A 286,497-nucleotide genomic window follows, 5' to 3' on the forward strand; every position below is an offset into this window, starting at 1 on the left:
CATTCAATTTAGACTCTTGAAGCCTCTTATGCCGCTGCCGCCCTGTCACATGAAAGACTAAGAACTAAGAATTTTTTGACACATTAGTATATCGACAATAACTCTTGGTTGGTTAATCTGCTATCTGCTTTCTTATAGCACCTTACATATCAGTATCGGCAGAATCCAATATCAATCGACCTCTACCACCACAGAGTCGGTAGCTTGGTTTCCATCCATATATTTGTATTCAAATTATGGTGTATTGCATGAAAATGCTGGGTGAATAAAATCTCCAAAATGCACATAAAAATTAACACTCTTGCTTGGAGCATGTTGATTTGTTTTTTCGATAAGAAGACACATTTACCCAATACATTCCAATAGAACTTAAATTTTTACATTGACATGCTTTTATCCAAAGCGACATACAAATGAGACACATAGGCATATACTATAGAGGAATATAGATGTGTGATCAAAATGTCATGTTACTTAGAGTCAACAAGCCATGAGAATATCATCAATATCATGGCAAGCCACCCAAGTCAGATGCCGAAACAGTTGAGGGGAACCGCCATCAATATGCACAAGTGTCGTGTATTCGTGTGGCGAAAAGTTGGTAACCCTGAGCAAACATGAGGCTCATGAGAGTGTTTTGTCTGTGCGCTCCAAACTGCAGCTGATTTATTACATAAAAAAGTGCCATGGCTTCACCAGTGGCTGCAACTTCCTTTTCTATTTATTTTGTGCCGATTTCCCTGAAAGTGAGGATTTTGTTTTCTTGAACACAAGGGATGGAAATGTTGCTTTATTTGAACACAAGGGATGGAAATGTTGCTTTATTTGTAAGTTGTTTTTGCGTTATTCTGATTTCCCTGCATTAATTACATTTGTAACTTGAATAAAAGCATAGCTAGTGTTTACACTTTTGGGGGAAATCTTCCAACAAATAGATTACTTATAGTTGTCTCTGAATATACAGCTGAATTGGAGACCGTATCTTAACATGTGGAAAGAAATGTCAAAACTAAAAAAGCTAAGACTTTATAAGTTTATGCTATTATTGTTAACATTTTGTAGTTTTAGTTCTTAGTCTCAGAAAATTTAATAATATAAAAAAACAAGTAAAATCTTTGAAACAAGTGAAATATTTGTGGAGCCTCTCAAAAGTAACAATCAATGAAATCACTGTACAGCCCTGTATTGTCCTTCTAAAAGACTCTTTTAAAAACAGGAAGAGCAAAATCCTGAGAACTTCCTATGAGTTATTTTATGTACAGCACTGTGCAACATGGCTGTCCCTGGTAAGGCGTCAAAGCTCTCTGTCAGCTTCCTTCCCTGCAGTGGCCTGACTGTGAAATGCATCGTGGGAAAGACAACACTGGCCTTTTCCTCTGCATTGTGCACAGTCACACAACATTGGCCCAGAACAAGCATGACAGTTTTAGATTTGGGTAATTTTGTATGTGTGTGCGCTATTTGTGTGTGAAAGGAACTGAAGGTCTATGTATGATGGCGTTCCATGATTATGGATCTGTGATTGTATGTGAGCAAAGAGGTTGAAATGTATGTGTTTTTCCTGAACACACAAAGACAGAATGCAATTTTTGGCATCATACTCCACGCTGAAGAATTTCTAAAAAAGTTCACCCTTCCAGCATTGTGTTGCTGGCCTCTTATCTGGCTTAATCACTTCTTATCAGTCCAAGAGTGCAACAGAACTCAGAAAGAAGAACTAATCTAGACTCAACAAGGTCCTGCAAGGTCACACGCATGGGTCATATCCAAGTAGCCCTTCTTTCCTCCCTTTTATTAGACCATTCTTGTCATTATGGCATATAAATGAGATTTTAAGTTACACTGAAAAAAGTAATCATTGCTGGAAAAGTCCTAAGCCATCCGCTTTGCTTTGGCAAGTCAAATGGCAAAGGAACCACAAAATAGTAAGATGGGAAGGTCAAGTGCTAGACGTCAAAAAGGTTGTTTCCACTTTGGCTCATCTGCTTTACAAAGTACGCAAATGCATCTCTCACCTGCTTCCTGTTTATTGTTATGGAGAATGCAGTGCCCCGCTGATGAAGATGCTTGTCCCTCGACCCCCAAGAATGGTGGAAATCATTTGTTTAACGTCCAACAAGAAGCCAAGTCATTCGGATCATCCCTTTCCGAAAGTAGTGACAGGCCTCCGAACTTCAGGAAGGATGTGTAAGTCGTGCTCAGTAAGAGAATCTGTTTGGCAGGAACACTTAAAAGACAGTGAAAAGCATTTGCATTGGATGACACTTAGAGGCTTTTACTATCCTGCACATGGACACTTGCTTTTCTTATTTGATTACAAGCCTTACTTGGCTTGGCTAAGGTTCTTTTAAAAATCTTAAAGATCCAAATATATTTTTTAATGAGAGCGTAAAAATAAATAAATTGTATTTTAAATAAAAATAGGAAAATATGGGTGGGACATTTTTTTTTAATATTTTTTTAAAGCCAATAGATTTTAGTTACATCACAACCATGATTTGCTACTTGCTAGTTGGCTGCAGGTGGTTTTAGGAGGAACATTCTCATTCTAGAGATGTGATTGGACAGAAAATGTACAGTTGTAGATGAGTCATCAGTATTTTTGTTTGTTTTCTCAGAAGCGAGTGACTATACATTTTTTATATATATATATATATATATATATATATATATATATATATATATATATATGTATATATATATATATATATATATATGCAAAAAGTTAATTTAGTCAACTTTAAGTGGACCATTAGCATGTGGATGACTTCAAAGCTAATAGACAATAACTTAAAGCCTCAAAACTCCAATTATGATTTCATGTGATATTTAAAAGTTAAGATACTGACTTTATTAACACAGAGTGATCAGAATCAGTTTTTGACAAGCCTACAAATCTGTTTGTGAAAGTGCAAATAAGTGCTTGGCTTGCACTCATTTAATGGAATACAACTAATTTCGCCCAGATGTCATGAAAGTCTAAATTATGATTGCTCTACAATTGCTGGACCTTACCAAAGTTGTTAACTAACAGACATATTAGAATTACACTTAAATGAAAATCCCATGATGGCTACATAATGGACTCACTCAGCTCTGTTCAGAAAACCAAAATTTCTGAATTTGGGGAAAGATATTATGGGAACAATCAAAAATGAGTTAAAAATACCTAAAAGCCTTCGGAAAACAACACTATCTTGATCTGATGCTAGATTTGGGTCAAGAACAACTATAAAAAAGTGATAATTCCCCTGGCCGCCGGACCGTAGATCCACATGGTGACTTGGCTTGCCAAACAGATCAACTGACAAGATGTGTCATCAGCTATTTATGAGTTTGAGATCTTTTCATCGTTTCGGTATTGGTATCGTTATCGTAAAGAAAATAAGTGTTATCGCCATAAATACTACTTTGCAATACTTTTTAGCAAAGTCAGCATCATGCACATGCACGGTGATGTGCAAATAAGGGGACTGTACATTTGTCTATAAAATGTAGGCTGCACGTGGACAGTCCATTACATTTTTTATGTTGTTTAAATTACATTTTGCCAAGAAACATGGACAACCAAAGTATACTTTGGCTTTATGTGTTTATTAACGTCTAATAATTTTCCTAGTGCTGAATGTGAACTGAAGTCATTGTTGTAGTCCCTCTAGTGCTCATTTTGCAAACATTTTGATATAGTAACATCTTTCTTTGCAACTAGGTTGCAAAAAGGAGTAAAACAAACATACTGTACTTCTCTTCTTGTCACAGTGTAAGTAACTTAACTGAAGATCCGATTCATCAATTAAGTACGCCCTTGACTGGGTAAATTTGTTAGAGTACATCAGGGTGGACAAAAAGATTGTAAATATTCCATTCATTTTAGATCTGGTAGATCCACGGTTATCTATTACTTGGATTTATGCCACATTGCTCACAGACTTAAGAACAATCAGACTATATATTTGGACATATGCATTCACCAAATAACCATATGTTCATGATGACACATTTGTTGAGTCTGATTACATTTCCCAATAAAAAGCATTAAATAATGCCAAGAAATCCTTTTATATACTTTTAGTTCTGGGAAACGGATTCTCAGGTGGCACGTATTTAAGTTTACCTATGAAGGCCAAAATGCAACATCTCTCCTTACCATCTACACTTTGCAAAGTAGAATTCTGGGATAATATATGGTTGTGTGGCTTGTGGAAGCAAAATAGCAACAAAGCCATTAGCATTAGCCTGGAAATTGTCACAGACTCGAAATACATTTTCCTGTGAACATTTGTCCTCAAGTGAACATTTATGGATGCACGCTTCTATTAAATCAGTTGAAACGCAACCAGTAGTAGGCTGTGCTTCTCTGGCTATGATTGTTAGAGGTTACTGTCTGTTCCCATTCCTTGGCTTATACTGTACATACTACAGAAACAACCAGTACTTATTGTATATTTTTACATATCTAATTATTATCATCCCTTTCCCCACATCAGTGAAGATGTATAGTGTTTGGTGAGCTAGATTTTGGAAGAGTGTGAGTCTGCTTGTTGGCTTTTCTACCAAGAGCAAGTGAGAGTCAACAGTCACACTGATACACCACTGTGTTTCCCATCATTATACACAGATAGCCCTGGATGGAAAAGCAAGGTAGTGATTTAATATTTGGGAGATCTGCTGTTCCGTTTAGAGGTTGGCCAGCCGTCCACATCACAGGGACCTCTGATTTGCGGGCTCTGTAATTATCATGCAACAGACTATTTCAGTGATATCTGACTATGCATTAGCCCCAAAACCACGTAAGACCAGGTTTCCATGACAAGGCTTGAAGTCCCTGGCAAAAATAACAAACAAAGAGAGCCTGATCAAGATTAAACGTGACTTTTGGACACTCAAGGCAGCTTTGAGGCCCATTAGGGTTGGGTGAGTTCAAACAGTAAAGGCTGGGAATTATTCGGGTATATTGACAGCCATTGTTCTCAGAATCACACTTTACATTCAACGTTGAATCTCTATTGTCACCAAAAACACAAATAAAAACTACTTATTTGAGTCTATTTACCAATGGCTTTCATCAGTTATCACTTTACAGACCACAAACTTAAAGCTGAAGTATAAAAATTCTGCAAAAATACCCCCCATCTTCCATTGGTCAAACAAAGAGATAGTCCTGCCACGAACTCACACCATTGGTTAAGTAACGTTGTTGGGGTGTGTTTAAGCACCACAGAAAGACAGTGCTTAAAGTTTTAGAGAAAATTTACCAATGAATGGCTAACTTATAGTTGTCTCTGCATATTAATCTGGGATAGGAGAACGTATTTTAACACAAAAGATACTTCAGCTTTAAGCCCAGGATTATAACATGCCAACTCAGATTAGGAGAGGAGAATTTAATAAAGACTTAAAAACAAATGAGCTGTCATTTTATGCTGCAATAAGCATCTCGTTTAAATGAAAACAGATCAACACACAGATGTGTCTTTTGAACATTACTGAGAAGTAGGAATTCTCTGTTGGTATTAATATAATCCTAAATCATAAATGTCGTCAGAGGTATAAATCAAATTTCCAAACTCTGTGCCCCAGACCGCAACTTAAACAAGAATATTACTGAGTGCCCCTTTAAATAATAACCTACAAGACCTCCTTGGTCAACAAGTTTCATCATCAAAACAATGCTGGTCGAACAGCTTTACCAAATTGCGGGTGAACAGCATGGCTATTGTGGTCTGGTCCACCACCTAGAAGAAGACCACACCAGCAATAACCAGCTACACAAATGTTTGTATGTGTGTTGTTGAAAAAAAAGCTATGTCATAAAAAACAAACATTAACTACGTTTCCTCCCAAGTATTTTTTGCCAAAATGTTGATGGAAACGCAATTTATCGCTAAAATTTCAAGTATCGACATTATATTTTTCAGTTTAACTCTAGGGCATAAACTCTATGTCGATACTTCAGTTGTCGCAAAAAACTGGTTTGGAAACACTTATTGTCGAGAAAATTGGCATTAATGCAAAAATGTAGTGTCACATGACAGAATTTACACCAATCGTTAGCCTGTGTTAATCATGACGACAGTATACATCCTTGAAAGGGAATTTATTGTATGTGTTTATGGATTGATCTTAATGGCATATGGATCTGATGCCGCAAACAAGTGCCTAGACAAATATGTTGTATCATGCACATCGACAAGTGCACAGAGAACAAATGGCCACTCTGTGATTAATTTAATCGCGCTAGCATCCGTTTATTTGTTAAAGTTTCTTTTCCACACCATTCAAAATAATAGACAGCAGTCATGGGATAACCCATAATACAAAAAACATAATTTCTGTGCACAAAGATAAAAACACAATACTAGGAGAAAACATCAGTGTGCTTTTTTTGGGAACATATAACCCATTTCTATTAAATTATTGTTTAGTTTACTTTTGAAAAAATGACGGCAAAATTCCCTGTATTAAATTAAATAAATTACCAAACGAAAAAAAGCATTACATTAAAAAAAAATTACCAAATTGTTTTAATTTTTTTTTTTACCTGTATAGGCCTTGTCTTTACACAAACTGAAATTAGCTTTACTCTGTTCTGTAGACAAAAAAGTTGGCTGAATGAATCAGAATGTTCTCCAATTGTTTTCAAGTCTATCAGAACTATTTGTCCAATGCTGCTCCCTTTTGATTGTAATTCCTCCTCTTCTGATTGCATTTCTGTATGGAAATGGCTTAAGGGCAGATTTATTTTGCGATAAACCAAAACTTATGTGACAAAGTGTTTTTTTTAGGCATTTACATGTCATCACGTACACAATTTTTATCTATAAAAGGCCATTTGAATAGAAACAGGCAGAAGACGGCAAATTTCACAAAATGTTTTTAAGCATTTTCACTTTGTCAATAACAAAATAGTGTGAAAATTGGATGGAAACTAGGCTATTCTGTAAATATGCTGCAGCTTTAATAGTAAGTTACTTTTCGCTCCAAAAGTCACCAACATGAGCTTTGAGGAACATATTACTCCAGGGTTTTATCTCAGTTCAAGTCAGACATGACAAAAAGCTTTGAGTAGTTTACTTGAGGTCTGCACCAACCCGATTATTGAATCAGCGAGTTGTTTAGAATTGCTGCGACTGGATCAGTTAGATTCCCAACATGATCAAATCGCTCAGTGCAATTTACAAACCGGTTCATTGAAAAGTAAAAAGTATTTGCCTGTTTTTGCGTATGTTGTGTATAACCAAACCTAACATAAAACAAAGGCAAGTTGAGTAAACACAAAATGCAGTTTTTAAATGGTAATGTTATTTATTGAAGCAAAATAGTTATCCAATACAAACTGGGCCTGTGTGAAAAGTATTTGCCCCTTAGTTACTAAATCTTAGTAACCCAAATCTATGAAACTGCATAATGGGGTTCAGCTGGACTAGACACACCCAGGCCTGATTACTACCAAAACTTTTCAAACAAATCAAAACCTAAATAGAACATTTTCAGAGGAATTAAGTTGGCTAAAATGAATTCTAAGAAATTAAAAAAATTATGAGGAAAAAGGTGACTGAAATGCATCAGTCTGGGAAGGGTTACAAAGCTATTTCAAAGGCTCTGGGACTCCAAAGAAACACAGAGCGAGCCAAATTATCTCCAAATGGAGAAAACATGGCACTGTAGTGAACCTTCCAAGAAGCGGCTGACCTTCCAAAATTCCTCCGAGAGTACAGCGACGAATCATCCAGGAAGTCACAAAAAAGCCAAGCACAACATCCAGCATCTCACATAAATAAAGGTCACTGATTGTGACTACACTCTCAGAAAGACACTGGACAAAAATGCCATCCATGGAAGAGTAGCAAGACAAAAAACACTGATAACCCAGAAGAACATTAAGGCTCACCTGAATTTTGCCAAAACACACCTTGATTATCCTCAAACCTTTTGGGAGAATGTTCTATGGAATGATTAGTCGAAAGTGGAACTGTCTGGAAGACAGGGGTCCCATTACATCTGGTGTAAATCAAACACTGAATGGCTGTTGCCCAGCCTGCTGCCCCACAGATGTCTGCTAGAGAGGTGCCATTGGCCAGTCCAAACGAGGATGCCACACTTTTCGTGGAGTGTGCTCGAGCACGCAAGGGGGCAGGCACGGACTGGACCTGGTAGGCTAACGCTATAGTGTCCATGATCCAGTGGGCAAGCCTCTGTTTGGAGGCGGTATCGCAGCATCAGGACCCGCACCAGCCGACTACATGACAGCTTCTTCCCCCAAGCAGACAGACTGTTGAACACTTGATCTATCAGGATCAATAATCAGCACTTTATTCATCTATAATCTCACACTGGACTGTCAACATATTGTCCTCAATTCAACTACTTATATATATTTCATATACTCCCACTTATTGTATATTGTGTATTCTATATTGTGTGTATTGTTTACTGTGCATTGTATATAATTATTGTGTTGTGTAAGTATGTGTACATTTGATATGTAAATTGTTGTTGTGTAAGTATGTTGTTTATTGTAATTGGTATATGTCTCGTCACTGTCATGACTGCTATGTTGCTCGGAACTGCACACAAGTATTTCACCTACTGTTGCACTTGTGTACATGGTAGTGTGACAATAAAGTGATTTGATTTGATTTGATTTGACACAGAATTCCACAAAAGAACATCATACCTACTGTCAAGCATGGTGGTGGTACTGTGATGGTGTGGGGATGCTTTGCTACTTCAGGGTCAGGGGGACTTGCCATAATTGAGGGAAAAAATATTTCTGCTCTATACCAGAAAATCCTAAAGGAGAACGTCCGGTCATCAGTTTGTGAGTTTGTGGGAGGGGCGTGCCCTTCCGGCCTCGCCTGAAGGCAGGTCTTCCACACCTTCTCAGTCCTGGGAGGGAGACAAGGGGAGGGAAAAGCAACAAAAAAAGAGAGGTAAAGGCCAACACAGAGAGAGAGAGAGAGGAGAGAGAGAAAAAAAATACACACGTGTGCTAGCAAGTGAAAACTTCTGCACCGATTACAGTAAAATTATTGTATTTCACCACTTTTGTGTGTGTGTGTGTGTGTGTGTGTGTGTGTGTGTGTGTGTGTGTGTGTGTGTGTGTGTGTGTGTGTGTGTGTGTGTGTGTGATTACGCATCTATATATAAACCATATCTATAAAATATCTTACCTGTTGAGTAAAAAAAAAGAAGCCATCTCTGGGTTGCTTTTAAATGTCCTCTAAATAGCCAAGCCGATGTTGATTCGCGTTTTAATACGGACTCTGTCCCTTTATGCGTGTAGATCATGCTCTGTTCAGGGTTTTTTTAAAGGAGGATACCATTATTATCAGATTTTACAGCTGATTTTAAATATGTTAATTTATCTTAATTTTTACTAAACATTTGGAGATTTAAGTCTTTCCCTATTCAAGAAGATAGAAGCTTATTTTTATGCCACTTGTATCCATAGAAAATAGCTCCATGGAAGCATTCCAAAGATGCCCTTCTAGTGGACTTACTTGCCTTGAAAGTTACTTTGATTATACTGACTTAAGTAAATGTGTTTCTAAATACTGTAACACTGAATAAGTTCTTTGATCATATTTATCAGGAAGAAGTTGAATAGAAGTTGGATAAATGAAAGTTAAGGGTATTCATACTAAATTCTGCATCTGATCAAACCAAAAGCTGTAGCTACACACACCAACCATTTTACATTTGTAAATTATTTTAACCAAATTTTTTAACTATTATTCATCAAAGTGAGGTGTGAAGGATTTTGATCACATGTTAACCTTGAACTGACCTAATGCTGCGCTAATATGCTACATAGCTGGATTTGTCTATTATCTGAAAGAGCAATGGAGGTAGATAGAAAACGTCTCGGTTACTGTCGAAACCTCCGTTCACTGATGGAGGAAACGAGACGTTGTGTCAATGTAGTGACACTAGGGTATGCTATTGGGAGCCCGATTTACCTTCAGATCATTGAGAAAAGGCCAATGAGAAATTGGCGAGTTGAATTTGCATGCCACTCCCCCCGACTTACGGGTATAAATGGGAGACCAGTATGTGGATTCATTCAGGTTTTGCAGCAAGGAGCCGAGACAAGGTCCCGGACATTATAGCAGTGCAGTTCAGCCTGTGGCAAGAGGGACACAACACATCGTTCTCTCCATCACTGAACGGAGATTACGACAGTAACCGAGACATTCCCTTTCTGTCACTCACTCGACGTTGTGTCGATGTAGTGAAACTAGGGGTACCAATATGAAACGCCACAAAGTCTGAACTGGTCACGTGAACTGCCGATGCAGGTGTAGGCAAGCTACTATGAGCATAGGAACAGATGCATTTGGACTGCAGAGTGCCTTCCAGATGCCCCAAAACGTTGTGTGAGGGGGGAGAAGACGCAACCTGTATGGGAGCAAACCACACCAGCCATGGCCTTTTCTCTCTAAATCTTTCTCTCCACTTAGAAAATTAGATTCAGATGGATCCTTTAAATGCTCATAAAATGTGCCAGGGAAGGTTATTTTAAGTTCCTATTCTTTCAGGGGGAAAAGACACCGCGGAGGCCACAACCTGCCCTGAGGGGGAGGGTGTGAAAGTGGTGAATACGTCACATGGGCCCAAGGGGACCACACATGGAAAAGGTGTGGTGGTAGTTCCGGCCCTTCGTAGGGGAGGAGTTTCTTCAAGCACAGCAACCGGGCAGAGGGGGCTCTGCCAAGAGAGACGCAGGTCTACCAAAAAAAGAGGGAGACTGTATCACGGAAAATACACACAGGAGGTTACTAGGGTAGCAGAGACCTGTGGAGCACTTACCCCAGTACAGGTCCTGGAGGGGAAAGGTGCTATACACAAGTGATACACCCAGTCAGCTGTCAGTGTAATGAAACTTACCTGCTCATACCTGAAAGGACACGGGACGAGTCCGAAGGCGAAGGTGTTGGGTGTTGCCCAGCCTGCTGCCCCACAGATGTCTGCTAGAGAGGTGCCATTGGCCAGTCCAAACGAGGATGCCACACTTTTCATGGAGTGTGCTCGAGCACGCAAGGGGGCAGGCACAGACTGGACCTGGTAGGCTAACGCTATAGTGTCCAGTGATCCAGTGGGCAAGCCTCTGTTTGGAGACAGCATTCTCTTTCTGCTGTCCACCGAAGCAGACAAATAGCTGCTCAAAGAGTCTAAAGCTCTGCGTGCGGAAACACCAACGGATAAGGCTGGGTTGGCCTCCTCTGGGGACAGCACTTGCAGGCTCACCACCTGATCCCTAAAAGAGGTCATGGGGACCTCTGGGGGGGGTGTGGCCGTGAGCGGTGTGCTGAACCCAGAAACCAGTTGTTAAGCCGCGACTGTTGAAGGGTGGGTGGAATGTTCCACTCAAGCCCAACACTCGCGGCAGCCCGGGCAAGCTCTGCGTCGGCCTCGGACTGGGCTGCCACACCCGAAGGCGGCAGCGCAGTCGAGTCCTCGGCATCTGAAATCACCAAGTCGCTCTCTGATGCAGGAATCGACATCTCATCTGACTCACGAGCTCCGGAAGAGCAAGACTGGTGGTGAGGCAAGCCTGCGTCATCCCAGTGCTGGACGGAAGCGATTGAGAGTATCGGGGAGTGGGCAGTCCGTGGGGATTTACCCGGTGGAACCGAACCCACTGAAGCCCTCGAAATGCCTTCAGTGTCAGCCAAAGCGCTCTCGTACCCGTAGGTAGGAGGAGCTGTGAGGGGGACAGCCAAGGTGGCTTTCCCTCGGAAGAAGGGAAGCCATGAGCTCCGGTTCTCATGTTCTCGCAGTGAGAACATGAACCATCCACAAACCTTTCCTCAACATGCTTATGGCCCAGGCAAGTGAGGCAGTGATCATCACCGTCAGAGGCGGAGAGGAAACGACCGAATCCAGGAATGGCACAGAGACAGAAAGGCATCTTTAATGTTCAATGTCACTGTGCCTGCTCTAATAGAGGAAACACACTCTTTTAGAGGAAAAGTTCTTTAAAGTGCTGTCGAAGCGCCCAGGGGTTTAGTCTGCAGCAGAGTGCAGAGTGGAGAGAGAACCGCTGGAATTCGCCGTATATCCAACAGCAATGCTTGTAGAGTTGGTGAATGGAACAGCAGCGGTATTCAGCTTGCTGTTGTATGCTGTCAATACAACCGCTCGGCTCCGAAGAAAAAGTCTGAATGAATCCACATACCGGTCTCGCTTTTATACCCGTATGTCGGGGGAGTGGCATGCAAATTCAACACACCAATTTCTCATTGGCCTTTTCTCAAAGATCTGAAGGTGAATCGTCTCCCAAGAGCGACCCCTAATGTCACTACATCGACACAACTTCGAGTGAGTGACAGAAGGGGAAAGGCTATGTTTGAAGCAGCATGCTAACATTCTACTCTTTTCTTCATTTTTGCAGTACTGATAGCAAAGCATTTTTACACAGTAGCATACTACCTCCAGCTCTACAGCTATGCTCACCTCCAGCTCTACAGCTATTAATTTCTTCTCTGTGAAAGTTAGAACATAGAACAAAACATAGAAAATTGTTTGAAGCATTGCAGCTAATGAGGAAGTAGGCATGCTGTATTTGCACACCCTGCAATTAAATATGGGCAGCATATGTATAGTGCTGTGTACCCACATGTGTAGAACTTTCTAAATCCAGCTGCCATGTTGCTGCCGTGCTGCTGCCGGACAAATGCTAAGTAGTTTCTGTAACAGCAGATACTGTAATGTTTAATGAAAATATTCATGTAAAGGGCTTATACATATAACTTGGAAATAATGACATAAAAACATTTTTAAATGTAATACTTTGCAGCTTTTGAAATAAAGCAAAAAGTCACGAGAGGCACATATGTTACAGTTTTACCATGGGTAAGGGGTGCTCTTAGACAGAAAGAGACAGCAAAGCAATATGATAAAAGACACAAATGTTAAATGAGCAATTACATTTTGGCAGAAGCTATTTCCAATGAGTGCAAATATCAACAGATAATGTTTACACTAAGTGTAAATCGCTACAAAAATCAACTTATTGCACATAAGTGCAAATAGTGTTATATGCTATTTTCACTCTTAAAAAATACTAACATTAAGTATAGCGGCATCACTGCAGCGTGTTTATTTAGGGAGATCAACCCCTACCCCTAAACTAACCCTAACCTTCCCGTACAAAAATTAACCATGGTTTTACTATATTAACCATAGTATCACCATTGTATTTTGTAGTTAAATCATTGTAACAAAGTTAAACATGGTTGCAAAATATATGTATGAACATATAACTGTAGTGACACCATGGTTAATTGTATTAAAACTATGGCTTTCACCAAAAAACATGGTTACTTCAATTGCTATAGTAAAATCATGGTCAATTTTAGTTGGATTAAACCTTTCTCTCAACTCTCCGACCTTCACTGTGACCAAATCACTGCGAGGTAATCAACCTTTAAATAAATGTTTATGTATTATCATAAGCAATGTTAGAGGAAATATTAAAAGAATAGTTCACTCAAAAATGGAAAAGTTGCTGATAATTTACTCACCCTAAGGCCAGCCAAGATGTATATGACCTTCTTTATTTATCAGAACAGGATTTAAGATTAGTAGGAAAGTATCCCAAGTTTTTAGCTTCATCCAATGCAAGTGAATGGACACCAATTTTTGACGGCCAAAAAAGCATATTTAGGCAGCATCAAAGTTATCCACATGACTCTTGTCGATTAAGTAATGTCTTCTGAAGTGAATCGATTTGTTCGTGTGAAAACAAATTGCTAATTAAAACTTTAAAAAATCACTTCCTGTAAACACTCAAGGCCTCATGTCGCTGTCGTGTGACGTCATCGCGTTGGTGCGTGTAAAATATTACACTTAAGCATTACAATTTCTGCCAAAAATAAAAAACATTCAGCTCTCTCACACTGGAGTCCCTTGAGCTTACAAGCTTTTGGGTGACCTCCACAGAACCCATAAAGCCCATATAGGTGGCCTTTTTTAATGAGTCCCACAGTTTCTTTCTTTTCTCCCCTAAATCATTGTAAATTGTTCCCAGTTTCACACATCAGGCTCCTCTGATGTGGGGTCTCTGTGTTTCTGGGGTAATTCAGTTTTTTTTTATATGTGAGGGAGAAGAAAGGATGTGTTGGAAGGGGCATGTGTTGAATTGTAACCTGTCGATTTATTAAGCCTTTATTAAGGACATGAAACAAAGGTAGGGCTGGTAGACACACTCTCAAGAAAATTCCCTAATGATCAGTGGCTGTGTATGGTGAAAAATCTTGCATGCAGACTTTTGATGTTGTTGCAAAACATCAAATACAGAACGCACACATTGGCCCTTGTTGTGCGTGACAACAAAGCCAATAAAAATTTTTTTTTAAAAACTCAACACTTTCATGCAGGAGGCCAAATTTTTACATTTTATAGGCCAAAGTGCGAGCAGTTTTGAAGGCCATTTCAAATTTACAGCAGAATTTTAACATGATAGTTCACCCAAAAATTTAAATTCTGTCATTATTTAGTGACCTTCTTATTGTAAATCGGGGTGAAATTTGGGGTGAACTATCACTTTAAGTACTTTAGTTGTAGGGAAATCATTTTTGTAAACTTATACTTGTCTAGGGGATAAATTCCCCTAGACAAGTATCCCCAAATTTATTTGGGGATAAATGTCAAAAGCATAAATAACTGTTTGTGTGGCTCTGTGGTTTTCTATTTATGATGGGGGGGTGTGGTTTTTAACTAAGGAGATCGAGAGATGAAGCCAAAAAGCATTATGTGTTGAGCCAAAATGTTAAGGATAATCTCTGGCTCAGCTGAAAAGTGTCTGCGGTCGAAACTCTTAATTTTGAGGTCGTTTTGGGTTGAAAAATAAAAACACCCTAAGGATTGCAAGTTCAGAGGGGTAGTTTAAACAACCAATTCCATCTTTTATCTCAATGTGCAATGAAGATAATTACCACAGCGACCCACAGGTGGTTCCCATTTTAGTGACTATATCATCTTTTCAGTTGACTTTCCATGTCTTCTCCTTTCATCCATCTATCTCTCATCTTGCCATCACTTTTTCTGAGAGAGCTATAATGCTAAATGGACTGTTGTCAATTGGATAGCTCTAAAAGCTGAGTCAATTAACTGTCTCTGTCATCTAACTGGTCTATTTCATCTGATTTCACTGATCTTGTCTAGTTTTTTTAAGCTGAAGTACTGAGAACAGACTACTTGACACACACAAAAAAAGACAATATATTACAGATGATCATATAGCCACTTATAGCCAACTGGCTTAAATGAAGTTGCATTCAAGTCCCATATTGATTTTACACTATATAATCCTATAATTTAATGTTTTACTCTCTTCTAGATTATTTCTGATGTTTGGGAGAGCTAAATGCAAACGAGTCTCGTTTTTGTTATAGTTTATTTGGGATGAGAATGCCCACTAGATGGGGAGACATTGTCTGACCAACCACATATAATTTTGTTTTTTTGTGCCTTGATGGGTGGGTTTATAGACAGACAGACAGACAGACAGATAGAAGGCCTTGTGGGGGTTTGTTTATATTTTATTTTTTAAATAGTTTAAATAGTCTTGGCCCATTAGACCATTCCGTCAATGTAAGTCTATAGGATTTTGGGGGATTTTATATAGTCCGCGGTTCGAAAAACGTAATTCTGATCAGTTTGAAAGGCATTGCAACCAGGGTCAGAACAGTCTGAAGGTCTGTGCCAAGACTAGTGGATGTAGCTTGAAATTTTAGCCTTGGTTTAGGAATTTTGAAAAACTTAAAAGTGAGTCTGAAGAAGAACAGTATGTTAGTTTTGTCAAGCCAACATAAATATACAGTTGGGGTATCTAGTTTAGTTACAGTATGTACTTGTGGATATGTAGCTATCTTGATACTAAGTTTCTTTCAAATATTTGATGCCACTAACTTGGCAAACCTTGGCAAATCTAATGATTACTTATACATGTAAAACTTTCCTTATATCAACCCGTTTTCTTGCAATCACAAAAGCCAATCAAACAATTACTAGCCATTTCAGTTAGCTTCTGTCATTTTTGTGTGAAATATGCATCAGATGTTTAGTGAAGGGACTGTGGACAGTCTGTGGGCTACAAATTTAAAGGTTCTTTAAAGGTTAGCATTACATTCCTGAAAATTTGAAAACTTAGGGTACGTTTACATGAAAACGATGTACTAAAAACTGAAAAAAGTTCCTTTGCGTTTTTGAAAAGTTTCGCATTCAGATGACAATGTTGTCAAAATGATCCCCGTTCACACGGATCTGTGAAAACGACTAAATACGCTGTATTATCATGCCAGGCCAGCAGTTGGCGATGTCACTTTGTGAAGAAACACTATGCGCCTGTGCACATAAGCATTCTTCCACAGAGCGGTGAATACAAACATTGAAGATGGCGAAAGCATCCAGAAATTTTGTCTGGACGGACGATGAGGTTGCTTTATTACTACAAGTGACCCTGAAGTCAGAAAGCACAACAAACAAAAGATGGCAGGCTAAAATAGTTCTAAACAAAAACAATATCTGTTTTATAAAATCGCTCACAGCACCCCAGCAAATTTACTGCTTGAGCAAATGAATAAACAGATTTAAATGACTTCACAACATGTGGCGAACTGCAATTACTCAACAGAAATACATAAATTTTAAAGGCACTCGGAGTGTTGCATGATGTGTTTGTGAGTTGGCTCTGACAAAAGCACTGATCTGGCCCTATACCCAACAGAGAGAGAGAGAGAGAGCATGTGAGAGAAGGTTGTGAAGGACACCAGCATGGGAAATGGGGAGAATCTTGGCATGGTGAAGAGTGTGTGATATGTTTAAGGGATGCCAGAATAGTCTGCAAAAAAAATTAAAATAAAGCCAGCTCTCAATCACTCCTGCTCTATACTCTCTCCCACATCTCTCATTCTTCCCCTTAACTTGCTCTTCCTTCTCCTTCTCTCTCTCTTATGACAGCAACCCCAGGTGAATGTTTGATTGATGCCTGTCTGCAGCTTGAGTGAGAGGAATAAGGACCCAGCTCACAGTAGGGAGTGCAGCCTCCTTGCCAAACCGAGCTCTTTGATTCTAAAGAGCGAGTGCGCTGGATTCTGGCAAAACTGGAGGTGTTCCTTTAACACAGCAGCAAATTAGATCTTACACACCAAAAGACGGTATTGTCATACATTACTTTTAGCCTCAGCCCAACTTATCCAAGTTAAAATGCAGTCTCATTTTAATTCTATATTGCTTTCTTTGCTTTCACCTCTATGTTTGCATTTCACTCTGGGGCAACAGACCGAAAATTGCTCAGAGCATTACTAAATAAAACAAAACAAAATGAAAGGAATGTTCTGGGTTCAATACAAGTTAAGATCAATCGACAGCATTTGTGACATAATAGTAGTAATTTTGAAAACAGAGTAATTTTGAATCATCCCTCATTATTTTAAAGAGAGAAAAAAGCTATAAATCGCAGACAGGGCTGTGTAGTAATGGATTACATGTGATCTGGATTACATAATCAGATTACAAAAGTCAAGTGCTTGTAGGAGGAGGAAACTGGCTGAACAGTCAACAAACATAACAAACATAAACACAAGCACACAGCGGCTTTTGTCTCTATTTCTCAAACTGGAGTCCCCGGATCCTCTTAATCCCTCTCTCGCTGATTGGGCTGATTCAGCGGCGGATGTCCATCGTTGCGGCTGCGCAACGCTGCCCGACATTATGTTGCCTGCTCCCACCCACCACGAGGCCTCACATCAAGGTACGTTACACATGATCGTCCCATTAGTGCCGTTTCGCCCGGAGCTTGGACGCTTCGCTTACGCTTTGCAACCTGTCGCAGTGGCTGGCCAGGATTCGTCTACGCGATTCAGTTTGCCAGACGCCTGTCCCGCTTCAGCGATATCTGCTTCACCTCGGTGCGGGGTGAAAATGCCTCCACCCTGCGTGTGGAGATCGTGACCCTTCTGCGCAAGGACGCAATAGAGCCTGTCCCTCCAGCCGAGATGGAGAAGTGGTTCTACAGCTCCTACTTCATCGTAACCAGGAAAGGCGGTGGGCTGCGGCCAATCTTGGACCTGCGAGTTCTGAACCGGGCCTTACACAGACTCCCATTCAAGATGCTGATGCAGAAACGTATTCTGACATGCGTCCGGTATCAACATTGATACGCGGCGGTATACCTGAAGTAGACCTTCACGTCTCAATATTACCCCGTCACATAACCTTTCTATGGTTCGATTTCGACGGCCAGGTCGTTCTGTTCCTGTCCCCTCGCATCTTCAAGAAAGTCGCAGAGGCAGCTCTTGCCCCGTTAAAGGAAGTGGGCATTTGCATACTCAACTACCTCGACGATTGGCTAATCCTAGCACACTCTGAAAGTTAAAGAGAGTTAAATTACCAATGTGGTGAATAGCGGGGTCGAGCAGACAGCTGGATGTCCACACTAAGGGGGGCATGATCAGAAATAGCAATAGTATGATACTTAACTGATGAAACTTTAGGATTAAAACTATTATCTATGGCAAAATAGTAAATATGGGAATGATGAAAAGAAAGAAAAAACCTTGGCAAGAAGCATTATAAAACCTTCATGGATCTACGCACCCATTGCAAGCCGTAAAATCTGATACTGCCCTGGACATAGAAGATGGAGTTAGAACTCGAGGGCTTGACCAAGGCAGGGTCGATCACAATTAAGATCAATAGCAAAAATCAACTTATGAGTATTCAAGGAGGGAAGGGTTTCGAATAGCCTATTTATGAAATTGGGATCATCTAAACTAGATGCATAGACACAGTGGTGGATTTAGGCATGGGTGACATGGGCAGTCGACCAGGCGGCATCTATCGGGGGGGGCAGCATGTGGCAGCGGCACCCTCCTCCACCCAAAACCCCCCCTGTCAACAACTTTGGGTGCATTATCATTTAGAATCACCACCACACCCACACCCACTTTTTAAGGAAATCCAGCACATTATTTTTACAGTGTACAATGGAAATTAATGGGGCCATAAACAAGTCCTTAAATATTAACACTAGTATAGCCATAAGTCATAAACGTTATAAGGGTTAAAATGATTTTAGTGTTATAAAATCACAATTTAATGTGTTAAGGCATTTGCCAGATTACTGGTTTACTGGTGTTATGTTGCCATGACAATGAAGTTTGTAATATTTGATATAACTATACACAGATATGATTAAGCAATTTTATCACATTTGTGGTATTTCAACATAAAAAAACACTTTGCCATTAAAAACAAAACAATATTATTAAAAAATGAAATATCATGTTGATATAAACTTGTTTGCATGTTTATCAAAGACAAATGTACGTTTTGTGTAAGAGAATACTTCATTTGCAGAGAATCAAACTGCTGCACTATATAGGTTCAATCCTACCACCATTATGATTCATGTTTCCCTAAAGTAGCTGTTAATTGACATCAAATGCAAATCAGTTCCAGCAACTGAGCATTTAAATTGATTAACACTTCAGAGTGGGTGGATGTGCACCATTACATTTTGGAAAATGCACAGAATTTCATTTCATAGGAACTCTCGTGGGCTGACATCACTCCAAATATTGCTGTGGCAACCAGTTGTAACCAGATTTGTATAGTACTTTTTACTCATTACAGAGCTTTTACAATTGTTTTTTTTTTTGTACAGTATATGCATTCTACAGTTAATTGTGGCTTTTGGGTGCATGTTTGCCTTTACATATGCTCAGTGTGTTTGTATGGTTTTGCCACATTGGTCTGTTTCTATTTAACAGCAGTAGAGAAAGGGACTAATTGAGAGTTAAAAAGGGCAGGCAGTATTGTGCAGGCTCTAATTTGCAGTGGGGATAGTGTGCGAAGATCTGGTAAAACACTGCACAGTGTTTTCACTCTAAATTCTTACATCAGAAGCTAACCGCTCCTGGGTTACGTACTCACGCTGACATCCTAAAAATAAAAGCAGGATATATTTATTCTGGGAGATTGTGGAAATCAAAGAATGGCTGCATAATGTAACAAAGTCTGTAAACTGCAAAGACCTAATTTCTAATTGAACATATTTTGAGGCTATGTTTTAAATCCAAGGAAAGTATGCAAAATTATGCCAGACAAGAAACACTAAAAACTTTAAAACTTTTTTGGGTTTGTTACACTTGTTTGTAATACTACTTGTTTTTACAATGTAAAAACGTGAAAACCTCACACTTTTTTTATGTTAATAAGCAAAGTTGATTGCTTTCCTCTCCAAAATTTTAAATTATTCAGCTCTTCATTCATAACCCACCCTTCCTCATCTCCTTTTTTTACCGATTGGCTAACACGTACACATTACTGATCAGTTATCAAGTTCTGTTCCCTGGTCTGTATGAGATTTTGACAAAAGATTTTAAAAATGTTGCTATCAACATTTTGCTATCAAGAAACTAATACAAGTGAGACATTTACAAATGTCATTTTTGTTTTATTTTATTTAGTTTAGTTTAGCTGTTATTTCTATAATAATTTCAGAATAAACTACTTTTAGACATGTAAACATTAGAGTCATCACATCTTTTACAAAATAAAAAGTATGACAAAATAAAAAATTATTGTTGATGAATCCTTTGTTATTTTTATACCATTAACATAACATTACTTAGGGAAACTTTAAAATTCACAGCATGTGTCTATATTTATTCACTTCTCTATTAGGATGAACTGGCAAAACCCAGGGAGGGTTCTGGCATAGGGTTTATTGCCTTACAGTTGTCCGATAAACATCAAACAGAGGGAGATGAAAAATCTGTCATCTGCCCTTTATATGGTCTCTGATTGAGTGCTCAATGAGTGTTGATATTATAGATTCACACGAAACCCAATAAATACATCACAATACAGAGATTTGGCTGACCGGATGGCCCAAAGGGATCTGCACCTGTGTAAGAGCAGTTGGCTCCTTTTATTTTTATAAAATCCCTTCTGCAGAGCATGTCAGTAAAACAGCACAGCTCCAGGTGCTGAAGAGCAAAGGAAATGCTGAGCTTGTTATTATTGCACTACTGGAAGGAAACCACAGACAGAGGCAGGAGGCGATGAGGGAGGGGATGATTTTGGAGTCTTGGAAAGGAGGAAATGTGTCTAAGAGAGAACATTTTCATTTGTGGTCAATTTCTTTATTTTTATATGTTTTGGAGTTATAAAAAATAGTTTTTTGATTAGTTTCAGTTTTTAGTTTTAGTTTTATTTCATTACATTTCACTTTTTTTTCAGTTAATTTTCATTACAATAAAAGCACTCACTGACAACTCGTTCCTCTAACACCAGGAAATTGGGTAAAAAGTTATTAATATCTTTGTGTGTGTGTGTTTAGGAAACAGTGGGGGGGTTGGGGGGGTGTTCTGGAAGTGTGGCCGTGTGCACACGGGTGGTTCCCTTGATGCTGTGCTGTGCTGTTTGAGTCACATGAGGGTGTGGTTACTAGAGTTTTCCACTTTGGGTGGATCCAGGAACCGTATCAGGAACGGAGGTCCATCACAAACCACAATACTTTGATTAACCCCACAGTACTCTTTTAACGAAACAGCAAGCAGGCATGCATGATGTGGCCTTGGTTGCTCTGGTCCAACAGGAAACATATCCAGTGCCATGCTGTGGCGCAAGGATTTTCTAAGCACGGTGCATTGTTTAGTTTGCATTTGAGAGACGGACATTCAAGCCACAGGACTGATTGTCAGGCACATGAAAACACATCACACTGAGAAAAAGCATAAATGAAAGTATCACGCAATCTGTGTCTGTGTGAGATCCACCCATAGTTGTCCTAAATTAGATGAATGTGTGGTCGATGTGGTGATTCTGAGCCCGGCCTGACCACAAAAGAACAGCAGGAAAAAGAGTATCCACAAAGTGTAACCATAAAGTTCTTCCTCCACATGCCCTTCACTGCAACAGCTTATAAGGCTACCAATGAAGGCATATAAGGGGAGTTGTTTTCTAAAAATACATGCAATGCCAATAAAATAAAACCCACCTTTGTGCTTATAAGTTGAGATATACCTTTTCTAATAAGTCTGCACACCCCTTATGCAAAAGTAAATAAAAAAAAATAATGGTCACATTTTATATTAGGAGCCTTGACTACTTTGTTCTATTATTAAAATAAATATAATACAGTGTATTTACTGAGTAACTACATGTTGTTCTGAAATATTCTCACAAGATTCAATTTGCTGCTACTGAGGTTGAGGTACAGGAAGGTTTAGGAGTAGGGGTAGGGTTAGGAGTTAAAGTTAGGTTTTAGGATAGGGTTGGATTAGGGGCAAGGTTAACAGTGTAACTAAATGTCATTAAATACAGGTTCTTTAAATGTAAGCATCAAAAGTAAATACTAGTAGTTAAAGACTCCAAATATAAAGTGGGACCAAAATAATAAAAAGAAGAGAGATAATACAAAATCGATTTTATTTTTTAAATGTTGGTAATAATAAAATAAATGTAAAAATGCTGCAAAACAAAAATGTATTTGGTTAACTGGTAAGTTACTTACCATGTATGGTGTGATTTATTTATTTTATTTTTTTTCAGATTCTGTAAACTTATAATATATAAACGTATGTGCAGAACTGTGGGTGATGTTTTTGTTAAAAATATGTTTAGCAAATGAATCCAGTCCACGTGCTGAACACAAGTGCAACATTTCTGTTCCATCCATCAATTACTTTTAGTTTAGAGTGGCAAAGGAAGCAGACCTCATCATGTATCACCCCGCTCATCGTCACATTTATTCAACAAACCAGCATGAATAAAATCTAAAGCGAAACCTAATAACTGAAGGGCTGCGAGAAGAGCTGGGGATAAATTCAGTCAGTATCAAAGCTGATGAGTCCTATATGTTCCCTCAAAGAATGTCTTGATGCAGGAAGCTGACACATCCTTGGAGCTCGTCCGATGCTGGAAGTGAATCCGACAGCTGCTGAAGAGGTTTCCATAAGGTGAACCATCCTCAATCAAGAAAAGCCAAAGTGGGTTTTAAAAAAAAGTTGAAAATGAAACATTTAAAAAGTTTGCTTCACTGAATCATTTAAGTTCTGTTGTATTTTAATCTACCGTTTTAACACCTGCTCCGTTTGTGTGCTCAGCAGTGTTGTTTCATGCCACTTTTCACCTCAACATTTTTTCAGGAATCAGAGCACGGGACCAGAACAAGCCAAGAGTCTTTTCAGGCCATCTGAAATATGTTCGTTTTAGGGAGGTTTATGCTGTGCAATCACGCTTAAATTGGAAACAGAAGAAGGCCTTATCTTCTCTGTATACAGTTAGCTGCTTCACTAAAACCTGACTATTTATCAAAATGTACAGTAATCAGTGTTTGAACTAAAACAATGACATTTATCATGTCAACATTTCTCTCCTAATTTAGTAGAATTCTTTGGTTAGTGTTTTATATGGGTAAAATGGAGGATGTATTGAAAAAGTTTCATGAGTTGAACAAATTAAAAATTGTATGACAACAGGGCAACTTTATGGCCAAGGACACTGAGCTGCAGAATTTGGATACAAGATTAAGTACTTTGGAGTACCATGTAAACACCATGGGTAATGGATATGGTAATCATTCAGTACCAAAGTACCATGGTATAGTATTACAATGTGACGTGAAAACCCTGCAGATCACTGATCACTATAAGTCACTACCAGTGTCACTGGATTTTCGACATGGGACCCGCTAGTTTTAAGGTTAGCTACAGCGATAGCAGTATCATTTGTTCACGCGACTTAAGAATTGTAAAAAGAAATTACTGTACGCAAAACTACGCCGTGGTCAATAAACGATGTGCAGACATTCTCTCTCTCGTTACTGACGAATGAAACATTAATGTCTTTCAAGAAGTGTCTCAGCTGTTGGCCGCACAGCTGAGACACGGCTACCACCGGATCTACCAACAGTGTAGGGAAAAGTAAAAAAAAAAAACTTGACAACAGAACCATCAAGGTAAAGTGGAAGTGGTTCGACCAAATGGATGCTATCTAGACCGGTGAGCAATGGGAGGGAGAGTGCCCTGTATTCAGCCACAACTGGAGTCCACGATGGAGGATGGTACATTATACTCTGCTTGAAAGCTTCACTTTATTTAGTTGACCAGCTACTGGAAAGCTTGCTTCTAAAACAACCAGGCCAATTGAACTGTTACACTTGTGTAAAATCACCACTTTTTTTGGAGTAAATTACCTAACACTGCCGTCAAGAAAAAATTAGCAAGCACAACTAATAAAATATAGGAGCAGTGATGAGTTCTACATACATAACCTAAAGTGAACCAAATTGTGTTTCAAAGTTAGCCATATACTGGCAATCCGATAGTAGTCTTTGAAATACCTTAGTGTACAATGTTAATACCATGGTATATGAATAGGGTAATCATTCATTATCAAAGTACCATTCTGTAAGCATCTGATAGGACCAGTACATGCTACCAGTACAGTACACATGTGTAACAGCAGTCCCATGTGAAACCGCAGAAGCTTTTAATGCTCACTGGAGAATAGTAAGGCTTTTACTGCAATCCCCCAAATGCTCCAGCTAAGCAGAAATCAATACAAAATGAAATGGCATGCAGCTCAGCAGGGCTTGAACTGTTTGGATGTAGCAGGTAATTGTGGGATGAAGCACTCTAAGATGTGGAGATTACACAGACTGAGACAGAGTCAGGAATTAAAATATTTATTGATTGACACACTAACCTTTCCATGACCGTCATGCGTGAAGAGATGCCGGGCGCTGATGAATAATAATTTATCTGATCTACTGTACATGTTATCAGAATAGCCCCTTTATAACACAAACCAGTTCTCATTTACGGTGTCTATTGCCATCTTACTCTGTTCTATCCTGCACATTTGTGCATTGCATATGATTATGATGAATAATGATTTGAATGTAACTTCTACCCCGCATGATTAACTTGTGATTATGTCATGAAATCATGAAAATGTATTTTCCTCTTTAGTATCATTGAGTGCATTTGCATGCACAGCAACACACTGACTGTCTATCAAAAACCCTACAACATAAGAAAACTGCTTTTACATGAGATTTGAAATAACCTTCTTTTGATGTCAAAAAATTTAAACAGGCATGCGTACACAATTGCGCACATTGGATCAGTCGGTGAGAATGCCAGTAAAGGTGGCAATATACTTGCAAAATGAAAGAATTAACAGATGTTACATAATTTCGAGCAAAATTCAAGTTTTTTGTGTTGGTTTTGAAAAAGCTTGCCAGAACGACACTCAGGAAAACTTTGTACCAGTTGTTAAACACCTTGTCACCACCGTTGGTCACATAATCAGTAGGTGTGACCCGGTGCTCCACCTACTTTGATACCATCATCTTTTTCATGTTAATTTCTTGACTCTGTTGAGATCAATCAACATGAACATACTGGAGTACGGAGTACAGAGTTCCAGAGTTGGTGCACACTTACCCACATCTGTACGATCGTTCACGTAGAGATATTTACCATATATTATAAAAACATAAAAAAGTCTCCTTTTATGATCTTATGTGGATTCTTAAAAAAATAATTATAAAATACAATAACAGATGGTAACCAGAGCATCTTATGACCAAGTATTGCGTGTTATGCCGAGTTCACACTACACGATTTTTGCTCGCCGACAGTTTTGTGGAGATCGCCGACAAAAGGCTGAAATCGTAGGCAAATCGCAGCTCGCTTCCATGAGCAACAATCGCAATGTATTAAATATCGCGATTTAAGAGAAGCGCCGACGCGTAGCAGATGTCAGTGAGATATCTATAATGTTTAATATCTGCAATTCCAAATTGTGCAATGTGAAATATGTTTTGACTGAATACAACTGCAGCATTGACCAACAGCCAATGAGAGAGCAAGAAACGGGCACGGGAAGTTTCAGTGGGAGGTGTCCTGATGTACCTGCAATAGAACATCAACTAGCATTGCTGCGGAGTCAAGAAAGTCTCATTGGACCGAAGAAATGGAGGAAAAATCTGTGGAACATTGGCAGGAGCACTAGTGCATACTTGATGTTTCATCTGAACTGTAGCACAACCGGGTGGAGAAAGAGAAGAGTTGGAGAGAAATTGCCAATTCTCTTGGACAGTCAGGTAAGCAAATAGGTAGATTTTTCAGTATGAAAAAGTTACTTTTCATATTGTAACCAATAAAATATATGATGCCTTTAGGCGATAAAAAACATACACATCATATGCATTTGTTTTCATATCTCGTTTCACTTCTCGCATGAATGTTTTCGAAATGCGGTCCCTCATCTTGCACCCAAGATGGTATAAGACATGAATCAAAAAAACAAACAACGTGATTAGCTATGCAAAATTTTATATAGTGCTATGCCAGATATGAGTATATAAGTGATGAAAGTGAATAATTAAACGATAAGTTAAAAGTTATTCTTTGTTGTTCTTGACAGCTGGACAAAACTCAACAGAATGTCAAAATTTCAACTACTTTTAACATGACACTTCATCCTAAAATCGCAGTATATATGAGTCTGAGAATGTTCCTATGATGCTGAGACGTTCCAGAAGCATCCATCTGATGCATATGTACACAGACAACAATAATAATAAATTGAATGGCCTGTGACAGCAGGACAGATTGACAAACTCAGTTTCAAAATGTATTGTTGTTGACTGAAGGATTATGTTCAATGATATCAGAATAAAATAAACTATATATTGACTGCTAAAGTCACTTTTTGTATTGTCTTATTTATGCTTTATTTGTCTTCCACAATAATGCAATATATTTTAATTTGAATATCTGAATTGTTGTTTACATCATATTATAATTATTTAAATTATGTCTTATTTATGTGAGCTTTGTATATGCAATTATATGCAATTAATTGCGATTAATTAATCTGCATGTCATAATTTGAGTTATCAGAAGTCATACAGTAGCTTTATGTGTGGAACAGATTAAAATTTTAGTCGTTATTCACTGATAATTTTACCCTTCACCGAAATTGTGAAAAAGTTATACTGTATTTATGTACTACAAACAAATGCCGTCATTGCCATATAATGCAAAATTCATGGGTTCTCGCATGTCTTGTAACAAAAAATCGTACATTCCAGAACATTTCTCACAAAAAGATCTTGAATGGGTTCGGAAGACTTGGAATATACTGCAAAAGATGTATTAACCACTTTAAACTTTCATGGTGCTTTTTAAATATAATTCTAGAACTTGACAGCTCAAGCCCCATCATATTCTTCAGCATTTCTTCTTTTGTATTCCACTGAAGAAAGAAAGCCATGCAATTTTGGATTGACATGAGAGTGAGAAGCTTTGGTTTTGAGTCATATAAAAATCAGAAAGGTTCAAAGAATCACTGTTTATGGATTGTCCTTGATGCCCACTAATACAGCAACTTAATCATTTTATATTAAATAACAGTATCTTGCTACTAATGTTTGGACACAAATAACAAGCAATGACATATAACCATAGAGAAAATTGCTAGCTACAGTTCAACAGAGGTATACAGGGAGCACACAATTGTTAGACAGATGTACAATCTCTGTCTCTCTCTCTCTCTCTTTGAATAGTGACACATAGTGAGTTCAGTGACATTGCCTGCAGTAAGTGATGCTAACCCTCCCACAGAGCAAAGCTGCAGGCCACTGAAACACTGTAATTATTGGTGAGGCATGAAGCAGTCACCCACTGGTAGAGCATCAGCTAAATACAAACAAGCCTGTAAGAAATTACATGGGCAGAGCGAACAGTACATAGCGACAGAAGTTCAAAAACACATCAAAGTTTTGACCTTTCAAGGGAAATAAAAGGAAAAACGATTGCAAAAAGGATGATTTACGGAAAAATGGTGGCAGCATTGCAGGAATTCAACATTAATTTAAAGTGTAAGGCTGCCAATTATAACTCAATATCTGGTCACCATCAGCGCTAATTTACTGACAATTTTCAATTTAACAATCACAAAACATCGTCAAGTCAAATGGCTTTAATGTCATTTCAACCATTTACAGCAGGTACAGTACACAGTGAAAAGAAACAACGTTCCTCCAAGTCCACGGTGCTACATAAAAAAAAAACACAGAATACTTAAGACTACACAGAGCTAAATAAGACTACACAGACATACAGACGACCAGTACACAGTTCTGGTGTGGCATAAAGTGCAAAAAGATATAGACAATATAATAATAAATGCTGTAAAGGGTAAACATAACACACTAGTTAGCAGCTGATGGTCAATACAGTATTTGTTTACGGTGTTTTAACAGCAATTTAAGAAATACATTTTGTGTGTGTGTGTGTGCGTGCGTATATGTGGTTTGGTGTCAGTCCAATCTCTGGGTATTGAGGAGTCTGATGGGTTGGGGAAGAAACTATTACACAGTCTGACCGTGAGGGCCGAATGCTTCTGTACCTTTTGCCAGACGGCAGGAGGGTGAAGTGATTGTGTGAGGGTGTGTGGGGTCATCCACAATGCTGCGGCTTTTGCATATGCAGCATGTGGTGTAAATGTCTGTGAGGGTCCTCATGATCCACTGCAGGGTCCGAGATGGAGCAATTCCAACACAAGGCAGTGATGCAGCTGCTCAGGATGCTCTCGATAGTCCCTCTATATAATTTGGTAAGGATGAGGGGTGGGAGATGGGCTTTTCTCAAACTTCGCAGAAAGTAGAGATGCTGCTGGGCTTTCTTGGCTATGGAGCGGGTGTTGTGGGACCAGGTAATGTTCTCCGCCAGGTGAACACCAAAGAATTTGGTGCTCTTGACGATCTCCACAGATGAGCCGTCAATGTTTAGGGGAGAGTTGTCACTCCATGCTCTCCTGAAGTCAACAACCATCTCTTTAGTTTTATCCACATTCAGAGACAGGTTATTGGCACGCACCAGTCCATTAGCCACTGGACCGCCTCTCTGTATGCGGTCTCTTCATTCTAGCTGATGAGACCCACCACGAACTTAATGATGGGATTCAAACATTGCTATACAGTCATGAGTTAGAATGAACAGCATTGGACTGGATTGGATTGCTGCTTCTGATCCAGACTGACTGAGGTCTTCCTGTCATCCAGCTGCAGAGGGAGGTGTTCAGACCCAGCAAACAGTGGCCCCAAGCAGTATTTGGACACTTTATTTTTATAATTAGTGGACATGTCTATAGTTAATGTGAACTACACCTGTGATTACACCTGCAAGAACACTGGTGAAAATAAACAATTGTGTGCATCCAGGACAAGTTTATTAATAAACAGTTGCAAAAAGCTAGTTCTTTGAAACAGTCTATAGTGTTTCTAGGCCACTTGGTATGACATTTTGTTATCTAATGCAATGAAATGCATATATTTTTAAATAGGGCTAAAGTGTCCAAATAATTTTTGGGACCACTGTATACAGAAATAATTATTTTCATGCATGGCTTTTCTCAATTCAACAGACAGCTTGTATACAAGTGTTCCAGATTCTCCAAAATTCAAGCAGCTGGCTATCGCTCAAACCAGAGAGGTTTTCAATACATTCTTCACAGATCAGTCTTTGACAGCAGGGGATATTTTCACCATGGATTGCGCTGGAACGTTCTCAATGACCCGAGACAATGCTCTCCATACCTGTTCTGTTTCTGATCAAGGTGTAGAGGATGAGGCCAGCCAATAGCAGCATTTAAATCATCATACTAAAACATTGCAAATACCCTAAAGCAGTTACATATCTAGTCGTTCATGAAAATATGAATTCACACTTAATCCTTTGGCCAGCAGAGCATGTGGACTGTTTAAGAAAGATTCGACTGCCAGAATCCGACAGCTTCTCAAGCGCACTATTCTAGAATACCGGTGTATCAAACCTGGAACCTGGGTGATATATGTTTACTGAGGGTTTCTTGGCTTTTTTGTTCAACTGAATTGTGCCATCTCAACCTCAAACTGTTTTAGTTTGTTACTTTGTGCAATTTTGGTCTTGCAGAGCTTGCAAACATGGTTTAAACTGATCGTGCATTGGGACCCAGTTTTTACATTGGACATCAAGTGGTTACCAAGCATAGTGCCAATAGGGTTTATCATAAAAAGTAGACAAAACATCTTCTAAATGTTTCACAAAAACAATAAAATACACTAATTCCGTTGTTTAATGCTCTCGACTGTCAAGTGGCTAATTAACCACAAAAAAACACATTGTGGTTGGCACAAACATGTTTGTCCTCATTGCAAATCAACTTGTGTTTAATGTCGTTTGTGTTGTTCTTTCATTACCTTGGATAGTTTAAATCACATTGTTTATTTGTCAACAGTAAGTCAAAAGTTTTCTGGCAGAAATCGGTCCGTGCGTACTGAAATTTAAATCACTACCCCCAGTGTCCGAAGCTGGAAACATTGTTGAACGCTTGGACATATATGAGCTCCAGTTTCTGTGAGAAATGTCCTCATGGTGGCTCCAAAATACAGTAAACAGGAATATATATTTTATTAACCCTACCCCATAACACAAACTCCAACTCTAAACCTAACCGTCAGTGGAGCAGAAATTGAATTGTAGAGCAACAATGCAACCTTCTAGTCATGCTTACTATTGGTTATCTGAATACAATGACATTTGTCAATAATTCAGCTAAATGGGGTTGATTTCAGGGTACATCAACTTTCAGCAAATGTCAATTTCCCATTTTATCATGTTGGATTTGATAGTGATTATCAGGGATGAATACATGTCATTGCAGACTGTCTATTTTGGCATCTGCCTAAATTGGTTAGTTTCTACAAAGTCATAGATTAATTTTTGCCAAAATGCAGTAGTTGATGTTAACAACAAAATACATGGGATGCATTTTTTCCTCCCTTTAAAAGTTAACCTAAACTATGATTTTTTTCTATCCTACCTATGCATTATATGGTTAGGTGTAGGCTATTGTATTACATGCATTCAGCATCGTTGTCCATGGCCCTTTCAGAACAGAGAAGCGACCCACTAGTTGGGAACCACTGCCTTATGTGACACAGGCTGTTATGCATGGGACTCTAACGCATTTTGCGGGGTGTGCAGAGAGACATCTGTGTCCAACCAGTCCCAGATGTGTCCACTGGGAGAAGGGTCCAACTGTTTGGAGCATGGATGCGTTTCATCCCTGAGGGTGGCGTGTGGGTGTGAGTGTTATCTGGCTTAGCCAACCACAAGCAGTTGTAAATCAGGATAGAAAGCCAAAAGTGTGTATGTGTGTGTGAGTGTGTGTGTGTGCCATCTGAATAAAGATTAAATAAAACCAAATGTGTGTAAATGGGGGAGGGTGGGAATGGAAAGTAAAGAGAGAGGAAAAAAAGTGTAATATATAGATTAAAAGAGAGATAAACAGAGGGTGTAGGGGAGACAGTAGTCTGTGGTGAGCTAGATCATGTGGAGTCAGCTCTGTGGAGCCTCAGTGTGGAAACCAGAGAAGCCCACCACCTCTCTTGTACAGATGTATCATACTTTCACTGTGCAGACACTCTGACTACACAATTACCATGAACTGCTACCATGGTAATTTCTGACCTTTCATTATGTCAAAATCAGGGGGTTTGGAAATGAATTCCATAGGGAGATATGACAGGACAGATGTCAAAGGATTTCTATATTTGTGCATCTCACTGTTTAACTTTGGCATGGATGTGTTATTTCTGATGAACACAGATCAACCCCTTATATCCCAACTAATGTTTTTTGTAACTTTCCATTGTGTACATTTACTCTCTCTCTCTCTCACTCTCTCTCTCTCTCTCTCTCTCTCTCTCTCTCTCTCCTGGGCAGTGTTGGAAAGCTACTTTGAAGCAGTAGCTTCCCAAGCTATTCATAATTTGAAGAACCTCTCTACCAAGTGGGAGCCTTAAAGTTTAAACATGGCATAACGCTGTGGTACACTGGTGAGGAGACCAGAGGTCATTCATTTTTAGGTGCTTCAGTATGCCAAATAAACTGCTTTTGTAAGCAATCAGCACATCACTTGAATGAACCACCTGTCTGTTAATCTTTAACATATTTTATACTGAACAATCCTAATTCGGAGTGAACTACAGTATGTGTGAAGATTACTACGATAGAAGTCACAGGCCATTTTGTGACAGGTGGATGTCAGTTTACAGCCCATCCCCTTAATTTATTAATTTAAAGGGGCTCAATGCTGCATTCCAATCAACTCGGAAAGTCAGATGTCAGTGGAAATATATATATATTGTCAGTTTTTGCAGCCTATTTTTGATGAAAACAGCATGTAAAAGGTAGGAACATTTGTTATGCTGCCATGCTACTTTAAATTACAATTGTGAATTGATGCCAGCATTTTAATACAAAGTCACATGACCTCAGTATAGGCAGGGATTCTATTTTCAGTCATTGTCACAGAAATTTAGCCAACATACTCACTGCTCCTCACTTCAGCCTCTCAAATGCTGAATTGCCCAGGATACATAGGTCTTAATAGGGTTTTAAAGGCATTAGAGTTGTTATAGAATTGGGAATACTCCAGTGACCAGATAAGATTTGAAACTGAATTGGGTCATATGGCCATATTTGAACTTGAATTGTTTTTTTATTGCAGATCTTCCATTTTTCTGTGAGCCCCACTTGAAGAAAAAGAACTTGCAGATGTTGTCCGTAACCTGTGTCAACCTGGACAGACGTCTATTCTAGTCCTACCTACACCACATAAGACTTTTGTCTGTTTTTATATGGTTATATTTTATATTTTATATTTGTCTATTTGTAAGTTCTCTTCAAAATTAGATGTATGCAAATGTAACTTGACCTGCAAGAGCAAAGATCTTGATCCATTTGCAGAGAATCCCTTAAGGGATATTTCACCCCAAAATTTAAATTATCACATAATTTTCTCACTTTCATTCCATCCCAGATGTGTATGACTTTCTTTCTTTTGCAGAACACACATTTTTTTAGAAGAATATTTCAACTCTGTGGGTCCATACAATGAAAGTGAATGGTGGCCAGACCTATGAAGCTCTAAAGGCAGCATAATAGTAATCAATTCGACTCCAGTAGTTTAATTTAATATAGAATATGTAATACTATAATATAATATAGAAATGTGCATAGACCAAAATGGACAACCAGCCATGGTTTACAGAAATTATAGAGATGCTGTACAGCTCCCATGGGAAATACAGCTGAGGAGGGAACTCCTCTGTCAGGCGCAAGGCACAATCTGGCATCCCCAGCCAAAACTGTGGAACCTGCATGTGTGGCCCCTGAACTAGGCGAGCTAAACGTGCCAGAACTGACACATTCAGTCATGAACGCCATTGCGCCATTCACAAGATGCCTCTATGCTCTAAAATAGGTTTGTATTGTGTTCACTGATTGGTGTCTCTCACATGGTACAGACCCAGTAAACTGTACCATACATGAAATTCTCATATTTTTTCAAGAGTGAATAGACGCAGGACTCACTCCATCAATACACAAAGTGTCCATATAGTGGTGACTATATCTGTGTATCACGCATATGAAGCCAGTGCCACTACAAGCATGATTAAATCATCCTTAAAGGAGCAAGACGATTAAACCCACCTCAGCTGGCTACAGTCACAACTTGGGACTTAACTTTAGTCCTAAAAGCTCTCGCAGGGCCCCCCTTTGTGCTTTTGGACTTTGTTGATTTGCACATGCTCTCCGTTAAGACCGTACTACTGCTGGCTCTGGCCTCAGTAAAACGGGTCAGTGACCTGCATGCACTATCAATCGACAATTCATATCTGGAGTTTGGCCCTGGTCTTTCAAAAGCCACTATCAAACCCAGAAAAGGCTATGTGCCTAAGGTCCATACCATGCCCTTCAGAGCACAGGTGGTTCGCCTTCAGGTCTTCTTCCCTCCTCCATTTAATTCGGATGAGGAACAATCAATGCATTTGTTATGCCCTGTGTGGGCGCTACACACATAAGTTGAGAGTACACTCCAGTTCAGACTGTCTTATCAGCTATTTGTATGCTATGGAGGACACACGAAAGGAATGTCCATCTCAAATCAAAGACTTTCTCACTGGATTGCCGATGCAATTGCCCTGGCTTATGAGTCGCAAGGAAAGACTTGCCCAATTGGTGTTAAAGCACACTCAACAAGAGGCATCGCCACCTCATCGGCATGGACGAACGGTGTGTCCTTACAAGACTTTTTCTTATGATTTGCAGCAGGATGATCTTCTCAAAACACATTCGCAAGGTTTTACAACCTAAACGTAACGTCTCTTTCTTCACAAGTCCTCTCTGTTGAGAGCGCTTGCTATTCATTGGCCATGTATATACAGGTCCTTCTCAACAAATTAGCATATTGTGATAAAGTTCATTATTTTCCATAATGTAATGATAAAAATTAAACTTTCATATATTTTAGATTCATTGCACACCAACTGAAATATTTCAGGTCTTTTATTGTTTTAATACTGATGATTTTGGCATACAGCTCATGAAAACCCAAAATTCCTATCTCAAAAAATTAGCATATCATGAAAAGGGTCTCTAAAGGAGCTATTAACCTAATCATCTGAATCAACTAATTAACTCTAAACACCTGCAAAAGATTCCTGAGGCTTTTAAAAACTCCCAGCCTGTTTCATTACTCAAAACCGCAATCATGGGTAAGACTGCCGACATGACTGCTGTCCAGAAGGCCATCATTGACACCCTCAAGCAAGAGGGTAAGACACAGAAAGAAATTTCTGAACAAATAGGCTGTTCCCAGAGTGCTGTATCAAGGCACCTCAGTGGGAAGTCTGTGGGAAGGAAAAAGTGTGGCAAAAAACGCTGCACAACGAGAAGAGGTGACCGGACCCTGAGGAAGATTGTGGAGAAGGACCGATTCCAGACCTTGGGGGACCTGCGGAAGCAGTGGACTGAGTCTGGAGTAGAAACATCCAGAGCCACTGTGCACAGGCACCAGAAACAGCGGCAGAAGCGCCTGACCTGGGCTACAGAGAAGCAGCACTGGACTGTTGCTCAGTGGTCCAATGAAAGCAAATTTTGCATGTCATTCGGAAATCAAGGTGCCAGAATCTGGAGGAAGACTGGGGAGAAGGAAATGCCAAAATGCCTGAAGTCCAGTGTCAAGTACCCACAGTCAGTGATGGTCTGGGGTGCCATGTCAGCTGCTGGTGTTGGTCCACTGTGTTTTATCAAGGCCAGGGTCAATGCAGCTAGCTATCAGGAGATTTTGGAGCACTTCATGCTTCCATCTGCTGAAAAGCTTTATGGAGATGAAGATTTCATTTTTCAGCACGACCTGGCACCTGCTCACAGTGCCAAAACCACTGGTAAATGGTTTACTGACCATGGTATTACTGTGCTCAATTGGCCTGCCAACTCTCCTGACCTGAACCCCATAGAGAATCTGTGGGATATTGTGAAGAGAAAGTTGAGAGACGCAAGACCCAACACTCTGGATGAGCTTAAGGCCGCTATCGAAGCATCCTGGGCCTCCATAACACCTCAGCAGTGCCACAGGCTGATTGCCTCCATGCCACGCCGCATTGAAGCAGTCATTTCTGCAAAAGGATTCCCGACCAAGTATTGAGTGCATAACTGAACATAATTATTTGAAGGTTGACTTTTTTTGTATTAAAAACACTTCTTTTATTGGTCGGATGAAATATGCTAATTTTTTTGAGATAGGAATTTTGGGTTTTCATGAGCTGTATGCCAAAATCATCAGTATTAAAACAATAGAAGACCTGAAATATTTCAGTTGGTGTGCAATGAATCTAAAATATATGAAAGTTTAATTTGTATCATTACATTATGGAAAATAATGAACTTTATCACAATATGCTAATTTTTTGAGAAGGACCTGTATACTTATGCTCCTCCCTTTAAGGATTAATACTGAAAAAAATTGGGCCCCGCTAGTTTTCAACTGGGTAATCTGACCCCTGCAAGAAAGTAGTTGAAGAGCCCTGTCCTAAGGTAACACTCTTTCCAAACAGATCAGATTGCTGCACAGTCTGTACCGCCACCTTCCATTGCTTCCATGAGCACAGCACTCACTGTAGTCACCATACACAGTGTTGATGATTATGATTATGATTATGATCTGGGCGTTGACACTCATAAATTACAATTTCTTGGACTGTTGACGAGTTTTCGTCCTTAGCAGCGTAAATATAGCAAACTTTTTACATTTTCAAATGTAAAAGTTGAGCAAAGCCTTTAATACAGCAAATGTCTAAATGCATAAGTTAAAATTCACTGGTCAATCATGTAATTAATTCAATAAAAAAAATATTTATCAATTAAGAGCCTTAAAATATATATAGCCTATTATATATTTATGTTCGTCTTGCGCTAATCGCCCAATCCCTCTCACTTTTTAAATGATTACTACGCCCCTGTTATCAAGGTCAAGTTGAATTAAGAAAGAAGGAGAGTGAGAAAGAAAAAGGTATTGTAGTAGTATATACTGTATTGTAGTTCATAGTTGCCAGATTGTGTTTTAAAATGTGTTGTCAGATATTATTAACAATATCTGGAAATAAAGCAAATCAACAAACAGTTAAACATTGAAGTCTTCCTCGGATGTTACGTGTGCTGTTTACACAAGCATTGCAGGAATATTATTTTGCTGTGGAGAAAGCTGCTCACTGACCAAGTCACATTTAGCCTATACAGTGCATGTAAACAATTAGCCGGTATAGTCAGTGAAATCTTACAGGGTATAGGAATATTTTCTCCATACCATTCCATAGAAAATTAAATAATAATAATAAAAGCCATTAAGAGAAAATCGACCCAAATGTGTCATTGAAAAGGGCCCTGTACTTTGCAAAGTGCCCCAAATCACTAAATCCTCCCCTGGTTGTTGTGGCCTAGTTTTATATGAATGAATTATTTGTTTTACAAAACAGCACATCGTTCACAACATAAAACCAAGAAATCAAAGTGTCCAGGTATAGAGCAGTGCTAAACCGTCGACAATATAACCAAAATCCTTCTTGGCTAAAAGAGATCTATAATGCCACCTGCTGTCGCAGTGATGAACAGTTCAGATAGCAAGGACTCAAAAACACATTGTATATACACTGTTCAAACCAACTCAGATACTAGTTTTATTAAAGCAAAATATCACAGTCATACACAAGTAAACTGACAGGTGGGTTTGTTTGAGTGTATTTGTGTGAATGAAAAAGGTGAACTGGTATGTTGTAGTAGTTCAGTAGTTATTCCTATAATGTATGCTCAAATAGGTGTGGATTTCAGTGTGTAGGAGTTCAAGTGTGAGGCAGGCACTTGACTGCCCTCTAAAACTGATAATGTATGATCCAGATCACTTAAACAAAGTTTGTGAAAAAAAGCTAAGGGCAGACAGGAAACAACAGTCCATTCAAATCTAATTCATAATTTAAAAGCCTATAAAACTGGAATAGCAGGTCACAGCTTAGTGAGAGAATTGAAATTCAACACTTTGAAGGTGACAAATCAAAAGGAATTTGTGGTTATTTTAAAGTGAAATGCTTTATGCAGAAGTATTCAAAAATACAATTAGAAAATCTAATTGTGTTTTTATACAAAACAAAAACTTAATGCACAGTTGCCCAAACTTCAGGACATTTATGCGAAGACTAATATTGCATTAATAGTGGAGCGGCTAAGTGCTTATGTTTGGCAGAATCGTTCAGTTTATGATACAAGCGTGAAAATTGGCATGAGCAGTCTCCATGGGTCACTTGACAAGAAAATTGTCCGAGCCACTTGAAATTTCAAGATGGCCGACACCTTAGTGGAGCAGTTAAGTGATATAGTGGTTTATTTGGTGATACAAGCATGAAAATTGGCATGAGCAGTCTCTGATGGGCACATTCATTGACTCTTTCATTAAGTTTCATCGTCATTGCTTCTCGTAAGGGGGACATCGCACTCTCATCTTCACATATAAAGCACAAAGCTTTCGAGGGCTGGGATCCTCTTGGCCTCTTGACATGGATATCTTTGGTATCTTCAGTGTCTTTAGCAGCAGTAGATGCTCTCTTTTGGGCCCTTTCCAGCTTTGTGTTATTGAACATAAGTTTACAGCTTGAATGATATTTTCCTCTATTTCTTGTCAATGTGTTTCTATGCCATCACCTTCATCTAGTCGGGTTGGACTAAGTAAGATAGGCAGAGCATTGATCTTATGAAATAATGGAACATTTCTTGCAATGGTATCATAACCAGTACGATCGTGCTCTCTGTTGAATAAACTCGGATGAATGAGTTTTTCCTTGGTGTCCTGCTGACAAATGAAACATCTGTCCCAGTTAGTTTTCTCAACTGTTATGATGGCTTCTGCCATGTCTGCAGCAAATGTATAGGCAGAGGCAGAGTGTTTATCCTTTTACCACCTTTTACCAAACACTTTGATGTATGGGATACAACTAAGTTCATGCCTTAACCCTACACTTAGTCCGATGTTCATCCAATGCCATTTATATCCTGTGCGATCTGTACACCATCCGGTTAACTAAAACCCCATTAACCTTGGCTTGGCTCTCCCGGGCTGGCACAACCTGTCAATTCAGGTGCGGCTATCTAACTGTTTTGGGGTAGATTAGACAGCATTTGCGATACTAACTTTACAATTAGCTGACATTGAACCCCACTCTGAGTTTAACAGCAGTGATATATCACCAGTGTGCCCTGGTAGTGCAGATATTCACTCTTGTCTAATCTATCTATAATCAACAAATCAACACAACTGTATTTTGATGTGTTAAAAGTTGTTCTTTAGAATAATCTAAAACATATAAAATAAAATGACACCAAATCATCCTTAATGAAAAAAAAACAATACATTTATATCGGAAAATTGATCTTTTGAGGATCCAGGTGTCGGCCATCTTGAAAAATGGCCACCATCTTGAAATTTCAAGTGGCTCGGACAATTTTCTTGTCAAGTGACCCATGGAGACTGCTCATGCCAATTTTCACGCTTGTATCATAAACTGAACGATTATATCACTTAGCCGCTCCACTATAAATAGTATTTCCTCTTTTACAAAATTTCCCTAATATTACTTAATATAAATTAATATATTAAATTTCAGTAAAAACTCCACGGCAGTGACTCAAAATACTCAAAAACTTTGGCTTGAAGAGAGTAGCCACGTGCACATTTGCATCGAGTTCCCAGTTTATCTCCAGTTTGACTCCTACTCATAGTCTCAGTAAAGAATCGCACAGGGGAATTGAGGTGAATGACTGAGGTATTTGAATTCCCTATATAGGTTTTTAAGCTACAGGTGCATCATCTGAGGTTTCAGTCTCATCGTCTGAAAAGAGTCCTTCAGTCTCAGAATCCACTGGATGGAAACACCTTAGGATGCTGGAGAGGGACACACAGTCAGAGTGAGTCAGCATTCAGACACTCATGGACATATGCATAAGTACAGAAACATAAATACAAACATATGCAACAAAAAAGAAAAAAAAAAGGGGAAATGTGAGTCTGGCATTTTGCAGAGGAACTATGGCCTGTTTACCAAAATAAACCATGGCATGTGGTCTCACTTGAAAGTGCAAGTCATGACAGAGATGGATAAAGAAGCTCAGAAAACTTGATGTGAAAAATCACTAACTGTCTATGATGCAATGGTCTAACCAGGTGCATTACTGACCAAAGGTCAAGCCATTCCAAACAATACTGTGCAGGAGCTTCATACTTCTAAATGGAAGAGTTACCATTGTTGTGGTGAGTCATATTAACAAAGTTACCAGACTTGATTTCAGAAAACAATATATATCTGACTGAAGTAGATATGGCATCTGCCTGTACAAGGATAAGCTAATAAACGTACGACAATTGAGACTAAAAGAGCTGTGGCTCAAGTAATGGAGCATTGTCAAAATAACACCAAGTTCATGCATTTGTTTTCCAAGAACACACATAATGATACATGTATTGGGTACCTTGAATGCACTGGAGGTCACTTTGAATTAAACTGTCTGCCAAATACATGAATGTGCATGCAAACAGACCTAAAACATTCTGGATCTTCATCTTAGAAATAAAAAGCTAATTTTATTCCCCTTTAAGGTGCCTCTCTAAATTACATTAATATAACATACGTTAATGTAATTTTAGAACGGAGGAGGGCGGGGGGCGGGGCCGGGGTGGAACAACGCACGCCCGGTCCCTAATCAGCCTGATGGGGGCGCGCAAGTGATAAGGGCGGCCGGTGACGACGGTTCGAGAGAGAGAGAGAGAGAGAGAGATTACAGGCAGCTGCTCTGTGTGTTTTTCGTTTATTTCTTCATTAAACGATTATTTATATTGTCAAGCCGGTTCTCGCCTCTTCCTTTCCATTGAACTGCTTTACAGAAATATACACTTACCCCAGTAGAGTCATAGGAAAGAGGCAGAGTCCAGCACCCAATAGAAAGACAAATCCAGGGCACCATGCCACAGTGGCCGCATAGATACTGCTAAAAACTGTGGAGGCCACATTAGTACTCAGGTTTTCAGTAAAAGCCACGCAGGCAAAAAGCACTCCTTTGAAAACAACAAACAGCAATACAGTAAATAAGAATTATACATGAACATATTATTACAGTACAGAAAGAAGTCAAATATATATTGAAATCATGACTTTTCCATTAAAATAAAACTGCTTTTAAAAAATTAGGGCAAAACTGCTATAGAAACAGCTTTTAATTTCAAAGAAAGGGCTGATTAAGATTTGACAACACATCACACTGGAATGAACCTCTTGTTTAAGGAGTAGTTACTGAAAACACTTCTCTCGAGCAGAGAAGAGCTCTTAGGACCAACATCTTGCTGAGTGAGGTTTTGCTTTGGAACAGTGATTTTCAGAGAGCCACTCACCCTGCTCGGACTTTGAGACAACCTTTGACATCATTGAACGCAGAATGGGGAACGGCATGATAGCAAACATCGCAGGAATCCTCACTGTAATAAATATTCACATTAACTGAACAAACAATCCCACCAGAACTGTAGAAAATTGTGACCTGTTTTAGCTGGGTACAGTAAGCAAATTTAGGGCACACATTGACTTTCTAACCTGGTTGTTCTGGAGTAAAATGTGTAACAAATAATAAACCAAAAAATTGGAATGACGTTTAGCCTTATAGAGTCTAGCTGATTATATTAGTTTTAGCTGATTATTAATTCACAAACAAACAGCACAGTTACCAGTGTTATTGTATTCAATTATCTTTTAAGGTAAATGAGCAAGTCTTGGCTCAGTGATTAACTATATATATATAATAAGTACATAAAATGTGATGAGTTGTGTGATGTTGCTGTAATCCAGAGGCAGCTGCTGTTTGTTCATTTAAATGAATGTTATCTTAACTTATCTTAAAAGAACATAAACAAGCGAAATAAAACTGAGCTGGTCTCAGATCTGGGAAACTATCCTTACTTAATTAGATAGTGGGCTGGGGGTAAACATTGTATACTTGTGAAGCGTGTGCTAATGTTGAATTTGTATCAAAAGGTTAACTTGTAATTTCACAGTGCTGTATTATTATTATTTATAACAACAATAATATAAATATTGATTTATTATTAAATATAACAACTAAAAATATTATTTTAAATATTTGATATTGTTAATTTAATATTTGATTAATTACTTCTATAATTTGTTTTATATTTTAGAATACCTTCTTTATTATTTATAATAAATTATGAATATATGAATGATTATTTATAATAATTAGAAACAATAATAATAATGATAACATTAATAAAAATGTGTTTCTTTTGATTGGCATAACGGGGTACGGGTTGGGGGAAGCGGTTTATTGCTAACATTAGCCTGTTTTTGTTGTAAAATGTGAAAATGCCTTAAATAGTAATGCAATAAATAAATATCATTGATTTGACTTCTAGAAATGTTAATTTATTAGTTTTTCTTTACTATTTTAATTGTATACTTCCTTCATTGTTGAACATTTGAGCATCTATTCTTTTTCCTTCATATTGCTCTAAATACTCATTATTATTTCAGAATGGTCTGAAAGCAAATACAAAACCCAGATTTAATACAAAAGCCCTATCAACATCAGAGTTTGGACATGCTCACCAAGGAACATCATGACTGTAGTCTTTGCGAAGGCTACCATCACCAGGCCTATAATGACTGACAGCATTCCGATGAATACAATGGCCATGTCAGACAGACAGCGCGAGAACACATACACACCAACAAAACTGGTGAGGAAGACGGTGAGGGAAGCCGCAGAGCCGTAGCCGACGAGTATCTCACTCCAGCAAAGCGGCTTATTGAGTTCATAGAGAGTGATCACGGACAAACCCCCAGTATTGGAAAATGAAAGAGTGGAAAATATTACAATCATCAGCACAAGAATCCAACCTGTTTTCCTGTTTCCCCCAGCAAACAGGTTATAGATCCCTGATACAAGTTTATGCAGGACCCGGCAACAAGCCACAGTCTCTGACCGGTCAATCACCTTGGTTTCTTCCAAAATGAAGATGGCATATAGCAAGTTAACCACCTGGAACATGGCTGACGTGAAGAAAGGCCAGTTGAATCCAGCAGCTCGCAGGAAGTAGCCAGTAGAGATTGATGCCACGCCTGCCAATAAACCGATCACCATGTCCACAACGGCCATTCGAAGAGTTTTCTGCTTGCCATCCTCGCACAAATCGGCCACATAGGAGAAGCAGCCACCCAGCATGGTGCCAATACCACCAAAAAGGGCACTTACGAAGGAGGCAGCTATTAGGAGGTAGAGGTTTAGTTCAAAGTAGGAGACTGCCAGGAAGGAAAGTGTGTAGATCAGACCCCCGATGAGGGGCATAATAATGGTGATCTTACGCCCTCGCTGATCACTATAGGCCACTAGAAGTAGAGTCACCAAGAGACTGGGGATCATGGAAAACAAATCACTGTACATGGAAAAGATAGAAGCTGCTTTCTGCACCTCCTGAAAATAGAGTAAAATTAATAAGATAGATGTACATACATAAAGCTGTTACTGCAAATGAATTTTATGCAGTCTAAAACAAAATGGTCCAAACAAGTTTCAAACAACATCTACAAAACGAGAAAACAGAAAGAGGATATGAAACAGATGTGTGTGTTCTTAAACTTTGATAATAACCAAAACTATAAGAGTACTACAGACTGTTCTCGAAACCACAACAGGTGAAGTCAAAGAATTTGTGCAACTAAATCCATATAACATATTCAGAATAGTCCAAGATTGACCGTGATTTTCAAAACAATACATTTTATCATGGGCGTACTAGGGGTGAGCTTAAGCCCTGATTGTTTTAAAAAAGCCCAAACATGTTTTTTTTTGCAGGGATGTCAAAAGTACCAGTAATTTCCTATCAAATTTATAGTAAAACATAAATATGTTTTAATACCAGGTACTATTTAATGATGCCAGTCTTTATACAGTATCTGTAATACCAAACACAGAGTCAGTTCTGTATTGACACACTGACTGACTTTACAGCACTCATGCAAGAAGTCAAGATGCCGGTCTTGATGAGATATTGGAAACTGTGTTCACATAGGTCCATCCACATGCCATAAGTATCAAATATTTAGATATATAACCCTGAAAAGAAAGAGTAATAAACAGATCTGTTTGAGGATCTTGCAAACTTTAAGACACAATTTTTTTTTTCGTTTGAGTTATTAACACAAAATTTAAGTCAAAGAAAATCAAGGAACTTAGATATTTGAATTATGATAAAAATTAAGCTAAAACTAGACATTTCAAATACTTTTTCATTAAGTTATAACTTTTTTATGTTATAACGATTTTTCCAGTAATGACAACATTAGGGTTTACAGTGCACAATGCCATAACCTCGCACACTTTGGCTAATATAGCAAATATTTTTTTTTATATAAGCATGTACAGCATGCTAAACCAACTAAAACATCCCAACGAATCAATGATATAAAGATGAATCAATGATTTTGTATAAGTTGTCAAACTTAGTGGAACATGCCAATATGTGATGAACTGCACCTGACCTGTGGTTACCCCAGTGAACTTGCGAGGAACTGACATGTTGCATTTTACTAAAAATGACCATGGAATGAGAAATGGTCTAGAACCATTTGTTTGCAAAAGCCAATTGGTTTACTATTTTGTTATCTAATGTAATGATGTATATTTTAAGTATGGATTAAAGAGACCAAAATCTTGGGGCCACTACATGATCAAAAAATATTTCTGTGTTATATATTCATGTGACATATGGATGGAAAATAAGATACCAATGTGTAAACCAGTGCTGAATTACTCACATTTTGCTGGCTGGTCTGATTGCTGCTGGTGTTGGCACATCGGGAAGTGTTGTCGGACACTGGATAAGAGGAGTTGGTGATCTCCAGCCACAGTCTGCGATACACATACTGCTGCACCAAAGGGTAAATCATAAAGCTGGCAAACGCATATATCGCAACGATCGGCTCAACAAAGTACAGTCCCTTCATACTGACGAGGAAGTGTCCTGTAAAGCCAAGCAAGATAATGGACAAGAAGATAAGTCCACATGATCTGACTATTTGGAGACCTACATAATGGCATTAACAGAACTGACCCAGCAAACACAGAACGTTCCCGTAACTTTAGCGTATGTGAAGGGAACGTTATTTTTAGGTTGTATACTTTTAAGAACCATATACTAATATGGTGTCATTTTTATATCACCAGAACTTGAATTTGAAAAAGCCTCCGAATTCATGATCTTGAAATAAGAGTGTAATTTTATGTTAACTAAACATTTTTATATGTTAATATTACATTTGATTTTTTGTGTGTGTGAATTCACCTAAAAAAAAAAAAACAGTTTTATTATTCAAGTGATAGATTTCAGGTCGTGAAATTTAGGTCTCAAAATTCAATATATTTTTATTCAGCAACTAGTATATATATATTCTACTAGCTGCTGAATAAAAATATATTGAATTTCAAATGCACATCATTCTGTACCCAAACTGTTTACATTACCAGTCTGGATTGCTCGAGTTAGCATGCCATCTTACTTTGTTTATATAAAAATTCTGGATAATCTAACCTCATATTTATTACATTTGTAGAATACTGATGATTTGTCAGTGTCTTATTTATTATGTTTATTTTCAAGCAGACCATGTTACCTTCATGATAATACAAACCTGGTCTTCATCTATATACTTTACAGAAGTGATCTATAATATGTGCATTTGCATTGTACCCCTTACTAAAATCAGACAGCAGTATTCCGTTATTGTTTCTTTTGTCTTGCATGTAATGCATGCGTGAAAGACCAAATTAGAAAAGTGATCATTATGAGAGTCATTTAACCTTAAATGTCAGTTGCTTTGTTCCTCACATTTTAAGTATTAACAATCACACAAACATAATAATACAGAGGCCTGTAAATTATTTTTGTCATTTCCTGTAGCTATTATTAATCAGGTATTCAATTCGTACATATACCAAAACAATTATTCACTGTAATGTAGGAGCATATTGACCCGTTTCATGTGACATCATTGTATGACCATGCCGGGGATCATGTTATCTGGTCATGTATGCGTGCACCATTAATAATTTTACTTGTCTTTTCAGCAGATTCGTTCAATGAGAATAGCCAAGGAGCAAATAAAAGACGTTTTGCACATTATTAAAAATGTAGGTGTGGCGCTCCTGTTCTTCCAATTCCGCACGGGACTCGAACAGGCATTTCTGGCATGTGAGGAAGGTGCGCTAATAAGGAGGCTAAAGGCTACAACCTCTAACATCAGTAGCTAGTGCACCTCTTGAGGTCAGGGGAGTGAGGTTTCTACATATTGCACAGCTATCTATCACCTAGCTACTGTTACACTCACCCCCCTAAATCTCACTCCCATCCGGGTCACGGCACCATTGTGACGCTCCTGTTCTACCCGCTCCTTGCGGTACTCAAACTTGTCTCCGGCATGGGAGGCAGGTGCGCTAACAAGGAAGCTAAAGGCTCTTTGTTGGCTCTAATTTTGTCTTTTTACCACAGACGGAATGCACTGAATGACCTCCTTCCTACTGTGCAGCGAAATTACCAATGAAAAGATGTTTAATCATTCTGTTTAACAAGTATCTTGTAAGATTGTTTATGAGTTTTTCCATGCTCTTGAAAATTTTGTTTTTTGGAGATACGCGTTTTTCAGCAGACAGCTACAATATATACATTTAAAATTTATTTTGAGCTGTTTCCATCGCTTTGCGATTGTCCAAGAGAATGATGGATAACTTCAACGGTTTTTTACTTTTCCTTGCATTCCTGGATGTCATCCTCGAATTTTGCCAACTGAATTTTTCGACCTGTATTTAACAATCTGATTATTGAGATGTGAATTTCACAACCTTAATTTTTTTAGGTGAATTCACACAAAATATTTTCAAATATTTAAAATTAACAGCAACATTTTTCGATAACATCAAATTACACTCTTTTTTAAAGATCATGAATTCGGAGGCTTTTTCAAATTCAAGTGATATAAAAATGACACCATACACTAACGTCTCCAGAACGCTCTGGGAACCAAACATTTGGAGCATGAACAAACATCAGTTAAATTCGTGCTGAATCACATATTTTAGGCAACCCAAAACAGTTCCATTACGTTTAGACGTTGCAAATGACAGCTAATTCAGATCAATGATTTGACAGCTACCGGTATGACCGCTTATGCGGTAGCCTATTACAAACAATGCCAAGAGATTCAATACTTACTTCTTCATTAAAGAACATGCAGCAAAAGTTCCTCTTTTCTGCTGACACTCTGAGATAAGGACGTGCAAGTGAGTCACAATGTTCTCTATTTCGTTTATGAAACCATAATGACAGATCGCACGCAGCCGCTTTATGAAACGTTTGTTTCCTGAACCTATTAATCTAATTGGACAGTTGAATTTTAGGACTCCAGATCATTGGTGGGTTAAACTGCATCATCGGAAGTGGGCGGGATGGAGTAGGGAAAATGAGTGAGGGGCAATGTAATGTTGAGGCTTCTGAATTTAGGATCTTTTGTGCATTCGTTGCCATTTTGTTTTTTTGTAATACTTTTAATGCTTTTTCTTTCTTTCAGGGGCTTGAAGATCTTCCATGTTTACATATATGCTTATATATATATATATACAGGTCCTTCTCAAAAAATTAGCATATTGTGATAAAGTTCATTATTTTCCATAATGTAATGATAAAAATTAAACTTTCATATATTTTAGATTCATTGCACACCAACTGAAATATTTCAGGTCTTTTATTGTTTTAATACTGATGATTTTGGCATACAGCTCATGAAAACCCAAAATTCCTATCTCAAAAAATTAGCATATTTCATCCGACCAATAAAATAAGTGTTTTTAATACAAAAAAGTCAACCTTCAAATAATTATGTTCAGTTATGCACTCAATACTTGGTCGGGAATCCTTTTGCAGAAATGACTGCTTCAATGCGGCGTGGCATGGAGGCAATCAGCCTGTGGCACTGCTGAGGTGTTATGGAGGCCCAGGATGCTTCGATAGCGGCCTTATGCTCATCCAGAGTGTTGGGTCTTGCGTCTCTCAACTTTCTCTTCACAATATCCCACAGATTCTCTATGGGTTCAGGTCAGGAGAGTTGGCAGGCCAATTGAGCACAGTAATACCATGGTCAGTAAACCATTTACCAGTGGTTTTGGCACTGTGAGCAGGTGCCAGGTCGTGCTGAAAAATGAAATCTTCATCTCCATAAAGCTTTTCAGCAGATGGAAGCATGAAATGCTCCAAAATATCCTGATAGCTAGCTGCATTGACCCTGCCCTTGTTTAACACAGTGGACCAACACCAGCAGCTGACATGGCACCCCAGATCATCACTGACTGTGGGTACTTGACACTGGACTTCAGGCATTTTGGCATTTCCTTCTCCCCAGTCTTCCTCCAGACTCTGGCACCTTGATTTCCGAATTACATGCAAAATTTGCTTTCATCCGATAAAAGTACTTTGGACCACTGAGCAACAGTCCAGTGCTGCTTCTCTGTAGCCCAGGTCAGGCGCTTCTGCCGCTGTTTCTGGTGCCTGTGCACAGTGGCTCTGGATGTTTCTACTCCAGACTCAGTCCACTGCTTCCACGAGGTCCCCCAAGGTCTGGAATCGGTCCTTCTCCACAATCTTCCTCAGGGTCCGGTCACCTCTTCTCGTTGTGCAGCGTTTTTGCCACACTTTTTCCTTCCCACAGACTTCCCACTGAGGTGCCTTGATACAGCACTCTGGGAACAGCCTATTTGTTCAGAAATTTCTTTCTGTGTCTTACCCTCTTGCTTGAGGGTGTCAATGATGGCCTTCTGGACAGCAGTCAGGTCGGCAGTCTTACCCATGATTGCGGTTTTGAGTAATGAAACAGGCTGGGAGTTTTTAAAAGCCTCAGGAATCTTTTGCAGGTGTTTAGAGTTAATTAGTTGATTCAGATGATTAGGTTAATAGCTCCTTTAGAGACCCTTTTCGTGATATGCTAATTTTTTGAGATAGGAATTTTGGGTTTTCATGAGCTGTATGCCAAAATCATCAGTATTAAAACAATAAAAGACCTGAAATATTTCAGTTGGTGTGCAATGAATCTAAAATATATGAAAGTTTAATTTTTATCATTACATTATGGAAAATAATGAACTTTATCACAATATGCTAATTTTTTGAGAAGGACCTGTATATATATATATATATATATATAAATGTAAATATATAAATTCAATTATTGTTCCCATAATCTATTTAGACATAAATTAATCCTCATTAATTAATAATAATTCAGAATGTTTATTTATTATTGTTTATTTTCTAATAAGTGCTCAAATAAGAGATTGGCATTTACGGTCTCGTAATTACCATTCGCCATTTATCTATGTGTTACGGTAACACTGAGTAGGCGTACCTAATGGGCGGGGTCTAGATCGCTAAACTGTATAAAAACTAGACACGACGACGTAAATAGATTTTGTTGCCATACACTTTTTAGCCAAAGGATGGCGCATCACGACCCAAAATGTCAAATAATTTTTGTTTAATTTGAATTAAAGCTACTAATGTACATATTACTATTTAGTATTATTATTATACTCAGATGTGGTATCCTATTCTTTTTTCCCATTACCGTTTTATTTAAGCTGCAGAGACAAGTATAATGTGCTGAATGCACACGATGCGATTTGCTCATGATTTGATATCCCAAATCACATGACACAAATTTGACCAATCAGTAGTTAACTTACATGCCAGGAACAGGAAACTGCGACGGAAGAAAGGTGCCATCCTCTGATCTATATATATAAAGATCAGTGGTGCCATCCACTGTTCCTGACAGGCTACTCTGTCTCGCACGCTACATTGGTCAGGATTATGTTGGGGGCGGGGTTAGGGCAGCTGCTGCCTGCCAGGAACAATCTGAGGCACCTTTGTACAACGGACGCAGGAAACAGCGTTTATGTCTTTCTGTCCTGTCCAGGTTCCTGTATTATTTCTGTGGCTGAACTACAACCTGCCCCGCTAATCATTTTGGTACCATTTACCAAAAACGCTTTCCAACCGGCGGAAGACGGACACATCTCTGACAGGTACACAGGGCCATACATTTCTTTTACCAAGCATTAGCATAAATGAGTAATAATGAGCCGATGTATTTCTATGTTTAAAATATAAAAGTAAATAATACGATGCTGAAAATATCATCTATTTATATGGTTCAGGAAGGCGATGGTGAGCTAGCCGGCTAACGTTAGCCTCCAGTGTTGATCAATATGAGCCAACCTGCTAAAGGCTTTTCGCGCTGTCAACTGTCTTGACTCTGGCTTTTGACAGATCAAGTGCCATTAGTGCCTGATCATTTTTATACTAGCTGTCATATGGGTGATTATTAATGTCATGAAAACCAACCTTCAGCCACACAGAGACAGTGGCCTAAGGTTAGACACAGAGCCGATAGATTGTCTTGTATTGGCATGAATTGTAAAACATCTCTATATACATTTGGGTTGCAGATCTGTCTGTGTGTAGCCAGGAATGAAGCTCATGCATGTGATGAGCACCTGTCAAAGTCAGTTCCTCAATTTTGTATTTGACGCCGTGTCAGGTTGAAAAGAACGTCAACTTTTAAAACGCGTCTCAAGACCACCGAGTTCAATAATTCAGTGGATTTATTGCGATGCGTCTTGCTTTTTAGCGCAGCAACGCATTCGGCCTGAACGGCCCCTAATAACTTTGCACTTAACATTGCATTTATCGCCGTTTTCTTTTATAAAATGTAATGATCATGCGATGTGATCTCTGCTGCAACCTAACGAGTGAATTCAAGCAAGGAGATCATGCATTTACTATAGCACGATTTGTGCAAACCTCTCAACGTATTTCCGTCCTGTTATGTCAATGATAGTGTTTATGACTGCATTTATAATGCACTTTGAATAGTGTGTGTTCATTGGGGATTATTACGGCATTGTATGCATATATATAATTTATTTTTATTTTTTTATCAGCACCTTAAAGGGATAGTTCATTTACTCATCCTCATACCATCCCAGATGTGTATGACTTTCTTCTGTATAACACAAACTATTTTTTTGTGTGTGTGAATATTTCATGTCTGTTGCAAGTCAATGCAAGTCAACAAGCTCCAAAAAGCACATAAAAACAGCATAATTGTAATCCACAAGACTCCAGTGGTTAAATCAATGTCTTTAGAAACATCAGTTTTATTCTCCTCTCTGCCTCTAATTGGTGATATGCAGGATAAAATGTGATTCGCCAAAAGCAAAAGGAGAACTCTTAAAAGAAAAGAGTGCCTAGGAGGGTTGTTTGAAAGTGGAGATTTATAGGGGAAATGGATTTAAACAGTCTAATGGATTAACTATGCTGCCTTTATGTGCTTTTGGATCTTCAAAGGTCTGGTCACCATTCACTTTCTTTGTATAGACCAACAGAGCTGAGATATTCTTCAAAGAAAATCTTCATTGGTGTTCTGCAGTAGAAAGAAAGTCATACACATCTGGTATGGCATGATGGTGATTAAATGATGAGAGAATTTGCATTTTTGGGTGAACTATCCCTTTAGAACCATTTCAAAGGATTATAAATTGAGGTTTTATCAGACAGACTTTGAAGTATGTTTTGGTGTTTGACATTTGAGTTGAATTTACTATTATTTCTCATTTAGGATTGAAACGGGTTGTGTCGAGCCATGGCATTCAGCAAAGGTTATCGTATTTATCATAAATTGGATCCACCTCCATATAGTGTTATTGTGGAGACCAGAAATCGAGAGGAATGCCTGATGTTCGAGTCGGGAGCTGTTGCTGTACTGTGTAAGATCATCCAAGACACCTTTGTGCACCTCAAATCGATACCTGCCAATCATTTATAGTCATTATTTTTTATTGATCCTAACTGTAAAATGTCTGATCATTTGACTCATTGCTGACTTTTCCCATTAAAATAGATAAAATCCTGCTTACAGTAGATAAGATTCATTTCCATGTCCTCAATAAAGATATGCAAAGAGGTTTTTTAACTTTTATAAGTGAAACCATGAAATTTTAAAGTCTGTAAATCTTGACAAAAATATGCTATGTGGCTTTCAAGAGATGTTTTGTTGTCGTTCATAGCGGCAGCAGAGAAGGAAACCATCAAAACAGCATACACAAAGATGCTGGATGCTTATGGCATCCTGGGAGTTCTTCGTCTTAACCTTGGTATGTCTGTACACGTTTCTCCTTTCTTATGATTTGACTCTGTGTGTTGTCACAACAAAGACAAGTTCCCTTTGACATCTGATTAAAGTCAAAACCCAGATTATTTTAATGATAAATTGACCTAAAATCTCACCAAAACATTGTCTAAAAATCAAGGGAGGTGAATGCACTGTGTGCAACATGTTATTAAACCGTTATTATGTGCAAATAGTGCCTCATTGTGAACAGTGCTGTAATCCCATCTCAAATATATGTAATACACTTCCAGCCATTATTTGAGTTTGAAATATTTGAACATACACCTGAGCGTTATTTTAACAACACTTTTGCAAACTGACTTTTACATGCCGCATTCTACATTTCGCAGCAGTTTCCTGGTGAAATTAACACTAGAAGCGCTACAACAACTTATACAACACTTATGTTTTTGCACTATACTCAAACCCTGCTATGTTATGATATCGAAACACGTTTACTAGAACGCATAATTTGAAAAACAACACATTTGAATGCTTGTATAACAGATTCACCTACATTATTCCAACATGATTGGCCTCCGCAGTAGCTCATCTGATTGGCTGTTGAACACGACAGACAGCGGTATGAGCCCAGCCAAAAATACCTCTTATTTGCATTTAGGACACTATTGGATACATTTAAGTTCTAGTTAATTTAAGTTTTAGGTTAGGGAGGTACATTTTACTTATCAAAACCTCCATCTGTTATTCACCTTTAAAAGCTTGTCTGATAACGACTTTATTTCACTCGCTTCTGGTGCCCCCCACTGGACATTTGACTGGGAATCTGCAGCAAAATTTGTAATGAAGTGCGCAATTCTGTTTTGCAAAAATGTTGCCACAGTTACGTAATGTTCATGAAACTAGGCTGAAAAAAATATGAATTTCTCACTATATCTTATCTCTTTGCCGGATTTACATTTTCGCTTTTGCTTTAGTAGTGCTCTAGTATATACGTTTTGGAATGGCTTGTATTTTTCCTAATTAGTTGCATTGGATAAAAATGTCAGATAAATGCAAATGTATATGTAATACTCTCAGTGTAATTACAATTTTTATGATTGCTTAAAAATAACAAACCACGTATATTGAATTCTGTCACTCTTCTTTCGTAGGGGATTCTATGCTACACAGCCTGGTGGTCGCAACAGGATGCAGTTCAGTAGGCAAAGTCCAGGATTCTGAAGTCTTTCGGGTAACTGGCACCGACTTTGTGTCTCTGAAGAATGACCCCTCGGATGAGGACCGGATCGCTGATGTGAGGAAAATCTTAAACTCGGGTAACTTCTATTTTGCCTGGTCCTCTACTGGAGGGAGTCTGGACCTCAGCTTGAACGCACACCGTAGAATCAGAGAAGACATATCGGACAATCGATTTTTCTGGCGAGTATTTTTAAAATCACTTCAAACGGTCCTTTTCATCACTGTCAGTAGATTTATTCATCAGTTGTTATTATAATTTCGATTTTATTTAAAGCATTTCTTACTGGTCCAATGGGTTTTGGTTCTTGTTTGCGAACTATATCCAAGTGTTACTGAGTAAAATAAGACAAATAGGTGGAATCCATGTGGAATTCCATGCAGGACAATGTGTATAATTATTGTACATTATTAATAGATACTATCTGTATAGATAGGAGCACAGACATGACAAACTTCACCTTTAAGAATTGTATAATGGGTTCACAGGAATCAGTCCCTGCATCTCCATCTGAAGCATTATGGGGTGAATTGTGATGATTGGCTGCTGAGGTTGATGTGTGGTGGAGTGGAGATCCGCACCATCTACGCTGGACACAAGCAGGCCAAAGCTTGCTTGATCTCGCGGCTTAGCTCGGAGAGAGCAGGCACACGTTTCAATGTCCGGGGCACGAATGATGACGGGCAGGTGGCCAACTTTGTGGAGACTGAGCAGGTATGCCAACAGGATAAGTTACCTTTGATCTCACATAAAATGTAAACATTTACTCACCATCATATTGTTTCTAACTCATATGATTTTCAATCTAAAATCTCCTTTTGTGTTGCTGATTAAAGTAACACAGGAACAACACAAGAGGAAGTAAATTATTTTTTTGTAAAAAAAAAAATTTAACTATCCATTGTGAAAGATTTTTCAATGCAGTGCAGATTCACTTTTTACAGTTTTTATTTGTGTTACCTGCAGGTTATTTTTCTTGACGACAAAGTGTCCTCCTTCATTCAAATACGAGGCTCAATACCTCTATTTTGGGAGCAGCCGGGTATTCAGGTAAGATAAAGCCCTGAATCAATAGAACACCTACATGTATTCAAATCAGATTGCAGCAAAATATTTGCATTTTCCTCTAGCAAACTTTAAACCAGCATGTAGGAAATCCAAGCACCTGCTGGGTAATCATTATGAACTTATTCTGTTATGTTTCCACTTCATCATTCATGGCCAGTTCTGACCCCTTCTATTCATATTATCAGAAACACTTGTTACAGGGGATTTTGTTGCAGCTGAATCAAAGTCGCCACTCAGACCCAAAAGGACTGCATAGAAAAAAACAGCTGGTATTTCAAAGGCTCAGTTCTATCTGGTGGTTGATGATCTGTTGTACGCTGCAAAGACTTTATGCAATGTTAGTTGGAGAAAGCTGCATGTAAATTGGCTTTTGTCCAGATTCTGAATTAAGATGCCAGGAAGCAGGTCTTGAAATGCTTCTGTCTTTCCCCTGACATTGCATAGACATTATCATTTACTGCTTTTAGTGGGAAGCTGGTAAGGTGATCTTTCTTTGGCTGGTTTCTTCAATGCTTTTCACAGAACCTGATGTGCAAAACACATACAGTACATGCTTTGGATATAAAAATACAATTGTTCATTGTGCATTGTGCATTTAACTAATACAACTTTTGATTTTTCAAATGTATATGTAACTGACATTAAGTTCATTAGTTCATGTTAACTACAGTATTGTTGTTAAATAATGTTAACAAAAGGAACCTTTTTGTGAAGTGTACCTGTAATTTTACTGTGTGGGGCATAAACATAACTGCAGCATATAATTGCAAAGGTGTGGTAAAGGGCACTTTAAAAAAAAATAAAAAAAATAGGTATCTGTATTGGCAATTTTAGTGTTAAAAAATGGGAGATCACTATCAGCTTAAAATTTAAAGGCATTCTTTGTCATTACAGTCCACAATGGCATTGGTTAAATGAATAGTTCACATAAAAATGAAAATTCTCTCATCATTTACTCACCCTCATGCCATCCAAGATGTGTATGGCTTTCTTCTGCTTGAACACAAACAAAGAGTCTGGATCCTGTCACCTTTGTCAGTCAGGTTTATTGTGGTAACTGGATCCTGACACATATGTTCTATGTCTCTGTGTCTCATGTTCAGAGCATGGTGTCTGGATCTTTACACTCGGTCTGGTTGGTCTTGTTTCTGAGTATGGACACTCATGCTCCATGTCTTTTTGTTTGAGCATATGGCAAACGATGGCTTTGTTGCCATGTGCTCTTTCTGTCCCATCTGTTGTGTTTGTGTTGAGCACATTGTTATTGTTAAGTTGTGTGCCATGATCTCTTCTGTCTCTTGTCCTGACCCCGCCCCCTTGTTACCTCATTAATAGTTAATTAGATTCCCCTGCTTTCCTGATTACCCTTCTCATTTTCTTTCCTATTTAACCCCATTGTGTTTTTTATCTTGTACCAGTTCGTTGTGGTTTATCACTCTGTCAGGTCCTGCGTGTGTTGGTTCACAACATGTGTGTCGGTTCCCGCCCAGAGCATCGAACCCAGTCTGTCCTGTAGTTGTTTCCGTTTGTTTGTTTTTTATTTGTAAATAAAAATAAAGCCCATCATCTCACATTCTATGAGTCCTCGCCCTCTCTTCAACCGAACCTTGACACAAAGATTTTTAGAAAAATATCTCAGCTCTGTTGGTCCATAAAATGCAAGAACTTTTTAGAACTTTTAAGCTCCCAAAAAGCACATAAATGTAGCATAAGTACTCTATAAATACCATGATTCTCCTCCATGCCCAGTAGGTGGCGATATACACAAAGAATGTGAATATCCAAAAACAAAAGAGTAAGAATGCGGAAGTCAAAGTGGATATTTATAGTAAAAAGGACTTAAATCCTTTATCTGGACTTATCTGTTTCTCACCCACACCTATCATATCACTTCAGAAGACATGGATTAAATCACTGGAGTCTTGTGGTTCACTGGTGTTCAGCAGAAGAAGAAAGTCATACACATCCGTGATGGCATGAGAGTAACTGATGAGATAATTTTTTTAAAAGCTTTTCCTTTAAGAGATAAGTAATGTTTGGGAAAATACTGTCTTTGTTTTTGTTAAAGTTATTGTTTTGTTCCAGTGCAGTTTTCATGTGCCTTAAAGCAAAGAACAAAATAAAGTAGAATTGCCTTAGGATCCCTTTTCTCTGTTCCCAGAAAGCTCAGGGTAATGTGAGCTTGTCTCTGCTGCCATTCAAAATGTGTGAAATATTAATGGCAGGGACCTGTCGAGGTTGCAAACAGAATTGGGTGGGACCCTGATGAACAGGCACAGTCAAAATAAAGCCTAAGAATCAAACAGCAAATATACAGTGGTACTAGTTCCAGACCTGTAGCAGAGAGTCCCGACCAAGATGTCTTTGATGAAAATAAAAAAATTACATCAGCTGTAACGGCACGAGAATCATCATTGAACAAAGGAAATAGTCAACCATATTTGTTCTGATGCTTTCCAGTTATGAGAATTGGGTGGTAAAATGTGCTTAAGTGTCCTGAAAATTATGAAAAATTAATGTTTTTGTATAGATTTGAGGTTAAATAATACCAGGACATTTTCTTGAGAGGTTTCGTGAGAAACACAGAAAGGTGCAATCTATGATCTGTAATGTATTTAAGCTGTGTTTCCCTTTTGAAAGGGACATGACCTCAAGATTTTGTGGCTTTGGTGAGAAGACATGGTCAACCTTGTATTGCAAGGAAAAAGGAACCGATTGTGTTGCAAAGGTGTAACCCTTTCAGTGGCTCAAAGCAGTCATCAGATGAGGAACAAATAAGGGCCAGTCATAGCCCACAAATATGGGAACATCTACTATATAGCTTAACTTTTATTGTTCTAAGTGTGAACATAAAACATGAAGGTTATTCCAGCTTTTGGTCTAATTTCACACAGAAAAGATCATCATTTTGGAATAGGTCTTGCTTCCATTATTAACAGCTTTAACTGACATATGCCAGTTTATACAGTAAGTGTCCAAAACAGCTTAGCTTGTGATTGCAATACTGTTGTCTTGTGTGATAATTATAGCTCTTCTCCCATTTTAGAACCCCAGACCTTTATCTAAAGAACAAATAATGACTGTCTAGCCTGGTTGCATGGTATGATTGTTATATCTTTAAAGATCTTTGGGCTTCAGTGAGCTTATGAAATGATTACTGATGGTTCCGCTGTCTTATCCTTCCCAAATATTTCTCATATCTTCAAATGCAACTCAATTCAGCTGGCAAGCCAGGCCTACACTGTCTTCGAGACATGCCTCTCTTTCTATCTTGTCTGTCTCATCGTATTTCCTTCTATATGGTACTTAATTTCCTCCTGTCTCAAATATTAAACAGCACACATAAGACCTACTTTATGCTTTGTGTGTCTTCCTCAAAAGGTTGGTTCCCATCGTGTAAAGCTGTCCCGTGGTTTTGAAGCAAACGCACCGGCTTTTGAGAGGTAATTAAAATGTAGCTGCTTTCTGACAGAGATGGCTCTGGTCCAAACCTTATGTGTTCTGTTTCAATAGACATTGTGGAGTGTACGCAGCCCTGCGTCAATCAGTCCTGACTTTTTAACAGTGTCTGGATGGGCAGACTGTGTCCTGCTAAAACAAAAACAAGTCTAAACACGTGATCTATAGCAAATCTATCATTTAAGTTTTGATTAAAAAGGTGCTTAGCCCATTTGTTAGACTGAGGCAAATAAAAATTTCAGGGAAGAATTGAAGATTGCTCATTGTATTTTAGCGCAAATATCTGCGTCTTATTCAAAACCCACTCAGAATTCTCTTTAACCAGGCACTATCTGCAATGGTAAATTGGTGCACCATGCATATTTAAATAAAGTCATTGTCATTATTTTCAATGCAAGCATACCTCCTTTCTTTGTATATTAGGCTTAATATAGATTGTGCCTTATTCACAAAAGTCAGCGCTATTTGACTGATGCAATTAAAGTTTCGCCAATACCGATTCTAAAGGGAATTTTGTTAAAAAGAGATGTTTGTGTACATTTTTTACTGATCGTTAGCAGCAGTAATGAATTAAATTAGGATCAAATCATTTTTATTTTTTATTTTAAGCAATGCATTTGTTTTTTGCCACAATTGACGTATTAGAATGAAGTATACCAGAGAGCAATGTAGTATAGTAGATTAATTTTACTCCTTACATTTTTGGATGTCCCCGTGTTCTTGTTGATTTAAGTAGATATTTGTTCTGAATCTGTTCATTTTGGAAATGCTTAATAGGTTTTATATTATAAAACCTATTTTTTTTTATATGTGTATCATAACCTGTTCACCTATGTGATGTTCCCTATCCAGGCACTTTAGTGCTCTGAGGATGCTGTATGGCAAACAGGTGATCATCAACTTGCTGGGTACGAAGGAGGGGGAAAACATGCTCAGCAAAGCATTCCAGGTGATTGTTATTTGGAACATTGAAAATTGTTCCAGTTGGTCGGAAAACAATGCATTACTTTAGGTTTCTATCAATGCACAGTGTATGCCTAAACCTTAGATTAGTTTTTATCTGTGTTTGTTCTGCTTCCTTTACTATGTAAAGATCTTTGTCTTGTCTTCACCCGCAGAGTCACCTGAAAGCTTCAGAACATGCGAACGCTGTGAAAATGTTGAACTTTGACTATCATCAGATGGTTAGAGGTGGGAAGACTGACAAGCTTAACACTGTTCTGAAACCTCAGATCATCAAGTTTCTGGAGGAATGTGGTTTCTTCTACTACTCCGGGGAAGCCGGCATTCAGAGGTGCAGTCATATATATTGTAATGAACCAACACAACTGTTGCAAACTGATTGTGGAGGAAAAGCTAGTGTTGTGACTTTATAAGTAGAAAAAAAAAGATCTTCCTTTTGACTGAAATGTTATTGTGTACGTGTGTGTCCACCTGTGTGTACATGTGTACTTGTATTTGTGAGTCACTAGAAGCTTTAATGTGGAATAGGGAATTATTTAATCATAAAACATAAACTTTTGTCAATTCTGAAGACTTCTAATAAATTGTTATCGGCTGATCAAGAAACTGCTAAAATTTGGCCTCAAGCCATCCCAGATGTGTTTGACTTTCTTTTTCTGCAGAACACAAAGATTTTTAGAAAACTATCAGCTCTGTAGGTCCATACAATGCAAGTAAATGGTGACCAAAACGTTGAAGCCAAAAAGCTCATAAACACAGCATAAAAGTAATCCATACAGCAGCTGTGGTTTAATCCATCTCTTATGAATCGATCTACTGTAATTGATTTAGGGTGAGAACAGACCAAATTATTACTCATTTTTTACCATAAATCTTGACATCAGTAGTCTCTTTGGTGATCATGATTTCAAGCTTGTTTACACTTCCTATCGCCATCTAGCACTCTGCGCTTTTGAAGTGTAATCAAGCTTGAAACCATGATTGTGCTTCGAGCCTGCAATTGCAAGGTGTACAGTGAAAAAGGAGTTACTTTTTGGTCTGTTGTTTGGATCTACAGAGGTGAGACATTCTTCTAAAAATCTTTGTTTGTGTTCTGCAAAAGAAGAAAGTCATACACATCTGGGATGGCATGAGGAAGAGTAAATGATGAGAGAATTGTCTTTTTTGGGTGAACTATTCCCTTAACACTCATTTTTACCACCACAGATGTCAAACTGGGACCATTCGTTCCAATTGTCTGGACTGCTTGGACAGGACAAACAGTGTCCAGGCCTTCATTGGACTTGAGGTGTGTTCATAACACCAAGTACTGTTTAAAAATCAAACTTTTGAGCGTTTCTTTTTTTTTCTTCCCTTTTGTTTCATCTATCGTTTATTATGTGTTATATCTATGTTTGTTCAGATGCTTCCAAAACAGTTGGAGGACATGGGTCTGACTGAGAAGCCTCAGCTGGTAGCACGCTTTCAGGAGGTCTTCCGCTCTATGTGGTCCACCAATGGAGACTCCGTCAGCAAGATTTATGCAGGCACTGGTGCTCTGGATGGCAAGGCTAAGGTACGTAGCCTCAGCTTTGCTTATTAAAGATCTGAGCTAATACTGAAAGGTTGTTGGCTCAGGCTCAGCCAGGGTTGATCACCATTGTGCCCTTGAGCAAGACACCAGAACTTGCTCCAGGGGGATTTGTCCCTGTAATTAGCGTACTTCACACTGACTAGAATGACCAGAAGTCATATGTTTTCAATGAGAGTTGGTGAATTCAGTTAGAGTTGAAGTTGATGATATGAAACAAACCACTGGAGATGTGACAATGTTGCACAAAGTTGCATTTTATGGAAAGAGCTGCAGTGTGATACGGCAATGTCAAATGGGAACGCAGACAGTTTTGCTCACATGATCCATGTCCATTTACAGTTAAGTTCAATCCCGTATCAGCAACCAGCAGTACAGTAACTTGGTGACCTCTAGCGATTAAATTGCTTTCAGTGTGAAGGCAACTTGAATCGCTATTGATCAAAATGTCGGCTAAATGACCAATTTGTTACAGTTTAGAGGGCCAGGTGAGAGCTGAAAATTTTTGCTTCTGTGCTATTTTCACCCTATAAGACTGTACTTTTTGGTCTTTAAACTCATGTATCTGCTATCTTTCCTTGCTTTCCTCTGGATGTTCCTCATCCCCTGTGGTAAGTTACCAGTAGCTAGTTGTGTGGATTTGAGTTGTGATGCTGTACTTATCTTGTTTGCTCACTTTTTGTTATTCCTGCTTTAATTAGGCCTCTTTGCAGACAGTTATAAAAGTTTGTAAACCTCTCTTAGTCTTAAACCTCAAGCTTTGTCCAGCTAGCTACAAAGATAGGTAGTTGATGTAAGATTGTCCGTGACCTTTTTTTATTATTCAACATCAGGATTTAAGTTAGAATTTACATATACTGTATGTATAGTGGAAAATTTGTATCCCAAGTCATGTAATTGGCCACCATTTCATTAAAGTTGTCACCTTATTTATATATATATATAAATTATATATATATATATATATATATATATATATATATATATATATATATATATATATATATAATCATAAACATCCACTAACGGTCAACACCACATGCAGTTTTTATCATCTAATATAAATTGCAACACTATATGAAATAGTTGCAACTTTAAAAATGTGTATATATACACATTACATGGATTATTGGTTAGTGGATGTTTCTGATACAATAACTAAGGTGAAAGGCCGATAATGTTTAATTGGCCGATTCGTTTTTAAAATCGATTTTCAGAATGTAAAAAAACTTCATAGATTTTTAGACAAGAGTCTAAAATGAATAAAATCCTTGATAATTTTATTCAATCAAAATTCCTATAATATAATTTTATAATATAATTTTATATTTGGTGCATAACGCAGGACTTTTAACCATAAAGAAGTGCAAAACATACCAGGGCCCTCTAGCCTTTATTAAGTATTAACCAAATTAAGCTTTTTACAGCCTATATATTCACCAGATGAAAGAATATAAATATATATATATATATATATATATATATATATATATATATATATATATATATATATATATATATATATATTAGGGCTGTCAAACGATTAAAATGTTTAATTGTGATTAATTGCATTATTTTTTGTAGTTAATCGTGATTAATCGCAATATCTTTATAAACATGAGTGGACAAAATATGCTTAATCCAAATTATATTTCAGTCATCTACACAAAACCTACACCACCAACAGAGCTAAACAACAGAACACAGCACAACTCAATTCAAATGATGTACAAAATATGGTAGTTGTAAGTGTATTATGACTGGATTTATTTCCGAGCTCTATCTGTGCTTGCGGGCATGTTCTACTGCTTTGCTACATAGATAAAAGTCTTGGCGCAGTTATCTGCGTTACCGTATACTTTGCCAGTTGGAACCAGTCTGGCCATTCTCTGTTGACCTCTCTCATCAAGGCATTTCCGTCCACAGAACTGCCGCTCACTGGATGTATTTTGTTTTTGTCACCATTCTGAGTAAATTCTAGAGACTGTTGTATGTAAAAATCCCAGGAGATCAGCAGAAATACTCAAACCAGCCCGTTTGGCACCAACAATCATAAATGCGATAATCTAATCGGCCAAACATGTGGCAGCAGTGCCGTGCATAAAATCATGCAGATCTTCAACCATCAAAATGGGGAAACATTTTATCTCAGTGATTTCACACTGCTGCCACACGATTGGCTGATTAGATAATCACATGGATGATTGTTGGTGACAGATGTGCTGGTTTGAGTATTTCTGTAACTGCTGATCTCCTGGGATTTTCTTACACAACTGACACACACTCTGTACAGTTATGCTGAGAAGAATAAGAATATTCTGAGATGCAGGCGCTGTTTTGGTGGCACGAGAGGGACCTACACAATATTAGGCAGGTGGTTGTAATGTGGATGATTGGTGTATGTGTGTATATATGTGTGTGTGTGTGCGTGTGTGTGTGTTTATATACATGCATACATACGCCTTGTAAATGGATTTAGACCCCTGACCAATTATCTCATATTACTGAATTAAAATGGTACACTGAAATTTCATTCTGATTGATATTTTATTATAAAATGGAAAAATAATATTTTTATGAAAAATAAAAAAACTGAAATATCTTGCTTGCATAAGTATTCAACCCCCACACATTAATATTTGGTCCAGCCACCTTTTGCTACAATAAATGCTTTACGTCTTTTGGGGTACATATGTACCAGCTTTGCACACAGTGATGAAGTGATTTTTGCCCATTCTTCCCGGCAGATTTGCTCCAGGTTGTTCAGGTTGGTTGGGTGACACTTGTAGACTGCAATTTTCAAATGGTGCCAAAGATTCTCAATAGGATTGAGATCAGGAATTTGACTGGGCCACTGTAGGACAGTTATCATCATTGAGATCATTGTCATGCTTCAGTTTTTTAGCGGACTGAAGCAGATTCTCTTGCAGTATTTTCCTATATTTTGCTCCATCCTTTCTTCCTTCAATTCTAACAAGATTCCTAGTCCATGCTGATGAGAAGTTTTCCCAAAGCATGATGCTGCCACCACCATACTTCATTGTAGGGATGGTGTGTTTTGAGGCATAGGAAGTGTTAGGTTTGCTCCACACGTAGCGTTTTGGGTTGTGGACAAAAAACTCTGTCTTGGTCTCATCTGACCACAAAACCTTCTCCCACATCGCAGATGGGTTTCTGGAAAACTCCAGACGTGCTTTCAGATGGTACTTTGAGTAACGGCTTCTTTCTTGGCACCCTCCCATATAGGCCAGCGTTATGCAGTGCTTTTGATATGGTTGACTGGTGCACCATTACTCCACTCCCAGCCACTGAACTCCATAGCTTCTTCAAAGTGGTTGGTGGACTCTCTGTGGCTTCTCTCACAAGTCTCCTTTTTGTTAGAGCACTGAGGGATGGCCTTTTCTTGGTAGTGCCTTGGTGGTGTGGTGCAGCTTTCACTTCCTGATTATTGATCCAACTGTGCTCACTGGTATTTCCAAACATTTGGATATTATTTTGTACCCTTTCCTTAATCTATGCATTTTTTTTTTTTTACTTTATCTATAACTTCTGTGGAATGCTCTATGGTCTTCATTTTCCCTCAGATTCACAGCCTGACCAGTGATCCTTCAACAATGGGTTTTTATCAAGAAAAAGTGATAAAGATGATTCACAATGGTAAAATAACTGTGTCCTCGTTAGGGCAGTTTCTTTCATCGCGTAACCTGGCAGCTTCCACAGCACAGGGGTTGAATACTTATGCAAGCAAGATATTTCTAATATATTTTTTTCTGAAACGGCAAAATCTGTACATTATTCCACATTTTTGGCCTCCGGTGTGTGTGTATGTGTGTGTGTGTGTGTGTATATATATATATATATATATATATATATATATATATATATATATACACATACATATATACATACATACATACAGTGTGGGTAGTTGTGGATTACATGTAATCTGGATTATGTAATCAGATTACAAAGTATTTATTGGATTTCATTATTTTTTAAATACTCTTAATCTGACTACAGTTAATTTTTTATAGATTATATGATTACATATTAACAAGGTAATGTCAGTAAATTGTTAATTTATTGATCATCCTAATCATTCTCTTTTTTCAATAATTTAAATTTTTCATTCTAAATCAGCACACCACTGATATATATTCGGTAAGCCTTAGAGTGTTTTCGAAAAGAGTGAGGGAGGGTTGTGTGAATTGCACTCTGAACCAATACTCTCTACTAGCCTGCCATGATGGAGCGGTCTACCTTAGCATTTAACCACTGGATCTATAGAGATAATTACATTTTTAAAGGAGACACAGGGCAAAAACATCACTGTGTAATGTAAACTCTGCCTTCCAAAAGTTCATATCCTGTCAACTGTGAAGGATTCTACATAAAATCTAAAGACACATTTGAATGCATGTTTGTACAGTGATGTATGTACAAATGTATATGATTGCACTTTTGGTGTAGTGATAACTTTTAGGCATTTTTGTGATGCTGATTCACAAATATAACTGGTCTAAACTCTTACTACACATGGATAAGAAATGCCTGTTAAACTCAAACATTTTGAGTCTGTCATTGATAAAGGGCCTAGACCTCTATCAGCATCACTGGTGAAAACATTAAAATATGAAAACTTCCTTCATAGTTTTTCTGAATTTGTGGACATAAGCACTACTCAAACGATTAAACCATGCAGAATTAGGTTGAATTTAATTTGGAGATAAGATGTATGTGCTGAAAAGCATCAATTAATCGGTTAAACAAATATATTGGTCTACCTCTAATGTATAGGAATTATAGAAGAATGCGTTTTTGATGAATTATAGCATGTCACACTGCAGGACACTGCTGAAACCACCCAAATATGAGCACGAGTATGTTATTAAATATGAGCATAAATGTGTTATAAAATGGATAATTGTTTTTATATCTGTTTCTTTTTTTGGTTGATCAGATTCCAGCCTTACTGAACTGAATGTAATTTGTCATGTTCTCTTCTCCTATAGGGTGGAAAGCTGAAAGACGGAGCTCGCTCAGTCACCAGAACCATCCAGAACAACTTCTTTGACAGCTCAAAACAGGAAGCCATTGACATCCTGAGACTAGGCAGCACTCTCAACAGTGACCTGGCAGATAAAGCACGAGCCCTCCTCACCACCAGCAGCCTGTACGGTATGATTTACGACACCACAGTCTCATTTCAACACAGAAAATGCATCTTAATGAGCATTTATAGAATTAAGGGAATTAAGTAAAGCAAAATAAATAAAAAGTGAATAATAAAACCATTTAATTGAATAAAAAGCAATTTTGACAATGTGTTTTTTGTCGTCCTTAATATGTGATGAGAGCATATTATACTTTATACAGTCCGTTAGAGGGGATTTTAAACTCCTAGTCTCTTCACCTTTGGTCTGTTTGACTTTCTGGTAATGTATTATGGGATAATTGTGCGCTTGTGGATTTATTCTGTCTTGTGGATCAGGATAAAAGATGACTTTCCTCATGCTATTTTGCTAATCTGCAGCTCAAAGCTGTTTTGGGTGTGAGATCAGAGCTGGACCAGAGGACTAATGCTGTTATCTGTCTAACGGCTAACTGTTAACCTCTCTCTCTCCCCCTCTCCCTTTTCTTTTTCTCCTTACTGCTTGCAATGTTAGTCTCTGAGCCTATTTTACAGTCAGGTACAGTATAAACCATAACTGTTTATGGCTCTTATTCTAATGAAGTCTGTTGTTTTTGCAATGATTATTTTGGCATTGTGTGTTTTTCCATTTTTATCACCCTCATAATATGTTGTGAAGTATTCTTTTTTTTTTTTTTTTTTAACATTTTAAATTAGTTTTACATTTTGTCTTACTTCCTTTTGTCCAATAATTCTGACCCTATGAAATTTTATCTGTTAACTTAGGCCATTTATATGCAAGTATTAACTTAACAAATATCCATCTTGTGTGTCTCAGAGTGGTTTGGTCAATGTCATTTGATATGTTGATTTCTGTTTTTGTACTGTGGCCATTATTGTCATGATCAAGATATTGTTTAATTTCAATAAAACACTCATAAAGCCTTTTAATGTTGGTCTTCAATAAGAATTTGCCAGTTTTGCTTCTTTGTTTTTAGCTTCACCCAGAGTTCTGCTGGGCATGTGTCAGAACCATTACAAGTACACACGGCCCAAGAAGATCAGAGTGTGTGTGGGGACTTGGAACGTGAACGGAGGCAAACAGTTCCGGAGCATTGCATTTCGTAACCACACTCTCAATGACTGGCTACTGGATGCACCTAAGAAGGCTGGCCACCCAGAATTCCAGGGTATGTGCTAATGCAAATTATACCAAAATCTGAAAGCGTTTTAGGCCAAGTGTGTCAAGCACACAAGGAATTTGACTTTGTTAACAGAAACTTCTGGTACTCATTTAAATTCAACAGCTAGACTCAGAATTACTGAACAATAACTGCAGAAAAATTCAAGCACAATAATACAAATATGAATGGTATTTGCACAGAGAGTTGTATACGTGTACCTACGCACATATGTACTGTACATAATCAGGTATGTACAAAACAGAATGAGTAGATGCAGAGAGGTATGTGTTTGTACAGGTAGTATAAATGGGTGTTTTGTGTTTATTCAAACTGAGGCATTATGAAGAAAATGTCCAACATTTTATGTACACATGCAATGTTTTCTGAAAGCCTTGGAAATTCCCATCATAGTATAATTTCCAACACATCTCATTGTGTTGTGTATAATCAAATTTCCATGGTTGAAATAAAAAACTTTAGTCTTGCTAATGCTAATTTCATAACTAGAATATTATGTATCTTAAGTACAATTAAGTAATATTTTGTAATTTTTTGGCATAATTTGGCAAAATTACATTTTGATTGGAAATGACACCCAATCAAAAATTCTGCAAATTTTTTCCCCCTTTAAATGTAACTTTTTTTAATATTTCATGCTCTAACTTTTGAAAGCACTTTATTAGGGGCAAAGTTGTTTGGTGTGTTGGAAATGACGCCGCTGTGGGACAGTCGTCATTTCTTTTTCATTTATAGAAATAATTTTCACACAATAAATATAGAAATGGTTTATGTTTATACAATTTTTTGTTTAGATTATCATAGTTTAATAATTTGTATTTTCTCAAATAGATTTTCGTAGTATAATTTTGACAGTTTGGGTCTGGGACAAGGCTGAAACAACAAAATCTATACATAAATGGCATTTGAGAAGTACCAATAAAAAAGGGTTGAAGTTCTGGTAAAAAGTTGAAATCAACCGCAGGGACATGGATTTTGCCCATAGTTAAAGAAAAAAAAGTTTTTGGTTGAAAATATATTAATGACATCATGCTTCATTGTCTCTTTTTGACTGATCTTAATCCTGCAGACAGTAAATCCAACCCTGTGGACATCTTTGCCATTGGCTTTGAGGAAATGGTGGAGCTGAATGCTGGCAATATCGTCAACGCGAGGTAATAATTGATATGACGTCAAGAGATTTCACTGGCGGTAATTACACAGTAAGCCGAGGCAAATTTCCTGTTGTCAATGGGTGTTACATACATTTCTTTCCCTTAGTATTTAAAGTTACATTTTATTTATAACACTTTCTTACTCTCATTTCTGTAAGAACTTCCTTTTTTCATTGGCAGCACCACTAATCAGAAGCTGTGGGCTGCAGAGCTGCAGAAGAACATCTCACGAGATCAGAGATATGTACTGCTGGCTTCTGAGCAGCTGGTGGGGGTGTGTCTGTTTGTCTTCATACGGCCTCAGCATGCACCTTTCATCAGGTATATTCACACACCTGTGCCATCATTTTAACAACAAATGGAATATGCTACTTTGGAACTCTTTTCTGAATAATATTTTCCAATCCCTATGGAGAAAATTAATGGGAAATATACTTCCAGATCAAGCCCGCTGATATACTATTGATACTGATATTCCATGTCATTTTCTTCCAATAGGGATGTTGCTGTGGATACAGTAAAGACTGGAATGGGCGGAGCCACTGGTAATAAAGGAGGTGTGGCCATCCGCATGCTCTTCCACACCACCAGCATCTGCTTTGTGTGCTCACACTTTGCCGCCGGCCAATCACAGGTCAAAGAGAGGAACGACGACTATAACGAAATTGCACGCAAACTCTCCTTCCCCATGGTAACCATTTATCGTGTAATGATAACATTATCATGTATCAGTTTGTTCAGTGGATGACCACCTTCTTTTGTTACAAGGGTCGTCTGCTGTACTCCCATGATTATGTGTTCTGGTGTGGAGATTTTAATTACCGGATAAATCTGCCCAATGAAGAGGTAAAAGAACTGGTCAGACAGCAGAACTGGGATGCACTGACTGCTGGAGATCAACTGGTGGAGCAGAAGAATGCTGGACAGGTATATCAGGCAACTCCAAAACTATATACTATATTCTTGATGTATTTTTGAATTCTCTGCTCTTCTGAAACATTTCTTTCTTTTTTTTATTCATATTCCAGATTTTCAGGGGCTTCATTGAAGGAAAGCTGGATTTTGCCCCCACCTACAAATATGACCTGTTTTCAGAGGACTACGACACCAGTGAGAAGTGCCGCACGCCAGCTTGGACCGACCGTGTGCTATGGAAGAGACGAAAGTGGAACTTTGATAAAACTGGTGAGGATTGTTATGAAATAGTGCCAGCTTTCCTTTAAGTTTCATAAAATATCTTTAAATGCCAACCAACCTCAAAATGTAATTGTCATTCACTTTATATATTGGAATCAAAAATAACAAATAGATTTTTCTTTAAACATGTCTGCACATTCTTTGGCTGAAGTTAAAGAGAGGTTTTTTTATTGTGTGTGTATTACAGCTGAAGAGTTAGAGTTGAATGTAGTTGGAGCCCCTGTGAATGAAGAAGATCAGTACCCATGGAGCCCTGGAGAGCTCAAGTACTACGACAGAGCAGAACTGAAGACGTCTGATCATAGGTGAGAACTACTAAATACAGAGAACAGCAAATTTTAAAGTTAACAGTACGTGATTTTCTTGGGAAATGGTGTTCAACCTGATGGGAATGGCCCTCTAGTGGTCCTCAATGGTACTGCAGGGGAGGGGTGGGCATGAACCCTGATACAAATAATGTTATATGTTATTTACACCCAATGCAAATAGTGTCAGATAATATCTGCACCCATATTTAAATACTAACATACAGTATGGGCATCACTGCAGTGTATTTATTGTGTTTACTGTATTTAGAGTCCCACAAACACACTACATAAACCTCTAACCCTAAGCCTAACCTTATTAAAAAATAACCTTGGTTTTACTACGATAACCACGGTTTCACGTGAGAACGAGTGAGATCGACAGACCCCGCCTCTGGATCAAACCCTTCTCTGCACTCTCCGACATTCACTCTGATCAAATCACTGTGAAGAAATTAACGTTTTTATAATTTTTTTTAAGTAGTATTAAAGAAAATATTTAGAGTGAAAACAGGAAATCGGATGGGAAAAAGAGTTGGACAAAAGGTGGATTCGAACTGCGTTTGCTAGGACAGCAGTACACATGCATACACCGCCTTTATACCCCACACCACTACAGCGACATCTAATGGTTAGTTTGTCTTATATTTCTGTGGTTCCACCAGACTATTGGGGTGAAAGTAGCTGCACAGTGTGGCAGATGCTATTTCCACCAGGGTGCAAATAGACACTCCTTTTTTTTATTATAGTTTTTCTTGATCAATTTTACACAATTCTCAAATTGTGCTCTCAAAACAATTCACACAGCGGATGAAACAGACACTTAATTTTAGATAGACACTTAACTAGATACTAACATCAAAACCATAGATGTGTTTTATATTGAATCCATAACACTTTCACTTTCAGCTATAGAAACTCTACTAATGAAGTAACACATTTGTCATAAAAATAATAAAGACCCTTTACTGTGTGTTTTTGTAAAATTTCTCTAAATCTCTAGATTTTTTACTGCCTTTCCTCTGGAAAGAGGATAAGGAAGTTTAATGTAAAAAAAAAAAAAAAACAGTCTTGCTTTTCTTCAATGACTGTGGTGAGTTCTTCTGAGTTAGCCTCAAACCAGTAATGTAACTTTCCAGCCTTCCTGCCAAAAACGTTATAGGCTGTGTTGTGGATTGTGTCACACAGTGGTCCCATGTTTGTTGAGCATCTCCATTTGGGGTGTTGTCTTGTTAGTTTTGCTAGTGTCAATAAAAGGCTTTCCTGGTGGTTTGGAGCAATGGATCTTCTGTGGCTGCAGCCTGACTTGGTGCACACCAGGGAATGGACGTGTGTTGAGCACGTTTCTGACGTGGCAGTGTCTTGTGATGATCAGGTCCAGTTGATGCCAGTGCTTTGAGAGAGGATGCCTCCAGGGTACCTTTTGCTGGGGTTTATTCTGGAAGAAATAGCTGGTTATGCCAATCGAACCAGGCTTATCACCAGTAACTGCTGTCTCCCGTGTTGTGCCATCACAGTGAGGCAACGCCGGAGTATCCTCTCCAGTGTGCATGCCTTGGCAGGGAGGACAGACTGTTGCCCATGCAGCAAGTCCCCCCTCTCCATTCCACCAGTGTGATCCAAAGGAAAGGCAGAGCTGATACAGCTTGGCTGTACGATTGTGTTGTCGCAGGAGCTGCCAGTTTATAGTTGTAGGCAACGTCGACTGCCTTAGGGACTCTGGCTCTGGATTTTTCATCTGGGTTTACTCCTGAAGCCTTTCCCATAGGTGGGACTAGCTGCAAGAGGTTTGAAATCTGAGTTTGCATTTTCCTAGATGAGCTGCCACACAAGGTTAATGAGCCTCATCTGCCCGAAGCAACTTGTTTTGAGGTACCAGCACTGGCCTTTTGCCCCTTCTCCTGTCAATGAAAACGGTTACACCGGGCTCAGTGGCTGAGCTGCACGAGAAGGCCAGGAGTTGTGTTTTCAGAGGCTGTTAGTGACGCATGCCATGAGGGCATTTTTGTAGGAAGTGGGAGCTTATCCCCACTACCACCCTGGGCTTGACAACCTTGGATTGATCGATCTATCTATTTATACACACACACACACACACATGCATATATATTAATAATATTATTATTGTAATTTTTTTTTAATGTATATTAGTGTAGGAAATGCATCTGGTTTTTAGAAGTCTGGTTTTGATGGGTGATTCTGCCATGAATAAATTAAACACATTGTCCATACCTTAGGGATAAAGTCAGATATGCCAATCCATTTATTGTTCATTTGGCATTTCAAACAACCAAGCAAAACAAATGGCAAATAAATATTCCAAATCTTCGACTTTCCACTAACAATCAAAATATTTAATTCAAAACAAACTGTTATTGGCACTAGCATAGCCTTGCAAAATACACTGCATAGCTGCACAGCAGACTTATGGCACAGTCAAAAAGTTTGTTTGACCTTCCACTGCGCACCTGTAACTCATCATTACCTTACTTAAATACTCAAAATACTCATATGCTGTTTGGTTTCCTTAAACAAAGATTACAACTCAATATAATGTCTCCAACAATTAGTATATAGTTAATATATTTTAAGGTTGAAAATGTCCTGTTGTAATGCACTTAACTTAACAGGCCTGTGGTGGCCATCATCGATGTGGACATACTGGAGGTGGATCCAGAGGCCAGACATCAGGTGTATAAGGACGTGATTGGCCTGCAGGGTCCACCTGATGGTACCATCCTCGTCTCTCTCTGCTCGTCTGGTCCTGATGACTTCTTTGATGATGCTTTGATTGATGAACTGCTGGATAAGTTTGCCAACTTTGGTGAGGTTATACTTATCAGGTAAGATTCCATTATTTTCATGTCAATGCTCCTTCTAGTTTCAATTCTAAATACTTCTCTTTATAAACAAACTACTTTCCTTGTAAACAGGTTTGTTGAGGAAAAAATGTGGGTGACGTTTTTGGAGGGCTACTCAGCTCTAGCTGCTCTCTCCTTGAGTGCCTCCACTGTAAGTTGTAGTAAAATTCCTGCTTTGAAATAGCTGTTTTAGATGCTTCACTGTAAAAAATAATTGTTGAGCAACCTTTAAAAATCAAGTCAACATGATGCAGTAAGTTTTTTTCAACAACTGTCTTTTTAGTCAATTAAATCGTTTGTTCACTAATTGCAGACATTCTTCTGCCAACTTTCAATTTGCAATACGAGAACTTTCATTTTGTCAACATTTCAATTACTTTTGCATTAAGTTATCTGCAATCTTTGCCTCTAAAGAGATGTATGTTTTGCAAGGCATACGATTGTTTGACACAAGCACACACTAGACCTCAACTCTTAACACACAACCCACAATAACACTAACAATCAACAAACTTCATTTAAAAGATAAGCTCCTAACATCACCACTCAACAACTGACTAACACTGGCAACAAAAAAACAACAATCACAGCATAAAAACAGTAAGCAAACAGCAAAAATGACTCCTTAACACTAACCATCCTTAACACATGATGTATTCATGTTGCAATGCATGCTAGAAACTTGCAAATCAGCAACATTGTATAATATGAAATTGTTTGTTCTGATAACAGTTAGACTAGTTGAGATAATATTTGGGGTAATATTGTTGGTCTAATGTGTGTTTGTTTTTTTGATGTAGATGCAAATTAATTCACATTTCGTAGTATCTGTGACTAATAAAAAATACAATAAGCAGAATGAAACAGTTTGTGAACTGTAAACTAATTCAAGCTCAGTATCAAAATATACTCATCTAACCTTCCCTTCGTGTCTGAATGCAGGTAAGTGGAAAGACCATAGACATCCGTTTGAGGAGTCCTGGCTGGATAAAGAGTCTAGAGGATGAAATGAGTGTGGAGAGAATCTGCGGGAGCATCCCAACTTCCACCAGCTCCACTTTGCTGGCAGAGAACTCTGACATGGGAGAAGAGTATGATATGGAAGGTATGACACCTGTTTGGGTTACTTGGTATCAAAGTGTGACATCCAAATGTGTAAAACTTGTTTATATTATAACTTAAAGGAATAGTTCTCTCAAAAATGTTAATTCGGCCATAAGTATAGCCTCCATATATTTCCAAACCTGCATGTCTGTCTTCTGTGTAACACAAAAGGAGGAATTTTAAAGATATCCTGTTCTCTGATGTACATACAATGGCAGTAGATAGTGGCTCACTGTTAATCTTAAAAAGCACCCAAAAGTGTCATTAATGTAGACCATGTGATTGTACATCACATTCCAAGTTTTCTGAATCACATTCCAAGTTTTCTGAAGACATACAGAAGACTGTTCCTTTAAATGCTGCATTTTAATCCGTTGTTAAATGTGCTTTATCAGCTCTGCCACTAGAAGTAGAAACCTCATGAATGTATCTCCTTATACTTTAGTAATGTGATCTGCGCATGAGCCTATGGGACTTTCACAATATGGAGTTACTCAATGTTGTTTCAATACGATAGAGATGTTGTTGTTGTCAGTACATAGTGTGTTTTATTGCTGTGTTGACAGGTGATGTGGACGAGGAGGTTGAGGATATCTTACCCCAGCACCTGCAGCCTGGAGCGGGCATGGATTTAGGTTCATCCCCCACCACTTCCCCACGCAGCAGCCCCTGCCCCTCTCCTACCCACGGAGAGTCCCTACCCCCCATCCGGCCCAACAGAGCCCCTCCACGCACTGCTGGACCACCACAGGGTAGTGCTAGTATTTTAATCTACTTATTATGAGCAAACCCTCATTTAAAAACACTCATATTGTCATCTATTATACAACAGGGCCTTTGTGCTTTTTTTTTGCTTTGACCTTACAACGTTTTATATTTTTTTGAATACCCCATGAAAACAAATCAAATGTTAAGTTTTTTGGCTTTTAGTCCATGTCTGTTACCTTTGAGGTTATCTATATGCTAGTGGAAGGAAGTGTATACAGGTTGTTTTAATGTTTTCTCATCAAACACCAACATATTAAAAACAAAATCATGAATTTTCCTTTGTGTTCACACTGCAAAAAGGAGGATTAAGTCCAGCAACCAGTAGAAGGGAACTTGCAGGTAAAAAGAGAGCAGCTTACAGAGGTGTTGCTGATGTGCATCAGTGGTTACTGAGCTCTTAGAGTATGTCTGTGTGTTCTGAACGTGGTGCTGTGCGCAGATTAACAACTCAATTGGTTTGACACTATTTTTTTCTCTTCAGGTTTTCCTGTTGATGGTCAGCCAGCCGGAGGTCCCTTGTCTCAGGGACAAGAGCCAAAACGACCCCCTCCACCACGCCCTAATGCCCCACCAGCTCGACCTGCACCACCACAGCGCCCACCACCACCCTCAGGTACAGCTTCAAAGTGTTTGTAAATGCTTGCCTAATAGGCCTGAACTTAAAAACACATAGGTTTTTGCAGGATTGAAACACACAACCAAATAAGTACTCTTCAAACCTAAATTATTTTTCCATAATCAACTGTATCACATATTCTGTTTTGACTTGTCTATGCATAATAAAAATGCATTTCATTCATTTTATAATTCCCTGCTGTTTCTAAAGGAGGGAGAAGTCCTACTCCTGTTAGGAAAGATTCAGCAGGTAATACTGTAAATGCATCAGTAGTGTGTATTAGCAGCTGAACATTTGCTTACTACTGGTGGTTCACTTTTATGTGAATAGTAAATTAGATTCTTAGATTAGATAAGATCAGTGGGCCTAAATGTCTTGAGTGTCATATAATGCACAATGTAGCAGTTTTGTGTTGTGTTTGGTACGTTTGATTTATGCTTTGTGCTAGCATGTAATGGCCTTTTAAATTGCATGGGATTTTACATACGACTAAAGATAATGAGGAGATTGATTTTGATTATAATGTTATATAGTTTGGAAACTATATAATTTTCTTTCAAAGGCTTCACTGAGCCTCTCGATCTAGACTTTCATCTGACTGATTATGAAGGTAATTTCTAAAAAGATTGGATTTTAGGTTCTTGCTGTGTTTGTTCTTGTGTATGGTGTCTTCCCTCTTAATTGAGACCTTCTGTGCTTCCTACTAGAATTAATAGTGACAACAGTTTGTATCATTATTAAAAGGCTAATTCATGACATCATAAAAATAGATAGAATGTGAAATTTGTACATTTATACACAAGATAAATTGAGATTAAAAGGATCATAAGCAAAATAGGAAAATAAAATGTACAATATTGCATACTATATTGTACGGTTTGTGTGTATATATATATATATATACACACCGATCAGCCACAACATTAAAAACACTTTTGTCAAATATTGTGTAGGTCCTCCTCGTGCCGCCAAACCGCGCCGACCCGTATCTCAGAATAGCATTTTGAGATGCTATTCTTCTCTCCACAATTGTAAAGAGTGGTTATCTGAGTTACCGTAGACTTGGTCAGTTCGAATCAGTCTGGCCATTTTTTGTTGACCTCTCATCAACAAGGTGTTTCCAGCCACAGAACTGTCACTCACTGGATGTTTTTAGTTTTTAGCACCATTCAGAGTAAATTCTAGAGACTGTTGTGTGTGAAAATCCTAGGAGATCACCAACATTCATGCCTCACTCCAATTCACTGCGATCACATTTTTCCACATTCTCATGGTTGATGTGAACATTAACTGAAGCTCCTGACCCGTATCTGGATGATTTTATTCACTGCACTGCTGCAGCACGATTGATTGATTATGATTATATACCTGTATAATATGATATACCTGTATATGAATGCCCCCTTCTCAGTTTTCTTAATATCATTTTTAGTTTTCAGTTGCATTATGCTTAAATCTTGTCAAAAGTCTGGCGAATAAAACAAAAATGTACCGGCCAGTGGCGATCAATTATCCGAAGTGTAAATAGAGAGTTGTTCTGCTGAAAACAAATGAAACTTTTTAGAAGAATATCTCGGCACTGTTGGTCCATACAATGCAAATTAAGGGTGATCAGAAATCTGAAGCTCCAAAAAGCACATTAAGGCAGCATAAAAGTAATCCATATGACTTCAGTGTTTTAATCCACATCTTCTGAAGGGATCCAATCGGTTTTAAGGTGAGAACAAAATCTAACTCCTTTTACACTGTCCATGTTGCAGTCTCCAGGCTCATGATTTTAAGCTTGATTACACTCCCTCGTGATTGACGTATGCGCAAAGCAACGAGGAGAATGTTGATGTCAAGATTTATACTGAAAAGGAGATATATTTTTGTCTGTTCTCAACCAAAATCAATTAAATTACTCCAGAAGACATGGATTAAACCACTGGATTTGTATAGATTACGTTAATGCTGCCTTTGTGCTTTTTGGAGCTGCAAAGTTTTGATCCCCATTCACTTCCATTATATGGACCTACATAGTTGAGATGTTCTGCTGAAGAAAGAAAGTCATACATATCTGGGATAGCATGAGGATGAGTAAATTATGAGAGAATTTTCATTTTTGACCAACTAGAAGTAGGTCATTTGTTGGTTAATTTACCTGAAATGTTCAAATCTGCAGTACTATCAGAACATTTCAGCACATAAAGTCTCAAAATTTCCACTGATTTTGATTTAGTTTTCATGTGTGGAGTGATGGGTTGACGGGTGAATTAGCTTTTGTAATTGAATAGAGATTAAGGACTTTATAGTCAACCCTTCTAATGACTTGTCCTCTGCGAGTAGATCAGATGCATTTCTCCCTAGGTGAAGGCTGTAATGTGTGCTGCAAAACAGAAAATAATTTTGGCATATTTATTCCCTCATGCTGACAAAAGGACAAAAAAGCCCAGCGTTGGCACACGCGGACGCTGGTGAGTTCCTACACACGCTGCCTTCCCATCAGCCCTCCAAAATAACATCAGTCGCCTTTAACAGGCATCAGATTTAGGCCCAACCCATTGCCCTACAAAGGCAAAACACAGTAATGTCCCCTACATTATCCTGGCATCTTTTCAGATCATTTCAATCATTTAAGGTTTTGTAGGGAATGGGAAACACTACTTCCATTACTAGATTGTAGAGTAGCCAATAATGACATCACATAAGTTACATCTAGGATAAGAGCCAAGGAAAAAGAATGAGGAAGACTGATTTGGCAGACGAGAATAAAGGATGCAGATTTGCTTCTTTTCAATCATAAAACAATCACAGATGATAACACTTTGTTTTTTAAAACATGGCTTCAACTAAATAAGCTTGATGAACTTCAAAAGTATATCTCCAATCTGAGATTTTAATGGCCTTATTTATCCTTGAAGTCTGAAGTCAGGTGATCATGGGTTTATATAACTCCCACTGAATGTCTGATTGCTATCGGCTATTTTTCAGGCCGAGGTCAGGCCACTGGATCAGCCCCTGGAGGTGCTTCAAGGCCGGTGAGTTGACTAAATAAGATGAACATTGAAAAGAAAAATAGACTCTTTGTCTATATTTTACTCTAATGTTGCATGAACATTCATTTTAATTTTGAAAATTCACTCCTTTAAGGAAAGTGTTTGTTTTGCTTTAGATCCCACCCAGAGCAGGAGTCATCAGCGTCCCTCCTCAAGCCAGACCTCCCCCTCCTGCTCATCCTGGGGCCCCCAGACCCATAGCAGAGGTGCATCCTGGAGCCCCTCGACCCTCACCTGATAATCACCCTGGAGCACCACAACCCTTTTTTGAACCCCTAAGCAAACCATCTAATCTGCCTCTGGGTTTGTTAAATCTCACAATACCTCATACATAACACAACAACAACTTAAAGGGGCGTGTCTAAATTGGTAGTTTAATCTGATGGAAATTCCAGAATGCCCAACATTGCTTTCAGCACCTTTAAAACTATACATGTTTAAATCCAATTCTCCTGTGTGTTTGTCCTACAGGTCCACCTCCCACACTGCCAGGTCCCTTGAGACTTCAGATGACATCACCCATGCAGCCAACGACTGTATCTCCAGTGCAGCCTTCCATCCAACCGCAACTGCCCCCAACCATACAATCCCAGCTCCCTGCACCAATGCAGCCGACCTTTCCCGCCCCTCTGGTGCCTCAGCCGGCCGCTATGGCCCCCCAGGCACCTTCAGTGGGAGCTTCTGCCGCCCCTCAGCCTGGACTGGCCTCTCCCAAGCCTCCACCCCGGAGTCGGTCGTCCCATGCACTGCCACCTGAGCCTGCATCTGCTGCTGCTCCTACATCTCAGGTGAATCCTCTTTTATCCTCATTACTAGATCACAAGACCTCGTTTTTTTTCTGACTCTTGAAAATGGTAAAGTTTGTAAAGTACTATTTTCCACATTTTAGAATAGAACAGTAAAGTCATCAAAACTATTAAAGAACACAAATGGAGGTATAGGAATTATGCTTTCAAACATTTAAGCACAAGAATTTAAATCCGAGACCATGAGAAACAAATTCAGTCAAAACAGGCCAACATTTTGACTAGTGCAATATACAGTAGTTATGGACAGGCACCGCCTTTGTTTAATTGAAGCTCAGTCTCTACGTCAATTTACCTTCTTGGATCTATTAAGTCGTTTGTGTTATCCAGCCTATTCTTTTTCAAACTGTTAAAAGGCTTACTACGGGATCTCTTCTTGTTTTCTAAGCTGTTTAGGTGGCTCTCATAGTCATGTTTCCCACTTTTCTTGATGCATGTGTCTCTCTCTTTTAATAGCAGGAGCAATCCTCAGGTTGACAGGTACTGGATCAAGTCATTTCTAGTCTATATTTTGTGTTCATGGTTCCGTAGCTTGTGGTCACCTTGTGTGGAGTGCTCATACATTACAGAAACCTCCATGTTATAATTGGTTTTCCCACTTTTCATCTTTTGTTTGACCTTGTTTTATTTTCAGTGTCAGAAATATTACTTGAACCCCTTGACATAAATGTATGTTGGGGGGAAAAAAGGATGTCTTTAATTGAACTGACAGGGGGTTCAATGAAAGTGTCATTTGTTTTTGTTGTGGGTATTGTTTTTTTTTTTGTTTTGAATCAGTGGTATGTTGATGTTTTTATGTTTCATTGAGCTTCTTGGGTGAAGAAAAGTAATTATATCAGTATGTAGTTTACACCTTGCTTCACTTTGGCATACATTTCTAGTATACTGGCAGACTAATCATATTTGTGTTTTTGATGCTTTTAAAATGCATTTTTCCATGGTTTATAATGGACCGTTATAAAAAAACATCAGGAATCAGATCTTTCAGATATTGATTTGTATATACAAAAGGTCTGTCATTTGCCATTTATGTTCTTAACCAACAAGATTTTTTTCAAATGGGGCCAGTTTTGATTTCATGTTGATTTTAAAGGGATAGATCACCCAAAAAATACAATTATTTCATCATTTACTCACCTTTGAATGACTTTCTTATGCCGAATGCAAACAAAGATTTTAGAAGAATATTTCATCTCTGTTGGTCCATACAATGCAAGTCAACAGGGTCCAAAACTTTGATGCTTAAAAAAGCACATAAAGGCAGCATAAAAGTAATCCATATTCCAGTGGTTTGATCCATGTCTTCAGAAGTGATATGATAGTTGTGGGTGAGAAACAGATAAATATTTAAGTCCTTTTTTCCCATAAAATCTCCTCCCTGCCAGTAGGTGGCAATTTGCACAAAGAATGTGAATAGCCAAAAACAATAGAAGAATGTGAAAGTGGACTAAAGTACTAAAATATTTATCAGTCTGGGTATCTCACCCACACCTATCATATCACTTCTGAAGACACGGATTTAACCACTGGAGTCATATGGATTACTTTTATGCTGCCTCTATGTGCTTTTTGGACCTTCAAAGTTCTGGTCACCATTCAGTTGTATTGAACAGACCAACAGAGCGGAGATATTCTTCTAAAAATCTTTGTTTGTGTTCTTCAAAAGAAAGTAAGTCGTCTGGGATGGCATAAGGGTGAGTAAATGATGAGAGAATTTTCATTTTTGGGTGAACTATCCGTTTAAATCTCCATTATATTGTAGCTTCTCATCAAGCTATAAGTTTGATTTCATAAGGTTGTGTATGTGTTTGATTTCCCCAGGCCAAGGTCATGAATGGAATCCAAAGAGAAGCACAATGGAATCTAGACCCCTTTGATATGCTTAACACCCAGTCCATACTCCAGAACTCATCATTCTCCATGTCCCTCTCTCACTCCTCCTCGTCTTCCTCTACCCCATCTTCCTCCTCTTCCTGTTCTACGTTACCCAGCTCCCTCTCTCTCTTCTCCTCCTTGCAAAGCCCTCCTTTAGCTCCAGACACGAGCAGTGCTACATGTCTTCTGCCTCCTCCCTTTCCCTCCCGCAGCAGGTCCCAGGAGACTCTCCGCACATCCCCCAATCCATTCCTTGCCGAAGCTCAACCTAGACCAAACAGCACCAACCCCTTCAATGGCGGCTTGCTGTCCTCACAGCGCCGATCGCTCACACCCGATTTCTACACCCAGCAACAGGCCCAAGCGGCCAAGCCTGTCCTGAACGGGGCGATGTCTGCTCTGGTTCAAAGTTCTACTCTTCCCCCTTTCTTCTCTGGACAACAATCCTTAGTTCCCGCTGCAGCACCGGCCCCAGCCAGTCGGACTCAGAAGTGGGTTAAATTTGACGATGATTCAGACTTTCTCCAGTCACGAAAGGTTCAATCGGGGCCTCTGCTTATACCTGTAGCCTCATCTCTTTCCTTCCCACAACCCCAGAGCAGCTTATCCAGCTCGGGCTTTGGCATGGACAGCAACTGGTCGTCTCTTCCCACCTCCGCGTTCCCAGCAATCCCCCCTCGGATCCCATCAAGGACTAATACCAGCATCAAAAAACCCCACATCCCTTCCAGAAATGAATTCACCGAGAGATGAAACAGGGTGGTTTAATGAGCTGAGAGAGTTTGTATGTAAAAATATGGAGGAAATATTATCGCACAACTATATTATGTGTAAGGTTTGTATAAAAGTGTGATGGATCAGAGGTGTTGACCTGTTTATCTGAAATTAATTTATTAGGCCCTCTCTTTGCCCAAAGCAGACAGCAGACTAGTAGGATATCAAGACCGTCCTTAGTGAATTTGTATGTTTTTCAGGTTTTAGAGCACTTTCTGGGCAGAGAGTTTGCACCTGCTGTTATCTACATATTAATCCATATATACGCACACACGTGTGTTAACTTTTACAGTTCAATGGCCAGATTTAATGGTCGATTTAATGGTTTAGATTAATTATTACAAGCTTCATAATTGGATAATAAAGACTCTACAGTCTACACATTAAAATATGTATCCTAATGTAGATTTAAAGGGACGTGCCGAAGGTATTTTCTGCTGCAATCAACATTTTTCTACAAATGTTGTTGATTGAGCTTAACTTGTATTGAACCCAGAACATTTCATTTTTTGGCATTATGGCAACCATTATTGGGCTTGACCTTGAGCCGCAGTCAGATATTTTTGTCATTAATCTCATGAATGTATCTTTCACCTGCTTCAATTGCCTATGTTTGTATAGCTGTTAAAACCCAGAGAGAGAGAGAGAGTGTGTGTGTGTGTGTGTGTGTGTGTGTGTGTGTGTGTGTGTGTGTGTGTGTGTGTGTGTGTGTGTGTGTGTGTGTGTGTGTGTGTGTGTGTGTGTGTGTGTGTGCACAGAACATAGATGTATGTTTCTGTGCTTTAGTGGATAGTCCAAATGTGGGTCTTAATTGTCTGGGTGTTCACGCAAACAACCCCACCCCAACTAATGTGCTTGGCTGTCTAAGTTGTTGAAAAATATCTTACATACATGTTCATAGTGAAAATATATGTCTTCCTTGTGGGGAAAAAAATGTGAACTGGTTATGAATTGTGTTTATATTTGCAGCATATACATGCCATATCTTAAGTGCACTGAAGAGCTCTGTCCTTTAGGATTTCAAACACAGGTTGAAGCCAAAGTTTGTAATGTTGGGGTTGTGTGGAGAGCATATCTGTTTTATAGGCATGAGGGCATTAGATGCCCATCTTATTTATCAACCCCTTATATACAAATGTGCTTTCAATTGATCTGATCCAAAGCTCACAACAGAACTGCTGTATTTAACTAATGAGTTTTATTTGGTGGGTTCCTCCGTCTGGCTTCCTGGCTTTCTTTCATGCAATGGATGTGTGCTTATTCGCACAATGAAATCGTACTTTTTTCATTTCAATGGGCAGGCTCTTCATTCTCAAAAATTCTTGATAGATGTATTTATTGTTATGTGGAGGAATACTGTGATGTATGTGCGAGCGTGCTGTCTATTTGTGTGTACTAGCTGTTTGTTCAAGTGTGTTTACGTTGTCATTTGGAAGGATTCAAATATCTTTGTTATGAGTTGACTGACCCCAGAGTCATTAAAACATTCAGTCACCACGCTGTTTAAAAGTAATATTCTGTATGGTCCTTTTGAAGTATATAATGTTTTAAGGTTCAGTACTTTGAGAGTGTTCTGTTGGTGAAAAGTGAGAAGATTCTGGGGCAGTTTAGTATGTTTCAGCCTCATAATTCTTTTTGTCATAGTCATGTTGATTGTTTAGCATGCCAGACTGTAATGGTGCATTATGGTTGAATGATCAGCCCTCAGCACTGTTTGATTTTTGTGTACCGAGTCACTTTGTTCCTCTCACAGTTTTATGTTATGCAGGTTTTATCACTGTACCTAAAGGGCATACTTAACTAAATTATTTTGGGCTAAAGTTTGGGTGTTTCAGAAAAGGAGTGGCAAAAGTATTTTACTTGTACTTTTATTCCTTGTTTACATTTAGGTCAAATTTAACATCAGTTTAGTTGTTCAAATGTGCACCCAGGAAGTGTTGAGCAACAAACTTTGAATTTTGACTTTAATTTTGAAAAGCATTACAGCTTTATCTTTGATTATTGCAGCACTGAAAAGGTTGGGTACACGGTCTCTCTTTGGGTTTTGGTTGTGAAAAGGATCAGAAGAATGCCAACTGGTAAGGTTGTGTATTAATGCTATGAGTTAACCATTGCAAAATGCATTCCAAAGCACTAACTGTGAACATCTCCAGAATACAGACAGGTATCAGGCCATGGATAATATATATATATTTTTTCTTTTTAAGACTAATAAGCACTATATCACCACTTAAAAAATAAAGGCATTAAATGTAATTTGTTCAGGTGTTCTGTATGTAATGAAAGCATCTGACACTAGCCAGTGCTAGTTATTAATGTTGAAGAAGGTTTTATAGGAATTAATTAACTCCTTTTGTAAAGTTAACGTTCCTTTGTAGCTTTTAGCCCAGCAGTGATCAGAAGTCTGTGGTAGTAACCTTTATATGTATGTATACACAATCCACAAAACTACAATGCAGTAATTTAAGTGCATACCAAAAGTGCACATTTATGTATGGAGCAATTGATGTTGTGTGTATGCAATAATAAATGTAATTCAACATGGAAAATGAGTCATAATGTAATGGTTTTATTAGCTGTTACAAAACATTTAATAGAAGATTTCAAGTGGAAACAGCTACTCTTTGCAATACAATTGCATATGGGTATTGGGTAGTGACTGTAAAATGCATACTCTGTTTACAGCTGTTTTAAACCGCATTCTTCTAATTGTATAATTATTGTAGATGCAGTATTTTATGACCTCGTATTACTCAAGTACTTATATAGAATATTTGTACTTTTAAAACTGGGGTTTTTTACACAGCAGACATGAAAGGGAACTGCAAAAAAGCTAAAAGGTTATTAACCCATATCGAGTATTGACGTTGACTACCACCCCTGGAGTCACGAGTTTGAATCTAGGGTGTTCTGAGTGACTCCAGCCAGGTCTCCTAAGCCTGGGGTTTTCAAACTGGGATCCAGGGGGCCGCAATGGGGTGCTAGGGGGTCCGCGGAAAATATCAGATGGGGTAACCTCGTGGTCGCAATTAGTGGTTATCTTTCTTAATGGGGCGCATGGTAAGTTGTGCGTGGATTGCGGAGAGTAGCATGATTCTCCACATGCTGTGAGTCTGCGGTGTCATGCACAATGAGCCACGTGATAAAATGCGTGGATTGACGTCTCCGAAGCGGAGGCAACTGTGACTTGTCCTCCACCACCTGGATTGAAGTGAGTAACCGTGCCACCATGAGGATCTACTAAGTAGTGGGAATTTGGCATTCCAAATATGGGCATTCTAAAAATGTTTTTTTGTATACTATGGGAAACACACATTTGAAAGGGGGTGGGGGAGAAGTAATTAGTGGACCAAAAAGAGTTTTTAAAAAGTGGGTCAATATATTTAGGTAATTTAAGTGAAAACAATGACCTAAGTCAAAAACTCGGGTTTCCACTCACAAACTTTATCTACACTTAACATGGCAGCATTTTTGCGAAATTGAGCAGTTTTTTTTTTCTTAGCTCTACAGTCAAGCTGTGATAATAGTAACAATAATAAAGTTTTTTTTTTATTTTTTATGTATGTATTATATTGGCCCTAATGATTTAGAAAATAGCAATACATTTTTCGGCTGTATTTTATGTTCTTGACCTTTTAGAAATTATTTAAATGGAAATAGTGACAAGTCATAGCACCTTAAATAAACACTTTCCCTTAAATGTTTATTTATATTGTTACATAAAATCCAATGTTTAAAAAAAAAAAAAGGTTAATGTTCTTCAGTAATATTAATAATATCCTTTAATTATATTTATCAGATATGGTGATCCAACCAAATACTTTTTCAGCCAGATCTCTTCTCGCTTGCCAATTCCAAACTTGTACAGGTGAAACTCGAAAAATTAGAATATCGTGCAAAAGTTCATTAATTTCAGTAATTCAACTTAAAAGGTGAAACTAATATATTATATAGACTCATTACAAGCAAAGTAAGATATTTCAAGCCTTTATTTGATATAATTTTGATGATTATGGCTTACAGCTTATGAAAACCCCAAATTCAGAATCTCAGAAAATTAGAATATTGTGAAAAGGTTCAGTATTGTAGGCTCAAAGTGTCACACTCTAATCAGCTAAACACCTGCAAAGGGTTCCTGAGCCTTTAAATGGTCTCTCAGTCTGGTTCAGTTGAATTCACAATCATGGGGAAGACTGCTGACCTGACATTTGTGCAGAAAACCATCATTGACACCCTCCACAAGGAGGGAAAGCCTCAAAAGGTAACTGCAAAAGAAGTTGGATGTTCTCAAAGTGCTGTATCAAAGCACATTAATAGAAAGTTAAGTGGAAGGGAAAAGTGTGGAAGAAAAAGGTGCACAAGCAGCAGGGATGACCGTAGCCTGGAGAGGATTGTCAGGAAAAGGCCATTCAAATGTGTGGGGGAGCTTCACAAGGAGTGGACTGAGGCTGGAGTTACTGCATCAAGAGCCACCACACACAGACGGGTCCTGGACATGGGCTTCAAATGTCAAACGTCTTACCTGGGCTAAAGAAAAAAGAACTGGTCTGTTGCTCAGTGGTCCAAAGTCCTCTTTTCTTATGAGAGCAAATTTTGCATCTCATTTGGAAACCAAGGTCTCCAAACCAAGGTTTCCACAGTCTGTGTTGGTTTGGAGAGCCATGTCATCGGCTGGTGTTGGTCCACTCTGCTTTATTAAGTCCAGAGTCAATGCAGCCGTCTACCGCGACATTTTAGAGCACTTCATGCTTCCTTCAGCAGACAAGCTTTATGAAGATGCTGACTTCATTTTCCAGCAGGACTTGGCACCTGCCCACACTGCCAAAAGTACAAAAACCTGGTTCAATGACCATGGTATTACTGTGCTTGATTGGCCAGCAAACTCGCCTGACCTGAACCCCATAGAGAATCTATGGGGCATTGCCAAGAGAAAGATGAGAGTCATGAGACCAAACAATGCAGAAGAGCTGAAGGCTGCTATTGAAGCATCTTGGTCTTCCATAACACCTCAGCAGTGCCACAGGCTGATAGCATCCATGCCACGCGCATTGAGGCAGTAATTAATGCAAAAGGGGCCCAAACCAAGTACTGAGTACATATGCATGATTATACTTTTCAGAGGGCCGACATTTCTGTATTTAAAATCCTTTTTTTATTGATTTCATGTAATATTCTAATTTTCTGAGATTCTGAATTTGCCGTTTTCATAAGCTGTAAGCCATAATCATCAAAATTATATCAAATAAAGGCTTGAAATATCTTACTTTGCTTGTAATGAGTCTATATAATATATTAGTTTCACCTTTTAAGTTGAATTACTGAAATTAATGAACTTTTGCACGATATTCTAATTTTTCGAGTTTCACCTGTAGGCTATATATAACTGCATGTATAGAAGAATATATAAGGAAGATAGACGTTTTAATTCAGACTATAAAATGGCTAATTATAGAAGTGTAAAGGAATATTTCGTGTTCAATACAAGATGAGTTCAGTTGACATCGTGTGTGGCATAATGTTGAATACCACAAAAATTATTTCAACTTGACCCTTTTTTTTTTTTTTTTTTTTTTACTTACGAGCCACATACAATGCAAATGAATGGGGCCAAGTTTTGGAGGTATTAAAGGCAGAAATGTGAAGCTTATTATTTTATAAAAGCACTTACATTAATTCCTCTGTTAAAACTCATGCATCATTTGAGCTGTAATGTTGTTTTTAATCGTTATTTTAAGGTTGTAGGTTTATGGCGTTAGGACATTGACAATAACTTTACACAGAAAGGGTTAGTAAGCGATTGTATCACACTAAAATTATGTTAACACACATATTGTTTACATATTGTAGCTATACTTTTGAAACAGTAAGTATTTAACGTTAACGTATTGGCCCCATTAAATTCCATTGTAAATGCTTTTTTATATATATATATATATATATATATATATATATATATATAGATATAGATATATATATATATATATATATATATATATATATATATATAAAACATGGACAAGTTGTTATCAAACTTATGTCACAGAATGCTGTCGATTACGTTTAACTTGTATTGAACCCGGAATATTCCTTTCCAATTTCAGTTTGAGGGTCATTTAATTTGTAATAGCCCATTTCCGGTCAAGCGGGGATTTCGCTCATGCTTGTTGCTGTCTTCACAGACATGTAGAGGTAAATAGATCATCGTGACTCACATCATCTTCGCTGCTGCACTGAACGACATATCATTTCCTCACAAACACAGTCGTGATGGGGTTTTACAGAAGACGGTCTTCCGTTTCGAAGGATTTCATCCATCCCCGTTTACTCTGCCTTATGTGTTTTTCTGTAATTTGTCTGGCGGAGAACACTGAGATGGTGAATGCGGTGACAGAAATGAAAGCAGAGGAGAGCCACCGGCAGGACAGTGCCAATCTGCTCATCTTCATCATGTTACTTACACTCACTATTCTTACCATATGGCTGTTTAAACACCGTCGCTTCAGGTTCATTCACGAGACGGGTCTGGCTATGATCTACGGTGAGATCCTGCATATATTATGTTCATAAACATATTCAAGTTCAAGTTCATTGCAACCTTCTACACGACATCATTAATCCTTAAAGGGATAGTTCACCCAAAAATTCAGTAATTGTTTACTCACCTCATGCCATCCGAGATGTGTATGACTGACTTCTGCTTAACACAAAGACTTTTAGAAGAATATCTCAGCTCTTTAACTTTGAAGCTCCAAAATCAAATAAAGGCAGCATATAAGTAATCCATAAGACTCCAGTGGTTACATCCGCTTATTCAAAAGTGATATGATGGGTGCGTGTGAGTAACAGATAAATATTTAAGTCCTTTTTTAATATAAATCTCCACTTTCACTTCCTCATTCTTCTGTTATTTGGCAATTCCCATTCTTTGTGCTTATCGCCACCTACTGGGTAGGAAGGAGAATTTATATAAAAAATTACTTAAATATTGATCTGTTTCTCACTCACACCTATCATATCACTTCTGGTTATGAAGAGACATGGATTAAAACACTGGAGTTGTATAGATTACTTTTATGCTGCCTTCATGTGGTTTTTGGAGCTTGAAAATTCAAGCCACCATTCAATTGCATTGTATGGACCTACAGAGCTGAAATAATCTTCTAAAAATCTTCATTTGTATTCTGCAGAAGAAAGAAAGGCATGCACATCTGGGATGGTATGAGGGAGAGTACATTATAGAGAGTATTTTCATTTTTGGGTGAACACTATTAGTTTAACTGTATTTGAACAATAATTCTTGGATTTCTTTGTCTAAAATAACGAGCTTCTTTTGAAATAATGTGTTCTGTATGCATTATCTTCTACAGGCTTGTTCGTGGGTGTGATTCTGCGCTTTGGAGTCAATTCACCACAAGACTTAAATGATGTTACATTGAATTGTGCAGTGAACAGTAGCCCCACCACACTGCTGGTGAACGTAAGCGGCCGTTTCTACGAGTACAGTCTGAAAGGAGAGGTCAGGGATAGCAAGGGCCATGAAGTACCAAACGCAGAGATGCTCAGGAAGGTATTGATGATAGATCATATTCCTCCTCTAAAATTTGTTCCATCCTAATTTGTTGTCAGCCATGCATTCTTAGGGGCCCATCAGATCATACAGTTCTAGCGTGCAAAAACAGTGATGCGCAGCACAACATTCAAAGATGTCCAAAACTATTGAAAAGTGCATATGGACGCAAAAACAAATTTGGTGTGAACAGCCCCTTATGTTGCTATATTTTATCAGAAGCTGTTGAAAGGCACTGGATATACATATATAATATTGTGCACAAGATTTTGTTCTCATTCCTGTAAATCTGCCTCTAGGTTACTTTTGATCCAGAGGTTTTCTTCAACATTTTGCTTCCACCCATCATCTTTCATGCAGGATTCAGCCTCAAACGAGTAAGATTGGGATTTTCTTAAAACTAATGCATACCTTATCAAAATATGCCTCAAAGGCTTATTTTAATAGATATTATGTCTTGTTTCCTCAATGACTGATGTGGCTGAGCTGCTATGTTCCATTTCTGAAACTAATATCTTCAATCATTTTAATCATCAGAGACATTTTTTCAGAAATCTGGGCTCTATCCTCTCCTATGCCTTTGTGGGCACGCTGACATCATGCTTTGTTACAGGGTGAGTCTCTAGAGGTTTAGATGTTTCATGATACAAGAAACGCTTTTTGGTTTTTACAGTAGTTATAATGTTTGGCTTGTATTTTGTCTGTTGAAATATCATCTATGCAGTTTGGTGATGTACGGCTGTGTTGTGTTTATGAAATTGATTGGTCAGCTTGGAGGGGATTTTTTCTTCACTGACTGCCTGTTCTTCGGTGCTATTGTCTCTGCGACAGACCCAGGTATTGTTACTGTTATGTTACTGTTAAGTACACTATGTACTCTATATTAGGATGGAAGGATGGATAGATAGATAGTAGGCTATAAATTATATTTTAAAAATTAATTCTTATGATCTGTTGTGTAATAAGTGCCGGTTGACTTATTTTGATCCCTTATTCACAGTGACCGTTCTGGCCATTTTCAATGAGCTGAAAGTTGATGTGGATCTCTACGCACTGATGTTTGGAGAGAGCGTTCTCAATGATGCGGTGGCCATCGTCCTGTCATCGTGAGTCATTGTGTGCAATACACACACACACACACACACACACACACACACACACACATACATACATACATACATATAGTACATTCATTTGAGATCCTCAAAAAAGTAGATTCCATAGCATTTTGAAAGGGCTAACCTTAGAGAAATCATGTTTAGATCATCTCATCCACTGAGAATATGTCATGGAAAACCAAACCAGCCCATCTGGCACCAACAATCATGCCACGGTCCAGATTACTGAGATCATGTTTTTCCTCATTCTGATGGTTGATGTGAACATTAACTGAAGATCCTGACCCGTATCTGCATAATTGTATGCACTGCACTGCTGCCACATGATTGGCTGATTATTTAATTGCATGGATGATTGTTGGTGCCAGATGGGCTGGTTTGAGTATTTCTGTAACTGCTGATCTCCTGGGATTTTCACACACAATTATTGTGTGTATAATTTACTCAGAATGGTGCCAAAAACTGTCAGTATTTTGCTTTTGTTGTGTTTTGGCCTCTAGAGGTACTCATGGTGCTTTCATGCCCTGCTTTACACTTGTAATTAGGGTTATTAGGTTCACATGTGTTTCATTTAGCTTTGTGTATTTAAGTGACTAGTTCCCTAGTTTCTTTGCTTGGTGTTTAGTTGTTTTGAAGTGTTTTCTAAACTCTGTGACTTTTTGAGTAGCCCTGCCCTTGGATTATACCTTTCTCCATTTTATTTTTTGTGGACTTTCCCCTCTGGAGCTTTTTGTTTAAAGATCTCTGGTATTTTTTCGATATTTTGTGGAATGCCCTTTTTGACTAGTATTGTTTTTTTTTGCTCCAGCTGTAGGATGTTTTGCCAAACATTTTATTAAACATTTTCTCCATCTCAACTTCTAAGTGTGTCTGACTGTTGAGTGCACCATCTGTCAGTGGCTCAAGGATTCAGAGTCTGACTCTTATGTTGGAGACCTGAGTTCAAGTCCCAGCTCTGACAGAAAACAAAAAAACATCCAATGACTGCTCACTGGATGTTTTTTGTTTCTGACACCATTCTGAGTAAATTCATATTCAGTTATGTGGATGGAAACTCCTTGTTGTTGAGAGAGGTCAACAGAGAGTGGCCAGACTGGTTTGAACTGACAAAGTTTACGGTAACGCAACCGACTTGTCCTAACACATATTGAGCTACACCTAAGATGCACATAAGTGTTTTCTCAGGAACTTTTTGATTCTAAATAGGCGCACAACTTTAGTTTCAGTAGTACAACCAAATGACAATAGCCAAGTCATACTGTTCATGTGTTGCACTTGCTATAGCTTACGTCCATGTTGTTTCATTGTCAAATAGCAATGTCAAATGTGTAAATCAAGTCAATCATTGAAACAACAGCGCCACCATGAGTAAGAAATAGCATGTATAAAATGTACAGTATGTGTTCACTGGTATGGGATACTAATATTTCACCATTGTTGCACTAAAAATTTACATGAATGTAGTCCCCATTTGTCTTGTAATAAACAAATAAATAGATATCCTGTGGTAGTAAATTTGATTAAGATGTGAAATAATCGTAAAAATATGGTTTATGGAAGAAGAAAAAACAACAACACTATTACATGCCTAGGGCCTCAAATGATTGCTTTTGGTAATTAAGCAGTTATAAAAAATAAATATATATTGTGACAGGGCGGAGGGCGGGACCGGGTCGTGATTCCGAACACCCGGACCCTAATCAGGCTAATTAAGCCTCAGAGAGGGATAAAGGCCGACTGGAAGCTGCAGTGTGAGAGAGAGAGATTTACTGACAGCTGTCGGACACCTGTGTGTGTTTGTCTTTTTGGTTACTTATTAAACTGTTATTTATATTGTCAAGCCAGTTCTCATCACCTCCTTTCCATTAATCCCTTTACATGTGTATGTATATATATGTAAATGTGTATATATATGTAAATGTGTATATATATGTAAATGTGTGTATATATATATATATATATATATATATATATATTTATTATTATTATTATTATTATTTTATTTTAATTTTTTTTGCAATGTTGTCTTTTTTACAAGAGAAAGATTGAGGAATACTAAACAGTAAAAATGTATGAGGTTCAAGGGGTGGAATGAGGTCCTAGGTCACTAAAGATCTGTGGTATGCGTTTAAGGGTTAAAGGAATGTTTCGAGTTAAGCTTAATCGACAGCATTTGTGGTGTAATGTTAATTACCACCAAAATTAATTTAGACTTGTGCAAATATCGGGTTACAGTGAGGCACTTACAGTGGAAGTGAATTGGGCCGATCCATAAACGTTAAAATACTCAGTTTCTGTATGGAAAAAAACTAACTTTTTTTTCTCCACTGCTAATAGGTCTATAGTGGCATACCAGCCCGAGGGAGACAATCGTCACACGTTTGATGTCATTGCCCTGCTCAGGTCTCTGGGTGTCTTTCTGGGTTTTTTCAGTGGGTCTTTTGCAATGGGGGCTGCGACTGGAGTCATGACAGCTCTGGTATTTTGATAAGTTTTACTTTAATTTGTTTACATTTATGGCTCCTTCTTAACAACCATAAACAACAGCATCGCTCTACACTTGTTTGAGGCAGTAAGATCTGTTAATGTGTGCTCTTATTCAGGTCACAAAGTTCACGAAACTGAGAGATTTCCCCTTGCTGGAAACAGCCCTGTTCTTCCTCATGTCCTGGAGTACTTTCCTATTGGCTGAGGCCTGTGGCTTCACTGGTAACTATGGCAACACTGTGATATAAATACCTGTTTAGTTGCATGCTGTGCATTACATCATGGAAAAATGTATATATAGCTAGTCTGCTTGTAACTTTCATCATAGACAGTTGACTGAATTGTTGAATTATGTCACTATTTAACTCAATCTCTGCTCTGAACTCGTTTTTTTTCTCTCTCTGTGTGTGTATGTATGTCTGTCTGTGTGTAGGTGTGGTGGCTGTGCTCTTCTGTGGCATTACTCAGGCTCACTACACATACAACAATCTTTCTGCTGAATCTAAGACAAGAACTAAAGAGGTAACAAATAAAAACATATGATAATAATACAGTATACTGTGTTGGATAATAACGTGTAACATGTTACTAAACATGTAACGAGTACATGTAATCTGGATTATGTTATAAATGGATTATGTAAAAAAAAAAAAATACTACTCAATCAACCCTGTAGTTGGAAAAATAACATATTTTCCCCTTCAGTAATCGCTGGACCAGATCATTTTTACACGCTGCCCAATTAGGACACTCCAGGCTTACACAAGTTTTTAATATCAGGAGAATATTCACCAGTATGTGCCTCATGCCAGAGTCTTTGAAGAATATTTTATTGAATTGCACTAGTTTTAATTCTCTGAGGAAATAGTTTTATTCAGCTGACACTTTTAGAAAAAGTCAGGCCTGAATCATTTTTAGAGATTTTAGTAAAAACAGATCTTAAAAAGTTTATAATCACTTTACATTTGATTGTAATTTTACCTTTTTCTTTTCACCATGAAAATAGCCATGGAAGCTGGCATGGCATTAAATTATATACAAACCAGTAGAATACAGTTGTTTTGTCCTAGATTACATAGAGTACAGTAATTTATAAATTATAGGTAGTCTTATTTCATCCGAATTGCACCCAGATGTAATGTCATGACATGTACATAATAATAATAATAATAACTTTTGTCAAGTACTATATAATTCCACAACTTGTAACACCAGATGCATTACAGCTAGATTATTAATAAATCCAGAAGTAATCAGATTCGATTACACTCTTTAGTTAATCAAAAGATATCGACATTGATTACATTTTTTGTCATGTAGTTTGTAATCAGTACCAGATTACATTTCAATTGTAATCTAATTTGCCCAACACTGATAATATACAGTATAATAAATAATCTCACAATTCACCCAGACTCTCTATAGAGAGAAAACGTTTGTTTATATTTGCTTTGAACATCTCATAGTTGAAGAATTCTCCATACAAGTCTTGATTTTTTTCCCACCACAGTTGTTTGAGCTGCTGAATTTCCTGGCGGAAAACTTCATCTTTTCATACATGGGCTTGACACTTTTCTCATTCCATCACCATGTGTTCAGTCCAGTCTTCATTGTAGGTGCTTTTGTATCCTTTTAAAGTAGTTTGTGTCTCTGGATGTGTGTAGGTTTGAGTGGACATGGATGTGTGTGTGCTGTAGCCATAAATTGTGTATAGGTAAACATTCACAAATGATCCTTGACTATGGCTTTCATTTTAGCTTGCCATATTTCTTGGCAGGGCAGCTAATATCTACCCCTTGTCCTTCCTGTTAAACCTGGGCCGCAAGAACAAAATCGCATACAATTTCCAACATGTCATGATGTTTTCAGGTACTGTATATACACAGAGACACTTAAAAAGTATCCTTCCCTCCTGAATTAGCAAATTTCTATTCATTTATTTGCAACAGTTAGCATGTATTTTTCATTTCTTGAAGACATTTGGGGGTGATCATTTAAGATCTGTTTTATATATGAGTAGTTGACATTAATACTTTTGGAAAGTTGACGTTATGTCCTATGGTATGACATGCTAAACTTAAAAAAAAAACAAATTAAACAGTATTTTGCTATTCTTTTATAATTATTATGCATGCAGCTTTGATGAAATCATTAATTGAAAGACTTCTTGGAATATTTGAACTTTGAAAAACTCATTTGTCACACCACAGAAAAGTTTTAAATGAAACCAGCCCGTTTGAGTATTTCTGTACAATATGGCAACAATCATGCCATGGTTGAAGTCACTGAGATCACCTTTTTTCCCCATTCTGATGGTTGATGTGAACATTAACTGAAGCTCCTGACCTGTATTTGTGTGATTTTATGCATTGCACTGCTGACATACAATTTGCTGATTAGATAATCGCATGAATAAGTAGGTGTACAGGTGTACCTAATAAAGTGCTCTGTGAGTGTACTGAATTACAATTCAGACCAGCAAAATTAATTACATTAATTAGAATGTTACGTTTCCTGTTGTTTATGTAATTTCTGACCTCATAGGGCTTCGAGGAGCCATGACCTTTGCCCTCTCAATCAGGGACACAGCGACATATGCCAGGCAGATGATGTTCTCCACCACCCTACTCATCGTTTTCTCCACTGTGTGGGTGTGTGGAGGCGGGACCACCCCCTTGCTTTCAGTAATGCAGATCAAGTGAGCACTGCCATTAACTGATATTGTTTATTATTCAATCACACCTGAAAGAGTGAATCATTGCTTGTATATATCATGTTACATTATTCTATGTCAACAGAGTGGGAGTGGACACAGACCAAGAGAATGTAGTAAGTGATAATTATGCCTGCAGTGTTTCAATTTGAATTGCCACAAGATCTTGCAAATATTTACTATAAGTATAACAGACTACATGAACTGACTTTCATTGTTTTTTCCTGTACTCGTAAAGGTCACAGGACCAGATGGATTACCACAAAGAAGCACCAAGCATGAAAGTGCCTGGCCGTTCAGACTGTGGTACACATTTGACCACAAGTATCCATTCATTCTGCCTAGCTGTGTCAGTCTCACATTTTCCCCCCTTTAATTTAAACATTATTTGTTTGTAAGACAAAATGCTTGTTGGCTTCTAAATATAATATAATCTTAGTCAATCATATTTCTTCTCCAACAGTTCCCATCTTGAGCTGCTAATATTTACTGAATGTTCAACAACAGAGGGCGCTCATGATCAGCTGTGCATTTTACACTAGGCTTCGATTTCAACTAGGATCAGCTAGCATTTTGGAAACTTTAAACTTAGCAATTCTTTTAACAAACCAAATGATTCTAGATGTGCTGTCAATGTAATTGATTTTGAAAAAATGTTGGCTTCTTAACAAACTGGTTCAGTTATTTAAAGCCATTCCTCACTCACAGTGGGCCTCCACTCACTAACACTCTGCCAGCCTGCTGTGGTCCAATAGCACGCTGTCTGACCAGCTCACAGGCCTGTGAGGTAATCAATACACACACACACACACACACACACACACACAAACACATGCAGTAATTAATTATTTGTTGATAGATTTACTTCTCTAGAACAGCTGGTATAAATTGATTGAAATGAATTGATAGATATTTTTAAATTTGCTCCTTGTCATTTTTAATTCAGATGGATGCATAGTGATTCTTTTTTTGAAGTAATTTGTGCTAAATTGCTTTATAAATAAAAATAAAGTTGTTATTATATTTTATTGGGTTTAATTATAATACAGTTATAAATACTGAAATTGATGCATTACATTTTCATTGTCAGATTGATGCATTTTTACACTTTAAATAATACAGTTTAGTAAAAGACATTATTCAACTTTTTAACTACAACCTTTTGTAATTTCATGATCCACAGGATCATTGCGTGTAATGTCTAAAGGTTGATTTTGAGGCAATTTTATCTAATGTTTAAGTAGTTGTAAATTTATGTAGCTAACAAATATTCTGGAAATTACCACATTTATTTTGAAACAAAATACTTACAGTTGAAATCAGAAGTTTAAATAAACTGTGTTTATGAAAATAGTAAATATATTTGGCTAAGGTGTTTCACAATTCCTAACATTTAATTGTAGAATTCATTGCCTGTCTTAGGTCAGTTAGTATCACAACTTTATTTTAAGAATGTGAAATGCCAGAATAATAGTACAGAGAATTATTTATTTCAGCTTTTATTTCTTTCATCACATTTCCAGTGGGTCAGAAGTTTACATACACTTTGTTAGTATTTGGTAGCATTGTATTTAAATAGTTTAACTTGGGTCACACATTTTGAGTTGCCTTCCACAAGCTTCTCGCAATAAGTTGCTTGAATTTTGGCACATTCTTCCAGACAGAACTGGTGTAAATGAGTCAGGTTTCTCAGTTCTGCCCACAAATGTTCTATCGGATTGAGGTCAGGGCTTTATGACGGCCACTCCAATACCTTGACTTTGTTGTCCTTAAGCCATTTTGCCCCAACTTTAGAGGTATGCGTGGGATCATTGTCCATTTGGAAGACACATTTCCAACCGAGCTTAAACTTCTGGCTGATTTCTTGAGATGTTGCACCCCCACAACATGTTCCTGCCACCCCCATGCTTCATGGTTGGGATGGTGTTCTTTGGCTTGCAAGCCTCACCCTTTTTCCTCCAAACATAACAATGGTCATTATGGCCAAACAGTTCCATTTTTGTTTCATCAGACCAGAGGACATTTCTCCACAAAATAAGATCTTTGTCCCCATGTGCACTTGCAAACTGTAGTCTGGCTTTTTTATGGTGGTTTTGGGCAGTGGCTTCTTCCTTGCTGAGCAGCCTCTCAGGTTATGTCATTATAGGACTCATTTTACTGTGGATATAGATACTTGTCTACCTGTTTCCTCCAGTATCTTCACAAGGTCCTTTACTCTTGTTCTGGGATTGAATTGCACTTTTTGCACCAAACTACACTCATCCCTAGGAGACAGAATGTGTCTCCTTCCTGAGCAGTATGATGGCTGCATGGTCCCATGGTGTTTATACTTGAATACTATTGTTTGTACAGATAAACGTAGTACCTTCAGGCATTTTGAAATTGCTCCCAAGGATGAACCAGACTTGTGGAGGTCCACAATTTTTCTTGGCTTATTTATTTTCATTTTCCCATGATATCAAGCAAAGAGGCACTGATTTTGAAGGTGGGCCTTAAAATACATCGACAGGTTCACCTCCAAATGACTCCAATTAATCTATCAGAAGCTAATTGCCTAAAGGCTTGACATCATTTTCTGGAATTTTCCAAGCTGCTTAAAGGCACAGTTAACTTGGTGTTTGTAAACTTCTGACCCACTGGAATTATGATATAGTCAATTAAAAGTGAAACAATTTTACCCCAAGTGTGGGGTAAAAGGCCCCCTCACCACCTTTAAAAAAAAAAATACAAAATAATGACTTGTATTCAAAACAACCTTCTGTTGTAAATTAATAAATTAGGTTGCTTCATCAATATTCAATAAAACTACATTTATTTCTTGAATATTGAGACACACTGTGACCAGAAAAAATTCACTTTCCTTGGGTTGTGCCTTTCCGTTGTACCTTATTTTTCACATGCTTTTTATGCACAATTTTACAGTTTTGTAAAATACCTTCAGTATTAAACTATGAAAATCCATTATAAAAATATACATTATTTTATGTTTAAATCATAATCTAAGCAAATAATGAAATAAACATAAACCATTTCAATATGTATTGTGTTGATTTTGATGTATAATTTTTTCATAAATTATGACATTTCCACCACACCAAATATTTTTACCCCTAAAATGTTTTTATATTTATTTGTATTTTTATTAATCTTTTTTGAAAAGTTAGTAGCCTATACTTATTAACGAAGTTAACAAAGGTGCCAGTGAAGAGCATGCTTGAGATGAATAAGTGATGTTTGAGGAAAACAAAGAACATTCAATGCAAATAATCACTTGTGAGCAGAATATGTTTGTAGGGCATCATTTCAAGCTGCAGTTTTGCCAAATTATGGAAATGTAATTTCCACCACATAATTCTATTAAACACAATACAGAATTGGAGATGTGCAGGAAATGACAAATATGGTGGGAATCATGACGTAAAAAAAAAAAAAGTATATTAATCTCTTGTGATGCATGTACATTTTGGGCATAGACAATAAAAAATTGTGAGAATGTGTAAAAATGTTTTAACAAGACTTTTAACTTCTAGAAATCCACAGTGCTAAAAGTGCCCAATTTTGCAGAAACACCCATATCTGATGGTTCATCCTGTCAGAATTACACTGAACATATTTAAATCATGACTGACCTTTTTTTTCTGATCCATGCACAAACACACACATTTTTAATCAGAATGCAGGTCAGCTGAATGACGAGGACACAGAGCTGATTTTAAATGACGGATGTAATTTGATGTATGGTGACATGACGGTTAGCACGGATGCCCATGGCATGCCCACCACCTCCACAAACCAGGCTGGTCTCTACTCACTCCCAGGAACCTCAGACGATCCTCTCGACCGGGAACTTGCATTTGGAGGCACTCGCCTGGTTCTCCCCACCGATGAGCCTCTTGATCCCCTGACATCTTTCCCTCCTCCACCTTCCCCACCTTTGTCAGACCCCCTACGCCACAGAGTTTGAGCCTGTGTCTGCTGGACAGCTGCCAAACTCCTGCCCTAGCACTCTCTTCCACATTTGATCAGTTATTTATGCTTTTATTGGTTTATTTATTATTTTGTGCCATATATATATATATTTATTTATATGTCTGGTGGACACACTGTAGTTGTGGTGGCTAATCCTAGCTTTTCTCTTCCTAATTAAAAAAATATAAAACAATCGTTCAAGTATGCCAAAAAAGATTCAAAAAGATCTATGAGAACTGTATTGATGGAGTAGCTCAGACTGAAGCTCTGCGTCTTGTTGTGAATGCAATGATGTGTCTGTCTGGTTTTAACAGTGTCAAATAATACCTAACTTGTGAACCTCTATAAATAAGTGCCTAATGTCCAGTTTCCTGGTGTTTGTATTGTGCAATGTGACATAGCATTCCTCATTAATATTTGCTCATGAAAAATAGATTTTCTAACTGTTCCACATCCATTGACTAAGATTTTATGTACTTTTTTAGCCAGTGTTGTAAATTACTTGTACGTAAATATACAAATTATAACATAATAAATACATTTTTACTGACTGAAATCTGTTCACAACACTAGACTGTTATTTAAGGGTTTAAGGGTGTATTTCCATGAAGCGCTTCTACGGGTGCAGAGCCAACAAATGTGCCTCTGAAAAGAGACCTTTTTAAGTTTTTCACTGTTTGAGTGTAAAGAGTGGCGTCTGTAGTTTCATTTGAAATGCCACTTTAAAAAATGCATAAACGTTTCACACATCAGTGCGCTGATAAACATGATGTCCACATGGGTGTATTTTGGACATTATTCCCTCAAAAGTTGAAAAAACATTTTAGTTATTTTGAATCATTTTCATCATTAACACATCTGTGGGTCATTTTGATTCATTTTAATATACGTTTTGTCATATTTTGTTTTATGTACAATACGGTTCTATTATTTAACATTAGTAAACTCATTCCTGTATTTAATGTGCATTTTCACATTGAGAACCAATGGGTTCATCCAAAAGCTGAAACATTTTGCTTTCAGAGTTTGTATATGGAGTTAGGATGAAAATGAGGTGCATTTTTTTAATTGTTCTGAAACTATTGCAGACAGACAGAACACTGGAGGTTAAGTCATTCACTAAATAGGGAGCAAGGGGACATCCTAGCTCTGTGCAGCTAAGGGTATTCACTCCTAAAATCCGACCAAAAGTTCCGCTTGAGGCTGCAGATGAGTTTCGACAGTACATATATTCAGAAGTATAATTTTATTTTAACATGGTTGGCAGTGATTTGATTATGCTGGCTATTACTTTGAATACAAATTATTTATTCAGCTTACAGAAAATCAGCTGTTCTGTCTATAATGTTTCAAAAGCATGAACAACCAACACTCCTGGAAACATAAACAGTCTGATGAAAAATATCTGACTTTGGTGTGCTTTGTATTATTTAAAATTTCACAACTGTGTCCCGCTGTGGGGGTGGGGGTATATATATATATATATATATATATATATATATATATATATATATATATATATATATATATATATATATATATATATATATATATATATATATATATATTATTATTATTTTTTTTTTTTTTTTTTTACAAACAAGTCTCATAAAAACCTGAAATTCTTTTAAAAATATGTGTTTGAATAAGTAGTTTGGAATGATCTTAAATTATTAATTATTTTATTAATATTATTATTATTTTTAAAGCAGTGATTCAATTTTGTTTTAAAATATTAATATAGTATTTGAGAAATTTTGATCAAAGTCAGGTGGTGTAACCAAGAAATAGCTAGCCATTCTGTTGTCTAGTGACAAAGTAAAAAAATAAATAAAATAAAGACGACTACTTTAGACCTAAATGACTGTGAGTGAAGGTTTTAAATCAGATATTTTATGTATGTATTTATTTATTTATTTATTTTAAGAAAAGCACATTTTCATCAGGTCAAATGGTGTAACACTATGAAGACATCTTGTTATTATTTTACTCAAAATTAATTATATTTGTTAAAAAATATAAATGTGTTCGAAAGCTTTAAAAATAATAATAATGATAATTGTGTACACTAACGTATTCAAAGTGCAAGTCAAGTATTTGTATACCTTTTTGTAAGTTACACCACGTGACATTTTATTTTGTTTATTTATTTTATTATTTTAGAAAATGCTATATCCGAATTATTTTTATTAATTTCTACAAACGTGTGTTAGTTTAAAACTAGATTTTATTTTGTTGTCTAAAAAAACAAAGTCATTGGTCAATGACCCATATACTATTCATCATGACTCCTTGATCTTGATTGTTTTTGACTGAAGAAATAGAAGTTACGCGTCCATCATTCTCGAGGTGGAATTGATGCGAACTTCAGAATCCAGTGAAACTGAGACGAGCTTTCGCTATTGGAAGCTAATAACTCGAAGCCAGTATTACCGTTTAATATTCTCAAGCAGGTTTTCGCCATTGGACATTTTGCATAGAGCGTTAGCATGACCTATTTGATATTTATGAGCTAAACCTTCGCCATAGTAGGAGTGACAATTTCTCGTACTGGAAAGAAGAAACTGCCCACCGCTGCAGAAACCAAGTGCAAAGCAGATTGAATCTGCTGGGCGTTAGTGGACAGAAGCACCGTGTCCCCCAGAAAGAGGTAAGTTCAACTTTCCGCAGTACAAATCTGGGCCAGACAGCTCATATTGAAAAAAAAAAGATGTATAAAGACATCAAACAAATTTACGTTGTCATTTAATTGGACTCTAATCAAAATAGTTGTGTGCTGTTGCGCAACACCCAGAATCATAGTTATGTGCACTGCTGCTTACTTGCAGAAGTCTGCAGGATAACAAGATCAGACAATTGAAAAGTAGGTAAAGGAATATTTTTATTTAAAAAAATAAATAAGTTTAAAGTTAAAGTTTTGCATACTCTTGGTATGAGTTTAGTGTTGCATGATCAACAGGAATTTATTTATCAGCAATCATGACTTATCCTTATAATAAAGAACATTATTTAATTACTCAGGGTAGGGAGCTTTTTAAAGAAACATTATGTATTTATAATATAAGTCCAAATAAAAAGTCTGCCTTTTATATGCATAAGCTACCTTGAAAAACCTTTAGGATCTTGTAACTATTGTGACTCTCAATATAAAATGTACTAATGTACTGTAAGTACAGTACGTTTAAGATGGGGCGTTGGCTACAGAAATTTTCTGCATGCTTTAGACTGAATGTGTTTCAGGCTCTGAAATCTGTTTCTTATTAAAGATTTGCACTCCGGAGAGCCCCATGTGTAAGGCATGGACTGATAGGGTGAGAGGCTCTGCTGGACAGTTTGTGTCTAAATCATGTACAGAATGGAATTCAACCCATGAGAGTGATATTCGTTTCTGAAATTGGTCTTTGATGTCCATAACTCGCTGTCATTAGGTTTAGCATATTTTGAGGAAGGAAAGCACACAGGAAAACAACTATCGCACCGTCTCTGGTATGCTTTTTGCTTGTATACCCATTTGGACACTTTTCATTGGCAGAAGGAATTAAATGGTCATAAGGTTTATTAAGTCCATATTCAGTGGCCATAAAATGAATTTGGACACGTAAGCCTAAATTTAAAAAATACAATTGTTAATTTTTAGTTCATAATGCATCGTTGTAGTGTGTTTTTTTAAGAAAAGTTCTTGCATAATTTTTGTGCAAGTGCCACTTGCTTTGATATTTTGTTTCTAAAGCAATGAAATACATATGTTTTTAAATGTGACTTAAGTGTCCAAATACACTGATATGAATATCACTCAGCATTGCTTGGGTGTATACCACTTTCAAAACAGTCACTGAAAACACTGCGCATAGTATCCATTCCCAAGACAAGTGTTATATTGTATCAAGGGTGCATAAATGGTTGCATGTGTTTGAGTCATAGACTCAGGACTGATTCTGAGTCAAGACTTCTTTAGAACCTCCTCTGCATTACTTCTGAACAGCAATAAAAATGATATATCGCTCACGTATTATCCATGCAGTTCCGGTTGTGTGTCTGTGGAGTTATCCGCTGTTGTCCTGGTACCAAGAGCATTTCTTAAGAGATCTGTAAAGCATTTGCTGTTCCCTTAATGTCAGATGAAAAGTGGTTCATTTCCTCTTTTTAAAAGCATATGTGAAAACATTTAGGTAAAGACTCGTGGGATTCATACTCTCTGTTATTCAAAGTCCACTGTTCTGTGTATGTGCCTATGTATGCAACAGCAGATGGTGTCAGTGGCTGTTACAAATTTCTTGTCTCTTCGACAAGGTTAGAAACTGTTTGTGTTGGGTGCTAAGGGGGATGTTTGCACAATAGGCAGGACTTTTTTAAGTTATAATTAAAAGCTTAAACCTATCTGTCTTTATGTTGACAAATTGGTCATTCAGTCAGATAAGAATTATTAGAAAAGGTAATTAGAATAGATATTACCCTGACCAGCCGATCAGGAGCATGATGCGAAGCGGTAGCCAAGTAAATAAGTGGGCATGAAATACTGATATGAATGGAAATTATTTAATTATGTGAACAACAGGATCTCAGGGAAATCGAGATGCTGCTTTCAAATGTTCATGTACCTTGAAATCATCCACATTCTGCCAAATTGCTGACAAGCACCATCACCATCAGATATTTATGCAACGATTAAAATGTGTTCACTTTTCCAGAGCAATCTCTGAGACACAGGTTCTGCTCCCATGAAAATCAGAACGTAATTGCAGTCACAAGCTCTAAAATTCCATTTTTACAATGATGGTAAAGTTTAGGGTTGGGGTTTGGGGGGAGGGATTAATAAATTGTAAATGTATTACATCATTTACTACTAAAAATACAACTGGTTTTTGGTGCCACTCTTTGGACATTTCACCTCAACAACACTTCCAGCTTTGACCACTGGGGGCAGTGGTTTGAATTTCGGTAAGCACAGATAGATTTCAGAAGTAGGATCTTTGGGCTCCTGTCACCAAATTCACAGTGTGACCAATCTGATGTGAAAACAATGAGACCATGTAGTAAACTGAGTCATTAGACAAAAATGTTTCAATGGGACATGCAATGTTAGTACAAGGCCACTTAAAGAGAAACGCAATAACCTAATATGATATTTTTTTACATTGCATCAGAATCATTGTATGGTAACTGAAATGTGACCCCTGATTAACCCAAGTGGCCTAAAGAGTGGCGGTAGTCTTGTTTGAAAATGTGTATTCAGGAGGACAGATCAAGAGCACTGGTTACCCCGCTGGTCCACCGTCTCGCCGGTTCTCCTTACCACTGTTTCACAGGCTTCCTGTTTCCAAGATTTCAACACATTCTTTAGCAAGTAGATCATGCCAACACAACACTCTGCCAAGACCCCCTCAATTTTCCCAGCTGTGTAATGGAGCTAATACCATTGCCAAACCCAATTCAGATGACCTAGACTGGGTGCTAATCAGGACCATTTGTGTCTGAGATATTACTTGTACAGTACATATAAAAATACAACACTTTTAGGGTTAGAGCATATTAAGAATGTTACATATGTCTGCTTTTAAAGCGGTCTCATATGTGTGCGGTTTTCAGAGAATGCCGTAATTATTGTTAAAGTGATGTTTCGAGCTAACCAGCAGATATTTGTCATAGTCCAGCTTCTAATTTGGTCGCTTCATCGTTAGGAACAGTGTGGCACACCGGCACACCCTTTTACAAGCCTACAAAGAAAAATAAATAATTTCAGACCAGAAGAGAAAAACAAGTGCACACAACAGTATAGAAGAGGAAAAACTCAGTCAGTTACACAGTATTGTTTTTTTTCTGAGCTTAAATCTCACAGGCATGTTCTCGAGTGCTCTCATATCAGCCAATGGTTCATGAGCAGTGTGACTCTTCCAATTCCCCTCATTTGTTTTGGCTTCATACGCTTGCCCAACTGTGATCCAGATGCTGGCGCATGAGGTCATCCTGAAACCAGATTCCAGTCTCAACAGTCTGCCATCTCCCTGGAGATCAAATTAAATATTTGACTAAAACAGGGATCCATAGTCTGCTTGCCATTACATCAGCGACTGTAAAAAATGACCTCTTTCACACTTATCTGTGACCCATTTAGCGGGATTCTTTAAACAGGGTTATTTCTGATCAGTGTGAAAGAGCTTCTTCAACCTAGAGTGAAAACTGTATCTATTTGTTTATTATGAGCAAGCTGTTGGCATATGTATATGCTCCAACATATTAAAAACCTCATGAAATCAGAATTGCAGTTTTGTGGCTGTCAGTTTATGCCTATTTGCTTTAAAGCCATCTATATGTATTTCTAAATGTATTCCTCTTTACCCCAGGAGTATAGACCAAACACTGTGATGACTCATCTTGCACTATCCTTTTTGTCCAATCAAATGCTGTCCACACTGAGAATGTCCCTCCCCCTAATACCACCGTTGCAAATCATGGTGTGTGATTGCAACTTTATTAAAGCCTATTGGATTTTTTTTTTTTTTATCTTCAGTAAATACAGGCCAAAATAATTTCAGTAGAAAATATATCAACACAGGAAAGAAAACTGTGCTCGTCCTGAGTTTTAGGGTCTTTCAGCTACTCATATGCAGGCGACATTGAGTTGGAATCTGACATACAAAATATCCTGATCTCATTCATCCCGGTCCAGTACTGTCTTGTGCATAATAAAAAGACCATAAAATACAACATAAAAAAATATATATAAGCCAGTGAGCTTTGTGCCTTGGAGAGTTGAGGCTGTTGGCTGCATCTGATTCAACACCGTTAAGAATGTGATCCCTAAATATCTCTCTGGTCTGTCATTAAAGTCAACTGACCAGAAAACACAGAACTGAAAGAAGTTAGGTTCACTCAGAATCGTGGACAGTGTGTTTCAGAAGTCTTTGAACTTTCGTGAAAAGCAAGACTATGTTTGCCAAATCCTGTAACAGTAGCCATCATACATTTGTATGTCTTAAACAGTAAGACCAAGCTACCGGACATGGGCTAATGTTTTGGTTTTGGAACTGTTTTAAGAAACCATGGCTGATGTAGGGAACAGAAAGCATGCAGTACACAGAAAAATACAAGTCTTTAAGAAGGAAATGGGAGTTAACCTTGGTTTTGGCAGTGATGTTCAATGTTTCGAGCAGGCTTTATTTATGGACTGTACAGGCCAACTTGCTCATTTGAAACATTGGGACCTACCAGTTTCCTGCTCATAAAGGTTGGTTTAAGGCTCAGATGCACAAAGGCCTTTCCTCAGCTTTTGGGACTTTGTTGTACACTAGCAAAATGTGTTATAGAGCGATCATTTCATTAGTTTCAACTGTATACTGAACTGAATAAGAGAAAACCAACCAAGAGGTCAAAACTCAGCTGGAATGTGTTCAGATCTGCTCTTTAAATAATTAACCAGTCACGTAACCTCGTTATAAAGTTCTTAGGAAAGAGAATCATCTTTGATTGAGCGGTTCCCCCTTTAAACATTGTCAAAGAACTGATAACAGCCAACAGACCCAATCAAATATGTGTCTACATAGAAAACACGCACACATATTCGCTTTAAGCCTGAGTTTACGTGTTCACACAAAAATGTATATTTAATTCCTAGTGAGTGATTGGGAACCTACCCTCATGTTGTTTTAAATGACATTACTGCTTGGGAAAGTTCCCATAAAATATATTTGACTTCCAATGCTGATTTGTTTTCGTTAAGCAATATGTTTATTATTGTAAACCATTCACTGATGTAATCTGATAAGAAAACTATAATCTTATATCTTGTAATAAATTCAGTTTCTTTAGCCATGCATGTTTTGAATGAATGTACTATTTTATTAAATAGGAACTATTTTATTACTGATTAGGTTTTTCTTCTAACTGAAAGAATTATCTTATTTCTTTCTTTCATCCTGTCCGCCAGTATACTTAACCTGGTTTACAGCTGAACCGTATCCGCCGGTATCATATCAAGATAAGATATTGTTGCAATAAAAAAACACGTACAGTGTGCCTGCTGTTGCCAGTGGTTACATAACAATTTAAAGCTGTTTGGAGTGCTGTTGTCTCTTTCCTAAGGGAAAACAGAACAAACATGCTCTTATCAATAATTACCTTACACTCACTGTTTCCTGGGGAAATTCTGACCAAACTGGGGTAGACATGAGGGTGTGTGTGCCAGAGAGAGAGAGAGAGAGAGAGAGAGAGAGAGAGCTTTGGTGTGTGCAAGATGTGTTTAAACAATTCCTCTGAAAAGATCTATTTCTTTTATACATTAGGTAAAGTTATGTTCTTTTTTATTTTGAACTTCTTATTATGAGCAGAATGAGGTAATCCATGTTTTTGTTGTGTTTCACAGTTTCTAACAGTTTAATAGGGTAACGATGGCAGACCGTTCCAACTGTTTTTACTGCCGAGAAGACCTCGGAGGAAAGAAGTTTGTGAGGAAGGATGAGAAGCAAGTCTGTGTGCGATGCTTCGACAAGTTCTGTGCCAACACCTGCACAGAATGCCGACGCCCAATCAGCACAGACTCTAAGGCACAGTGTCTTATCTCAGTGTATTTATTTATGCCTGTCTTGTGATTTTTCCCCCCTAAGTGCTGTTTAGGGAGAAATTCAACATCTGTTAATGACTGGATGACAGATTGTGTGTGTGTGTGTGTGTGTGTGTGTGTGTGTGTGTGTGTGTGTGTGTGTGTGTGTGTGTGTGTGTGTGTGTAAGCGTGTATTTATCACTTTGTGGGTACCAAATGTCCCCATAAGGATAGTAAAACCCGAAATCTTTGACCTTGTGGGGACATTTTGTCGGTCCCCATGAGGAAAACAGCTTATAAATCATACTAAATTATGTTTTTTGAAAATGTAAAAATGCAGAAAGTTTTCTGTGAGGGTTAGGTTTAGGGGTAGGGTTAGGTTTAGGGGATAGAATATAAAGTTTGTACAGTATAAAAACCATTATGTCTATGGAAAGTCCCCATAAAACATGGAAACACAACATGTGTGTGTGTGTGTGTGTGTGTGTGTGTGTGTGTGTGTGTGTGTGTGTGTGTGTGTGTGTGTGTGTGTGTGGCGTGTGTTTTATATATATATATATATATATATATATATATATATGCTTGTGTGCATGCGTCGTGTTTTATGTGTGTGTTTATATATATATGTGTTTGTGTCAGAACATATATATGTGTGTGTGTGTGTGTGTATATATATATATATATATATATATATATATATATATATATATATATTATATTATATTATATTATAGTCTTGGGTAAACTCTTTGTAGGAGCTTCATCATAAGGGGCGGTACTGGCATTCTGATTGTTTCCGATGTGCCAAGTGCTATAAGAATCTGGCTAAGGAGTCCTTCAGCACCAAGGATGACAGGATCCTGTGTGGAAAGTGTAGCTCACGTGAGGACGCCCCTCGCTGCCATGACTGCTACAAGCCCATACTGGCAGGTACATGACAAATAGTCTCCACACCTTTGATTTCAGAAGCTCAAAGCAACGATAAAAGCTTGTTCACACTATTATGGATGTCAGAGCCACTATAGATGTTCTTTTAGCCTGGTACTGACTAAGCTTTGTGGATTTCAGTGAAGCGATTCAAACATCACTCTCATGTAATGATTTCTGGATTTCCTCCATAATGAACATTAAAAGCCAATTGAACATCTCAGACATCTTAAATGGTCACAGGCACAGCAAACAGGCTTCTGTGATAGTAAATCTTAGCATGTAATTTATGTGTAATATATTAATTTGTAACCGACTGTGTTTTTCATTCTACCCACACATGTGATTGATAAAGGGACTGAGAATGTGGAATACAAAGGCAACTCTTGGCATGATGAGTGTTTCACCTGCTATCAGTGTAAAAAGCCAATCGGCTCCAAAAGTTTCCTTTCAAAGAATGACAACATCTACTGCAGCCCTTGCCACGAGAAGAAATTTGCCAAGCAATGTGCTTGCTGCAAAAAGGTGAGAGACAGTTAAAAGTGCCTCACTGTAACCTAGACTTTTGCTTTTTTAATGAAAAGGAGGGACAAATTGAAATGAATGGTTTGCGCGTGCATTGCTGTTCTTTCTCCAGCCCATTACCACAGGAGGTGTGAATTACCAGGACCAGCCGTGGCACTCTGAGTGCTTTGTGTGTTCCTCCTGCCGAAAGCCTCTGGCTGGCACCCAGTTCACCTCCCACGAGGAAAAGGCCTATTGTGTGGACTGCTATAAAAGTACTGTGGCCAAAAAATGCACCGGCTGTCATAACCCCATAACAGGTTTGATTTCACACACTTGTATACACAAGCTTCAGCTTTGGTCACTGACATCTATTATTCTTTCATATTCAAACTCATGTGACAAATAAATGTACTATTTCTCAACCCACAGGATTTGGCAAGGGTATGAACGTAGTGAACTATGAGGGTGGCTCTTGGCACGAGTACTGTTTTAACTGTAAGAAGTGTTCCCTCAACCTGGCAAACAAGCGCTTTGTATCTCACAATGGAGACATTTACTGCTCTGACTGCTCCAAGAAATTGTAAGGCAAATGAGTGAGATTACTTTAGAAAAATATCAACATTAATTCAAATTTATACTAAAATCCCACATAAATATCTTGAAGTATTGACTAAGGCTTCTGTCATGATGGTTCTGGCTTCTTTACGAGGGGAGTTTGATATTTCCTGTTAATAATGTTAAGTTTGCTTCGAGGCTTTGATGGGAAAACTTCATCCTCTCTCTTTCCAAGGGAAAGATTGGAAGATAGATAGGTGAGGAATATGGAATCAGAAAGTGAAGCCTGTTCTTTGGAATTTCCTGGTTTTGTTGTTTCAGAGATATTACTGCTGCATCTGTGTTTCAAAATGTCATTGTTTCTTTGTGCTGATGAGTTTTAAACCTGTAACAGCTTTTAATCATGGCAGCTGTACATTTTCAATAACCTGCTACTAATTTTACATCTTGCATCATATTTGATTGTGTTATATGCTTTGGTATGAAAAACCTATACTGAAAAAAAAAACTGATTCTGTCACCTAAAATGTGTTTTTGTTTGTCCTCTTTCGTATATCACACATGCTGACATTACTGTTAAAACTGTCATTTTAGTTACCTTTATATGATTTGAAAGAAAGAATGCAATAAATAAAACATTCTGAGAAAACGGATAATGCTCGTCAAATCCATTTATTTGTATTTGTCACATCTAGTGTTGCACTACTTAATACACAGTCAGAACTGTTGTAGTGTTCCAAATGAAACAATTGTATGGCCAATTAGGTATTGCTGGTCCCCCTCTGGCTAAGCAGCATGAATAAAATGTCAATATTAGTTATATAAGTGTAGTTACTATGTGTACTACAAGTGGTACAATTCTAAAAACATGATAATGCACCTAGTGGTTGGAAAATCTATCTATCTATCTATTTGTCTGTCTGTCTGTCTGTCTGTTTATCTATCTATCTATATTTGTCTGTCTGTCTGTCTGTCTGTTTATCTATCTATCTATATTTGTCTGTCTGTCTGTCTGTCTGTTTATCTAGCATCTGTCTGTCTGTTTATCTATCTATCTGTCTGTCTATATGGTAATATTACTCAATAAATGATTATTTTTCTTTATAAAATATACTGAACACAAGGTCATGTTTTTCATATCTTATAGTCCTCTGTGTTTTGCATTCACTTAGCCTTGACAAAAAACACCTAAATACATTTTTACTTCATATTTTACTTAGTGCAATATGTCATTACACAGCTTTCTGACCAAGTTTATTAATGTTTGCACAATATGATTTTACTATAACATCTTTTGTCAGGTGAAAAATGGAGAAACGCAATAGTGAGGCTGAGGCCCTTTTATTCTTCTTCATTCTAGGTATAATAACATCAGAGAATGAGAGTATTATTGCTGTCCAAACATCATTTTAAATAAGTTTTTTTATTTTCACATTAATTGCAATTCATTTTTACATAGTCCTCAAATTTTGTTAGAAAACTAATCATGCTCTTTGTAATACTGATGCATTGATTGAACTTAGTCTGTTTTGTTATTTTAAAGTTCGTCTTGGTTTACACAACAAAAAACAGTACATTTTTAAGATATAATCATTTCAATTGTGTGAGAAATTTCCATCAAACTGAATTGAGTAATATTTAAATGGTGTACATACTATGTATTCAGAATAACTGTGAAGTTTTATGTAATTAAAATGAATCAGGAGCATGAACATTAAAAATGTAATAAACAAGATTCAAATAACACAGCTTGGCAAATCATGACACAATTACATTTGCTTTGCCATTAACTAAACTCATTTAATATATAGAAAAGTTCAGCATATTTAAATAAAACAGTAACCATTTGCAATAGGTTCCACTCGTTAACATTAGTTAATGCATTAGGTATCATAAACAAACTATGAGCAATATATATTTTTACAGCTTTTGTTAATCTTTGTTAATGTTACTTAAGAAAAATGCAACTGTTCATGGTTATTTCATGTCAGTCATTGTGCATTAACTAATGTTAACTAATACAACTTTTGATTTGAGAAAAGAATACTAAAATTAATAAGTATATTTTGAAATTAGCATTAACCAAGATATTATTAGTTCATTGTTAGTTCATGTTATATTTCTTCTCGATTGCTTAAACACATTTGTCCACTCTGACTTCACATTTTCAAAACAGTTAACACACAGGCTAAAACTGAATCTCAATGGCCAAAACTATTTTGTTTGCAAAATGTTCTAACACTCACGAAACTTTAAAAACATGCAACAAAAGCAAATATTTCCATCAAACACCACAACACGTGGTCAAATTAATATATTCTTTCAATCTATCACTATACAAAATACAGCTATCAATATGAAATATATGATACTTTTCAAACTCAGCAAAAAGCAACCAAAGGAAACTTATGGGAGGAAATATCTAAAAGACAAAATAAAGAGTTGAAATACTCAGAACTTCACATTTTGTCCATTCGTTACACGATTATGCCACAGGTTCTCACCAACATTGCATTGGATGTTTTCCCTTGCAATGCACTGAGGGAAATACCTCCTTGCATTGTGTATACATTCCTGGCAGTCCTCTGCACCTCTTGCCAGGCAACCAACATTCATTGCCTCCAGGAGGGACATCTGCTCATATGGCCAGAGATCATACACCTTCCAAGCAGATAAGAACTCCTTAATTGGGTTCAGAAAAGAAGAGTATGCAGGGAGGAATCGTATCATCATACGGGCTGTACTGCAAACCATTCATTCACAAGGCGAGAGTGGTGGAAGGCAACATGGTTCCAAATGATGACATAGAGAGTCATGCCAGGCATCAACAGCCCTCTCTCTTCAGGTGGAAGTAGTCTACAACAAGGTATAATTCCCACCTTGTTGTATTATTCTCTTGAGATCGGGTAGATAGATTGTATGTACAGAAACTGAAAAATAAACAATTCTATATTCACATCCAAAATTATCTTTATCAGCAGTCTTTACCACCAAAACATCCATGAAAACAACTCTGACATCTTCTTCTGTGACTGAAGAAGCAATTGTTTCATCCTCAACAGCAACTAGTTCATACATTATGTGCAAACATATCTCTCTTATGGACTGTTATATGCATACAAATGGAGCAATATACAATTATGTATTCACACAAAGTTCTCTAAATGGATCTTTTCAAAAGTCAGTAACTCCATACCAATGGAAACAACCTCAACAGAAATTTCCTCAAGATTTATAGAATTGTTTCATCCTCAACAGAAATTCTTTTATCAACAACAACATACCCTTCTCTTGATGGCTCAATATCAGGTCAAAAATGTGTTCTTAATTCTTGAGACACATTTTCATTGTGCTATATAATATTTTATTTTCAAACTTATATTTAAAGAAATCATTATAATTTTTATTCATTTTTTACTTACCACAGTGACATATTTATGAAATCATTATCATTTGTATCAAGTTTTTACTTACCACAGTGTTTAACAATATTTATGTATCGAGAGAGAGAGAGAGAGAGAGAGAGAGAGAGAGAGAGAGAATAGAAAAACTAGAGAAATATTTTTAAACCTGCATTTCTGCTCTGTTTTTGCAGTGTGGACAAACATACATCATACAAAGTTGTAGGAAAGGTACCTACTTTTTAATCAATTGTTGTCTAACCATCCACCTTTTGTATCACATAATCTCCTTATGTGCGATCCTCTGATCTTTTGGTCTCATTAATTTGTCTTGTGGCTTTCCCTGCTCTTCATAGCCAGGTGAGAATTTCAGTACAATAAATATGTCAGTAAAACCTTAAAGAAATAGTTCACCAAAAATTAAATTTCTCTTATCAGTTAATCATCCTCATGCCATCCCAGATTATTTTTTAATAGATCAATATTTAAGTCCTTTTTTTACTATCAATCTCCACATTCACATTCTTCTTCTTGTGTTTTTGGTGAGTCACATTCTTCGAGCATATCACCACCTACTGGGCAGGAGGAGAATTTAAACAAAAAAATGACTTAAATATGGATCTGTTTCTTACACATACCTATCATACTTCTTCTAATGACATGGATTTAACCACTGGAATCATATAGATTACTTTTATGCTGCCTTTATGTGCTTTTTGGAGCTTCAGATTTTGTTACCCATTCACTTGCATTATGAGGACCTCAAGAGCTGAGATATTCTTCTAAAAATCTTCATTTATTGTTCTGCAGAAGAAAGAAAGTCATACATATCTTGGATGGCATGAGGGTGAGTAAATAATGAGATAATTTTCATTTTTGGATGAACTACCATTTAAAATATAAACAGAGTAAACAGCAGGACTGTTTCGAAAATACCAGGGGACCAGGAACATTGCTCACATAATGTGATTATCTTATGTAGAAATGTGCTTTGTTTCCAGCCATAGCTGTGTCTTTCAAGCTAAGGTTAATACTTCCTCGATCATTGAAGATAACAGATCCATAACCTTGCACAGATGGAATCAGCTTGGATGCCCAAGCCAAGGACATTTTTATTTCTTATATATGTATGTGCTATATCTGAAGGGACATACATGCACAGCTATACATGAACTAAGTATCCATTTACTACAATATCATAGAAAGATTGTAATATAGACACGCATTGATCAAAAATAGATATACATTTTCAACTCCTTTACAGAGTTCTTTGAATGCAATTCTTACTTTCCAGAACCAGGTTCATGCCCTGAGCGCAATCATCAGACTAGAAAGTGGCTTTTCCACTGGCCCCAAACTGAGGTTGAACACATTGCCTGGCATTCCTGTGAGGGGAAACCCAGAAAAGACAGCATATAGTAAACGGTAAAATTACACTCTTAGCTTTAAATAGAAAAATAATAAAAATGTGTTTCCAGTTCATTGGCCGCTCTTGCTTTCTTAATGATAGGCCTATCTGAACTCAGCAGCTTAATGAGATATTGATGACAGAATATAATCATTGAACACTCCACTGTCAGGTTTATTACCTCTAATCATTAACTCTAAAAAGAGGAAGCTATCTGATTTTCTAATTGAGGGGCTGCTGTAAACAAATTAATCAAGTGTATGTTCCAGATAGTTGCGGATTTTCCACTAGAACTGTTTGTAGGATCAATTTCATTGCAGAGGTTGAGCAATCTTTGTGTGCTTCCACATTTCACCAGTCATTCCAGGTTTATTTTCAACCATAAAATTGATGAACAGGTCCTCAACATGAACTATATGAAAACTCTACAGAGAGTATTATATAACATTGTGTATTTTGAAGTGAAGCTTTACTGAACAATTTAAAATAATTAATGGAGAAATTGATCCAAATTATTCATGGTTTGATGAGTTTATCGACTGATGGTCTTCCCTTCTTTCCACACTGTTTGCTGGGGTCTGTTCCTAACAAAGCACTTTGGATCACCCCAGACTTGGGACAATGCCAGGTTGTGGTTAAGAGTCTGAAAGACCTGGAAGACATTACAGTTACTAATGGTAAACCTCTCTCAATATTCACCTATATACACAAGCATTCCCTTCAAACCGAGCTCTTTATGTTTTCCAGCATTTGAACTGAATTATACATAAAAACATATTGGAAGACACTCAAGCACTTGCCACATTTCAGAAACTAACTGTGAAAGTGTCAGAAAAAAGAAATGTGAAATGAAAATTTGATGTGATTTGCAATTTTTAAAATGGCATATCGGGTGAAATTAGAGACCCTACTCTTTTGACTCAAAAAGGCTTTAATGTGAGACCTTAACCTGGTTCTTTACCAGATTTTGTTGCTGTTGCTCCCAAAAACAAACTCGGCTAAGGTTAAACCATTTAATACACAGCGTATGAAAAAAATCAAAGTCTACTACAAACATATAGCTCTTGCAAATTTAGCGACATGATGTGTTTATTTAATATCTCAATAAAAGATGCAGATGACCTGTTTATTCAGAAGAGCAAGTAAAGCGGAACACATGTACAGGTCTGTCACGTTCATTCACGTGAAATATCATAACACACCAGCCAGTATATGATCCAAAAATATTATCATATAGTGCACTACTTAAAATGACATCATGTGTTCTCCCCCCCCCATAGACAATGCCATAGATATTCTGGTCATGAAAGAGGATTTGCTACATGAAAAAATTATTCTTGATGAGTACAATCTTTCAGTGTTGCTGAATAAACTGGCTGAAGTGATAAACATTTGTATGATCACCCCAGAACTTGGAGGGGTCATTATCAACATCACCTCTGACAACCTGGAGTCTGACAGCAACCTGGAGCCTTTCGCCAATTGGTGTGTATGGCACCATTACATTGAGTGTCCATTTAACATAACTGCTGTACGTTTATGAGGTCACATGTGTCATTTAATTGATGTGGTTTGCTGTAAATATACAGTACTAGCAGCTATGAACCCGTTTTTACTAATGGTTTTACCAATTTAACAAAGTGCATGTGTGCATATACTTTAAATCTGATGTTATAGGCTACGTGTTCATTTCCTGTTCATGTATAGCATTTTAAACATCACAGAGGCCGTCGGAGACAAGATGTCAGGTTTCACAGGCAAGTCAGTTAATTTAGTAGCTTCAGCCATGGCAATATCAGTGGTCAATATTGACCCAGGAAATTTCCATAGCCTAACATTTGGAGTCTCATCATCCAACAAAACATCTTCTGACTGTTACGTTCCCTTGTTGTCCGCCCTGTGTTTCACTGTCTTTGTGTCAAAACTACATTTCCCATCTTTCCCATCTCTCTGCCAGCACAGTGTTATTGTCCGCACCTGTTTGTGATTTTGTTATCACCGTGTCATTATTTAAACCCGCTTGTTTTCCCTTTCCTTTGTCGTTCGTTGAATGTATGTATCGTTTCATGTTTGCTGTTGCCCCTGATGTTAATTCTTGTTCGTCCGAGGTTTCCTTGCCCTTCGTGGATGTTTGTCAACTTGTGTTCACCCGTGTGTTATTTTGTGTTTGAATTCACTTTTCCCATCCTGGACCTTTTATTTGTTCCAGTGTTTGTGTTCTTTTCACCCGTGTGTTAGTTTGTGTTTGAGTTTATTTTCCCATCGTGGACTTTTCTTTTGTTCCCGTGTTTTCTTATCTGTGTATGCTCGTTAATAAAAACCGCAGTTGGATCCGCACCACCCGTCTGCCTTCTCCTGACTTCCCACTGCATTACAGAACGAACGACACACAATGGATCCAGCGGTCCAGCAGGCCAACTACTAGCTGCTTGGTTTGAAGCAAGGGGACCGACCAGTTGAAGACCACATCCGGGACTTCCTGGAGCTGGCACACTTGTCGGACTTCCCGGAGTCAGCCCTGGTGGTTTTCTTCAGGTGCAATTTGGACGCGTCGCTGAAGGAGCGGTACGACCTTCCACTCGCCCATGGCTCTTCCCATCACGCCTGCCCCACCAGTCAGTGAACAAACCCCCACACCAGTCGATTCCCTTGAGCCTGCACGGTCCACTTCGTCTGCCCGGAGGAGGAAGAGAAGACGGGCTTCCGCCTCCCGGTCCACGCCTGCCCCGGTCTGCGAGCCTGAGCCCACGCCTGCCCCGGTCTGCGAGCCTGAGCCCACGCCTGCCCCGGTCTGCGAGTCTGAGCCCACGCCTGCCCCAGTCTGCGAGCCTGAGCCCTCGTCAGCCACGGTCAGCGATCCTGAGCCCTCGTCAGCCCAGTCAGAGCCATTAGCCCCTGATGTCAGTGAGCCAGCGCCTGTAGCCTCGACCGTCCCTGAGCCAGCGCCTGTAGCCTCGACCGTCCCTGAGCCAGCGCCTGTAGCCTCGACCGTCCCTGAGCCAGCGCCTGTAGACTCGACCATCCCTGAGCCGGTGCCTGTAGCCTCGACCGTCCCGAGCCGGCGCCTGTAGCCTCGGCCGTCCCCGAGCCAGCGCCAGTAGCCATGACCGTCCAAGAGCCAGCGCCAGTAGCCATGACCGTCCAAGAGTCAGTGCCTCTCGAGCCTCCCAGGGCTCCGCCTCTCCAGTCTCTCGAGTCTTCCAGGGCTCCTCCTCCCGAGCCTCCCAGGGCTCCGTCTCTCAAGTCTCTCGAGTCTCCCAGGGCTCCGCCTCTCGAGTCTCCCAGGGCTCCTCCTCTTGAGCCTCCCAGGGCCCCTCCTCCCGAGCCTTCCAGGGCTCCACCTCCCAAGTCTCTCGAGCCTCCCAGGGCTCCTCCGCGCGAGCCTCCCAGGGCTCCTCCGCGCGAGCCTCCCAGGGCTCCTCCGCGCGAGCCTCCCAGGGCTCCACCTCCCAAGTCTCTCGAGCCTCCCAGGGCTCCTCCGCGCGAGCCTCCCAGGGCTCCTCCGCGCGAGCCTCCCAGGGCTCCTCCGCGCGAGCCTCCCAGGGCTCCTCCGCGCGAGCCTCCCAGGGCTCCTCCTCTCGAGCCTCCCAGGGCTCCTCCTCTCGAGCCTCCCAGGGCTTCTCCTCTCGAGCCTCCCGAGCCTCCCAGGGCTCCGCCTTCCAAGTCTCTCGAGTCTTCCAGGGCTCCTCCTCCCGAGCCTTCCAGGGCTCCGCCTCCCAAGTCTCTCGAGTCTTCCAGGGCTCCTCCTCCTGAGCCTTCCAGGGCTCCGCCTCTCAAGCCTCTCGAGCCTTCCAGGGCTCCGCCTCTCGAGTCTCTCGAGCCTTCCAGGGCTCCGCCCCTCAAGCCTCTCGAGCCACCCAGGGCTCCACCTCTCGAGCCACCCAGGGCTCCGCCTCCAGAGCCTCCTACGGCTCCGCCTCCCGAGCCTTCCACGGCTCCGCCACCCGAGCCTCCTACGGCTCTTCCAGAGACTCCAGAGCCTCCTACGGCTCTGCCTCCCGAGCATCCTACTGCTCCACCTCCAGAGCCTCCTACGGCTCCGCCTCCCGAGCCTCCTAAAGCTCTGCCCCCAGAGACTCCAGAACCTACCAGGTCTTCGCCTCTGAAACCTCCTACGGCACCACCTCCCTCGGCTCCACCTCCAGAGCCTTCCATGGCTCCGCCTCTCGAGTCTCTCGAGCCACCCAAGGCTCCGCCTCCCGAGCCTCCTCGGGCTCCGCCTCCTGAGCCTCCCTCTGCTCTGCCTCCTGAGCCTCCCACGGCTCCGCCCCCTGACCCTCCAGAGCTTTCCATAGTTCCGCCTCCCTCGGCTCATCCTCCTGAGTCTTCCTCGGCTCAGCCTCCTGAACCTCCCTCAGCTTCGCCCCCTGAGCCTCCCACGGCTCCGTCAACCACGGCTCCGCCCCCGGAGCCTCCCTCGGCCCTGCCTACAGAGCCTTCTATGGTTCCGCCAACCACGGCTCTGCCCCCAGAACCTCCCTCGGCCCTGCCTACAGAGCCTTCTATGGTTCCGCCAACCACGGCTCCACCTCCGAAGCCTCCCTCGGCTCAGCCTCCTGAGCCTCCCGAGCCTTCCTCGGCTCCGCCTCCCGAGCCTCTCCCGGCTCCGCCTACCAGGCCTCCCTCGGCTCCACCTCAGAAGTCCTCCTTGGCTCCGCCTCACGCGGCTCCGCCTGCCTCCCCAGTGGCCCTTGCCCTACGGCCACCTCCTAGGCCACCTAAACCGGCCTCTGTCCTGTGGCCACCTCCCAGGCCCCCTGAACTGGCCCTTGCCTTGTGGCCAGCCCCCGGGCCACCTAAACCTGTCCCTGCCCGGTCGACGCCTCCCAGACCACCTAAACCTGTCCCTGCCTGGTCGATACCTCCCTGGCCTCCTAAACCTGTCCCTACCCGGTGGACGACCCCCATGCCACCTGACCCGGTTCCCTTCACACACACCCAGAGACTGCTTGCCTGCCCTCTCGGCCTCCCTGGTCTGCCAGTCTGCCCTCTCGGCCTCCCTGGTCTGCCTGTCTGCCCTTTGTGCCCCCGTGGACTGCCTAATTGCCCCCGTGGACTGTCTCATTGCCCCTTGTGCCCCCGTGGACTGCCTAATTGCCCCTTGTGCCCCCGTGGACTGCCTAATTGCCCCTTGTGTCCCCATGGACTGCCTAATTGTCCCTTGTGCCTCCTTGGACTGTCTCTGTGTCCCTGGTGCTCCCTTTTGTCTGTCTGTGTTCCCCGGGTCTACCCCCTCACTCCTTGGACCTTTTGTTTTTGTTATTTTTTGTGGGTTTTCTTTTTATAGGACCGTCTGGAATCTGGTCCTTTTGAGGGGGGGTTATGTTACGTTCCCGTGTTGTCTGCCCCGTGTTTTCTGTTTCACTCGTCACTGCTCACATTCCATGTCACGTTTTCCTTGTTGTCCGCCCTGTGTTTCACTGTCTTTGTGTCAACTACATTTCCCAACTTTCCCGGCTCTCTCTGCCAGCACAGTGTTATTGTCCGCACCTGTTTGTGATTTTGTTATCACTGTGTTAAACCTGCTTGTTTTCCGTTTCCTTTGTCGTTCGTTGAATGTATGTATCGTTTCATGTTTGCTGTTGCCCCTGATGTTAATTCATGTTCGTCCGAGGTTTCCTTGCCCTTCGTGGATGTTTGTCAACTTGTGTTCACCCGTGTGTTATTTTGTGTTTGAATTCACTTTTCCCATCGTGGACCTTTTATTTGTTCCAGTGTTTGTGTTCTTTTCACCCGTGTGTTAGTTTGTGTTTGAGTTTATTTTCCCATCGTGGACTTTTCTTTTGTTCCCGTGTTTTCTTATCTGTGTATGCTCGTTAATAAAAACCGCAGTTGGATCCGCACCACCCGTCTGCCTTCTCCTGACTTCCCACTGCAATACACTGACCAACTGAAGCATCTCATTTATTCAGTTTTGTAATCTTGTTTACAAGGAAAGAAAGGGTCTGAATGAATTAACATTCAAATTTACTGATGACATTAAAGTGAAATTTACTTACTACATTTTTTTTATTATTTTTAGACTAATATTCTCGCTCTGCTTAAGTCTCTTAATAGACACACTGATTTGAATAAAGTATAATTAGAATTGTTTCTGTCATGCACATCATAAAATATGATTACAAAAATGGTCACTGATCGTGTAAGTGATATTCATTCCACTAAATAACGACCAAGCTAAATGTGACATTTATTACAATAATAGTTTTTTTTTTTTTTGTGGTGTTTGGTGTAACTTTAATCTATAGAAGTTGAAAAATGTATTCATGTTCTACAATTTGTGTTAATAAATGTAGAATTAAAAAAAAGATTCTTTGAATGGTTCTTTAAGCGGTTTAAAGTTTTTTGTTTAACTTTATAAGTGTTAATTATAGAAAATGACAATATTCTGAATTAATATTAGCTGGCTATCTTGAATGATGTAAGTTGGAGATCCAACTCTTTTTCAGACAAAGGTAGCCAAATGTAAAAATGTGTCTGTTTGTCCGATCACTTTGTGTCATATTATTATAACATATAACACGTGTGTTTTTGTCTCAGGATGACCCGGGAAGGAAAAAACTGAACATTTGTGTTGTGTCTGCCAGTGTGACTAATGTTACAGATCCCATTAAAAACCTAAAGGAGTATTTAGCAGTCATTTTGCACCATCTCAAGGCCAAGAGAGTAGGTACAGCTATTAGGTGGCTATGATAAAAATAAAAATAAAAAAAGCAGAAATAAATTGTTGTTGCTCTTGACAGCATGACCAGGATGTCCTGTGTGTTTACTGGGATTTCAATGAGAATGGTAGGTCAGGTCACTTAATATAAGCAAACTTTTTAGAATACATGAATACAAAATGTTTCATCATGTTTCATCGTGTTTTTATCCAAAGTGTCTTACAGTGTCCTTATTACAGGGACAATCCTCCCGGAGCAACCTGGAGTTAACCTTCTGCCTTTAGCCTTGCTCAAGGACACAATGGTGGTGGCTGTGGGGACTGAACCAACAACCTTCAAGTCAAGTCAAGTCAATTTTATTTGTATAGCGCCTTTCACAACACACATTGTTTCAAAGCAGCTTTACAGAAGATCAGCATTAACAGACGATAAAACTGTAATGTCTATAATCTCGATGAATCATCATTGTGTAATTAGATAAAATACGATTGGTAATCGTGTTTAAAAATAAGTAATTAAATAATAATTGTATTTAGAAACCCAGTGAGCAAGCCAAAGGTGACTGTGGCAAGGAACACAAAACTCCATATGATGTTGGTTAATGGAGAAAAATAACCTTGGGAGAAACCAGACTCACTGTGGGGGCCAGTTCCCCTCTGGCTAACATCATGAATATAATGTAAATATTACTTATCCATCCATCCATCTTCAACCGCTTATCCGAAGTCGGGTCGCGGGGGCAGCTGCTCCAGCAGGGGGCCCCAAACTTCCCTATCCCGAGCCACATTAACCAGCTCTGACTGGGGGACCCTGAGGCGTTCCCAGGCCAGTTTGGAGATGTAATCTCTCCACCTAATCCTGAGTCTTCCCCGAGGCCTCCTCCCAGCTGGTTAAACTATACATTTAACTATGTATAGTTAAAATCATGGTTTAAAATTATTAAACTAAGTAAGGGTTAAGGGTCAGTGTTTAAACATCGATTTAGTTTGAACTGTAAGATTAATGACCAATGTCTTTGAAGTCCATCCTGGATTAACTGCAGAAGTTCACATGGATGCAATTGTCCTTGTTAATTTTCTGATGAAGTCTTTTGTTGGCAATAGTTAGTCTATGCATTCCATTTCAAGATTGTAGTCCATCAATAGACCGAGGTGATGCAGGTTGGAGTTGGCATCAGTTCATCCTCTGAAGTCCATCATAATAGACTGAATTGATGTTTGGCTGGCACCGGCTGCATTTAGTCATCATCATTCTGCGACATGTAGCAGTGGAGTCCAACATGAAGCAGGAATGGAGCTGGATCCAGCCAGTTCTGGTGACCTCAGGATAGGAATACCGAGGTTGTGACGGATACAAATAGAATAATATAAGCATAGAGGCCATTCAATTTATTGCAGAGTTATAAATCATGATCAATGTTTCTGGTTTCGTGTTTCTGGTTCCGGTAGACCCAACTAAAGCAGCCTAATTGTGGGTTGGAGGATAAATTAGGTGTATGCCTGGCTAAATAGATGAGTCTTTAGTCTAGACTGAAGGCTGAAAACAGATATATAAGTGATGCATCCAAAGTGAGACACTCCAAAACAGTCCGAGTACATACAACAACAATTAAAAATAGCACAGACAGAAGTAGGCCAATAGTAGGGACTTGGAAATAAAACAAACAATATTAAAATTTTAAAGGTATTTTTGTATCATTTAAATGCTTTACATGCCTTCTGCCACAAAGTATATGATGAAATGTACTTTCTATGAAATGTAATGTTTTTTAATTATCTGAATTGTAGCATATGTATATTATCAATACATCTATTTATACACTAAATTATTGTTATTTGGGGGCTTTTCTCAGTACATATTTATATATGTTGTTAGTTGGGATTAATTTAATTAATCTGTGCATCATGTAATCAATTTGTTTATACTTTTTAATTGATTTACAGCCCTAATAATAAATACATCATTGTAAAATAATCTCTACTGAGCATTACAATTGCATTTGATCATTTAAGCTATCTGGCCTTCAATCATCTACTTGAAGTCTTAGCTCACTGCTAAGTAATTTTCACAAACAAATATATTACATTTCTTGTGAGAAATAGTCATTGATGTGAAGAATGAGCAAATCCTCACTCTCATCATACACATGGGCTGTGGTGTGTCTTCATGCTTTCTTGGGATCACAGTGCTAACATACACTCTCTTAGAATAAGAGCTCCAAAGCTATAGCACATCAATTTGATCACTTTATTATAAATTATGATCAAATTAATTATTTAAACAAAAAACACCTACCACCATATTGCCATTGCCAAACTGAAATGTTTTTGATGTACTGTATAAATATAATATACCTGTCAATCGAGATTTTACTATACTGGAAACAAATAGAATATGGCACATAAATCTTATATATTTACAAACTGCTATACTTTTATAAAAATAGTTTGTATTATACCATTTACAACTGTATAAACCATTCCACAATTTCACTAATTATTTGTACATGCTATGTATTTAATGTAGGGCTGTCAATCGATTAAAATGTTTAATTGAATTAATTACATGGTGTCACGATAAATCACATTTAATTGCATTTACAAATATTTGCTGAGAAAGCCCTTCATATAACAATAATTCAATATCCATCCATCCATCCATCCATCTTCAACCACTTATCCGAAGTCGGGTCGCGGGGGCAGCTGCTCCAGCAGGGGGCCCCAAACTTCCCTATCCCGAGCCACATTAACCAGCTCTGACTGGGCGACCCCGAGGCGTTCCCAGGCCAGTGTGGAGATGTAATCTCTCCACCTAGTCCTGGGTCTTCCCCGAGGCCTCCTCCCAGCTGGACATGCCTGAAACACCTCCCTAGGGAGGCGGCCAGGGGGCATCCTTACCAGATGCCCAAACCACCTCAACTGACTCCTTTCAACGCAAAGGAGCAGCTGCTCTACTCCGAGCTCCTCACGGATGACTGAGCTCCTCACCCTATCTCTAAGGGAGAAGCCCGCCACCCTTCTGAGGAAGCCCATTTCGCCGCTTGTACTGCGCGACCTAGTTCTCTCGGTCATGACCCAACCTTCATGACCATAGGTGAGGGTAGGAACAAAAATTGACCGGTAGATCGAGAGCTTTGCCTTTCGACTCAGCTCTCTTTTCGTGACAACGGTGCGATAGAGCGAGTGCAATACCGCCCCTGCTGCCCCGACTCTCCGGCCAACCTCCCGCTCCATTGTCCCCTCACTCGTGAACAAGACCCCGAGGTACTTGAACTCCTTCACTTGGGGCAAAACCTCATTCCTTACCTGGAGTACGCACTCCATCGGTTTCCTGCTGATAATTCAATATATAATGATGAAATAATTATACATAGTTATCTTTAAATATAAAAATTATATATATATATATATATATATATATATATATATATATATATATATATATATATATATATATTCAGATGATAAAATGCATTATATTCTTGTAGAAGAAGAGTTCATCATTGATAAGACAATACAAAAAGCGACTTTAGAATACAGTGTATTGTTTACTACCATATTTTTGATCTTAAGACAATCATTGGCATACAGTTCACAGCAATCCATTACACTAGTGAATTTGTCAATCAGTTCAAGATTTATTATGCAGGCTTGTTTAAGGACCCATCAGTGAACACCTGTGTAAGACTTGCTTATGTAGCGTCTCGGGTGCATTGCGTTATAAACATACATTTTTAGGTCACTGTGTCAAGTTAAATATAGTTTAACACTACGAACACATCTTGAGATCCCTTAGTTCCAATTTGCGCTCATCACGTGTTTTGAACGCATGTTTGTGTTGTGGTGTCTGCTGAAGGGTTGTTTTGTTCACTGTATAAACTGTGCATTGCCCATCCAGCTGAAGTTTCTATTACTGCCCTCTGGAGTAAACAGGTGGTACTACAAGTATGCATTTCTCAGGAATCTTCCTTACTACAGTCAGGGGCAGTGCGATTAATTGCGTTATTTTTTTAATGCGTTATTTTTTATCAAATGAATCACACTGAATTAACGCGTTAAATCGACAGCCCTAGTTAAATGCTCTCTTTTTGTTTTGCATTGCATTTTAATGCATGAAACTAAGAAGAGACTACCCATCCAAAATCTTGTTAAACATGTCCCTTGCTTTACTGGGACTCAAACTAATGTTTCTGCTAAACTCCTGGATCTCTTCTTTTGGGGTATATGACCTTTCTATTGCTGTGGCTACAGCCTTACATTATTTCCTATTGACTGTATTTACATGGATGGGCCTGGGGGCTGTGAATATGTACTCTGCTTTGGTCAAAGTTTTCAATGTTTAAATAATTAACATCTTGAAATTCTGCCTGCTTGGCTGAGGTGAGGCATATGTTAAGCCTATTTAAACAGAGACAGATTTATCTCTTTTTTTATACATTATGTCCATTTAATAACCATTCTTGTTATGTACAGGAATTCCACTTAAAATATGTGGCTTGGTGCTGGCCAAACAAAGAGTTATTGCATATGTCATGATCATGAGTGATTCCCCAGATGATTCCCCAGATGATTCTGATATGTTGTGAGTGATGTTCAACATTTAGATGTTTGTTTTTACATTGACATGTTTGTGAATTTTAAGCATGAAATACTGTATGTTTCAGAATCATTACAAAATAACAAATCTAATAATTTTTCTAATGTATATGACTAACTTAACACTCTCTTTCTCAGCTGCTGGGTGCAAGATTGTGTGGTTTTCTATGTATCAGTGATGAGCTACATAGCCCTGATACTGCTCTGCAATGGCTCCATATTCTTAGTCGTTCTGATCTGAAACATGCAAGTCAGTCAGCCAGCCAGCACTCAAACTGACCTCTTGAAAGACCTGTGGACTGTGGCGAGCCTTTTTTGAAAAGGATGAGCAAATCTTTAACAATCTTGCAAAACACAAGTCCTAACTTCTTGATTGTTTCCAGAATAGAGCCAAACTGCAACTGTAGTTCCCAAACCCAAACCCAATCTGTGAGATCCATCAAGTCTAACTCAACTCAGAGCTCATTGGTTTCGTCAGAATGCAGACAACGGCAAGTCTCTATTGTATTACCTGACCTGGGTAAGAAACTATGACATAAGCAATATTATAAGCTCTAATGCTATAAACCTTAACATAATCTTCTATTTTCTTGTGTTTACATTTGCCCATGACAGGTTGTGTATATGAAAACAGTTTGGTATTACCAAGAGCCGTGGCAAGACTGTTGGTGCCCCAATCACAGGGAGTAGACATGAGTTTTTCTCAAGACAATGAAAGAATGGAAAATACACAGATCTGCAGGCAGTTCCTTTGACCTCATGGCTTGGTTTTTGCTCTGATATGCATTTTCATATATATATATATATATATATATATATATACATTTGCTAAGTTATCAAAAATCAGGTTTTTGCTTTGTCATTATGGGGTACATAGTGTAGATTGATGTAAAAAATAAAATAATTTAAAGCAGGGGTCTGACTATTTTCTGAATTCTCTGAGTATGTAAACATTCAGTTTTAAAAATGACACTTGGAAACTTTGGTTGAAAAGTAAACTATGTTGTAGAACAACCTTCCATAGATCCTCAGATTATATCCTATATTATATTCTTAGGCATTATTTTTGCACAATATAACAATTATCTCTGAACATGGTGTTGTAGCTTAAAGGTGTTAAACTCAAGCTAAACCCAATCGACAGCATTTGTGACAATGTTGATTTGCACAACAAAAAATATATATATTATTTTGACTCATCCCTCCTTTTCTTTAAAGAGGGGAAAAAACAGTGAGGCAATTACAATGGACGTGAAAGGCAGAAATGTGAGGCTTTTAATTTCATTAAAGCACTGACAGCACATGGATTCTTCTGTTAAAACGTATGTTTTATTTGAGCTGTAAAGCTGTTTAAACTGGCGTCGTGTTTGAGGGTCATAAAGGCATAATGTTGTAATGGCAACAAAGTGGTAAAATTGGATAGAACTTTACAATGAAGAGGTTAGTTAGTGATTTTATCACACTACTATCACACATGTTAACACGCATATTGTTTTCATCTTGTGGCCATGCTTTTGAAACAGTGAGTCTTTTTACTTCAATGAATTGGCCCAATTGACTTTCATTGTAAGTGCTGCACTGCAACCCATATATATATATATATATATATATATATATATATATATATATATATATATATATATATATATATATATATATATTATTTTTTATTTTTTTTAAAGAAAAGGCTGGACAGGTCCAAACTAATTTTAGTGGTAATAAAAATTATACCAGAAATGCTGTCAATTGAGCTGAACTTGTATAGTATATTAATTTAAGAAAAAACATTTTAAATTGTCAAGTTGATTGTGATTGATTCATGGAAAAAATAAAATAAATTCCCTGTTAAAGGAGCAATATGTAACATTGACATCAAGCGTTTAAAATGGGTAGTGCAGTCCAAATTCTAAATATTGGAGAGAGTCCCGCCCACTCCTTCCCAGACTCGAAGCTCACTCAGGTTGCCAGGTTGAAGTCACGCAACAGGAACGAGCAAATTGACCATGGCAAGCCACGAGCATTACGCTTTAAGTTGATCAGCTAATGTTCAGTTAATGTTTACAATATTTGTATTGTTTGTAAATTATAAACCAGCTCATGTGGATTTTTTGATAACTCTGTCAATGTTAGCTAGATGTATTGCTGGCTTCCATGGCTGCAGCGCGCTGTGTTTGCCCGCTAACTTGTTTCGAATCAGGCAACATGGGGTGTCGAAATAAATGGGAAATGTGCTGTGGGCGGGATCACACAGGCCAAAACACAAACAGAAATTCCATTTGAAGATGATGAACATTTATTTATTTTTTATTGCCCTTATTCTATTTCTTTTTGGAATGACTTTAAAATAGACATGGCACAAATATTAAACAAAACTTTTAATTTATAACCTTATGATATTTTACTTTGTTTTCAAAACCTATATTTTTCTGAAAAACAAAATTACATTATTAATCTTTTAACTATTTTGGCAAAGTTTATATTCATAAGACAAAAACAACTCAAAAGAAATGCTCGTAAATTACCCTTTGTAATACTGATCTCACAATATCATATATATACTTTGAAACCCTTTCAAACACGAGCTCACAAAACAAAAAGCTTATAAAAACAATAAAAATGTTAAAGCTTTTCAGATTCATGTAACTGCATTAATATTATATAGCACTTTTTATCTCAGTATTTTATTTTATGATTATTATTATACACGTGTTCATTTTATGTTTTAGTTGCTGTTGTTATTCTCTGTTTCACATACTCTGAACTGTACCACGATGCCTTATATTTGCTTTGAACTTTTTGCATTGTAATTGTCTGTAATTGAACAAAATAAATAAAAAGAAATTCCGTGGTTAGAATATACTGGCTGTAGCCAGTATTTAAATTTAGCATGTTTCCTACATCTCTGATAACATATTATGATAATTATACGCTTTAGTAGGTTACAGTAAATTATTCCACCTTTAAACCGGTCAATAAAATATAAAATGTAAACCCCAATATATGAAGCAATATTTATATTTTACTTTTGTAAAAATAATAATTAAACAAATGTATCATTTGTTTACTAAAAATGTGTCATCTGTTTTGTGGAATTATAAAATTCTGAGAGCGGAACGTTTGTACGGAACTACACATGTGTGTGCGATAGTAGCATTCCGGAAGACGTAACCCGGTGGATTTGTGCGTGGGCCTTGGAACGGATGTGCAACATTCAGACGTATTGGGGGGCTCGGTGTGGAATAAAGGTGGGCCTTTTTATTTTTCCCTCAGTCTAAAAACGTCGAAGCTATGTCAATTTTTACAGGTCATCCTTCGTATCAAAGCTAAAAATTGCGGTGCCATAGCCTCTAAATGTAGCCGATAGGAAAGCGCGTAAACAATTAGGTCAGATTCAGTGGATTGATATGGGGTCTGTTCACATGCTGATCAGTGTTGTCTCGTTATCTAGCAGACGTGTTGTAACTAAAAATAAACATCCGGAATATTCTGATAACAGATGAGTCTTAAGCCATATTTCACTAATATCTCAATTAATATTGTTATGGGATTGTGGGTGTGTTGTAGCGCAAAGCATATTTGAACCCGCTACTTATGCTAAACACCAACAGGTCATTACTTCCAATGTGATCTGTCACTAGCTTGTCACTTTTTGAAACCCTGTCTCTTCTCTAATCGAATAACACTAAAGATTTAGCCTATTTACTATAGTAGCCAGTAAAGTGTTGATGTTAGGTTATTATTACTTGCAAGGTGATGCATGGTTAGGCTCCAGAGAGAGTGGATTGCAGAACTGTTAATAGACCCTATCAAACGGAAAGGCTGTAGGCTCTTTAGGTCTATATTGAAGACTATGTGATTTAAAGCCTTCTTTACATTATATTATTAATCCCTGTATTTTCTTAATCTGTTATCCCTTTATTTCTATCGCTCTCTCGGTGCATATTATAATATGTCTATTCTCACACCAATAACTATTTGACATTTCCCTGCTGCAGAATTTTGACATTTCTGTTACGCTTTAAGTACTTTGTGTCTCTGTGCTGTCTGTAGATGAGCGGGGACTTAGACGGTAATAAAGAGTTCCATGAACAGCTTCGTTTGCAGCAGCTGTATGGCCAGAGGGAACAGAGTGGAGATGATCCATACACATTTGTCGACCCAGAGGATGGCACTGGGTATGACTGGGACCATGAAAAGAGGGCATGGTTTCCAAAGGTAAAGTATAACATTTTCCATGTGGATCAGGGTTTATTGACAGTAGGTTTTCTAGTGATGTTCACCGGTTAAACAGATTTGTTTGTCCTTTGTAGATAAATGATGACTTCATTGCAGCATATCAAGCAAACTATGGCTTTAATGAGGATGGGGAACCTGATCCAACTGCTGCAGCTCCTTCTGCTGACTCTCTCCCTGCACAGCCAGAGGAGCTCAAGAAACCTGAGGAGAGCTCTGACCAAGACACAGCTAAAGAGGGCTCGCAGAAAGGAGAGAAAAGGAAAGCAGATCCAGGTATGTCTAAGCAAGAGATTTATAATTATAATCTCATAATTCAGGGGTTAACAAACTTTGATGCCAAGGACCCCAATATTGGAGGACTGTTAGATGCATAAACAAAAACATATTTTAAATTCTAATGAAATCTATTTTTAGTCCTTCATAACAGAATGAAATATATATATATATCAGGGGTCACCAACACGGTGCCCGCGGGCACCAGGTCGCCCCCAAAGACCACATGAGTCGCCCGCAGGCCTGTTCTAAAAATAGCACAACTCAGCTGCGTATAAAATTTTATTTTATTCTGTTGCTATTCATTTTTTTTTATCACACTTGCATTTATATAGATTTAAAAATTAAAATATCTTAAAAATATGTTTCTTATACATGAAGTTTAGATAAGTTTAGGTGAACTCTGATGTACTCCAGTTCAGTCAGTATTGTGCGTGTGACAATACAGTGCTCGTGGAGAGTAGGCTAAGCTAGAGGGCTTAGCGAAGATTGGCGCTGAACGTAGTTTCTTACCCCAAAAACATGGCAGAAAAAGAAAGAAAACATATCACTTTCACAATGAATGGGAGTCGGGAGTTCTTTTTACGACTGTGAAAGAAACCTGCGTGTGTCTTATATGCGGAGCGACTGTGGCAACGGCAAAGCGGCAAAATGTGGAGAGACACTTTACTACTGAATCACAAAAACTACTAACTACCCACCGGAAGCGCACTACGGGCAGAAAAAGCCCTTGAGCTAAAGACAGCTTTGGGTAAGCAACAAGCTTTTTTCACAAGGCCGGCAAAAAGTCACAAAAAGCAACCGAAGCCTCTTTTAGAGCTACGCATTTCCTGATCAAGAAGAAGGCATTTTCAGACGGAGAAGTTGTCAAAGAAGCAATGATGATAATTGCTAACACTGTACTTAAAGACGAGAAATATGGAAGCGATGTAATCGCCACTCTCTCCGACGTCCAACTGGGGGCATCTACGATGGCTAGACGAGTGTCAGCTTTGTCCAGTAACTTGGTCGATCAGCTGGACCGGGATCTGGTGAGGTGCAGGTGGTTTAGCATCCAGTGCGACGAGTCCGTGGACAGCACAGCGCAGCTGATGGTTTTATCCAGATGGTGTTTGAAGATTTCTCCACAAGAGAAGTACTCCTGACACTACTGCCCATAAAGACAACTACGAGGGGAGTTGACATCTATAACACAGTGAAGGAGTTTTTCGTGCAGAAAAAGGTACCATTGGAAAAGCTGGTAGCGGTGACCACATATAGGGCTCCTGCTATGATTGGCCGACATGCAGGTTTCATCGCTCACTGTAAAGGTGACCCAGACTTCCCAAAATTTCTGCATTACCACTGCATCATTCACCAGCAGGCATTGTGTGCCAAAGTGATCGGCTCTGGGCACGTGATGACTCCGTTGTGAAAATCATAAACAATATCCGCTCCAAAGCAAAACAGCACAGGATTTTCAAAGTGCTATTGGAGGAGATGGCAGCTGAATATGGTGACCTGCTACTACACACAGAAATCAGATGGCTCAGCAGAGGACGAGTTTTACTTCGTTTTTTGTCACTTTTGGGTGAAATCAATGAGTTCATGCAGTCCAAAGGCAAAGACGTCTCACTGCTAGAGGACACAGAGTGGACACTTGACATTGCATTTTTGATGGACATTACTGGGAAACTAAACCAATTAAACTTTGAGCTGCAAGGTAAAGGCAAGAATGTTGTTAATATGATAAGTGCTTTAAATGCATTTAAAGCCAAAATGAACATTTTCTCTCTGGATCTACAGAGAAAAAAGGTGCTGCACTTTCCCTCTGTGCAGTCAGTGCTGAAAGACAATGCTTCTGCATCTGATACATTTGACAAAGTTGCAGACAAGTACTATGAAGTCATAAACAGACTTGGGCAAGAGTTTGAGAATAGGTTTTGTGACCTAGATCAGCTTGAGCCATGTGTATCATTCATTTCCATTCCTTTCATGAATGTGGACACAACAAGCTTCGCTGAGCAACTAAGTACAACGTTCAACTTGGATGCTGGACAGGTGGAGATTGAAATCATAACATTGCAAAATGACCTCCACCTCAAAGCCTACAAGGCTGCACCAAACTTTTGGTGCCTTGTTGACACAGAGAAGTACAGTGGTGTGTGTGTGTACAGCAGCTATGAAGGTTGCCAGCCTGTTTGGTTCTACCTATCTATGTGAATCAGCATTTTCTGACATGAACTTCATCAAGAACAAACACAGAACACGCCTCACTGATGCACATCTGAAAGAGTTACTCACAGTTGCAGTGTCAAGTTACACACCAGATTACAATACAATGGTAAACAGCATGCAATGCCAGTCTTCCCACTAACAAAGAAAATTATACCAGATGTCAGTGGCAACATGTCAGTGCCATGGCAAAGTTTAATTAAAATATTGAAGAATTGTTCAATTTAAAATGTGTTCATGACATGTAACAGTTATTATTTTATTAAAAATACAGCAGATTTAGTCATTAGTTCAAAATGTGACAAGATTTATTTAAAAATATTTAAGATTTTTCACTACATTACAGACATTACAATGTACATAATTGATAACTTTTTGAAACATGGTGCAACATAGTTCATGCTTTGTTTAAAAGGTTTGTCAGTGGCTAGTGAAAATGGGACATTTTTCCTAAGAAATGTAATGTAAGTGATCATCTGAACATTTTACAATTACTGAGATAAATAGAAATAAAGTGCTGAATATTGATATCTGTTTCCCACCTTGTCATTGTTGGTAATTATTGTAAGAAATCATTAACGTGATCAGAGTCTTTACATTATTAATAATGTATAAGGCAAACTAAGCAAATTTGTTATTTCAGAAGAGTGTATCAAACTGGTAGCCCTTCGTATGACTCAGTACCCATGAAGTAGCTCTCAGTATCAAAAAGGTTGGTGACCCCTGATATATATATATATATATATATATATATATATATATTAGGGCTGTCGATTTAACGCAATTAATCGCAATGCCCCCGGACTAGAATAAGGAAGATTCCTGAGAAATGCAAGCTTGAAGTACCACCTGCTTACTCCAGAAGGCAGTAAGTGAAATTTCTGCTGTATGAGCAACGTGCAGTTTATACAGTGAAGAAAACAACCATTCAGTAGCCAGAACAACACAAACATGCATTACGATCTTGCGTTCAAAACACTCGGAGCGCAAATGCGTACTAAGGGATTTCAAGATGTGTTTAAAGATTTAAAGATTATATAAAGATTTAACTTGACACAGTGACCTAAACATTTTATGTTTATGACACAATGCACACGAGATACTACACAAGCATGTCTGACGTAGGGTGTGGCTGGGTTGAGATGGTGCAAAATTTGGAAATTACCACATAAATATTTAATCACTAATAAAATCAAAGACATTTCCTTCAAACTTGTGTATAAGTACTACCCCACTAATTATTTTCTTGTAGAGAGATTTAATTGTGATGTCGATATATTCTGGTCTGCAGGCGGAATACATTTTTTTCATGTATTTTGGAGTTGTCCCTACTCGACTTGTTTTTGGTCTGATTTCTGCAAGATTGTTAGAGATCATATCATTCCCAGCTTTCAACTTTGTTTTGAAAATGTTTTTTTTTTAGCTATGACATGTCTCTTCATAAGGAATATTATTTGATTAATTTTCTACTTTTGTTGGCAAAGTTTAGTATTCATAAATGTAAGAATAGTGGATATAAACCATTAGTTTTAATTTTTAATTCAGAGGTTCAGCAGTACCTAAGAACAATTTCCAATTTGAGTAACAAGTGTATTGAAATATGTAAACAATTTGATATTTTTATTAAACTGTTTATTTATTTTCCTTTTTGTTGATGTTTGTTGTAATATACCTCTTGGCTCTAGATGTAAAAGTTTTGTAAGCATTAATAAAAAAATGCAGCAGGGGGCTGCAAAATGCCTATTGCAGCCCCCTGGGGGTTTCCAAACCCCAGTTTGAAAACCCCTTTGATAAATTATTACGGATTATTATACTTGTTAAATAATAACAATTAAATCATGTATCTTATATTTTACAGGCTGGTTTGAAGTGGAAGGGGATAAAAACACAAATGTTTATGTGACAGGTAAACAATTTTCCCACATATTATATTTAATCAATATCACAATCGCAATCGTGCTATATGGCCCAAAATCAGCACTGCTGTGATTCGGCCGCAGGTCATCAAGCCTTCGTTAGTAATGAAAAAATGTCACTTCAGAAATAGTATCACTGCTTTTGCTGTTTCGAACAAGTTAATGGATAAACAAGGATGGATGGATGGGTGGGTGGGTGGGTGTGTGTGTGTGTGTGTGTGTGTGTGTGTGTGTGTGTGTGTGTGTGTGTGTGTGTGTGCACGCACGAGAGAGTGAGTGAGCGACGGAGCTTGTGATCACCTGTTGCCACAGACACCCAAGCAGAGATGCTGTCAGCTTTATTGAAAAATAGCGTCCATTCGGGGGTATTTCTCCCTATTTCGCAATAGCCGGTGTGCAAGTGTCGATCACTATAGAAACCGCAATGTCCTCCGTCTTTTTAAACAGCACCCATTGTGTAATTCATCAGTCCGTTGTGTCTCTCAGCAGTGATGAGTTGTAATGCTGAAGTTGTAAGTTTAAAGCTATTTTCTAGCTTTAGTAGTATAGTGTAGTAAGCGATCTCGAAGAGCTGTTGTATGTAAACGGCTGATGGAGATCCAGTTCACCTCACCTAACTTGCTCATATTACACACAAAAAATATCTTTTGCCACCACCTGCTGGCTAACATATGTAATGTAAAAAAATAAATTTTAAAAAAAGACAATCGTCCAATCAGATTCGAGGACCAGAACTAACTGTTAAATATAACTGTATATTATATTTAAATTATATTTGGTCTCACTCTAGTGGACATTACTGCTTTCAAATCTTTTATTTACAGTGTTTGCTGGCTAAAATGGAAAATGAAATCCAGAAGTCAATGCTTGAAATGTAATTTAATTTCTGGGGGTGTTTCTGCCAGGTCTTCCTCCTGACATAACTCCTGATGAGTTTGTGGAAGTTATGTCCAAATGCGGAATTGTCATGCGTGATCCGATCACAGAGGAATATAAAATTAAACTCTACAAGGACAAGGATGGGAACCAAAAAGGAGATGGACTTTGCTGCTACCTCAAGGTTGGCCATTTTAATAGCTTATCAGACTGGTCAACAAAATAGAACTGAAATGAAATTGATGTGTTCTACATCTTGATTGCAAACTTTCACATACAGTGTACTTCCACATATTTTTATAAATATACTATATATTTTCCATACATTAATTCACATATACAGTATTTTATAGAAGTATTCAGATAATTAGTTGTAGATCATATTGTAGGGCCCCATTTGATTGTGCGTGTCTCCTGCAGAAAGAGTCTGTAGCCCTCGCTGAGCGCCTGTTGGATGAGAATGAAATTCGGGGCTACCGACTACACGTGGAGGCAGCGCGATTTGAACTCAAAGGTTCATATGACGCCAGCAAGAAGAAGAAAAAGAGCAAAGAGTATCGCAAGAAGCTCCAGCAACAACAAAAGTAAGATCCTGCTTGAACAGACTCCTCTCAAGAACTTTGTAGTCATTTGTGACACAATGTACAACAATCCTCTGCTTTATCTATCAACAGATTTTTGAAATAGTTCTATATTAGACTAACACCACTTTTCTTTCATGTTTATAATGACAGACAGCTGGACTGGAGGCCAGAGAAGGTCAAGGAGGTTCGCAAAAGGCATCAAAAAGTTGTCATCGTCCAAAACATGTTTCATCCCAGTGACTTTGAGGCAAGACTCAACCTCTAAACACACAACAGATACAAGCACACAACATACTGCAGATGATGTTAGTGAATAGAATGTTTTGTTGTTTTTTTTAGTTCCCGGCATCACTTAATCAAGTTAATTACAGTAATGCTCATGATTAGTAACGTGATTAGTTGTTTAAGATGCACAGCATTTTTTAACTATTCCATAACAGCGATAAATCTGTCTGCGTCAGAGAACACAGCAGGTCTGTCTGCATTCCTGAAGTAGGTGCAACTGAAAGGTTCAGATGTGAGCAGGAATGCAGGTGTGGATCTGCAATTCAAAGATCATCACCATATATTTAATTAGGTTTAATGAATGAGGCTGATGCTTGTGACCAATTCTTCAACCCGTACTATGTATAAAAACACGTGGCTGATGTAACTGAGATAAATTACATTAAAAAAAAATATAATAATATACACTGCCAGTCAGCAGTATGGACACACCTACTTATTCTTGAATAGTACTGGATTACACATTTTCAAATAATATTAAAGTCATCAACACAATATCACAATGAAAGAATGGGAACTATGCAGTGACCTAAAATTGGAAACAAATCATATTTTAGCTTTATCAAAGTAGCCACCTTTTTGCCTAGATGAAAGCTCTATACACTCATTCTCTCAACCAACTTCATGAGTTGGAATTATCTGTGATTTGTGATTGTAAGGGGGTTAAGATGGGCAAGGAGGAGGCGAGAACCGGCTTGTCAATATAAATAATAATTTAATGAAAACTTAAACCAAAACACACAAATATAAACACACACACGACGGATATGCCCGTAATTCTCTCTCTCGAACCATCGTCACTGGCTGCCTTTATCCCTCGCGCGCCCCATCGGACCGATTGGGGACTCTCCGCTCCACACTCCTCCTGGCGCCACCGGCATGACATACACCCCCCTCTTTCCCTGGGGAGGGGCCTGCTTTGCGCCCCTTCAGGTGATCCCCGCCTTCCTCGACCTGGGAGAAGACAGGAGGAAGACGGCAACAAAAAAAACAAAATAGGCGAGGAAAAAGGCCAACACGGTGCGAAAGAGAGAGAGAGAAAAAGCTCACTCGCCGGTTCCCTGATGTACCGTCGCGTGGTCCTCCAACACTCCTCCACACTCTCTGGCGGACAACAGCCACACCACTCCGGGCGAACCAGCATCAAACCTCCGACCCCCAGCGGACAGAACGCCCCTCCGCTTTTCTGCCGGCACATGGGGACACTCCTACGCCCCTGGCAGCAGCTCCCTCGCTCCAGGCGGTCGGGGAATCCAGTCCCCACTCGCCCCGTGGACGGCGGCCATTCCCCGCACTGGGCGGTCGGCTACTCCGTCACCCGGCAGATGGCAGCGGCGCTCCCCTGGGTGGACGGCATCCCTCCTCCTTCCCGGGTTTCAACACCAATGTAAGGGGGTTAAGATGGGCAAGGAGGAGGCGAGAACCGGCTTGTCAATATAAATAATAATTGAATGAAAACTTAAATCAAAACACACAAACATAAACGCACACACACATGACGGATATGCCCGTAATTCTCTCTCTCTCGAACCGTCGTCACCGGCCGCCTTTATCCCTCGCGCGCCCCATCAGGCCGATTGGGGACCGGGCGTGCGACATTCCAGCCCGGCCCCGCCCCCCTCCGCTCCACAGTGATTAACAGTATATATGGAGATCCATGTATGCTGAGCACTTCTTTGCTGCTTTTCCTTCAATATCTTGTCCAGATTTGTTTTAATTCATATATTAGTTTTGTAAAGAAATGCACACATAAGCTATGTATGTTTGTTATTGATGTTATTATTGCTTGCTGTGAAACTAGTTGCAAGCATTTAAGCATCAACCTTTAGGTGAAAACAAAAGTTTAGGTAACAGAATGGTGGTGTATTATTGTTAATGAGTATAATAGCTGCATCATATGTCTTATGCAGGAGGATCCACTTGTGCTGAATGAGTACAGAGATGACCTGCGGACAGAGTGTGAGAAATTCGGGCAGGTGAAGAAGGTCATCATCTTTGATGTAAGTCTGAATTCTTGTCCTTCATCGCAGTGATGCTTGTCCATTATGCATGCAGCTTTTGCCCTATGGGCAAGTTTTATAGTAACTTAATTCTATATTTGCTAGTGCTATCAGTCGATTAAAATATTTAATCGCATAATTTTTCATAGTTAATAACGATTAATCGCAGATTATAAAAGTGCTGAAATTTGACTCTAAATTTACTTATTTAGTGTCAAAATGAAATAATACATTGTTTAACCGAACAAATAATACAATTCATTAACATTTGTTAATGTTAATACAATTCATTAACATTTGTTAATGTTAATACAATTCATCAATGTTAATGAATTAACAATTCATTAACATTTGACAAATAATGCATTCTACAGTATAAAATGGACTAAAATATCACCAATTCAAGTTACATTAAACATTCACAAAGTCTAAGTGGTAGGTTGACTAATTGTTAGAACAAGTCCCCATAGGTTACATATTCATTGCAAAAGGCATTACATTTCTTAAACCCTCCTCCACCACAATAGTAATCGACTGGCAGGCTGTGGCTATCTGCTGTGCTACAGCAAATGTAACACACATTCAGATGATTCGTGCCGCTTTGAACTCCACATGAAAAGCACTACAAATAAAGGGCTTGTTAGTGCTGGCACTGCCAACGTAATGATACTTCATCCGTTTTGTGCGGAGATAGGGAAGCGCGACGCGTCATGTGGAAAAGTTGATGCTTCACTCCAGTGACTCAAGTGAATGCAGCTTTTGTTTGTTGTGTGTGTAAGAGTCAACAAACATCAGTGCCATGTATCGTGTGTTTGGCCTTTAAGTGATAGTTGAGACATGACATGCTTTTTGGTATTTAAATTCCATCTTACCAAGGCACGAAGTACTGTTAAGTCCCATCTGGGTATGTTTTGTACAAACAATTATGGATAAGAAGTTCCTTTCTCTATAACTTGATTACTGACTTGGAATCGAATCTGAATAAGTTCAGAATCTCATTTCTAATTGGCAAATGTGTTAATAGCATCAAAAAATTAATGCGTTAAACATTTGTAATTAATAACATGCCTTAACGTGCTAATTTTGACAGCTCTTATATTTACACAAATCAGCTGTCGTTGGAGTATCTATCTCTATGCCATGTTGAACACTCTGCTTTTTTTTGTCTTACCATGGGAATCAGAGGCACCCTGATGGAGTGGCATCCATGGCTTTTAAGGAACCTGAAGAAGCAGATATGTGTCAGGCAGCTCTGAATGGACGCTGGTTTGGAGGGAGGCAGCTATCAGCACAACTGTGGGATGGTGTAACTGACTACCAGGTAAAATACTTGGCCTATTTAAAGCAGTCATATCATAAGGAATCAGATTTTTTTGATAAAGGTAACCGTATTATGACAACATACTGTTTTGAAAACACAATTTATTTATTTATTTATTAAGAAAACTGCAAATGGTTCCTGAAACATATATATGACCACCAGTCAGAAAACACCTTTTTCTGTTAGGGGCAAAATTTGGATTTGATTTTCAGGGGTATTCAATGCCTTTTTATTTGACTTTTTTTGTTTGTTTTCTCGCCAAATAAAAAATGATAAACATAAAATAAAAACTAAACATAAAAAATTATTTTATATGAAATTCTTAAATTGAATCAATCGATTAATGTAAATTCTCAATATGAATAACTAGATTGAGAATTTGTTATCACATACACATACAATTCTATCAACATAATCTCATACTTCATACAATAAGATTTGATGTATATTTCGGGGGCCTTTTTGCTCTGAGCCCCCCTAATTTTACATTGTCACATCAGAAATAGTATCACGGCTTTTGCTGTTTCGAACAAGTTATTGGATAAACAAGGATGGATGTGCGAGTGAGTGAGCGAGAGAGTGTGTTACGAAACCTGTGATCACCTGTTACCACAGACACCCAAGCAGAGATGCTGTCAGCTTTCTGAAGGTCAGCTTTATTGAAAAATAGCGCCCAAGGGGTATTTCTCCCTATTTCGCGGTAGCCGGTGTGCAAGAGTCAATCACTAAAGAAACAGCAATGTCCACCGCCATTTTAAACAGCACCCATTGTGTAATGATGACCACCCACATTTGTGCATCAATGAAGCCAATTCTGTGTTCAAAAACTTGACCCACCCAATCGTAGTGTGGTAGTATAAGTAGCATATATGCGATTATTCCTAAACATCAGTGTCCGGTTGCAAAAAGCACCTTAAGAGTAATTTTATCTTAAGATCACTCAAAAGTTTCCCTTAAACTTAAGAGTGTTGCAGTAAAGTGTTATTTAAGGGTTTTTATTTGTTAGGTAAAATGTCACAATCCCTTACAAAGTATTTATTTTTAACTTAAAGGCACAGTAAGCGCCTTGGAAAATGATGCAAAAAATGTCAATTCTGCCTTAAAGATATTAATGAAATAAGTGTCCTGAGATATCTCACCAGTCTCTGTGACAGCTCTAGACTTTGTAAACGGCCAATAAAAATGTGTCTGCGGACATTGACTCTTTTCACCTGTCAATCATTTTGCTCGTTCTCATAGTGTTGTATTTGAAGCAGATCATTGAGACTATGATTCATAATGTTTGTTAGTTGAGGGCAATATTGTGCCACTGTTGAATTTGACAGCCACAGGAACAAACAATGCTGATTTTCTTTTTGCTCAGTTTTGGTCTCAAAATTATCTTTGGAGGGCGAGGTTTTGGAATGAGGGGGTGTGGCTAATTCAACAGCTCCATCATGTGAATGCTTCAGAACGCTAAAATCGCTTGCAGCACCTTTAAGTGGGCACTTAAAAACCGTTAAGTGATGCATAAAGCACTTAAGTATAGGTTAAGAGTTTAAAGGTATCTAAAAATGAATAAATGGGTACGATTATACAACCAATTGAAGAATGTAGTGTGCTGAGGTGAATGTTTCACGATATGGAGAACCCAGTTTAGACCATTTAAGTGATGGAAAAACTGTTGTAGTTTTTGTTGGAGTACAGATTTGACGGTCACGCAATATGAGAAATCGCTAACAACCTGGAGGGCAATCTAATAGGAAAGCACAAACCAGACGTGTACACAGTAATATCTGCTCTCTGCATCTTTATAAACTGTACAAATGGATGAATTAAAATTATACCAAAAGTTAATTTGCAATATATCACACATTTTTATATATATCCTACACCCCTACTGACCACCACTAATATTCTTAATTTGGGATGCAATCAGTTCTTTGCACAGTTATTCAAGCATCTTAATATCTTGCACTTCTAATCCAACTCTTACCAGGCAGTCTTTCAAAGGTGTCTTTCTTGAAAGGGCACTTGCTGGCCGGCCGTAAAAGCAGAATCCTCCATTAACTAGTCTGCATGTGAAACTCAGAATGTTTACACAGGACAAATGTGTACACAAAAAAGTGTTTGAATCGATACAAATGGAAATCCGTCTGTCTATCCTCCAGAAAATGAGTTTGAAAAAATATTTATGCAGTAATCATAAACGACAAAAATGTTTACTGAAATGTGCTGTGAAAACGAACAGGTGACTCATTGCAACGCTGTTTTCAGTCTACTTCAGAAGAGGTCAGACAATAGTTTACACAGGAATAATGATACAGAGAAACTTTAATAGTCATTAATATTCAAATAAAAACAAAGAATAAATGTAAAGGATTTTCTATATGGTAAAAAGGTGTTGGTCTTCTGAAAGTTCGCAGAGATATGCTGTGTCAATGGTAACAGTAGAATTTTAATACGGTAAAACCTGGCTCACTGTAGCATATCCCTTAACGGTTTCCCTTTTAAGTCATTTGGGAATGACTTAAACACTTCTGGGAGTAAGGGAAACCGTTTAGGGATATACTACAGTAAGCCAGGTTTTACCGTATTAAAATTCTACGGTTACCATTGACACAGCATGTAGGAAATCACATTTAGTGTTCTACTTAAGGGAAAAACTTACATTTATGCAACCGGGCACAGAAGATCTAATGATAACTGTTAAATACATTTGCCAAATCTTGTGCTGTTCCTGCCTGCATGTTAATGTTAAAGACCCAAGAGAGGGTAGATAATGGTTATGAATTGAAATACTAAATTATGACTGTTTTGGTGCAAAAAAAACTTGATTCACATTATAAGTGGGGAAAAAAGTATGATATGTACCTTTTACAGGGATAATTCACCCAAAAATTGTAATTCTTTATTAATTTACTCACACTTATATCCTCTCAGATTCATATGACTTTCCTCTGCAGAACACAAACAAGGATATTTTAATGTAGATGTGATGTCTGTTTGTCCATACAATGCAAGTGAATGGTGACCATGTCTTTGAAGCTCCAAAAAGCGCAAAGGCAGCATAAGTAATCCATACGACTCCATTGGTTTAATCCATGCCTTTTGAAGTGATCCTGTCATTTTTGGGTGTGAACAGACCAAAATATAACTCCTGAGGTTTCACTATAAATCTTGACATCAGCAGTCTTGGTGATCATGATTTCAAACTCTATTTCACATCCTAGCGACATCTAGCGCTCTGCGCATTCGTCCAGCTCTACGAAGTGTAATCGAGCTTGAAATCATGATCGAGCATAGAGATTGCAACGGCAAGATGTACAGTGGAGGAAACTGGATTTTGTTCTGTTCTCACCCAAACCCAGTTAGATAGCTTTAGATGGCACGATTAAACCACTGGAGCTGTATAGACTACTTTTATGCTGTAAAGGTGAAGCGCTTCAAAGATTTGGTCATCATTCAGTTGCATTGTATGGACAAACAGACATCATATCTCCATTACAATTTCTTTGTTTGTCTTCCTCAGAAGAAAGAAAGTGTTTGAGGTGATATAGAGGGTGAGTAAATGGTGAATCATAGTTTTTAGATGATCTATTCCTTTAAAATGCACACATACTTATATGTGGTAAGTGGTTGCTCTAGGACAATGATTTTGAATGATTAGAATTTGAAGGGGAATGTAGCCATTCCTTTTTTGAGGTGTGACAGCAGACCTCTTTCTTACTTTTTCCATTCCTGGCACTGATTTTTCCTGCTTCTCCTTTGTCGCACTTTGTGTCTCTGGTCACCCAGGTTGAAGAAACATCACGAGAACGAGAGGAGAGACTGAAGGGCTGGACCACTTTCCTGGTTGATGGGGGTGCATCTGATAAAGCCACAGCAGAAACACAGGATGAAAAACAAAATTCTACTAAAGAAGAGGAAGCAGCTGAACAGACCCAGCAGGAGGAGCACAGAGGAGAAAACACAGCAGAACGAGTGATGGGGAAAGATGAAAAGGAGGAGGAGGAGGAGGAGGAGGTGGTGGTGGTGGAGGAAGGAGGAGGAGGAATGGTGTCAACCGACAGTAGTTTAGCAGGAAGTGAAGATGAGGATGCATAGACATAGGAATGAACAGAAATTGTATCATGTCCCTTATAAACATGTTAACACTCAATGCTAATTTACTGTTTCCCCTTTTACTGTGTCCTATTCTGAAGACCTGCCTGTGTATTTCACCTTATCAAACTGTGGTGCTTTGGCTAGAAGGACATTGATGGAAATTTGACTGTAAATAGTCATTTGCATTGACTTTTCTCACTTTCCTTCATGCTAATGTCCCTCAATGTCTGAATCAGATTGAGCCTCTGTTAATATTTTTATAATTAAAAAAAAGGTTCTGACCACAGTATTTTATTTATTTTTTTTTGCTTTTATGATCCATGTTTTAAAAATATCTTAATGATGTTGGCTTGACTCCTAGAACTTTCAAGCTACATTCACCAAACTCCACACAGTCCTTCAGCCAGTTATGAAACGCTGTGTTTTCAGTGGAGGAAAATGGCTTTTTAGCATGAATGAGTTTTCAAACTAAAACGTATTACATAGCCTGTGTCTTTAGCCACGTCCACACTGGTCCATTTAAGTTTTGAACCTCCACTTTAAATTACCTAACGCCATCGCTTTCCAAAGTATGCAGCAGCGGTTATGGAGCGCGTTTTTCAGTTGCTGCTTCAGTGGAGGAAAACTGTTCTTGTGTAGATGAGAAGCATAAACGTAGTGAAATCAATATGTTTTCAAACAACACACATTTGTGTGCACGTGGACAAAGTTTGAAGCACTAAAACAAGGTTTTCTCAAGTTGGGACTAATTTCCAGTGTGGATGAGAGGCATAAATGTAGTGAAATCAGTTTGTTTTTAAATGAAAACTGATTCGTGTGGATCTGGCTTGTATGTGTCTACTATTAATGGCGTTACTAACAAGTTCGCAACCATTTAGTACTCCTTAGCAACTGCCTAGCAAACACTTGGCTTCCAGACTTTAAATCCACAAAAGGCCTAAATAAACTTTTTTAAACCGCCTTTACAAGTTGATTCTGACTCAGAAGGCATACGGCTACGTTCACATCACAGCCCAATTCTGATTTTACTGATATTTATTTATTTCTATCTAAGGTTGTTCAGATAACTTTTTAAATGTAGCTCATTTAAGCCACTGGTTTGAACAGCTATCATGCCATGAGATCACATTTTTTTCCCCCCCATTCTGATGGTTGATGTGAACATTAGCTGAAGCTCCTGACCCCTATTTAAGTGGGGTTTTTTTGCACTGTATTGCTTCCACACGATTGGCTAATTAGACAATTGCATGGATGATTGTTGGTGCCAGATGTACTGGTTTGAGTATTTCTCTAACAGCTGAACTCCTGGGATTTTCACACACAACAGTCTCTAGAATTTACTCAGAATGGTCCCAAAAACATCCAGTGAGTAGCAGTTCTGTGGACTGAAATGCCTTGTTGATGAGAGAGCTCAACAGAGAATGGCCAGACTGCTTTAAACTGATAAAGTACAGTTACTTAGATAACCCCGCTGTACAATTAGGGTAGGCGCTGTTTTGGTGGCAAGAGGGGGATCTACGCAATATTTGGCAGGTGGTTTTAATGTCCCAAAATGTGGGCCTCTGGAAATAAAATGCAAACGCAGTTTATGGCAAAAGCATAATTCAGTGCAAGCCTAATGATAGCTTAGTGATGTTATCTCGGTGGAGATGCTCTTGTTCAACTCGCTCGGGTGCATTTCTAAGCGTACCTGTAAGGAAGTGCAAAACCTGCTGCGTTTAGTATTGCGTTTGTTTTCTCTCAGTTCGCTGCATTCTCTTCGGTAAGAAGTAGATTCGTGCGCCGAACACGAGCAGAATGCTGGACACGTCGGGGATTTGAAGATCTGTGAACTCAAATCTGAGGTTTCAAAGGAACAATTTGGTGGAGAAAGCGAGTAGAACAGTATTCAGCAAAGGTGAGGTTTATCTTTCAAGCCTTTATAAATGAGCTTTTTATTGTTCTGTGGTTAGCAACAATATCTCTTAACTGCTGTAATTTCCTTACTGAAGTTGTGATTTATTGTCCCGGTTTGTTCTCAAGTTGAGGTTGTGATAGATTTTGTTACTTGCTAGTTTTCTTACACTGCGTGTTTGTAAATCATGATAAATGTGCTTTATGCTCCAAAATTAGGATGATGGAGGACAGTGTGTTGGAGCGGTCAGAGAAGCATTTTAAAGATCCTCCTCAACTGTTTACCTACTATCAAGGTGACATCAACACAGCCGTGGATGAGCACTTCTTCCGTGCCCTGAACAAGGCCACCATACCAACAGACCTCAGCACTAAAGCAAAGGAAAGCAACAGGACTTCTATATCTGGTATATTCATTCTTAAAAATGTGTTGATGTCATTGTTCTGTCTGTCTGATGCTGTTTGTGAACCTATATAACTATTGATTGATACAGTGTAAGTTGTAACACTGCTATTACATATTTGTTATGTTATAAATATTACTTATACGCTAACTGTACTATGTTTGACTATAGATAACTGTAAGTATATTCTTTCATTATCACAGATGTCTCCCCATCATCTTCATCATCATGGGCTTTTTCGGGTCTAACGTGGTCCAAGTCCCCGCATTCTTCCAACCCCTCAAGGCTGACCCAACTGACATCCATAAACGAGCCACCTCCATCCCAGGGAGTGATCATGAATCCCCCAGGACTATCTTCAGCATCATCACTCTGGCCCTGTCCATCCAGACAGGACACAGCCTTTGAACTGCCTCTTTCACTCTACCAGCAACCTGCTGAGAGCAGTGCCAACTCTTACCTGAATCTGTTGCAAATAGAGCGTCCAACAGGGGGCATCATGATCTCGCCCTTTTCAAAATCAGACAGGCCAGAGTGGAATGCTGGGACGGCCTTTAAAGACACATCTGGAAGCAGGATCGGTCTAGATTCAGGTACAGCCACCAAACAAAATTGGCTCGACCAATGGCATGACTATCGGGCAGGACTACCTGTTGTCCAAACGATGGCAAACACGCATTTTTGCAATTCGGTTTGGTTCCGATAGTGGTGAAGAAAATGATTGTCAGATTGAATTGTCAATTATTCTTTAATAAAAATTGGCGAATGGTTTGTTTACATGTGCATCTAACGCAAGAGGACAGGCAAGAAATCTTTGTTTATAAAAAAAGGAAAAAATTAGCTCTTTATAGTTATATAAGTATCAGTGTAATTAGAAATATATTGAATATATTTGTTTAATGTGCTTATCTTGTGTTTTACAGGTGTGCCAGTTGCAGAAATTAGTAAGGATTTGTACTGGTATTGAAGAGATTTCTGACTCCACAACAATGAGATATTGGACTTTGTTTTGCATCAGACTGCCTCCTACTATGTTTACATTATGCAAGAATAACCATTCAGATTAATAAGATTTAATTAGCAAGAATGCTGTGCTTTTAGACATTGACAGAATGACTCAAACCCATTACATTCATGGTGTTAGAAATTCCTAAGAGATGAATGGCAGTTCACAGCTTATTGTATCCACCATGAGTGCATAAATAAGCTAATTTTCTACTTAACATGACATAAGTGAAAACCTGATTTGAAATGCCTTCTCTTAGCTGTTTGATGTGTAATTCAGCAAGTAAAGCCTATTTATGAGTAGATGAAGCAAATCACGAAGACAATGCCTTTGCATTTCATTACAGTTTTACCAAGCATTATTTTTTGTATATTATTCTGTATTTTGAAAGTAAATATTAATGCTGTAGACCGTAATCATCTCTATGGAAAAGGTGTTTGTAATGCTGACACAAAAATGACACTGGAAGTAATTTGACAAAAATACATTCACTCTTTTAAAAGGAACACATGAGTTCCTTATAACCAAGTTTACCTCTTGGGATATAAAAAACCCCTTCAAAACTACATTTGCTAGTGTGTTTACTCTTCACAGCTTTTTACAGAGAAGGACATAGTTCATGTTATGCAGAAGGTGAACTGAAATGACTTAACCAAAACTGCACAAACCTGTTTACTCATAAACTGCCATAAACGTTTTACCCTAGAGCAAGTAATGTAGGGTTTGCACAGCCATGATTTATTTCCTTATTTTACAAGAATAGTACAGTATACAGTTGTTTTAAAGAGGTGACTTTTACAAAACAAATTCCCTGAATCTGCATATGCAAAGGAATAGTGTCTTCTTTCTTTGCTTTGCTATTAATGTAAAATCTAATTGAACATGCTTTGTTTGGGGAAGATGCCCCCTTAAGAACAATGTACATTTACTTTTAAATTGTAACATATTTAGATATAGCATCATCCAATACTGTAAATTCTCATGGGAAATAAATAGAAACATTTGATAACTTTGTCGTCATAGCACAACATTTACAATGGTAAAATAAAAAAGGGGCCATTCTACCCTACTACTGTGGTAAAATGACCCGCTACCTGAGGAAAGAAGGAAAGCTCAGTTATTGCCATTTCCAGGCCTCGTACTTTAACATACTCCTCCTAGAGATTTCATCAGATATACTTTGATAGAGAATTTTGTTATTCTAATCTAAAGGCCTTGGCCATGCTAAATTGTGACGTTTTTGTGTTTTCACTGCAATGTGTGGCCGTGACAGTCTCACAAAATTAGATGTTTCGCCATGAAAGAGGACGTTGTTATAACTCATACATACAATGTCTAATCTGCCCCAATCTTCACAAGCTTGATAATAGTCCTGGCCTGAATACATATACGTGTCAATATTCAGTTATAGTCTTAGCGCAACCTACTGGCAACAGCCAACTCCAGGTCTTGTTTTTTAAGGCCTTTTTTTATGTTAAATTTGCGAAGCTTTTGAGTTTTCATTGAAGGGCGTGTCCGTAGCAGCCTGTCAGTGCGAGTCAAGTTCGATATGAAACGAGTCACATTTTTGAGGCCTAAACATGCTTGAAAACTCATGAAACTTTGCACACATCTCAAAAGTGGGGAACATTTTGACATCTGATACTGGTTTTAGAATTAATTGTGGCAAAATGGCTCGATAGCGCCACCAACAAAATTTCAACGAAGCAGCCATCACGCCACGTTTCACCTATATTTAAGAAAATCAGTAGGCATATGTAACATGTCAACACATACAAAAATGTCTCTTAGAGCCTTATCCTGAACCCAACAGGAAGTCAGCCATTGTGATTTTTCTCTTAAATTTTTGCACAGTTTTTGCCATTTCCAGGCCTCTTACTTTAAGGAGCTCCTCCTAGAGATAAAATCAGATCAACATCATATTTGGTTAGCCTAATCTAAAGGCCTTGGCGATGCTAAATTGTGAAGCTTTTGAGTTTTCTTTGAACACCATGTCCGTGGCGGCCTGACAAATTCGATGTTTCGCCATGAAACAGGAAGTTGTTATAACTCAAACATAAAATGTCCAATCTGCTCTTTAATAAGAGTCCCGGCCTGAACACTTCTAAATGCCAATATTCAGTTATAGTCATAGCGTAACCTACTGGCAACAGGAAATTACATGTTTTACACTGTGATACACACTTAACAACATTTTAAGTGCTAAAAAATGCTAAAACAATTGGAGTGGCATTCCCCTGGCACAGCAGCCCCAACACGCACCGGGATGTGAGGGCCCGTTCATCGCTGCTTGCAGCTTTAAATGACATTGCAATCCAATTTTTTGTATTTACGTATTTTCACAATTTACTTGAATAAGTGAATAACTAAATACTAACAGACAAGTACAATAACAGAAACCCAAAGTGAAGAATCTCAAAGGTATACTGTACAGGCCTTTGAATATATGCTTATTTAAATGCCCATATCTTTTAGTGAATGAATGTCATAATTGCAATACTATGAATTCAGATTTAATTCTACTTAATATGTTGCAATGAATACTGGAAATGTACAGCTTACACAAAGTATTATTTAATAATAACCCCATCAATTATAATAATTATTAAAGAAAATAATAATAACACCAGGAACAACATGCCACTGGGGTTGTGGAGGCTTCTGTCCCAATTGTGAGTGGGGCATCTTACCCCAAGGGTCTTATATTACCTTTTCAATTAAAAATAAAAACAATGTTTTTTACTCCGCAAATCTAAATGCATTTGTGTGTCCACAAATACCCATTAAAAAATAGACATACAATTATTATATATATCCAACATAACAATATGTCACAGAATAGTATTTTCTAATGACATCAAATGTTATCAATTTATCTTTAAAATATTTCTGATGGAATAAATCTCACGAATGTTGGTGTTGAAAGGTCAAGATTTAAAGGAGCACAGAAAAGGTAAATTAACCTTGTTTAAAGAATTTGCCATTCGATGATAACTTTCCCTGAGAATGGAGGTTAAGACCCACCTACACTTTAGCATTCATGAAGGAAACTCATGTGCACCTGTCTCATTAAGTTCAGAATCAGATGTGATGTGTGCTGAGCAACAGTACCAATGGTGATTCATCTCCCACTCTTTCATAAATGCGTGAAACCTCCACAATACCAGCTGTCCACCTACAGTACATACTTCCGACTTCAACACGAGAGTTACAAATGAATGCTCTCTACACCACCGTGTGTGATTTCAGAGATGTGGGATAAGAGCGTGCAGGTGAGAATTACTTTTCACATTCACATACTCCCACATCCGGCAAAACAGCAATTAGTGCAAATAACACCTTGGGAGACTCATGGAGAAGCACAGAGAGTCACATTCAGTTATTATTGGATGCATGGAGAGAGACAGTTTGTGTGCCCGACCTCAAAGGGCCATTACTATGTGCACCTGTCAAAGGTATTATTGTTGAGATGATATTTACAAATTTTCAACGGAGGAAAATTATGAATTATTTATCATTCATTTGAATGAAATGATAATTTGTATCAATAGCATCTGAACATATAAAATGCTTGCAACCTACTTGCACATTTCAAATTCTCAAGTGCTTTGCACATTGGGAATCTTATCTGTCTTGTGAATACTGGAGGCTTCTTACATTATAACTCTCTTGGGTCAATCTGTGCATCGTGTCCACAATTCAATGATTGCAGCAACTGGCCTGCACCATTTTTCCTTCATACTGTGTGTTTCAGTCTTTCCAATCTTCACCCATCATATTGCTTCAGAAGACATGGATTTACCCATAGGAGTCTTAAAGGGATAGTTCACCAAAAAATTAAATTTATTATCCATTATTAATTTACCCTGATGACATCCCAGATGTGTAAGGTCTTTCTTCAGGTCCTTATAATGCTAGTAATTGGGTGCACTTTGACGGTCCAAAAGTCACATTTAGGCAGCATAAAAGTAATCCACACAACTCCAGTCGACCAATGAATGTCTTCTGAAGTGTTTCGCTAGGTTTATGTGAGAAACAAGTCAATAATTAAAAAGTTTTAACTTAAATTGGCACTTCCGTCCAGGTCACTGATGCTATTTGAAATGGGCGAACTCTAGCGGGATGTTCGTTCTTCTGTTGTAGATAAGCGCCGCTTCCGAATTCTTGTGTGAACTCGCCGACGTGCTTGTGTCATGCGGCAGCTACTGCTGGCAGGAAACACTTTTTAAAAGTTAATAATGTTTTAATTATATTTTTTTTTATACATAAACTTATTGATTAAACTTCAGAAGACAGTCATTGATTGACTGGAGTCGCATGGATTATTTTTATGCTGCCTAAATGTGACTTTTTGACCGTCAATGTGCTGGCACCTGTTTACTTGCATTATAAGGACCTGACAGAGAACTATCTTCTTCTAAAAATCGCTATTTGTGTTCTGCAGAAGAAAGACAGTCATACACATCTGGCATGGCATCAGGGTAAATTAATAATGAGAGAATTTTCATTTTTGGGTGAACTATTCCTTAAAGGAATGTTTTAATGCTGCCTTTATGTTCTTTTGGAGCTTCAAAGTTCTGGTCACCATTTACTTGCATTATATGGACCACAGAGTTGAGATATTCCTCTAAAAATATATATTTTTTGTTTAGCAGAAGAAAGAAGGTTATACACATCTGAAACAGGTATTGTTTAGCTGATATCTATTGCTGTACTATCTGATGAGCATTACAGCACCATCCTCTGTTACTCCAAAGCAGATCTGTAGGAAGGCCTGGCTCTCCATCACTGGCTGCTGGCTGTACTCTCTTGTTTGCGCAGTGCTGCCATTTTTTGGCTGGAGCAGTCATGGGTCTGAGGATCCCAGAACCACCAATTCAGTCCAGTGGAACCAACAGTCTGTGGAAACCGGGTTGTGTCATCTGCCTCTTTGTATTCAGTCTGCTGCTGCCTTTTCTACAGATAATCTTCTGCTACGGAAAGATCCCCATTGCCATTCATGGGGTGAGAGAGCAGTGAAAGAGGAAAAGGTCAAAAGAGAGAAAGAGGTTTTTGATGAAGAGCTCTCTTCGAGTATGACTCATCGGTCCATCTAGCCACATGTTAAGTTGCAGACCATATATTAAGCATTTTTCATTCTGCTGTCTAAAACCTTCCATTTATTTTAATTTGCCATCACATTGTCATCATTAATGACTTATGAATTGTTTGCATAGCTGGATCAGTTGTTAGGGATTTTTATATGTAAACTTGCTTACTCTTGTAGGTCCTTTCTTTACTAGTGCAATTCTCCATACTTTTAAGACTTTGTGCAAGATTAAAAGTTTATATGAATCAAATTATTATGTTAATAATGTTTTTAATAATGCCCATCTGTGCTCAGGACATTTCTCTCCTTAAAGGGATATTTCACCTAAAAATGAAACCGCAAATGAAAATCAAACATCAAAAGCGTCTCTGTTCATCCCACAGGTTGCTAAGATCAATCAGACAGCTGCACAGATGAGGGAAACACACACACTGGTGATGGTGGTTTCCATGGTGTCCTTTTACCTCCTCTGCTGGATGCCCTTTAGGGTCATGGCATTTCTTGGCACATTCAAGGTTGGCTTTGTCAGTCCCACAGCCAGTGTGATGTCTTTCATTCTAGCAAAGAGCAGCAATGTGTTGAACCCCATCATGTGTATTCTGTTGAATAATCAGGTATGTGATTATAAATGCTTTATAAACAGGGGTAGACAACATTTTGAGTGTTATTTTAGGATTATGTTGGCCAGAAATGACACGCACAAAACCCATGCATGCACAGTTTCTCTCTGACATAAGCATTTTTTTTTCAGTTGGATACAATTCCTTTAGCTTTAACGGTATATTTCACCTTAAAAAAATGAAATTCAGCTGTTATTTGCTCACACTTATGTCACTCCAAACCTGTATGCTGTTATTTTTTTCTGTGCAGCACACAAATGATAATGTTTTTGAAGGATCTTTGTGCAGTTCGTAGTGACTATTCTATCACCATATTTCAAGTCTTCTGAAGACATACAATTGCTCTGGGTGAGGAACAGGACAACATTAAATCATTATTTACTGGTAATCTTTCTCTCCAGTGAGCTGTTAACCTGATGGATGGATGGATGGATGGGTGGATGGATGGATGGATGGATGGATGGATGGATGAATGGATGATAGGTAGGTGCATGTGTGCGTGCCTGCCCAGAATGTTCCAGCAGAGGTTTATTTTTCTAGCAGAACATTGGAGAGTGTGTTAACTTGAGCATGACTTAAATACATCTAAACGGTCTGTATCTAGTATTTTTATGGGTAACACTTTAGAATACTGTATCTTACTTAATGCATAACTAATAAGGAATTACTGCAGAACTAATAGGTAATTCTTCATTAACACTTAAGTCACTACTATTAACTTCTAAGGAAGATGTGTTAACTAATCAGTATGTAATAGCATGTTATAGTTGTGTTAAGTAACAATTAGCTAATCAGTAACTATTGAATTCAGTCATGCCTCCTGATGAACTACTTTTAATTATCTACTAATTCAGCTTCAGGAGAAATAACTATTGAGTAACTACTAATGAACAGTCGATTAATTACAATTACAATAATATCATAACAATTAGCCTTTACAATATTCATGTTGTGGCCCTTTCTTCTTCCTTACTTCTAAAGTTATTATTACTATGGAAATGCAATATTCTAAAGTGAAAATACAGGGAACCCCATTAATGAATGATTATCTGGTAATTCAATAAAATGCTATTACATACTGATTAGTTAACACATCTTCCTTAGTAGTTAATAGTAGTGACTTAAGTGTTAATGAAGAATTAACTATTAGTTCTGCAGTAATTCCTTATCAGTTATGCATTAAGATACAGTATTCTAAAGTGTTACCTTTTTATGTTCTTTTGCATCCTGTGATATATTCCTGTAAACCGCCAAATCTTTGCATTTTAAGTAATTTTTTAATCACTGTAAGTATTTTTGCACAGTTTTTTTTTTTTTTTTTTAAAAATACTATGAGAGACATCTACTGTACTCTTAAACACAGTTTGTGAAGTTCCAGTATGATGCATTGATTACACTGAAACTGACTGGATATGATATTCATTCCCATTTTTTTTACCTGAAAATAATTATTTTTAATTCTTGTTCCATTACATCATCAGCATGGGTTAATTTTGTATTCACATCTGGCTAATTAATTATTAGAAAACATCTGTAAAACCTCTGATCTGGATTTCTGTATAAACACTTCCTGAAATGTGATCAGGCCTGTCATTATAGTAAATAAAGGCTGTTTTCTGTCATTTTTAATTAATAAACTTTTGGAACAATCAAGGTGATTTATGGACAAATTATGGACATTTCGAGGGTAATGGCCTCTTGGAAAAAGCAAAAGAGCAAAGTAAGTAAGGATCAAACCATTATGTTGCCAAACATAGGGTAAATATGAAAAATTAAATGAGAAAAACATAACTACTTGTTTGCCAGAATAATTCAAAATCATGTGAAATTGTACGGTTGATATGTATGTAAAAGGTAGAAACAATCTAAAGGTAACACAAGCTACAGTACTTGAAAGGGAAATTTGTGAGTGGAATATGAGGACAGGTGATATTTTAAAATCTTCTTTAAACAGACATACTGGAACAATAAATAGTCCATTTCAATAAAAATAAAGAAATCATGAATATTTTGCACACAAACACTCAATCATGTAGTATTTCATTATTATAGATTTAATAGGAGGTAATAACTGTTTGTTGAAATCTGGTATTTTTGTTATTGTAGTGAAAAGGAAATATGAGCACTATATTGTTCTGTGGCAAACGAGAGCTGATGTTTACATTCATCCAGAAGAATAAAGCATTGATACATTTTTTAAGCAAATTATGTTATTCAGATGAAGTTACTACTGAATATGTTATGAAGTAACAATTTTTTTATTGCATCGAAATGTAAAGATTTCTGATTTGGCATGTTTGGCATAGAAGGTATTAATGAAATCGATTAAATTAGATCCATTATTTTATAATGAAGAATAGCATGATAACTGTTAAAAAACACTGTTCATGAAGAAAACTTAAAATGACTTGAAATGTGAGTTGCATGCATATCTGATTTTGTGGTCTGAATGTTATTTTGACCAACATACACCAATGTATGGATACAACAGGACTAAAAGCACCACTTAAGGAATTTTTGCTTTTTTTCTAGTCACAAAATATATCAAGGTTAAAAGAAAATAATTGATTTTTATTGAATATTGATTGAGCAACATAATTTGTGTGAAAGGAAATGACAAAGGAACGTTGTTAAGATTCAAATTAGTTTAAAAAAAAAAAAACAGTTGGTGAGGGAGCCTTTTACCCCACTCATGGGGCCCCTAGGGGGTTTAAATTGATATTGTGTAGATACCAGGGCTATAGTTATAGGGAAAACATTTGTCAACTAATGCAAATCATTTTGTGACAACAAGATGCTTTTTTTTTTTTTAGTAACAAATTAAGATGATGCTAATTCAAAATGACAACTTCAGAAAAAAGTCAACCATTTTCTGTTCATTTCAAACACATTTGACATTTTATTACATTTCATGTTTTCTATAAACAAACTATTCTCTGTTATGACTGGATGAGTCAATGTGAGTCCTCTCAACACTTTTCATAAATCTATTCCCCCACTTAAGAAAAACTATGTTTAATTGGGTCTTTTAGCCCCTGCAATTGATTTAAAGGCCTTAAAACTGAAAATGATTAATAATTCTGACCTCAATCTGACCTCATTGAAATGCTGTGGCAATGTGGCATGATTTCCATTCAAGGCCTGAGGCATCCCAAAAACAAGCACAATATCCCAAATATATTCATGAAACAGTGGAACAAAATACCCCATAACTGTACAGGTCTGATCTGCAGCTACAGGAATATTTGACGAAGACTGTAGTTCCTCAATGTAAGTGATATTCACATTGCATCCTCATTGAGCTTGATTGTTTAAACCATTTGTTTCTATCTGAGCAATATAATGATCGAATTAGAGCAGAAATTACATCAGATACAGTAAAAACCCTGGAAATCCATTTTAAAAATGACTCAAAATCATCAGTCAAAATAATTATATATATATATATATATATATATATATATATATATATATATATATATATATATATATATATATATATATGTATAGAGAGAGAGAGAAAGTTCCTGATTAAAGTCTATTAAAAATTATTTGTTTTAGCATTTGTTGAATAAAGATATGGCACTGTAAAATGTTGCATGCATTGTCTATTAAAAGACAGGATATTATTGTTGACTTGATGAAAGCTTTCTCAGATTACATTTTGAGAGCCATGCAGGCAGAAATGTATATAGTTCCAAAGGGTTCATGACATTTTTTCAATAATTAGCCTTGGCTGATTAAGTGTGAGGAAGGTTTTCATTAATTGTGCCCCTTATTCTCATCCGAAATTGGATTGTACCTGACAGAGATAGAGCTGCATAACGTACTCTCTAATGAGCCAGCAAACCAGTCGATGAGTCAAGTGGCTCAGCTTTGAGAATGGCAAATAATACCCATCTGGCTTTGATGAGGTTTTGAATGATACATTTATGTTTCAGATCTAATACTTGAAAATCCTCAGTGCATTTCAATAGACAACCTGGACCATGAGCATCACCAGATCCAACCCAGACTAAAGTCACAGTGAATTCCCCACTGGGCGAAGTGGGAAGTGTTTTTGAAAGTATGGGCATGTGTAAACTCCAGTTTCTGAGTGAAATGTCCTTAGAGGGGCGCCAATAGTGAGTTGTAAAGCAAGTTGTTTTTAGCTGTAGGCCTAATTTAGGATTTTTTATCATCTCCACATGCATAACCCAAACCCAAAACCTAACCGTCAGTCAAGTAAAACTTAAATGTTAGAAGGAAAATGGAACTTCCGAACTGTGCTCATCACTGCCTATGTTAACACTTTCTGGTTTTAACCAAGGCCTTTTTTTGCTTACAAAGGACAGTCAGAAGTTCGATTTAGTTGAATTACGTACAAAAAAAAAAAAACACACTTCTAAATTTGGCTAGTTCGTATGATATTGTGTGATTGCACTCATTTTAATTCCTACAACTTTCACTACTGCCAATGATGTCGCTGGACATCATTTTCATCTAATACGCGACAATTACTTGCTTCCGTCACACACAACAGCTTCCTATCATGTTTACACACTCTTCTGAGTGGTTATGTTTAGATAAAGGGTTTGGGTATGGGCATCATTTTATTATCATTTTATTATTAGCATTTAGCATTGTATTTATCTTGCTGTCTGTGTCTCTATTAAAACAGACATATGACCCACATTCAAGACCCCAACATTTAGGAACCACTGATGTAAACAATATTGCTCTTGGACTATTCAGTGGTTCTAGATTTTTCCTTAACATATTACTTTCAATACAGCACAATGCAATCATTGTATTTAACATAATTAAATCCCAAAAGTACAGCGAGTGATTTATGTATTGTGTAAATTCATATATCATTCCCCTGTCACAGATCTCATGAATCTCATTGTCATTTATCATTCAGGGCAAGGCAAAGGTTTACATGAATAATCAACAGCGGACATTAATTTGGCCTGTCATGTCATATAATCCATGCTAATTGCAAACCGCAATCCTGTGGTCAAATGAAATGAGTTGGGTATTACATTCTTGCCCCTATTATGCTCCATTTAAGTGCTTTGTGAATTCCACCTTTCCATGTTTTATTTCTTGCCTCATGTTCACTCTGCTCTCATTCAGATAGAATGGCACCATCAAATTGAATGGCATCATCAAACTGTCATTTTTACTGTAGAGATCAGTCTTATCCTTGAACTCTGGCTGTTTGTTGATCGATCAGAGTGAAATGAGTGCCATAGCTGTGAGCACATTCATCAATGCTCAAACCATCCGAGAAATCTATAAAGTGATGCCAGACAGTCTTACAGCAATGTCCTTGGTTATCCAGAATGACAGGGATTTCATTCGCCAAAGATGTTGTGATATTACACAAACCTGTCCCGTAAAAAAACGTGTTGAATATTTCAATTTGTGGCCCTCATTCATGAACCATGTACACAACTCATTTCTGTTTAAAGCGTTCATAAATCTGATTTAACTCACATTGAATTTAATGTAAATAAGAATAGCCTTACCAACATACAGCACAATTTGCTTATGTTTTATTAATAAAGCCCTATATGTGTGTGTTTGTGTGTTATATTAAGTGGTGGGGTTACATTAGGGGGTCTGCCAGCATATGTGCCTATACTGTATATAAATAGAGTGACAGAGTGAAAGGGAAAGAGAAGATATAGTACATTGCCAGTCTTTTAGAAATGCATAGAACAAACCCACAAACAACACAAGGTTTGATTTTACAGGGCATACATACATTTTTAACTTGCTCTCTCCACTCATGTGGTATAAACTCAAAGCTTTCAAATTCTTCTTATAACCTCAGCTTTTACTTAAAGGGACAGTTCACACAAAGGGTAAGGGAAAATTCTGTCAACATTTATTCACCCTCATGTTGTTCCAAACCCATATGACTTTCTCTCTACTGTGGAATACTTAAGATGTTTGGGAGTATGCAGATCTAAAACACCATTCGGGTTAATTACGTTTTTTTTCCATGCAATGAAAGTGAATTGTGGTGGTAAATTGCTTTAAAAGTAATCCACTACAAATTACAAATTACTTCTCTTAAATTGTAATCAGATTACTTTACTGATTAGCCCGTCCAAAAAGTAATGACTAATTCCATTACTTTTAAGGTCCTTTCCAAAACACTTATAACAGAAAAATGTTTGCTCTTTGCCCAATGGATTCCAAATAATGTCTAGTTTTCCCCTTGTTCACTGCCACATGCAAGTCACACACTCCACCACACATTTCTCCTTTACAATGATTCTTTAGGTGTGCATACTCTACAGCTGTCACAGAAACTCCAACTGACACACTGTACATATTCAAATGTATGTTTTAAATTCTACATAAATGCTATGTTAGAAATATGTGTAATCCAAGTAATGCATTTAAAAGTAATTAACTTAATCTGCCCAGAGTTTGATTTCTTAACACTAAACTGACCATTTTCATGTCCGAATTTCACATCCTTTGATGTCACATTGAGTCCAGGCTTTCTTTTTTCCTTGCCATTCTTTTAAAGTGCCACTGACTACCTGCATAGCCTGCTCTAAACATTGAATAATTTGATGCACGTGCTGTGTGCACATTTTTCTGTTGCATTTTCTGTTTATTGTTATCAAAATAAATATATAATTAATCAAATAAAAAAGATATCCACATCAATCCACAATTATAGGCATATCCGTTCCCAACTTCTACTTTTAATCCCAGTTATCCCAGGCCGCAAGAAATCTAATCGGGTCCTGTGGGAGTTCCACGGGAATGCAGACTACAGTTACTAATTACTTTAATCAGATTACACACAACAATGTTGGTGTCTTAATTTGCGTTCCAAACTGCAATTTCTGCACTATTCTACGTCAGACTAATTTTGTAGTGTAAGTAATGCCAGTAGTAGTCCTATGTTATCTGAAAATGCAACTCAATTTGAGTGTGGATTTTTTGGAGAGTTGGACACTTCATGCACTCAGCGCTCATGCCTTGCCATATGTAAAAGAAGGGGGTGGAGTTACCTGGCTACATTGCTTATCTGACAAAATAACTGCAAAAAATGGAGAATGTAGCAACTAGCAAAACTTCAGTGTAGACAGCACCTTACATCTGTTGAATGCTTTACCCATGCTGTGTGAATGTAGACATTGTTTGAAATGTAAATGTTGAACTGAGGTTGGCCAAAGCACTACAGCTTTGTAAAAGTGTTTGAAACTTCACTTCTGTCATCTGTTAAACGGCAAATGCTTCTATGTAGTAAACAACCGTTAAGTGTTCCATTTAGGATGATAGGGTACAGCGGGCGTAAAGGCTCAGCAGGGTAAAAGGCTCCATTGATATCATTTTCTCCCAAAACACTAAATAGCATCAAAAACTACCATAATATTTTCCTAAACATTTGTTTGTCACTGTACACTGGAAAATCTTTGCGTGTGGTGTCTAAAGGTTGATTTTGATGCAATTTGATTTAAGATTTTATATTTTTTAAAATGTTTCAAATTTATGTAGCTATTGAAATTCCCTGAAATTAACACATTTCTTTTGAGACAAAATATTAATTTATCATTTTCAGTTATGTTTAAGGTCTTTAAATAAAACTTTTCAATAACTGTCCAACAAGTGAAAGGATGGTAAAAATGCCACCGTATTTCAGGAGCTAAAGGCCCCATCATAGGGTTTTTCTTAAGTGGGGCGAATAGATTTGTTATGAAAAATGGCCAAAGTGGTAGTGATGGAAAGTTCGATTCTTTTCAGCAACCCGGTTCTTTCAGACGGTTCATTTCAATGAACTGGACCAACAACAACAAAAAAAAAACGACTCACCTGTTCGTTAATGTCGACGCGTAATGACGTCATTGTACATAAAGCCAATACACCGCCGTCATATAATACACACTCAAACATATTCAGTAAAGCCATATGTAAGCGCATATTGCTGATTATTATTATTGTTATTGGCTCATTTTGAGTGTCAGGCACATCCGAGTGACAGGTTAAGATAAAGTAACTTGTCGATCAGTGTTGACTCGAAAGGAGATCTGTTTCAAATGATTCAGTCCGATTTGGTGAACTGGTTCAACTTGTTCACTAAAAGAAATGGTTCAAAAGGGTGATTCGTTCACGAACTGGTCATCACTACAAAGTGGGCTCACATTGATCATGATAGAGATTAATTTGTTTATAGAATACTTGAGATGCATGTCAAATGTGTTTGAAATGAATAGAAAATGTTTGACTTTTTTCTGTATATATATATACTTTTTTTTTAACCTTGAACATTTTGTGACCAGAAAAAAAGCTACATTTTCTTATGGGGTGCTTTAAGCCCCATTGTACCCTACTGCACTTTTAAAATGCATACGTTACATGGCTGGGTACATAGTGTATATTATAAGTGCACAGTGTATATTGTAAATGTACAGCTCGAGTCTGTCATTCTCCCTAACATTTTGTATGTGTGTGTGTGTGTGTGTGTGTGTGTGTGTTCTGTGGATAAAAGAAACTCATGATGTTTTGGAACGACATGACGGTGAGTAAATGATGACACACTTTTCATTTTTGGGTGAACTATCCCTTAAAACCTTCACAAGTATAGACTAAATGACATTGTATATGCTTTGGCCCCACTATTGAGGATCTGAATGTAAGTGTCGGCATAGATATGTGTGCACATCTACAAAAACATAAATAAAATGATAGAGCGCCTTATTATACCTTTAGGATCTATTCCATTTGATCTAACACATAACAATTGCTTTTGGCGTAACCTAATGTGGTCAGGTTGATTCAGTTTTAATAGATACATATTTTGATTTGAAAAAAAAAAAAACAGTTACTATAGATTAATTTACTAATATAGATTTCAAATTCTTTGTTTACCCCAAAACATAGGTAACCTAAACTTTCAGCAGCAAAAAGCTACTGTATATGAGCATTGCAAAAAAAAAAAAATATCATTCAGTATTTTCATCTTCTTTTTCAGTTAAGATGTCCAAACAACCTTAAAACAAGATACATCTAAGATATACATCTGAGCTATTTGACTCTTTTTTTTTTCCCAGTGAAATCTAAATAATTTTTTTTTATCTTACCCATTGGCAATGTTTTTTAAGCATAAATATCAGAACATTTTGCTGTATACTGTACTTAAAAAGATAATTTTAGGAAAGAATATTATTCATATTTTATTTATTATTATTTTTTTTTGCAGTGAGGTGTTTGGCATGTTTTTAGTCACCGTAACCATTGAATGCACATCCTCCATGGCAACCAGTGATGGTAGAGGCTGTCAGCCTTGCCTTTCTTTTGTACTCCATCAACATCAGAGCCTCCGAGGCAGAACTCACATTGCAATTACACCAAAACAGATGGGAACTTCATGCTCAAATCTGCTCTCCAGCATACTGTTTTATACTGTAATTATAAACACAGACCTGCCACTATAAAATATTTCCAGTGTCTGGTAGCATGCAATTTATGTAATAACTCAAATTAGATCTGCACAAGGGGCTGCCAGTGAAAACATTTGAAGAACAATTCACAATCAATGTTCACTGAACTGTCTTTACCTTACAGAGTTTTATCAGAGTTTTTCAAGGCTGATTAAGAGTGCTTTAGATTTGCAGTGCTGTGGCCATGCATGACTGCACAAAGCAGGGGCTGCCTGGAATGCTCTCTGTTGTACATGCAATCAGCTCAGACTCACCTTTGTCTGGTCTCCCTTCATCATTCCCTTTATTTTCATTTATTGGTGTGGCACGAAACACAATTTCCTGTTGGAACCAGATTTTTAAAAACCAAATCAGCACTGTGCTGTCCATCATAACTTCATTTCTCCGTCTAATTTCCTTTCTTCAGTATCAACACATCTCTCATCCCAATTAAAATTCAACTTGTTTTTTTACATAAACCTAGTGATTCACTTCAGAAGACATTCATTGATCGACTGGAGTTGCAAGGATTACTTTTATGCTGCCTAAATGTGACTTTTGGACTGTCAAAGTGCTGGCACCTGTTTACTTGCATTATAAGGACCTGACAGAGCTCTGTCTTCTTCTAAAATGTGTTATTTGTGTTATGCTGAAGAAAGACAGTCATACACATCTGGGATGGCATTAGAGTAAATTAATAATGAGAGAATTTTCATTTTTGGGTGAACTATCCCTTTAATGATCATACTAAATTATATCTTAATGAAATTATAAAAAATTAAGAAAGGATTTTGTGTGAGGGGTATGGGTAGGGTTAAGGGGTTGAAAATATCATAGATATATATTAAAACTATAGAAGTCTCTATAATGACAGAATAAAAAACGTGTGCATGTGTGCATGACAATTTCTGCTTGTTTTGTTTGGGCACCATCTGTCTACCAACTAGCTGATTTCACATCTTTTTTTCCCCATGTAGTGCTATTTTGGTAATAGGGAATGTTAATTAATGCAAAGTCTTTCGCACCTCTCCCAGGGGCTAATAAGCCTGTCTCACTGGGTTTATTGGGGACGAAAGCCCAGTTCATTCAAAATTAATTTCAGGTTATGAAATATTAAGATTGGATTTGATGGCCTTAGCATGGGCTCTGGTGATGATGTAACCATCCATCCACCCATGGAACCTTTACATCGTCTTAAATTATGGAAGTACATTATGTATTCTTGAAGTGACCACACAGTGTACAGTAATTGGTCTTGGATGAGTTCCTTGGAGTTTTGGAGTCAGTTAATGTGGAGTAAATTTTCAATCAATCCAGAGATTAGAAAGGCTACAAACAAACAATTTTTAGTTCTGAAAAATGTTAATTGCTGCATATGAAAATAGCAAAATACTGGATGTGTGGACTTGATATAATTCTGATGTGATCATTATATCATTATATCAGAAAAATATTTATTTAATACATTTACGTGCATGTGAAATAACAATAATAGTAATAGAAGTTTATACCATAATACAAAAAGGTAAGGAATATCATTCTTGCATGTTTTCTATATTATGAGCTGTCCAAATAAATAAATAAATAATCCTGTAGAAACACCCAGCAAAACAACATAAATGTTGCCAAGAATATAAAATAAAAATTGGTCCAATGTACTGAATGTTTGGAATGAGGAAAATATTGGATGAATATTTAGATGCCAAGGCAATTCAAGTTGAAGGTACGTTCTGTAGTTTCTCCTTCTTTACACTATTTTTTTTGTCTCAAATGCTAGCTTGCGTTTTCAGCCTCTTGAATATGCAGTCAAGCAAAGACCATCTTGTCTTCTTTGCAGGGGCAGATCTACCGGGGTGGCATAGGGTGGTAAATGCCACCCTAAAACAATACCTTGCCACCCCTGCTGCCATCACAGTTGGAATGCTAAAAGAATTAAAAGTTATGGCCAATTTGACAATTTACGAGCGCAAATCTCCAATGTCCGACTGCACTGAATGCAGCACGAGATGACGCCAGAGCGGCAAGAGACTTAATGCCTTTCCGGTGATAATGCCCTTACTTCAGTCATACTTCTATCTCTAATATGAACTGTTTCACATGAAACCTCAAATGCAAGACATTGATTGCATGAGATGAAGTTTGTCTGTATGAGTTTGTAAATGGCAGCCTGTGCCCTTTTGTAGTGTGTACATACTATTTCTCATCAAACTGTGATGAACGTGATTAAATTAAGTATATATAAGTCTGCCCCTCTATTTGACTGGAGTTTATTTGGATGGTTCATAATGAGGCATTTATCATGTCTGTTTACAGTACATTAAACAACAGAAGATTGTTTTCCGATGGCCTCCCAATAGGATTTGCTTCAGACATGATCAAGGTTTCATTATGCAATTCCACTCAAGCAAAACACAACAAAATCAATTTCTCATTGTGAATTCATGAATAGAAATCAGGTAGAACTATCCACTTATAAATCAAACAACGCTTGCTGACCTAATGTTTATTCACAAGTTATAGTTTAAATTCAGATGAATTCACCACTGTTTATACACTGAAGTGTAAAAACACTGGGTACATTCCAAAAGTGGTTTTGAATGTCACAGAGTCTGGATATTTAAAGTGTGAGAGGAATTTCAAAGACAAACTGGTACTGAAAAATGAATTAATCAATTAATTAAATGTGCTTTTTAATTGGAAACATTGCCTATAATATCAACACAGTATGTCAAACTATTCATAGTTTGAATCTACTGTTAAAACTACAGTTAATTTTTATGGGTTGGACATGTCCCCACATTGGCCACTTTTCACCCCACTACTTTTTGAAATGCTTGCGTCAGGGACTTGTCTACAGGGTGCACATCTCCAGTTCTTGAGTAGGAGTTTTCATTTTGTTTGTGTGTGATATAATGAGTGGTGATCCAGTGCTAGAATTTGTTCTTTAGAATGTTATGATGAGTGCTCGTTGCAGCTGTTATCAATCGTGTTGAGTGACAGTATGTTTTCTCATTTTTACCCTATTTACCTCACAGAATTTACAGCCCAGAGTTGGTCTTGAATGAGTCCTCACCTGAAGACAAGCAAACTTGGAGTAACATGGGTTTCATATAGCCGACAGACGATCAATAACAAATTCCAAGATTTATGATGTCCGATGCCACTTTTAAAATCCATGGATGACAGCTACACCGTTATAAGAGTGGATGCCCCAGAGGAGTGTGTGCAGGAGAGCAAGGAACTAGAACTCTCAACACAAATAATTTTTTACAAAAATCAAACGAGACAAAGATTACATATTCTCTACTTAATAAATAATTCAGAATGTATTTATTTATCACAATGTGAAGGTAGCCTCTCATGTTTTTAAAAATTAAATGTATCATTAATTTGGTTGACAGACGCACATGGACCTCAATATGTAGGCCTGACCCACAAACCACAATAACGGTGACAGTTCAATCATTTACTGTATGCATTTTACATTTACATTTATGCATTTTGCCAAATGCTTTTTACCAAAGAGACCTACAATGCATTTAAGGTACTGTATACATTTTAGCAGTTTGTGAGTTCCCTGGGAATCAAATCCATCATCTTGGCATATCTTTTGCCATATTCAACCAGATGAGCTACAGGAACCCCAAAAAACACTTATTAAGTATAATTTGAGCTCTTAATAATCACCACATGACAAACATCTGAAAATGACAATAAATTAAAATGCGGCATGAATTAAAGGGATAGTTCCCCCAAAAGTGAAAATTCTCTCATCATTTACTCACCCTCATGCCATCCCAGATGTGTATGACTTTCTTTCTTCAGCAGAACACAAACGAAGACTTTAAAAAATATTGTGTATATATATACATATAGATAAATATATATCCAAAACTCCAAAAATCACATAAAGGAAACATAAAAGTAATCCATATGACCCCAGTATTTAAATCCATGTCTTCAGAAGGGATATAATAGATGTGGGTAAGACACAAAACAAAAGTCCTTTTTTTTTTTTTACTCTAAATCTCCACTTTAACTTTAAAATGTGAAATTTATACAATATAAATCTATTATATTGCTTCTGAAGATGTGGATTTAACCACTGGAGTTTTATAGTTTATAGCTACAAATGTCTGATCACCATTCACTTGCATTATATGGACCTACAGAGCTGAGATATCTTCTAAAAATCTTTGTTTGTGTTCAGCAGAAGAAAGAAAGTCGTACACATCTGGGGTGGCATGAGGGTGAGTAAATTATGAGAACATTTTCATTTTTGGGTGAACTATCCCTGTAAGTAGGCAAAAAGTAAAATATATGGTACAGTCAGCCAGTTATTATAACAAAATAAACCCTGACAGGTTAATCACACAAAGTGGAAGCCAAATTCAAACCTGTGTTCCAGTGAACAATGGGTATATTGTTGTGTCACAAGCAAGTGTACTACCATCTTTGCCATGGCTCTGAAATATTAATAGTTGTATTTAAAATACAATAAAGTTAAATAAAGTCATATTTAAACATAGGGGTGTCACACTTATTAATGTAACAACATCTTACTCCTGTACAACGATTCTTTTGAAGAAGAGCTAGCAACCTGATAAAAAGTGAAGCACATAATCACTTCAAACACAATGAAACATCATGAATGCTCTGAACATACAAAACATTTTATTCAGTGCAGATTTATAAATGTACAACAAATAATAAAAGGGTGAATAGCAGGATAAAATACATATATATCTATATACACAATTGTATTTTACTCAAGTATCCATTAGAGCACATGGTTCCATATTATAAGTTAATATACATAGCCACACAACATGCATCATCCACTGTCCCCCATGCATTACATATGCTTCATACACACATAAAAAAAGAGGAATTTGACAAAATTATAACCAGAGGTTATATGGAAGGAATCTCTTGCTTGGCTTTCATTACATTTTTGTTTGAAGGGGAAAAAGCCTGCCCTGTGTTTACATAACAGAAATCTTACCGTGTAGATGCTAATCAATAATTTATATATTTTCTGATTTGATTTTTTTTCTTCCAAGATGCTGGGTTCCAAAATTAGAAGACATGTAAAGGAAGACATTACCAGACAAAAAACACATAAAGAAGCGACAAACAGAAAGTGGCCTTCATCTGTTCTGATGGACATTTCCTTTGACTAAATGATACTCGCTCTTACGGTATTCTCAACCATCTGTCTGAAAAAGCCGAAATTACACAAATTGACTCACCTCCAAACAAAGATACTAATGACATCTTTGGTGTGCAGACAGATTGAACCCTAAATCTGTTTAATTTGCAGAATAGCAATACGTGAAGGACAGCTGAAAAGACAGAAAATGAGGAGCAAGGAGCTAAATTCCTCCTCTAAAAAGCATACAACAATGAACCACTGCCTCAAAAAAGCTGAGCTGAAAGACTCAAATCATATGTCCAAAACATTTGGGATTTTTGCTTCCTTATAGCGAAAAATAGGTCTCACAAGCTGCTATTGTCATAGTGCAGCTGACACAGCAATATGGAGCTGGCATCCCTAAGAAGAAATGGAGCAAAACACAAAAGTAGGTGTTCTAGAAGATTCTGTGACAATGCCTCGGGAGAGACAATGTCTTCAGAGAGGACCACAACTGCTACACATGGAGAAAGGGATTGTCCACAAAGGGATACCTACATCAGAAAGATGGCTTGATTGGTTTGTCTCATGAGGTTGACCTGCAGTAGACTGTACAATGTAGGTTTTCTTGGAAAGATTTTGCACTTGTGTTCTCATCACAGTGATTTCAGGAAACGCTGGCTAGCGACCAGCTAAGGGTTTCATCACACTCATGTAAACACATATGTGCTATTTAGTTGATGGGAAGAGTCCAGCAGTTGTACAGCAGCAGACAACAGTTGTGTCCTGTGGCTATGTTGACTCGTTCTGGCTCAGAGTCTTGCCACCGTTGAGCACAGCCGAGGCGCTGCGGCTCTTGGTCGGAGTACCACTTCCGGAGCGTGAGAACTCAGTCAGATCGTGGAGTGACGGCTCTCTGTACATAGCAACTATAAAAGGGCACACACACCAAAAAAACAGGCCTTAATAAGTTTGTATAAAGTTGGTCTCATTATTAGTAAGTCAATATCTTCCAGTAGTGTCCACAAGTGCTCTAACACTGCTCAAAAATAATAATAATAATACTAATAATAATTGCAATAAAATAACGTGCTGCACTAACACAACATAACTTGGGTTTAAATAGAATTGCAAGCTCTTGGGCTCTGTGGGTCTCCAAGCTTCAGTTGTGACAGCACACAACCAGCTGCAATTTTTGATTTCCCTTCTGACTTACCGAGTTCTGAGAAACAAAAAAAATGGTATCAAAGAGAGTACAAAACAACTGGGTACACGAGATGTCGCACATTGCAATGTTATCTACAAGTGGTTCAGACCAACTGTGGAAACTGACAAGGCAAAGTGGTCATGTTTGCTTTTTGGAATTATGATATTTCAATAGACCGAGATAGACTCACAGTCTCTAAAATGTGTTGTTCTGTTGTTTAAAATGTTTTGGCTCATTCTAATGATGAAACATTGAAGAAAACATCTTTCCAAAAAATTGAAGCATAGTGGAGGTTCTGTCAGGAAGACTTGTAGTAGCATTACATTATTCATTCAATTCAGGCATCTCATCGAATCATAATCCAGCATCTGCTTTATAACCTCTGCAGCTGTTTTTCCTCGCTCATTATGCCGTGTTATTTTTACCACACTTTACCATCAGTTTAGGTCCATCCTGCCTTTGATGTGGCTCTATTGCCAATTTACCTGCTATTTGTAAAACATTGCAAGTATGCAAATGCTTCTAACTATGGAAGCTTGATTTTACATGTCATTGCGTTCTACAAAACATTATAACGCAATGTAAGTATGCGTAGCATTCTCAGCACTGCCACAAGGGCACTATAGCAGGTATTTTCTTAACAACACAAACTGTCTTCTTCTACCGTCAGTTTTCTCTTTCTGGTCCACTACTATCATGGCAGAGCAACATTTTGAAGACAATCTTGCTGATGTAACCAGTGCTGCTTGACCTGCTTGAGCAGGACTTGAACTGGGGTCTATGGCATGGGGAGGAGGAGGCTAAAGGCTACAGCCTCTAGCGTCAGTTGCTAGTGCACCTCTTGAGGCCAGAAGAGTGAGGTTGAAGCTGGCTACCGTTACACTCACCCCCATAAACATCACTCCCATCTGGGTCATGGCACCACTGTAACCGGTCCTGTTCGACCTGCTCCAAGTGGGATTCGAACAGGGGGCTCTGGCATGGGAGGCGGACACATTATGGGGGAGGCTAAAAAGCTAAAGCCTCTACTATCAGTCGCTAGAGCGCCTCTTGAGGCCAGGGGATTGAGGTTTACACACACTGCACATCCCGTACCAGCTGGCTACCATTACAGTGAGCGAGTTAGTTAACGTTAAAATGTCAGCATGTTTATAGCTAGATAATTGAATAATAACACTTGGTTTTATTGCGCAGACTTTAAAATGTTACTCTATAGCTCCAGTTGAATACTGAGGTTTGTTTCTGCCATAGTCACGCAAGAATGTACATTAAGTATGTACAATGGGCATGCGTGCTTACAACAGCAAGCATTCACGTCTGTTTTTGCGTAATTACGTAGAGTATGTTTCTGTCCCAAAAAAATTCTACTTCTTAGCATGAAACAACTGCAGAGGTGCACACTTTCTGGAGAGTCAACAAGCTGCTTGGAATTCATGTGCTACAATCGACTAATATCTTCTCCATATAAAGTAGATATTTTTAGAAAGCTATCAGCCTGAGTATGGGAGACACTTGAACTAACCTTTGAGAGGTTTGGGGATGAAGTGTGCAGCCGGCTTAGTCTTCTTCACATGGTTGCCCTTCATGATTTGACCCTCTTTGTTGAAACCCAGGTACCAGCCTCGGCCCGACTGCTGCTGCCGATAGATCATTGACGAGTAGGTCACGTAATAGTTCTCAAACACTGACTCTTTGAATTTGCACTCTGGTGTGAAGTGCTCCTGTGAGAGTTAAATGGGCAGAGAAGACAACAGAGATATAATCAGTGGGGAGAGAGAGATAGAGAGGGAGATAGAGAGTGAGTGAGGGAGGGAGGGAAAGAGCAATATTTTGGTGATTGTGTGTGTGCTCTAAATATCACTAAACACTTTCTTAAACAGTCTAAATGTGATTTGATGCAAAATTGAGAATGAATGCTGAATTGAGAATTCTTTAATACTGTTAATTTTATACTTGGCAAAGATAACATTTTAATAAATATAAATAAAATACAAAGGAATATTATGGGTTTAATACAAGTTAAACTCAATCAACAGCATTTCTGGGATAATGTTGATTACCACAAAAATGTATTTTGACTTAAAAAAAAAAAGCAAAACTCTGGGTTAAGGTGAGGCACTTATAATGGAAGTGAATTGGGCCAATCCATAATGTAAAAATACTCACTGTTTCAAAGTATAGCCACAAGACTTAAACAATATACATGTTAACATGATTTTAGGGTGATAAAATCACTTACAAACCTTTTCTTTGTAAAGTGAAATCCTTTAAAACTTAATTGCACTGACAACGTAACATCATAAACTGTAAACAAAAATGACGATTTAAACAACTTAGCAGCTAATGTAATACACAAGTTTTAAAAGAAGAATGAAAGAGTAAGTACATTTATAAATGTATAAATTTCACATTTTTGCCTTTGAACCCTCCAAAAATTGGTCCCATTCACTTCTATTGTAAGTGCCTCACTGTTACATAGAAGAAAAAGAGGGACATCTAAATACATGTTTGTGCTAATCAACATTAGGCCACAAATGCTGTTGATTGTGCTTAACATGTATTGAACCCAAAATATTCCTTTAAACATTTTTTAATACTGCTTTGACATGAATCATTTTTGGGGTGAATTTTACTATATATATATATAGTAAGTATATATATATATATATATATATATATATATATATATATATATATATATATATATTCTACAATTAAATTATTTACTAAGAATATAAACATACTGGTACATTATTTTTATTTTATCTGTATTATTTACTTATCATATCTATTTTATGTCACAGTTTTTTAGTGTGTATTGATGCTATGGCAATATGGTATACAAACCAATAATGTCAATAAAGCCCCTCAATATAAAAAAATAAAATAATTGAGAGGAAGAAAGAGGGAGAAAGGAGAGAAAAGTCAGAAACAAATTGGAGCTAAAAACGAGACTCTTTGTCCAGACCAGCCTCTATCCAAGTCTGCACATCACCTCATCTTGATTATTCTTTAAATCTGGAAGTAAATTCCTCTTTTAAGCTTAAAAGGTGCTCCAACCAGAGTAGCACGTCGTCCTGTGTGCTTTCCCTCCGGTTTGTGCCGCAGATTGATTACCATTAAACTCCTGAGCCCTGAAACACTTTGACTCATTCTTGTGGATCAATACATTCATCCTGGGGAAAACAACTTCTCAAAATCAACAATGAGATACGTGGATAATGGCACGACCGAGTAACATAGGTGCTCGTTTGAGTCTTCCTGTGGGCAGACATTCAGATACAAGCCCACACACAAATGAACACATACACTTAGTAAAACGCTGCAGACAATATACACTCCCCACTATTCAAGTTTCTCTACTGTCAGCAAGGTGCCTCAAAATGACCATTTTGAATTGACTGAAGCACTTATTGGCACGGCACAAAATTATTAATCTTGCCATGGCACATTTAATCAAAGGAGAAAGGGGTGGGAGGCAGTCAAATTAGAGTGGTATTGTGATTTCTCCATATTTAATAACTGCTGAGTATATACAGCATATTGGGCAGAGAGGGAAATCTTGGTACTCTGCGGTAATGAATGATGCGTCATTTCCCAGGAGTATACTTTACATAGTCCAAATATATCATATATAAGTGTGAATTATTTTAGATTATCTTTGTGTGGATGTGAATGCGGAGGTGCTAACGAGAATGTCTAAACGTGTTAATTATCTCTTCTTTGAACATGATTGTGATACTATGATAAGAAAGAGAGGCAGATGGTGTTGGGGCAGGAGTTGGATCTCATTAACTCTTCAGTATATTGATCACTGCTGTCTGGGATCCAATCTGCAACCTTTTGGTTAGCTGATTTGACTAGAAAGAGTGGAGCAGTCACTTTTCAGGCAGACATTGTGGGACTTCTACTGCCATTATCTGCACTCATAAGAACTAATAATGTAAATAGACAGACGGACAGACAGACAGACAGACAGACAGACAGACAGACAGACAGAGAGAGAGACAGATAGATAGATGTACTTACGGAGGTGTATAGGTAGCCCTCGTTGTTCATGGCCAGGTAGAGCTTTGTCTGGACACCCTGTATAGCCACCACCCGGAGCCCAACAGGGATGAGGTTGAAAATAGCTGTGAAGTTACGGTACAACCAAAGAGAAGTGAACCCATGGGAAAGTTGTGTGTAGGCTTGGTCATGTTAAAACATGTTATGTGTAGTGAACGAACCATGACTATTATCTTCCTCTTTTGTACCATCAATGGTCCCATCAGCTTGGAGTTGTAGATGAAAGCCTTGTCGACTGCAGAGCTTGGTGACTATCCCCTTGAGCTGGGGCTCTGTGGAATTCAGACAACAGAATTTAGGAGGAGATAAAGAATGAAAAAGAGATTAAAAAAAGGAAGCGTGTGCAAAAGCAAACTATATGGGGTAAAGTATAAGATAACATCCAGCACAAAAGAACAGCTTGTGAAAGCCAAGAAATAACTGTAGAAAAAACAGAAAATGTGAATTGTGAAAACACAGAGAATCCAAGCATTTGCCACTCATGACTAAGTGTTCAGGTGACAGATATCTACCACTAATATCAGTTAGCTGAAAACATGCAGCAATGTCAATGTTACATCATTCTGAACAAGCATCTTTTTGTGTCAGAGATTAAATTTAGATGTACAAACACTTTATTTCCTTATACCTTACACGCAATATAAAATGTAATGATGATGGTGAAAATCACATTGATGATAAACATTTAATCTATTCTATTGATATGTGGATATGTATACATACATACATACATATATATGTATATATATATGGCATTATTTCGCTTATTACATGGCTACTAACCAAATACATCAAATATTGATTTGCATTGAGTGTTATTGTAATTTAATTATGTGAAAAGAAAGAATGAGTTCTGTTGGTGTTTATGTTGTGAAAATGACTGACTCATCATTATTCAGACTACTACAAGACTTCTTACCAAATAAACAAATAAATGAACATGAGACATTGATTTTCATTGAAATTATGTAATTATGTTGGAAGAAATAAATCGCTGAACAGCTGAAATCCATATACAGTTTGGTGTTTCTTTTGTAATTAATGAATGTCTGACTGCGCATTAAGAATCTTATTACAAGACTTCTTGCCAAATAAATAAATAAATGCACATAAACATTGATCTGAGATGAAATTGTTTAATTAGCTTACTTGAAGAGATCACGCAGTCATTTGAGTAGTAGTAAAGATGGTTCGCAAATACCCAGATGAGCGGTCTGATACGTGACTGTGCGGTTGTTATTCCGAAATATCACACAGCTAGATGGCGCCATTGACTAATCAGAATTTAGTATTCCAAAGAGCTGTGTAATATATGTTATTGGTTTTTTGTTTGTTTGTTTGTTTTTATTAACATGTTAAAACATTAAGCACTTGTTTAAGTTAGCATTTTTTAAGCAGTTCTCCAGACATTTAATTATGTATATGCATATGTTGCCTTAAGGATTCCACCTGATCTGACCCTTTTTTTCATTGTAACCCAATGTAATCAGGTTGATTCAGTCATATAAAATAATATTTTTTGTCTTCATTTACAAAATATGTTTCAAAATTAAGCAAATTGCATTACCTGACAAAACCATTTTTAAGAGATCTGCCCCAACTACCATCAGAGAAGCTTACTGTTAATTTACAAACAAGATCTTAAATGAGTTCTGTTGGTGTAACCTAATGTATACAGTTAATTTAGCAAAGTTAAATAATATTTTTGTGAAGCACATTTTCAGGTTAACATGTTTCAGTATGTTAAATATTAATGTTCAATAATTGCAATAAGAACCCATTCCAATCAACACAACCCAAACAATGGAACAGATAGCTATCAACCATATCTGACTCAGACTGCGTATAAACTGCATACTATGCAGAAAAAGTGATAATGCTCTGTGCCCTATTGCAAAATCAGCTCTATACCTCATAGAAAGAAGCCTGTGCTCAAAAGCTGTGAAATGTGAAATCCAAGTCTTGTTACTCTGCAAAGTGGATTTCAGTTCAGTTCAACATCCTGGCAAACACTCATTCATACGACACAGTACGGAGTTAAAGACTCATACTGGAAAGTTCTTAATGATGACTATGATGATGGTGGTGGAGATGAAGCAGAACGTGATTGATGGAAATATTTGGGTAGATTCGGATAAAAGTAACACACATAACATCAGACCTGGCCGCCTTCTTTTGCGTTTCTTTGAGCCAAAGAGTTTGACGCGTGAGAATAAGTTCAGCCTGCTGGGTTTCTCGCAGTTGCCGATGCTCTTGTTTGGGCTGCTGGCGCAGCGGCCGGCGTTCGCCTTTTCCCGCTCCCTCGCCTGCCTCCTCTGCCGGATGAGGGAGCTGGCGATCGCTGCGGCTGTAGCCAGTTTGGCGTTTTTGGTGTGGCGACGCGTCCCAGAATAAAATTCTACCTCTTACACACCATATGTGGTGTGTGTTCAGAACATTGCCACTGATAAAAACAAATCAATTATCCATGGCGATTGCGTAATGGTCAGAAGTCCTCTGTTTTCCTTACAAGAATTTAGCATTTTCCAATAGAAAAACAAAAATTACTTCGTTTCCAACATGTATAATAGCTAAACAGTTCATTCCGCTTCTGTAGTTGTGCCCTGGCATGGAGCATCAGCAGCCCCCGGCAACAGCTCCTTTTCTCTCCGGGGAAAAAGCTGTCTTCCAGAAACGGTGTAGATCTTTAACACTACGCGTTCGCATGAGATAGAAACGAGTGCCATCGTGCCATGATACAAACCACCCTTATTCTGAAGCTCATATGGGTCCACCAAGCCCAGCAGCAACCTATTTACACAAAGGTGAGCACCTGTTAACACATCATGTCTCGGGAAATAATTAAATAGGTTCTTCATGTGATAAACAGGGAGAGAATTGTGCTCTAGAGGTCTCCGCCTTTCAATAACGCACCCTTTAACTGAAGTTAAGATTAATCTGCATCGCTGCATATATTTCCCCCGGTGCTCTTTGCTGCTTCTCCTGCAGATGCGCTCCAGTTTTCATGATTTTAGCATCCATGTGATCCATGAATCCAACTAAGGAAGAATCTCCACATCCAGAAGTGCGGAGATTACAGACTCATCTCCGCTCTGCAGCAGCGCGCTTCATTCCACTCACAGCAGCTCCTGCAGCGGGCTACATGGTGACAGACAGCCCAATAAACGTGACTGACTTCAACAAGGCGGGCGCCGTGTATAAACAGCACCAGTGAAATCGGGAGTAGCCAATTTTTCGGCACACTCATTTTGTCCATTCATTATATATATATATACATTATATATATATATATATATACATGTATATTATATATATATATACAGTTGAAGTCAGAAGTTTACATACACCTTAGCCAATACATTTAGACCCTGTCTAAGGTCAGTTAGGATCACTACTTTATTTGAAGAATGTGAAGTCAGAATAATAGTACAGAGAATGATTTATTTCAGCTTTTATTTCTTTCAAGTTCCCAATGGGTCAGAAGTTTACATTTGTTAGTATTTGGAAGCATTGCCTTTAAATTGTTTAACTTGGGTCAAATGTTTTGGGTTGCCTTCCACAAGCTTCTCACAATAAATTGCTGGAATTTTGGCCCATTCCTCGAGATAGAACTGATGTAACTGAGTCAGGTTTGTCAGTTCTGCCCACAAATGTTCTATTGGATTGAGGTCAGGGCTTTATGACGGCCACTCCAATACCTTGACTTTGTTGTCCTTAAGCCATTTTGCCACAACTTTGGAAATATTCTTGGGGTCATTTTCCATTTGGAAGACCCATATGTGACGGAGCTTAAACTTCCTGGATGATGTCTTGAGATGTTACTTCAATATATTCACATAAGTTTCCTTCCTAATGATGACATCTATTTTGTGAAGTGCACCAGTCCCTCCTGCAGCAAAGCACCCCCAAAACATGATGCTGCCCCCCATGCTTCACGGTTGGGATGGTGTTCTTAAGTTTGCAAGCCTTACTCTTTTTTTCTCCAAACATAACAATGGTCATTATGACCAAACAGTTAAATATTTGTTTCATCAGACCAGAGGACATTTCTCCAAAAAGTAAGATCTTTTTCCCCATGTGCACTTACAAACTGTAGTCTGGCTTTTTATGGTGGTTTTGGAGCAGTGGCTCCTTCCTTGCTGAGCAGATTATCAGGTTATGTCAATATAGGACTCATTTTACTGTGGATATAGATACTTGTCTACTTGTTTCCTCCAGCGTCTTCACAAGGTCCTTTGATGTTATTCTGGGATTGATTTGCACTTTTGCACCAAACTACATTCAACTCTAGGAGACAGAATGTGTCTCCTTCCTGAGCGGTATGATGGCTGCATGGTCCCATGGTGTTTATATTTGTGTACTATTGTTTGTAGAGATGAACATGGTACCTTCAGGCGTTTGGAACTAACCAAGGATGAACCAGGCATCCACAATTTTTTTCAGAGGTCTTGGCTGATTTATTCATGATGTCAAGCAAAGAGGCACTGAGTTTGTATGTAGGCCTTAAAATACATCCACGGGTACACTTCCAAATGACTCCAATTAATCTATCAGAAGCTAATTGCCTAAAGGCTTGACATCATTTTCTGGATATTTACAAGCTGCTTAAAGACACAGTTAACTTAGTGTATGTAAACTTCTGACCCACTGGAATTGTGATATAGTCAATTAAAAGTGAAACAATCTGTAATTAAACAACTGTTGGAAAATAATTTGTGTCATGCACAAAGTAGATGTCCTAAAGGACTAATATGAATATCTGTGTAGTGGTTAAAAAATGAGTTTGAATGAATTCAACCTAAGTGTATGTGAACTTCTGACTTCAAATATATATATACACTGGCGGCCAAACGTTTGGAATAATTTCCACATTTTGCTCTTATGGAAAGGAATTGGTAATTTTATTCACCGAAGTGGCATTCAACTGATCACAATGTATAGTCAGGACCTTAATAATGTGAAAAATTACTATTACAATTTGAAAAACGTTTCAGAACTTCTTAAACTACTTCAAAGAGTTCTCATCAAAAAATCCTCCATGTGCAGCAATGACAGCTTTGCAGATCCTTGGCATTCTAGCTGTCAGATTGTCCAGATACTCAGGTGGCATTTCACCCCACACTTCCTGTAGCACTTGCTAGATGTGGCTGTCTTGTTGGGCACTTCTCACACACCTTACAGTCTAACTGATCCCACAAAAGCTCAATGGGGTTAAGATCCATAACACTCAATTATCTGTTGTCCAATATCTGTGTTTCTTTGCCCAGCCTAACCGTTTCTATTTGTTTTTCTGTTTCAAAAGTGGCTTTTACTTTGCAAGTCTTCCCATAAGGCCTGCTGCACCCCTGAGTCTTCTCTTTACTGTTGTACATTAAACTGGTGTTGAGCATGTAGAATTAAATGAAGCTGTCAGCTGAGGACATGTGAGGCATCTATTTCTCAAACTAGAGACTCAGAAGTACTTATCTTCTTGTTTAGTTGTACATCTGACCTTCCACATCTCTTTCTGTCCTTGTTAGAGCCAGTTGTACTTTGTCTTTGAAGACATGTAGTGTGCACCTTTGTATGAAATATTCAGTTTTTATGGCAATTTCAAGCATTGTACAGTATAGCCATCATTCCTCAAAACGATTGCCTGACGAGATTCTTGAGAAAGCAATATTGACCTAATATTGACCTTTGCATTCTGTGGCAACTCAAAGCAAACCAAATAGCTTTCAGGGTGTTTGATATAATGAAGTATTTTTGTGATGGCCTACAATCAATATTATGGCACAAATGCTGTCAGTTGAGCTTAACTTGTAATGAACCAGAAACATATGGAAGATACTGTAGACTACGTGCTTAGGCTAAAAGATGTGTGCTTTTTTTTTTTTTTAATTAAGTAGCCTACATTATGTTGCAACATTGTTTAATTGCATTGCAATAAATATGTCTATAGGCTATTCAAACGCATCTCATTCTTACAATTCAGAGTTCAAGTTTTAAAGAGCATTTTCCTTTCAAAGCTGGACTTCAAACAAACCAAGAACAATCCATTTGGCAGACTTCTGCTAGTGTTACATAACACATTTCTTCAGATTGTTCGAACATATACAATAGGAAATGATGCACGGTGCAATCTACGATGATATAAATCCGATTGAGTTTCCAAAACCATTGTAATATCACGCCTGGTTTAATTCAGAAATGGTTTAAGCCATTGTACCTTGATAGAATCAACTAGAAAACTCTGTTGACACACTTAAGCTCAAGTCCAGAAGAACTGAAGTGAATTTCAGCACCACGGACAGCGCTAAAGCACCACACCTCTCTGTTTATAACATGCCAGTTATCAGTAGCCTATATGTCAATCAACTGTCTAACTCCTATAAAGACAGGCCTTTTGCTTCTTCTGGCAGTGATATCAAAAAGTGTACCTGATACAGATCTTCTCAAGGGAAACCCCACTGTACTCTCAGGGGCATCCAGAGATGGCTTTTACTCTTTCTCACCTCATCACTTTGAGCAAAGTGAGCAAAAATGGGCGTTGCAAACTTTAACTAACTCTCATGAGTATTCTGTCCATTAAAAGAGCACTGCCAGGTGGTCCTAGCAAATCATTATCGGACATTTTTGACAGACCACGATAAGTTTAGGGCACCTCATCAATGATGCATTAGATGCATTTGTAATACTGCCAACACTAATATTCTCTTCAGGGTCATTCACAGCAAAGAGGGTAGAGAGAGTCTTTAGAGCAAACACTCAATCCTTTTTGGGGGGGATAAATGAATACTTATTACATATTATGTTCATTTCTATTTTTCAAGGATTTACTTATGTTTGAGGGCGCAAATGTGTAACCAGAATAAGAATGTGATGCCACTGAAGATGGTCTTCAAAGGCACCGAATTATAGTTATGCTATAAAACATCCACAATAATATTGTACATTATAGATTTCAGTATTATTGTTGCCAAGGCAGCATCATGAAATACAGCAGGCCAATGAATAAAAACCATTTGGATACAAAGCCCTGCTTCTATATTATTATGATTATTATAAATAAAACATCAGAGAACTGGCTGGTTTATAAGCTCAGAAACCCATGCACAGTTTATGAACAGTTCATAAAGAGGCACCAACGTCAGTGCTCAGTGTTCAGAGAGAGACTAATGAGATATCGGCGTAATGAGGAAACAGGATTTTTCTCAAGCAGGGGAATTTAATTAGTCTGCCCTTCCTTTCTTTTGTGTTGAACCAAAAACAGACAAAACATACTTTCCTGTTAATCGGATGCATCAGATCTAATGTAAGTTTAAGATAATATCAAAGTCACTTACAAATACACAAGTATTTTGTGTAATCCCATTGTGTTTATGCAGTCCTGTGCTGTATGTCTCTATATTATTCATGCATAGAAATTCTCAGAAATTCTCAGAGACCCTCGTCTTTATAGACGAGGGTCTCATTCTTTTGCTATTGACCAAAATACTGATGTGGTAACTGCATTTAGGAACTGTTGAATTGTCTAAGAGCAAAAGTTATATGAACTGACCAATTCAGTTGTCTTAAGGCTGGGCCATTTTACCTAAACAGCTGGAGATTACTCAGATTGAAGATAGAATAATAATAATAATTCTGTTTGTATTCAACAGCACTCAATACGCCTATGTTTTCCATGCACCTTTCAGCTGAGAGAGAGAAAACAACCCCACCCAGACAGAGCTGATCTCGTCTCACCACTAGATGGCGCTAATAGATGTGAAATTGACTGAGACTTTTGGGCTCATCACGAACCAAGCATCCCTGAGCTGAAGTGCACAATAAGAGACTTGGAACTGAAGTAGTGTTCTTAGAAGTGCATACATGCAGGAGCATACAGCTTGTGCTGACTCAGATGTGAATGCATACTGAACATTCTCTATTTAATCAAATGTGCTTCTTGTTCTTGATAATAAAAACCTGTGGGTAAATAATGTGATCATTTACACTGGTCTCATGGAACACTCATGTGAAATGAGTTCATATTTAGGTGCTTGGCAGGCAGAATTGATGAGCATCGAATCTGGACAAACCTTCAGTATTCTCTTTTTTCTTTAGAACGAAGAGTTTCCAGAATGGACAGCAAAAGATCTCCTGACATTTATTATGAAAGGGAGAGTTTTCTTTATGATCTACGGCAAGAGACTGAGTTGACTCCGTCCGCAAGAGAATGTACTCCTTGCCATCTTGAACTGTGTATACTTTAACATAGTGACAGAACAACACGTTTTAAGAAACGTTATGGTATATGAAAAATGTAGACATCAAATAAGCACTATACAGTAACAAATACATGCATGCAACCGTGCACGTACACACACACAGGAGGCAGAGATAAAAAGACCAAATAAGTTTGCAAAGATGATGCTGACATCTGGTGGTAAAGCCATGGATTTAGTAGTGTACTCTGATAAAATCTCTGAATATAGCAAATATATCTTCACTGTATCCACTCAGTTATATTTGTAATGTGTCATGTGTCATGTCTTTAAAAAAGACAAGAACAAAATGTATTAAAGTAATAAGTGATGGCAGCTAAAAACAGAAACACATTAAAATATATCAGCTATCTATAAAAAAGTCTTTCAAAATATTTCAAATAAATGTTTTAGTCTAAAGTATTAGACTAATTAATTGATTAGCTAATAACCTTACAAAAAAGTACTGTGGTGGTACTGTGGTATCATATGGTAATTTCATATATACTGTACAATAGTACTGAAATTCCTGTACCATGGTATTTATGTACATATTCCAATGTACTTCCAAGAATAGCATGTTACTGGTACATGTCCATTAACATGGTACCATGGTTCTTTTAGGCACTTCAGATGTATATAGGCGAGTCATATCTACTTAATTAAATACAGCATTATTTGCAATGATACTGCAAAAACAAGGTTAAAATAGTATATAGTAAAAAAAAGTCATATGTTTAACATATGGTACAGCAAACAGCATTTAAACGTATATAAAACACACTCGCATCATCATGTAAATCTCAATTCTTGAAAAAATCTTTCAAATGTATTGTATATTTTGCTTTCTGATCTCCAGTCACACTCTTTGAAGCGTTCTGTTTACCGTGTGGGGAGGAGCATTCACATAGTAGATCACAGATGATGAAATCTTGGGTCTGACACTTTTATTGGGCTTACAAAGTGTAAATCACAGAGGCTTCAACATCGCAGACCAAGGTTAGTGACATTATCACAGCATAAAGATGTATATTTGATGGAAAATAAAATTAAACATGGACACCACAAATGGTGACATGCAGAAAACAGAATTAAAACGTTAAGGAAGAAGCGCTAAGTAAATGATATATGCCCGCTCAACAACATTTGTGGCATCCCTCCTTTTCTTTAAAAAAACAACAATAAAAATAAAAAAGCGAAAATGGAGGTTACAGTGAGACATTTACAATGGAAGTGAATGGGGCCAATTTTTGGAGGCTTTAAAGTCATGCAAAGCTTACAATTTTATAAAAGCACTTACATTCATTCTTTGGTTAAAACTGGTGTATTATTTGAGCAGTGAAGTTTTTTCAATCATTTTTCAGTCATTTTAAGGTTTTGGGATTTGTGAACACTACATCGTCATGGCAACAAATTTGTACAATTGTAAAACTTTACATAAAAAAGGTTTGTAAGTGATTGTATCACACTAAAATCATGTTGTCATGCATACTGTTTACGTCTTGTGTCTTTACTTTTGAAACAGTGAGTATTTTAACGTTTGGCCCCATTCACTTCCATTGAAAGCGCCTCACTTACCTTTTTTTTCCCCCTAATTTTATCCCCTTTTCTCCCCAATTTGGAATGCCCAATTCCCACTACTTACTACGTCCTCGTGGTGGCGCTGTTACTCACCTCAATCCGGATGGCGGAGGACAAATCTCAGTTGCCTCCGCTTCTGAGACCGTCAATCTGTGCATCTTATAACGTGACTCGTCATGCATGACACCGCGGAGACTCACAGCATGTGGGGACTCATGCTACTCTCCGCGATCCACGCACAACTTACCACATGCACCATTGAGAGCGAGAACCACTAATCGCAACCACGAGGAGGTTACCCATGTGACTCTACCCTCCCTAGCAACTGGGCCAATATGGTTGAGAGACCTGGCTGGTGTCACTGAGCACACCCTGGATTCGACCTCACGACTCCAGGGGTGGTAGTCACCATCAATACTTGCAGATTTTTCCTTTTTTTTAAGAAAAGGAGAGAAAAGTCGATATTATTATTATTATTATTATTATTATTATTATTATTATTTTGCAAATTAACATCATGCCACAAATGCATTGAGCTAAACTCATATTGAACCAGAAATATTCCTTGAATAAACCAAAAGAACCTGGGAGTTTGGTTTAAGCTGAATCCCCTCAGGTCTGTTGAATATAATTAAAAGTTATGTCTCGCATTAATTTAACATGGCCTCAGTGTAGATCTGTAGATTGTTCTTTTTCATGACGTAATAAACTTTAATGAGTTTTTTCCTGCAACATCTTAATCAAACATAATCCTCTGCTCAGCCATTTATAGCTTATTCTCAGGGGTTTAGAGACATTATGACCCAACCAACCACACAAGAGTACACAAACATACACACATTAATAATCAGCAACGTACGTTGGTGCTTGTTGACCTTATATAAAAAATGTGTTATACAATAAAATATGCTATTTATTGCCAGTGACAGAACCACTGTAGACTAGAAACCAGAATGCATCCTGACTTTATACACCATGCTATGTATTTTTAATGAGGCAGCCTCTCCGCCTCTTTGTCTCCATGGCAATAGGTACCCAGCCTACATCCGTGCACTGAAGCGTTAATTGTTCACAAAAGATAAATACATGCATATATAATGCTGTAACTATGCATTTGGTTCCCTAGCTAACAACCTGCTTTATTAAAATAAAAGCGTTTGCTGTTCTAAGGTTAAAGTGTTAAAAATAGTGGAAAGCTATTTCTGCCGCTCGTGAAGCGGTGTCGCGCGCTTGGTTTTTACAGTAGATTTAAAGTGACCGCACCATGTCTAATATGATCAAATAAACATGCGTACGCACTTGTTGGATGTATGTGTATATACTGTAGCCTATGCTTGAACGCAAACATTTTATTTTTTTTTTTTATTTTTTTTTTACATTTCAATGAAAGTTCTCTATGTAAAGGCCTTTGCTGACAGATCTACTAGGCATCGAGTGAATAAATGTTTCATGATTGCGATCGCCGTCCATTAATTGTAATCGCTTGCATCACCAGTACTATGAATAGCTACGTGCATTATTTTTGTAGAATAACACCAAATGTATCAGAATGCATAGACAGGAGAAAAACGCATAACTAAAATGCAATGCTTTCTTGGCAAAAGCTATAAATACGATCTTACCCTTGGTTGCATCCTTGTCTTCTTTAGTCTTTAGTAATGCTTTCCCGCTCATAGATCCCAGTTTTGATGTAGAATTCCAGACGATAACTCACACCAAATCGATCCAATAATTTAAATCAGGCTCTTCTATTCAACAGTATCCAAACCCTCCTTAAAAGACCCGGGAATTCAATTAATAACGTTGTTTATCACAGAAAATGGGTTTTCATTGTATGCAGTGTCTTTTTCTATTAAATGATAGGCTATCATGTTTTTTATTATTTAAAATGAAGAATTTATGTGCTTCATAGCTTAAACAATATGTGTTTTTGTCCAAATAACTTAAATAAGAGGGTTAATTGCATAGACTACACATGCATTTTAATCAACAGTAACTCAGTGGATGTCAACAGATTCGGATGTGTAACTGAACCCTTACCGTTTGAATGTCGTTATTATCTTCTCTGGCAGGTAGTATGCATAACGCTCCTCTTTGTTCTATTTGATAGAAGAGGATGCATGCAAGATGCAAAAAATCTTCGGAGAAAATAACTGTGTTTTAAAAGTGGCCTTTCCCTTTTTTATGTCGTTCAGTCTGAAGTGTTTAAAATCATAATTGGAGTAGTGATGCGCGCTCCGTTGACACATCAATCAGATCACATGGTGGTGTAGTACCCCCTCTACGCAACTACTAACGTCGCGAGCCCAGTCCCCAAACATCACCACGTGACGCGTGACGATGCCACCGTAAGCGCTTCGTCCAGAATACTGTTGAGTTGACAAACATTACGTAGAACATTTACGCAAGACCATTCATGAAGTACTTCGGACTGATTTAAATAATAATTTAAATGTACAGGATGTTTCTTTCAGAGAGTAAAGGTCATAGAAATCTAACCATATAAGCAAGCAAAGTTTGGTTTGACCATCTGTCCATTACTTCTAAATCATCAAGAGGCCTTTACTGTAATATTTCAATCAGAGATCAGAGTATTTGGTGAGAATAATCATTCATTCATTATTTCCTTTTGTTTATTTTATTCTATTTATTTTATTTGTTTGTAGATAGACAGACAGACAGACAGACATATGGATAGATAGACAGACAGACAGACAGACATACAGACATATAGACAGACAGACAGACAGATAGATAGATAGATAGATAGATAGATAGATAGATAGATAGATAGATAGATAGATAGATAGATAGATAGACGGACAGACAGACAGACAGACAGACATATGGATAGATAGACAGACAGACAGACAGACAGACATACAGACATATAGACAGACAGACAGACAGATAGATAGATAGATAGATAGACAGACAGACAGACAGACAGACAGACAGATAGACAGATAAGATAGACAGACAGACAGACAGACAGACAGACAGACAGACAGACAGACAGACAGATAGATAGATAGATAGATAGATAGATAGATAGATAGATAGATAGATAGATAGATAGATAGATAGATAGATAGATAGATAGATAGATAGATAGGACAGACAGACAGACAGACATATGGATAGATAGACAGACAGACAGACAGACATATAGACAGACAGACAGACAGATAGATAGATAGATAGATAGATAGACAGACAGACAGACAGACAGACAGATAGACAGACAGACAGATAGATAGATAGATAGATAGATAGATAGATAGATAGATAGATAGATAGATAGATAGATAGATAGATAGATAGATAGATAGATAGATAGATAGATAGATAGATAGATAGATAGATAGATAGATAGATAGATAGGATAGACAGACAGACAGACAGACAGACAGACAGACGGACGGACGGATGGACGAAGTTTCTGTTACATCACTTCTCAATTCTTACACTAGCAAATACTGTTGTTTATTTACTTCTATTTCAGCAACAGTTAGTAGTTTAGGAGTCATGGACGTCAGTTCTGAGGGCAGCATTAGTCAGCCAGGTCTTGTCAATATTTGCTGTGTCCCCAGTCTGAAAAATTGCATGTCACTATGAGTTATATGACCAAGCTTATATATTTATCCCCAGAGTGCTATTATTTGCTAATATGCAGTAATGCGTCATTCGTCTAATGTGTGACATAATACAAAATTCGAGCATCTGAAAATGTTCCCATTAAACTAGATACTTTAAATCTCTGAGGCCCAAACTTTAAAGTGCAGGGGGAAATTACCCTTTATTGGAAGTGCAGATGCTTTTACAAACACAGTCCTGCAGGTGCAGACAAAAACAAAACAAAAAAAACACTGAATGAGTTATCTGTTTTCATGCAGTGTAAACACATTTGTCCTGAACTTTGGAGCCGATCATGAAGGTATAGAGACAGATAAGAACAATTTCTGCCTGAGAGGGAATAATCATAGAGAAAATGGTGAAGATTTCTTTTGTTATTTTGATATGTGGTGTGCTGCTTGAAACCTGGCTCTCATCTGGAGGTGTTCATCTATCCCAATTTATGTGTTCCTGAACTTCCTGTAAATAATTGTGGATTTTAACAGAGCATTTGAACATACTTTGAGTACTGCAGTGTTGAAACATTGTTTTGAAAAGCTTATTTAGAGTTACTGAAGAGAGAATGAGTTTACGCCAAAAGCCTTGCCTTGTGGCCATGTCTTGTACCTCATATGAGCCCAAGAAAGAGACCGCAATGATTGTGATTTTTCTGCGTGTGTCTATTGTGTTTGTAGCTTGGGTTAACCTGGAGGATAACCTGGAGAGGGAATGTATTGAAGAACGCTGCAGTCTAGAGGAGGCCAGAGAGGTCTTTGAGGACCTGGAGCAAACCGTGAGTAGTTTAGAAATAGAAACGTTTCTTAGAAAAGTTTTTAAAGCTCTTTTCACGGGTTTATAACTTTCTTTCCAAACTCTGTTTCAGAGGAAATTCTGGATCTCTTATATCGGTGAATGTACTTTTTCAAGCATGTGCCATGTAGATCACTGATGAGGAGTCCATCTTTATTTCCATAAAATGTCTGTTAATTTGACATTATTGCATAAACATAATAGGATGTTTTGATAATCTAATCATTATGGCCTGTCCTCTTTGTCAGATGAGACCAGTGTCAGTCGTCTCCCTGTCAGAATGGTGGGATTTGTAAGGATGAGATGAGTACATACATCTGCTGCTGTCCAGTCGGCTTTCATGGGAAGAACTGTGAGTTAGGTATGATCCATGATGTTCAGATGAGCTATGTGGAGTGAGTAAACCAATGAATGTCATACAAAATGCTTAAATATGTTTAATTTGTAGATTATTTGAAATAATAAATCATATTTTAAATTTTTTCTCTTTGCCAATATCCTTTTCAACAATAAGCCAAAATAAGTTACATTTTATCTTAGTTACTTAAAATGTATTCTAAATAAATACTTTCTAATTCTAGTCTTCAGTTTGTTTATCAGTTCAACCAATTATCATTATCAGTGCAATGTCAATGAGAAATTCTTTGCTCTCTGTGACTAAGCTTTCTTTTCTAACCACGCTTTGTGTTTCTTGGATTTTTTTGGTGTAGAGATGAGAAAACAGTGTAATGTAAATAATGGAGGATGCATGTATATCTACTTTGTGGATCAAATCTATGGAGTAGTGTGTGACTGTGCCGATGGTTATAGACTGGCCCTGGACAGCCGGACCTGTGAACCTACAGGTACTGGAATCCATTATTACAGTCATTTATCAGGATGAAATCACCACTAATGTTACTGGGGCTTATATTTAATTCTCACTGTGTACGGCTAAATAAATTGTTCAAATTTACAACAGAAACATGGAATAAGTATTGTGTTTATATTCCAAGCTACCACTTCTTTTTGTAAGACTTAAATTGCCTCAAGCAATCAGTGACAGTCCAGGTGTATCAATTCAGACTCACAGTGAAATCGCAAACAATAGGTTGGCATTTCTTCAGCTAAAATCAGTCTGTGCATACCAAATTTCGAAACACTGCCCCCAGTGGCCAAAGTATTAAGTGTTGTTGGGCGTATGAGCACATATGAGCTCCATTTTCTCTGTAAATTGTCCACAGAGGGGTAGCAAAAGTGAGTTGTTTTTAGCTGCACTGGATGTAACAGTGAAGAGGAATGAATGTTTTATAAACTGTATCCCCCAACCCAAACCTAAACATAACCATTAGTGGAGTAATACGTTTATATTGCAAAATGCAACTTTGATGTTGTCGAGCAAACATCAAATATTGTCTTGAAAAATGTATTTCACTATTTAAAATGTGTAATTTCTGCAACTGGCATCAAATTGTTTATGGTGTAGCAGCAAATGTCCTCTGTCAGTAGTACAGTATATTGAAAGTTGACTTATTAAAATGCTCTCAGCATTACAACAATAGGCAAAGCACAGAAATATGCATATGATTGACATCATATGCATGTTCTTCCTTAAGATTAAGGGTTTTGGTATTATTCCACACAGTGTGCAGTATGACCTTTCCTCACCCTTTGCAATCGGATATTTTCAATACCAGTAACACTCAAGGAAAATAACTGCATATTTTAACAGATGTTTGTGTTAGTTGATTAGATCTGGCTCTCAATTAGTTCATTTTTGTTTTTATAGGGAAATACCCATGTGGACATCATGGGGACATTGTTGGATCTCTTAAAAGGTCCCTTACCAATGCTGAGAATGGAAATCAAATTTTACCTGCCAATACAACAGAGTATAACGCAACAGAGACTAGTCCGACAGATAACACAACAGTGACTAGTCCTGCAGATCCCCCTGCAGTGTACAAAACTATCACTCCTCGTCCTATGATGGAAAACATTCCCTCTTGGGCTTTCTTTCCTACTCTTCCTACTATTAAAAATGCAACAAAAAATGTACAGCGGATTGTTGGAGGCAATGAGGCAACACCAGGGGAGATTCCTTGGCAGGTAAGAGAATTGATGTGTTGTGTGTGTAAATAAACCATTGAAGTCTTTACGCCATACTATGAAGTAGTACTGATCCTGTAAAAAAATTTAATAAATCCACAGTCAGAATAGCAAACCATACAAGAGACATTAAAGATCCCATGAATTTGTTTGACGAGAGCAGTTTTCTGTCCTTTGTTGATGCACATCCTGCAGGAATTTTGAGCGGGACATATTGAAGGGTTCGTCCTTCTTTTTCAAGTCACAGTCTTGAACTATGATTTAAACTTTACTAGCTGGTTGCAGGTGGTATTAGGGGGAGGGACATTCTTATTTAAGAGAACATTTGTTTGGACAAAAATCTGTATATTTCATCAATAATTTTATCCATTTGCCCGGAAGAAATGGAATGTGACCAGACGGGGCAACCCAATTGTATGACTTTCTCTTTTGCTATGTCATGTTGGCAGGTGGTGTTAATGCACAAATTGAATAAAATGGCTTTTTGTGGAGGATCTATCCTGAATGAAGATTGGGTCATTACAGCTGCACATTGTATTGAAGGAAGGATTGGAACTTTCTTCATTAGAGCAGGTCAGAGACCAACGACTACACTGCCACACATGATTGTTAATGGTATTTTCTTACAGAATAAGAGTCTCTCACTGACCCTAAAATTCCAACATGATCACACGGTAAATCGACATGCTGCTTCCAAATGTTCATGTACCCTGAAATCGGCCTCATACTGCTGAATTACTGACAAGTGCCATCCCACATCAGACATTTTTGCATCAGTTCAAATGTGATCACCTTTCCTGTAGCGCCACTCCAATCTCCAGTATGCAGGTTCTGGTCCTGTGGAGACCAGCAAGTATTTGCTTTCACATAAACAATGATGAGTGGGATTTAGAGGTTGCATTTTTCCTTTACTCCACTAACAGTTTGGGTTTAGGTCTGGTGTAAGGGTTAGGGAGTAGGGTTAATAAAATATACATTCCTACTGACTCTATTACATAATTTACAACAAAAAAAACAACTCACTTTCGGCACCACCCTGTGGACATCTCACCTCAACACTTCCAGCTTTGGCCACTGGGGGCAGTTGTTTCACATTTCAGTAAACACATAGCGATTTCAGCAGCAAAGCTTTCAACCTGCTGTGATCAGTCTGACAACTCCAACTCTGTTTTATCTGTACTTTAAATTTGTATGTAATACTTATCTTTATTTAATTTAGCAGCATATTTTTTTTTTCATTATATTTCAAAGACTGCATTGCATCTATTCAACATTAGTAATATGGTTTTGATTTTATTACTTGTCATATGTGGGTTGGGTTGGGAATCATCAAAAAACATGTTTTTTTTTATATGTTGAAGGACTGAAAGAGTGCTCCAAATCACTTTGTAATTATAACCCTTCTAAAACAAAAAATAAATTTGACAGCACAAAAATGTAAAAACATTGTTTCTCAAAAATGTACAATCATGTCTTTCAGGATGCAAGAGAAGTCACGCATATTGTAAACAATTGTTTTTGCTGCTACTCTATATATTCCTATAGGGGAACATGACATTACAAAAAAGGAGGGAAAGGAGAGTGACTATGACACAGCCGAGTGCCACATTCATCCACATTACAGCACTAAAAAAGGTCTCTTCAATCATGACATCGCCCTGTTGAAGCTCCAGACACCCGTCCAATTCTCAGACTATGCTCTGCCCATCTGCCTGGGCTCTAAAGACTTCACAGAGAAGCTGCTCCGCAGCGCCCCTAATTCCTTGGTGAGCGGTTGGGGAAGGCTGCGCTATGGAGGCATCGAATCCAACACCCTTCAGAAAGTGGAAGTGCCCTACGTGGACCGGACAGAGTGCAAAACTAGCAGCACCGACAAAATCACCCACTTTATGTTCTGTGCTGGATACAATACAGTACACAAGGATTCCTGTCAAGGGGACAGCGGAGGACCCCATGCCACCCACTATCAGAACACATGGTACCTCACGGGCATCGTTAGCTGGGGGGATGAGTGTGCAAAGGATGGAAAGTATGGCATCTATACCCGGGTCTCCAAATACATGTTCTGGATAAGTAAAATCACTGGCATCAGAATAGGACAGTGAATGCTCATAGATTTATGTTTTAATTGTTTTTTCAATTAATTAGAGTTCACAGGCATTTCTGTACAGATCACTGTTTTTACTAATCATCATTCAACACAAATATAACCAAGATACATTTTTTTTACACTTTGTGCTTGTACTGTACATCTAGTGAAGATATTTTCACCACAAATTATGTTTTACCACAAATCAATATAAGGTTACTTTCTTCTTAGTAACTCATTCTGTACATAATACACATCAGAAGTGCATGGCTTTAAGAAGTGTACTTGACACTGAAGTATGCAAGAAATATTTCAGGCCACGTCTACTTTTTCTCCTCCCTTGTCACCTAGCCTATTAACAAAATGGAAACGAGATGGACATGCAAACATATTTATTTATTCATTGTAGCTTTTTAACTAGTGATTTAGTTTTTGACATCGTTCATATCAAACCCAGTGGTTTCTGAGTGGTTAACAAAGTTATGAGTGAGTACATGTTTCAGAGAAGGTGGCAGGGAAAAGATTGAAGTAGGTAAAATTATGGAATGGAAAAGCTTGTGGTGGGCCATACAACATGCACCATGAACCAAATTTGGTAGATGTGCTAAAAGCTAGAATTTCAAACAAGATATTGAAAAATATTTTGTATTGCTTACGAACCTTATCAATTTCAGGTCAATCTTCAACTCTCTCCACATCACTGATTATTTGATCCTTAAAAACACTTTGATAACTAAAATTGCTCCAGCATAGCCATATATAATCTGACTCAATGTAAAAATGAATATAAATACTGTACTTAAGTCACTTCATACTGACCGTCTGAAGGTGAGCAGCATTTTCAGTGGCCTTCGTGAGGTTGTCAGTTGTCTTAGGGGCTGTTCACACTGAACACGTTTTGTGTCTTTGTGCTGTTTTTCAATAGTTTTCCTATGTAAACCTGCGCTGCACAGACATTGCACTACGTCTCTATGTTTTGACAGTGTCTTGTGCAGGAGCACAGCATTTTTTAGATGCTTTCAGAGCTACAAATAATCAAAGAACTGAATTAAAGAACTAATATAATGGATGACTGACAACTGTGAGTTCAAAGAAACAGATAAGTTCTATTCATTCATTTTGAAAGTTTTCACATCACATAATCTCTGCAATTATATTTCTTGCAGTGAAAAGCTTCTGCTGAAGAGAAACAAAACCCATTAAAATAAGGAAAAAAATTTTTAAAAAAGAAGAAAAGAAAAGCAGTTATAGGATCATCCTGAAAAACATGGAAATGGAATGTTAGGTTTTGGCACATAGATTATTTAATGATGCTTATACCTGTATTCATCTTTCATCTACCACAGAGCTGGAATGTGGTCCAGCAGAAAAAAAAAAAAAAAGGCTTTAAAAACAAGTGCCAACCATGGTACCCATCTGAGGAGAGAGAAAATTAGTTCTCCATTCTCACAGTCAGTTTAGACCTCATAAAGCTAACTACACAAAATATCCATTTTTATATCACATGGTATGGCACAGTTTGGTGATGGTAATTTCAAAGGTTGTTGAGGATCTGTGTTACTGTAAAGTTTGTGCTTGGGTCTGCGCTTCACTAAGGTCCTTTACTTCTAGACAGTACTGTTGCAGGCTAAGAATCATTCAAAGAGAGAAAATAATCCCTTCTGTTTTAAAACAAGCACATTATAGTCTGTAAATCCAACATAATCCACAATACCCCAATGGTGGATGGAAATTCAACTTGGCAGCTCTGTTTTGATGACTTTGTGTTTGCTTGTGTTTGCGTCAGGTGGCGTGACAGGACTCCTGGATGACAGTAATGGCCTTTAGGGTTGTCACATGGTGGAAGCTTTGTGTACATGTGGTTGATCTATTTAGGTGTTGCTGGGCTTCCTGCTGTTTATATCTCCCGTACCTACGAAATGAAAATTGAATGAAAGTGCTTTAAGGGCATTTAGAGTGTTTTCTCCTGCAATACGAGTATGCTCAGTCAGTGATAATGTCAGTTATAGTCCTGATAATATAATTAAAATCTTTTTGACTGTAAAATTATTTGTGACCAATTTGCATGCATCAATAGTTCATATATATATATATATATATATATATATATATATATATATATATATACACACACACAGGAAATTACAAAAACCATTAGGTCTGTTGAGATATACGTACCATGAACTCACCTCCCGGCCTAATGGAGGGACTTCTGCCTGCATCTCCAAGCATTCTCAACAGTGTATCAACAGGGAGTTTTCCTTCACCTCCGCGTGTCAAATTCTTAACATTCCTGGGAGAATTATAAAGTGGCCTACTATAGTGATTCATATATGTTGGGTAAGTAGTGAAAAGTATTGAATATTTTCACATTAAGAAGGTGCTTCACTGATGTTCGACACTTGACATACTGTAATGAGGCCACATCCACACTAAACCGTATTCCAAAGTATGCGGTACTAGAGAGCGTTTTCATAAGACTCTAAGCTGTTTACATAGATGTAAATCGATGCGTTTTCAAATGAAAAAGGATTAGTGGCCTAAATTCTTAAGTTAATAAATTCCGATTATTTTGAATTTAGATTTTTAATGCAAAAAAATGCAGCAAACATTACATTTTTCTATGTTATAATAATTTCTCTTACCCCATGTGCAGAGGCAACAATAAGTAAGCTATTCGTAGGCTGATTTACCTGAAAAGTTTAAACACTGTGACTCTGTGGTGCTATCAAAACATTAGTCTGTTTGTTAACCCGTTCTGAAGCTTTCACAATGAATCAGCTACGCCCCCTCATTCTAAAACCCCGCCCTCCAAAGATCATTTTGAAACCCAAACTGAGCAAAAGAGCAGCATTGTTTGTTCCTGTGGCTGTCAAATTCAACAGTGGCACAATATTGCCCTCAACTGACAAACATTATGAATCACAGCCTAAGTGATCTGCTTCAGATACAACTTTATGTGAAAGAGCAAAACTATTGACAGGTGAAAAGCGTTTTTGTATGCGGTTTACAAAGTCTAGAGCTGTCACAGAGACCAGTGAGATATCTCAGGACACTCATTTCAGGACATATTATTTAAGGGGGTAGACATTTGTTGCATACTTTTCCAAGGAAAAATCACTTACAGCACCTTTAAGCATCCTGACTAGCCCAACACAGCAACATTTGCTTAATACAGAGTATTTTTGTCTTTTTTTCCAGTGAAAATGTCTAAACATTCTTAAAAAAAAAATACATTTATGTGAGAAGCTAAAAGACATAAGATATGTTGTCTTAAACTTTGGTCAAGTTTATGCACATAAGAAAAAGTATTTGCCAATAAAGTAAGAGAACTTGATTCAAAGAAAAAACAAGTTTATTTTTACTTTTATTATGTCTTGTTTTAAGCATAAACCCCACTAAATTGTGTTAGAGTTCTCTGAAAACAACTTAATATCTTATGTTATTCTAATTCTCTAGTATTTATTATTTTCTCAGAATAATAAAAAAATCCACCAACCGGAATGAGGCGAGTCACTACACCACCATGAGGACTTAGAACGCATCGGGAAATAGGCACTCGTTGTTCTTGCGGCCATACGTATCATCACTTATTTTACGTGGGCATAAGCAATCACTTATTTTACATGGGCATAAGCAAAATCCTAAGAAAGTTAGGTGGACAGAAGACTACACATCTGGTTGTAACCATGTTTTATGTCAGAAACCATAGATTTAATGCAATTAACCATGGTGTTATGTAACCATGGTAATATAGTAACCATGGTTAATTTTGTGATTATTGTAAATTTACAATAAATACTATGGTGAAACCATGATTACTGTAGTAAAACCAAGCTTATTTTTTCTAAGGTAAGGTTAAGGGTAGGTTTAGAGTTAATTTAGTGTGTCTGTTGGACTCTAAAAACAGTAAACAAAACACAATGCAGTGATGTCCATACTATATGTTAGCATTTAAATATGGATGTAAATAATATCTGACAATATTTGCACCAGTGTTGGGGTGCAAATAATATCTGCCACTAAAACAGCTCTCACCAAAGTCCCGTGGCACTCTCCTGAAGTACGTGAATGACATCACCACATTTGATGATAACATCATCCTTGCCACACTTCAGGTTGTCCACCATTGCTCTGTACCTTCCAGGAACCTAAAGAACATCAATCAAACCAGAATAATAATAGGTCAACAGAAGTCATACAGAGTGTCTTAAACCAAAACCCTATATTGTTCAAACACCCAACAGGCACCCACAGGGCACTAATGAATCAGAGTTATGTCTAAAGTTCCAAGCTTACCAGCAGCACATTGTCATCTTCATCAGAGTCTGAGATGTTTGAGAGGTCACTGGTCCGGTCCTCCAGACCTTCACAAATGTCCACTGAGTGAGAAGTGCCTGGCCAGCCTGAAAGCCACAACCAACCAAACCACAACAGCCACAATAAAATTCTCACAGCACAGAGATGTGAACACATCTTCATGCATTGCAGAGATGTGATTTAATTTAAAACGAACACACATGCCACAATTTACATAGGCGTAATCTATTTTCCAAAACCACTATATGTTCATTAGTGCAGTTGAACTGCTCATATCAACAAGACTCAATAGTAAAGAAAATAGGTTCTGGCTGACTTACTGTGGCGGTTGTGGGGCTGGGGACGTGGAGACACTATGACTGGATGTGTCAGAACAGGGCTTGCACGGGCTGAATCGGCCTCCTCTGAGCTAATAGACGGCCCCTGGAGCTTGCTGTGAGGAAGGACATCAAAACAACCTGAGCAGCCAGTGATCTGTGTGGAACTCCAGGGCATGCATTCGGACATATGCCTCACACTGGCCCACCAAACGATGAACCGACCGGTACAAGGGCATCAAAGGAACACAAGGCAAAAACACAACAACAACCATAATGCATTGTCACTAGCAGCATACTCAACAGGACTGAGGTCAATATAATAAAAAGATTTGGTCTCAGACAATGGGAGTATAATTTTATTTTATTTTTCAATTGACCTCAAGCCTGTTTCACTGCACAAAATGACATTCAAAGAAATTATTTTGAAAAGACACTTTCTCTACAGGTGCCGAATAGAAAGTGCTGTGTGCATGCATACTTTTTTTTTCTTTCAGATTTAGTTTAAAAAATACTTTTAAAAAAATGGCATTCATTTAGGGTGAACACTGGTTCTCAACCAGGGGGTCGGGACCCACTTGGGGGCCTCAGCACACTTCCAGGGGGCCCTGAATATCTCTTAAAATGATTTAAATTCAGGTAGATTATTATTATTTTTATATAATTATTAAAATTCAACTTACTGAAAATGCTACAAATATATCTTATAATATAAATGTCTAATAGCCTGCATGGGGGGCCTTCAAATATTTTCTCAGACAATACGGGGCCTTGGAATCAAAAAGGTTGAGAACCACTGATCTAGAAAGTTTTGGAAACAAGGAGATATTGTGCGTGTGCCTCAAGAGTGTGTTAATGCACGTCTCAATATGGTAAGGATTAGACTATATCCATCATGCAGATGAGATCAAAGCATACATTATTTATGAGAATTGTTTTTTAACTAATTCTGCATATAATATTTATTTTATGTTACTTTCAAACCACTATGACATATAAAGGTGAATGCTGATGAATTAATGTTACGTATTACATCCATACAATAAAAGAGTTCACAAAGAGAGTGTTAAGATTAACGGAAAAGCAGTGAGGATCACCTGTCCACCAAGGGTGGAAATAAAGGCTGCTCTACATCTTGACACGGGTGAGCATCACCTGTGAAAGTGAAAAGAAAAATATTATTAAAAATGGAACACATTCATTACAGATAGTTCACATCATCTACTCACCCTCATGCCTTCCCATATGTTTATGACTTTCTTTCTGCAGAACACAAATTAAGATTTTTAGAAGAATTTTCAGCTCCATTGGTCAATGCGAAATGAATGAGTGGCAACAATTTGACACTCCAAAAAGCACATAAAAGTAATCCATAAGACTCCAGTGGTTAAATCCATGTCTTCAGAAGTGATTTGGTAGATGTGGGTGAGATACAGATCAATATATATAACACCTTTTTTGCTAGAAATTAAGTCTCCCTGCTCAGTAGGGTGCGATATGCACAAATAATTTATAGTAAAAAAGAACTTGTATTGTATGGACCAAAAGAGCTGAGAAATTCTTCTAAAAATCTTAATTTGAGTTAAGCAAATGAAAAAAAGTCATAAGGGTGAGTAAATGATGAGAGAATTTGCATTTTGTGATGAACTTTCCTTTAATAAAAATGAATAAAGACAGAATATTGAAACCTTTCACAATCTTCTGCTGATTTTTGAGGATTTTTCTAATCTCAGTGAGCCATGCGACTTTCACCTCTACTGTTGGAGCCTGGAAAATAACGATGGCAAACTTATCGACTAATTAGAAGTTCCATTTAAATGCATAAAAACGACATATTTTTTGTTATATTGAGTTATACAAACAAATTGTGTTCAGGCCTTTGCATAAATGGCACTTTCACTGTGAAAAAGCAATTTCTGAGATATTCCTATCAATGAGGAGGTGTTGAGGAGGTGTTGATAAGCGATGTGAGAAGCACTTATAATGTTTTATCCACAGTACACTATAGAGTTTTAAACTCAATAAGATGACTCACCTGAACAACATACACCTCTTCTTTACCATTGTACCAGATTTCAAATTTCTTCACATCCCCTTTGATGTTTTCTGTGATACCAACAGCACTCATCTGCAAATGAAACACAGAGGTCAAAGGTCTCACTCAGAAACTAGAGTAGTAAGGCAGAATTAAAAATATTTTTTGCTGCAAGTGAAATCAGAGTTAACATTCCCAGAAAGGATTAGGCCAATTTTACATTGCACACATAAGCAGTGCTTAAAGGCCCTGCAGTGTGAGGGCTGTAACATGTTATTAAGGGCACTGACACACTGTGTACAATGTGAAACAGGCCTTAGCGTATATAATTTAAGGTCTATCTCACCATGAGGCAGTGTTTGAAGCTGTAAGAGGCTGTCCGATCATGTCCTTCTCCACTCTCCTCTCGCTTCTTGCAGAAAAGCAGAGCTCTCTCGTGGAGGAACAAATGCCTTTGCATGGGTTTAAAGCGAGCCATGTCCTTCATACGTGTAGGGCCTTTCCTATGGTTGATCCACACATTGAAAGACCCCTGCATCAGGACACGTCCTAGGTCACTCAGTACACCCTAAGTACAGAGAACAGGGTAGAAAACAGAAATGAAGGGGAGCAAATAGCAGACTTTAAATTAATTATTTAAAGTAATATGTCACCCTAAACTGAACAAATGTTCTCATAATTTACTGACCCTCATTCAATCCCAGATGTGTATGACTTTCTTCTGCAGAACACAAACAAAGATTTTTAGAAGAATATCTCAGCTTTGTAGGTCCTCACAGGTCCTCATCCACACCTATCATATCGCTTCTGAATATTTGAAATTAACTACTGGAGTTGTATAGATTATTTTATGATGCCTTTATGTGCCTTTTGGAGCTTCAAAGTTCTGGCCACCATTCACTTGCATTGTATGGACCTACAGAGCTGAGATATATTTCTTGCAGAAAAAAAAGCCATACACATCTGGGGATGGCATGAGCGTGAGTAAATGATGCTCATTTTTGAGTGAACTATCCCTTTAAAAACCACAATCGAACAACTAAATCAGAATTAAAGAGCTTTCACTTATTACTACCAGTGACAATAAATATAAACCATTAACGTTCTTCCCCTCATTTGAGAACCGCACCTCATAACCAGTGATGGCAATCTGATGCATGGAGTCATTGACAGACTTGAGGAGGTCCAGCATGGCATTTAGTGCCCCCTGCAGCTCAGATGCATACTGCGAGTCTGAGCTGTGTTTTAGAAGTTCCTAATCAGAGAGACAGAAAGCATTCAATCAACTACACATTAAGAAACATTAAGTACAAATTAAATTGCATGTTCCCAAGCAGTGGTGTAGGCAAGGGTTGGCCGGGTTGAGGCTGGGCCATAGTAGAATATTAGAGATTATTCAGATTCAAGTTCAAATTTTGATTTATAAAATAGTTAAAAAAATGCATAAATTCTGCTTTCTGAAAGAGTAAAAGCACTGTTTGAATGCGCTGCCTTTCTGTTGCTAAGAAAAGTTTGGATAAAAAACATTTGGCCGAAAATTAAGCCCCTCCATTTTTATTGATGCCCACCCAAAAGTAATTTCTCGACTACGCCATTGTTCCCAAGGACTAAGACGGTACACAGAGGAGTCATTAAGAAAACATTTGATATGAGCATTGTCCAGTACAGGTCTGGTTAACTTTGGATCAGCACCTTTAAAAGAAGCTGGTACTTTGTTAGACGTTGAATAGGTTTCAGCAAATATGAGTCCAAGCCTAATTTGTGATCCAGCTTTCTCTTGCACTCCTACATAAGGAAATAGAAGAGAATAAATTAGCAATACAAAAATGTTGATTCATTTCATTGATTCATTCATAATTTATCAGTGGAGAGATGGGCCTAGGAGACAAACCACTTCTCATGCATTTATGCATAATCAAAATAATGTTGTTCATTGGAATTATGTCTGTCATTACTTGTGGTCGTGTGTTCTCAAAGAAACATCTGTAATCCACAGCAGTACCTGAATGAAGGCAGAATCAGAACATTGCCTCCAGAGAGCATCTGAGCGAGGTTTGTTCTGGCAGTAGCGTTCGTAGACCTGAAAATTCTCTTTCTGTAAAAATTGCATGAAAATTATTAGAAGAGAACCTTATAACAAGGCCAAAAATGTATATTCTTAATCAGTATTGTTTGTAAATTTACTTGAGAAGCAAAGATTTTTTTTTCAATATATATATATATATATATATAGTATCTGGATATAAGGTTACTCTTCTTACCCCACTGGCTAATATTATTGTTTTAGTAAAGCATAAAATACCCTAAGGTTTATTAGATTTATACACAAAGCAGGATAAAACAATTTGTCAATTAGGTAATTCAAGATATAATATTATTAATATTGTACGCAATTTTGCTTCTTATGTAAACTTATCGTGTCTTAAGGATATTTACATATTTGTTACTGGAAAACAAGAGAAAAATTACTTATTGAAGTAATGATTAAATTGCAGTGGAGAGGCATAAACTATCCAGAGGGTAATCTTATCAAATTCATGTTTATCTATTCTCTTTTGTCTATTCTTAAATGTCTCTAAATTAAGGTCAGACACCCTTGCTTACCCTTGCCAGAAAGCGTGCTCCAACTCTCTCTGGGGTCTCTAAGCAGCTCTCAATATCCTGCAGGAATATCCTACAAAATAAAGACAGAATGAGCATGAATATGAGTTATGTGTGTGTTAACATGTGTGGGCACATTTCTCACCCGCTGTGAAATTTATAGATCTCCGGCAGATTTCCAAACAGCTCCTCTTTCTTGTTTCGCAATACAGATGGCAGTATGATAGAGAGAGATGGGTTATCCATCTCCGCCCTGTAACCCTGACACCCAAAATTTGAAATTAGAGAATGGGATGACTTTTCATTATACCACACAAAACACACCTACTCATTCTATAGCAAAGTCATCCATTTCAAAACTATGAAATAACACAAGTTATGTAGAATTATGTAGGTACTTTTTTTCAAAGAAGTCACCCTTTACCTAGATTACAAGCCTGCACATTCTGGTCATTTTCTCAATTAGCTTCATGAGGTTTCTGCATACTGTCCACTTGTTAGGTGCTTTTTCTACACTATCTGGTCCAACTTAACATTATCATTTAAAACTTTGGTTTTGCAAAAGAAATCCATATGTAGGCACAAACTAGTTTTGTTTGCAAAACTACTGTCATTTCAAACATTAAATCCTTTGGATAAAAAGATTTTTAAAGTAATAATCTGGGTTCAGTACAAGTTAAGCTCAATCGATAGCATTTGTGGCATAATGTTAGTAACCACAAAAAGAATCATTTCAGCTTGTCCCTCATTTCTTTAAATTTTTGGTAAAAACTTTCTGCAGTACAGTGTGACACTTACAAAGAATGTGAATAGGGGCAATCTGTAAACGTTAAATTAATTAACGTTTCAAAATATAGCAACAAGATGTAAATAATATGCCTGTTAATATGATATAAATCGCTTCCAATTTTAAATTGTCATGACGACATAACACTGTAAACACTAAAATGACTGCAAAACAATGATTTAAACAACTGTACAGCTCAAAAAGTTTAGCAGAAGAATTAAGTAATTTATTAAATTATAAGCTTCACATTTCTGCCTTTAAACCCTCCAAATATTGGCTTCATTCACTTGCACTGTATTTAGTTTTCAAAGAAACTACATTTTTTGTGGTAATTAACATTATGCATGAGCTTTACTTGTATTGAACCAGGAATATTCCTTTAATGTATTGCAACATAACTTAAAACATAGTGTAAAACTAATAAAGAATATGATAGACTGGTAAAAACATTTAAATTTTACACTCTTCAACTGGCCTCTGACCAGGTGTCAAAAAGCTGTTTCAGATGCAATGTAGTATATGTTATTATTCGCTCTGTTGTTTCTGTGACATTACAACATAAACTTACAGCATGAAAGGAAGGATGTGCATTCAAAAGGAGAGAATCAAAAAGTCATTTACGGCATTACAGCTATTTTGCAAATGAGATCAGGGAAAACCAGACACAGGGCAATTATTTTAAGGTAATTCGTTCAAAATATTACCAGCAAAACACACAGCAGCTCCTCCACATAGATTCTCTCCGTCTCGATCAGCTCCTTCATTATATGGCTACAGGAGCGAGGAAATCATGGGCAAGAACAGAGGAGAGAGGGAGGGAGAGAGACAAGGACAGAAAGGGATAAAGACTGATGAGAGACAAAGAGAGGAGGTTGAGAGGGAATTCATGATTAATAAATAGTCCTTTTTCGCTGATATACTGCATGGGCGCTCACCGTTTGTGCTGGTCTGGGTTTTCAACTCCCTCAGGGCCGTAAGACAAGCAGCTGCGGTTCTCCTCATAGTCGTGCATCACTTCTATCTACAGGAACCAAAAGGAGACAAGCCCTTTGAAAGCCCATTACTGACAGGGTCTTAAAGAATGTTCTGGGTTTATTTTTAAAATGAAAAGAAAAAAATCTGTCATCATTCACTCACCCTCATGTTGCTCCAAACATATTTCATTTTCTTTCTTCCATGGAAGACAAAAGGAGATCATTGTCAGAGTGTCAGTTTCAGTCAACATTCACTTTCATTGTATGGAAAAAGATGCAATGAAAGTAAATTGTGACTGAGACTATCCGCCAAACATGTTCTTGAAGGTGAGTAAATGATGACAGAATTTTCATCTTCGTGTGAACTATCCCTTTAAGCTCTATCAACAGTTGTCGAATGCCACAGAGAAACATTTTGACTCAAGATACAATTAAAAATGTGTGCTATGCACTTACAATGGAAGTCTATGGCGCAAACCTACAACGGTTGTCCCATAGACTTCTATTGTATTACGCTTGACCCATAGACTTCCATTGAAGGACCATTTCTGTGCATATGTTTATTTCTTTGATTTTGAGAATAAACAAGAACTGTTAGTCAAACCTTCTTAGTCCTGGTACATTTCCGTGAGGCTCTTTTACCAGGGAGTGCAAGATCAAAAGAAAACCTCAAACTGGAGTTTACATCAAAGCCTAACCAAAAAAAAAAAAAAGAAGTAACTGTTAGTCAAAAGGAGACAGTTTGACATGAGTAAATACAGTTATAATAGATGTCACTCTTACAGTAATACCACTATAGACATACTATGTTTGGGAGAGAAAAGAGGAGATTTGCAGCATGGTGAGTTCTCAGGCCTTGGAGCAACCAGCTGGATGGGTCTGACCTGAATATCAGCCAGTTTCCTCAGACAGGCCTGTCTGCTCTGGATCATTCGCTGCACTGTGGATAACTTCTCTGTGACAGCTTCTATCTGAGACTGACAACAGAGAGCAAGAGTGGAAACGGGTTCAGAACTTTATGTGTGAGGTATTGGACACTTAATTTTCATTTAGCCCCAAACTGTGTATCCTTGGTGATGGGACGACTCTTAACATTGGGGACAGATATTTAAAAAGTTGTGTCCTAGCTGGAGTCATGATTGGTAGGAAAATTATCCTCATGTGATGGAAGTCGGTTGGGGCACACTCATTTAGGGATTGGTGCAGGGAAATGGGCGAAGGTGGTGGCGTTTGAGGAGATGTTTTTTAGAAGGCTGGGGAAATGGGATTTGTTCGTCAGGAAATGGGGGGTTATTTGGCTTTTTTGGAGGGTTCTTGGGGAGGGGCTGTGGAGAGGGATTTGTAGTTTAGTTGGGTATGTGTTTTATTGATGTTGTCTGAATGTATATCTTGTTTTTTTTATAATTTTTTTTATTTTGATGCTTTAGCTGTTGATGACCACTGTAGTGCATGTTCGTGTCAGGCCTGTGCCTGCTCTAATAGAGGAAATATTCTCTTTAGAGGAAATAAACTCTTTTAAAATGCTGTCGAAGTGCCCAGGGGCGTAGTCTGCAGTGGAGTGCAGAGTGGAGAGAAAGCTGCTGGAATGCACTATATATCCAGCAGCACATGCTTCTGAAGAGGTGAATGGATCAGTAGTCGTATTCAGCTCGCTGAAATACAACTGCTCGGCTCCGAAGAAAAAATCTGAATGAATCCGCATTCCAGCCTCCCTTTTATACCCATATGTCGTGGGGAGTGGCATGCAAATTCTTCTCACCAATTCTCATTGGCCTTTTCTCAAAGATCTGAAGGTGTCTCGGGCTCTCAAGATCGACCCCTAGTGTCACTGCATCAACACAACATCGAGTGAGTGACAGAAGGGGAACTATATTTTTATGTCTGGAAAATGAATGAGGAAAGAGAGAAAGTGGGGCACAAGTATTGTAGAACTCAGTTTCATTAGTTTAGTTTCATTAGTTTAGTTTCATTTAAGTATCAACTTTTTCTCAACTGTTTCTCCTAAATGTCCCAAAGTCAAATAAAAATAAAAGCAAATGAGACTGTTATTGGTAAACAGCACTATAAAATGTATGTGAATAGCATAGCTCAGATAATTCAGTATTGGAAAAAATGTATTTTCATATTTGTGTCATAATGTGACATTGCTGAGATCTTGACTGAAACTATAAGGGAGACTAACAATGTAGCGATGTATCATCCGTATCGGCCAATAAAAGCAATTATCTGTGCTATTTGACATCGGCAAATTGTTTCAAAACAGCAGGTGTTCAAGGCCGATTATTTCCTGGATGGTTGTACAATTAGCCTACAATGCTGTGTGTGCTGTGTGTGATATAATTTACTTTGAATTGGTTGACTATGATGGCAGTTTTCAATTGCATTTTGTAAGCTTTTGTAAAACTTTTAACTTAAAACTAATGTAACAAAACTAACATTCAGAAAATTCAGATTTAATGTGAGCCTAACAGGAGGTTAAGAATTCAGTTAATAATGTTAATAAGTAAGGGTTAATGCACGACGAGGTGTCCATTGTCAGGTTTTAATGGACGACGGCGAGGTGTGAACCGGCCGACGCGCAGCGGAGGACGGTTGCCTCCGCCGAAGGCCATTAAAACCTGACAATGGACACCTCGGAGGGCATCAACCCGCTTATACCATGGTCACTTGCCAAATAAAACATTTTTAAAACATTAGTTTATATTTTAATTAGGCTAAATCTAGTTTTTACAAATAATAACTTGCCTGACAGTTTATTTAGCAACCGGAGATATTTTTAGTCCGCTCAGCTTGTAGAACCCTTCAGGTTCAAAAATGCATTTTTTTTTTCATGAAACACAAAGGTAGGCATAGTTATTTTTTTATTACACATAAAACAATTAATCAAACAACAATCAAACAAAAAAAACAATTAGTTCTGCGCTGTACTCTCCTCCTGCCTTGGTTGTCTGGACAGCTGCGTAAAACTCCCGCAGGGTCTCATTCAGAGCAGCAGCGGTGTAATTTTCAAAGCTGGAGTCCATTTCTTTTTGAACAATAAAGTCTCTGAGTGTATTTACTGCCCATTTCGTATTTTTTTTCGTGTTGATCTCATCTTTTTCGTCTTCTATTTGATTCAATTCTCCCGGTGTTATCTCTTTGTGTCGTTTCTCCGTTTTATTTACATTTTTTCTTCAGCAGCATCCCAGTCGTCGAAGTTGTCATATTCTCCATAAATGTTAAAAGAAATAACGAAGTCGCTCATTGTTGTATTAGTAGGCTATGTAATATCTAACTAACGTTAGATGTTTGTTTTGATAGAGCAAATTGTTAACGGATACTTTGACTGCCTGTTGCTATGATTACTCACAGCTGTTGTAGGCAGCGCATTTATTTATTAATTTCGAATGGTAAACAGGCAGTTTCACCAGAACTACTTTACTAGGTGTCCTCTATCACTTTTTAATGGACACCCTGCAGCCAATCAGAATCGAGTATTCACCCAGACCATGGTATAATAATAATTAATTAACTGTGACAGGGTGGATTGCGGACGGTGGTGTGACGAGAGAGAGATAGTTTACGGACATGTCCGTCGTGTGTGTGTGTGTGTGTGTGTGTGTTTGTCTTTTGTTTAAGTTAATCATTAAAATATTGTTTATATCGCCAGGCCGGTTCTCGCCTCCTTTCCATTGAACTAATTTACATTAACAATGAATTGAAAATTATTAATAATGTGCTTTGGTTTCAGTGTTTGTTTATTACAGAGACCAGTTACTCAGACAAAGAGAATAAAAATTTTTTAAAAAGAAAATCTTGTTGTTATTAATTACCAGTGATTTGAAACAAGGTAGCATAAAAAAGCAGAACCACCAAACTATCTGTCTTGGCAGATGCTATTCTAAATAACCGGTATCACCACATACATTTTGTATCGTGCATCCCTAGGGGTGACACATGTGAGATGAAGATTTTAGTCTCCATTTGCTCTCCATTTAATCTCATTGCCACCTGGAAACTCAATTGTGAATGAAGCTGTACAGTATGTGCACATTGCAGCTGTATATTTGTGCTCTACCTGTATTGATGCAAGTACCTGCAGCTGAGGTGTGAGTATGGCCTCAAACTCCAGACTAAGAATGTCCGGACTTGACCGCAGGATTGAGGGCGCCGTCTCCATCAATCTCTCAATGTCCTGCAGGGCTACCTGTGCCCCCTCTTTGGACTGAAACTTATCCAGCATTTGGTTAGCCAACAGATAAGCCCCCTTATCACACCAACGCACAGTCTGTACATACACAAAGAAATGCAAAGTCTGTATGTGTTCTGAATACTTGTGCCAGTGTGCATGGCTCTCCACTTAACAGCATCAGTAGGTTTTGCATAAAACGTATTTACATCGTGTCTGTGCATTTGCATACGTAGTACCTCCTCCAGCCGCACCAGAAGGTCTCGTATACGTGTGAGAGCTGCCCGTTTGGCACGCAGAGCTGTTGTGAGCATGTCACAGTGATGCCGAAGTTCATTACAGCGTTGAACTATTAGGGCAAGAGCGTAGTGATGATTCGCTGCCAGCTGATGCCCATGCAGAATAATAATCTGAGCACGGCCCATTTCTTCCTGCAGAAACAACAGCGCACTCTAAGCTATTAATGAAACAGTTTTCTTTTCTTGTGTTTATGTGTATGAGTCTGTGTGACATTTACTACAAAAGTGGAAGTCAGTGAAAGTCTACACAATTATCACCATCTGTGGGTCTGAAATTGATTCTAAATACATCAAGGACATGGCTGAAGTTCACTTTCATTGCAAATAAGCATTATACACATATAATGCAATATTTCTGCTTTGTAACTACTTGTGTTGTGCAAAACAAGCCACGAATAAGCATTTTAGCTGAACCATGCACAACCTGATGTAATGATCGAAGAAGTGGGTTTCCTATTATCTCCCCATAAATGTCTGCTAATACAAAAGGGTCAGATATTCGATCTCGACCTCTGCTGTGATCTCCAGCATCTCCAGGTCTTTGAGCAGCTGCTCTGTCTGGGCTACTGTTGTCCCCACAGCTGTGATGGCTTTCTCCTGTGTACTGAGTTTCTCCAGAATGGCCTCCATCTAAACATATCAAGGCAAGTAGTTTCCAGTAATGTGGTCAGTATTTTTATTTCAGGTTTAGCAGGCTTTGCATTCATCTACTAAAATATCAAAGGAGAGGGGATTTAATCAAAAAGCGTTTTTTCTCAGTTGTTCATTATCTTTCATAACAAATGATGACCTCATGGAAGCTCAGCTCGTAATGGAGTAGTTGTAGGTATTGCTGGAGCTTGAGGTGGTGCTTCTCAAAAAAGCCATCGAAAGCCATCTCCATGTCCCTTAGCTGTGTCAAGAGCCTGCAAGGCACAAATGGAGTATCATACATTTTAATATTAATTTTAGTTTTTAAATGACCCTTTAACATTTTGAATAATTGGCTGTAGGAAGCCAACCAGTTGAATGCCAGAGGGATACAACTTTATAAGTGCAATATAAATAATTAAGCAACATAATTTGTATTACTTTTAGACAAAGTTCAACAAACAAGTAAATAACCTTTCAGACAAAAAAAGCCAAAACATCAAGCAAACGCCACCCTCAGCACTGCTTTCTCGGCTTAGTGGTGTTTCGAAAACAAATCAGTGTATTTGAACAAATCTTTTATGTGAACAAATCTCACTGGAGACTATTTAGCAGATGATTGGATGAAACCGGAACGGCAAATGGTCAACAGATGTAGAAAAGAAAGTCCCGTCTAAGGAAAAAGAGGAAATTACCTTTTAGATACAGGCATCGCCTGTCAATCAACTCAAGAATGTGCATGCGCATTAGCAAGACAAGCTGGGAAAATTTCGTTTTTTAGGGTAACCTAAGGTAAAGAAGCACAATTTATGACAACAGTGTTGTCAGATTTGACTGCTGATATAAAATGTGTTCTTTGATTATAATCTTGACCAACTGTTTTGTGGATTTCGGTCTTTCCCCATTCAAGTAGATAGGAGCCACATATGTGTCTCTTGTTTACATAGAAAAATAGCTACCCAGCCTGTCCAAGAGCGTTCCAAAGATGGCTGCCAAAGTAAACTGACTTGCTAAAAAGACTCTGTCATGGACGACTTGGTGATTCAATGACAACAAAAAAAACTCTGTCTGAATGAATCTCCAGAAATGGTCACTGAACGAATCAGTGAATAAAATCAAAATGAACAATGAATCAAAATCCCCACAGCTACTTTATTTGGAAATTCACAAACACAGAAAAGCAAAGCAATACAAATAGTAAGTCATCCTTGTGCTGTTCTAGAAAATGTAATCACTCTTGGAAAGCCCCTTGACAAAGTCATTGACCTGAACTAACTGTTTTATATGATTTGCCAAACTAATTAAATAACTCTGCATAACTCTGTTGTTGAGTTATATGTACCTCTGCACTCTTTCTTTGTCTTGACTGATGTCTCTGTCTTCAGCTGCAGCCCCCTCCGCTGCCTTAGAGGCCTCAAGGCTTGAGAGCAGTTGGCGTCCCTCTCTCATAACTGACCTGATGTCGTCCTATAATTGTTTTAAAATCATGTCTCATTCTCTTACAAATTAAATGCATTAATTAATTAATTCAGTCAGTCAGTCAGTCATTCATTTGTTTATTAACTTCAATTATTCATTCAGTTATTAATTTATTCATTAATGTATATATTCATACAGCATTCAAGTTTCTATGTCAGTGGAACAATATGGGCAACTTTAGGTGATATTTATATAAATGAGTTCAAACACAATCTAAGATTCCATTAAGGTTTCCTGGTTTGGATGGAGGACACTTTAGTAAGAAGTCACTTATAATACTGAAGTCACACTTGGCATATAATAATTAGGTATTTATGTACAGTATATTGTGCATTATATTATAAATCTTGACATTATTTATGGCCGTTTCTATTGTGATTTCTAATAGAATTGCAATTATTACTATTTTTGCTTTTTTATTATTATTATACTTAATGTTGTTGTTGTTGTTGTTTTTGCTTTCTTATAATTGTACAGCACTTTGGCAGAAAGTCTGTTGTTTTCAAATGTGCTCTAAAAATAAACTTGAATTAACTTGACTTGAATACATATCCAATACCTTCATCTTCCTGTATTTCTCAGTGTGTGATCTGAGGAGATACTCGATACCGTTGGCTTCATCTGGCAGCTCGATCTCAGACAGCTCTGTGCCGAAGGTCTGAAGCAGCTGAGCTATTTCCTTCACTGTAACTGCAAAACTCTCTATGGCCTGAAGAGGACAGCACAGACAAATAATACAAATTACTCAGCAATTACTGTAAATGTATGCATTCTTATTTAAAAAAAAACAAAAAACAGAATTACATTCACCACAATTTAGACCTACAAATGAAAGTAATGAATAGACAGTAAACAGTGATTATTCAGTAATAATTTATTTTATTTCGTAAGTAAATTCGATATTTTTAAGAATATAATGACAGATTTGTTACAGTATGAGTGGTGTATTGTCTTCCTGTCTGAAATCAATGTCAATGTGTTGCTACAACACACAACCAGATGCATACCGTTCGCAAAACTATCCAGTCGCTATGGCATTGCTCCAGGGTACCACCAAACTCAGTGCTCAGTTGATTTTCATCAATAAAGCTAAGTAGATCTGTCAGCGAGCTCAGCATTACCATCTGAATAGGGCAGACAAGAGGAAGCGAATTAATTAAGCATGTCGTGTTTCCTAAAATTCGAGTTAAATAGTAAGAAACTATTTGTTAACCAGGTCAATCAGGTTAAAAGAGTGGAAGGGCCTCTTTGTGGAATAGTTCCCCCAAAAATGAAAATTCAGTAATTATTTACTCAACTTAATGACTTTTGAAACCTGTATGGCTTTGTTTCTTCCATGGGACAAATTGTTTTTATTTACTGCAGAACGTTCAAGCTGACCTTTTCCATAAAAGGAAAGTAAATAACAACCATGGCTGTCAAGCAAGATTTTTTAAGGCAAAATTCAGTTTCTGACTATTCCTCACATAAACTTATTAGGCTTAGTAGCCCCTGTCACCATTCACTTTTATTATATGGAAGAGATGTTATGTTAAATGTGTGTGGTCACTTTAATGTCTCATGGATAAATAGAAATGATTTAAAATGTGATTCATGTTCTTATTGACTATGATTTATGTTCTTAATGGTCTTAAGGTTGTAGCTCCTGGCAGGTTTTAATATCAAGTACTTGTGGGGCCTGGGTAGCTCAGCGAGTATTGATGCTGACTACCACCCCTGGAGTCACAAGTTTGAATCCAGGGTGTGCTGAGTGACTCCAGCCAGATCTCCTAAGCAACCAAATTGGCCCGGTTGCTAGGGAGGGTAGAGTCACATGGTGTAACCTCCTCGTGGTCGCTATAATGTGTGGTTCTCACGCTCAGTGGGGCACGTGGTGAGTTGTGCATGGATGTCACAGAGAATAGCGTGGGCCTCCACATGCACTACGTGCTCAACAAACCACGTGATAAAATGCACGGATTGACGTCTCAGATGTGGAGGCAACTGAGATTAGTCCTCCGTCACCCAGATTGAGGCAAGTCACTTCTCCACCACGAGGACTTAGAGTGCATTGGGAATTGGCAATGCCAAATTGGGGAGAAAAAGGGAGAAAAAAATCTAGTGCTTGATGTTAGTTTTGAGTTCCAGAGCTTCAATTATATACATTCTTATCACTATTGTATAACTTACCTGCTATTTGCTGCAGAGGGGCACAATGAGGCCTTGTTATTGGTACTTACTGGCATCTTGAATGCAAAGTCATCCTGACTGAAGCGGAAACCGAGGTCTGTTCCGGTGGTCTGGAGGTGGGTCTTGAGTCTTAGTACCAGAATTAAGTGTAGATTACCAGGGAAGGACATCTGAAGAACATTTTAAGCACAAACAATACATGTGCATCTACATCCTCAGCGCATAAATTACAGAATCCATAGTGAATTAATAAGGATTAATAACAGCAAATTCATCATCATCATCACGAAACACCAGGATGGCTGTTTTGTATCATCCACTTTTTCCTAGAAATCTAGGTCAGTTAGACACTCACCTGTCCCCATTTGCAAATATCTTCAAACATATAATTGTAACAAAGTATTCACTGATGAAATTACAGCAAGGATCTGTTTTTAGCCACTAGAATTCCAAAAATGAGAAACAAACCAAGTCTGTATTTGTGTAACACCTTTTTTGCTAATTAAAGCAGAAAATTCACTCAGGCAAGCAACTTCTGCACTTTTGTCAGCCCTTGAGGAGGCAATCGATGTCCATGGAAATCCAAGGCTGGATTTGTTGACTGTTTAACTCTGGACTAATGCTGACATGTAAACCGTAAGTGGTGTTGGCTGACTGTCTTCTCCCTTTTGATGGACAGATTATCAATCAATCACATCAGATTTCTCACTCTGATGGCTGTGCTAGTAGTCATCTATAATAGTTAAGACTGACAGCTTAGTTTAAAAAGGTAAAAAATTCCCTTATGAAGACACACAACTGTACAGTCTATTAATAGTGCGTCGCTCATGATCCATGCTCACATTGGGTTGTGTTTCTTGCAAGATCTGCAGTAAAGTGGTCAGAAATAGTCATGATTATTGTACATGGCTGTATATTAATGCAGCGCCACACTGAGAAGGATAATACCCCGGGAAATCAATCGTAACACATCACTGCTGATTTCCAACTGGCCGTTGTAGTAGCTAATTATTCCAAGACACTTACAATATAATTATCATTCTAAACGCGCTGAGTGATATTGTTTACACAGCCCGGTGTTTTCCAATAATGAACAGCAAACAACACTCCCACCCAATGCCCGCAGTAACGTTTGTCAGTTCTGCAGCACAGAACCGGTCCGAAAAAACAAACCGAATTCATCTTACCGCAGCCCTCTGGATCCGGGGCAGTCCCCTGTGTGGATTAGCCTCCGCCATTGTTTCTAAATTGCCCTTTTCGTGGGGACGTAGACCCACTTCTCAGCCTGACAACTTCCCTCCCTCCATGACACTGTCTGCGCGACTTTGAGCAGCAGCGAGCAGCCGCAGAGAGGATGCTGCAGTGCCGACGACACCTTGACCGCACTTATCCTCTCGTTACTGTCACACGTATAAAACATGGCACTCTTATACAGAACTATATCCATATAACAAACCACTGTTTTTGTTTTTTTAATTGACAGGGAAAACACCGAGTGGTACGGTCTTATATTTCTAGTGTTTTCTGTGAGGAACACGAGTTATCCACGTCTGGGTTAATAAGAAGCCTAATAGGCCTACAGCAAAATAAACGGACTGTTCTCTGAAGTTTTACTACTTTCAGAACGTCACTGTTAAGAACGTCGTCGTTTCCAAAACGTCATTATTTCCAGAACGTCTAGTGCGTTAGAAGTTTGATGGAGATGATAATTTTTTTTAAGGATGTTCCTCAACTTTTTATATTTTATCTATATTTTTCGTAACTACTTCTTCAGGCCACTACATTTTTTAGTTTTTTTTTAATACAGGCCTGAAATTACTCGAAATACAATGATTGCAATTCCTGAGGTCTCTTGTGAATATAGACACTTGCACTTGGGATTTGTATTTATTTTTAATTATTTGTTAATTTATTGGAAAATGATCAGCATTTACAATTATTTTTAATTAGATTAGATTAGATTAAATATCTTATATGTATATTGTAGCTATATTTTAATTATTTAAAATATAGTTTAAACAGTCTTTTTAATAAAACATGACACTGTCCTTAAAAGGCTTAGAAACACCATGGAGTCAAACCCACAAGTATGACCATGTTCCTCGTGTATAAATTATTTGCCCTTTCACTTGTCTTTGTCTAAAAAATGTACAGTACTGTGCAAAAAATATAGGCACTTGTTAAAAATGTTGCATAGTGAGGATGTCTTCAAAAATAATGACATAAATAGTTTTCATTTATCACTTAATGTCAAACAAAGTCTAGAAAATATAAAAAAGCTAAATAAATATTCGGTGTGACCACTTTTGCCTTTAAAACAGCACCAATTCTCCTAGGTACACCTGGACACAGTTTTTCTTGGTTGTTGGCTGATAGGATGTTCCAAGCTTCTTGGAGAATTCACCACAGTTCTTCTATCTATTTCGGCTGTCTCCATTGCTTCTGTCTCTTTATGCAATCTCTCAGACTGACATGATGTTCAGTGGGGGGCTCTGTGGGAGCCATGACATCTAACATTTTAGAGTCTAACATTTATATTTCCTATTGACACACTAAAGCTGACAATATAAATAACCATCTTAAGAGAAATGCTTTTGTGAAACATCTTATGTGCCTAAGACTTTTGCACAGTACTGTATTAAGAAAAGTATGTGCCCACTGGATTGAGTGGCACTGGCAGGTAACATAGGCCTAATTATAAGAAGTAATAGTGTTCATTACAGATGGTAGCCAGTAAAGGACACTAACATCCCTCAGGCTTTAATAACTATTTTGGTTGCAACACTGAATACTTTTTTATGTTAACAGCAAACTTAGGTCAAAAATAAAACCATTATGTTAATTTTCAGTCTTTTTAAGAGTCTTTGATTACTTGATTTAGCCAATAATCCACCAAATAAGAAATATTTGAAATATCTGTCCTTCCCATGTTTGGTCTCTCTCATGTTGATGTCCAAGACTAAGATTAAAAGAGTTTATCACAGTGTCTGGCAATTTTAGCCCTCAAACATGCCAGGAAGGTGCTGAGCACCATCCACATCTTTGAGATCCTTATTATTACCTAAAGGTCGGGTCAAAGGTTGCATGTCTTTACTTTATTTGAGTGACATCAGTTTTGTACTGGCGGAACATTCTACTAAAGAGGCAATCCAATCTCTGTTATGCAGTCCCATTACGGACAAAGTGGGAGTGTAGACAGATTAAGGGAGATTAAACTCTGAAGCAATCTGTGCAAATAGTGTCATTTTGTATCTTTACATCACACAATTATAGTAAAAAATGTTTTAGAGACAAGCCCACTGTTGTCTTTCAAGTGAGTTTGGAAGGGGTGGAGAAAAGGAAGGGAAAGTATGGTATGAGTGTCATAAATGGAGAGATCACGAATCAAAGCTTGATCTTTATACGTGTTACATACTTTGATAAGATATTCTTTTCACCAGGTTGAGTCAGGTAATATCAGGTATAAGATAGATTTGAAAGATATTCTACATATTCATGCAGAATTAAGGAAGTAAATGTAACTTTATTGTTTTCCAAAGAAAATTCCAATATATCTGGTTTATTAAATCTGGAAAGAGTGCATAGTTTACACATGAAAAGTACTAATTTATTCATTATATCTGCTGTATTGTGCTATTTGCCACTTTGTTGCCCGGGCTATGACCCTTTAACAATTGGCCTGCCCACTCCCTCCTTATACTGTAGTGTAATTACAGACACAACTGAGCAGGTGCTCGTGTAATTACCTTTGAGCTAAATCCTAAATCTTCACACTTTTAACTGTTAATGGAACTCTTTTTAGAAGTTGTTTAGAAGTATATATATATATATATATATATATATATATATATATATATATATATATATATATATATATATATTATTAGAAGTCAGAAATGTGCTGCTTTCAGAAAGGCTTGTTCTGTAATTGATAAAAGAATACACTTTATGGTGGTTGATTACACAATCATTATCATAGTATCCTAAAATGTATCATTTCATAATTTGTAGATATTTATTTCTGATAGATTAAAAAAAAAAAAGAGTTGTCCCAATGCCATTAATTCGTTTAATTGCATCAATTAATTAATCCAACTTTTATGTGTGATTTTTTTAGATTGTTTATTCAGCTTTTGTGATAGCCTAAATATATACAGGCTTGGGGAGTAACAGAATGCATGTAACGGGAATACGTATTCCACTACAGTTACAATTTAAATCATTGGTATTTAGAATACAGTTACATTCAAAAAATATTTTGATTACTGAAGAGATTACTTTTTATTTTCATTTGTTCCATTTCATATTTAGTCCTTTCAGATGGAAAACATTTATACATATAAATGATGCGATCCAAAGTGCATTTGAACAGCGGTGAAACACTTTCTTATGATGTGTTACATTCATATGAGAGAAGTAAGTACTGTAGAGGCACAGTTTTTATAGTCAAAACAAGTGAAAAAATCTACCAGTGCTGAAGAAGTAATCCAAAGTATTTAGAATATGTTACTGACCTTGAGTAATCTAACAGAATACATTACAAATAACATTTTACAGCATGTATTCTGTAATCTGTAATGGAATACATCTCAAAATTAACCCTCCCAACCCTGAATACACACACACACACACACACACACACACACACACACACACACACACACACACACACACACACACACACACAGTATATACTTAACTTAATGTTTTGACTTGAGTGTGGCTATTTTAGTGAATGCTTAGCAATAAGTGGATTACGCTCGACAAATGTCCTTATGGTGCCAATTCTTGCACCAATGAGACAGCCTAAAGGAATTGCTTTGGTTACTTGTGCCACGTGCTTGACACCTAGTATTGGTGGAAAGCTTTTACATTAAAATGATGTTGTGAGAATGCCATAACCTGGTATGAGGACACGGATGGAAGGAAAGGCTATCTCAATGAACTCTTGCTGCAATCAAAGTGGGATATCATAAAAAGTGAACATGATCTTACATATTTTTGTGCTAATAGCTTTTATGTGGGAGCATATGATTTCATAAGAACATCTTGTAAATAATAGCTAATATGTCTGAATAAGCAGCCCTTTTTATTATTATATTATGTTATATTATATTATATTATATTATATTATATTTAATGACCAGCATTCTACTCAGATTGGAAACTTCTAAATTAAGGTACAGTGTGACTGGCCTATGTTTAGCCATTGATCTTTGTTTTGACTTCCAAATTGTATTACTGGTTGTCTTAAATACTTTGAGAAGGTTGTTGTGAAATTTGACACATCGTGTCTAGTGTAATTCCATCAGGCAATATTTGTAGATGTGGTTGTCCTGAACATACAATTGTCAGAGTGTTCTGTTCAGATCAACTTTATTAGTTTGTATAGGGATGATTTACATTAATATTGGTAATATTAAACAAAGGAGATCTCTTTTGCTGTATTGTGTCTCTCCTCACTTTAATAAATCCTACATTTTGAAATTCATCAATACATTCATCAATTTACTTACTATACTAATAGTTATCTCAAATAAAACATTGTACTATTCTAGTATTAACTAAGTAACCATTACTCTCTAAATCCTAAAATGATGATTAAATAATAATAATTAAAGTGGTTTCGAGTACTAACTCAAAATGATCAAGAACTATATTGCGGCTTGGTGGAATACCAATAGACCCTTGCACTTTAATAAATTATGTAAGGGAACTTATGCAAAAAATAATGACTGTTATTTAAAAATGTGTACAGTTTTCATTCTTATGACTATTGTTGTTGATTTGTTGCAGCTGCTTGATAGGTATGATTTGTGTGAAGTCACCATTAGGGTGATCACTGTTACCTCTGGTAAATTCGGAGCCTGTTAAATTTAAGTCATTCTTCTCTACTCAATTGTACTTTACCTAAGTGCACTAAGAAGTACTGAGGAGACTCATATGTGCCATAAGGCTATCTGAGTTTCCAGTCATAATTTCCCTTACACTGTAAGACATGCAAGACATGTAAGATATTTAAATAATTAAATAAAAACAATGATATTTTAATCACAGATGAGTACAGTTTACTTGTTACTAGTTATTTTAAAGTGTAGAATACTGTTTACTCCTAGATCAAATGGCCAAATGTCACTTTTCACTTTTTTTCACAAGTCAATGACTTGTGACTCCGACTAACTAAATGGAACTTGTAATCTTTTCTCAATTCAAAAAGACAGTGCTGTATAATCTGTATTTAAATTTTTTTCAAACTTTGACATTGGAAACATTCTAGATAAAACCATTAAACATCAACCATAAAATCTCCCTATCCAGACGAAATCACCAATTCTTTGGTTTAATTCACCTTTTTATTTTAGAACCACGTCATAGCCAAAAATAGCAGGTTAATTGTTTAATTGGATTGCCAGAACGACAGCAGTGTCCAAAAGCCAGTGGATGGGGCAAAGGTCTGAGTATAAAATCTGGTGCCTCTGAGTGTCACCCGCACTCTCTGACTACAGCAGACGGGCTGCGGATTAACCAGACAGAGTCAGGAGATTGACGTATCTTCAGTGAACAGGTAAGAGCAAAACAGGTTCACATTAGGCTCAGAAACAAAAGTATTCATATTAGAAATTTTCCAAAGGTTGTGTTATCCCAATGAGGAATTGTAACTGTACTGTACACCAGAGGATATATCAATTGAATTTGTTTCCCCCTGTCTTCCTGTGCAGACACCATTAATTACATTTACACTTTTACGGATTATCACTACGCAGCAGGGGCTAGTCAAATTTCATTTAGCCTACGTATGTGACCAATGATTGGTTGCTTTAAGATTTTCTCTCTGTGAAGACTTACTCAATCAACTAAATTGAAGTTTGACAGGGATAACCAGCAGTGCATTAGGAACCACATGCTGAGCACTTGAGCATGGGGTTTACATTGGACAGAAGCACATATAGATTGGTAAAATTATAGTGTGTACCCAATAAATTGCTAATTATGCTATGCAAAACCTTTTGACAGCCTGTTAGATATTTTTAGTGTTTGTTATTTGTTGTTGAAATATTATAATGTGCCCAATATTTGCATAATCTCTTTTGGTTTTCAGTCCATCAGTTTCAGTCAAAACATATTCCTAGTTGAATGTAAGAAAAACCTTAAAACCTGGTTAAGTTTGCATATTTAGAGAGGTTTACAGCAGAGCATCTGAGTCCATTGGATGAGCAATGCCGTACAGGCTTATCTCTGTGCCAAGATTTGGCTCAGGGAAAAATAAGAATGATACTGTAATCTCATTGGATGAGTTTATCACTACATTCAAACACTCAAATACATATTATGTAATAAACGTACACACAGGCACAAAAGAGTGTGGACAGACACACAGTGTCACATGACATTTACAGTAGAGATGCATCCACATAAACACAATAACACACACAAAAAAAACTCACACACACTGTGAGAGAGTCACATTAAGACATCACCTTGACAACAAGCTGCACTTCAATTTAAAGACCATCAAAGTTACCAGTTGTTTCCAGATTTATCACTATTCACAAAATCCACTTTTCTATTTAATTCGTTTCAGAGAGAGGAAAAACCTTGTACGATGTCAGACAAGTAAGTGTTCTTTCCCGTTTACTCTCACATTTAAGAACTGTTCTACTGCTCACAGACAAACAAAACAATGTTGTGGTGTCTGTTTATTTATTATTTTTTTATTCTTTCTTTGATTTAATGATTTTGTTCTGCTAACCCTTAAAATGACTTTTCCCGATGTCAAGCAATGTGTTCGGATTGATAATGATATATTCAGTCATAATGGTAACACTTCCATTTGTTAACATGAGTTAACAACAATAGTTAACATGAACTAACAATGAACAATACTTTTACAGAATTTAATAATCTTAGTTAATTTGAACTTAAACATATACTACTACATTTTTTTTATTAAAAGTTGTATTTATTAACTCTAGTTAATGCACTATGAACTAACATGAACTAACAATGAACAATTGTATTTTTTTATTAACTAACATTAACAAAGATAAATACATTGTGTAACAAATACATTGTTAATTGTTAGTTCATGATACCTAATGCATTAACTAATGTTTAACAAATGGAACATTATTGTTAAGTGTTACCATCATAATATATAGTCATTCTGACTAAATAGCTAATTTTGTTGTAGCCACATGAAGCAAACTAAGTTACTAAACAAATCATGTTACAGTGTATCTTTTTTGTCTCTTGTTATAGTTATTTTTATAAATACAGACCAATCATGTTTTGTCCAGTACGTTACATACCTAAATAAATCCAATCCAAATGTGAGAAAACTTCTGATATCTCCAGTTCATCAGTAGACCAGTCATTATAGTAGTTTAGAAGCAGAACATATTTAAAACCCATTAACTTAGTCCTATGTCAGCATGTTCTGCAAACTTCAGAAGTTTACAATAAAACTTACTAAGTGGGAACATTCAGAGAAGTCCAACCTGAATGTGTAATAAGCCTGCAGTCACAATCAATTACCAGGCATCCACTTTGGAGTAAACACAAGCTGTCTGCATTCAAGGAGCCAGGATTAGAAGCACAGGGTAGCCCAGGGCTCAGCTTTAAAGTGTCTTAAAATACTAAGCCTAAACAATGTGATGAATACTAGGTGGCAAGAAGGTCACACCTGCAAATGTCAAATAAATTGCCTTAGGTAAATGTGCCTTAAGAGGTTAATACCCCTGGTAGGGCTAATAAGACAAGTGACCCTAGCTGACTCTTCTCTGACACCTTCTGCAACATATACATATAGTTGGGCTTTACAGATAATGGGATTCATTTTGGTAACACTAACTTGATCTATAAGTACACAATAATACTAATTGTTTAAATACCAAGTGTATTTAAACTGATGTTTTCTAAATGGTTGCTGTGCAAATGCCAATAAAGTATGCCATCTACCATATATCTTACTGTCTCCAAATTTTCCTTTTTGTTTCTTCTCTCAATCCAGAGTATATAAAAAGACTAGTGGAAATGGCCAGGTACGAACGAAATTCATGCATGCTGATATTTTCTCTTTTGTCACTTATTCCTCAAACTACTCTTGTCGATGCTTGCTTGAATTTCCATAGAACATTATGTGGAAACCCATTGGTTTAAACCACTGCTTATGACTCTTATTTCTCCACAGCTCACTCTTTATCTGGGGAAGAGAGACTTTGTTGACCATGTTGACACTGTGGATCATGTTGGTGAGAATATGTCAGCATTTCACACTGGTAAACAAACAAAAGTGTTGGCTGTAATATCCAATTGAAATGTTCTATGTCTTCTAAATTTTGAACAGATGGTGTGTTGAAAATTGACCCTGCAGACCTGGGGGACAGAAAAGGTATTGTTGTATTATTTTTAATGAAAGAAAAACAATATTTCAACACATTACATTTCAACAAAAAAAATAAAAAATACTGTAAACTGTAAATTGGTGGATTAATGGAAATCTGGAATCTATAATGGATCTTCCTATGCAGTCTGGATTCAGTTGGCATGTGCCTTCCGGTATGGTCGTGATGACCTTGACGTGATCGGGCTCTCCTTCAGAAAAGACATCTGGATTCAGCACATACAGTTGTATCCTGATGCAGGCCACAAACCCACCTTGACAAACATGCATGATACTCTCCTAAAGAAAGCTGGAGAGCAGGGTCATGCCTTCACTTTTAATGTAAGTCCTGTGCCAGTATTAACAGTGAGTCAGGCAGTACAATAAAACATAAAATTACTTCTAAAAATGAAAATTAACTGCATTAATTTGCATATATATATATACAACACTTTAGCAAGGCAGTGGTCGTCTTGGAGGTGTGTTTGGGGTCGTTATCATGCTGGAATACTGCCCTGCGTCCCAGTGGCCCAGGGGATCATGCTCTGCTTCAGTATGTCACAGTACATGTTGGCATTCATGGTTCCCTCAATGAACTGTAGCTCCCCAGTGCCAGCAGCACTCATGCAGCCTTAGACCATGACACTCCCACCACCATGCTTTACTGTAGGCAAGACACACTTGTCTTTGTACTCCTCACCTGGTTTCCACAACACACGCTTGACATCATCTGAACCAAATAAGTTTATCTTGGTCTCATCAGACCACAGGACATGGCTCCAGTAATCCATATCCTTAGTCTGCTTGTCTTCAGCAAACTGTTTGCGGGCTTTCTTGTGAATCATCTTTAGAAGAGGCTTCCTTCTGGGATGACAGTCATGCAGACCAATTTGATGCAGTGTGCGGCGTATGGTCTGAGCACTGACAGGCTGACCCCCCACCCCTTCAACCTCTGCAGCAATGCTGGCAGCACTCATATGTCTATTTCCCAAAGACAACCTCTGGATATGATGCTGAGCATGTGCACTCAATTTTTTGGTCGACCATGGCGAGGCCTGTTCTGAGTGGAACATGTCCTGTTAAACCGCTGTATGGTCTTAGCCACCTTGCTGCAGCTCAGTGTCAGGGTCTTGGCAATCTTCTAATAGCCTTGGCCATCTTTATGTAGAGCAACAATTCTTTTTTTCAGATCCTCAGAGAGTTCTTTGCCATCAGGTGCCATGTTGAACTTCCAGTGACCAGTATGAGGGAGTGTGAGAGCGATGACACCAAATTTAACACACCTGCTCCCCATTCACACCTGAGACCTTGTAACACTAACGAGTCACATGACACTCGGGAGTGAAAATGGCTAATTGGGCCCAATTTGGACATTTTCACTTAGGGGTGTTCTCACTTTTGTTGCCAGCGGTTTAAACATGAATGGCTGTGTGTTGAGTTATTTTGAGGGGACAGCAAATTTACTCTGTTATACAAGCTGTACACTCACTACTTTACATTGTAGAAAAGTGTCATTTCTTCAGTGTTGTCACATGAAAAGATATAATCAAATATTTACAAAAATGTGAGGGGTGTACTCACTTTTGTGAGATACTGTATATATATATATATATATATATATATATATATATATATATATATATATATATATATATTGTGTATATATATATGGGATTATTCAAACTCGCATCACCTTTTTAAGAAACACAGCTATAAAAAAAATTATTTGAATGACTTATATATATATATATATATATATATATATATATATATATATATATATATATACATCACATATCAATGTGCTGTACCTATATATATAATGTCACAAAATAATCTGCATTGAACTCCAAGTTTTTAAATAGAAAAACTGGTGTCTTTCCTTTGTTTCAGATTCCAACCAACCTCCCCTGCTCTGTCACCCTTCAACCTGCCGAAGATGACAAAGGAAAGGTGAGATTAATGAGACAGTATGAAATGATCTTTAAATAGAAATGCATTGGATGGAACCTGCTAATGTCTCTCGGTTCTGCAGGCTTGTGGTGTTGACTTTGAGGTCAAGGCTTACTTGGCCAAATCAGCTGATGACCCCGATGAGAAAGTTGACAAGAAGTGAGTGTGTAATTGGCTCTGATCTTTAGTTTTGTACATTGCATTCCTGTTAGGTTGCATGTATTTTATAATCATGTACAGAATTCTGACATGCCATTTTTTTATTTCCTCTCGCTCCAAAGGGATACATGCCGCCTTGTCATTCGTAAAATCCAGTTTGCTCCTGATAACACAGGATCGGGTCAGAAGGCAGAACTCTGTAAGAGCTTCATGATGTCTGATAAGCCTGTTTTTCTGGAGGCCTCTCTGGAAAAGGATGTAGGTTAATTTCTGAAGCACTTTATGCTTTCAACAATTTTGCCTGGATATCCCAAATCAGACATCCAGTATGTAACGTATGTGTCATTTTCCTTTCAATGGCAGATCTACTACCATGGCGATCCCATCCCTATTAAAGTGAAGGTCAAAAACGAGACCAACAAAGTTGTGAAGAAAATAAAGATTACAAGTGAGATAGATCCAAAGCAATTTCAAACAATTCACAACTATTGTAGATTTTTTAATTCACTTTTTTAAACGAATGCTTTTCCAATTCTTATAAGTTGATATGCATGCAGTTTGTGTGGCCTCATATTAATTTAGAGAAAATTCCAAATATTTGTACTTTTAAGAATTTATTTTCCACATAACCTAAAAATGAAAAAACAAAAAAGTTTCTAAAGTAATTATGACTAGTTACTTGACCTAACCCAAGATATTAATTTTCAACATTTCACATTTTTTGTTCTAACATCTTGAAGTCGACTACAGAAAAAGTTCATGGACATGTTAAAGTCAATATTAACTACCCATATGCAGTATTTAATTGTATATTTTCCTTACAGTTATAAAGTACATTGTGTAGCTGATGTTGCATCTGATATTCACACAGTTGACCAAACCACAGATGTCGTTCTCTACTCAGCCGACAAATACACCAAGAATGTGCTGTGTGAAGAATTTGGGTGAGTTTTATTTTCTTCGACAGAGATAAACATACTGCAAGTATGTTAAAAGCAGAGATCATCCAAATTTAATTCTGTCATCATTTACTCATCCTCGTGTTGTTCAAAACCTTTCTGTGTTTTACCTTCCGTAGAACAAAGAAAAGGAGATTTTAGGCAGAATGTTAGCCTCAGTCACCATTCACATTCATTGCATCTTTTCCATACAATGAAAGTGAATGGTAACTGAGAGGTATTCTGTCTAATTATTTATGTGGTATGAGTATCATTTTGGTAACTATCTGCAGGGAAACAGTAGAAGCCAATTCAAACTATGAAAAATCCCTCACAATCACTCCTTTGCTGGCAAACAACAAGGAGAAACGTGGCCTGGCGCTGGATGGCAGGCTAAAAGACGAGGACACCAATTTGGCCTCCACCACTATGTGAGTGTTTATTTCAGCTTCATACAATGCAATAACTGTATGCTCATGTGCTCGGCAACTTATTCACGGAGTGTGTTTAATGTGTGTAACACATAAGTTAACCATGAGTGTATGTGAATGACCTTTCTAGACCATACTCATGTGCAGTAGATATACAGTACATTGACCATTCAAACTCTTTATATTATAGCTAATTCTCAATACAAGAATTGGCAACTTATTTCTACAACTAGTTGTGTCATAAACATAAAATCACACTGTCTTTGACTACTTTTCCATCCCTTCTTCAGAATAAGGGGAGGTGTGGATAAGGAGATGTTGGGAATCCTGGTGTCGTACAAGATCAAAATTAACCTAATGGTTTCGGGTGGAGGGTAAGGGTTCCTTTCGAAATCAAAGAGCAGTGCTCTGTCCACCTTGTCCTTACAGGGATATTTCTCCCAAAAATGAAAGTCCTGTCATCATTCACTCACCCTCATGTCATTTCAGACCAATATGACTCGCTATCTTTGGTAGAAAGCAAAAGGAGATGTTAGCCGTAGTCACTTTTCACTTACGTTACATCTTTTTTCTATACAACGAAAGTGAATAGTGACTGAGGCTAACATTCTGTCTAATCTCCTTTTGTGCCACACTGAAGAATGAAAGGGTTTGGAACAACATGAAGGTGAATAAATGATGACATTTGATACAGTATTATGAGTAGTGAGACAAAAGCAACTGATATTTTAATTAATATTTCAATTAATATTTAATTTTTTACTCATGCCAAGCTTGTAATAATATATAATGACATTTTAAAAGTCTTGAAATTCAGTATACTGACCTACAAGTGTATCTAAATCTGTGTTGTGCCTTTTTCTTTCTTTTTTTTTGCAGTCTGTTGGGAGGACTGACAGCAAGGTAAATTCAAAACAATTAAAACAAACACTTAAAATGAAAGGAAATCCTTATTTGCATGAATCTAACCTGTACGTTTTCCCTTTCAGTGATGTCACAGTAGAGCTGCCTCTGACCCTGATGCACCCTAAACCCAAAGGTAAACAAATACATTATGCTTTATTCTCATTGTTATTCTCATGATGCATGGCAAGTTGACAACGGCAGTACAATGATCAAAGGTCTACCTCTCCCTCTCTCTTTTCCTCACTGATTATAACAGATTGAATGCCCTTACAAGATTCCACAAGACAGATGTTACCCTTGGATACATTCCCTCAGCACTTTCACAGAGACACCAGAAGAAAATGTTGCATGCTCCCCATGAAGCAAAGGAGTATCAGAAACTATAAGGAATACCTTGCAACAATCATAGAAAACACATCAGTATGAGTTAGCAAAGTAGAGCTAGAATGAACGTTTTAAGCATAATCGTAACCTTAAGACATATATGTAGTGTGAAAGGTTGCTTTGAGATACTCAGTCCAGGAATAACATATCACTTCTCTGAGAGAGTGCTTCCCAAGGGTCACAATCTTATCCATAAATGAACCAATAGGTCACAAAAAGTGTGTCTGAGTGATGCATTTCATAATGTATGGAGGTTAATCACCTCATTATGTATGGTTGTGTTTTGGCTAGACTTTTAAACCAGCATATTTAAAACATGTAACTTTGCAGTAATGTGTTTTTTTTTTTTTTTTTTGTCATGTTTGGAATTTTTGACTCTTGAGATATTGTACCAAATAAAATACCTCTAAAACCTCTTCCTTTTACATTTGTGTTTACATTAATTGCTAGAAATGATCAAACATGAATATATTTAAACTTTAGAGAATTTCAAAGAGAACTTGCAGCTGTCCATGGTCCGGAGCACAACGCTGGAACTGATGAAAACAGGGCAGTTACAAACCACTGTTTTTTTATTATTTTTAGACACACCAAAACTTTAAATTTGTCAGAGCTTCAAACTTTCTGCAGATTCTTGGTTAATGACTTGGCACATAACCACACTGTAAAAAGAAGTGTTAGGTGGCTCAGCACCTAGTGTAATGCAAGCTAGTGTTCCAGTACTGTATTTTTGTGGGTATTTTTAAGGTTAACATTTTATTTTTAGTGTAAAGCCAACCAAAATCCTCTAATTGACATTTTATGTTAAAGAAAACAATAAATACATCTGGCCTGAGTAAGTTAGACCAACAGTGTTAATTTGGGCTGCCACAACTAGTATTACAGATTTCCCAGGCCTTTATTTAATTCTCTGTAATTACATTTTGGTGACCAAGACTCCAGTGCAATATTTAGTCGAAGTAAAGTAAAGAGTCCTCAACAGTGTCTGGATTCTTAACTAACTCTTGAAGGTCAAAGTACAAGATTAGCTGTTAAGATTATGAGTAGCGATGGATATCTACTTTCACACGTGTAGTTACAATGTCTGTGGGATTACTTGTTGGCAACACCTTACAATAAGATGTATAATTTCACATCAGTCAACACAATAGTTAACACAAACAAACAACGAATAAAACTTTTGTAGAGTTGATCAATCTTGGTTAATACTAATTACTCACTGATTTTTGAGATAAGGGACAAAACATGCCTACCATACAAAAGTAATCTTAATGTTAAAAATCAAGAAATTCATAATAATAAAATTACTGGAAAAGTTCAATCTAAAGGAAATGTGTATCTTCTGGGCATTTATTACTTATATTTTTAAATAATTTCAATAGAAATTTTAAAAACGCATGCTCTATACTTGGAAGCACATGTAACTTATCCTGTCCTCAGCAAGAGGTCACAATGTTAAACTGCCAAATAAGCAAAGTGTTTAAAAATTATGCAAATTCATAAATATACTGTAAATATCATATGAAAGGTAGGCATCTGTAAGATATCAAGCAATATATAAAGTAAACTTAAATTATATTTTCCATTAAAAAAACTGCCTATCAAACTTTGCGTCAACTCTGCATCAGATTTTTTTATAATCCTGAATAAAGCAGACAATGTCATGGTCAGCTATAACTATGAGTACCCATTTCCCACTTCCTGCTCATGGTGGATGCAACAGTAGGACACGCGGCCTAAACAAACAATGTTTAAGTCTGTGCAGTCACAGCTTCAACATGTCAACTCCATCATTCCCTGTCATGTTTATTCTGTTGGTTCCTGTTTTTCATGTCTTTTATTTTGAAAAGTTTGTTCATGTTCCATGCCATGTTTTGTTCCTGTCTCCTTGTCATGTGATCTTCCTGTTTCCCTCCATGTTCATGTGTCTTGTTTTCATTGGTTCATTGTTAGATTACTTTGTTATCAGTTCTAGTTTGTCATTGGTTTTAGTTTATTGTCTTGTTATCTTGTTTAGAGTTCTGTTTGTTCATTGGCTTTTGTTTCCCCATGTCCATGTATTTAAGCCCTCATGTTTGCCATTGTCTCTTGTCTAGTATTGATGTTTGTTTGGTAACACTTTCAAAGTTCATGGCATGTTTAAGTCATGTTAAGTCTAGTTTAGGTCAAGCCACATTTATGTTTAACCATGTCTAGTTTAGTTCTCATTTAAAGTTAGGGTTTTGTATTTCACGTTTATTTAATACAACTGCACTTTGGTTCTACACATTGTCTTCGCCATTGCCAGCTACAACATTATATTCCCATTATAATTCCTATTAGATTTGTGGGATGCATTTTAGTTTAGGTTATAGAGGCAGCTTTATCTGAGAAACAAAAATGGCTCCAGTGTTCAACACATGGTTAAGATGAAAAAAAAATATTCAATTTTGTAAACAGATTTAACATTATCACTCTTTATTTGTTATATTATTAAATTATATTTAATATAATTATAACTGAACACCATTATTAGAACAATTAAAGACTTTACACTCTTGTTGGGTGGATCAAATAAAAATGGCATGCTTTTTAGTTTGTCTGGAGTTGAGACAAATGTTATAAAGTGAATAACTGTCAATTTTCAGAGGAGAAGTGTTTTATATAAACCTGTTCCCTTACATGGTTCGTTATCTGACACCTTTATCTTCAAATATATTAATTTCAATTTAACTTATTAAAAAATAAAAAATATATTTTTACACTAAAGGTAGTATACATTAACATTAGTAAATACATTATGAACTAACATGAACAATCAATGAAAAATTGTATTTTGCTCAACTAATAAATGCTGGGAAAATGTATTTTCTAATGTTAACAAATAAAACCTTATTGTAAAGTGTTACCTTTATTAGTAATCTAAAACTAGCAACACAAAACTGCACTTTTCTTGCTTGGAATTTGTTTTAACTGGTATCCACTCAACATAAAACAACAAATTTGCTCTAACACTTACTGTAATTTAACAGCATTGAGTGAATGAGGCTGTTAAAGCTTAGATTTTGAATCACAGGTAGATCTGTAGTAATCTGCACTTAGGATATCTGAGCATGTGTGTTTACTTGAAGCATATGACTAGTATGAGCTCACCGATAGAGGTTCAGAAACCTGACCCTAGGGTTAGGGGGTCTTTAGAAAGCACAACGAGCAATGAACAAACTCTCAGCCAAGATATCTCCTGCCTCCGGACCCTTACCTGTCACACTCCATCTGCCCACTCCATCAGGTAATGTTCAATTATTGTTTACCCTCTTTTCAATTCTTTCTTTCAATTACTTTCTATTTAAAGGGAATGTTCACCAAAAATGTTTACCCTTATGTTGTAATACAGGTTATGAACAGCATGAGGATAAGTAAATGACAGCTAAATGATCAGTTTTGGATGAACTATCCCTTGAAATCTATCCAGCTCTTTGAAACGTTGCTATTGCTTAGTTATTGTTACAGAAATAAGAAAACTGTAGCCTATACGTTGCAAAAGTATAAGTGAATAGTAAAAGTCTAAAAGTGCCAGTTGTGTACCTTAAAATTTCTTGTCTTTCTTTGTTCCTACTAGCCAGTGAGAAGGATCTTCAGACAGGAAATACCTTAGCCCAAAATGTATTTCAGGATGAACCGGATACAAAACAACCCTCAAAACGCTGCTGCGCTCGATGCCCTTTCCGTGCTCTATGGAGAGTGTCATGTGGGATCATTTTAGGGGCTTGTATGGCCGTGTCCTGGGCATGGGGTACTCACAGTGCTAAAGAGACTCTGACAAGACATCCAACCCCATTCTTCATCATTTGGTTCTGTAGCATCTGGAATATTCTCTTTTTTCCACTCTACTATCTGTGTCATCTACTCACAGAGAAACAGAAACAGTCGCCAACCACTGAGTTAAGGTAAGAAAAACCAAATGAGAATATGGGAACTGCATTTTTAAATGCTGGATTGTTTCATATGATCATATCAAAATACAGTTTGGCAATCTGAAAACCCCAGATATTAGCTGTCTAATTGTTTTCTTTGAATATTCAATTGCTTTAAGGAAATGTTTAATGGTTTATGGCTAACTAAACATTATTGTGTATATAACTTCATACAATTTAATGTTCCAAAAAGCTGTTTAGTGAAAGCTGCTTTCAATCCTTAATCCTCCCAGCTTGTGGTAGAGCTAAACAAATAACCACTTTTCATTAATTCATCTATGCTTGGCCAATAGCCCTTTATCAGTGCAAAGTAATAACTGCTACTGGCTTCCAAATATATATACATATATATATACTTTTTTGTCCTCTTTGTACATTCAGAAAGTGTAGCCGGTTCCTTGGTGAAGATTTGACTGTGAGGGTGCTTCTGAGAGTAGCAGCTCCATTCTCTGTGCTTTGGAGTTTATCTGGATACTTGTACTTGCTGGCACTTTCCCGCATCTCTAAAGTAGATATAAGTGCCATTCTCTGCTGCAGTCAGGCTTTTATTTTCCTGCTTTCATGGATCGGACTCAAGGATCGCTTCATGGGTGTCAGAGTGAGCAATCAAGGAGCATATCAGAACTTAAAACAGCATTAAAGTGATAGTTCACCCTAAATTTTTAATTCTCTCATCATTTACTCACCCTCATGTCATCCAAGATGTGTTTGACTTTCTGTCTTCTGCTGAACACAAATTAAGATTTTTAGAAGAACATTTCAGCTTTGTCGGTCCATTCAATGCAAGTGAAATGTGGTGAAAACTTTGAAGCTCAAAAAAGAACCTAGCAGTAGCATGAAAGCAATCAAAATGATTCCAGTGTTTAAATCCGTCTTCAAAAGCGATCTGATGGGTGTGGGTGAGAAACAGATTCATATTAAAATCCTTTTTAACTATAAATATCCACTTTCACGTCCACATTCTTCTTTTATTTTTGGCGATTCACATTCTCCATGCATATCGCCACCTACTGGGCAGGGAGGAGAAATTATGTTAAATAATAAGGTTTTAAATATTGACCTGTTTCTCCTACACACCTATAATATCACTTCAGAAGAAATGGATTAAACCACTAGAGCTTTATGTGCGTTTTGGAGCTTCAAAGTTCCAGCCACCATTCACTTGCTTGGTATGGACCTACAGAGCTGAAATATTCTTCTAAAAATCTTCATTTGTGTTCAGCAGAAGTACGAAAGTCATACACATCTGGGATTGTATGAGGGTGAATAAATGATGAGAGAATTATCATTTTTCGTTGAACTATTCCTTTAAATAGCTGGTCTTGTGTTGTGTTGTGATTGTCCATTACAAAGTTACATATGGATTTTATATTATATTATTGTATTTTATCAAATGTATCGTTTCCTTCCACCAATTTTGCCCATTGAAGGCAGTCTCAGATCAGTCACTTTTTACCTTTATCTGCTTTCCATTCAGATAGTGGCTGCCATCCTCTCCATCACTGGCATTGTTATGATGGCTTATGCGGATGGTTTCCATAGCGACTCGATCACAGGAGTGGCATTGGGAGTTGGCTCAGCTTCAACCTCTGCTTTTTTCAAGGTCAGTGCAATTCATTGTTCATGTTTTGATTGTTTTGATTGTTCAGACAGGGAAGACTCATGTCCTTCTGACCTTGCCATATTTATAAAATTCTGAGATCAGTTCCACTTTTGATTCATTACTATACAAAAGCAGCACTGTCCCTGATTATGTACTTCAGCTGCTCTATTCTATAAATGCAACCATTTCCCCTTCGAGTAGCACGTATGATGTCAGTAAATTGCCCTCAGTATTCAGAAAGTACCAGAATATCATTGATTTGCTTTGGTTATGGGACTCTTTTTAAGCTGTATGTTTGTGAAACCATATAACAAAAGTTTTTTCCACAGTTCTCATAATTTGTGGCTTTATGTCTCAGGTGCTTTTCAGAAAGTGTGTAGGGAATGTCCAGCCAGGCCCTGCCAGTGTGTTGCTATCCTGTGTGGGTCTGTGTAGCTTTGTTCTACACTCCTGGGTGTGTGTATTGCTTTATTTCACTCATGTGGAATACTGGACTCCTTCTCAACACATTCCCTGGGATAAACTCTGTGTCATGGCTTCTCTACTGCTTGGTACTTAACTCTTTTGTTTAGCTTTGTCACTATACAGTGATGTATTATAATATTGACTGCACACTGTAAATGTTTGTGAGTTTTGAAGACTGAATATTACAGCTGTCTGTCCTCTGTCTTTTAGATTATGATAGCTGCATCTGAAAACATAGGCAGCTGACTTGCTGCCTTATCTGACAAAAAATGATTGGAACTCTTAAAGGAACTGGTCTCAGAACAGTTTTGAATATAAATTTATTTTCACCTACCTACCTAACCTAACTCCATAAAAAGCCTCAAAAGGCAGCATTTGTCCATTTTTGGACGCAGTCATATATTTCAAGTCTTCTTAGTCCACATTGTTTTACTAGAACAGGTTATATTTTTTGTTTGACACATTATATGTTTTTAACTCATTTCCATCCTGTTTTCTCTTAAGTCTTCAATGTACTGGTCAATTTGGGAAGAATGTTTACATATCCCATTTTAATTTCATTGGGAATTCTCTTGACCATTCCAGCAAGTGCAGGTATGTATTTGTTTATGGTAAGTGGACATACAGATACAGAAGCATTATTATGGACTTTGACCCCCTAAGCCCTTTTCCTCTGTTCTTCTCACCTGTAAGCTGTAGATACATTTTTGACTGTATCTTTGCAAATCAGCTATGTGCGAGTGGCAGCAGCCAGCATCATTTCAGCAGGATATCTCATGCTTCAGCTCCCAGAGAACTGGGACGAGAGCAGTCTGCGCTGGCTCAGCAAACTGTGGCATGGAAACTGGAGAGAGGACAGTATAGTTGGAGAGGAGACTGTGGTGGACCCTGGCGGCACTGCACGAGTAAAACCAAAACCAGCTGTAGTGGCATTCACCTAAGCCTTTTATAATCCAAATTCATTTGTATTGAATGTTGTTGTTATATTATTATGATATGTGTTGTGAGATTCTGTCATTTTAAATTACAAAGTTTTTTCTGGGCTAATCATTGAACATGTGGTAGATACTGAAAATAGATTATAATGATAAAGGCGAAACATGTTTTCTTTATAATTATTATTTTGACATACAGTAGTTTGACCAACTCATTAAGACTGTAAATTTCTACATAATCCATGAATAATTCATGTTTATGGAAATTATATACTGGAATTCATTTAAGGGCTTTTATAAAATTATAAGCTTCACATTTCTGCCTTTAAACCTTCCAAAAATTGGCCCCATTCACTTTCATTGTCAGTGCCTCACTGTAACCTAAATGTTTTTTCTTTCTTTTTAAGAGAAGAAGGGATGAGTTTGGATGAGTCAAAATGATGTTTGTGGTAAATAACATTGGTGATAACAAATGCTGATGATTGAGATTAACTTGTACTGAAACTGGAATAATTCTTTAAGTTTGTAAATGATGGTTAACTAGAATGTGATGCTTTCCATATTAAAAGATCTAAAACATCTCAGAGATGTACACTGGCAGCCAAATGTTTGGAATAATGTCCACATTTTGCTCTTATGGAAAGATATTGGTACTTTTATTCACCAAAGTGGCATTCATCTGATCACAATGTATAGTCAGGACATTAATAATATGAAAAATTACTATTACAATTTGAATTCTTAAACTACTTCAAAGAGTTCTCATCAAAAAATCCTCCACGTTCAGCAATGACAGCTTTGTAGATCCTTGCCATTCTAGCTGTCAGATTGTCCAGATACTCAGGTGGCATTTCACCCCACACTTCCTGTAGCACTTGACATAGATGTGGCTGTCTTGTCTTGTCACTTCTCACACACCTTACAGTCTAACTGATCCCACAAAAGCTCAATGGGGTTAAGATCCATAACACTCCTTACCAATTATCTGCTGTCCAATGTCTGTTTTTATATGCCCACTCTAACCTTTTCTATTTGTTTTTCTGTTTCAAAAGTTTACAAAATTTTATTTGCAATTCATCCCATAAGGCCTGCACCCCTGAGTCTTCTCTGTGTTGAGCGGGTAGAATTCAATGAAGCTGTCAGCTGAGGACATGCGAGGCGTCTATTTCTCAAACTAGAGACTCTGATGTACATATCCTCTTGTTTAGTTGTACATCTGGCCTTCCACATCTCTTTCTGTCCTTGTTAGAGCCAGTTGTCCTTTGACTTTGAAGACTGTAGTGTGCACCTTTGTATGAAATCTTCAGTTTTTGGCAATTTCAAGCATTGTATAGGCTTCATTCCTCAAAACAATGATTGACTGATGAGTTTCTAGAGAAAGCTGTTTCATTTTTTGCAATTTGTGACCTAATATTTATCTTAAGACATGCCAGTCTTTTGCATGCACAAAGACAATGTTAAGCTTCAGTTAACGAACCAAATAGCTTTCAAATTTGTTTGATATCATGGCAAGTGATTTTGTAGTAAAAAATTAGCAATTTAGCATGATTGCTCAAGGATAAGGTGTTGTAGTAATGGGCAGAAAGCTTTGCTGGACCTATTAGTCTATTCGTACGTGCACCAAGGTACATTCAGCTCGGTAGATGGCGCCAATCATTTTTCACAGCACTCCACACATGTCACACAGACGAGTTTCGAAGAGGAAGCGTTCTCTGTGTTGTCAGACGGCTGATGAGGAAAGCATGGCCCTTAACGCAGGTACAGTGTGAATAAACTCATTTATGGCTTATTCTGTTCTTAAATTCCCAAAATATGACTTTCAATAAAGTTTCGTTATGACAGTTACTTTAGTGTCGCTTAAGTACTGACACGTGCAGTCCCGCTAAAATAACACGCATGCTAGCAGGTCACTGTGTGGGGGGGGGTCTATTGCAAACATGATTTCTGGCTCATAACAATATTTAAATACAATGACTGACTTTTAGTAACAACCTAAAGTCGCTTATCTGTCTAAAAGCTCTATTTTAATGCTTGCTAGCCACCAAAAACAATGGATATCATTAGAGAAATAGGCCACTCACTTTCTCTCTCTCTCTCCTGTGATGAATCTTAGATGATGAGGACTTTGAATGGGAGCCTCCCTCCGAGGCCGAGATGAAGGTCATTCAGGCCCGACGGGAGCGTCAGGACAAGATCAGCAAGCTGATGGGAGGCTATCTGCTGAAAGGATATAAGATGCTGGGGGAATGCTGTGAGCTGTGTGGGGTAAGAGACATACTGATGTTTCATTTATCAGTCACATCATTCTCAGTGAAAATACATGTCAGAATCTTTACAAAAAAATTAATTGGGGTTTACTGTGAGGTCCAAAAGTCTGAGGCCACATTGAGCTTTGACCACATTTACCACACGCAGTGAGAGAGAGAACTTGCTTAATCGCTCCTCCGGAAGGCAGAAAATCCTCCTGCCCCTGTTGGACAGAACTGCTTCTCCCCTTCTTGACAGACGGCTGCAGATCCTCCGGATCTCTGCATCCGGCAGCGACCCGCAGATGGTCGCGGCTGCTCCCCTGGCGGACAGCAGCGTGAGGACTCCGCGACAGTGCATCCCCCTCCTCCTTCCTGGGTTTTGGCACCACTGTAACAGTTAAACAATCAACATAAACTTTTAATGCATAAATTTACTTAAAACAACATAAAACAGAATGACACAGGCACACTTGTAATGTGGCTGCGTGCGTCTCTCTCTCTCGAACCGGTGTCCCCAGCTGCCCCCCTTATCTCTCTCTCCTGCTGATTCAGCACCGGCCATGCTCCATCACGGCCCGGCCATGCCCTCCTTCTCGTCACATTGTGATATATGTATTTATATATTTTTTATATAAACGCATCATGAACAAATTTCTTGCATATCGCCCAACCCTAGGAGGGAACAAAACAAATTTTATTCACACACATTCAAAGTCATTACCCTTCCGAAGGGTAAACTGGGTGCTGGGATGAAAGGTAATAAAGCACCAAAATTAAACTCTCAACAACCCACAATAAGTGATTTCTTTTCCTGGACAACGAACAAATACCTGACCAGTAGCCCATGATGGAGAGAATGCACAGATGAAATGGGTTCGTTGCCAAAGAGATGTTGCCCTTCACAACTGTTGAAAAGCCATCTTTCAAAAATTGGACAACACACATTTTAATTGCACTTAATGTTTTCATTTTCATTTGAATTTTTAGTTAAAATAAATACAAATAAAGTTCAAAGTTTGAAATCAAGCTGACTTGCGTTATTGTGTAGGCTATTGCTTAATGAAAATTACGCCCATAGTACCACTTCCAACTAACGGTAATACCGTTAGTTGGTTTGTACGTAAACATCGCACCGGTGTGAAAATTATGATATTGTGGCAAGTCTATTGTGCACTATTTTAGAGTTTGTTTCCATTGAAGCACACAAGATGGTCTCTGGAACATTCTCAAATCACACTGGGATAAAATGGATCAGCAGGTTTTGCAGAAACTTGTGAAGTCAATTTCAGCTCGAGTGGAAAAGTGGAACACACCAATTACTAGACTTTAATATTGCTACATGATAATATCTAATAAACAAAAATTGCATGATATTAGAAAAAAGTAAATGCAAAATCAAAGCATTTTCACTAGTGGTCTCAGACTTTTTGACCCAACTGTAATTATAATTCACATTTGTTTTATTGATTAAAGTGTATTTGTTTTTGCAGACAATTCTTATGCAAGATAAGCAGAAGAAAAATTACTGTGTTGCTTGTCAAGAGCTGGACTCAGATATTGACAAGGACAACCCAGGTATGTTTCCAAAGCTAATCTTCAGCTTCTTGAATTATTACTGTAAACAGTGTTAATTTTCACACATAGTTTGTTAATTTTAGTATACAAAAATAACATTTCAGTTGATGATAATGTTCAAAATGACAAAAACATGTATCAATCTGTAACCAAACTTATTCCAAATATTCTTAGATTTTAAATAAAATTATAAACTACTTACAATTATTTAAACCTATATGAAATGTTTTAAATATGAAACCATATGAGAAAATGTTCCTGAAATAAAAGCATATTATACATCCCCAATTCTGAAAAAGTTGGGACAGTGTGAAAAATGCTAATAAAGACAAAAATTAGTAATTTGTAAATTATAATCACCCTTTGTTATATTGAAAGCACTACAACTAAATATTATATGATGAATTTCAAATGTTCGATTTTATTTATTTTTATTTTTATTTTTTTTTTATTTTATTTTTTTATGTACAGTAATTTCAAATGAGATGATTGCAACACACTCCAAAAAAAGTTGGGACAGTTGAGTGTTTACCACGGTCAAACATCACCATTTCTTCTAATAACACTTATTAAGCATTTAAGCAATGAAAACACAAGTTTAAGTTTAAAAAGTGGAATTTTTCCCCAATCATCCATTATGCAGGTCTTCAGCTGCACAATTGTACGGGGTTTTTGTTTCCGTATTGTGCGCTACATAATGCACCACACATTCTCAATTGGAGATGGTCAGGACTGCAGGCAGGCCAATCTAGCACCCACACTGTTTATTCGGCCAGTATGTGGTTTGAAGTTGTCCTGCTTGAAAATGCATGGACGTCCCTGGAAAAGATGGTGCTGGATGGCAGTATATGCTGTTCCAAAATGTGTACATATGTCTGCATTAATAGTGCCCTCACAGATGTGCGAGTTACCCATGCCATGGGCACTGACAAACCCCTGGCCCATACAGACACTGGCTTTTGGACCTGACACTGATAACAGCACAGATGGCCATTTTCCTCTTTGGCCCAGATAACATGATGCTTCGATTTTCAAAAACTATTTGTAATGTGGACTCATTGGAAGTTATCCCAGGCCCATGTTCATGATATCCACTACAGATGAATGATGTTTTTTAAGACCGTGATATGATCATAAGGGATCAGAGATCACGCGCACTGAAAAGTGTTTGTTTTTTTGTTGTGTCCTTTATGCACAGATATTTGACCAGATTCCTTGAAACTTTTAACTATAGTGCACAGAGGGTGAAATGCCCCAAATCCTTCCAGTTTGTCTTTGGGGAACATTGTCCTCAAAGTGCTGGATTACAATTATTTGCTGAAGCATCTGAAGTCTGGAATGATACTTGCTAGGCTGTTTTTGTAGGCTCCTTATATAACTGTGACATGATTGCCTCACCTGTTTCACATCACCTTGTTATTTTAACTAATTGTTAAATTGTTATTAGTCATAAACTGCCCATCTCAACTTTTTTGGAGTGTGTTGCAATCATCTGATTTGAAATTGAACGTACATTTTAAAAAACTAAAACAATGAAATTCACAAGGTTAAATATCATATAATGTTTAGTTGTAGTAATTTTAAAAGACCAAAGGGAATATCATTTACAAATCACTCCTTTTTGTTTTTATCAGCATTTTTCATACTGTCCCAACTTTTTCAGAATTGGGGTTGTAAACAAAAGTATTAGCTCAGTTTTAGAAGTTAATCTACTGTGTATTCCTGATATTTAAACAATTTAGGATATTGCATAATGTGTTTTACATTCTGATTTATTTCTGCAACGGTCTGTTTTAATTAAAAACAATTGATTTAGTTAAAGCTTCTTTTCTGACTGGTATATATTTATATATATATATATATATATATATATATATATATATATATATATATATATATATAATTATTTTTATTTATTTTAAGATTTACAAACATACAATAATAAGTTATATAATCCTTTTATAATAGCAAAATAAATAATAAATAACAGCCTATGTAAAATATAAAAAATAAAATATAAAACAGAAGGTACATTCTGGCCAGTTATTTGATGTTATTTCAGATATTGTCCTCTAGTGTAATATTATCAAAATGCATCATATTTCAGGTATTGGATCAGTTCACCAATGATGATTAATAACCTTTAATTCAGTCTGACAGACTCATATGGCAATGCTTTATACACTGGTGTGTGATTAATATTCCTATTTCCATTAATAATATGGAATCATATTTAGCATTATTTTTATTAAAAATACGGTTTGTCCTCATGACAATGCTATTACTTAACTGTTTTAGCCTTTATATCTGTGATAAACTCGCACGTGAGCCAATCTGTGATAATACGAATTTAACCATGTATTATGCTGCATTTCCCACAAACAATGTTACCGTTCAAATGGCGAGTTGATTACTCAAACTCCGGTATCTTTTCTCCCTTGATATAACACATCAACAGAGACAACTCCTCCTCGTCATGGTGTTATAACGCCAAATAGCTAAGGTCTATTAAGCTGGACTATGATCTATTAAGCCAATCATTTGAATTTATCTTCACAATATATTTTTATAGTATTTTTGTAATTTTGCTTTCACTTGGTAAATTTATCATCAATCTCTGGCTCCGTGCCACCCCTGATATGCTCTGGCGTTTTCCCAGTTTGAAAACCATGGGTTTGAAGGATGTACAGTCTCATCTATGTCTGTTAAAGCTACACTATGTAACTTTTAAAACTACAAGTTACTTGCGGGGGATCATTTTACGTGAATTGTTTCGGCACTGCTCTTCTGCGTGAAGGAATCTTATAGTTTGAGGACGTGCTATTTTCATGTTGATATTTTGTTATTAGTTTAAACATTTATAACCAATATATTACTTTGAGGAAGATAAAGAACACTTAATTATGTTTTAATATAATTATTCAAGTGTTTTATCCACGACACAATGCACATTAATGTTTGTATTTTACTACACATCAATTCATTTTACGGGTAATATGGGTTCAATTTAAGACATTTATTTTTACAATCTACAGCCTCAGTGGACTACTAACTACTACAATAGAAGGTCTGTGCACTGCACACAATAAGACTAATATTAAAATGCACAACAGGGATTTAATAATGTTGAATTGTATTTTATTAGACTTGAATATAAAAAGTAAAATAAATGATTGAACGTTTCTTTGGAAGTAAAGTTATTATAGAGAGATAATTACATGATAAAAAAAATTCATATTCATTACTGTGCTATGAAATCGGTACATTATAAACAACTTGAGATGAGCAGCATTCATTGGGAACCATCTTGTACCTATTGTGGCTTTTAGATCTGTTTAAAAAGGTCATCCGTTAAAAGAAAGAAAATGTATATTTATGCACTCTGATTTATTGCTCCAAAATACTTTATTGGCTTACACTTGCTTGCAACGTTTGGACAATTAGGTCCAAATAACATCACGATTGATAAAAACATGAGTAATGTTTGAGTCATTAAAGCACGACAACCAATGTAAGCTTCAACAAACCTACCAGAAAAAATTTCAACAACTTCACCAAACAGTTAACACTCAGCACAGCAGACCTTCTTTCTGAGCTTGCGGACATGATGTAAATAGGCAAGGACGAATGACGTATACCTGCGATTTTCTTACCAAATCTGATCCGACGGCTCTAATTAAAAATATTTATTTTAAGCCTTCCTTTGTGAATCAGGGTAAGACAAGGACTGGACTTTGAACATAATTTTTTTTATGCACTCAATAATACATTTTTGTTAATTGTAACCAAAAAAATCTTACGCAGCTTTAACTTTGTTAAATTCCTTCTCAGCTTTAAATGCCCAAGCAGCCTTGTCACAAGTACGAGAGCGGCAACTTGCAGCTCATCCTCCACCTGAAGCTAACGGAGCCTCGGCCAGCGACCCTCCTCTCGCAATCACAGGCCAGCCCAGGCCAGAGCACTGCGAGGGGGCTGCATCTGGACTGAGAGGTCCCCTTCCCACCATACAGCCCGCTCCTCTTCCTGTCCCTACCGCCAGCCCCATTTTCCTGCCCCCAACCAACCCTCCTATTCAGCCCGCAAATCCTTCGGGGTCCTTGGGCAACACCCTCCAACACCACCCAGCCCTGTCGAGCGCAGAGGAGGCCGTGCTACACAAACTCAGATGGGCCACACAGGAGCTCCAGCACTCAGTGTCAGTAGAGGCCAGTATCCAGCTCTGCAATCTGATCAGAGGCTGTGCCGAATCCCTGCGTAGCCTGAAAGAGCTGCAGCTCACATAAGACTGAATTACAGACAGGGCTGCAACAGAAAATACACACACATTAGGAAATACAGACAGCACTAATATACAGGATATAGTACCATACTCAAAGGAGGTTTATTGGTTGTGTTTATGTTTGTTCTAAAGCAGCTGAGTATGTGTCTGTGTAGTGTGTTGAAATACATTGCTTGACCTGCAAAGGCTGGTTTCTGTTTCCTTGATAAGTGTTTTTACAAGTTTGATGTTATTAGTTAATTACATTTCTCCTTTTCTCATCTTCTTAAGTTGAGCCTTAACATGTTTCATATTTACCATGGGGGTAATTCACTCCGCAAAATGTGTAACAAAAGGAAAGGAAAAATGAAAATTCTCATAATTTACTCTTTACTCTGACTTCTGCTGAACACAAACAAAACATTTTGAAGCATATATCAGTTCTGTAGTCTACAGAATGCAAGTCAATAGGATTCAAAATTTTCAAAAAAAGGGCACACAAAGACAGCATAAATGTAATTTATTTGATTCCAGTGGTTAAATCCAAGTGGTTCAAGTCATCCAAAAGGGGAACTCTTAGGAGAGAGGGGAGTTCTAAGGAGGGCTGTTTGAAAGTTGAGATTTATAGTGAAAAAAAAAGGGGATATATATATTGGTCTGTTTCTTACCTGCACCTATCATATTACGTCTGAAGACATGGATTTAACCACTGGATTCGTATGGATTACTTTTATGCTGCTTTTTGGAGCTTCAAAGTTCTGGACACCATTCACTTGCATTGGACGGGCCAACAGCTGAGATATTCTAAAAATCTTCATTTGTGACCAGAAGGTGAGAAAAAAGCCATACAAGTCTGGGATCGTATCAGAACTTTAAATTATTGAAAATTCTAAGTGATGAAATACAACTTAAGATGATAATACACATTAGCTTGATTGACAGCATTTGTGGCATAATGTTTATTTTGACAAAAAAAAATTACAAATATTAATAACGTGTATATATATAAAAAAAAATATTTAAAAAAGAAAAAATCATGGTTAAACAGTGAAAGTGAATAGGGTCAAGGGAGAATAGAATATTTAATAAACATTAAAGTACCCACGGTTCAAAAATATAGAGACACTATGTAAATATTACATATATGAACTATACTTACTACCCTTCTCAGTATGAAGCTGTATCCAATATTACAACTTAATTCTCAAAATGACATAACGCTGGTAACCCCAGTAATCTGGTAAATGCTGTAATGGCTGCAAATCCCTGATTAAATCTCACAAAAATCACGGTAACACATTTAATTTTAGTCTTGTGGCTGTAATTTTGAAACGGTTTTTTTTTTTTTTTTTTATGTTTATGGACTGGCCCCATTCACTTCCGTTTAAAGTGTCTTATTGCTGTTAATTGATCTTGATTGATTGTTAATTTGAACATACAACAAATATGTTGATTATCTGAGCGTGAGAAACAGCGCCCCGCTATGGCCAAACGGCGCACTGGGCGGAGAGATGCAGTGGTGGGCGAGGTTTAGCTGGACAAGACTAAAGAAAACAAACGAAATCAAAGTATGACGCTTTGATCTCCTGACCAGTTCTTCCTGGACAGTTCTTTATATTAAAGTGCGGGGATTTGTTTCATCTCATGTGTTGGATACATGCGCTGCTTTACGAGAAAATTTAAATGGCGATAAAAGCTAAATAATAATAAAAACAAAATCTTAAAGAACCTATTATGAGGACTTATTAGAGAGAAATATATTATCTAACGCAGTCAACGAGCGACTAACTCGCGGTGATATGAATTGGACGTTTTCTGTGTAGCCTATTTAAGCGTTTTCTTTTTCTTTTCCGGAAATTAGTTTTCGGACGTGACTGTTGCCTTTAGTTACAGGGTGAGTCGGGTAATATCACTATATTAAGACAGTGTAGCATACTTAATTATTACGTAATTATTTTAGAGTAAAAAAACACTCAAATCGGAGATGAACGGGCACCAGTCCAGTCTAGCGGATTGTCCGACTGGACGTGTGTGCTCTATTGAAGGTTTGCCACCGTTGCCCAAAGGATTGAGTGGCATCTTAAATTCTAGCGGGGGTTCCTGGAGGGACATTGAGAAAGTCTACAGCAAGAGGACGCGCATTCAGGCGGACATCAGTAAGTCCATAGTGAGCGATACATTCGGCCGCAGGAAACCCGCAAGCCTTGACGCAGCGCTGGCCATGCTGCGCAAAGAGATGGTGAGTAGCTTGTGGGACACCGCCTCAATAGGTGCACTTCACTGTATAAATATCCCAGTAGGAACTTATTGATTTTGTAATGGAGCAACTAAATTGACCAACCCTTACAACACTGGATAGTAACGGATTACATGCTATTTGATTACTTAAATTACAAAAATCAAGTACTTGTAATTAGATTAAATTACATTTGTATTACTCGTAATCAGATCACAGTTACATTTATGGATTATATAATTATATATTCATTAATTGGTACCTCTATTTCTTCATTGTAAATCAGAAAATGCTGAACTGATCGCATTAGTGTGGTAGTTTCGCAAATTGATCAATGTTGCTTTTGTGACATTGATTCACAAATATAACTGGTTTAATTTGTTACCACGCATGGATGGCGTTTTTAATGCCAAAATTGCCAGAGTAAGACCATTTTAAGTACCTTTTTTAATTCAATCAGAAACGGACAAAAAGGGAGTAAAACCTGCACAAGAATTTTTTTGTAAATTCTCATATTTTGATCCATTAAGTTTTCTTTTATGCACTTAAGCAATATAATACAAGCTCATCCTACTCAAATACATGTGACATAATAAATAAACAAAATAAACCGTAATTAGTTTAGAAGTAATCTAAAAAATTCATTTTCTGATTAGATTTCCTTACAAATGTACGATATACAGTAGATAATATATAAATAATAATATATGATCAATTGTCACACATTATACATACATTTCTGCATATATATATATATATATATATATATATATATATATATATATATATATATATATATATATATATATATTGCTAAAAATATATTTTCACTATATATATATATATATATATATATATATATATATATATATATAGTGAAAATATTTTTTCACATATCACAGCTAAACTGGGGTTAGAGTCCAGGGTCATCCATGATACAGTGCCCCTGGAGCAGATAGGGTCAAGGGCCCAACAGTGGTGTCCGGTGTTGGGGCTTGAACCCCTGACCTTCTGGTCAGTAACCCAGAGCCTTAACCACTGAGCCACCACTGCCCTCAAATATTATATTACATGCGTAATCTACATACATATATATACACACACACACACACACACACACACACACACACACACACACACACACACACACACACACACTGGTGGCCAAACGTTTTGGAATAATGTACAGATTATGCTGTTTTGGAAGGAAATTGGTTTTTAATTCTACAAAGTGACATTCAACTGATCTCAAAGTATTGTCATGATATTACTGACCATCACTATTTAAAAAAAGTAATTTTTGATCAAATCTAGACAGGCCTCATTTCCAGCAGCCATCAATCTGACACCTTATCCTTGAGTAATCATGCTAAATTGCTAATTTGGTTCTAGAAAAGCACTTGCCATTATATCAAACACAGCTGAAAGCTATTTTGGTTTGTTAAATGAACTTAACGTTGTCTTTGAGGTTTGTTTTTGAGTTGCCACAGTATGCAAAAGACTGGCATGTCTTAAGGCCAATAGTAGGTCATAAATTACACACAAAAAATGAAACAGCTTTCTCTAGAAACTCAACAGTCAATCATTGTTTTGAGGAATGAAGGCTATACAATGATTGAAATTGCCAAAAAAAACTGAAGATTTCATACAAAGGTGCACACTACAGTCTTCAAAGATGGACAACTGGCTCTAACAAGGAAAGAAAGAGATGCGGAGGGTCAGATGTACAACTAAACAAGAGGATAAGTACATCAGAGTGTCTTGTTTAGAAATAGACGCCTCGCATGTCCTCAGCTGACAGCTTCATTGAATTCTACCCACTCAACACCAGTTTAATGTACAACAGTATATAGAAGACTCAGGGGTGCAGGATTTATGGGAAGAATTGCAAAGAAAAAGCCACTTTTGAAACAGAAAAACTAAAATAAAAGGTTAGAGTGGGCAAAGAAACACAGACATTGGACAACAGATAATTTGAAAAGAGTTTGATGGATCTTAAACCGATTGAGTTTTGTGGGATCAGCTAGACTGTAAGGTGTGTGAGAAGTGCCCAACAAGACAGCCACATCTATGGTAAGTGCTGCAGGTGTGGGGTGAAATGTCACCTGAGTATCTGGACAAACTGACAGCTAGAATGGCAAGGACCTGCAAAATTGAAATTGCTGCACATGGAGGATTTTTTTGATGAGAACTCTTTGAAGTAGTTTAAGAAGATCTGACAAATCACAAATTGTAATGGTAATTTTTCATGTTATTAATGTCCTGACTATACATTGTGATCAGTTGAATGCCTAAAAGTACCAATTACTTTCCAAAAGTGAAAAGCTGTACATTATATATACACATACACCTACACATACATACTGTATATTACTTTGATAAATGTATTAGAATATACATGTCTGTTTGTCTGTTTATATATTTATATTGTGACTTTTGTAGGTGGGACTCAGACAGTTGGACATGTCCTTGCTGTGCCAGTTGTGGTCTCTATATGAGTCCATACAGGAATATAAAGGAGCTTTCCAGGACATATCCTCTTCTTTGTGTGAGAGCTCCTTCAACACTGAAAACGGCTTCTCTGAAGATGAGGAGGAGGAGGAAGATGAAGGGGAGAGTGGGGAGACACTGTTATCCCTTCCTCAGCCCACTCAGAATTCACGGGATCAGTGGATCAAAGACTCTTTCCACATCCCAATTTAAATATTCCATGTCATGTGTGCTCTCTATTATTATCATCCTTATCAATATGTGATATGACAGATATGACCCCAATGTAGAAGGGTCCTATAAGCATCTAATTGAAAGAAGGCCTTCATTTTCTTAGTACACTATTACAATGGTGATTGTAAGTTTGTTTAAAGGGAAAATAGTTTTTGTACTGCCTGTTAAGTCATAATGACCGGATGAGGTTTGACAGGAAGAGGATGTTATTGCCAGAAATAATGTTGTCTAGGGTGTTTTTTTCTACACATGATAAAGAGTGTATATGAAGTTTCATTCAACTATTGTGTGAAGAACAGTGTTAAAGACTTGCTTACATACTATTCTCTTAAGTCACAATTTCACTATTATGAATGTATCTAATGTTTGAATCATCACTTGTCTGTTTTCTTTATCACCACCTGCATTTTTAGATGCTGTTTAAATTATTGTTTTATAACAAGTCTGTCTTTAGTTTGTAAGTTGATCATTGAATGTAGTCTTCCTTTTTTTAGAAAGTTAAAAAGTAATAAAGCATAGGTTAGCTAAATGTATAGCTAAATGTTTTGTTGTTTGATATTTTATACACCAACAAATTGTTTATTACAATAACAGGAGCATTCATTTGAAGAAAAAAAAAAACAGTACATCAACCATTAGGTGGCACTCATTTCCTTCTAAAAGTAAGTGTTAAAGTGCTGTTTTGAGCTTGCTTCTAGAACATCAATTTTATGGGAAAGGAGGTATGTTGATGTGTGTCCTGCCATTAACTTGGGACTTTTTAGAGCAAAATAAGATTGTCATATTATTTTCTTGTATTGTTTATCTCTGAGTCATATCCGACACATTCCACCTAATAAAAAAAAAAAAAAAAACCTTTTGAAAAAAAAATTGACTGTTTGGATTTAGGCTTGCTCTTTACTGTTGAAAAAAGCCATTCTCCCATAATGCCAGAAGCATAAACAAATCGTCCCAATCCAGCTACTCATGTGCTTATTAGGCAATTCTCCTAGCTTCTGAGGAGGGAGGAGAGGCACAAGCTCAGACACAGGCCAGGCATTGCTGAAGACACTTGGTTCACATTGCTAATATAATTACAGTAATACAGTTACTTCATGGTTTTGAGAAGTGGTACCCTGTGATTTCCATTTTCTGTAAATGCACAATCAGGATTTGGTTTATGAAGTAATTCGGTCTATATTTACAACTAACCAAAACAGATTGAACTTCTGTTTTTATTTAATCGTGTCTTTAATAAATTGTTAATGAAAACAGTTATAGACATTTTCAGAGAAACATCCTGAGTTTATTTATTTAGATTTATTTTATTTTATTAGGAGGACTTAGGAGGTTGATGAACCACAATGTTTGAACTGAGATCATTACTATTCGGGGAGGTCAAGATGACTGCAGCTTATATCAGAGTGTGTCCGCAATAGAAAAAGCAAACAGTTATTAAACATTTCCTTCTGGTGCTGTTGACCAGGGGGTTTAAACCCGTGGGGCGCAACATTATGGTGTTTTATAATGGTGGTGATTTTAAATAATCCCAATGAGTCAAGTCTTTTAAATCCATTTACCAAAATATTTGTTCAGTCACTATTTCTGCTGATATATGAATCATTGATTTAACCGATTTGTTCTCAATTGAATAAAATGGAAGTGAACGAGAACGATTCTTTTACTTAAAACATTCAAGAACAATATTTTATGAGTCATTGAATCATTGATAGATTGTGAGTGTGTTGTATGTTCTAGCTTTGTCAGGTTGTGTATTGTGCTCTCAGAAACAGGCTCAACCGTCACAGAGAATACTGTATGTTAAGGTCTAAATATTGTATGTATCGGTATGCATATACAGTAAGAGTGTGCACCTGACATGACATTAGTCCTTAGGAATATTTGTCCTTGGGCCAAAGCCCCTTTTGATCCAACCACATGTAGATCTCTCTATTGACTCATTGAAACACACACCTGCTGTACTTTCCACTTTGCTTACCCTGTCTTCAGGGAGACCATTTCTCTCACAGTGTGACAAAGAGCACATATTTGGTATGACAGAGTGATCTGATAGCAGAATGACTGAGTGGTCAGTTACCATAAAATACCAGGGTGAAGTATGTGACATTCCCCTAGAAAGTTCTCCCATGCCTCTATATATAAAAACACAAATGTACAAGATGTGTTAGGTGCAACTCTCAAGAGGGCGAGTCTGTTATAAGCAAACTCAAACCATAGGTAATACACTGATATGTTCTCTATCACATTTTATAAATGCACAACCTTGTCTTCTTCTTTGTGTACGCCAACTATACATTTGTTAGATTACAGATTAGATTCATACTTTGTGTAAACCACCACAGTCCTATTAAGAAAGTAACGTTCACTTTGTGCATGCATTTCTTTCATTCTCTAGAATAATGATGCAGTCACCTCTGCTGTCTTTAAAAATCTACAAATTTCATACCTAATGTGCTTTTAAAAGCCATTTCCATCCAACTGAAGTGAGTTTATCAGAGTTTGGAAGACAGCACATTTCTGGAGTTGTTGAACGGAAAGAGTATGTCATCTTTATCTTCTTCAGTCTCAATGTGCTTTATAAATTAGACCTTTGGTTTGTTTACGCCGTGTACCCGAATGTGGTGTGGCACATCTTTATAAGAATGTGGCATTCCTTGTTCCATCCGGTGAGTTAGCATGTATAACATGTGAGCTCATGTCTTACCCAGATACAAACTCAGCCTGTGATGTGCAGGGAAGAGGGAGGAGTCACGTTTGGAAACTCAAGACTCATGACCACAAATCGCTGTTTCCCAGCAGACTTAACTCTGTCTGCTGAGTTTTACATGACATTTCAGTACCTGAAATTAGACTATTAACAGTTTCAAGACCTCTCAAAAAAGCACTGATAGTTTGTTAACACAAACTGTTCTGATCAGTCAGTGTCAGTGTCAGTGAGCTACATACAATACATGGATTCATTACAGGTTACTTTTCTTAATTACAACTATATGCAAAGTTCATGAATATAAAATTATAATAGAACATGATAATGTTGGTGTAACAGACAGAGGGGTATGATAAGGGGCCACTGATTTGGATTCTAGGTCATCAGCTGAGCCATAAGTTTGTACTCCTATGGCAAGCTGAATTGACTTTTAATACATTTCCAGATATCTGAAATACCAAATATGACAGGTTGAAATACATTTCCAGATATACCAATTTAGTATTTTTATTGGTTTTAATTCAATTCATATTTGTACTAGTAACAATGTATTTATTATACATTATCATCATTTTTATTAGTAATAAGTGCTTTGATGATATGTGGAATTACTTTAGAATTTCACTAGTAAGAAATGTATTATAGATATCTGTAATTGCGTGAATTGTAACTGTGAAGTTCTCCTAGTGAAAATGCCATTACTGTTATAAATAATTATGGTTTTGACTTCATAATGACTTCATTTTTGATATCAAGAATTAAGATTTTTACTAGTGCACATGTAACTGGCCTTTTGTGGGTTTATTCATGTTTAAATTTGTGATAGTTGGAGTTTGAAATCAATCTGTTGGCCCATTTAAACATTCCGTCAATGTAAGATTTGGGGATTGAATTTTGATCGCCCGCTGTAACCGTAAGTCAGATAATTAAGAAATGACATCACACAAAGTAAAAACAGTCTGAAGGTCTGTGCCAAGTTTGGTGGATGTAGTTTAAAAACACTAGAAGATTTTAGAGTCAGAAATGTTGGTCTCAGTTGTATTTTCCTTCAGGATTTTGAAGGAAAAAACAACTATACCAGCTTTGTCACGCCAACATAATTACTGATATGAAAAATGTGCACTTTCTTTAGTAGTAATTATTCCATTGCTGATATCAAGAATTAGCATTTTAACTAGTGTTAAAACTTATTTAACTTAATTTAAACCTTATTGTAAAGTGCTGCCAATATTGTTGATATCTAGAATTTCTATCTTGCACATGATTAAATGTCAGTTCAGCTTGCCATAGTACTCCCCCATAACCCACACAACCAGAACCAGCTGCTTCTGTCTATTTATCCCTGGCTCCCAAGCATCTAAAATAGATCATGTGAAACGTGAAAAATCCCCATGCCAGTGTCCCCTAAAAATATCCACCATGATCAAGGACTGGATAGCCCCAGTTTGCTGTTCCAGATCAGCATGTTTATATTTGCTTAAAAATGTACAATGCACTGAATCGTGCCTTTAATTTTCAGTGTTGGAAATAAAGTGATAGCGTGGTTCAAAATATAATCACTAGTTCAACAAATATTCAAACATTACAGTACATCCTCTGAATCCTTGCTGACTGGAAGTAACCCATGCTGTTCTATCTGTGTTTTTAGTACAGTACTGAATAGTCAGGGAGGTTTTGCATAGCTACTGCTGCATCATATACGTGTTTGCATAACCCTTCCCACCAACAGTAGAAGAATCAAACTACAAGAGCAAACGAGAGGAATAGATCATTCATCCACTGTCATCAGTTCATTTTAAGACTGCTTATTTGGGAGCATTTGGTGTCGTGCAAAGCTCCACAAAATAAAAGCGACGAAGTCACACTAGAATTCAACGCAAATGTAATTTATTTGTGTTTCTTTGCATCAAGGCAACTAACTAATTGAGATACATGGAGATACTGTTCCTCTTGTGTGTAACGTGATGCAGTAGTTTCCGTAAATGGTCTTTCGATGGCGACCGTACTGAAGGCGCGTGAGGGCTGCTCGTGCTCCTCAGCAGAAGCATTTCACTTATCAAACCACTTGACAGCCATCTGTTTCAGTAGTTTTTGACTTTTTGTTCAGTGGCCGAACTGTGAAAAGATTATTTCTTCCATGCGTCCAGCTTCATTTTTTGTTGAAGAATGACTTCTGTGTGGAAAAGATTACAAAGAGTTGGCAAAAAGGCCACTAGATTTCAATTCGTGGCTTCATATCAAGAAATCATTCTGGAATGTACAAAGAAATGGTAAGTTAAGATTTGTTTTCCGTTATAGCGCTCGGTTCCTAAATACGCAGTACAACACAAGGGCTGCTCTTCTGACTGGAACATGACCATTGGTATGACAGTGTGTCTTGTTTTATTGTAGCGCGGTTTTTGGATATAGTATCGGGAATAGAGCAGTTAATGTAACTTGAAATGTATTTGAAATGCACTTAAAAACGTTCACACGCGCACACCTCCACTTCCGCGTCCATCATTCGCGCTGTCAACACTGATGATATTATGAACATCCATCATGCTCACCTAAGCAGTATAAAGTCAATGCAATATGATCATGCCAATGCTACTGATTCATTTTTTAGGCTATCAATAATTGTATTGTATCAGTGATTGAATGCTTGTGTGGTCTTCTGTTTAGGTACATAATTGCTTTCATTATCATTATTCAGTTATATGTTATAAGCATGTGCTATAATATATGAGCTTTTATTTAATCACAAGGCAGATTTGACTTGATTTAATGTATAGTAGGCTATAAGATAATTCATGATTGGATTACTTGTGCTGTCTCTGTGGTACCTTTGTGTTTTGATCAATTGACTGCTGTTGACACTGACAGTGAGTGTTTCATCAATCACTCCTGTCCACAGGATTATTAGTGACACGTGTTTTATGTCTGTTCTGTGAACAAAGAGAGCAAGATCACTAGCATAATTTAGTCTGATTGGATTTGAAAAAGATGATGAGCTTGAAAAGATCCCAATTCACATGTACTGGGCTGGCCAGTCACAAGTAAACAGCAAAGGAGTAAAAAAGATCTGGTTGAACAGATCTGGGTCTTTGTGTACTAAGGAATTTTGGCAATATATTGAGCATTGGCAATATTGCCTGAACAAGTCCATGGTCTGGCATATGAAGCAATCCTGTTATGCAATGGCTTGTGATCTGCATCTTGGAGAAACTGAATCACTCAGTGTAATATCTGCCTGTTACTGTTACGTGCCATGTGAGATTTATATCCACGACATAAGGCCTTAACCAAAGTGTTTTGTACTGGTCATCTTGGTGATATTATTCTCAGCATTTCAGAAGAAATTGAACCTGAATAGATTTTCAAAACTCTATTATTGTTTAATTTTATTCTAAAGAAAAGAGAATGCAGCTGAAAGTTTTGGTTAATAGTAAACCTGAAGGGGTTGATTGCAGTTGTTGTTATCGCTTAATGAGCATTCAGCTGATGTGCAGTGTCCTACATTTTGCTCTGTTGCAACACTTGGAAAGTTCTTTCTGTGTCTTTTCCAGAGCTCTGCTGTGCACTTCCTTTCGCTGTCCTAAACGCATGCATTTAAGTACTGAGCAAGTTGAGCAACTCATAAAAGAGTTGGCAGAGAATTTTTCACAGAAGTCCTTAGTTCACCGCTGTAAACAATCTGATATTGTTTGCAGCTCAAGGGGCGATTTACAGTATAGTTATGATATATAGTAAAGTTCATCTTATTCTGCTAGTGGGTCAAAGTCTGTTAGATACTACGCCACAGCTGCAAAGGGTGTGAGCAAGAGATATTAGACAGCTGAAAGATAACACAGCGAAGCGTATTCTGATGGGGTAATATTTGCAGCCAACCTGAGTGCTGTGTGTGTTGCATTTGCATCACATGTCAAAGAGACATGAAAGGAGGACTGAATGAAAAAGTAAGAATTACAGAAATAGCACTTATTTTTCCAACCAGGTTGCCAATCTGTTTTTGCATACATCCCCTGTACATCTCCTCATCTCCTGCTACTAATTTATCCCTTTAGACCATTCTGCCCTGTTGCTATTTCTAGCTGTAACCTGAGAGCTGGGCCTCGCTTCTCTTTGTTTAGTAGTTCATGCTGCTACTGTCACAGATATTAGTAGGAGTTGCTTACCTTTACAAACAGCACTGTGAGCAACAGTGTATCCAGCTGCACATGGGTACTTTCACTAATGTTCATTAAGAAAATTTTTGTATGTTTAAGGTGTAGTTTGCCCCAAAATTAAAGTTTTGGCATTGTTTACTTACCTTCTTGTCTTTCCAACCCCATTATTTTCTTTTATTTTCTTTCTTCTCTGGAACACAAAAGGAGATGTTAGGCAGAATGTTCGAGCTGCGGTTCTGCACAATAAAAGTGTAGAAATTTGTCAATATATCAGAATTAGACTTATTATAAGGACTTTTCAAATTATGCGTCTATGTAAACATGTATTAGATGGGTGCTTTTGGAGCATCTCGATTTGGTTGCGTTTAGAACGCTGTCAAGAACACAGTTTGAAACTCAGAGCAGAAAAACATGCCTCCTGACCCCTGCATTCAGAGTCATGCTCCGTTCATCTGTGTTTGAATGCAAGAACCCATTCTAATCATGTGTTTCTGTCGGTTAGTGTGGTTTGTGGAGTTAACAGCTGGAGTTACACTTACTAACCACTTATGACTGGGGCTTGCAAAAACATGATGGTTGAACTTCATGCTTCAAAAAAATCTAGTCTCGCGTGTGATCTTACGTCATTTCCTGTATCACTTCTCGTGTGCATTTTGTTGTGAAACATAGTTTGGAGACCAGAAAGAGTTATCAGGGATTCTTCCTAGTGAAAAATTTTGTAATGTTTGACTCCCTGATCCCTTGTGTAATGTGCAAACCACAGCAACTTCGAGATACCCCATTATAGACAGAGAGTTGTGTAATGTGAACAGTAGAGCAACCTGACGACTTTGAAAGTTGTATAGTGTGTGGGCAGCATTAGTGGTTTAAAGATCAGAGGCCAACACCCCAAGTGCCGTGAGCCAAAGTCAGCTCAGTCATGTGACCCTGCAGAGTTTCCTCCAATTCTTAATGCAGCGTCCATGTCAGTGGTTGAACTGAGGTGTACAATGGGCTCTTATTTGAACAATTCACTACCAAAGGCCCAGTTTATTTGGAAATGTGTGCCAAAGCAGAAGTGTAAATGGACAGCGCATGTGTACTGGTAAAGATGATTTTCATTTATTTGTTTTTAAAGCTCCACACTAATTGAATTGCATTTCTTTGCTGCCAACTTATCAACTTATCATAATATTCAGTTGTAAGGCCTATAAGTTGTGACTTATGTGAACTTCTAAACAGGCACCTAACATGACTGTAACAGTAACTCATTACAGCCATTTTTGTTTTCTAACATAATCCACAGGAAGCACCCACTAGGACCTAGGTAGTAATGCAGGACAATAACTGCAATGAATACATACCACATGTCAAATTGACACAAAAGGTATACTAAAGTTATGCATTTTATTTTAATACCACACATAAATGTCCCCTTCACCTGACAGATATCACTTAAAGTGGTGTCTTGAGATATCATATATGTCGCTGTGACAGTCCAAGGCTCTATAAACAGCAAATAAAGAGTCAGAAAAGTGACCCACCACTTTTTAGCCAATTAGAATACTTAAATCAGGAAAAGCCAATCAGTGCCTACCAGAAACATTAGCTGTGTCCGAATATGCAAAATGGCTGAATTTACATCCACACATTTAAGGTCAAGTTCCAATCCTCTATTGATTATTTGTTTAGGGTGTTGCCGCTTTTTTGTTTGTGGACAAAAAGTTTCCTACACTCAGTTGAAATTTGTCTTGCATTTGAAGCCTTGTATTTTGTTTTCTTGTTTGTATGGAGTTTGGAGCAGTTTTTTATTGATTCTTCTCTGCCTCAGGGTAACAGTGGAAGACAAGATCCCAAGATCTGTTGCACTGCCTGTAGCTTTGTAGGCACACACACCCATAGACACACACTGATTCCCCATATCAAAAATGCAGTAGTTGTTATCTCTTGATAATGAGGTAATACAGTAGGGCTAATAAGCCTTGAATAGTGCATACTAAAAAGTAGAGGTCTTTATCATTGATCCACTAGTAATAAAAGAACCAAATGCAACTTCTTAAAGCTTCTCAGCTGTCTTTTGTTTTTACTTTATAGGCAACCAGATAAACTGAGAGTGGTGTGGACCAGGAGGAACAGACGCATTTGCTCCAAGGTACAAAAATAAACCAGACTTAATTGTCAATCAATGCTGAAATTCACATAAATATTATGTTTATAGATTTGCCAAGGTTACACCTTAACCCTTATTTTAAAGTATTTATGAAAAACAAAGCTAATTTAGTCCATGACTAGTCTAAATCCAGGAACCAAGCCTTTCAAGATTAGTGAATCCCAAGTTCTCAACTTTAAATTTAATGCACAGCATGTTTTTTAACTTCCAGTGGTTACAATAGCTGTAAAATGTGGATTATTATGACTGACGGTGTCTTTCATTTTCTTCTCAGCTTCATTCATGGCAGCCAGGCATCAAGAATCCCTACAGGGGAATGGTGGTGTGGCCTGTACCTGAAAATGTGGACATTACTGTCACACTCTACAGGGTAGGACAGCTATTGAGTTTAATGCTTATTAGAAACACAAGATATATACATCTCGTACAATACACAACTAATAAATGATACTGGCACATGAACAGAGGTACTTCATGCTAAGATGTACTTTAAGTGTCAATAAGTGTGCCAAATGGTTTTGCTTTACAGGATACACATGCTGAAGAGTTTGAAGACAAAGAATGGACATTTGTCATTGAGAATGTGAGTTGTTTAAATCTAGATGTATGCATGGACATTTTTTACAAAAGTGTAGCCTATGTGGTGAGTTTACAGACTGATCTTCATGTGAATTCGGTGGAAGTAGGTTGAAACTTCTGCTGAAACCTGTCTGTGCTTAGCGAAATTGGAGCCACTGCCCACAGTGGCCGAAGCTGGAGGTTTTGTTGACCAGTTTCCGGGTGAAATGCCCATAGAGTGGAGCCAAAAGCGACTTGTAAATTATGTAATAGAGTCAACAGGAATGTATATTTTATTAAACCGACACCCTAAACCTAATGGTCAGTGGAGTAAAAATGTTAATTTATGAGTGAAAATGCAACCTCCAAATCGCTCTCCATTGTTTATGAATGCAACACAATTTCTTCCTGGTTTCCATGAGACCAGAACCCATGTCTCAGAGACTGCTCACACAAAAGTAGCGCCAATAATAAAAAGTGAACATGTCTGAACTGATGGGCAAATATCTGATGGCGCTTGTCAGTAATTTGGGAGATAGGGTTGAATTCCTCGTAGATGAACATTTGAAAGCAGCATGCTGGTGATCATGTTGGAGTTTATTGTCTGCATAAATTTGTCTTACAAGCACAATTTGTTTGTGTGGAAAAGAACAAATTCACTTGAATTGTTCTTAAATCTAAATTATGCTGCATTCTGATATTCTACAGGAGACGGCAAAAGGCAGTCGGAAAGTGCTGGCGTCTGTGGATTTGAACATGAATAAGTTTGCCAGTGCCACACACTCACAGATGGACCTGACCCTCAAGCTGAAGCCCTTGTCGGTGAAGGTGGTGGAGGCCACTCTGAAGCTCTCCTTATCCTGTGTGTTCCTCAAGGAGGGGAAAGCCACGTGAGTGGCATATGCCCTTACCTTTCCCCAGCTATTGTCTTCTGTCTCATGGAGAGCTTGGTTAGGAAGTTCTAACACTGGTCTACGTTAGTGTGTGGTGTTCGATAATATGAAAATATGGCCACAGCAAACTTTATTTTGGGATTGCTCTGAAACTAGATACATATAAAGTACAAAATGGATTTCAACTAAGGCTGCTTGTTCTTTGTTTTGGAACAGGTTTTTATTATTCCTGAAAGATATCTGTAACTAACATTAGTATTCAGGGTATTCAGGAGGATTAATTTACTTGTTTAAGAGTATTTGTTTTTGCAAAGATCTGCACTCTACCTTAAACATGTTTTTTTTAGTTATAACATTGTCTCAAACATGATAGGCCATTCTGTTTTTAATTTTGGTAATATTTATACTCTGGGATAGCCCAGTTTTGGCTACAACTGTTTTTGTCACTTTGTAGGGATGAGGACATGCAGAGTCTCGCCAGTCTGATGAGTGTAAAGCCAACAGATATTGGGAACCTGGATGACTTTAATGAGAGTGATGAGGAAGATAAGAGATCCAGTACTGGGGCTAACCTCAGTAATGTAGTTCCAGGTATTGTGTACATAAAAAACATATGCAAAACACATGCAAAAAACAAACCTTTGTAAGCACACACAAGCATGAATACTCGTGTTCCATATTCTTTGTTACATGCTTTATTCTGTACCTTCTTAAACAGGACTTGCATGGCTTATCACTGCTAATGCATGTATATTTTTCTCTTATCATAGTAACCCTTCATTACATATTTGTTATTTCTTCACATGCTGGAACTTCTCCTTTTCACTGTGTCACTGTCAGCATCGCACCCTCCTCTTCGAGCAACACGTTCCCTAGAAAAAAGACCTGCATCTTTAAAGAGCCGTTCAGCAATAGGTATTTACATAAGCTCTTTGCTTATTCTCTTATACTCTCTTTGCTTATTTTTTTCCTTTCGGTTACAACATGTCACTGATCTGTCACTGAATGTCTCTTTCATGATATTGCACCTTCATAATCCCTAATTTTTTCTGTTTGCTCTTACCTCCACCTTTATTCTTTGCTTTTTCTCTTTCCCTCCATTCTCTTTTAAATTTTTTCAACTTTCTCTTTCACTTTTTGTCTATACTTCCCTCTCCATCCCTCATCCTAACCCTTCTTAGTCAGTGGTAAAGAGAGGCCTTCTGGTGGCGTCCTCTCCCATCCAGTATCTTGCACTATTCATAACCCTGACCTGCCATCACGTCCACCTTTGCCCACCCCACCCAGCCCAACCCCTCACACTGTGCCCTCACCCGCCCGGTTCAGACCAGCACGTCCACCACCCCCACCCCCTGCCCATTCGCAGACCCCATCTGGCTCCCACACGGAACATAATCTTACTGCTTTGCTCCCTCCAGAGTTACCCAAAGTCTTCCAGCCCTCCCCTGGCTCAGGTACCACAGATATACTTAAGTGGCATTCACACATACAGTGATTGAAACACTTTTTTGTTTGGTTTCCAGACATTTCTACTCAAATTGTATCAGGCAGTGGATTACATAATCTCAAGTGCCTGTACCCTAGTGGCGATTGCTTAAATATGGGAAGAACGATTTCCCCTAAAATGTCCTAAGAAATGCAGCAATGACGAATTCAATGTATGTAAGAATAATCTGTTTATATAGATTTTTATTTTACTTTTCTTGCATTTCAGTATTTAGGTGAATAAATTGTAAAATGTCACACATCACTGTTTCACATCACAACGCAATATAATATTTCGACATTAATATGTCCATTAAAGACAGTGGATGCACAGCCTATAGAGCGGCATTGAAGCCATGCTTCAGTATGGCAGATACCTTTACTATTAGATTCAGTGAAGTAATTAATGATGTTCAATGGACAAGAGGCTCTAAGCACGTCATTTTATGTCCCGTCCAGACGCCGTGCTTCTCTAGGAGTTCATTGAAGCTTAAATAGCGTTATTTGCATTGGATTGCAATTGCAACTGCTTGCCTAGTGAACATTGCGCTTTCGATCAATGTATTTTTGTACTGCACGAAAGCCAGGCTTTTCTTTATAGTTATAAGTCGAGCTCTCTAATGGGCGGGATGTGCAATAAACAACCAATAATTAAAACAGTGATGTACATGATTGTTTGCAAATGAAATGTAAAAGCACTGGTGTCCAGCACAGAGTGTTCACCAGAGACTAAAAATGGTTGAAAGAATGAAAATGAAAACTGAAAACTAACAAAATTTTTAGCAAAACGCAACTGAAAACCGAAACAAAGGGATTTTCCATTGTTCCAGAGTGAAAACGTTATTTTTAAATGCTGATAAACAATAATAACCGGTTAATTTAGTTCTGATAATTTTTTTTTTTCTTCATGAAACTAATGGCCAAAGGGTTTATCACAGAAAATGTTTATGTTGCCCAAAAAAATTAAACATGTGCTTTGATCCTGAAGGAAAATGCTGCATCACACATTTCTTTGCCTAATTGCCCGTTGTGGATGTTACATTCTCTGAATGAAGACCCTTTTAACAACTGTGTATAGTTACTACATATACTGTATATGCACGGTTAATCCAATTACAAGGAAAACATTATTAAAGTTAAAAAGTCAGTTGTTTCCAAGTCTTCAATTAATTATTGTTAGATATGATGCATCAGAAGCAGATCTGTAAATATAATTATACTTAACTGTTAATTATCTGAAAAAAAATGAATTGCTTATTTTAGCTTATTTTTGTGAGGCATGTGGCTTATTTTGCTCTTGTTTTTCCAGACCAGGTTGTTTGTTTCTCTTGTGAGATCTGGCAACACTCCAACTGGTATTTCACCCACCCCATTAGCGCAGAGTACTGTGATTTTAAAAAGAACATTATTAACCATGCTTTTATTTTGTTCTAATCGGTAACTTTTTGGAAAGGAGGCTGCATAATTTCTGAACCGGAATGAAAAAAACAGTTTTCTCTTTTTAGTCCCTGGTGTTCACTGTAATCTGTAATGTGATTTAGCACATTTATTACATCTTTCATAATCTGGTGTAATGGATACAACATTTTGTTGCAACAGTTTTTTACATTTGTTAATTATTTTAATTTAGAAATGTCACTGTTTGAGCACTAGTTTGAGCAATTTTTGTTACCACTTTTGAAAATCACCAGTTGTAGTCAACGCATCATGCCATTGTTCATTTGCATAAAGTTTGCTCAACTTTGTTGCTTTGCCTTGTCACTGAAAATGACCTAATCTCATTGAAATGAATGACTTCTGGTCGATTCTGGTCGAAGCCCTTTTAAGAATATGGAAAACTAAGGCTGTGTCTCACTTGGAAGGCTGCGTCCTCCAGAGGTCGCATTAGTCGGCCGCACACGTCATCGAGGCTGTGTCATTTCAGAAAAGCTAGTAGGACACTTCGAATGCAGCCTTTGAATGTGATCTACTTTCAAAGAAATTCGGGGGATGCATGAGGTGTATTCTTCGTGGGCATTCACAACCCACAATTCTTTGCGTCAACGGAAATGTCCAAAAAAAAGAATGACGCAAATTTGCCCGTAAATTTGATGTTCAAACGCAAGGAATGTTAATTTCCAAGTTGAAGTACCTCAGTAGATGGGTGCAGAGTATATAATATGTATAATTATATTAATATATAATTAAAATAAAGTATTAGACTAAAAGTACACCTGTAAAATCTATTTTATTTTCTCTTTACATCATAACTCCTTCTAAAAGGAATTTGTCACCGTCTCACTCAAATCACTCGCGCTTGTTAAAGAGTGGCGTGTTGTCTTAGCAACCATGTTACGTTCCATTTCCATTTGTCCTACGAAGGCCGTCTCGTTTAAACGAGGCTTGTTTAAAGGAGGACGCTCGGTATACTGCAGCCTTCAAAGGACACGTCCTACCTAGCACGCAGCCTTCGAAACAAGACACAGCCCAAGTCACAATTTCAGTGAAGGATCTACTGTATGTCTGTAGTGCTTGGCAGTAAAATGTATGCGTATGATTACAATAGAAATCTGTTCCTTCGAGTGAAATTACACTTTTTTCTGTTGCTATGGCTACAATATATACAGATTTCCACAAAGCTAAAGTTGAAGTCCTTCTTTTATTGATGTAATTGCTTTTCTGATATAATCACATTCTAAACTATATTTACTGTGTAATGTGTGTCTTTTTATGCACTATTTTCTCTATAGTTTGCTTTTTATGTCTATGTTTAGCGATTTTTAATTTGTCTTTTATGTCTGATTGTGTTCAGCTCTTGTGTCTTTTCCAAGACGACTGTCAGGTTCTGAGGCCCCATTGGAGGGTCCAGTGACCTCTGACTATCCTCTGCTCAAACTGCCTCTGGCTTCTCCCTCTGCTCCCTTTTTCTCTCAACCTTCCTCTTCTTCCAATGTGGTACTTAAAGGTAGGACCTTGTGCTCTTGGTTCTTAAGAGTAAAAGCTTAATACTATTTCATACTGTAGTATGTGCAGCTCTTCTTATCAGTTTACATAACTGTCACAGTAACCTTTTCAGAACCTGCAAGATGTTTATCTTGTTTAAAAAAACTTTTTAAATTACAATAAATTGGATCAAAACATTGTGTTTAGTTTTTTTATTCAGTTCTGGCCTAATGAAGCTTTTCGACATTACAGATCTTTACATATCAAGTCTAATACAAATCCAAATAATAACAGCATTTACACAAGTTTTCATACACTTGCTTCTTAAAGGGTAACTAAACCCTAAACCAACTTTTTTTAGTTAATGATCTGTAAGCATGGGGCTTTATTAGTACTGGTCATTGATTCAAGTAATTTTTTTGACATTTGTGTATAAAGTGTTTTAATTCTACAATTTATGGTGTAAAAACGTCTGAGTGCTGCCCTCTTCAGGTTGAACGGTGGCTACTGCAGTTGAATTTTCCTATTGGCTGTTGCGGTACTTCGTGACGTAAGCGATGACAGCTGACGTAAGCAGGTTCCAGCTCACCACGCCAGATTCATGTACATGTCGTCTTGCGACCGTGTGAGGAATAATAATAACATAGAGTCTGACAGCAGCTGTCAATTAATCCGTCACTACGAGTCTCAGGTGCCCAGCTCAGCCCCGCCCCGCTCAGCCCCGCACTCGGTTCGTTCCCTCTATCACCGCCGGGGTCTGCCCACTTTTCCTGCATTTTCAAATATTTCTAGTGGGTGGAGTCAGACTCTGAGCAGGTGTTTAGTTACCCTTTAATAACATGTGTTGCCTCCTCAAGCATTAAAGACTGTTTGTTTGCAGCTTTTTGTAAAAAGTTACAATACTTGTGTAAATTAAGATGTTTTTATGGTGTAAATAAAGGTATTATTTTGTCTCAAACATATTTGCTTGTATATCTGTTATGGAGTTTCTTCAGGGCAGTTCTAAATAAAAGAAAACAATTTTTATTATCTTATTTCTAAGGTTTCATTGCTCTTTTTAAATTCTGGAAGGGGAATACTCATGAGAAAAAAGGGTACGTAAAATCTGGAGATTAACTGAAACTTTTAGCTAATTTATGGTAAATCTAGATTTCTTTTTTCTTATTTTTTTTTCACAGAACAGCCTGATTTGTTTCTAAATAAATCTTGATATTCTCAAGAAAATGGGGAAGTCAGATTCATTTTCTCTTGTTCTCTTGTTCATGCGTCTTTGACCAAACTTCCTTTTTCACATTGTGTGTGTCTTCTTTCTGTCTCTTCTATATCTGTCTCAGACACATTTGGAGCACCTTGCACCAATGTTTTTAAGCCCAAGACTTTTCCTGGTACTCGCCCTATGTCCCCAACTCCTGCCCCCCTCCTCGAACCCAAAACTTCTTCCCTATCGCTTTCTGACGCCATTAAGCATCCTTCTGGCACAGAGCCAGGTGCTGAGAAACCACCCTCAATATTGCACAACAGTAGAAGTTCCTTCTGCATTTTGTTCATTGTATTTAGAACATTATTCAGATTTATTTATCTGATTTAGTCAAACACAGAAAGTATAAATTACATTTTATTCATAAGGAAGGGTCCAAAAGTCTGAGACCACACTGAAAATCTTGGATTCAAAATATTATTTAAAACTGGAAATAAACAGAAATGTTTAGGTTTTTGAAAATTATAAAACAAAGGAACATTATGTGAAATGAAGAGGAACTTTTTAGTATTCTGCACTATTTCTAGGTCACTAATCAATTGTAAGCAAATTTGTGACATTGACTGTGTTAACGTCTTTCCAGTGATGCACGCGAGATAGATGTTGTTAACATTCTCAAATCATGCTGGGATGACACTGATTGTCAGGTTTTCCACAAACTTGTGCTGTCCAAGCCAGCTTAAGTGCTGTCATTAAATGTCATTCTGAAATTCATCTTTATTTTTTAAATGAACTTTTCAATCAAAATGTTATGCTGATAATAGAAATATTCTCATCAAATTTGAATGTATTAAATTACAAAAATGCACAATATAGTAAATTCAGTACATGAATCTGGGACTTTTTGACCATCTGTATCTATATCTATGTATAACTTTTTTTTTCATTTATATTTCCTTTGCCTGTTGATCAAGTTGCTAATCACTTGTTTTCTTCCATCTCATATATTCTAAAATTCTTTGCTTCTTTTTCTTTTCTTTCATTGTTTTTTTTCTTTCAATTACTCACAGTATCTGCAGAGCTAAACGAATGGAAGATGTCTGTTTCTACATCTCCTTACTTCTGTGCCTCTCTAAATGAACCTGTGAACCCTGTTCCTTTGCTAAGCAGTCCAGACCTTGAAGCACTGTGCGAAACCTCTTGCCCTTCTAAATCACTCATCTCTTCTACCTCAGTAATTCTCTTATCTACTACCCCTGCTCTTGCCCTGTCAACCACTGATGCCCTCACAGCTGCCCCGTGCAGTTCAACACAGCCCTCTCCAGCCCGGTCAGGTACTAAGCAACCAATGCTATTGTTTCCTTTGAAAAGAGACCAGCACCAAACCAGCATCACCCAATCAGCTTGAAAATGTAATTAGATAGATTGATTGTGTTGAGTGTGATAGAAATTCTTAATGTGTGCCATTTGCATTATTTTACAGAGATACCCAGGGAGCTCAACACACTAACAGAGGAGGATCAAACAAATCCATTTTTACAAGGTGAATATGCCTTTCAGGGTTGTAGATTCTGGGGAGGGGGGGGTAACCCCCTCAATAATCAAGACCTGCCAGTGCAAAAAATGTTTATACAAAAACAAACAATTAAACCTGTAGCCTACCCATAAGGAGGTAGGCTAGTACTGTAGCTAATGACACTCCAGCAATACAATAACTAGCTAGCTACTACATTGCAATTTAGTCCTCTCAACTTACGTTAATGTAAGACGTTAGCGAAAACACAATAGATCAAAACCCCTGAACGTGTCATAATAATGCATAATATTTTGATGATCCCTTAATGTAGTACATATATTGGTTGATGGTTGACAGGGTATTGACCTTTATATGTTAATGATGCAGTCCTGATATTATTACAGCATAAGAACAAATTACACTTACATTATTTCCCAATGTTTAGGGAATGATGATTCTTATAATGACTCGAACAGATATAGAAGTAGAGGGAAATTAAGCAATGGAACTGCAATTGTTACAAAGTGTAATACACCCCCCAATAAAAAAGTTTACAATTGAAACCGGATTAGTGTAGACTATTTAGTTTAGATTTAGTTATTTATTTTGTATTATTATTCAAATTCTATGTTTCTTAGATTTACTTGCTGAGAAGCAGTCTCAGGTTAATCTGAAGAGTTCTGAGCCCAGACAAGAGCAGCCTCACTCGTCTCAGATCGCCGGCAGCATTAGCATTGCTAATCAACAATCTCCTCCTTCGCGTCTTCAAAATGAGACCAACAGTGCTCAAGACAAAGCGACCAGGCCTGCCGCAGCTGTCGAAAGGTGAGCTATTGCTGATGAGAGTGCAATTCACTGTCCCCAGTTTTCATTTTAAATGTCAGCTCTGCTATTTCAAATAGTTTATTTTGCCATCGTATCAATATTAATAGACATAAAATGTTTTATGGATATGCTTTATAAAATACCAAGTCTTGGACAACTGCTGGCTAGAAAGTATGTTTTAGCATTCCTATAACATTCTTAACAACATTGCAGTCTTTAACAGGGGAAAATGCATGACCATGACATTTGCCTACACAATCTGTCAAATGTTTAGACTCACCATTTCTTTTCCCTCACCATTGCAATCCTACATCTATCACATTTGTCCTATTATCTTGTCACTAACATCGCCATGTCACAATCAGAGTGTTCTCTATAGAAAAACTGCAACAAATCAAACCAAATACCACCATTATTAGTGGCCTCTCGACCCATGTTTTACTACCTAATATCTCTATCCTCCAGTCTTGGGCCATCAGTTGACACATCTGGAGGATGGCCTTTGGAAGCTTATGAGGATTTGGCCATTGGGACTGTACATTCCCCATACTCATTCTCTGTTCCAACAACAATACATGCCTCTTCAGTGACTTCGAAATTCACTCATAGAGAGGAACTTCCAAAGAAGAATCTGCCAGTATTTATTGCAGAGAAACCACCACTGGCTGAGGAAGAGCCTGATTTTAAATTGGAGGATTTTGATACAGTGATTATAACCTCTGAGCCCATTGAAGGTCTTGGTGGCAAACGTCCTGAGAAAGCCCCGCTAGTTTCAGAAAATGTCCTGCTCACTAATGCAGAACCTGAGAAAATTTACTTTAAACACTCTGTCCAGTCCGGCCTGGGTCAAACCTTATCAATGACTCGTGATAACTTACTAACGCAACCAGAGGTATCAGCAGAGGAATTTGTGTCAAAAGGGCAACCAACAGAGCAGAATGCGAAGAGTGTTCTGCTTTGCGCAAACCTCAACAGGTCAGATGAGGACAGAATGATCAAAAAAATGGCCATGAACCAGTCTCAAAAGTTCAATCTTGTAAAGTCTCTAACTGTCAAGGAAAGGTGAGTGTGTGGCTGACATGAAATTATTACACTGCCAAGTTGTGACAAACTTAAACTGTCCTCTTTCTGTGTGGCCATTTCACTTACCTCCCTTAGTATACCCATATCTATCTTCCAGAGAAGTTCATTTGAATAATTGGGCACATAAAACTTTCTTTAGAGCCATGAACAGCAGTTATTTAATAGATAAAACTTTAAATATGATGACCTCAGAATGAGCACAGTGTTTTATTTTCTTAAAACCGATGGTCATAAACATTCAAAGATAGGTTTGTTATTTGTGACCTTCCCTAATATGGGAATGCTTACACTTATAACAAGAAAAAGCATAACCCCTAATAAATTGTTACAGTTCTCAAAATACCAGACTTAATATATTATGTCATTCTGCTTCTCAACTTATTTTTCTTGTTTGGAAAATAAGACAAAAATACTCTGTTTTTTTCTCTGTGTGCTTTTTCTCGGTGTGCTTTCTCTACATTGTCCACTTTTATCTAGATTTCTCACTCTCTGTAACCTGTTTCTTCCTATCTCATTCTTTTCTTCCCTTTTATACTCTCAGTCAAAATGAAAATGAAAAGGCCTTCTCTCAGGATTTCCCACCACCAGCTGAAAGGCCTTGCGTGGAAAATATGGAAGATGTTTACCCCCAGATTTCAGATTTATCTAAGCAGCTTCCTCCCATTCATGCCCAATCCCCAGAGTCCAAAGTCCTTAAAAGTGCCTCAGAACAAACTCTACCAGTCAGAGAACTAGCCAACTCAGAGCAGATTGTAAAGGAATCAGACAATACAGAATTAACCCAGAAAGGTGTTGAAACTGACTCACTTCTCCAAGCTGAGGTTCCAATCTGGAGTGCTCTGGAAGACAATGTAAAAGATCTGAAAGAGGATCAAGCCAGAGATGAGGAAATAAATATGCACAAAACAACTCACAAGATGCCAGAAGCAGAGAATAAAGCTGAAGTGTCCTCAAAAAAGGCTTTAGAATCAGGGTAAGTATGGTGAGAGAATGAGACATTCTGACAGTGCCAAAGGAGGTCCCGGCCTTGTACGCTTGTGTTCTTGTCACACCTTGAAATCGAAATTGAAGCTTAGGATAATTTAGATATAAACTTGTTACCAATATTGGCTTCATATTTATGTACATAAGAGCTCATTAATGCATGGATGATCAATGCAAAAACATGGTAGGTAAAACACTGCAGAAAAGCACCATTATGGCATTTTTCTTTGCCTCACAGTGAAGACAAAGCTGATAACCGAATCGAAAATGCTGAAAATCCCAGTTTAATTGAACCAGTGTCCCATGAGCTAAGACCTTCAATTGTCTTTAAAACACAACCAGCTGAAACTATTAAGGAGGAAAAGACAAAAGAGGTTCATGTAAAAGTCAGTAAACCAGTCCATTTGAAGCCTCCGTTGCCTGAGATCTCACCTGCTGTTGCTGTGAAGGAAAAGGCCAACAGGACTTCACTGCTTATGGAGGAACTTTGCCCTTTGAATCCCAGCCTGTCTCTGAATGTTAAGTCTGAAGGAAAGGAATCAAAGAAAAAGGTCACATTTGAAGCAGAGACTCTCTTATGGGCCACGGTAGAGGAGAAAGCAATAGAGAAAGAGGATGAGGGTGTTAGCACTGGCAGCTTGATGCCAGAGAAAGAGGTTCTGGATAAGGGGTAAGTGGATGAGGTTTGCTAACCTCATTGCATGGAGTGCTGTTTGTGGACTAATTGGGCTTGGTTTTGTCCATAACTATACTTTTAATATACTGTATTAGTATTAAAATGGACAGATAATTGACCAAAAAGACGATTTCTCGAAAGCACATCTACTGTATATTAGAGCTTGTAAAAGTAACATTTTGCTTTACTTCCTGGGGGTTGAAAATGTTAGAGAGAGAAACCTCAAAGAATATTCGTGTTACTTTCACTTTTTGGTGCATGGCAGCCGGACAGAAAACATCAGACACCAAACAGGAAGAGCCAGAGGACTTAATCCACACAGAGCTTTTAGTTCCCACAACTGGGAAAGAGAAGACCACTAAAGAGGTCGATTCAGATGATGAGAAGATGCATACAGACAGTGAGACTACTTGGACCACTCAGGCTGGACATAAAGTAGAAAATAGTGAGCTAAGCCGAGCTCTTGCTGCTTTTGAGACTGAAGGTGTCTGCTCAGGGAATGGGTCTGAATTTGGGCTTGAGATTAAAGGGGTCATGACATGGTTTTTTTTATTGTATTATTATGTTCCCTTAGGTGCAATTATAGTATTAATATATTTTTTTTTAAGAAAAACTTTTAAAATCTAGTGATTTATGACCTTTTCCCACCCTGTTTCTCATCCTCTGATTCAAACAGTCTGTTTTGGGGGCGTTTTCCATTTAAGACTTCAGTGTTAACGCCCACTGTTATGATTGGCTAACGCCAGTGCCTATGTATCAATTATTGACGCTCCCAGCCAGAACAATATGCAAGTAAACTAAGTAAAAACACTGTGATTATTCATAATGAATGAAATTGCGCTTTAAAAAGTAGTTTAAAGTTTAAAATAGATTACTTACAGTTTGCGTCGTCGTTGTTCCCAGAATAGTCGGCATGGACTTATCTTTGAGCAACAGTTTTCTGGCAAAGCCAGCATCATATTGAGATTTGTTCTCAAAACAGTCATCCTTAAAATGTACAGAACAAACGCTTAAGTTAACACTGCCGTGACTGGGACGTCCGCAAAAAATAAACTGCATCCATTTTTCCCTGACGCCTGGATCTTTCGGCAGCTTATTCAGAGGTTTTGTTTGACCACAGCCAGGAACAGCACATCTGTGTGGCATCGTAATTTTCCTGTGCACAAGTAGTCTCTGTCAGAGCTTGCTGTCCATCGACTGAACACTTGTGAGGCGCACGGCGATACTGAAATGAGCGTAGTTGTCTTGCGCTTAAAGCGTAGTTATCTTGTGCTGGAGGCGGTCATATGCAAACGCTGGTACGTCACTTCTAACCGACACGTCACTTCTAACCATGAATCCAGAACGAGCTGTATTTTGAGCTTGATTAAATAAATGATTCGTTTAGAATGGGGAGGACGTCTTAAAATATTAAACTTGCAGGACGTTTTAATGATACAAAGACCTCTTATATACCAAAAGATCAAGGCAAATTTGGTTTCTCATGTCATGACCCCTTTAATATTGGAACAGACAGGAGTTTAGATACATCCTTAGAAAAACAAGACTCTGTTTCTGAACAGGAAGAGGTGTCCATAGGCTTCATAAGGGGGATTTTTGGTGTTCTGTACAAAGGGTAAGTGTGGGTTGGCATTGAGACTTGCACTGATTCTTTTGCCTTGGTTCCTGCATGGCTGTAATTTAGTTTCACTGATATACTTAGAGGTTGTCATGAGGTGTTATGATGATTTGCAAGGAAGCTTTGCATCCAGAGTTAAAAGAATGTTCTGGGATCAAGACTCAAGCTCAATTGACAGTATTTGTGTCATAATGTTGATTACCACAAAGAAATGGTTGACTCATTTCTCGTTTATTTTAAACATTTGTGCTGATGATTAAGCTTAACTTGTATCGAACCTGGAACATTTAATTTCTAGTTAAACTTGTAACAACTTATTCTTGATGTGATAAGAATCATAGTTTTTGAAAAAGCTTGCTTTTTTTATTAATTCTGTCTGGAAATGGTCCCTTTTTGTGAACTGAAATATTTGTTTCTTGTTATGAGGTAATTATGTCATTTAAATGTCCTAATCTTTTAGTTATGAGACCATGGCCTCTATACTGCAGCAGCCAAGTCCTGCAAAAATACAAGATGAAGCAATATTGGACAATCAAGATGAAACCATGGTTAAAATTCTTCCTTCTGAGCCTTTTAGTGATACAAAAATTGAGCATCCTACCGACTATGAGCCCAAAGAAGACATTATAAAAGATTTGTTACCAATACAGGGAATCAGTGAATTACAGATAGATATTCTGACCTCCTCTGAGCCTCTTAATATGAGTCTGGTGGATTGCCTGAAGCTGGCTGCTAGAGAAGCTCAAAGCAGAGGATCCATGAATTTTGAGTCCCAGGCCGAAGGAATAACTTCCAAAGAGAAAATAGCAATTGAGCCCTTGCAAATTCCAATACCATTAATACATGACAAAAGTGTGAAGACTGGAGCATGTATAGCTAGCAAGATTGTGGTATCAAATGTGGAAAAATATGAAGAGCCATGCTTACCTTTGGAAACCACACGAGAAGGCATAATTTCTAAAGAAGATGTTCAAGACCTTAGCAATGTGGAAACAGATCTTCTGCTGAACGAGGTAGACTTTGTGGAAATAAGAATAGACGAAAGCCCAGAGGGGAACAGACATGAAGAACTTCTGCCTGCTAAAACCGTCAGAGCCCAAATGACTTCTGGCAAGACAAAAGCAGCAGATTTAAAGCCCTTGGCAGAGTTGGAGGGTTCACAGGAGGAGCTGGAATTTGAACTAGGTCAGGAAGACTTAGGGACAGTGTGGCTTGCTGAGCTATATATGGATGGAGGGTAAGTGCATGGGCATTACCTCTGTCTGCACTGCCTCCCATTTTTATGAGTCTCCTTAACTGAACAGCACGATTTTGGCAATGCTTTGCCTTGCTCACAGTCGAGTGTTCTGGTTGTTGTATTTGGTTGTTGGTTTTACGTAAATACCTCTGATTGGGAATGGTGATGTCTTGTGTTTGACATCAAGCAATGCATATATTATGCATTAAAATAGTGTTTGTGTGAAAACTCTGTGCCCATAATTCAATGTACCTGTACTGTGTCTTGATGCCAATAAATCTTATAGGAGATGGATTGGGATATTGTATGAGCATGAATCATGGCCTATGGTGGTGGTTTGTTTTGATATAGCCTCTCTGTTGTTGATGTTTTTTTGTTTAAGTGACTAAACCTTTTTGAAGTTTGCTTGTCCATTCTGCAAGCTTGCAAAAATTTGTATTAGAAAATATTGTTACACAGTGACTTTGGGCTAACTGTGCTGATTGTAGCTGTTTGCTGGAATCGATTGTGTCCTCTAATGTGTTTGGTACAGGGCGCCTTATAATACAGGGAGGGAATTCATTTTCTCATATAGCTTTGTCTTCCCTTGCAGTAGTTTGCATTCCCTCACAAAAGTTTTGTGTTTCCTCACAAAAAGTTTTGCATTCCCTTTGATTTATTTTGGGTTCCCTTGCAATAGCTTTATCCATCCCTTACGAGAACTGACCATGGTTTGACTACAGTAACCATTGCTGAACCATGGTATTTGTTGTAAAACCATAGTAATAATACAGGAAAACCAAAACTACCATTATAAAAATAATTCTGCCAAAAAACATGGTTAATATAGTTTTACTATAGTAATACATTTGTTGCCCTGTGGTAGCCTACATGTACCATAGATTTGAAAACCTGTTCTGTTTTTTTAGGTTATCCATTTTTTTTTTTTTTCAAATAGAATAGTTTAACTATGCTATTGCAAGGGAACACAAAATAATTGGGATGGAATGCATAACTTTATGTTAAGGGAACGCAAAATAATTTCAGAAAATAAATTCTCTCCCTGCCCTCAAAGAGGCTCCATAGTTTGGCAATTTTTTCGGATTTATTTGTATTTCTACTGGAAAAAAAAACCAACAACTTTTGCACGTTATAAGAACTGGTAAGAGGTGCAATATTTTGAAACCATTTTCTGGTGTCCCACAGACCCAAGGAATCCTCAATATCCCCAACATCACAAACAACATTATTCACGTCCATACAGACACTGGAATCCCCTCAGCCTGCCTGTCCACTAAAACCTGTGAATATAAACCCTGTGTCTATATTACAAGACACCACATCAATGATAATAATTTCCCAGACTGCTAGCAAAGACGAGAGTGTGCAGTTACCTTCTCCAGTGCCTCTAAAGGAAGTCGGCCTAGATGTCACAAATCAAGTCCCAAATTCTGCAGCTGTGAAAAGACATGTAGTTCCTCCACAATGCATTGAAAAGGGAACTACTCCTCATGTAACTACAGAGACAGCAGATATAGAGACTCATGAGAAATTCAAGGATGTTGCCAAAGAGCCGAGGAAGAAGGAATCTGCTCCACTAGAGGGTGCTGGTAATGACAAAATGTGCTTCAGTAACACTTCAAAACTTGAGATGGATAAACAGAGCTCCTTAGTGATCACCACAGCAACAGTTCCTTCAAAAACCGTTCATTTACCAGCCACAGTGAGACCGAAAGATATAAATCTTGATGAGAATGTTGTTTCTGGAAAGGACATTTCTCCAAGAAGCTCAGTGTTGGCTTGGCCTCTTCCTTCTCCTAAACTTGATAGACACGATGAGGTCTCAAATGGTACAGAGCCCTCAAAAGACACAGAAAGTTCTTGTCGAAAAAATGACAATGTCTCTGAGGAGAGCATTCAGCTAGCAAAGATTCGTCAAATAGCAGAAGAGGAGATGCTGCAGCCTCCAGCACCTGTTCCATGCACTAAGAAACGTTTGATCCCTTGCAAGTCTGACTTTGAACTTTCTCCACCTCCCCCCCTTCAAATAAAGGTCAGCACTACATCCCCCAAGAAAGATGGGGAGATATTGCCAAATGTAGATCAGAGCATCCGTATTAAAACAGAAAGTACAAATACACTTGGAACTTCATTATCAGCGATCTCCCCTGAGCAGATCATTCAAACATGCAATGTAAAGATTGATATCAGTCAGTCTCAGAGTTCCTCAATGCTACTGGAAAGCTCTAGCACATCACATCTTAAGTCCGATGATAACCAAAGAGAGGTTAAAGATGCTGTTTTAGAAAATGTCGACTCAAATGAGCAAGAAAAAATCATCCTGTTGGAACGTCTGGCAGCTGAAAAGGAGTGCCAAGGGTCACCAGCTGAAAGTGAGGATAAGGAAGAGTCAGATTTAAGTCTTGATAGAAGTAAAGAGGCTCAAATAGAACAAGAGAGAACATCTCCGGTGCCAGATGAATTGTAAGTTTGAGTGGAGTGTAAACACTAATATTCAGCCTTGTATTATTGTCCTGTATTGTGTGAATAAAAGTCTTGAATTAAATACACACCTTTAAAGGTTGACGACTACATTTTTTTCACTGTGTGTACAATTTATGTATATATTTGCATGACTTTGCAGTAACCTCAAAACCTTTACATCAAAAACACCAAACAATTTGTAAGCATATACAGTGAGATCATACCTCCAACATACCAATCAATGTTTTGTTGAGCATCATTTGAACTCAGACTGGAGAATTTGTTTCAAAGCAGAGAAGAGCAAATCATATTCACAAGGAATGGTATTTATATAATGTCAGGACACTTGACACAATTATGACTTGTGTAATTTTTACAGGTCTGGTGTACCTCAGGAAAGGGTGTCCAACAATGTCACCCCACAAACTAAAGGGAGCACGAATCCATCTAAGAGCCCAGGCATTATGCAGGTTAATGGCCAGACCACAGACGCATCTCAAGTGATTGTGCCTCCAGTGCGCATTAAAAAGAAGGTAATTCCACCGCCAATGGACCTCGCATTAGGAATAACACTTGACGAGTCAACTAGAGATGGTTCAGCAGTGTCAGCATGGGATGTGAGTCATATTTGTCTTCTATATAATTTGCATATGTCAGAGCTATGGCCTTGTGGTCAGTGTGGGTCAACATATTGTGCAGTGCTGCTTGTGTGGGAGACCCAGGTTTTAGTCTGGTTCTTAAAATTGATAATAAAATTTTTAAATTAATAATAAAAAAATACATATTATGCTTATACTGTATGCCTGTTAAAATGTAACAAGGAGCAATGGATACAGATTGTGTAGTACAGTTTCTAACGGGCATTAACCTGTTTTTCTTCCATTTCTCACCACACAGTTTGCCAGTCCACTGGCCAGTCCTGGTTTGGTGATGTCCAGTCAGTCCTTGCTGGAATGGTGTCAAGAGATCACTAAGAACTATAAGGGGATAAAAGTCACAAACTTCAACACCTCCTGGCGTAACGGCCTGGCATTCTGTGCTATCTTGCATCACTTCCATCCTGAAAAAATGTGAGTTTGTGTGATTTGAAATGTGATTTGATTCATGTCTGTTTTGTAAACAGCAGAAACAGCTCAATGCAAATAGATTCTCTCTGATTCAGTATGATTCATTTTATGTGCACCATCCCAAATGACATCTTTTGTACTGTAATTACTTTAATTATAATCTCAAAATACAAACTGGTACACACTGCTCATTTTACAATGTAGTAAATGACTGACCCATCTGTCGTTTTCCAGTGACTTTGATGCATTGGAGCCTCACAATATAAAGCTAAACAACAAAACAGTAAGTTTGATTCAAGCTGATCAAACACAATGCTGATGCTCTGTTTTATAACCATGAACGTAAATCAAGACTCATCTTTTCTTTGTGCTCTCTGCGTCTTTCACTGCTTGTGTAGGCTTTTGATGGTTTTGCATCATTGGGAATCTCTCGTCTATTGGAGCCTTCAGACATGGTGCTCCTCTCTGTACCAGATCGATTGATTGTCATGACGTACCTGTGCCAAATCCGTGCACACTTCACTGGACAGGAACTGAGCGTGTTACAAATTGAACAGAACAACAGTCAAACCAGCTACAGGGTGGCTGAGCCCAACCAGGGGCCGGATGTAAATGCAGCAGCAAAGTTCTGTGCGGAGAGGCTACATGTTGGAGCTTTGTCAGGGGACAGTAACAGCAAGAAATTACTGGGAGAGGAGGGATCTGACACTGTGGCTAAGCCTAACGGAGAACTTGTTCCTCCACCTCGGATTAAACGTGCAGGTAAGGTGGATGAGAAGGATTGTAAGGAGACAGCAGTCAAAGGAACAGAGGGAGGTGCACAGACTCCGGTGGCTCCACAACGGCCGAATGCAGCGGCATCCAGATCAGCATTAGGGCACCTACGAGATGTGGATCTGGTGAAAAAACAACGCTCGCGGCTAAAGAGTGAATCCATTGATGAGCCTGATTCAAAAGAGCAGGCAAAGGCGGTATGAAACATCAGACTGTCACATCTTTTTGTTGCTTTACATGAGCATTTTTCCATTTTATTTATTTTCATGTATCTTAAAGGGATAGTTCACCCAAAATGAAAATTATCTCATCATTTACTCACCCTCATGTAGTTTCAAACCATTTGACTTTCTTCTCTTTCTTGGAACACATAAGCAGATGTTAGGCAGCATGATAGCCTCAGTCACCGTTCACTTCCACTGCATCTTTTTTACATACCATGAAACTGAATGTCTGAGGCTGTCTGTCCCTATTATTCCGTCTCTTTTTGTGTTCTACAGAAGCAAGAAATTCATACAGTTTGGGAACAACATATTAAAAAGAATAAATTCTTAGGGGGCCTTGGTAGCTCAGCGAGTATTGACGCTGACTAACAACCCTGGAGTCGCAAGTTTGAATCTAGGGCATGCTGAGTGACTCCAGCCAGGTCTCCTAAGCAACCAAATTGGCCCGGTTGCTAGGGAGAGTAGAGTCACATGGGGTAACCTCCTCATGTTCGCTATAATGTGGTTCTCGCTCTCGGTGAGGCATGTGATGAGTTGTGTGTGGATGCCACGGAGAATAGCGTGAAGACTCCACACATGCTATGTCTCTGCGTTAATGCGCTCAATGCTGAAGCAACTGAGATTCGTCCTCCGCCACCCGGATTGAGACGAGTCACTACACCACCACGAGGATTAGAGCGCATTGGGAATAGGGCATTCCAAATTGTGGAAAAAAGGAGAGAAAATACAAAAAAAGAAGAAAAAAAAGAGTAAATTATGACAGAATAAAAAATTTTAATTAAATGAACTATTCCTTTAAAAATGTGATCGATCTTTCATGTCCCATGTTATCCACTAACAGACAGGTAAAGGTGAGCCTGCAGTTGAAGGAACAAATGGCTCAACAGTTGCCAGAGAGAGTGATGAAACTGGTAACCTTAAAATATATTTATTATATCTACAAATTTTCAATTGCTTGACCTTATGCAACTTATTTTGTCTTAACCAGGAAAATAATTATATTTTACACTTGCCTCATTTGTCATTTTCACCCTTGTTATGTATGTTTGCAGAACCTCACGAGACAAACCAAGACGTTAAAGCAGCAGAGAATAAAACAATGGTCAGTATGCCTTCATGATATATGGCAATTAGAACTTTTGAATAACACTGTTTCATCTCACAAAAGTGTCATTTTTGGAATCTTAAAATCTCTGGCCTTAAAACATAAAACTGAGGGTCTGGGTAGTTCAGCGAGTATTGATGCTGACTACCACCCTTTGAGTCACGAGTTCAAATCCAGGGTGTGCTGAGTGACTCCAGCCAGGTGCTGCCGCAAATCCTTTGCGGCAGTAACTTTTCGAAACCTCTGAAGATTGACCGTGCCCATCGTACGGGTCCGACTGGGAAGGCACAATCCTGTCCTTGGACTATGGTGGCCAGATTGCATCACTATCCGGATAGAGCAGATTCTGCGTCTTGCACGGCTGTCTTCGCCTTTGATGTGCAACGGAGCGCGCATTCTTATTTTTCCGGACTTCACCTCTGAGGTCCTGAAGCAACGTCAGGCTTTCAACGCCATGAGGAAAAAACTCAATGAGGCAAATGTTCGACATGGGTTGCTCTTCCCTGCTCGCCTTATCATGACTCAACTCATCCAAACATGTGTTTGACTCTGCTGAGAAGGCTTAAGTCTTTGTTGACTGGGAACAGCTCGGCGCAGTCTGTATAATAGAACAGAATCCTTTATTTTGGTCACACACAGTTTGTTGCATATACACAGTTAAATGTATTAGTTTTCACATATCCCAGCTAAGCTGGGGTCAGAGTGCAGGGAGGAACAGATAGGGTTAAGGGCCCCACAGTGGCATCTTGGTGGCGCTGGAGCTTGAACCCCCGACCTTCTGGTCAGTAACCCTGAGCCTCAACCGCTGAGCCACCACTGCCCCTATAACTATGTCGTTTTAGCAGTCAAAGTCTGGGCAAGGCTTTACGGCTTTTACACTTTTGGTATTTTACCATCTGCTGGACTATAGCCTATATTTAAATGATCCGACCAGGTCAGTTTGCTCTTCATGCTTGTCAATCTTTATTTAGGTAAGAGCTCAATGTGTGACACAGTGCATTTTCACTGTTTATGTTTGATATTTTTTGATTTTGCTTTATCGGCCGCATTAACGCAATTAAAATGGTGATCCTTCCGGATTTTTTTAATCTTTTTTTTAAACCAAAATGTTTTCCTTCCCAAATAATTTTTCAGATCTCTTGATTCCATTATTATGCCTTTCATTTGGGGTTTTAAATTGGCTTGTATATCCAAAATTCATGTGTTCAAACCCAAACATATGGGGGGTTTGGGTCTGCCCAACTTTCGTCATTATTACTGGGCAGCGAACTGCAGAATATTAATGTATTGGCAGGCTTCTTTTCCAGGCATTGTTGAAGCAGATACCCCCTCTTGGCTAGCAATAGAACAAAGTGCTATTAACTCGTCTCTTTCTGCTTTGCTTTTTTCAGCACCTTTGCCTAGCAAAGAGGTCCCCAAAAATAATTTAATCCTTAATAACTCGATCAAAATATGGTACCAGATCAGAAAGGTAATTAAGTTACCAAGTTCTTACCTATTTACTCCTATCTGTTACAATCATGCATTTAAACCCTCACTTACTGATACAGTTTTAGGGAATGACAAGGTAAGGGAATTCGCAGTATGAAAGATTTATATATTAATAATGCTTTTGCCTCCTTTGCTCAACTCAGTGAGAGATTCAACCTTCCCTCTTCAAGGGAAGGAACTATGCTCGTATAAATATTACACACTTTGAAGTTTTGCCTTTAGAATGCAAAATATTGGATTTATTTTCTAATTTTCCTAATGCTAGGGGCCTAACATGCTTATTTGTAAATGCTTTTAAAGATAATATAGACTTTTCTTCCCTTCACTTGAAAATTGCTTTGGAGGAAGATATAGGGATTCAGGTTTCTGAGACTGATTGGGACAAATGTCTTCTATCTGTTTATTCATGTTTCATTAATTCAAGACACCAACTTATTCAGTATAAAGTATTACATAGACTGTACTATTCTAAAATAAAGCTTAACAAATGCTATCCTTCTGTTTCCCCTATATGTGATAAGTGTAATGTTGCTGAGGGTACCCTGGCACACCTTTTTTTTATTTTGCATATTGCACAGATTTCTGTTATATGAAGGGTCTCTTTGTCATGTTATTGTCTGTTTATGTTTGACAAACCACAATTAAATCAAGCCTGTCCTTTCCTTTGTTGTCTTTGTTTTGTGTATTCTCGTTGTGTGCCATTGTTTGTTTGTCGTTGTCTTATAAATGTTTGTCTTGTTATCCATCACTCTCTCTTTTACGCTGTGTCCATCACTCTCTTTCTTTATTTGTTTCTTTTTCTCTATTGCTCTCTTGTCTGGTTTGATGTATGTCTCCCTGTGGTACTTCCTGGCCAGTGTCTTCAGGACACCAATCAGTATGTTCTGAGTGAACTTCAGGCGCTGGAATCAGAACAGAAACACGTAGACAGTAGAGCTGCCATCGTGGAGAAGAGACTCAGAAGACTCATGGAGACAGGTAAGAAGATAATCATAACTGCTTAATCACAAAATGACTCTTTCATGAGGGAGAGTGTCAGTAGAAATCACAGTGTTCTTATGGTGTTCTGAGACTCACCTGAAGCACATCATATTATCTGTTTAACAGGAAGTTATAAAGATGAAGAAGAGAAGCTGATTCAGGAGTGGTTCACACTGGTCAACAAGAAAAATGCTTTGATCAGGAGACAAGACCATCTGGAACTGCTGTATGTCCTGCTAATCTTAAATTCCACAATGAAGTATTACTGCACCAGTACATGGTGTCATGAGCAATAACAATAAGGATTAATTATATTGTCCTTGCAGGCAAGAAGAGCAAGATTTAGAAAGAAGGTTTGAGCTTTTAAATCGCGAGCTCAGAGCCATGATGGCCATTGAAGGTTTGTCCATTTTTTCTGTACTATACTCTCTACAAAATATACTGTTGGTTCCAAAAAGGGGTTGCTGCAGAGATGCCATAAAAGAACCATGTTTGGTTCCACAAAGTACCATTTTAAAGAAACTTTTTACTGTCTAAAGAACCTTTTTCCACTACAAAGAACGTTTTGGAATGGGAAGGTTTCATGGACATTAAAAGTTCTACATGGAACCATTCATGTTGATAAAGAACTTTTATTTTTAAGCATGTATAACAGTCAGTATTCTATTTCTATAGTTGTGACCATGCCATCATATCCATTATGTTTAATCCATTAGACTGGCAGAAGACTCAAGCCCAGCAGCACAGAGAACAGCTACTGCTACAGGAATTGGTGTCTCTGGTCAACAAGCGTGATGAGTTGGTACGAGACATGGATGCAAAAGAGAGAGGGTAAGTCTTGTTACATAGATTCTTAGCAGTGTTGGTGCATTTGCAATGTGTAAATAGTATAAATAAGTTTCCCATGTATATATAAACAAGAGCTGTCAAATTACTTTACTTTAACCTTTATTTAAACTTTATTTGTCCCACAAGGGGCAATTTGTTCTGCAGCAATTATATGCATACATACATACATACAGTGACATACAATAGTGACAATAGCTATTCAGAATTTAAGGGACATAAAACATATGAAAGTAATATGAATAAGGATCCCATAACACCATAGGACTTATTCATGAAACTACATATTCCTGGTAGAGTTAAGCAACGAAATTGCAGAGGGAAAAAATGTAAATTAGATATTTTTGTCCTTGCTAGAGGAACTCTGTACCAAGTTCCCGAAGGCAAACCTTGAAACGCTTGATGGAGAGGATGGGCATGATCAGACACAATGGAATTTGCTTTCCTTAAAACCTGTGTATTAAATAAATCCGACAAACTAGTCAATTTTACACCAATAATTTTGCTACAGGTGCAAACTATTCTTACTAGTGCATTTCTTTGTTTCCCCTTTAGTAAGGCAAGCCAACAGATCAACGAAAATGTAAGGACAGATTCAATGTAGGCCTTATAAAATAGGGTCATCAATGTCCTATCAACTTGAAACTTGAACAATTTTCTAAAGCAAAAGAGACATTGTTGACTTATTTTACACAGATTGTCTGTATTCCTCTCAAAGGTCAACTTATTATAAGTTTTGGTACCTAAGTACGTATAGCTTTCAACTACTTCAATCTGTAAACAATCAATTTCAATATTTGTGATGGCTGAACGTTTTTGCCTAAGGACAGATACATCACATTAGTTTAAGAGACTTTTAACTCTAAAAAAGCATATTGACACCATTTTAAAAAATATTCCACAACAGGGCCGTGTTTCTTGTCTTCTTCCCCAACGGACTCACTATTACTGTGTCATTGCATTAATAATGCATTAATTCGGTGTGATTACTTATATAAAAATAATGTTTAAAATAAGAAAATACAATTGACTGCGTAACATTCTAAGCAATATTCCTACAATCAGAGCAATTCAAGCTTGAAGTACCAACTGTTTTCAGCAGGGGGCAGTGAGCGAAATGCCAGCTGGATAAGCAATGGCCAGCTGTAAAGACAACAAACTACACTCAGACTTGTTTTACGTTTACGTCAGCACAAGATGGATACAGCTTGACAGAAAGCAATTCTGAATGATGGGATCAAATTAAAATTCCATTTAACTTGACAGAGTGACCTAAAATCGCTGTTTTTGGTGCACCACAATCAAAATGGATTGCTGAGGACTGTAGGCCAATGATAGGCTTATGTTCAATAGCCTATATTGCTTCTGAAGTCAGTTTTTGCATTGTCTTTTAAATGCTTTACTGGTCTGCGACAATAATGAAATGCTTTGTAATTATCTCAAATATTACATGTATAAAATATATTATAGTTATAATTATTTCCATTTAACTATTATTATATATTGATTAAATATTGAATCATTTGAGTGCCATTCTCAGCAAATATTTTTATGCGTGATTAATTTGAGTAATTAATCAGCATGTAGTGTAATTATATGACACATGTAAACACTGACTGTGTTTTGTATTTGCAGGGCTCTGGAGGAGGATGAGAGGCTGGAGAGAGGTCTGGAAGAAAGACGAAGAAAATGCAGCAATAAGGAAAAGTGTGTTCTTCAATAAAAATGCTAAACTTTATATCAGAACTGTGGCTCACTGCACCCAGCACTCCACCAGAGACAACTTACATTTGGCATCTAAATCACTTCGACCATAACGGGACATGAGTGTGCCTTTTTAGAGTCTTTTGGTTTGAATGTGAAGACCTTCAAGAGACATTTTGGAGGATTGTGGGATCTTCTTGGGATATAAAATATGTCCAGTGAAGATCAAGTTATTCTCTAAATGTTTTATTTTTTTAAGTCTGAACTTTAATTTGATGGTTTTGCCAATGAAGTGGTATTCCATCTAGAGTTTGGTATGCAAGCAATATTACTGTAAATCTGAAGAGTCTATTTTGCCATGTGTTTTATTGGATAATTTGTATCAATTTCTTTCACGTTGCTCCATATAGGACACATTTTTCTGAAGGGGCTTGAACCAAAGTTGGCTGTTTTACATTATTTATTTAAGTGTGATGTTTCCTGGTATGCCAGAATGTCTCTGCTGTGCCATTGTTTTGTAATAGCTGCAAAATTGTATTTTCTGATGGTTCATGAACAGTATATGTTAACTTTTTTCTAGTATCTAAAGAGGACTGTATTTATAAAGTTATTTTTGCATTGCAGTGCCTTTAGAGGTTTAATACCTTTTGACATGGGGCTTTTTCTATAACAAAGACATTTTGCATTTTTGTCTTTTGAAGCTTGAAATCTATCTCAAAATGAAAAATATTTATGGATTGTTTTATAGAGTTTTATAGGCACTGTAATCCTTTTGATGTTGAAATGTATTATTCATTCCTATTTGAACATTAAGGGTGTTTAATTCGATAAAGTTTGATGCTGTTTTTATTATCTTTGTATCAATCATAATTTAGATATTATATCTGGATACAGAATTGTGTTTTGTAAGCATTGTACCTTTTCAGATTGTTCAGAGTTTTGAAGTTAAAGGGATATTTCACCCAAAAATGTTGTCATTATTTACTCACTCTCATGTTGTTCCAACCCCATATGACTTTATGTCTTCCGTGGAACACAAAAGAATATATTAGGCAGAATTACTGAATCAGTCACCATTTACTTTTTTTGTATGGAGAAAAAAAATGCAATGGAAAAGAATGGTGACCATGAGGCCATTTCCACAATAATACATAATGTTTGTATCAACTTTGCTGCATTAATACCTATCATCAGCACTAGAACCACCAAAAATGTGGTGTTTTTATCATTACCGCATACTCATTACTGCATATTTTTTGTTAGGAAACAGTATGAAAACAGAGAAGAAAAATAGTATGTGTGTGGCCTTAAAGTTATAGTTCACCCAAAAAAGAAAAGAAAAAAATTATTTCATGATTTACTCATCCTTGTGCCATCCCACGTGTATGACTTTCTTTCATCTGCTGAACACAAACAAAGGTTTTTAAAATAAGATTTCAGCTCTTTTGGTCCATAGCCACAATGCAAGTGAATGGTCGCCAGATCTTTGAAGCTCCAAAATGCATATAAAGACAGCATAAAAGTATTCGATACAACTCCAGTGGTTTAATCCATATCATCAGAAGCATTATGATACGTGTAGGTGAGAAACAGCTCAATATTTAAGTAATTTTTACTATAAATCTCCACTTTTACTTTCACTTTCACATTCTTTTGTTTTTGGAGACTCACATTTTTTTGTGCATATCACCAATTATAGGTCGGGCTGGTCAAAGGCTTAAATATTGATCTGTTTCTCACACACAGCTATCATATTGCTTCAGAAGACATGAATTAAACTACTACGGAGTCATATGGATTACTTTTATGTTGTCTTTATAAGCTTTTTGGAACTTCAAAGTTCTGGCCACCATTCTGGGATGGCAGGAGGGTGAATAAATGATGAGAGAATTTTCCTTTTGGGGTGAAGTGAACTATTTCTTATACTGCCTGCCTAACATCTCCTTTACAGTTCCGCAGAAGAAATAAAGTCTTACAGGCTTGGAAAAACATCCTGATGAGTGAATGGTGACAATTTTCCTGTTTGGGTGAACTCAAGGGTTGAACTGTCCCTTTAAATTCATCAACACAAGTACGACGTAATATAACAGATGCGTGGGTCCCACCACAAGACGGCGACAGCTGATTAGAATTAAGATCTGTAGCGGTTCAACACTATCCGTCACTGCCGCACCTGCGCGGCTTGTAAAAAACAGGGAGGAAAGGAGCCGGAAAGTCAGTCTGGGGTGATTATACAACACGATCTGTAAACGGTGCACAAAACTCAGAAGTCCTCTTTTTATTGCTGCTATTCAAAGCTCAGTACTGGCTTAGCGTTTGCGGTCAGCCGGTGATCAAAAGGCGACTCAGAGCGCTCCGACCAGCTGGACAAACAATAAACATCTCTTTGCTGTCACATCATGAACCCTGAATAGTAAGTCGTATTAGCCTGTGATCTACTGTGACATCCTATACCCTCTTCATAATCTCCAGTGAGCGAGTAAACTACATTTCTAATGCAGTTGTTGATCAAATTACGTAATTATTGACGAGTACGTGATATGATCGGGACTAACAGCAGTTGCTATGGTTACTGTTGTAATGGATGCTGCACTGGAGTTGCATGTGCTGATAAATGTGTGATAATGGGACTCAGGGGCGGCGTTTGCGTATGGTAGTTGCTATACCCTAGCATGCAGAAAAATATATGCCTCATTAAGATTCAGTTTGCTCGTCACTTCAGTCTGTGTCGGCCTCGTTTCCCCAAATCATTATAATCCCAATTATATATTAGAAACGACAGTACGAATTATTTTAGAATTATGGGATGTTCCCAAAAGCATCGTAATTTAAGTACTTGAAAATGGTCGTAGATCTAGTGTTCTGGAATAAGGACATACTGTATCTGATTTATGCAGACGCCTGCAGGACAATCGCGAAATTACACCTCTTACGATTTAATACAGTCTTACACTTTATGCAGACGTATACAATGTGACCATGATAATTAAAATTTTTATTGTATTTATATTTAAATAGAGCATAATTATAAATGTCTACTTATGTCAATGAACCTACGTGGGCCTGTTTTTTTTTTATGTAATATATTTTAAAATTAAGGCATTAAATAAATAAATGAATGAAAACAAAACAAAAAAAATATATATATATACATATATATATAATTCTGTAGCATAAATCAATAAATTACAGACATTGAGATGTTTTATATTGTGCACTTGCTATAGGCCCGCTGCCAACACGGTAAACATATTTGTGTAAACAAATTAACGAAACACTGAAACATGCAGTACTTATGATGAACAAAGCATAGATTATGTAAAAAAAAATAGATCGTACTGTTCTGATTGTTCAGTAATAATTATAAAAAAACTATGTTTAGTTAATTAGTTAAAGGTAATTACTTTCCAAGGGTTTATTTGCCTTACCTTAGGTTTTTGTGAAACGCCGCCACCGATTGGACTGCAAGCAATCGAGCAGGACTCTAACTTTAGATTATGTCATGACAGATCAGTTTGTTTTCCATAGAGCTTTCAGCAAGCACCTTGCATAGTTATGTTTTTTTACATATTTCCACAGTGACTACTTATTCAAGCTTCTTCTAATTGGAGATTCTGGAGTTGGAAAATCCTGCATTCTTTTACGATTTGCAGTTAAGTGGCCATCAGCATCATTTTGGGATAGTAGTGACCTCTTGTCTCGCATGCTTAAAGGGATAGTTTGCCCAAAAATTTTAATTCTCTCATTATTCACTCACCCTTGTGCCATCCCAGATGTGTATGACTTTCGTTCTTCTGCTGAACACAAATTAAAGTTTTTAAAAGAAAATCTCAGCTCTGTTGGTCCATACAGTGCAAGTGAATGGGTACCAAAAGTTTGAAGCTCCTAAAAAGCACATAGAGCTAATCTATGTGACTCCAGTGGTTAAATCCATGTCTTCTGAAGCGATCCAATCGGTTTTAGATGAGAAAAGAGCAAAATATAACTTATTTTCACCATAAACCTTGATATCAGCAGTCTCCTTGGCAATCATGTTTTTAAGCTCGATTAAAATTCCTAGTGCCATCTAGTGCACTGCATATGCAGCACTAGTAAGTGTAATCAAGCTTGAAATCATGATCACCAAAGATACTGCAGATGTCAAGATTTATAGTAAAAGTAAAGGTGTTATATTTTAGTCTGTTCTCACCCAAAATAGAAAGTACGTCATACACCTCTGGGATGGGATGAAAGTGAGTAAATGACCCAAGAATTTACATTTTTGGGTGAACTATTTCTTTAAATCTTGATTGACTCTTCAATTTCAGGACGACACCTACACAGAGAGTTTCATCAGCACTATTGGAGTGGATTTCAAGATCCGAACTATTGAGTTGGATGGAAAAACGATTAAACTGCAGATAGTAAGTTTCATACAATAAGATTCTTCTGTGGAACACAAAACGAGATGAAGAATGACAGAATGACAACCTCCATCAGCATACACTTTCATTGCATCTTTTTCCATACAATGAAAGTGAATGGTGCCAGAGGCTGAAATTTGATATTCAATTCATTTTAATGAATTACGTTTATTTATTATTATTCTCTCCTGCAATATGCCTTTCATTTTAACAACAGATCAAATTAGTTTTGACCATTTTTACAGTGGGATACTGCTGGCCAGGAGAGATTCCGAACCATTACATCCAGTTACTACAGAGGAGCTCACGGGATCATTGTTGTGTATGATGTTACAGACCAGGTTTGTGAAACCCATCTCTAAAATATGTATGCATCTCTACAGTATGCAAGTTCATGGATTTTGCTTAAATTATAGATTCTAAATACAGTTTTAAAAGATCTAATGTTGGTGTCATTTCAGGAGTCCTACAACAACGTAAAACAGTGGCTGAAGGAAATTGACCGCTATGCGAGTGAGAACGTCAACAAACTACTTGTAGGGAATAAGTGTGACCTAACTACAAAAAAAGTTGTGGACTACACCACAGCTAAGGTTGGTCTTTAGGAACTAAAGAACAACATTTTTCTATTGGCTTCTGTTTAGTCAGCTTAAACACATGCATGTTAAAAATGAACTTGAAAATGAATGAAAATACTAATTAAATACAAAGACAAGCCTGCTTTCTCTTTTTTGGGAAATCACAGGAGTTTGCTGACTCTCTTGGCATCCCTTTCCTTGAGTCGAGTGCTAAAAATGCCACAAACGTGGAGCAGGCCTTCATGACCATGACAGAGGAAATAAAGAAGCGAATGAGACCAGGGGCTTCTGGGGGTTCAGAGAAGCCTGATCTGAAAATCGAGAGCACCCCAGTACAGCAGTCAGGCAGCGGGTGCTGTTAGGACACTGTCATATATTCTCAGGGAGAGTGATGAGCTGACAGGTTTTGAGGACTGGACACTGAGTATTGTATGGAGGTGGCAAATCTGGAAATATTTAATGACAGACATTGTCCTAAGTGGTGCTCAATAAAGTCAGAAATCATTACTGTTGTTTGACTAAAGAAACGCTCACATGGCTCTTCCCATATTTATGCTGACATGTTTAAAATTTACCATTAAAGCACAGGCACGCATTGATTCAGGTACTTGCCTGAAAATTGAAAATGAAAATGTCCAGATCACTGTGCAGCATCCACAATTGGTCCAATAATATGATTATTCAAAAATACTAGTTGCAACTCACTGAATTGGTGCCCTTGTTTGTGCTTTACAAGGAGGTCTGTGTCAGAGTTGTTGAGTGGTCATTGCCAGTATTGTACATCAGCTTGGTTGGGCTCTGACCCTCCAAGCATGTGTGGTGTTTTACTGTGGTTCTTTAAAATAAAACTATGTTGTTTTGTGTTAAGTGGTTTCTATTATTGTCTTAATAACATCATATTTACACGGTTTTCCGTTTTGAATTGGGTGAGATCACAAGCACCACAAATAGTCATTTCAAGTCAATCTGTGTTTAACCACCTGATGGCATAACAAATGCCCCTGATTTTGTGAGGTCTCACAGACAAAACAGTAAATCAGATCAGTCTTGTTGACCTAAAGATCACATCAGTTTCTGCAGTGAAACTTCAAGATGAAGTTGCTAGAAAAAAAAGAAAAGACTGGAGAAAGAGCTCTTTACATTGACTTTCAGTTACATAATACCTGCCCTATCCTCAAAAACAAATATTCATTTTTTTGTCATTGAGGACTTGTGCGAAAAACTGCATGGTTTTAACATATTTGGTTGATTGTAGAACCTGACATGTGTTTACCATCACACGAGGTGTTACCCATGTTTTAACACATTTATTTTGGTGATAGAATAGCCTGGTTGGTGTTTCTGCCTGTGAGACTAAGCACTACCCATGTGTGTAACATATTTATTTCTGTGGTAACGCATCCTGATGAGTGTTTCTGCCTGTCAAGATCTACTGCCTACGTTTTTAACACATTTGTTTCTCTGGTAGCACATACTGATGGAGGTGGGGATAAAATGTGGTATTCAGGAAGGTGATGCATGCCAAAATTCCACCTAGTAATATTACAGGTTTTGTTAGTAAACTCAGTTAAGGTAGGTAGAAGAATGACAACTCTTATTTTCTAATTAATTTCTAGTTCTTGCAAATGTTAAAACAGGCCAGAGAAACCATAGGTTAAACTATAGAGAGCTTATCACCATGGATGGGTTAATATGAAACTATTGGTTCTATAATTGGTAACACAACAATAAGGGTCCATTTGTTAACATTAGTTAATTAATTAGGTACCATGAACAAACAATGAGCAATGTCTTTTTTAATGTTACATAGTAAAAATGCAATTGTTAGTTAATGTCAGTTCATATAAACTAAAGTTAACTAATACTATGTTTTATTTTAAAAATGTACTAGTATTTGTTGAAATATACATTAACTAAGATTAATACATTCTGTTGTTAGTTCATGTTAACTAAAGATGTTCACTAATGTTAACAAATGGAACCTTATTCTAAAATGTTATGAACATATTTGTAATAGAAAATAGTAGTGTAATTTTCTATATACTGTATGTACACACAGTGCTAGGTAGTAGTGCAATCTGTGTTATGTAATCAGATTACAAAAATAAGTACTTGTAATTGGACTATATTACATTTAATTATGTGTGTAATCATATGACAGTTACATTTGTATGGATTATGTGATTACGTTTCTAATCAATAAACAGCAATAATAATGCATAATTTACAGATTATTCTCATACATTTTAAAGAGCACTACTTATATTGAAGACAGCATTAACAGAATATAACAACATTCAGAAATAACTTGACTTTCAAATGCTGGGAAAAAGAACTGAGCAATGCAATCTTAATCTGACAAAAAGTATATCCATTGAAAAAGACTCTTTGAAGCCCTTGAAGGTTTTATTTATATGTTTACATGGACTGTATATGTTCATGCATTTTAAAGTACTTAATCGATTTTAATTAAAATATGCAACAAGTAATCCAGTAAGTAATCATATTAGATTACCTAAAAAGAGTAATCTAAAATGTTAAATTATAGATTAGAATTGAAATTGAGTAATTTGTAATCAGGACAGCATTAGGCCTATAC

General features: G+C 37.6%; 15 protein-coding genes and 1 pseudogene across 34 annotated transcripts; 13 read left to right on the plus strand and 3 right to left on the minus strand.

Moving 5' to 3' along the window:
- Positions 1–38,980: 38,980 nt before the first annotated feature.
- On the minus strand, positions 38,981–46,832 carry LOC127636158 (solute carrier family 46 member 3-like). The gene is made up of 6 exons (XM_052116578.1): positions 46,738–46,832; positions 44,288–44,493; positions 42,080–42,944; positions 40,852–40,935; positions 40,362–40,518; positions 38,981–39,351 (listed from the first exon to the last, which is right to left on the minus strand). The coding sequence occupies exons 2-6, from the start codon at positions 44,474–44,476 to the stop codon at positions 39,258–39,260; spliced, it is 1,389 nt and encodes a 462-aa protein (XP_051972538.1). The 5' UTR covers positions 44,477–44,493; positions 46,738–46,832; the 3' UTR covers positions 38,981–39,257.
- A 2,655-nt stretch (positions 46,833–49,487) lies between these two features.
- Positions 49,488–83,379, plus strand: LOC127635940 (synaptojanin-1-like). Of its 5 annotated transcripts, XM_052116242.1 has the most exons (31): positions 49,488–49,598; positions 51,194–51,341; positions 51,642–51,728; positions 52,861–53,128; positions 53,435–53,660; positions 53,913–53,996; positions 54,200–54,283; positions 57,396–57,457; positions 58,326–58,422; positions 58,592–58,767; positions 59,643–59,724; positions 59,839–59,991; positions 65,019–65,184; positions 65,673–65,696; positions 66,136–66,327; positions 67,409–67,493; positions 67,674–67,814; positions 67,992–68,184; positions 68,262–68,420; positions 68,522–68,678; positions 68,878–68,995; positions 71,626–71,838; positions 71,929–72,007; positions 72,799–72,961; positions 73,527–73,712; positions 74,210–74,341; positions 76,765–76,800; positions 77,318–77,364; positions 77,499–77,685; positions 77,854–78,170; positions 80,010–83,379. In XM_052116242.1, the coding sequence occupies exons 2-31, from the start codon at positions 51,218–51,220 to the stop codon at positions 80,814–80,816; spliced, it is 4,845 nt and encodes a 1,614-aa protein (XP_051972202.1). In that variant the 5' UTR covers positions 49,488–49,598; positions 51,194–51,217; the 3' UTR covers positions 80,817–83,379. The 5 variants fall into 5 exon arrangements, with proteins under 5 accessions (XP_051972202.1, XP_051972204.1, XP_051972205.1 ...); XM_052116244.1 differs by lacking the exon at positions 54,200–54,283; XM_052116245.1 differs by lacking the exon at positions 54,200–54,283 and having other exon boundaries at positions 65,028–65,184.
- Positions 83,380–87,014: 3,635 nt separating this feature from the next.
- On the plus strand, positions 87,015–99,345 carry LOC127635785 (sodium/hydrogen exchanger 6-like). The gene is made up of 16 exons (XM_052116004.1): positions 87,015–87,375; positions 88,205–88,404; positions 88,704–88,781; positions 88,942–89,018; positions 89,129–89,241; positions 89,405–89,510; positions 91,860–92,001; positions 92,126–92,231; positions 92,443–92,531; positions 93,520–93,633; positions 93,767–93,878; positions 94,554–94,707; positions 94,808–94,838; positions 94,961–95,046; positions 95,404–95,509; positions 98,396–99,345. Exons 1-16 carry the CDS (start codon positions 87,105–87,107, stop codon positions 98,684–98,686), a joined length of 2,076 nt encoding a protein of 691 aa, XP_051971964.1. The 5' UTR covers positions 87,015–87,104; the 3' UTR covers positions 98,687–99,345.
- Positions 99,346–101,188: 1,843 nt separating this feature from the next.
- fhl1b (four and a half LIM domains 1b) lies at positions 101,189–109,872 on the plus strand. Of its 2 annotated transcripts, none has more exons than XM_052116622.1 (6): positions 101,189–101,341; positions 107,051–107,231; positions 107,983–108,157; positions 108,510–108,679; positions 108,792–108,978; positions 109,091–109,872. In XM_052116622.1, the coding sequence occupies exons 2-6, from the start codon at positions 107,076–107,078 to the stop codon at positions 109,243–109,245; spliced, it is 843 nt and encodes a 280-aa protein (XP_051972582.1). In that variant the 5' UTR covers positions 101,189–101,341; positions 107,051–107,075; the 3' UTR covers positions 109,246–109,872. The 2 variants fall into 2 exon arrangements, with proteins under 2 accessions (XP_051972582.1, XP_051972583.1); XM_052116623.1 differs by lacking the exon at positions 101,189–101,341 and adding an exon at positions 101,494–101,554.
- An 18,587-nt stretch (positions 109,873–128,459) lies between these two features.
- LOC127636184 (HIV Tat-specific factor 1-like) lies at positions 128,460–143,354 on the plus strand. The gene is made up of 10 exons (XM_052116610.1): positions 128,460–128,527; positions 129,333–129,497; positions 129,593–129,791; positions 133,864–133,911; positions 134,827–134,981; positions 135,218–135,381; positions 135,532–135,628; positions 137,577–137,666; positions 138,850–138,987; positions 142,765–143,354. Exons 1-10 carry the CDS (start codon positions 128,483–128,485, stop codon positions 143,071–143,073), a joined length of 1,410 nt encoding a protein of 469 aa, XP_051972570.1. The 5' UTR covers positions 128,460–128,482; the 3' UTR covers positions 143,074–143,354.
- A 138-nt stretch (positions 143,355–143,492) lies between these two features.
- Positions 143,493–147,472, plus strand: LOC127636185 (transcription cofactor vestigial-like protein 1). The gene is made up of 4 exons (XM_052116611.1): positions 143,493–144,970; positions 145,186–145,373; positions 145,574–145,963; positions 146,294–147,472. Exons 2-4 carry the CDS (start codon positions 145,187–145,189, stop codon positions 146,335–146,337), a joined length of 621 nt encoding a protein of 206 aa, XP_051972571.1. The 5' UTR covers positions 143,493–144,970; position 145,186; the 3' UTR covers positions 146,338–147,472.
- Positions 147,473–149,286: 1,814 nt separating this feature from the next.
- Positions 149,287–154,265, plus strand: LOC127635730 (pinopsin-like; annotated as a pseudogene).
- An 11,886-nt stretch (positions 154,266–166,151) lies between these two features.
- On the minus strand, positions 166,152–184,023 carry LOC127635646 (fibroblast growth factor 13-like). The gene is made up of 6 exons (XM_052115829.1): positions 183,772–184,023; positions 183,354–183,503; positions 172,087–172,197; positions 171,887–171,990; positions 169,380–169,578; positions 166,152–167,579 (listed from the first exon to the last, which is right to left on the minus strand). The coding sequence occupies exons 2-6, from the start codon at positions 183,403–183,405 to the stop codon at positions 167,443–167,445; spliced, it is 603 nt and encodes a 200-aa protein (XP_051971789.1). The 5' UTR covers positions 183,406–183,503; positions 183,772–184,023; the 3' UTR covers positions 166,152–167,442.
- LOC127635645 (coagulation factor IX-like) lies at positions 181,138–190,349 on the plus strand. 7 transcript variants are annotated; one of them, XM_052115823.1, is made up of 8 exons: positions 185,702–185,828; positions 186,042–186,139; positions 186,230–186,324; positions 186,405–186,517; positions 186,867–187,001; positions 187,925–188,244; positions 188,694–188,817; positions 189,790–190,349. In XM_052115823.1, the coding sequence occupies exons 4-8, from the start codon at positions 186,460–186,462 to the stop codon at positions 190,347–190,349; spliced, it is 1,197 nt and encodes a 398-aa protein (XP_051971783.1). In that variant the 5' UTR covers positions 185,702–185,828; positions 186,042–186,139; positions 186,230–186,324; positions 186,405–186,459. The 7 variants fall into 7 exon arrangements, with proteins under 7 accessions (XP_051971782.1, XP_051971784.1, XP_051971785.1 ...); XM_052115828.1 differs by having other exon boundaries at positions 186,405–186,512; XM_052115822.1 differs by lacking the exon at positions 185,702–185,828 and adding an exon at positions 181,138–181,149 and having other exon boundaries at positions 186,230–186,517.
- A 1,754-nt stretch (positions 190,350–192,103) lies between these two features.
- On the minus strand, positions 192,104–211,420 carry LOC127635644 (proto-oncogene DBL). Of its 3 annotated transcripts, none has more exons than XM_052115820.1 (27): positions 211,300–211,420; positions 210,163–210,282; positions 208,951–209,067; positions 208,503–208,652; positions 207,807–207,931; positions 206,625–206,739; positions 206,345–206,464; positions 205,775–205,966; positions 205,443–205,634; positions 202,173–202,344; positions 201,972–202,060; positions 201,329–201,414; positions 201,098–201,164; positions 199,752–199,867; positions 199,610–199,679; positions 199,008–199,100; positions 198,698–198,790; positions 198,135–198,260; positions 197,352–197,573; positions 197,006–197,098; positions 196,659–196,737; positions 196,068–196,125; positions 194,974–195,086; positions 194,633–194,739; positions 194,372–194,484; positions 192,512–192,626; positions 192,104–192,245 (listed from the first exon to the last, which is right to left on the minus strand). In XM_052115820.1, exons 1-27 carry the CDS (start codon positions 211,348–211,350, stop codon positions 192,231–192,233), a joined length of 3,009 nt encoding a protein of 1,002 aa, XP_051971780.1. In that variant the 5' UTR covers positions 211,351–211,420; the 3' UTR covers positions 192,104–192,230. The 3 variants fall into 3 exon arrangements, with proteins under 3 accessions (XP_051971780.1, XP_051971778.1, XP_051971781.1); XM_052115818.1 differs by having other exon boundaries at positions 194,974–195,170; XM_052115821.1 differs by lacking the exons at positions 210,163–210,282; positions 211,300–211,420 and having other exon boundaries at positions 194,974–195,170; positions 208,951–209,373.
- Positions 211,421–216,599: 5,179 nt separating this feature from the next.
- Positions 216,600–224,654, plus strand: arr3a (arrestin 3a, retinal (X-arrestin)). Its single transcript, XM_052116102.1, has 16 exons — positions 216,600–216,677; positions 217,695–217,726; positions 219,123–219,153; positions 219,303–219,363; positions 219,459–219,503; positions 219,643–219,836; positions 221,388–221,447; positions 221,530–221,606; positions 221,729–221,864; positions 221,970–222,054; positions 222,478–222,550; positions 222,838–222,975; positions 223,266–223,349; positions 223,855–223,878; positions 223,965–224,014; positions 224,138–224,654. The coding sequence occupies exons 2-16, from the start codon at positions 217,716–217,718 to the stop codon at positions 224,140–224,142; spliced, it is 1,074 nt and encodes a 357-aa protein (XP_051972062.1). The 5' UTR covers positions 216,600–216,677; positions 217,695–217,715; the 3' UTR covers positions 224,143–224,654.
- Positions 224,655–227,457: 2,803 nt separating this feature from the next.
- Positions 227,458–231,701, plus strand: LOC127636162 (solute carrier family 35 member F4). The gene is made up of 7 exons (XM_052116583.1): positions 227,458–227,538; positions 227,872–228,191; positions 228,600–228,816; positions 229,696–229,821; positions 230,180–230,372; positions 230,791–230,880; positions 230,980–231,701. The coding sequence occupies exons 1-7, from the start codon at positions 227,458–227,460 to the stop codon at positions 231,225–231,227; spliced, it is 1,275 nt and encodes a 424-aa protein (XP_051972543.1). The 3' UTR covers positions 231,228–231,701.
- A 1,172-nt stretch (positions 231,702–232,873) lies between these two features.
- znrd2 (zinc ribbon domain containing 2) lies at positions 232,874–239,531 on the plus strand. Its single transcript, XM_052116401.1, has 4 exons — positions 232,874–232,979; positions 233,335–233,486; positions 234,961–235,045; positions 238,877–239,531. Exons 1-4 carry the CDS (start codon positions 232,898–232,900, stop codon positions 239,326–239,328), a joined length of 771 nt encoding a protein of 256 aa, XP_051972361.1. The 5' UTR covers positions 232,874–232,897; the 3' UTR covers positions 239,329–239,531.
- A 1,306-nt stretch (positions 239,532–240,837) lies between these two features.
- On the plus strand, positions 240,838–245,561 carry fam89b (family with sequence similarity 89 member B). The gene is made up of 2 exons (XM_052116226.1): positions 240,838–241,542; positions 243,982–245,561. The coding sequence occupies exons 1-2, from the start codon at positions 241,288–241,290 to the stop codon at positions 244,240–244,242; spliced, it is 516 nt and encodes a 171-aa protein (XP_051972186.1). The 5' UTR covers positions 240,838–241,287; the 3' UTR covers positions 244,243–245,561.
- Positions 245,562–248,729: 3,168 nt separating this feature from the next.
- ehbp1l1b (EH domain binding protein 1-like 1b) lies at positions 248,730–279,876 on the plus strand. Of its 7 annotated transcripts, none has more exons than XM_052115754.1 (29): positions 248,730–249,240; positions 253,192–253,249; positions 253,542–253,637; positions 253,797–253,850; positions 254,534–254,715; positions 255,173–255,309; positions 255,559–255,633; positions 255,900–256,172; positions 258,995–259,147; positions 260,460–260,612; positions 261,394–261,657; positions 261,807–261,866; positions 262,478–262,664; positions 263,130–263,726; positions 264,289–264,720; positions 264,970–265,401; positions 267,486–268,262; positions 269,448–270,725; positions 271,105–271,342; positions 271,623–271,795; positions 272,027–272,075; positions 272,191–272,763; positions 273,632–273,701; positions 273,843–273,892; positions 276,244–276,364; positions 276,494–276,593; positions 276,694–276,767; positions 277,084–277,198; positions 278,849–279,876. In XM_052115754.1, the coding sequence occupies exons 1-29, from the start codon at positions 249,137–249,139 to the stop codon at positions 278,934–278,936; spliced, it is 6,963 nt and encodes a 2,320-aa protein (XP_051971714.1). In that variant the 5' UTR covers positions 248,730–249,136; the 3' UTR covers positions 278,937–279,876. The 7 variants fall into 7 exon arrangements, with proteins under 7 accessions (XP_051971714.1, XP_051971715.1, XP_051971717.1 ...); XM_052115755.1 differs by having other exon boundaries at positions 276,253–276,364; XM_052115757.1 differs by lacking the exon at positions 267,486–268,262.
- Positions 279,877–281,077: 1,201 nt separating this feature from the next.
- Positions 281,078–284,776, plus strand: LOC127635616 (ras-related protein Rab-1A-like). The gene is made up of 6 exons (XM_052115762.1): positions 281,078–281,330; positions 282,497–282,569; positions 283,225–283,320; positions 283,566–283,661; positions 283,782–283,913; positions 284,066–284,776. Exons 1-6 carry the CDS (start codon positions 281,317–281,319, stop codon positions 284,258–284,260), a joined length of 606 nt encoding a protein of 201 aa, XP_051971722.1. The 5' UTR covers positions 281,078–281,316; the 3' UTR covers positions 284,261–284,776.
- Positions 284,777–286,497: the final 1,721 nt, after the last annotated feature.

Source organism: Xyrauchen texanus, chromosome 43 (genome assembly GCF_025860055.1).
Source record: "Xyrauchen texanus isolate HMW12.3.18 chromosome 43, RBS_HiC_50CHRs, whole genome shotgun sequence".
Lineage (NCBI taxonomy): Eukaryota > Metazoa > Chordata > Actinopteri > Cypriniformes > Catostomidae > Xyrauchen > Xyrauchen texanus.

Excerpts from the sequence above, each read along its gene's own strand:
- fhl1b (XM_052116622.1), top strand. The coding sequence starts at position 107,076 with ATGGCAGACCGTTCCAACTGTTTTTACTGCCGAGAAGACCTCGGAGGA. Across the intron at positions 107,232-107,982 it reads CAATCAGCACAGACTCTAAG|GAGCTTCATCATAAGGGGCG; the intron begins GCACAGTGTCTT and ends AACTCTTTGTAG. Across the intron at positions 108,979-109,090 it reads CTGTCATAACCCCATAACAG|GATTTGGCAAGGGTATGAAC; the intron begins GTTTGATTTCAC and ends CTCAACCCACAG.
- LOC127636162 (XM_052116583.1), top strand. The coding sequence starts at position 227,458 with ATGAACAAACTCTCAGCCAAGATATCTCCTGCCTCCGGACCCTTACCT. Across the intron at positions 228,192-228,599 it reads TCGCCAACCACTGAGTTAAG|AAAGTGTAGCCGGTTCCTTG; the intron begins GTAAGAAAAACC and ends TTGTACATTCAG. Across the intron at positions 229,822-230,179 it reads CAACCTCTGCTTTTTTCAAG|GTGCTTTTCAGAAAGTGTGT; the intron begins GTCAGTGCAATT and ends TTTATGTCTCAG.
- LOC127635940 (XM_052116242.1), top strand. The coding sequence starts at position 51,218 with ATGGCATTCAGCAAAGGTTATCGTATTTATCATAAATTGGATCCACCT. Across the intron at positions 57,458-58,325 it reads AACGCACCGGCTTTTGAGAG|GCACTTTAGTGCTCTGAGGA; the intron begins GTAATTAAAATG and ends TTCCCTATCCAG. Across the intron at positions 73,713-74,209 it reads CACTGCTGGACCACCACAGG|GTTTTCCTGTTGATGGTCAG; the intron begins GTAGTGCTAGTA and ends TTTTCTCTTCAG.
- LOC127635646 (XM_052115829.1), bottom strand. The coding sequence starts at position 183,405 with ATGAGCGGGAAAGCATTACTAAAGACTAAAGAAGACAAGGATGCAACC. Across the intron at positions 172,198-183,353 it reads AGACAAGGATGCAACCAAGG|AGCCCCAGCTCAAGGGGATA; the intron begins GTAAGATCGTAT and ends TGAATTCCACAG. Across the intron at positions 169,579-171,886 it reads AGGGCTACCTATACACCTCC|GAGCACTTCACACCAGAGTG; the intron begins GTAAGTACATCT and ends TAACTCTCACAG.
- LOC127636185 (XM_052116611.1), top strand. The coding sequence starts at position 145,187 with ATGATGGAGGACAGTGTGTTGGAGCGGTCAGAGAAGCATTTTAAAGAT. Across the intron at positions 145,374-145,573 it reads CAACAGGACTTCTATATCTG|ATGTCTCCCCATCATCTTCA; the intron begins GTATATTCATTC and ends TCATTATCACAG. Across the intron at positions 145,964-146,293 it reads CAGGATCGGTCTAGATTCAG|GTGTGCCAGTTGCAGAAATT; the intron begins GTACAGCCACCA and ends TGTGTTTTACAG.
- LOC127635785 (XM_052116004.1), top strand. The coding sequence starts at position 87,105 with ATGGGGTTTTACAGAAGACGGTCTTCCGTTTCGAAGGATTTCATCCAT. Across the intron at positions 87,376-88,204 it reads GGGTCTGGCTATGATCTACG|GCTTGTTCGTGGGTGTGATT; the intron begins GTGAGATCCTGC and ends TATCTTCTACAG. Across the intron at positions 94,708-94,807 it reads CTTTCAGTAATGCAGATCAA|AGTGGGAGTGGACACAGACC; the intron begins GTGAGCACTGCC and ends CTATGTCAACAG.
- LOC127636184 (XM_052116610.1), top strand. The coding sequence starts at position 128,483 with ATGTGCAACATTCAGACGTATTGGGGGGCTCGGTGTGGAATAAAG. Across the intron at positions 134,982-135,217 it reads GACTTTGCTGCTACCTCAAG|AAAGAGTCTGTAGCCCTCGC; the intron begins GTTGGCCATTTT and ends TGTCTCCTGCAG. Across the intron at positions 137,667-138,849 it reads AGAAGGTCATCATCTTTGAT|AGGCACCCTGATGGAGTGGC; the intron begins GTAAGTCTGAAT and ends CATGGGAATCAG.
- fam89b (XM_052116226.1), top strand. The coding sequence starts at position 241,288 with ATGAACGGGCACCAGTCCAGTCTAGCGGATTGTCCGACTGGACGTGTG. Across the intron at positions 241,543-243,981 it reads CCATGCTGCGCAAAGAGATG|GTGGGACTCAGACAGTTGGA; the intron begins GTGAGTAGCTTG and ends TGACTTTTGTAG.
- LOC127635644 (XM_052115818.1), bottom strand. The coding sequence starts at position 211,350 with ATGGCGGAGGCTAATCCACACAGGGGACTGCCCCGGATCCAGAGGGCT. Across the intron at positions 206,465-206,624 it reads ACGAGCTGAGCTTCCATGAG|ATGGAGGCCATTCTGGAGAA; the intron begins GTCATCATTTGT and ends TGATATGTTTAG. Across the intron at positions 196,126-196,658 it reads TCAGCAGAAGATTGTGAAAG|GTGATGCTCACCCGTGTCAA; the intron begins GTTTCAATATTC and ends TCACTTTCACAG.
- arr3a (XM_052116102.1), top strand. Across the intron at positions 219,364-219,458 it reads TGACACTGTGGATCATGTTG|ATGGTGTGTTGAAAATTGAC; the intron begins GTGAGAATATGT and ends AATTTTGAACAG. Across the intron at positions 223,350-223,854 it reads CTAATGGTTTCGGGTGGAGG|TCTGTTGGGAGGACTGACAG; the intron begins GTAAGGGTTCCT and ends TTTTTTTTGCAG.
- LOC127636158 (XM_052116578.1), bottom strand. The coding sequence starts at position 44,476 with ATGAAGGGACTGTACTTTGTTGAGCCGATCGTTGCGATATATGCGTTT. Across the intron at positions 42,945-44,287 it reads ATCAGACCAGCCAGCAAAAT|GAGGTGCAGAAAGCAGCTTC; the intron begins GTGAGTAATTCA and ends CTCTATTTTCAG. Across the intron at positions 40,936-42,079 it reads TACAGTCATGATGTTCCTTG|TGAGGATTCCTGCGATGTTT; the intron begins GTGAGCATGTCC and ends TATTTATTACAG.
- LOC127635645 (XM_052115822.1), top strand. The coding sequence starts at position 186,460 with ATGAGTACATACATCTGCTGCTGTCCAGTCGGCTTTCATGGGAAGAAC. Across the intron at positions 188,245-188,693 it reads CAGGGGAGATTCCTTGGCAG|GTGGTGTTAATGCACAAATT; the intron begins GTAAGAGAATTG and ends TCATGTTGGCAG. Across the intron at positions 188,818-189,789 it reads AACTTTCTTCATTAGAGCAG|GGGAACATGACATTACAAAA; the intron begins GTCAGAGACCAA and ends ATATTCCTATAG.
- ehbp1l1b (XM_052115754.1), top strand. The coding sequence starts at position 249,137 with ATGACTTCTGTGTGGAAAAGATTACAAAGAGTTGGCAAAAAGGCCACT. Across the intron at positions 253,638-253,796 it reads TTACTGTCACACTCTACAGG|GATACACATGCTGAAGAGTT; the intron begins GTAGGACAGCTA and ends TTTGCTTTACAG. Across the intron at positions 254,716-255,172 it reads CTCAAGGAGGGGAAAGCCAC|GGATGAGGACATGCAGAGTC; the intron begins GTGAGTGGCATA and ends GTCACTTTGTAG.
- LOC127635616 (XM_052115762.1), top strand. Across the intron at positions 282,570-283,224 it reads GCATTCTTTTACGATTTGCA|GACGACACCTACACAGAGAG; the intron begins GTTAAGTGGCCA and ends CTTCAATTTCAG. Across the intron at positions 283,321-283,565 it reads AAACGATTAAACTGCAGATA|TGGGATACTGCTGGCCAGGA; the intron begins GTAAGTTTCATA and ends CCATTTTTACAG.
- znrd2 (XM_052116401.1), top strand. The coding sequence starts at position 232,898 with ATGTCACACAGACGAGTTTCGAAGAGGAAGCGTTCTCTGTGTTGTCAG. Across the intron at positions 232,980-233,334 it reads AAGCATGGCCCTTAACGCAG|ATGATGAGGACTTTGAATGG; the intron begins GTACAGTGTGAA and ends GATGAATCTTAG. Across the intron at positions 233,487-234,960 it reads AATGCTGTGAGCTGTGTGGG|ACAATTCTTATGCAAGATAA; the intron begins GTAAGAGACATA and ends TTGTTTTTGCAG.